The following is a 288358-nucleotide window of genomic DNA, read 5'->3' as shown; positions in this document are numbered from 1 at the left end:
TCAGTACATAATATTTTACCACGTGGAGTGGAGTTTATTTCTGGATAATTCTGAGTTCAATCTGCTTTTACTTCAGATTGTTTTGCCTTTTATTTTAATTGGCAGAAAGAGCAAATAACAAACTATAACTCACAACATATACCCTTCTGGGGCTTTTCCTAGTTCTGTATTTTGTGTGAAAAGGACAATTCAGTAAGTCCAAGACTGATCTGAATCTACTCCCCAGTTTACCCATCACCAAGGATTGCTGTTTTCATGAGAATTTTTATATTGTAATGGCTTCAGGAAAGGATTTCTAAGCCCAACCTGTGAGATGCAGACCTCTGTTGTTCATTCATAGCTTGGCTATTGACCTTACCAGGTGAGCTGGTCATTTTGCACATTTATCTTCACATTTCACAACATAGATGTAGGCTATGCCTACAGCTTGATAGTTTTGTCATCCATTTTATTATTTAGTAATGTGAGAGTTCATGGCATAAAATATGCAAAGTGGTTTGGGAGCCTTTACATAGAGGCAAAAGGAAAATTGCTGGTTATTTGTTACTGTTTTTTAAGGAAAGTCATCTAGGATTATCCTCCTGCAGGCTTCTGATTAATGCCCATCTCAGCAGCATTTTCCCAGTGGGCTTGTAAATGTTAAGTTACTTCCCTGAACGTCAAAACCTTCAGTCAATGCAGCGCAAAAGTAGAAGCACAGAATTCGTCATCATTTGATCCCATGTAAAGGGTAATGTTTACTTGATGCCAAAGAAAGTTCCATTTTTACTCCCATAGTCCCCCCATAACCACAGCTGTTTGCAGCTTGAGTGCTCTTCCGCTGACATTTATGCTGCTTACACAGAGAGCAATAAGGAAAGAAAAGGGAAAAAAAGCAAAGAGCTTGACCTCTACAAGTTTTAGCTTGGATTCCAAACAAGTGTCATGTTATCTAGTGCCACGCTTTTCAGGATGTGGACCCTGGGCCAGCAGCATCAGGATTACCTTAAAGCTTGTTAGAAATGCAAAATCCTGGCCCCCACCCCAGTCATCCTGAAGCAGAATCTGCATTTTTAATACAATCCTCAGGTGGTTCACGTTTGAAGAGTGAGAAGCGCTGTTTCTTTTAATGTTCTGCCTGAGCAGTTCCAGAGAAAAACTCTGAATTCTTTGAGTTTGCCCAGCTGCTCTGTCCACACATGACTGTGGGCTGGGTAGGTAAGTGTTCAACCTCCCAGATGTCTTTCCATTCTTGCTTTTATAAGGATTCTAGTTAATCGTTATTGGTTATTGCTAGAGAAACAGTGATTAGCTCCCAGGTCTCAATGACCAGACTTGCATAAGTGGTAATAAGTTTACATTCTAGAGAAAGGATCCGACAGCACCGATAAGAGCGTTAATATCCTATCAGGACTGTAATACCAAGTAAATGGAAGTTTTGTTTCATCAACTCAGTGAATAAATGTAGGGTCCTGCTAAATTCTCTTATTCTAACCAGGTTTACTTGCTGAAGGAATTGTTGACTAAAAAAAAATGCACAACCTAAAAGTTGAGAATTAAGTTTTATTTGGCAGACAAAACTGAGGACTTAAGCCCAGGATGCAGCCTCTCAGATAGTTCTAAGGGACTGCTCTAAAGAAGAAAGGGAGGAGCCAGGATATATGGCAGTTTTTGCAACGAAGAGCAGGTGGTTGGATCTTCAAAAGATTACTGTTGTGTTTTCTTTTTTAACATCTTTATTGGAGTATAATTGCTTTACAATGGTGTCTTAGTTTCTGCTTTATAACAAAGTGAATCGGCTATACTCTTCCCTCTTGCGTTTTCCTCCCTCCCACCCTCCCTATCCCACCCCTCTAGGTGGTCACAAAGCACCGAGCTGATCTCCCTGTGCTATGCAGCTGCTTCCCACTAGCTATCATTTGGTAGTGTATATTTGGAATCCAAAAGATTACTGTTAACTAAAGAAAACCAGACATCTCAAGTTAATGAATTTAGCGCTTTTCTATGTATGGGAAGATGCAACAATCTGGGCTCACTGAAACTATTCCTTTGATTTGCACCTTAGCTCTCTGGGGCCAGTATCCTGTGCTTTCTCATCCTGAGTCTCCTCAGGGTGCATCGTTGGGGGTGGCTGATGGCTTGATGTCTGGCATCCTGTTTCCATCCTGAGCTCCCTCAGGGTTCGCTGTCACTGGGGAGGCTGTGATGTGACGGCTTAATGGCTACAACATCTTTTGTTTACTGATATGGCAGGCGGCATTTTTTCATTGACAGAATACAACCCAGAACTTCAGATTATGTACATAGACAAGGCAGCTTCCCCAAACTCTAACCCAGATGCGTCGCAGGCTGCTAGCAAGGGAAGTGGATGCTCCCTGGATACCTGTCTCTAGGAGGAAGTTGTCGGCGGGGTTTTACTGAATTGGCCTGGTGTGTGAAGTATGGGGAGCTCCTCACTGGGGTCTGCTTCCTGAGAAAAACATCAGGTCACTCCATGGGCTGTGTTAAAAACATAAAAAAATAGAAAAGTCACAGATTTGCAAAACAGATTTATCAAAAGCTATTTTTTTCCTTATTAAAACATAACAATAACAACGCCTGGTGTATTTCACTCACAGCACTGAACACAAGATTTGATTTATATTAAAAAAATCTATTCAACCTCAACTCTTATGAATATACCTATTATGTTGCCTGACACATACCTACTTCAAATCTTCATTCACTCATTAAAGCCTTCAATCATTATGCCCTCTGTGTCAGACATTGTTTTAGAAGCTGTTTGCTTGCTTCGTTTCTTGGATTCTGTTCTATTTTCTGCCCTCCATGCTCATTCACCCAAGGCCATTGGGTGGAAATCGGTCCTTCCAAACTGATTCCACTCTGTTGCCTCCCTCACTTAAGCCTGCCCTCAACTGTCTGGTTGCCAAAGGAATGTAAAAGTCAGTGGAATAACAAGGTTTCCACATTTTGGCTGACTTTTCAGATAAGTCATTTGAGAGGAAAAGCCCGGTGATTTCTTTCTATGAAAGTCAGCTTTGTTTCCTGCCCCTGGCTAAACTCCACACTGAGTAATTTCAACTGCTAGAGGTTAATTTTCCTGTAATAGCCTCATTGTGATGGAGGGTTTTGGAAATTACAAAAATTAGATGCACTACTAATTGGCTTGTCTGGTTTTTGGAGCTGTTCCCTGGGTTATTACAGAGGCAGAGGAAGCCAGATTAGATTCCCATACCAACACTTACCAAGAAGACATTTAGATGCGAGGAAAGAAAATTGTTCCAAAAAGAATCACATACGTGTATTATTTTCTTTCTTTTAATTGGCTGGGTAAAGTTACAAGAGAGATTCATTCCCTTCACACTGGGGCAGTGTGTCAACAAATATTTCTGGGCACTTGCTGTGCCCCCTTGTGAGCTGAGCCAGCAGGAAATATAAAAAGTATATGCCACTCCTAATCTGAAGGGGCTTAGTTTGGAGAGGAGAAAATATCAAATCATGTAGCCATATAGTGAGGTTTCAAATCTGCTCAAAGAACACCTTGGATGTACAAAGAAAATGATCTTGATATTTTCTCTAATTCATCTGAGTTTTGTGACAAACCCCAATGGGTAGTGGAGGCAATATTATCCAGTATTACCGGATAATAATACTGCAAGCTATTCTGATCTAAAGAGTCCCCCTCCAGCTTACGCTTTTGTTTTCTACAAAGTTCCCCTCTTCAGTGTCGCTGGTGTAAGTAATAGTGGTGTGGATAACTCAGTCTCTTCGGGCAATTGCTTTTATATTTCACTCCCCCTCCACTACTGCCAAATGGTATTCAGATATAAGAGAGGGGCTTAGTGCATTTGTATGGAACTTTGGGTAAGAAGAGGAGTCCTCAGATCTACCTGGCTTCCTCTGGGTCAACCCTGATCCCCAGAAGGTGTGGCCAGGTGGTTCTGCCTTCTGGTCTAGTCCCAAAGAAGGCTAAGTTGTTTCATCAGGCCTTCAGAGTGAGGTGGGGACTTCACCACTGCCCTCTGTCTTAACGTCTTAGCCCAGCACCGTCCCTTTTCCTGAACCAAGTCTTTTTCAATCCACCATCGCTCTCAACCTCTCTGCAACCCCTCTCAGAAGACACAGGGCTTTCTACATGGCTTGTTTGCCATGCCGAGTCCATAGGGAGCCCCGAACATGGTTTCACGACCAGCTAGTACTCAAATGTCTGCTATCCCCCATACCACTGTCCCTACATTATATAGGTCGTGGCTCTGAGCTAAAGGCTTTTATTTTCGTATGGCCATGGAAAACCCCAAGATACGGGCAAGGATGAGTCACTCTTGTTTTCCCCATATTTTATAGATGTTGTTAAAGTTTCTCTTGCTACTGGTTGAGTTTAGACAGGAACAAGGTCATTGGTGTCTTCCTTTTGTTTCTCCCCATCACTTCTCTGGTTGAAAGGGAAAAACTCAGAATTCCAACTTTCTCTAAGTCAGATCCTTCTTCTACTTAGGGAAATAAGCCTCACACCCGTACCATTGATGGCCAAAGGGCTTGTCCCCTCTGTACGATGAAAAGCACCCTGTGGTTGGATCCTTTAGGTTTGGTTCATGGTTTATTCAATGGGAGGTCATCTATTCACATAAACTGAATATCAGACCTCCAGCTTGCTGCAAAACCCAATCTAGATATCAGAAGTTGAATACAAAATCTTTCTCTCTGTATGGTGAAGAGGTTAAGAGCACACGGTCTGAAGCAACACCCCTGAATTTGGATCTTCACTTTGTCACTTACTAGATTTGTGCCATTGGGTAAGTTATGTAATGTCTCTGTGCCTCAGTTTCTTCATCAGTAAAACAAAATAGAACAATATTACCTATATCACAGGGTTGTTGTGCAGATTATGTGAATTTGCATATGTTAAGTGCTTGGAAAAGTGACTGGCACGTAGTAATCCGTACAAAAATGTTGACTATCATGTGAATTTCTCTTGGAACAATTCTAACGGATATTTTTCTGGAAAGAGAGAAAGACAATGAGTGTGTTGGGAGGACAGGAAATTGGTGGGGAGGTCAATATTATTAAATGTGGGAGATAATTGCAAAAATATATTTATAAAATATGACCTCCCTTATACTTGCATGAAACAGTTAAAGGATAATACAAGGCAACGTATAATTAAGCACTAAATTTTATTCTGCATATTGCATGCACTGCCAGTATTCAGATAAAGGAGAGATGAGATGAATTTTAGTGGCAGTCTTCAGGGGAGTTTTTATCGAGTTCTAGGAAATGAAAGGGTGGATGGGATTTGGGTGAATAGATAGGGCGTGCAGAGCCTGAAAGATATAAATGGAAGGATTTTTATCTTTATAGGCAATATGTGAAACCAAGTGGGCTTTGTTATTGTCTTTGGTGAATTCCTGATTTTATTCCTTAGAAATGATTCAAAGGGATAAAAGGGAATGGATTAACCACTTCTCCTTGCATGGCAGGGAGACTGAGTCGAGTCTCTAAAGACTTGAGTATGTGACAGCTGAGAGGCTACCTGGGTGGTGGGTTGAGGGTTACCTGTGATAGTTCTCCTGTAAATCTGATTCTGTGAAGTTGAGGGTTTTTACAGGACTTTTCTTCCATTTTTGAAAGGAATAGTACGAGGGGTCTGGTGTGCTCTGAACAGCTCCAGAGTCCACCCGTCTGTGAAGGTGAAGTTTTCTTTTTCCCTTGCTCTGTTGCCTCATCTTTACCTTTCTCCAGAACCAGATGCTGACCCTGAAGACTTTCTATTTTGCCCTTAAGCTTCCCTCAGTCTTCTCTTTGTCCTACAGCAGACTCAAGTCCAGAATGAATTTTAAGTGATTTTCTAGGAAGAAACAAATTACAGTAAGAATACTGTGTAACCCCTTCTTGACCTTAAACCCTCTCAAACCATCAGGAATGGGTCCTTGTTGCATCAAGGCTAGGACTAAATGTTACTCCTTGAAAAAAAAAAAAAAAAAAACAGTTAATATCCTTTCTAAGATTAATCCAAGGCCCCTGGACAACTGTTGTGGCTTCCTATATTGGTGTTTTGGAGATGCAAAAAAAAAAAAAAGAAAAACAGAGGCAATTGGGGAGTGGATTATAATATGATCACCTTGGATACAATTGTTTCTTCTATTTATAGCCATGTTAAAAATTTGTGCAAGACCTTGAGTGATTCTCTTACCATTACGGCAGAGCCTAAAAATCAAGGGCACAACCCTCTACCTAGAATTCCAACAATTGCACTGGGCTGTGTAGAGCATTAGGCATGATAATCTGTGTTTGGGTGTAAATGAGTATTACTATTTATACACTTGTATCCCTAAAAATCCTCTCTAAATATTTTATTTTTAAGAGGAGGGAAAAAATCCATGGCATAATGAAGTTTATCAGCAGGAATTCTAATCTCATTTTAGAATTCTATAGAATCTGTCATTGAAAATGACAGAGTCCCCTAAATCCCAGCAAGTGTCCTGAGAACTGCCAGAGGAGCACTGGTTATTAGACAGATTTTAATTTGTTCAAATCCATTAACAAAAATCTCTAATGAAAAAAAATCAATAGATGGCTGTGACATTAACCAAGAAAATCTAATGTGGAACCATTAAATTTCTTTCTATTCAATTAACTTGAATACAACATGATGGACTCAACAGATACTTTAATTAGATGCATATGAAAAGAAATTTTGCAAAATTAAACACAATCTCTCTTTGCAACTGATATGAGGTAACTGCAGTAAAAGATTTGTTCAAATCCCTCATGACTGGTAATTTCCTTGAGAGGGACATGAATTCTTAGACAACATACTTACAAATCAATCCTTCCCCAAGAGGCTGTCCTTTGTCAAGAAATAGTACACTGTGCTGCCTGCTTCCTTCTTAATTCCTTTTTTCTGGGTTAGATATTCTCGTGGAAAGCATAAAAGGTAAGTTTCAAGGGACCGTGCACAAAACTCGCTCTTCCAGGCTCCTCACAGTAAAAGTGGCCCAAAATAAATGGCTCTAATTTACAGGGTGAACATGTGTCCAAGATTGTCCTGGACAGTCTCAATTTATGTCTGTTGCTGTGGCATCATTATTAATCACCCTTCTTTTTGCTCTGAATAGTGTCTTGGTCAGACAATAAATTATACAGTCATCCTACTAATTTATCAACCATTCCCTCACCCTGTTTCATACTATTAAGCTAGCCTTTTCAAACTTTTGGTAGAAATACAGGATTTCCCTTCTCATAAGAGGTTAAAATTTGGGAAATTGAAGAGTACCCATTATTGCCTGTGCAAGAAGCATGCAAATAGACATTTGTCCCCTCCTTCATTTGGTCATCTTCTTTTTCTTCCCTGGACTCCCACCTCTCACTTTACCTCCAACGCTTCTACATTCAGGATGAGTGTCAGAATCTTGTGAGATAAACTTAACATAATTCCCACTACAGAGGTTCTCAAGTCCAAAATGGTTCTGTCCTTTTTCATTTAAAGGATTATCCTCCTCATCTAAACTAATTTATTATTGCCACATATTACATATGCTTGATAGAGGAAGCTATATATAACACCTTGCAAAGCCATTATGGTAGCCAAACTCCAAGCTGGCTCTCAGTCATCCCTGCTTCCTGACATTTACACCCTTATTGTACCAGGATTGGGTTTTGCCACCAGTAAATTATGGTTGCCATTCTAAGATTAGGTACTAAATGATTGTGGTTTCCATTTTGTGTGTCCTATTGCATACCTGGTCTCCCTCTCTTTTTCAGATTACTTACTCTGGGGGAAGACAAGTTGTAAACAACCCTAGGAAGAGGCCCACCTGGCAAGGAGCCGAAGTCTCTGGTCAACCACAAACAGGTGAGTGAGCTTGGAAGTGGATTATCCAGCTACAGTTGAGCCTATAGTCTTGGCCAACAGCTTAACTAGAATTAAGTGAGAAACCCTGAGCCTTGACAACCCAGATTCCTAACCCTCAGGAATTGCGTGAGGTAACAAATATCTGTTGTTTTAATGTGTAAGATATTGGGGTAATTTTTTTATGCAGCAATACCTAACCAATACATTTAAAATTCCTGCCTGCTGGGGGAATGTATTCAGATAAGATTAATACAGCAGTCAAAAAAGTCAGTACCAGGAGCTATGAAATAAATGGAGATAATGAGTGTAATGCGTCTATCTATTCATTCAACAAACATTTATTGATCTCCTACAATCGGTATTATATTAGACTCTGTACTAGGACATCAGTACTAGGACTGAGGACGTGCTCAGGACATCAGAATGAGCTGAGGATATAGAGATAAGCCCTTGCTTTCATGAAGTTTAGAGTCCAGTAGAATCTGGGAAAAACAGTTAGGAAAATTACTAATCAGTTTCTGAGTCCATGCCTATTTTGAAGGACAAGTATGTGAAAGTGGATGTGAGGCCATAAAGTCAAGTATAAGGTGAGCATTCAAAGCTCGGTTGCTACCACTTAGTGTATGCATACAAGTACACACCACCCTAAAATCAAATAACTTACTGGCACAACAGGAAAATCAGACCCTAGTTAATAAATTTAGAAATAGTATTCCCCCAGTTTGGAGAGCAACTGAAATAAAACTGATGTTAATCACTAAGAGAAACTTGAATATTAATATACTATAGAATGATAGGTTTTAGTTGAGCAGTAAACACATGGTGATAAATTTTGTCTGGTGTTCACTTACATGTGGGCTTAACCCAGAATAAGAAGGGTGAGGGGGGTGTCTCTGAAGGAAACTAGCCCTGAGATTTTGGTATAGCTTCTTAATTTGGTAATAAAAATGGGAGCCGTGGCTATTTCATCTTAAATTCTAAGTCCATCACTGACTTCTTCAATGGTCTGAAAGAAGCAGTTTACTGCCTCATATTTCTATTAGAGTACATTAAATGGAGATAATAATGCTTAGATAGCTACATCAGGAAGATTTCAAAAATAAATCACACAGGGTTGGATAAGACTTACACAAGAGAGAGTTATTACCCAAGTAAGAATTTGTCTTTGCATTTCCTGTGCTGTGTCATCATAGTTTTAAGGAAATTCTTGGCTGTGACTGTGTGATCCACATTCAGTGAGTTGCATTCCTCCCATCCCCACTTTCAGAGTCAGGTTGATTTTCTTGTAAGGTAGGACAGTGCTTCCTGCAGTACCATGGTTGCCCTTCTTCTGCATACTAACAAAGAAACAGTGCCGACAAATCCAAAGTAATCACCATTCTTTTCAACTTCCCTTCTCTCCCCAAAGCTTACACTAATAATAATAACCATTTTAAAGCTTTCTCATGGGAAACTTGGGCATGACTGGAAAGGAAATCAATTGTTCTTAGGACAATTATTATTGTCAGAATTAATCACCGCTATTTGCAATTACTGTACTATACAATTATCACTAATATTTATGCCACTTTGACTGCTGTTAGAGACTGCATTGCCTTAGCTGCTATTACCCCAGAACAGAGAGGCCGAGTGGAAAAATTAATGAAACCAGAGGATGGAGATGACAGGTTGAGGGGATCCGATTCTCCTACTGTCAGGCCAAGATGTATTAAACAGCCACTGCCTGCTCATGTCACAACAGCGACCCACTCAGAGCTGGAAGTTTTCCTTTGAAAGAAAAGAACCCAAGTGGGTTTGAGAGGATACAAATTAGAATTATTCTCAGCCTTAAAAATCTATCTTCTCCTGAAGAATATGATTCTTTGTCATGCACAAAAACAACCTGCCACTCCCTATTTTGCAACACGGCAGTGGGACTCTCCAGGGTGACTCCTTGTCTGGGCTGGTGAGAGATATTTGGCCACCATACTGGAGCAGAATATTTCAGATTTTAGGCATTCAATTTCACTAAGCAATATAAAAAGGGCCAGTCTTTATTTTTCTCATCTATTTACCCAATGTTAATTTATGATTTAAACATGTTTAACATTCTTTATGCTTTTATTTTTTTTGAATAACTTCAGACTTACAAAAATTTTGAAGAAATTGCATAAAAATATCCGTATCACCTTCACTCAGATTCCTCCAAATCACAGTGCAATTACCCAAATCAGGAAATTAACATTGAAACAATAGTATGATCTAACCTACAAACCATCAAATTTTACCAATTTTTCATTAATGTCCTTGGTTTCCAGTCCAGGATCTAATCCAGAATTCCACATTGTATGCAGTTGTCCTTAGTCTACCTTAATCTGGAAGAATCCTCAGTTTTGTTTTGTTTTTTTACCTTTAATTCTCTGATGTTTTTGAAAAGTAGTCTGATTATTTGTGAAATGTCTCCTAATTTGGTTTTCCTGAGATTTCCTCAGGATTAAGCTCAGGTTATGCATTTTGGGGGCAGAAATATCACAGAAATGAAGTTGTGGCCTTCTTCGCACAGCCTATCAGGAGGCACGTGATATTACTGGGGAAGTCTTTCCTTTTTTAACTAAACTTTTTATTTTGAGATAACTGTAAATTCACATGCAATTGAAAAAATAATACAAATAATCTCTATAGACCCTTTGCCTGGTTTCTTCCAATGTGAACATCTTCCAAAATCATAGTGCAGTATCACCAGTAGGATATTGACACTCACACGCTCAAGATACAGAACATTTCCGTCAACACAGGGATCCTTCATTTTGCCCTTTTAGAGCCACACACACTTCCCTCCTCCCTCACCTTCTTCTTAACCCTTGGCAGCCACTATCATATTCTCCATTTTCATGACTTTGTCATTTCAAGAATGTTTTATAAATGGAATGTAAACTTTCGGGACTGGCTTTTTTCCATTCAGCATAATTCTCTGGGGATTCATCCAGATAGCTGTGTATGTTAATAATTCATTCCATTTTATTGCTGAGTAGTATTTCATAGTATGGATGTATCACAGTTTTACTATTCACTTGTTGAAGGACACTTGGGTTACTTCATATGGGGGATATTAAAAATAAAGCTGTCGTAAACATTTCTGTACAGCTTTTCATGGGAACATAAGTTTTCATTTCTCTGGGATGAATGCTCAGTAGTGCAACTGCTGGGTCATTATTATAGTTGCATGTTTAGGTTTTTAAGAAATTGCCAAACTGTTTCCTAAAGCGACTGTACCATTTACATTCTGACCTGCAAAGTATGAGTGATCCAGTTTTCTTGCATACTCAACAGCATTTAGTATTGTCACTATTTTTATTTTAGCCATTCTAATAAGTATGTAGTGACATCTTATTGTGGTTTTAAGGTGGATTTGGCTCATGTCTAGTAATGTTTAGCATCTTTTCTTATGCTTGTTTGCCATGAATATATCCTCTTTGGTGAAATGTCTGCTCATGTCTTTTGCCCATGTTCTAATAAGATCGTTTGCTTGTTTTTCTGTTGTGTTTTGGGAGTTCTTTACATATTCTAGATACCAGTCCATTGCTGGATATGTGGTGTGTAAATGTGTTATCCCAGACTGTAGCTTGTATTTTCATCCTCTTAAGGCTATTTACAGAGAAAAAAGGTTTTAAATTTTGATGCAGCCCAATTATCAATTTTTCCTTTTACGGATCATGCTTTTCAGGTCAAATCTAAGAATTCTTTGCTTAGCCTTAGATCCTGAAGATTCTATCATATTTTCCCCCCAGATTTTAGCGTTTTATGTTTTTCATTCAAGTCCATAATCTATTCTGGGTTCATCTTTGTCTACAGTGTGAGACTTAGATGAGATTTCTTTTCTGTTTTTTTTTTTGGTCCAGGAATGCCCACTTTCTCCTGCACCATTTGTTGAAAAGGCTATATTTCCTCCATTGAATTATTTTTACACCTTTGTCAAAAATGAGCTAGGCATTTTTGGCTAGGGATATTTCTGAGTGCTCCATTTCATTCCATTATGCTGTGTGTCTCCCCCCTTCACCAAGATCCATAGTCCTAATTACTGTATTTACTGAATACAGTTAAGTAATGATTCAGCAAGATTAAGACTGAATCTTCCCTCTTTATTCTTTTTCAGATAGTTTTATCTATTCTAGTTCCTTTGACTATCCATGTGAATTCTAGAATAATCTTGTTTATGTCTACTGAGCATTTTGCTGCCATTTTGATAGGAGTTATGGTAAACTTGTATATTTATCTGGGGAGAACTGACATCTTTACTATGTTAAGTCTTCCAATCCATGAACACAGGAGGTCTCTACATATTTAGATCTTTTATTTCTTTCATCAGCATCTCCTAGTTTTCAGCACACAAGTTCTGTACTTATTTTGTGAAGTTCATATCTATTTTCTTAGCTTTTTGAGCTTACAAATGGTACTACTGTGTTTTTAATTTTGGTACTCACACTTTCATTACTAGCATATGGACACACAATTGATTTGATTTTTGTATGTTTATTGTTTACCCTGTGACCTTGCAAGACTCATTTATTAATTCTAGGAGGTTTGTTTGTTTGTTTTGTAGATTCTTTGGGACTTATATGTACACAATTATGTCACTTGCAAATAGGGACAGTTTTATTTCTTCTTTTCCTATCCATATACATTTTATTATCTATTCTTACCTTAATGCACTGGCCAGAACTTCCAGCAGTATGTTGAATAACAGTGTAAGTCCTTGCCTTGTTCCTAATCTTAGGGGGAAAGCATTCAGACTTTCACTAGCTATAATGTTAGTAGTAGTTTCTTTGAAAATATTCTTTATCAAGTTCAAGAAATTACCTTCTATTCTTATTTTCTGAGAGGTTTTTAATTATGAAAGGGTGTTAAATTTTGTTAAATAATTTTGCTGCATTGATTTACGTGATCATGTGATTTTTCTTTTTTAACCTGTTAATATGGTACATTACATTGATTGATTTTCAAATATTGAACCGGCCTCGCATCATTTAAATAAACTCTGATTGTATTTTATATATTATTAGTGTATCACTGCACCTTAACTGTGACGTATAAAATACTTCCCAGTTTCCCAGCAATCTTTTCACTTTATTTATGGTGTTTTTTTAAACCATGCTTTTTAATCATTGTGTCATCAAATTTGTAATATTTCCTTTCCTTTCATTTTCTGAAATTTTTTAATTTTTAAAAAAATTTTTGGCTGCACTGGGTCTTTGTTGCTGCGGGCTTTCTCTAGTTGCAGCGAGCGGGGACTACTCTTTGGTGCGGTGCGCGGGCTTCTCATTGCGGTGGCTTCTCTTGTTGTAGAGCACAGCCTGTAGGCGCGCAGGCTTCAGTAGTTGTGGCTCACAGGCTCTAGAGCACAGGCTCAGTAGTTGTGGCACACAGGCTTAGTTTCTCTGCGGCATGTGGGATCTTCCCAGACCAGGGATCGAACCCGTGTCCCCTGCATTGGCAGGCAGATCCTTAACCACTGCACCACCAGGGAAATCCCTATTTTCTTTTATTAACATTGAATTTTAAGCCATATAAGTGGCTTAAAAAAGAAAGCCTTTCCCTACACTGAGGTTAAAGGAGAATTTATTTATGTTTTCTGTTAGTACTTACTGGTCTTAGTTTTTACATTTAGATCTCTGACCCATTTAAAGTTTATTCTCATGTATGGTATGAGGAATAGATCTAGTTTTTACCTTTTTTCCAAATAGCTACCCAGTTGGCCCAGCACTATTTATTAAAAAGTTTATTGTTTCCCACAGTGAGTGGAGCATCTACATTTGTCACGCATATCAAATTTCCACATGGACTAAGGTCTATTTTTGGAAAGTCTACTCCACTGGTCTATTTGTCTGCTCATACCCTGCACACTGTCAAATATCCATTTGCCAACACTCTGTGTCTCACTTCCTTGCTTGCTGCCATGATATATGGCAGCTTGCTGGGAAGGACATGAGTCTGTGGGCCTGTCCTGCTTCACTTCCACTGGCATGTGATTTTGTCTCCTCAATGTTCAAAAGCTCAGCTCTAACATTTGTGAGTTAGAGAGGATAACAACATACTGAAGGATGTTGTGAGGATTAACTGAATAGTACATGTTAAACTTCACTGTTAGCTATGATGTTTATTCATATTCACAGTGTATCAGTGTATGATGGTGTTTAAGAGGCCAGGTCCTTAGCTAGGCAGAGATGGCTTCCACTCTTTTATTGAGTATGTGACCTTGAGAAAGGTAACAAACTTTCTGAGTCTTAGATCCCTCATTCTGAAATGGAGGTAATAATTGTAGCTATATCATTGGATTGTAAGGATTTATTATAATAATGTATGCAAAGCACATAACACAATGTCTGATACATAATTAGTGTTTGATTAATATTAGATTTTTACCTTTATTGATCTACAGATATCTATGACAACTTTTGGAGTGAGGTAGTATTCCGTTTCCAGAGTTTTAAAAATGTGTGCAGAGGCCACTCTGTGTACACGTCACACTCAAAGAAGCATACGCTTTGGTGAAACTCAGCTTAGTTGGTAATGTTTCATTTTAAAACATATAAATAAATAATATGCTTTCTAAAGATGACTTTTAAAAATGTGTTTGTTGGGACTCTCCTGGGCCTCCGCGCTCCCAACGCAGGGGGCCCGGGTTTGATCCCTGGTCAGGGAACTAGATCCCGCATGCCGCAATGAATGGCAACAAAAGTCCTGTGTGCCGCAGCTAAAACCCTGTGCAGCCAAATAAATAAATAAATATATATATTTTTTAATGTGTTTGTTTGGCATCTTATAGACCCAGTGTTGCCCAGACCACATGTGTTTTACGACCTTCTCTCCGGGTCTAGAACACCTGTCAAACAGCTAAACACAGCTGTGGTAGCCAGCCCTTCACAGACTGCATCCTCGGGGAGACACGGCATGCCTTTAATTTTAAAAATCTCTCTGCACTGGGTCATCAGTGCATTTTCATATTTTGGATCAGAGAGCCAGGCCCCAGTCTTTCTAGAGGTAATTTATAGAAGAAGCTCTTTATGGGAGATGATTTGTGCTTTTTGCCACTTTCAAATGGCTCTTTTCTGCAGAGGGTTAATTTTAAGGGAAATAAAACAAACGCAGCTCAAATGTTTCTATTTTATAATGAGACTTTTCAGCTCAATGCAAACCTTGTTGTTACTGATTTTTCCACAAAGATATTAATTTATCACTGGCTTGATTCTGTGTGGAGAATTCTCAATTATAATATTTCTCCTTTACCTACTGGAGAATTTCGAGATTAGATGACACATGTATTTCCTGTCCCTCCTTCATTTCTCCTAGCCCTATTTCCCCCAGCCTTCTGCTTGGCTGACCATAAGAAATGTTTTGGAGTCTTTTCTTTTGACCTCATGAAACTTATTCTTTATTAATACTCCCTGGCATCCAGCAACTTCAAGGTGATGGAGTACAGGAATGATATTAATTATTTAGAATTGAATAACTAACCAGAACAGAACAAGCCACTTCCCTTCACCTTTTCACTTTCTCGGCAGCAAGGGGGAATCGCCCGAGCCTAGCAAAATGGGGCAAGGGCACGGACTGGAAAGGCAGAGATGGATCAACAAATCAGAGCAAGGAAGTCAGCTGGGTTTTCTGATCCCTGTTTTCCACCCAAAGAAAATGAAAGAACTGTTCTTAACACTACACATGAATAACAAGGGATCATAAAGGTGATCTAGTTCTGAGCTTTCTTATTCAGATGAGAAAACTGAGGCTCAAAGAGGTGAAATAATTGGTCCAAGGTCACACAGAGACCTGATGGATGGTTCCAGGCTTTTTTGCAGGACAAAATAGAGTCATTTTGGAGAGGCAATTTAAAGGAAGTATCACATGTTTTGCAACTAAGATTTTTCACGTAGATTTATCTTGGTAGAGTCTTCAAGTTTGACACTTAACTCATACCAGAGAGAAGAAAATGTGTGAAGCCACTTACAAACATTTCTGCAAGATTCTCCTTAAGACTGCAATGGTTTTCCTCTTTACTCCTAGGCATGTGTGACACAATTAACCTGCCTCCTGGATCTACAGGACCCCTCAAGCCCACACTGTATCCCAATTTGTCCTCTCCTGCACTTGATTAATGATACATATGTCCATACCAATCTGCTGGACTTTTTCTTATACTGATTTAAACAATTTATACTTTATTCCCCTCTGAAACTCACCAACTAGATTAAAGTGCCTTACCAATAGGGACTACATGTTTTAATAAAAAAGTTCCTGCTTTGTTGTTCATGCCATAATGGATGCTCGATAAGTTAATCCATTGATAACTGCTTATTTGCATGAATGTTTATGGCTACTCTGCCTCTCATCCTGAATTACACTGGATGTAGAAAAACAGCCCCCTTGTCCAAGGAACCTTCAGTTCTAGAAACCAGTGAACTCCATCATGGATTTATAAGGGTCCTCCTGAGAAGCCTTGCATCCCCTCTAGTATTAATTAATTATTTCTAGATTTAAAAAATTCTTCTGCATTTCCATTTGTGCCTTTCCATCTCAAGGCACTTACAAGCTTGTGGGTTAAGCTGTAACTGCTATTCTATCATCAATTTCTGAAATTTTTCATATCCTATTAGAGAAGGCAGATAATGCAAGGGCAACTGAGTTGTAGAACAAGTTCATGCCAAGGGACGATTTGTATTCTGATAGTGTAGGAAATCCTATAATGCATTAAAGTGTTTCCAATAAGGCTTAATGAATGCATCACAGTTAAAAATAATTCAGTCTGTCCTGATGATTGATTTGAAACAAGAGATTGAGACTGACAGCTAAGTCCCTTTTCTCTGCCTCCCAAACATTTTCCATGCAATAAAGATTAATTCCTTTTATTGTGTTGAAATAATAATAGAGTCATAAAACATAACAGAACAAGAGAAAGTTAACAAAGTATGTGTTTGATTAATTGCTTTAGTAGGTGATAGGTGCTGACTGAAGTGTTTTTTATTTCTCAATATTCATCTTTCAATGTTTCAACATGTAATGCAAAAAATGTATATTTACCAACCCCCAACTCTATGAACAAAAACTGAGGCACAAAATGCATGTGTCAGAAGTAGTCAAAGCATGAAAAGCCTAATATCTGTTTCGAATCTTTAGGTTATGGCAGGCTGATTGGGTTGACTTGTCAGCCAGGACAGGAGGATAATTGATCAGATAATGCAACCTGGCATTTAAGGCGTTTGTACTCTCTCTTCTCAAGTGATGTCTGGCTTCTCTGTTTCAAAACAGAAGGTCCAAATTGCTCAGAGAAAATACAGGAACCATTCTCAGTGGCATCTGCCCCTGCGCTGTCTTAACCCTGGTCTCAACCTAGATGGGCTTTGTCGTGGGATCCTGTGAGGAACTCCTGGGTAAGAAGATGAGACAGACATTCAAGTATTGGCCACTGAGTTGTATTCAGCTGGTGGAGGCCGCATCAGTCAGAGTTCAAGACTTTCAGAACCTTTTCTCTTTTTCTGTTCTATGTGGTAATCCTAAACTATACGACTTTTCCTATCTATCTGAATTTATTTGCTCTTTATTCGTTTATCTTTCTCATTTGTCTACCACGTGATAGAACCTGGAGTACAGCAATTAACATGACACACATGTTTGCCGTCCTCAGAGAATGTATAGCCTATTTAGAGAAAAAGACACTCAACACGTCATTTCCATAAACTGTAATGGGTGTTGGGATAGCTGAAAGTACAGGGCACGGTAGAAACATGTATCAGAGATGTGTAGGGGTAATCCGCTCCAGCAGGTTAAGGAAGACAGATCATCTGTAGCTGGAGATGTTTAAGCTAAAATCCAAACATTTAGAAGGAGTTAGCAAGGCAACGTGGTATCATCTGATGGTGGGTGGATGGTGTGGCAGTCATCTTCTACTTCTTCCTTGCTCCGAAAAACTAACATTGAGAGTTCTCATTTTAGTAATTCGGAAGTAGCTTGTATGAAACAAACCCTCCCACAGAAAGCAGTTGCAAGCTCTGGAAAAATATATATAAAACAGCTATGTAAAGTCACTGAAGAGAAGCCAAAAGTAGGAAGAAACTTGAGAAGATTCACTCTTCAAAGAAGGAAATCTCACTGGGCAAGGTCCATGATTTTTCGGATTGTCCCCTGAGAGCACATAGTGCTGGGCAGTTAGAAATCAAGCAGAAAACCTCAGTCTCAGAGGTGGCTGGAAATCAGAGAGGGGAAGTCCCTCATGTAATCCTGTGAGCTACAGAGAGGCTGCTCCGATTCTGCTTGTAGTATTACCTCGAAAACTCAGGTGACCCCTGCGCTGCACGTGTCCTGGGAAGATGACAGATGTCCAGAAGAAAGCAAAAGATTTTCAGCTGCAAAACCTAAGTAAGAGATTTAAGCTGCTCCTAATGCAGGAGATACAATGTTTAGAGTTTGCGTCCTATCACTTTGAGGAGTCTCAGAGAGACATGCTTTAGTTGGAAGTTTAAAGCTTTTTGGAGGTCTGTTACTCTGAAGATTAAGTCTAGGGCTGGTCACAGCTTTCTCTGTCCTGCCTTTGGAGGAGATGAGATATTCTTTGTATGTTTCCAACAAGGCCCTCTGATTTTCACTCCTAGTTTTTAATTGGCTATTAATTGCCCTCAGATTTTTATTACCTTTTTTTCCAGAGCTCAATTTAACCACCTAGTTCTATTGTTCTTATAGTTACTATTTCATATTTCTCAAAGCGCTGATAAATTATACCAACTAGTGCATTCTTTTCCATTCATATACCAACCCAATTCACCACTGGTGAAAGGTCAAGCATTTGCATCACTGGTTTTTGTAGGGACTATTTGGGATCCACTGACCATCACTAACAGGATCTTCCTTGCTACCCTGGCAGCAAGTGACCCAGCTCAAAAATGCCATCTCATTGGTTGCTGTTCCTGATCACCTGGATACCAACTATTGCCATTTAGAAGTATATTCTCAGATAGAGTTCAGCATGCAGGATGTTTGGGAATGCCCTTGGGGTCATACCTGTAAAAGAAAGGGAGCAGAAGCCAGATTAGATAGACTAAGAAGTTGAAATATAATGCCTGGAGCCAACCGAGAACTCTGGAAAAAAAATCTCTTCAGTATCATTTCCCACTGGGACAAGATGGCCTGACCTTTAGATAGTGAACACAATACACCTTCCCGGAGAAGATCTGTAACTTGTGCAATGTGGTTCTCTGCACTGAGCCAAGCCCTAAAGAAGCTGACAGCTAAAGGCTGTCTGCTAACAGCTCTCTCAAAAACTGGGTCAGCAGGTGCTTTCATTGAAGGGGACTTGGGTGGTTTATCAGAGTATTGATCACCACCTACAACCACCATCTTGGGCTCTTAGATGATAAACTTAAAGGTAACAGGCAACACTCCAAAATGGCAGAATGGAAGGATAGAAAGAGGCTGTTTCTTTGAACCCTGGAAACATCTAGATTAGGAATTCTTGCTAGGATATTATACATATCTCATTGTTGTAGCCATTGTTAGCTGGATTTTCAGTTGCTGAAAACTGAAAACAGATGGGGGAGGGAGAGAAGGGTGGGCTGCGTGTTGCAGGCAGAGGAAACGTCTCATGAAACAGCCCAGATGCCAGAGAATAAGTATCTTTTGAATAACTGAAACAAGTCTAGTACAGGTGAAGTATACATTGTACAGGATAGAGAAGAAAGAAAGAAAGTTCTAGAAGTAAGCAGGGGTGAAACCATGGAGAGCCTCTCAAACTTCCTTATGCAGTTGATTTTATCCCAAGGGCAAGAGAAAGCGATCGTAAGGTTTTCAGTAGGAAAGTGATATAATAAGGTTGCGCTTTTGAAAGATCTCTCCAGCTCCGCTAAGGAGCTTAGCTTGGAGAGGCCAAGACAAGACACAGGGAGACCTTTTGGGAAGTAATTGCTGTAATCCTGATGAAAGGGGGCTTGGAGCAGAGTAGTAGCATTTGGATGGAAAACAGTGAACAGAATAAGAGATATTTAGAGGTCAGAACCAATTGCACCAATTCAATGAGGAAATAACTTGAAACTGGGGATGATTCCCCATGTCCTGGCTTGGGCAGCAAATCCTTGGGCATACCTGGAGTTGTAGCCCAGAGGCATGGTATAGGCACTGGGCTCTGGATCCAGGCTCTGTGTTTCCTTCCTGACTTTGGTACTTCCTAGCTGGGTGCCTTTTACCAATTTTCACCATTCTGTACTTCTGTTTTCATATCTGTAAACTGTGGTTAAGTATCTACCTTAGAAGCTTGTATGAAGAGTAAATGAATTAATACAGGTGAAATGCTTGTCATAGTAACTTCTCAATAAATACAAGTTCTCATTATTATTAGGGACCTCACTCTGGTTTTCCTATTCCTGCTTCTTGTTTGCTTTTTCAACCTTGTCAGTTTTGGTGCTTCATGCCCAATGCAGTAATCTGCTCTGACTGTCACTTGCTTCTTCCATGACTTGCTTTGGCATTTTTGATGCCCTGGCCAGGCCCCATTCCTTCTCTCACACATAACAGTGGAGGAGCAAGTAATATTAAAGGAAAACAACCTCTTGATGAAAGCTATTTAAAGTTGTATGTATCGAAAGTACTGTGTCCTCAGATGGAACAGGCTGATCCAATGGCTGAACACTCTGGCGTCTGGGACCAATGACATCAACCTCCCATTCCTTAGGCAATGGTGGAACTCCAAACCGCATCCTAAGATTCCGCATTTATGCATCCTCATTCTTCTCTGAACTGTTAAATTTTATCCGACCCTCATCTAAGATACCCACTCCTAGAGCAATAGTTAATGGCTACATTCCACTAAAATCTTGATTTAAAAGTCAATCATGTCCCATCCTCCCAGCACACTCACTCTGGTTCTCCCACTCCAGTGATTTTGTGCTCTCAGTGAGGTCTTCTGAGCCTCACCGAGAGGATCGTGTTTTTACTTTCCATCACTCTCTTTATCTTCTTCCCTTCCTTCCATACCCAGTCTAGAATTTATAGTAAACACCTTAACTCTCTAATCCTCCCCTGCACCCTGCATATTTCTCTCCATTCTACTTGCCCCGCAAAACTCCATCCTCATTTAAATCCAAGCATGTGCCTATTCCATACTTGCACATGGTCCACTGAATTTTGTCAAAGGGAAAAAAAATAATGACAGAACCATGGTGACTGGACTTACTTCAAATTTCTGACTACAGTTCTGAAACAGGGACTCACCATCAATACCATTGCCTCACTTTCCTGATTAAATTCATTCTCCACACTCTCAGATAATTATTTTGTGCATTCTTCTCCCCAAGTCTCCCCCTCCCTCTCCACATACCTCATACTCTCAGCTGATAATCTCACCTTGGACTTGATAGGGAATTCATACCAAAGTAGATGAGAGTTATCGCACCTTCTCACCATTTCCACTGGAGATGCTGTCAATGAAAAGAGTGCACTTACTAATATTTTAGACAATTGATTTCACCTCAGCTCTGGTTTTTATCCCCAGGATGTCTTATCAAGGGCTTCATTCCTAAAATCACCCTCTTCTCTTCTTCATCAATTTCTCCCCCTTTATTGGATTCTAACAAAGTCCCAAACCTACCCTGACTGCATTTCTCCACAGTGCATTAGCAACCTAGTTGCTCAGTCCAAAAGTCTGGATTCCTTTCTTTTCATCATCTGCAACATGTAATTCATCAGTGAGTCCCACGTGCCCTAAGGTGAACTTCAAAATACGTTCTGAATCTGACTTCATTTCCCCACCTCCAATGTTATGGTCCTAATTCATGCCTGTTATCTCTGGCATGAACGACTGCCACAGTCCCCTTTCAGGTCCTCCTGCCTTTGTCCCTGCCTCCTGCAGTCCATTTGCTATGACATCCTCAGGTTCGTCTTAAGAATAACTCAGATCGTATCTCTCCAGTGCTACTAACCCTTGAATAGCCTCCAATTATACAAACACAACAATGACAGAAAAACCTTTGCATTATGGTCCATGAACTTACTCTTGTTCAGTTCTCCAGTCCTGTCTGTCTCCATTACTCCTTTAACTCATCAGCTGCACTAACCTTCTTTCTGTTTCGCTCATATGGCATCCCGAGGACTTTGCATTTGTTCTTTCCTTTGCTCATTATTCCGGTCTCAAATCTAATATCACCTGCTCAAAGAGGCCTCTCCCAGTAAACCTAGCTAAAAACCACTCACCCACTCCCATTCTCTACCTCATTATTGTTCTTGCATTCTGTCTTCTGCATATAACTTCTTGATTCTCAACATTCTCTTATTTATATTATCTCCCTCCACCCCCATCACAGACATAGTGCAGATACCTGCCTAAGTTCCTTAAAGCGGGATCTCTCTCTCTCTCCCTCTCCGTCCCTGTATCTCCCTCACTGCTGCGTTGCTAGCAACTAATGAATATTTGACACTTATCGCTTGTGATCAATAGACGTTTGTTGATTGACTGAATGACGACTGATTGATATTGAAGCCTTACTATTAAAAACCTGTACTACTGAGACCTTGTGTCCATACTTGAGAAATTAGGAAGAGGGATAAAATCAAATGTGTTTCTTTGGTAGAGGAACAAATCAACTCTCTGTATTCAAGCAGATAGAATAAACAAGCTCCACAGAGGAAATACAAGATAGATGGAAGCCACACAGACACAGAACAGTATATTTGAGATTTTATTCTATATATCATTCTATCCTATCCTGCTTTTTCACTTAATGTCATAAGTGCTTTCTCACATCATTAAAATTCTTTGTAAACATAATATTCAACTGTTGAATAATACTCAATTTTCTATAGAGGGACCATAATTAATTGAACTATTGTTCATTGACATTTACTTTAGTTTTTTTCTTTTATAAATAAACATGCTTATGCATCAGTCTTTTTCAACATTTCTGATTCTTTCCTTAGTAAGAACTCCTAGAAGGGGAAAAAGTACTTAAAAAGATAAATATATTAAACGTTACCAAGACGTATTACTAAATAACTTCCTAAGATATTTGTGTAATTTACATTCACATAGTCTATAAAAGTAACCATTTCATAGCACCCTCTGACATTAATAACATTTATTTTACTGTTTGCTCACTTACAGGCAAAAAAGGTTAATCTCACTTTTTATTTGCATTTCTGTGATTACTAGGGAGTCATAAATATTTCAGATATTTCCATTATCTCTTTTGTATTTTGTACATTTGTATATTATATTTTCTCTTCTTTTTCTGAGTGATAGTCTCAATTTTTGTGAAGTTTTTCTGTATTAAGTGTATAATCATTTATCTACTATATTTGCTTCAAATATTTATCATATCTGCATATTTTAGAAGAATGTTTGACCTAATGTCAGCAATATTAGAGGCTCTGAAGGCAAAGGTAAATCTAAGGTACAGTAGAAAAGTGTCTTCCTCTGGAGGGTAGAATGTGCTAGAAATTGGTCCAGGCAGGATAACTAAGGATTTGCCTGACTAGAGTTCAAGTGGGACATAAAGCATTTAGGATTTTACAGGACCAAGAGGAAGTAACATTCAGTAAAGCAAACTTCCCAGACTGAGTACTAATTTTCCTACAAAAACAAGGTCTGTCATGGCTGAGAGACCAGGCACAGAGAGTAAAGCAGTAGTAATTTGTCTTTTCTAAGTTAAGGATTAGAGCATCTTTGATATCTTAGACACTTTCTTTTCCAACCTATAGCCTTTAACCTCACACATCTCTCCTCTGAGGCCATAATATTAAGGAAATTTTAAAAGTTTTTTTTAATCTAATACCCACAGAGCAGTCGGGGGGTGGGGGGAGGGCAGATGCTAAAGAGAACAGAATTGAATTCCAAGACTTCTGTGAAGCTGGGGAGGTAAGAAAATATCCCCAAAGAGCATTTTGGTTGTGGGAGAGAAAAGGGAGACTGCTCAAGAGACAAAATTAGCAATGAGACAGCAGGTACAAGGAGCCGACCCAACCATGGACCAGTGTAGAACTCGCCTTCCCTGGGGGGTTGAATAAGTATGTTAACAGCCAAAGGAAAGTCTTCAAGACCCAAATACCCGGCCTGAGAAGAATCTATATTTTTCTTATGAAATCATGCTTTTTCGCACTTACGCAGCTTCTCGGTGACCTTAGCCAGCTGTGCACAGCGGGAACTGGCACCGACGCGGGCACTTGTGCCTAATGGGTGTGCCACGCTTCCCCACTTGAGTTAAGTGCTTGAAGTGGCACCGACTGAGAACGTCCCTATTAACACCGTGACCATGCTACTAAACTGTTTCCCCCTAAGTTGATCTGAAATTCACTACATTAAACCTATTAAACAATTTCCTGAAACATACTGCCACAACAGTGTCTTTCTTTTTCACCTGCACGTACAGAGTCAATTGTCATTCAGCAATGGGAGGGAAAAAATAGCCTTTCTTATCTCTCATTTCTTAAATTTATTTAGAGTTCCCTCAGGCTTTTCAGTGTTACCCAAAAGAAGCTGCATTGCTCTTAGTAATGCGGTTCTTCAGATATCAGGGAAATTGGCTTTAGGTTGCAATGCATGAAAACGCAAAAAGGAAAAGCTTACTTTGGTTATCCCCAAATTAAAGCAGTTCATAAAAAGGAATTTTTTTTTTTTTCTTTTTGGTTTGTGTGAACAATTTCCTGTTCTCAAAGTCTTTTTTTAAAAAGATCTTAAATTTTGGAGCTATTTGTTTTCCTGGATCCCTGCATCATTCCTCCTCCTGAGTAAAATGCCCCAATCCCTTTTTCTTGCCCATCCCAAACTCAGCCATCTCAACTCCCATCCTGCACATTTTCAGCATCAAAACAGAACTCTTCAATGGCCACTGTACTCTCCCTCAGTATCACAGGAGGCATCTGAGTGTCATTTATTCACCCATTCATTTATCATCTTATTCAACAAACTAATTAGAATCTGTTGAAAGCCAGATGCTAGGAAAATACAAAGGTTCATTCATTCTCTCACACTGTCCTAGGGATGGACCCCACCTAATTTTTCTGTTCCTAATTTTCTTTTTAATTTTATGTAATTTTTAAAGAATCTAACAATTTCATCTGGATTTCAAATTCATTACTTATGATTATTCATAATATATTTTAAAAATCTGTATACTTATGTCCTCTTTTTAAATTTCTATCCTGTAGCTACTTCCACCTTTTCATTCTCCATTTTGTTTATTTGCATATTCTCTTTCTGTGGTTTTGTTTGTTTGTTTATTTGTTTGTTTTTGTCAGCCCTGGCAGACGTTTGTTTTAACAATCTTTTGGAAGAATCAGCTTTCCATTTGTTAATCTTCTTTAGTGTTCATATATTGTCTAAATTTCATTGAGTCTTCTCTTATTTTTATTATTTTCTTGTTTCTTACTTCTTGTCCCTTTGGGTTTGATTTTTTTCTCCCTAACTTCCTGAATTGAGTGCTACCTTCCACCTTTCTTCTTTCTTGATAAATGTGTGTAAAACTCTACATTTCCCTTTAAGCACTGCTTTAGCTCTGTTGCACAAATTTGTCTTTTAACCCATTAATTATCATTTATTCTGAGTACTTCCTAGTTTTCTTTAATATTTCCTTTTTTAACCTGAGAAATAACTCAGTAATTATTTAGTTTCCAAACATATTGGATTTTACAAAAATAATACTTTTTTGTATCATAGTCATTCTTTGAAATTTATTGAGACTTCCTCTGTGCCAATATGGGACCATTTTTTTTTGGGGGGGGGGTCAATGTTTGTGTGTGCTTAAAAAATATTATCTCTCTTCATTGAGTGTGGATTATTATTTATTAATATTCTTTTAGTCTTCAAAATCTCTGCTTTTCCTTCCTGTTTAATCTCCTAATTTCTAAATGAGGTGTAAAATTCTTAGTAACTTATCTCTTTCTCTTAACATTCCATCCAGTTAATGCTTGATATACATAAAGGCTATATTGTTAGGTGTATACTGTATATATAGCTGTTGTATGATACCTTGTATAAGAATGTAGTGTCCGGGCTTCCCTGGTGGCACAGTGGTTGAGAATCTGCCTGCTAATGCAGGGGACACGGGTTCGAGCCCTGGTCTGGGAAGATCCCACATGCCGCGGAGCAACTAAGCCCGTGAGCCACAGCTACTGAGCCTGCGCGTCTGCAGCCTGTGCTCCACAACAGGAGAGGCCGCGATGGTGAGAGGCCTGCGCACCGCGATGAAGAGTGGCCCCCACTTGCCACAACTAGAGAAAGCCCTCGCACAGAAACGAAGACCCAACACAGCCATAAATAAATAAAAATAAATAAATAAATAAAATTTAAAAAAAAAAAAAAAAAAAAAAAAAAAAGAATGTAGTGTCCTTCTTTTAACATTATGTTACTTTTGTCTTGAAGACTGTTTAATCAGATCCTATGAAAACAACCCTCAATTTTCTTCGGTTCATTTTTGTTTGAGATATCACTTTATATCCCTTTCTTTTTAACCATTTTCCTCTTATTTTAAGCATGTCTCCTGTTAGCATAGTTTTTGCTTTGTTTTTAATTAAATCTCAGTCTTTGCTTTTTAATTGATATGTCTAGTCCATTTATAATTATTCTAATTATTTTTATACTAGAATTTTGTTCCATCATATAATTTCCTATTTTCCATTAACTCCTTTTTTTTTCATTGTTTTCTCCTGGGTCAAGTGAAAAAATGAATCCAGGCTTAAGTCAGAAGAGTCTTTACTTGAAAAGACTATTACAATAAGGGGAGAAGGACAATTGCAATAGAGAGAATTCTCAGATCATGAGGTCTGCTAGCATCTTAAGGGTTAGGCAGAAAGGAATTTTCTTTTATAGGGAACAGTAAACAAGCCTACAAAGAACCAGGCGTGGAGGAGTGGGATGAACAGTTGAGCAGGAACCATCTTGATCAGCAGATACTTAGGAGGGGCCATTAAGAAGGACTGCAGCCACACTGCGATCCTAGAATGGAGATTTTTCATTTGCCCTGTGTACTTTGTACAACAAAAACTGTGTCCTTATATTAATTAGGTGATTTTTAAAACATTCTTTTCCTTGCTAAGAACATATCCATTGGTATATTGATTATGGTTTGAAAAACAATTATCTACATTTCAAACTGATTTATATCCAAAGTTATTCAGTTTCCCTTATTCTACTCTCTTTCTCAAAGTCACAGTCTTCAAACTGAGGAAAATTAAATTGCGCATAGTTTATCCAAACCCATGATTCTTTCAGAGGAATTCTTTTTTTTTAACTTTTTATTATTTACGTATTTATTTATTTATTTTTGGCCGTGCCACATGGCATGCAGGATCTTAGTTCCCCAACCAGGAACAGAACCTGTGCCCCCTGACCTGTGCCCCCTGCATTGGAAGCTCAGAGTCTTAACTACTGGACCGCCAGAGAATTCCCCAGAGGAGCTCTTAAAGTCAGTAGTGTAACAGCCTGTCTGTTGTCATCTGGATAAGGTGATTTCAATGGGCTTATCCAGCCCTGCCCAAGCTTTCAGTATCTCTTATTTCTTCACCAGTCTCCTGGTATGCACCCTGCAGGCAAAATCACCTGTCTACAGAGCAAGTCAAAGAACATCCCCGCCTTACTTATAAACCAATGCATCTCCTATAGGTACTTTCAGACGTGGCTCCAAACTACTTAGTCTACCTCAGTAACTATTACTGCCCTCTCCCGTCGCGACTTACTGCACCAAATACCTTTCTATTCCTCAGACATGCCCTACCTCTTGGTCTTTATACATGCTCTGGCTCTTCTCTGTTCCCTACCCATGTGAAACAATAAAAAAGTACATAGATGTTGGATAAATCATGACGGAATTCAAATCCCAGCTCTGCCAATTACAAGTTATATAATTGCTCGCAAATTACTCAGCGTAAATGACCTTTAATTTCATCTATAAAATGAAAATAAAATACTTAATTGGATGTCTGAGAAGATCAAATCAATTAATAGACATAAATCATTTATTATGATAACCCTAATAAGTACTCAATCAATATTTGTTTAATCAATTCACACCATAGCAAGTAATAATTCCAGGTATTTACTTCATCAACATCTACCTGTTTGCTCTTATTCCAAGCAATACAATCTATCAATCAGTAATTTACCACACTATCATGTTGCATTATTGAGCTTTCCAAGCACACGACTTACATCAGCATTATATGTATACATATATATATATAAATTTTATCCCTTCATAATTTTTAGGAGAGTGTTAATAAAATGTAGGTAATCAGTATCTAAGTGTTTCTATAATTATCTGTATCTGCACTGCTCACTGCATTCTATTTCCCAGCCTCCATCCTCTATGATTTTAGTTCTGGACATCATTTCAGATAAACTATTTTGTCCACTAAATACATCCATGGAAGTCATAAAACAAGGTTTTAAATTGTACCATTTTAAATGTTCATCTTGTAGAGAAGAAGGGAAACACATTTTGATAAAATTTTACTCTGGGACTGTGCGTCTTGGTGAGCAGCTAACCCACTTCACACTGTTACCACATACAGCCATTTATCCATTCTGCAAGTAATTGCTGGCCTTGGGAATAGAGTGATTGACAAGGAAATCTTGGTTACTAGACCTCTTTTGGTTCACAGTCTGGCATTGAAGGTACACATTGAACAACTAATTACAGCAAAGTATGGTAAGTGTTGGGAGAAAGTGTGTCCCAGGTCAGTGGGAACAGAGAGCAGAAGCATCCACCTGAAAAACAGCATTTGGGATTTAAGCCCCAGTAGCTATTTCCCGAGAAACTCTTCCAGGAAACCTGTTTATTGCAGTTAAGCAGTTCCAAATCCTGCAAAAGGAAAGATGATTTTTTAAACATCCCTTAATCACTTAAAACATCATCTCAACCATCTAGTTCTCCCTGGAGCTCCTGGTAATTATAGCACATTTTCTCCCTCAGTTGTCAATGAAAAAATCCTGTTGTAGGTCATCACTGCCCTATTGTTAGACCAGGATTTTTTTTTAAACAAATCAGCCAAAACAAAAGACCTGCTGCAGCTTAGGTACTGGAGAAGGTACATTCTGCCTGGTGCAAGCTGTTGTCAGCAGAGAGCGAAATCCACACGAAAAAAGCAGCCTGTCTTGGAAGGCAGCAACACCACTGTGATAGACGCGGTTAAAGCAGAAACCGATAGTCATTGTTGAGGGACGCGAGGGAATGGACTTATCCACAGGGCGGGAAGTTGAAAGGATGATCGGTCCCTAATGACCACAGTCTTCCAGATTCGGATATAAATTTATATATATTAAATAGTTAACACATTAAATATTATATATATGTATATATATATAATGTGTGTAATGGGAGTTATGGGAATCCAAAGGAACAAAAGACTTTCATTTAAAGGTAATAGAGAAAGCTTTATGGACAAGGCAGTATTTGACCTGTATGAAAAGTTATGAAAACATTTCAGTGATGTCAGAAAGGAAGATACAGAACATGTTTAGATCTTCCTGAGCCATTCTAGCTCGAGCAGAGACTATTGCGGGTTTTTTGACTGAGATAAGCATAGAAAGAAAAATGCAATTGTAAAGGCACCCAAGTAAGGGGCAAGACTCTCAGATTCTGAATTGTGTTCCTTCAAAAGAATCTGATTCACATTCTATCCTCATTCTTTCCAGAGGATATTCCTTTGGTCTGGAAATAACAAATATTTATTTTGGAACTGAAACTATTTCTATGTTGAAATGACTTCTTAGAGGGATTGAGGACTTAAAATCTTCCCTGAAATCAATTTCAAACACATGAGCAGTGAGCAGGTGTCTCCCTCATATATATGTCTTCATGTGTTTTCATTCATCATTAGAGAAGACCTGATGTAGAATACTGTCCACAGTCCCTTTAGCATCCTGGATGGAGCAGAATCAAAGTGGCTTATGACCAGAAGGGACAGATATCCTCTCATTTGAACCTACCTGTCAGTAAAATTGTTGGCATGATTCTGGATACAGTGCTGAGCTCAGAGGACATCACAGATTTCTACTCTTATTGCTTTCCTGGAAGCAGATACCAACTATAGCTACCAGTTATTACTGGTACTTTACCAGCAATGTCAGCAGCCCTGCCTGACAAACATTTTTTTTAAATGGGGATATATTTTCTAGAATATCTAAGATCTGCAGTGTTGTTTTACCAAACTGAAGCCAATATGGCTAAAAGAGACCTGTGAGAATTTAAAGAGTAAAATTATCCATGTACAAACACATGGTATCTCATACAATAATCTTTCAATAGCATGTCTTAAAACAGCTATAAAAAATAAGTTGGGGCTTCCCTGGTGGCGCAGTGGTTGAGAATCTGCCTGCCAATGCAGGGGACACGGGTTCAAACCCTGGTCTGGGAGGATCCCACATGCCGCGGAGCAACTAGGCCCGTGAGCCACGATTATTGAGCCTGCGCATCTGGAGCCTGTGCTCCGCAACAAGAGAGGCCACGATAGTGAGAGGTCCGCGCACCGCGATGAAGAGTGGCCCCCGCTTGCCGCGACTAGGAAAGCCCTCGCACAGAAACGAAGACCCAACACAGCCATAAATAAATAAATAAATAAATAAATAAATAAAATGACGTCTCTGCTTAGACTGACTAAATACCCTGAAAGGAAACACAAAATCAATGTTAGCTGAAAATTAAAAAAAAATAATAATAATAAGTTGAATTTGCTGATAATATATTAGTTACTGAAAACCCAAAGGTGGAACCCAGAGTATAACTGCCCTGCGGTACTGAAATGATGAGCAAGAGAGAGCTGAGTAATCCAGAGATTGGGACTCCTCCAAATGGCAGATGCAGTCTTGCTTCTTAATGCTTTGGACTGGATGATAAATGTAATTCATTTAACTTGCCCAAAATATTTATTGAAGCATTGTCTTACACACTGAGAATATGGCTGCAAAACAAAAACAGAAACAAAAAACACAACAACAGAAATGTCTCTGCCCGCATGGGACTTACATTCCAGTGCGAAGATGGTGACAGTAAATAAAACAGGCCAATAAAGAGTAGGTCGGGGGAACTCCCTGGCAGTCCAGTGGTTAGGACTCCACGCTTTCACTCCCGAAGGTGTGGGTTCAATCCCTGGTTAGGAACTAAGATCCCCCAAACCGCGAGGCGGGGCCAAAAAAAAAAAAAAAAAAAAGAATAAGTCAGATGGTGATCAAAGCTATGGAGAAACAGAAAGCCAAGAGTAAGGATAAGGATACAGAGGCGGCAGGGGGAGTGGGAACTGTCATTTCACGTCAGGTTGTCAGTCCAGGCATTACTGATTTAATGGCACGTGAGCTGAAAGCTGAGCAATGAAGCCAAATTACAGTTGATCCTTGAACAACACAGGGGTGCCAATGCCCATGCAGTCAAAAATCCTCATGTAATGTTGCAGTTGGCCCTCCATATCCACGGTTCTGCATGAGTGGACTCATGCAATTCAAATCCATGTTGTTCAAAGGCCAGTCATGTTATCTGTAAGGAGAGAATGCCTGGCGGAGGACACAGCACCGTCGAACATCTCAAGGTGAGAATGTGTTTGGTGTGTTCAAGAAGCATCAAGGAGACTAGTGTGGCCAGAATAGAATGACCAGGGAGGAGAAGTGAAGATGGTGAGATGAGTAAGGTTGCAGGCGAGCCAGCTCACCTGGGCCCCTACAGTCATTGTCAAGTTTGGCTTTTATGCTGAGTGAGATGGGGGTACATCACAGAGTTTAGAGTGAGGAAAGGACGTGGTCCTGCCTGAGTTCTGAACAGACAACTGTGCCTGTTGCATTGAGAATAGACTGCGGGTGAGGATTGGGTATTGGGAAGGGCAGAAGCAGGGGGACCCATAAGGAAGCCATTGCAGTAACACAGTGGAAGATGATGGTTTCAGGTAGGGAATAAAGAGGAAATGGTGAGCGTTAGCCAGATTCTGTATATATTTGATGGCAAGGATTTGCTCTATATTGCATGTAAGTTATGATGGAAGAGGAGTCAAGGATGATTCTGCCTTAAGGATGAAGTTGCCACCAGCTGAGATAAAGAAGACTGGGAGAGGAGCATCTTTGGAGAAAGGGAAATCACAGACTTTGACTGGAGGCATGTCAAGTGTGAAGTGCCTACTCAGCATCAAACTATATGTGTTATAGGTAGCCAAGAGGAAAGAAGCACTAAAAATTGGAAGTAGAGTTCATGGCCAGAGATGTAACTTTGCACATCAGCAAGAGGATGGCATTTAAAGCTCTGAGACCAGATAAGTCGTCAAAGGGATGGTGTAGGAAAAAAAGGGAAGTGTGTCCAGGAGAAAAGGAAGAACTCATCAAGTTGAGAAAGAAGCCCCCAGAGTATTTATGATCACAGTAGAACCTGTGCAGAGTCTTTCTGTTTTTAGAATATATTTGTCATTCCCAGTAGACGCTTCTGATGCCAGTTACTCCTGGATGATTCATTCACTCAGTATAGATTCTTACGCACCTACTGTGTACAATGCTTTTTATTCCTCCACCAGAGCGTTCCTCCACCAACACAGAATGCGCATATCCTTTAAGACTGTTGGACAAAGATGGGATAATGAGCATAGGCAAAGGTTCACTCTTATCACAGTTGAGTCTTTTCATGGCTCAATCTTTGTACTAGCTTAGTGTTCAGTAGTTAGTTTGTTGGGGGAAAAAATGACCAAACTTCAGAAAGTGAAGCACAAAGCCCAAATAATGGGATAAGGAGGAAGGCATAGATGAGTTAATGAAGACGAGTCTAGAAAAACCAAGACCCTGTCTCCCCTTTCCTTCAGCAATGTGCCACAGTAGGCTGATTTTCTTTAGGCTCTGGAAACGTTAATTCAATAAATTACTTCTATTCATTATTGTAATTATAAATTCATGACCTGTAATTTTAAAGTCATCTTTTTTCCCACCCTCTGCTCCGGTGACATCTGAGTGCTATTGATTGTAAATGTCAAATTAAGTTTCTAGGCATATTTTCCTTGTGTTGGGATCAATACATAACTTGAAGAGGTCCTTTGATAGGACATTGAAAGTTATTCCTCACCCATGTGACATTTTGGCTGTTTTCCTCCCTGAATATTTTAGTTAGATTGGCAGCTTTCACTTCCTGGATGTTTACAGGGAAATATGGTCCTTCTTTGTAAACCTGAACTTCCAAACTAACAAAAAAGATATGGGATCTTGAATCACATGCGTATTAATTTAATTTTGAGTAAACCCAATACATGCAAATCCAAATATATAAAAGCTGATTAAGGTGCCCCAACTGTGTTAATTATTTATTGATTTTTTTTTTACAAAAGTATTCTTAGTTTTCCAATTTTCAATAATTTAATATAGAATCCCTTCAGTCATTTGAAAATGCTTTACTTACAGGTTTGCGAGGACTCAGATTTTACATAGAGAAGTCTTTCCAGTGAGTCATAAAGTTTAAGGAATTAAGAAAACTGTATTTGCTTAAAACATGACTTTCATATTTTAATCACTTATTCATTCATTTATTTACTCATTCAATCATTTACCTGTAAATTGGTGCAACCACTGTGGAAAACAGTATGTAGTTTCCTCAAAAAATTAAATATAGAACTATCCTATGATTTGGCCATCCTGCTTCTAGGTATGTATCCAAAGAAAATAAAATCACTATCTTGAAGAGATATTTGCACCCCCATGTTCTCTTCAACATTATTCACAGTAGCCAATATGGAAACAATCTAAGTATCCACTGGTAGATTAGTGAGTGTGTGTATGTCTCTCTGTGTGTGTGTGTGTGTGTGTGTGTGTGTGTGTATATATATATATATATTTATATTTACGGAAAAACTCAAACGAACTTTTTGGCCAACTCCATACATATATATATATATATATATATATATATATATATATATATATACACATATACATACATACATATATATATATATATATATATGCAATGGGATATTATTCAGCTTTCAAAAAAGGAAGAAAATCCTTCCATTTGTGACAACATGGACGAACCTGGAGGACATTATGCTGAGTGAAATAAGCCAGACACAGAAACGCAAATATTGTATGGTTTCACTTATATGTCAAATTTTAAAAAGCCAAATTCATAGTAATAGAGAGTAGAATAGTGGTTATCAGTGGCTAGGGTACAGCAGAAAAGGGGATAATTTAAAAGAAAGAAAGGAAGCAGAATGGTGGTTGCTAGGCGGTCGCTAGGTAGCTCTGGTTCCCTCCATAGGCATTTTTGGGTACCGTGGTGCGTCCTTGCTCTCACTGACACTTGGGGAGTGATACATAATGAACCCAGGGGCCAATGCAACTAACATGATGGAAGCCATTGAAGATAACAATTGGTACTGCTTGAAGAAAAAAAAAAGGAAGATACCACCTTTATTGTCATATGGCTCCTCATCTTCTCTTCCCATCCACCAGAATCTTCTCCCTTCTCTCATTCCATAGCATTTTGGGTTTGCTCCTCCCAATGAGTCAGTGGACATGTGGGGTATATTTGACCCAATGCCTGTCAAAAATATGTGTGGAGGAAAAATAAATGGGTTCTAATAAGCAGCCCTGGCTTGTGTTCTCATCAAAAAACAAAGATACAAAAATCATGCTTAGTATGCCTTTCACTAAAGTGGGACATTGCAGTTTTTAAAGACTTCAGATAATTTCAAATTAAATTCTCACAGCAGTCTTTTGAGGTAGAAAGATGCAGAATAGTGTAACAAAAAGAAAATGGAACTGGATTCAAAAGAGATCAAGGGTATATCCTAGCTGACTGCATATCAGGTGTGGGGCCTTAAGCCCTACACGTACAAATGCTTTTACATCTCATTTTCTTCATCTATAAAACAGGGATTCAATTTTTTATCATCTGTAAAATAGGGATTAAAAGGATCTTTCCCTTGTAGAGTAAGAATTAAATAAGAAACCTCTAAGCCCCATAAAAATGTTGACTGTATATTCACTCAAAAATAGTTATGGAGCATCTACCGTGTGCCAAGCACTATTCTCGGCCCAGAGGTACAACAGTTAATGATAAAGTCAAAATCCCTGTGCTCTTGTTTTTTTTTCATATCTGTATGTAGGTGTGTATGGAGGTAAATAAGCAAAATGTACCGTACATAGTATGTCAGACGTGTAAGTATGGAGAAAAATAAATCAAGGAATGCGGAGGGAAAGAGCATGGAAGGAAGAGGAGCTGCAGTTTTTTTGTTTTTGAATTTTATTTTACTTGTTTTTTTTATACAGCTGGTTCTTATTAGTTATCCATTTTATACATATTAATGTATGTATGTCAATCCCAATCTCCCAATTCATCACAGTTTTAAATTGGGCAATTTCAGCCTGCAAGGCCTTGTGGACAGTTATCAGACCTACAGCTCTAACTCTGAAAGGGGCAGATATGGGAGCAGAGGAGTTACATGGTGGGACATGTGGATTAATTCACTTTCCCCCATTTTGCTGGTCAAAGAACTGAATCTTGGGGAAGTTGAGAAATGTCCGAAGATTATGTGTTTGATTCAACCCAGGACAGAAATAAAAAAACTTCCAACCTCTTATTGAGAAGAGATGAACAAGGTAAGATCTGCTCACTGTGTGTGTGAATTCAAGTCAGGCAGGAAGTAGGTATAACACTGCTTCGGCAACCAAGACCCTTCAGAATGCATATGCCGACGCCATGTGGGAGCCCATCTATGAGAATGACACTCCAGTGAGAAGAAAACAGCCAAAGGGTTGGCTCTGCCCTCATCCAGTTGAATCACACCACCACGTACCTCTCAAACTAGCCACTAACAGCATCTTACTCTCCTGCACAATTCTGTATTATGGAAACGGCCAGCTATTTCTAGGTACTTAAAGCCTAGTTTCAAATAGTGGTAACTATAGTTCCTAACACCCTACATGTAAGCAAGGCATTTCTAAAGCGGCCATCAAAAATACATATTCATTTAGTTATCGAGAATGTAAAAGCAATCCCTTCCTCCTGCCTGTGGGAAGCATCATTTTTCCAACTGCAATTTGTTCATAGAAGAGCAACATTTGTGCCAAGAACTCAAGTGAAACAAATGTCCTTGATGGGAAGTGTCCACACTAATTTGGAGCTGTAAAATAAGAATTTGAAATTCACCTTTCTGTGATTTGGCATTTGCAACTTCTATATAATTTAACTCATGTTGAGCTACATGAAAGGGCTCAGCAGATAGCACTGCATGGTAAAATACCAGGCTGATGCTCAGAAATTTCCACCGTACCTTTTCAAAGGTGCTTATTTCTGGAGTGTGCTGTTAGGCATCCTATCATCCTTCTTTCTTGGAAATGTCACCCTTGTTCTATCAAAGGCTCCTGTCTGCGTGTCTGACTAGCTTTGCAAATGTCTGACAGAAAATTGTCAGCGGAAGCTATAAAGGGAGAAGCCTTTTGTCTCTAAGTGGAGAAGATGGTGATTTTTGGACAACACAGATTGACTGAACAAATGCTAGGAGAGTTCACCAGCTCTTTGAAAAGGCATGAAGATAATGCCAGAGGGTTGAACATTTTCCCAGTCCTACTGCCTTTGTGTACTTCTCTTAACACTACCTCTATCCAGCAACTCCAGACAAGCTCTCTAGAACTTCCCAGGACTCTGACAGCTTGTGTTCAAGATTTCCTAGTACTATAATAGACAAAAGAGACCCCCGCGAATGAGGTAGATTTCCAGCACAAATAGACTGATCTTTAACACAGAAAACAATCTGGAATTTATTTTACAACCTTCAAAGAGAAGGCCTTAAGTTGGCAAATCCAACAGTCAGGATGGAAAAATCAAAAGCCCCTCTGTGTTCCCAATGCCTTTCTTATGAATTCCTGTTGAACCTCTGAGCAGTGCCATAGGAGTGAAGGCTGCCAGCCTTCCAGGGGTCTCAGCAGTACAGAATCTCAGTCATGGGAGCAAGTGTCCTGTAGCATCGACCTACTTGTTCTAGGCTTCAGACACCTACGACCTCCCTGCTGAGTGGTTGCACATTCCACCAATGCCACCCTGTTCTAGCCTTCCTCATGGGAGAAAGGAAATACCCAACTCCAGCTCACTCTAACCAAACTGTCCCACACAAGGCAGGAGAACAAAAACCTCAGCAACACTTGTGAAGTTCACAGTCTGGAGGCACAGACTCGCTTAAAGACTGAGACCTAATCATAGGATTCCAGAATGCTCCCTCTCCCCCGTACCTCACTACCACACTATTTACAGCAGTTCGTTTACCTGGCAAATCATATCCAGCACTCAAAAAAAAAAAAAAAAAAATTACAAGGCATCCCAAAAGGCAAAAACCACAACTTGAAGAGAGCAGAACAAACATTAGAACCAGACACGGAAGAGACGCTGGAATCATCAGGCCAGGAATTTAAAACAACTACGATTACTATGCTGAGGGCTCTAATGGATAAAGTAGACAGCGTAGAAGAACAGATGAGCAATGTAAGCAGAGAGACAGCAATCCTAAGAAAAAACTTTTGCTGGGTATCTTTTTTACTTTCCAGAGCCATGGAATCTAAAAAGGAGATGAACCAGCTTTGAGCAATGTTCTCCTTTCCGAATGTGGCACAATCCAGTTCTTCACTGCACAGCAGAAGATTGACAGCCATTCATTCATTCAACAGATATTATGGAGCATTTGCAATATGCTCTGCTTTGTGTTTAGAAGCTGGAGATACAAGGAGAAATATGATCCTGCTCAGGAAAGTCTCATAGTGTAACGAGGGCTATTGGACTGCAGCATTTATACATATCAAAACGAGTTGATGTCAAAATGTCATGGTTCCAGGGTCAGGAGTGATATTGGGATCAAATTCCCAGGGGAGGTGATGTTTGAGCAAGATTTTATCAAGTAGGATTTTATCAATGAGGGAAGTTTGCCTCTGTCTGTCTTGGGGTAGCAGCATCTCTGTGCTGGAGAAGAGGAGAGAAAGAGGGCAGTCCTGGGGGACATTCCAAGCCAAAGACGAGCAGGTGAAAAGATGAAATAGTTGGAGCGAGGACTGAAATTCCATTGCGATGCTAGAGCACAAGACAGAAGAGAAACACTTGCTGGGACTGAGAGCAGTGTCTCTATTTCTACAAACCAGCAAGATGATCTGAATTCAAGCGTGTGGCATGATTTTCCTGAGAGTCAGAAGTAACTTTCGGCCTCAACCTTCACCCATCTCCTCCGAGATCTCCGAAAACACTCAGGAACAATATGCAAATGTGGCATTTCCAATTAAGTATAAAGAGCACTGTCCTGGTTCTCAGGGAATGGGACTCCCATCAGAATCCATCCATTAAACGGGTATTGCTCTGTTGCATATGGCTAAGGATGAGTCATTTTCTTGGTACTCTCCATCCTCACCATTAAGCATATAATGAGACAGAGAGAGAGAGGCATAGAATTTTCTCTGTGTTATCAATGCTTCAATACATAAGTAGAACAAAACAGTCAATTTAAATATGTAGTTTTCCTCTCTACCTGTCTAAGAAAAGTGATTGTTTCTAGAAACTGACACCAGCTCTGACATACACAAAATAAGAGCTTGCTTGACCTATTATGTGTGAATCCAACTGTAATCCTCTGGTTTTGTCTGGAAAGCTAAGTCAGATATTACAAGGGACCTTTAGATTGCAAACAGAGTCAGAAATGAGTACAACACAAACATATTAAGGGCAGGCAATTAAATGCAAACAAACGCTATTGCAGGTTTCTCCTAAGGAAATATAATTAGATTGCCAAGTAGACTGCTTTTGGATTATTTGGATTAAGTGTTGCATTCTTGAAAGCTGAGTGACTTTCTGGCATTTCATTCCCTTGGAAACCATGAGCTTCCACTGTTACAAGCTACGCAGATCCTCTCATATGCTTTGCACATTTTTCGACTGTGTTTCTAAGACTGGGAATCACAGCACTTGAAAAAGGACATCGACAAGAATGAAGAGCAAGGATTAAGGTCAGAGGGTTCTGGCTGATTGGGGAAAACTTGGGCAAGTAGCATCATTATTGCAACCTCAAAACACAGAGAGCCTCACAGACCAAAGAACATGAACACTCATTCTTTTTTTTTTTTTAACGTCTTTATTGGAGTATAATTGCTTTACAATGGTGTTAGTTTCTGCTGTATAACAAAGTGAATCAGCTATACATATACATATATCCCCATATCTCCTCCCTCTTGTGTGAACACTCATTCTTGCTTGTAAAGTGACTTTGAGTACTTAATAAGCTGTACAACCACACTAAACAGCCTCTGCAATAGTTAACTCAAGACCTTTTCCTTAGCTCTCATTTTTGCCCACTTTCCGGCCCATGAGACCTTGGGAAATAACCTTTATTTACCATGTTTTTAGCTTCATACCGAGTTGAAAGTCACCTCCCGAGTGGAAACACTCCCGAGATTTCACCTGTGTCTTATTAATAAAGTTTTCCATTTACAGAAAGAAAATCAAGCATCTAAATAAGGAACCACACTGCATCCATAATAAAAGATAAAAAAGAAGAAAGCAAGGAAGATGCCGGTGGCAGAGATTTATTAGAAAAGCAAAAAATGAGTGGCCATTGACTTCCTGGCTGAACTAGCCAGATCCCCCGGAGAGCTGGAGCCTCAATTACAACACAAACCTGATGGAGTCAAGAGTCACCTGTCAAATACATGGGCATACAGCTATCAACTGGGTGCAGACATCCTGACTTAACTGCTCTGATTTAAGCTGGAAGTGTTCTTTTAAAATTCTGAGTCTTGCGGGACTGATTGTTGTAGCTGGCATGCCCTGGGAGAGAAAGCAATCTGTCTTCTTAACAAGGTTGGTCCTTAGCAAAATGATGACATGGGGAAGTTGAGATTGTATTCCTATCCACTTCTCTCATAAGTTGGCCACCAGGCTCAGGCATCCATTGATCTTTTTTTAAGGGCCCAGGGAAGTGTGTCCAACACAGACTGGACTGATAAGATTTGAACTGACTGGTTCACGTCCTGAACATCCAACACCGACTCCCTCTTCTGCATTGTTTCTCCAAGCCTGTGTTCACTACGTGAACTTAATGAATTGGTTTAATGGAATCACATTAATTTCTTTTAATGTGAATGTGTAAACCCTGGTGGTATATTGGCACTTTTATTACATGCTTTCTGGAGGCTTTCCTTAATCTCCACATGGGATTTTCAGAATTGCAGCAAAACAATCAGTCTGATGCAGGAAATATTTGTAGTAAAGGAGTGTTGTTTTGTTGCCCATCTTTGATCACCAGATTGGGGTGTTGGGAGCTGTCTGAAGATGGTTTCGAACTGTACCAGTCAAGGGGACAGCCTGAGGTAGCTTTATACCAGGGGGCAGCAAACTCTGGCTGTAAACAAAGTGGTCGTAAATATTTTAGGCTTTGCAGGCTGCATCGTCTCTGTTGTAAGTACCCAACTCTGCCACTGTAGTGGGAAGGCACTATCAGCAGTACATAATACGTGGAAGTGGCTGTATTCCAGGAAAATATTTTTTACAAAAATAAGCAGTGTTCCATATTGACCCCACAGTCTATCGTCTGCTGATCTCCGTTTTATACTAATCAAAGGAAGACACCAGTTACCCATCTGCCCCAGATTCAACATCCAGACGCTTGGGAGGAAATAACAAAATTATTCTTTTTGAAGCAAGAGACTGTTTGTCTCAAGTGATATTTTGCACGAGATTTAGAAGAAGGCAGCCTTGGAGAAACAACTACTTCTTTACACTCTCAAGGTTGGTGCGGGGCACCAGGTGCAGGGTGCGGTCCATGAATGTTGCTGCTGATCTGCTGGCTCACCTTGTTGGTTTGTGACGGTGGCTGAGCCCCCAGCTTCTCTAGCACCTGCCAGACCTCCTCCTTCAGTTGTTCCGAATCCTGGCCAGGTTTATGTGCAGCTCTGTGGAGAAGGACACCAGCTCCTTCTGCAGCAGTTCACTTGCATCAGTGACCCGGAGGTGGTGAGAGGCCGATGCAGGTGTCACTTTGTCCTCAGAGGATGCAGCTTGCCTTGTGAGTAGGTCCTGTTCATCCCGCTCTCCCCACTTTGCATTATCTCTCCTTCCCAGCTGTCAACCCTGCTGACTTCAGGCCCAGCTGCAAATGTAGAAATAACTGCCTTACATGGACTCTTTAATGAGCTCCCTCAACTGCATCAGGGCAAACTCTTAGAATCAACTGCCTACTTCATATCAGTCCCAGTGATTCTGTTTTTCTCATCAACTCCTAATTGATGTGTCATCCCAACCTAAGAGATTTCCCATTCAGAGAAAGGAAACCCAAGGGTTAACAATGGAAAGTACTATGTTTTTAAATATCATAATAATAGTGATACTCATTTCTACTTTGTGAAGGTCACACAATTCCATTCAACCCTGAGATTCTGTAAATGCTGAACTCTATAATGATGTTGACCTGTTTGTTCACATATGGTGTGGACTCTGATTTTATTTTCTTCTCTTCTGGGACCAATGATACACATTAGTGAGGTGGCTAGTGGGAGCCCTGTGTAGCAGCCTCTTGCCCCAAAACTAAGCAAAGCCATCTGGCCCTTAGAGGAATTGAACCCACATCGTTGACCTCAATTAGCACCAGACTTTAACCAACTGCAGAAATAAAAGCTGTAATTAATCCAATTGTCCTCTCTCGAGTTATTCCCAATTGCAATATTCTGTTCTTATTGACCTTCTGAAACCCAAATGTTCACATTCTTGAGCAAGCAACATTGAAGACATAATATAAGAGCACCATCACAATTACAGCTTTAAGGGTTGCAAGAGATCGTATTTTCTAATGCCTCATCGTAGCTCTATCCCCTCCAAATCCATGCCACATTACATAAGGAAAGGACTTCTCAAAGACATGAAGTCACACACCCATTTAGTGAATGGGAATTCATGTCCATGACCTCTCTTTCCAGCCCTCCTTCCCTTGCTCTGTGCTCCTGCTTGGCTCCTTGGAGAAGGAAAACATCTTTTCAGTTACATTTTGCTCATGTTCAATGAGTTAATATTTTGGATTTGATGATAATTTTCAATATAGGATATTTTCAAGTCTCATTCATTTGAGTCATTGGACCAGTTGCATTTTTTTCTATACTTTCTGCTGTTCTTAATTTCAACTTTGATAACATTTAGAAGATGGAGGGAAGTGTCTTATTGTAAGTAATAATCCTTTCAACTACCTACTCACTCCTGCTGGTTATAGCGGTTTGTCTCCTAGACTCGGGGCATTGACTCTAAATGGTTCTCAACAAGTATCCCACACATATGCTTCTTAATGGATCAGCTCATTTGTGTTTGTTTCTACTCTCCTATAGGCCAGCTCCGATAAGAGCTACATCTTAATGGATAAAGGTCACAGGAGAAAGATTGTTTGTTGTTTCTAAAGTTTCTTTTTCCATTTTAGCTCCTGTAACGTCTCTATTAAAACCAGCAGTGTTTTTAGTTGAAAACCTTTGTGGGATCCATTTATAGATATAGACAGATGAGTGCCAGTCTGAAGAGTGTGTGGAATGATGTGGTTGATGTGTCAACTGCTGGGGTTTTATAAATGGGTTTTTCATAGTGTGGTTGGCTGAAAATCGCCCCCAAAGATATCAGGTCCTAATTCTTGGAACCTGTAAATGTTACCTTATTGGAGAGAAGAGTCTTTCCAGCTGCAATGAAGTTAAGGATCTCGAAAGTGGGAGAGCACCTTGGCTTAACTGTGTGGACCCTAAATGCAATCACAAGTGTCCTTATAAGAGAGAGGCAGAGGAAGACTAGACACACAGAAGGGAAGACACTGTGAAGATGGAAACAGAGATTGGAGTGATGCAGCCACAACCAAGAAGTGCTGGCAGCCACCAGAAACTGGAGGAAGTATAGAATAGGTTCTCCTCTAGAGGCTCTGGGGAGAGCAGAGCCCTGCCAACATCCCGATTCTGGTCCAGTGATGCTGATTTCAGACTTCTGGCCTCCAGAACTGTGAGACAGTAAATGTCTGTTGTTTTAAACCACCAAGTTTGTGATGATTTGTTACAGCAGCCTCAGGAAACTAATACACAAAGTTTGGCATAAGTTAGTAATTTTCTGTAGGATTGATCACGCAGAGCTGATGGGCAGCTCCTCCTAACCTGGAACACCAAAATCCCAACTGAGAAGATCTTCTTTGTCTCGTGTGGACACTGGTCCCCTTAGGAAAACCAGCATACAGCCATGCTTCCCGTTACCACATACCTGAATCCCAACAAAGAGAGTTCTGATGTTAATTTCTTCATCAGATACTCAAGATAGAGGGTCTCAAATCTCCCTGGCCCCAGGGTCTTTGCCCAGTAAAACTCTTCAATGCCAAACATTATTCTTAAGGTGTGATAGTTATCATGGATTTCTGGCACAAAGATGACAGAATAATGTATTTTTGCCCTCTCTTCTCAGAACTAGTCCCCAAGCCAAAAGGGTAAGAATAGAAATTCAACACTTGCTATAAACTAGTTGATTTCTGTGTATTAAGAAGGGCAGGAAGTATCCCATGGACGTGTGGGAAGACGTTTAGACACTGGTAGCTGCAGAGCTCAGTTTTCCGAAGTAGGTGCCATATGCCATATGTTCAGTAGGTGCCCGGAGTAGGGATGTTGAGCAAACTCAACAATCCCATTCTGGGAAAAAATAGGCCTAAAAGTAGAAGCTTCCGTCTTTCATTGTTATTTCATTTCCCCACTGGGGAAAGTGAGGAAGGTGGACTACACAAACAAGCCAGGTTTGCAGCAGGCTGTTTGCAGGTAAGCCAGAGTAGAGACGATAAAATATGAATTTGGAGCAATACTGCAGCTGCTGGTCTCTGTTGGGTGGGAGAAGAAAGGTAAACACTTCACAGATAAAAGCCTGTCACTAAGGATGTCTCTTGAAATCAAGGAAAATCGCTGCTGTCCCAGAGTAGGGACCAAACTCCTCCACGCCTGACATAGTTAAGCTGGGAAGAAAAACACACCTCCTTCAAACATAAGATAATTAAGAAAATGATTCCAACACACAATTAATCAAGGCAAATCTATACTATATAGTGAAGTATTGTTTAAAAACAAAAAAGAAATTAAAAAATTATAAAATAAAATATGACAAAGTAGAAACTAAAAAGTTTGTAAAGTTGTCAAAAGTAAGAAAAAGATAAGTGTCAGATAGCATTCTCTTAAAAGAGCTTCCACAGAGTAGATTAAAACCATTAAAACCAATAGCCATTAAATGATTAATAATTAACCAAAAAAAGTGATGAAACAATCACCTTTTAAAAACAAAGACCTGCTGAAAGCAGAAATGTCAGTGTTCAGGATATTTTAGGCAAAGAACATTGGGAGAAGAAAAGTGAGCTGGTGGAACTAAGGAAAGAAGTGGGAGGAAAAATATAACTGTGACGGAGATGAAGTTCTCTTTGTAAGTTGGAGAAGAGACGCTAAACTAAAATGCAACAAACTAATGGTGGACAGAATTGAGCAATATGAGCAAATGGCAATGAGAAGAACTGAAAAGGATTAGAGAAAAAAAATGACACAACAAGGTATATCGAATTGAAACTTATCAAACTTTATAATTTGATAACAGAGATGGACCTTCTCTCTAATTGCATAATATGGTTACCTATGAAACCTCAAAGAAAACCACAATAATTTCTCCCAATTAGACTAAAGGCAACATTCTTTGATAAGAATATTATAAAACTAAACATTAATAATAAATGTGAACATTAAAAAAACCTTCCAACTAGAAGTTGTAATAATTCCTCTGAAGTAAAGTTTGAGTCAAATTGGCGATCACAAGTGAAATTTCAGAATACCTAAAAATAATGATGATGAAAATGCTGTATAGCAGAACATCCTTTACATTATACAGTCTTCCAGGGGAAGATCAGAAGAGAAAAAAAAAAAAAGGATTAGAAGAAAAGTAAAAGAGGAAGAAACACTTATACCAACTCAATTTTATGAGTCCAGTATTACCATGATATCAAAAATCAAACACAGGTCCCTAAAAGAAAATCACAGAAAAGATTTCTCCTGAGCTTAACACACAAATATTCAACAAACTATTAGCAAGCCTAATCCAACAATGTCAAAAACAACTAAACATTATGACTAAGTGGGATTTATTCCAGGTATGCAAGGCTGGTTCAACATTAGAAAATCAATCAATGTAAAGATTGACTTCATCTAAAGAAATCCACTAAAGAAGAAAAATCATATGATCATATCAATTGACATAGTAAAAGCATTTGAAAAAAAACAACACTCACCCATGAGAAAATCTCAGCAAGTCAGGAAGAGGAGAACTACCTCAAATTGATAAAGAGCATCTACAAAAACCCTGCAGCTAGTGTTATACTAAATGTGAAACACTGAAGGCCTTCTCCCTGAGATCAGGAACAAGGCAAGATGTCTGCCCTTACCACTATTATTCAACATAGTACTAGAAGTTTTACTTGCTACTTTAAGGCAAGAAAAATAAATAAAAGGCATGCAGATTGGAAAGAAAGAGAGAAAACTGTCCCTATTGCCAGATGACATTATCGTCTATGTAGAAAACCCAAAACTCTTAGAAATAATAGAGTCAGCCATGTCACAGCATACAATATCAACATACAATAATCATATCTATGTACTGACAATTTACATGTGGAAACCAAAGTTAAAATCATAATACCATTTATAATCATGCCAAAGAAAGTCAAATCACTTAGGTATATAATGAGCAAAACAGGTACAGGATCTGTATACTGGAAGTTATAAAATTCTGATGAATGAAATCAAAGAAGAATTTTTAAAACATAGAGAGACATATCATTTTCATGGTTTGGAAGATTCAATAAAGGAAATTCACCCAAATCGATCTATAGGTTTAATATGATTCCTATCAAAATCCCAGTAATGCTTTTTTGTAGACATTGACAAGCTTATTCTAAAATTTCTATAGAAAAAAAATATAGACTAGGAGAAAATATTTGCAAACCACATAGCTGATAAAGAACAAGTATCTAAAACAACCAATCCAATCAGAAAATGGACAAAAGATACGAAGAGACATTTCACCTAAAAGGATATACAGACGACAAATAAGCAAGTGAAAAGATGTTCAACACCATTATCCATGTAAATAAATGTAAATTAAAATAATATTAAATGTAAATTAATAAAAATTAAAACCACAAGATATCCCTACACACTTACAAGATAGCTAAATTTTTTTTTAAATACTGATAATACCAAATGCCGATAAGAATGCATAGAAACTGAATCACTCACACATTGCTAATGGAAGTGTAAAATACTATAGTCACTTTGGAAAACAGTTTAGCAGTATCTTAAAATACTAAACATGCAACTATCCTAAGACCCAGCAATTGCACTTCTGGGTATTTCCTGCAGAGAAATGAAGACATGTTCACACAAAAACCTGGCCAGGTGGAACCAGTAAGAGGGATCCTGCCCAACAAGTGGCCTGGACTGGGAAGCCTCTGTGCCCTGGTGGGCAAATAATTCACTGGACAGGTTGTCTTTAAGCAAATTCCTGGAAAGAATTTAAATGCTCATATGTATAGGTTCCTGTTAAAAATGGACTACTGTATAATGGTTGAAATGATTGAGATGGTTTCATATATCCTAATAAGTTCTACTCCAACATAATATATAAAATCCATTTATATATTATACTACATATGTGTTAATTCATACAACATATATAAATCATATATTTGTATGTATATTACACAGATATAAGTATACATACATATACATGCATGTATATATGTCTGTATCAGTACATATTTTTTTAAAACAGTTCAGGAAGAAGGTATACAACATTTTAAATGAATTCTTCTATTTTTACAATAGTTTAAGTTGGATTTTCTTTTACTTCTCATTGAACGTATTCTAATGATATACTCTGTATACTAAATACTTTAGAATAACTGAGGGACCACATTGCTCTCTCTGTCTCCATATCTAGAGGTACTATACATGCTTGTCCCTAGTATAACAGCATAATCTAAGGAACGGAAGCACATGGCTTAACCTTAATTCACCCCATTAAATGGACTCTGGAGCTAGGTTTTGACCAATAACATCAAATCCACTTCCTCTCCTAAATATAAGACCAAGAGATTGTTTCACATACTTTATTTTAACATCTCTTCTTGAAACTCCGGAAGCTATATAAAAGGGCTATCTCTAAATTATACTGTGTTTTTTATAAACCATAAAGTTTTGCATCTTTACATCAATGTGTGGCCAGCATACAATTAGAATTTTTAAGTGGGAAGAAACTTTACCTAATCTACCATCCCCTATTTTTTACACTAGGGAGGTAAAATGACTTACCCAGATAATAAACTAGAGAGAGGAAGCTCTAGACTCCTAAATTCAAGTTTAATATACTTTCCATTATACCATATGGCCAAATATCTAATAAAAAAGTGCTAACGTGCTTTCAAAAGATAAATGTGGATTCCAAGTCCATGAAATGTTGATACTCAATCACTCTTGTAAGAGGTCCAGACAGCAATGTATGTGCAGAATCTCCACTCTGACCTGTAAAAACAGAAGGTGGGGGTTGTACAAACCAACAAGCAACATCCATATAGACATTGTTTAATGGACGAGAACAAATAGCCCATGTTCTCATAAAAGAGCTTTTTGTGATGGCTCCAGAGTATGCTCATAAATGTAATTTACTCTCTGGCTGTCAAGGCCTCCTAACTAATTGTCCCCCAGTCCCGTGATTGTCTTGAATACACAGTGTTGACTGGCTTAAAATACCAGGTGACGCAATTGAACAGCAACATAGAATGCATATTTTTCAGAACAGTCTTGTAAATCTGAGTAGTACATCATTTCCATCAAAAAGATAAAACAGCCCAGAGATGTGTCAGACTCAGAAATAAACCCTTGCAACCAGCCATGAGAAAAGAATAACAGAAATCCAGAAATTCACAGCCAAAATAACCAGATGTTGTATCCTCCAGATTCTGTGGCTTCATTACAAGTAAAGTTCCCTGCAATTTTCCAAATCATGTGCCTGTGTACACCGCTGCCATACAGATAGCCTGGAGATAGAATGGGTTTGAATTCTAGCTCCATCACTGTGACCTTGGACGTGTTACCTAGCCTCTTTGGCAGAGTAGAGTTAATAAGAATTTCTACTCTAGGTAGTTAGTTTATTTGTGATCTAGCACTCACCTAGTCTGTCTGTAATCAACAGGTGCTCAATAAATGAATGTCAATCAGACATCAGGCACTCTGCTCTGCTTGGGGCCACATGGAGATGAGTCAGAAATGGTCTTGGTCTTGCCATGGAATGGAGGAGAAAAAAGACAAGGTGAGTACAATTAAAGAGTCACAGGGTAAGTTCTTCAAGGATTCAGAGTGGAGTTAAGTCATATTCAATCAAAGAGAACTGGAAATTTCTTCATGAAGAATGAATGATTTGAGATGAAACTTATAAGATGGACAAAATTTTGAAAATATGGAAATGGGGACATAGCAACTTTTTTGAGCACATTGCAAAATCCAATTTGGTTGAAATAAATAGTAGAGGAATGGTGAGAGATCATGATATAAAAGCAAGACTAGGATTGCATCAAATTGCCATTGTGAGGAATTTTGACTCCATTCTGTATGCAGTAAACCACAACTTAATGTTTTGAGCAAAGTAGTCATGTGATTGCAACTTGTCTTTAAGAATATTAATTTAACCATGGCGTATGCACATATGAATTGGAAAGAATAAACTGGTAGTAGTAATAAGGATGCTGCTGGGAATACGATTATACTAATTTCCTGAAGACAACAGGCAAAGTGCCTGCCCTCATGGAGCTGACATTTTGGTGGAGGAGATAGATAAAATTTAAATAAACAAATAAATTAATAATTATACTGTCAGGTCATGATAAATAAAGCAGGTTAGAGAATGGAATGTGATGAAGGTTGACATAATATATAATGGTGACTAGGGACAAATACTGTGAGGAGGTGGATTTTAAACAAAGACTAAAATAAAGTGAAAGTCAGTCTTTCAGGCAGAGAAAAAAATTTACATTGTTGGAAAAAGAGCAGGACAGCCAGAGTGGCCAGAATGGAGTGAGTGGCACAGGAAGAAGTAGGAGATGAAGTGTGAGAGGAAACAGAAGTTCAAGTCCTGTGAGGCTTTCTGAGATTTTTATCCTGAAAAATCAATGGGGGTGTTTGGATTTCTACCACACTCTAGAATTCTTTGATTTTATTGTTTTCTCTCTCACTTTCTGAGCCAATGGGAGCAAGGTAGACATTAGCACAACTGTCTCTGGCATTCCATGTTTTACTCTCCAGTGGATAATTTGGACTTTTTCTAGTGTTCTTTTACTTGTTTATTTAGCCCACTGATACTCTGAAGTGAAATGCCATCATGCATAGGTGGCATTATCCCCAGTGGGAGTTAACATTTACATTGTCAGTCATCTAAGGAAGAGAGATGTCCTTGGGTATGAAGTGAACCTTGGAGGCTGGCTTGTGGCAGGTGAGGAAGTATCTGTATTTCTCTGGACTGCTACCTTGGGTCTGGATTTCAAGGAGTCTAGTTCAATGGTTCCCAAATTCCAGTTACAACAGAATCACCCAGAACACTTTAAAAAGTAAAGATTCTCAGGTCCCATGCCTGATCTACTGAATCAGAATGGGTGGAGAAAAAAAGGAAATGGGCACGGGAAAAAAATTATTTTAAAGATATTCTGAGCAGCCAGGTATGCCGGAGTCACTTTCTAGGTGGCACTCAGGATACTGTTACCACCCTCCCCCTAAAACTCCACCCTCACTCCTTCATGCTAGAGAAAAGGGACCTCAGGCATCCCATGAGGCTTATGATCTTAAGCAAGTTTAGTTGGTGTTATTTGGGGCATTAGTTTCCATTTTGTTACCTGTCTTTGGATAAACTTGTTTTTATTGTTACAACCTGTCTTTTGCTGCTCTATGAAGAAATCAAGGAAGAATTCTGAACTTGTTTGAGCTCACTATGGTATCAGTTCTTGTTTGTAAGAAAGCAAGAAGGAATAAGGTTAATAGAAGGAAACAAGTCAAATCTTTGAGGTTCAGGGCGTCCACCATGTAAAAATCCTTTCTCCACTGCCAGCCTTGAAAAGTCATGGTCTGAGCTTATGCAGGAAGCCTCAGATTTCCAACTGAGGAAAGCCAATAATCGGAATATATAAGTAATCCAGCATCAGAAAAGTCACAGCTACTTTAGCCATTCATTGCTCTGCCCAATGCCAGCACTGTACAAAGCAGTGACCAAATGCTCTTCAGACCCCTGCATGGGCTATTGAATCATCTCTCTGCTTAAGGGTATTTTTCCTGCATTATATTATATTGCATTATGTTATGTTATGTTTTATGTTATGTTATGTTTTATGTTACGTTATGTGTTATGTTATCTGTGTTATGTTATACTATATTAATTTCTCCTGGGTAAAATATTTTCCCTTTCAGTTCACTTAGAACTGATGGCCACGTGGAGGTAGTTGGTTGGTGAAGAGAAGAGGAAGCTGAGGGAACTGTCATATTAGAGACAGTGTCTCTGGTCTCTGAGGTCACCACATCCCTCATTACAATGGCCTTTGGTAAAGTCTGCAATCAGCCAAATCTGCATGATGACTCTCAGGTATAAACCTGACCACCACCACTATCAACATCATCAATCCAGGTGAATATGACACACATATAGAAAGATAACCATATAAAGTAGCACAGGCCATGTGAAATGTAATGAAACAGACAATAAGTGTGATATAGAACATAAAGGCTCACTGACGCACTCATAAAAGACTTAATAGCGGGGGTGAATCTTGGGACTTGAAGAATAGAATGAAAAGAGGTGTTGAAAAGTGGGAATGGGCTGAATTCTAATAGGGATTGTATGCAAACTTGCTTTAGGAAGCTAAATCTGGCCTTGATACTAAGCATAGATTTGAGGAGGTGATACTGAGTAAAAGAAAATCAACTAGGAAGGTCTCACAAGGAAGATGGTGAGAAACTGGATGATTCAAAATTTTCATTATTGTAATATTTCCTAATGCCTAAATGAAAAACTAAGATAATCAACTGAAAAGCTATTAGAATCAGTATTTAGTAAATTAAAATCTAATAAATACATGAAAAAAAATCTTCCTTAGCTATCTACAAAGCCAATTAGAAAGTATGGAAAATTGACCCTATTCATACAACTTACATAAATGAGCAAGTAAATATTTAATAAATCTAGCAATAATTATAATAATTGCTCTCATTTATTGAACAGTTATTCCTATGTCAGGCACTATGTTAAGTGCTTTTACATATATTACCTCATTTAATACTCAATACTCTACTGTAAAATAGCTACTATTAGTAATCCCATTAAGAAAATTTATACTTGAGCAGATGCAAACTATTATATATAGGATGGATAAATAACAAGGTCCTACTGTATAGCACAGGAAACTATATTCAATATCCTGTGATAAACCATAATAGAAAACAATATAAAAAAGAATGTATATATGTATAACTGAATCACTTTGCCGTACAGCAGAAATTAATCACAACATTGTAAATCAACTGTACTTCAATAAAATTAAAAAAAAAAAGAAAACTTACACTTTAGAAGGTTAGATGATGTGCTTAATTTTACCTTACTAGTAAGTAATGTGCAGAAATATAAAAATAAAACTTTACTGAGTAGCCTAAAATAAAGTCTGAGTAAACTGAGTAATACACTTCTGGATGGGAAGATTCAATATCATAAGATACCGGTTTTCCCAATATACATGTACATGTTAAATTATGAAGTTTATTAAAAAGAATAAATAGGAAAGTCTAACTCTAAAAGTTGGCAGAGGGTAAAAATGATACAAGTCTCAGTCTTGAATATTTTGATGTATAATATAAGCCATCAAAAGCTGTGAAAATGGGGGCTTCCCTGGTGGCGCAGTGGTTGAGAATCTGCCTGCCAATGCAGGGGACACGGGTTCGAGCCCTGGTCTGGGAAGATCCCACATGCCGCGGAGCAATTAGGCCCGTGAGCCACAATTACTGAGCCTGCGCGTCTGGAGCCTGTGCTCCGCAACAAGAGAGGCCGCGATAGTGAGAGGCCCGCGCACCGCGATGAAGAGTGGCCCCCGCTTGCCGCAACTGGAGAAAGCCCTCGCACAGAAACGAAGACCCAACACAGCCATAAATAAATAAATAAATAAATAAATAAAATTAAAAAAAAAAAAAAAGCTGTGAAAATGTATTGAAAAACTTAGGAAAATATTTATCATACATATTAATGTGAAACATCAAGATGCAATGTTTTCTATGAGGCATCATTTCTTACAGGACCGTCTGTTTACAGCACTGCCTCATTCTCAGCCTTCTGTCCATGGCTTCCACAGCTGATCCAAAGAGATCATATCTTCCAGCTCATGGAGGATGGTCTTATGAATCATATTTTTCTATTTCCTGGATTAAATAATTTTCATAGGTGGGATGCCCCACAGAGTCTTAAGACTGGTTGTAAATTTTCTGGATTCAAAGTATTTTCCCATAAGCTTTATTGCAAAAGTGTGTGTCCAAGATGCTTATTCAGGATTGAGGAGAGCTCTCTCTAGACTGTGTTTGTCAGCAGGCCTCGTGGAGTGGCTTGACCCGGCCCTGAAGACTGACCATCCCCTCGCTTATGGTCACACAACTAGATTACATTCCCCAGACTGCCTTGTTAGGTGTGGTCATGTGGCCAAGTTCTAGCAAGGGAAATGTGAACAGAAGTAATGTCTGCTATTGGACGCCTGGTCCATCAAAGACTCCCTGCTCTGTCCCGCTCCTCTGGGTTGATGTACACATGCATGGAGGCCACTTGCTGAAGATGGAAGGGAGCTGGGTTTCTAAACAGCTGCTACGAAGAGAGTTGCCCACGGATTGGGAACACATGCTTTGGACCTGAAGCAAGTGAGAAATGACCTTCTATGTGTTAAACCACTGAGGTTTAGAGCAGGTAGCACTGCCCTGATATAGCTCTGTAGTAGAAGACAGAGACTATACGTTCACGTATCAAAGCAGCAATCTGCCACAGTAGCAGATAGAGAAATTCTCCCAATTAGATGGTCATTTAAGGGTCAAGGAAGAGCCCGTTCAGCTTGTTCGCCAGCACAGATTGCTAGAGAATCAGTTCCTAGCTCCCAGTGATCAGGTGACTAACGTTCTTGTGGACCATGTAGGCTAGTTTCTACTTCGGTTTCTGAAGGAAAGCAGCAAGCCCAGTTTCCTGTAATGAGGGAACAGGATGGTTGACAGCTGAACAGAAAGGACACAGTCAAGTGGACCATAACACCTGTAAGCAGTGGTCAAGGTGACGCCCCGCCTCTTGGATGCATGTTTTGCCCCTGCTATGGAGTTGCCTTTGGGCCCGGATTTTTCTGTTTCTCACTGAATGCAGGCCAGGAGTCTTTTGGCAGCGCCACGTGTGTGACTGGTACCAAATTAGAATGTTTGGGTCATAGAATTTTCTAGGTTTTTCTGTATGGGGTGTTTCTAAAATTACTGCAGTGGAGGCACTGCAGTAAGTGCTTTGCCTGCCTCATCACTTTCAATACTTGAAACTATCCTGTAACCAGTCCTATTATTGTAAACACATCCTACTACTGTACCTATCTTACAATGGAGGATATATTAAGCTCATTACTGGTGGCCAGCTTCTCAACTAGGGAGAAAAATAACATAATTAGGGAAGGAAAGAAAGAAAGAAAAGCTAGTATTCTCTTGGTCGGGCTGGAAAATATCCCAGTGAACAAGAGACAGGGAGATACAGAAGGGGACGGGAGTTATAGCATTGATGAAGGAGACTTGCCTTCTATCAAAGGAAAGATTGCTTTATATTGTCACTGTTATTGATTTTTAATCTTTAATGTGGTTTGCTGGCCCATTTCCCTGGTTATGAGGAATCCACTTATGCATGGGGAGAACGGCCCTTTTTTTGTTTACCGAGGGGAAAAGTCAGCTTTTCTCAACCGATCCAAAAGCCTATAATTCATTTTATGCCGTGTGGATAATGGATGGACATACTAAACAGAACAGATGGCATGTGTACCCTTGGACGTGAGTGGAATTCCCTTTTCAGGTATACAGCTGGAGGACAAATTACAATGCCCGGCTACTAGCTTATATCTTATGACTCCAAGATATTCTCTCCACGGGCACAACAGGATTGATGTGAGCCGCCATCACCCAGCTTCATGCTTCTTTAATGTGTGGAAGAGATGAAATACACGAGTAGGTATAGTCCCCAGCCTGCACCAGGGCTCCTCCTGTCTCCAGCCCACCCCACGGTTTACTTGTTGGAATTATGACTCCTCAAACTCAGTGTTCTACAAGCCCCTTCTACTTCCTGTCTTTCTATTTTGTAATAAATATACTATAGGGGGTAGCCTGAAAGTTTTCTGTTGTTGCAGACCTTGGGTCTCTTGTTCAAAACGTGGAGGAGGAACAAGATGCTGCCTTAAAGTTCTTCAGGAAAGAACGTTTGCTCTACTTCATGTGTGTATCAGCCCCTGTCACCAACCATAAGTCTCTTTTTGTCAGCATAAACCTTCCGAATGTTGGGAAATTGCATACAGTTACAGTAGTTGATTTGGTGTATGTGCCTGCACGTGTGTTTGTGTGTGTGTGTGTTTTTCTCTCTCCAAATTTTCATAAGAATTTCAAGGGAATTGAGAATGGCAAAATCACCATCTTAAACAAGAAACTTAACACTTCATTTTGAAAGAGGGCTTAAAATGTGTGATATTTTTCAACATAAATTATATTAGTGAATTCAAGACCCTTGTGATATTCTCTGTTTGATGTTTTTGCCCTTTGGCCTGAAGCTCTTAAAGCCTATTTAAATAAGGAAATGGTCCACTATTACTCAAGTACATGTTTCTCTTGGCCCAAATAATCTGGCCTCCTATTGAAAACACTGTGAAAATCCCCAGACAGACACCACTAGGAAATGGATAACTTCACATTCAATGATGGGAAGCATTTTCCTGAAAGACTCAGGAGCTCCCTTTCAGAGATGGAGTGAATCAAGGTTAATTTACATTTCTGAACCTATTGTCTGCATTGTTATATGCTGACACAATTGAGTTTCTAAGAGACAACCAAAATAATATAATAAAGCACAAATGTAATGCTATTAAAAGCCAGGAATGGCCATGATTAATTACCACCAAAGCTGGAGGTAAGAGGGGAGGGCTCCAGGAATCAGTTTAATTAATCACTCGGTTTAGAATTTTAAAAATTCCCTTAAGCTTGGTAAGAAAGGATTGGTGGAGAATAAAGGGTGTTTGCTGTTCAGGAAATTGACAACCAGAATTTTCTCCACACAGAAGTGGTCTCTTCTCAGAACTGCCATAAAGCAGTTTGGCTTCATCTCCCTGGCGCTCTATCATTTTTCTACTTTGTGTCAAGCTCCTCTATGGCCATGCCTTAGTTCTCCCATTCTAAATCAGTCCCTTCAGTCTTTTATTAGAAATCAAGTCTTAGTCATCTTTGTTTCACCTTCATCTCCAATCTACTCATCCAGACTTTCCTCCTACCACAAGCCCAGGCAGACTTGACAAATGAATGAATAAATGTTAGCAACTAGTTATGTTGGTCATCCTCCTCTCATCCTCATATTCTCCTTTTACAAAAGAAAGGGCTTCTGGCAGCCATAGTGGGCTAAGAAATAGTTAATACTAGAAAATGGACTGAAGGGTGTCCTTTGGTTTATGCTTCTGGGTCTGATTTATATCAAGATTTAGTTCTGTCTGGTCTGAGTGTATTGAACTGAGAGTTGATACAACTCTCACTGGAGAATAACAATCATCATTGCCAACACATGCTTGTGTTTAGTAGCATCTGTGCCAAGCACTTTGTATGCATTTACTGATTCTTCATAGTAATCCAATAAAATCCACTGCTAATTTTACACCTGAGAAGACTGAATTGTAGAGAGGTTACATAACTTATTTAAGATCACACAGCTAAGTAACACATCTAGGAGTAAAATCCATGTCTGTCTGGCTCAAAGCTTCAACTTTTAACCACAATTCTCCTTTCTTTAGAAGCTTTTTTTGTGTGACATCAGAACCCAGCTGCCTTACCATGGTAGAAGAAGAAGAGCAGTAATGTCGCATTCTGTGAAGATTCATTTAAAGCAAAGTTTCTCAACCTTAGCAAAATTAGCATTTTGGGCTGCATAATGCTTTGTTGTGGGGTCTGTCTTGTGCATTTCAGAACATTTTGCAGTTTTCTAGCCTCATCTACTAGGACACCAGTAGTACTCCTGCAGGTCCCTCCCACCTCCATTTTTGGCGACCAAAAATGTTTCCAGACATTGCCAAATCACCCCTGCTGAGAATCACTTGATTTAAAGTAAAAGAAATCCTCCTCGTTAGGATAGCATGTCTCAATAACAACTCAAGTAAAATACTAAATAGAAAGATACTGCAAGAGAAGGAACTTAGATGAAAACATTTAATCTCAGCTGAGTGGCCATTAGGGCACAATTTCCTGAGATGTTTACTTTAACATTCATGGCTTTCCAAGAAATGTGTATCAGAACCTTGGACAGCGGTTAGGGCCGCTGAGGCACTAACATAAATCTTCCCTTAAGAGATAACTGGAGGAGGAGCTTCAAGATGGCGGAAGAGTAAGACGCGGAGATCACCTTCCTCCCCACAGATACATCAGAAATACATCTACACGTGGAACAACTCCTACAGAACACCCACTGAACGCTGGCAGAAGACCTCACACCTCCGAAAAGGCAAGAAACTCCCCACGTACCCGGATAGGGCAAAAGAAAAAAGAAAAAAACGAGAGAAAAGAATAGGGACGGGCCCTGCACCAGTGGGAGGGAGCCGTGAAGGAGGAAAGGTTTCCACACACTAGGAAGCCCCTTCGTGGGCAGAGACTGCAGGTGGCGGAGGGGGAAGCTTCGGAGCCACGGAGGAGAGCACAGCCACAGGGGTGCGGAGGGCAAAGTAGAGAGGTTCCCGCACAGAGGCTCGGCGCCGACCAGCACTCACCAGCCCGAGAGGCTTGTCTGCTCAGCCGCCGGGGCGGGCGGGGCTGGGAGCTGAGGCTCGAGCTTCTGTCAGATCGCAGGGAGAGGACTGGGGGTGGCGGCGTGAACACAGCCTGAAGGGGCTAGTGCGCCACAGCTAGCCGGGAGGGAGTCCGGGAAAAGGTCTGCAGCTGCCGAAGAGGCAAGAGAATTTTTCTTGCCTCTTTGTTTCCTGGTGTGCAAGGAGAGGGGCTTCAGAGCGCTGCTTAAAGGAGCTCCAGAGACGGGCGTGAGCCACGGCTATCAGCGCGGATGCCAGAGACGGGCATGAGATGCTAAGGCTGCTGCTGTCGCCACCAAGAAGCCTGTGTGCAAGCACAGGTCACTCTCCACACCGCCCCTCCTGGGAGCCTGTGCAGCCCGCCACAGCCAGGCTCCTGTGATCCGGGGACAACTTCCCCGGGAGAACGCATGGCGCACATCTGGCTGGTGCAACGTCACGCTGGCCTCTGCCGCTGCAGGCTTGCCCTGCATCCTGTATCCCTCCCTCCACCCGGCCTGAGTGAGTCAGAGCCCCTGAATCAGCTGCTCCTTTAACCCCGTCCTGTGTGAGCGAAGAACAGACGCCCTCAGGCAACCTACACGCAGAGGCGGGTCCAAATCCAAAGCTGAACCCCGGGAGCTGTACGAACAAAGAAGAGAAAGGGAAATTTCTCCCAGCAGCCTCAGAAGCAGCGGATTAAAGCTCCACAAACAACTTGATGTACCTGCATCTGTAGAATACCTGAATAGACAACGAATCATCCCAAATTCAGGAGGTGGACTTTGGGAGCAACAATATATATATTGTTTTCCCTTTTTCTCTTTTTGTCAGTGTGTATGTGTATGCTTCTGTGTGTGATTTTGTCTGTATAGCTTTGCTTTTATCATTTGTCCTAGGGTTCTGTCTGTCTTTTTTTTAATAATTACTTAAAAATAATTTTTTCTTAATAATTATTTTTTATTTTAATAACTTTATTTTATGTTATTTTACTTTATTTTATTTTATCTTCTTTTTTCTTTCTTTCTTTCTATTTTTTCTCCCTTTTATTCTGAGCCTTGTGGATGACAGACTCTTGGTGCTCCAGCAAGGCGTCAGGGCTGTGCCTCTGAGGTGGGAGAGCCAGGTTCAGGACACTGGTCCACAAGAGACCTCCCAGCTCCATGTAATATCAAACAGCGAAAATCTCCCAGAGATCTCCATCTCAACGCTAAGACCCAGCTTCACTCAACGACCAGCAAGCTACAGTGCTGGACACCCTATGCCAAAAAACTAGCAAGACAGGAACACAACCCGATCCATTAGCACAGAGGCTGCCTAAAATCATAATAAGTCCACAGACACCCCAAAACACACCGCCAGACATGGACCTACCCACCAGAAAGACAAGATCCAGACTCATTGACCAGAACACAGGCACTAGACCCCTCCACCAGGAAGCCTACACAACCCACTGAACCAACCTTAGCCACTGGGGATAAACACCAAAAACAGCAGAAACTATGAACCTGCAGCCCGCACAAAGGAGACCCCAAACACAGTAAGTTAAGCAAAGTGAGAAGACAGAGAAACACACAGCATATGAAGGAGCAAGGCAGAAACCCACCAGACCTAACAAATGAAGAGGAAATAGGCAGTCTACCTGAAAAAGAATTCAGAATAATGATAGTAAAGATGATCCAAAGTCTTGGAAATAGAATGGAGAAAATAAAAGAAACGTTTAACAATGACCTAGAAGAACTAAAGAGCAAACAAACAGTGATGAACAACACAATAAATGAAATTAAAAATTCTCTAGAAGTGGTCAATAGCAGAATAACTGAGGCAGAAGAACGGATACGTGACCTGGAAGATAAAATAGTGGAAACAACTACTGAAGAGCAGAATAAAGAAAAAAGAATGAAAAGAATTGAGGACAGTCTCAGAGACCTCTGGGACAACATTAAACGCACCAACATTCGAATTATAGGGGTCCCAGAAGAAGAAGAGAAAAAGAAAGGGACTGAGAAAATATTTGAAGAGATTATAGTTGAAAACTTCCCTAATATGGGAAAGGAAATAGTTAATCAACTCCAGGAAGCACAGAGAGTCCCATACAGGATAAATCCAAGGAGAAGAAACACGCCAAGACACGTATTAATCAAACTATCAAAAATTAAATTCAAAGAACAAATATTAAAAGCAGCAAGGGAAAAACAACAAATAACACATAAGGGAATCCCCATAAGGTTAACAGCTGATCTTTCAGCAGAAACTCTGCAAGCCAGAAGGGAGTGGCAGGACATACTTAAAGTGATGAAGGAGAAAAAACTACAACCAAGATTACTCTACCCAGCAAGGATCTCATTCAGATTTGATGGAGAAATAAAAACCTTTACAGACAAGCAAAAGCTAAGAGAATTCAGCACCACCAAACCAGCTTTACAACAAATGCTGAAGGAACTTCTCTAGGCAGGAAACACAAGAGAAGGAAAAGACCTACAATAATAAACCCAGAACAATTAAGAAAATGGTAATAGGAACATACATATCAATAATTATCTTAAATATAAATGGATTAAATGCTCCAACCAAAAGACACAGACTGGCTGAATGGATACAAAAACAAGACCCATATATATGCTGTCTACAAGAGACCCACTTCAGACCTAGGGACACATACAGACTGAAAGTGAGGGGATGGAACTGGAGTAGCAATTCTCATATCAGACAAAATAGACTTTAAAACAAAGACTATTACAAGAGACAAAGAAGGACACTACATAATGATCAAGGGATCAATCCAAGAAGAAGATATAACAATTGTAAATATTTATGCAGCCAACATAGGAGCACCTCAATACATAAGGCAAATACTAACAGCCATAAAAGGGGAAATCGACAGTAACACAATCATAGTAGGGGACTTTAACACCCCACTATCACCAGTGGACAGATCATCCAAAATGAAAATAAATAAGGAAACACAAGCTTTAAATGATACATTAAACTAGATGGACTTAATTGATATTTATAGGACATTGCATCCAAAAACAACAGAATACACATTCTTCACAAGTGCTCATGGAACATTCTCCAGGATAAATCATATCTTGGGTCACAAATAAAGCCTTTGTAAATTTAAGAAAATTGAAATTGTATCAAGTATCTTTTCCAACCACAACGCTATACGACTAGATATCAATTACAGGAAAAAATCTGTAAGAAATACAAACACATGGAGGCTAAACGACACACTACTTAATAACCAAGATATCACTGAAGAAATCAAAGAGGAACTCAAAAAATACCTAGTAACAAATGACAGTGAAAATGCAACAACCCAAAACCTATGGGATGCAGCAAAAGCAGTTCTAAGAGGGAAGTTTATAGCAATACAATCCTACCTTAAGAAACAAGAAACATCTCAAGTAAACAACCTAACCTTACACCTAAAGCAATTAGAGAAAGAAGAACAAAAAACCCCCAAAGTTAGCAGAAGGAAAGAAATCATAAAGATCAGATCACAAATAAATGAAAAAGAAATGAAGGAAACAATAGCAAACATCAATAAAACTAAAAGCTGGTTCTTGGAGAAGATAAACAAAATTGATAAACCATTAGCCAGAGTCATCAAGAAAAAATGGGAAAGACTCAAATCATTAGAATTAGAAATGAAAAAGGAGAAGTAACAACTGACACTGCAGAAATACAAAGGATCATGAGAGATTACTACAAGCAACTATATGCCAATAAAATGGACAACCTGGAAGAAACAGACAAATTCTTAGAAATGCACAACCTTCCGAGACTGAACCAGGAAGAAATAGAAAATATGAACAGACCAGTCACAAGCACTGAACTTGAAACTGTGATTAAAAATCTTCCAACAAACAAAAGCCCAGGACCAGATGGCTTCACAGGCGAATTCTATCAAACATTTAGAGAAGAGCTAACACCTATCCTTCTCAAACTCTTCCAAAATATATCAGAGGGAGGAACACTCCCAAACTCATTCTACGAGGCCACTATCACTCTGATACCAAAACCAGACAAAGATGTCACAAAGAAGGAAAACTACAGGCCAATATCACTGATGAACATAGATGCAAAAATCCTCAACAAAATACTAGCAAACAGAATCCAACAGCACATTAAAAGGATCATACACCATGATCAAGTGGGGTTTATCCCAGGAATGCAAGGATTCTTCAATATATGCAAATCAATCAACGTGATACACCATATTAACAGATTGAAAGAGAAAAACCATATGATCATCTCAATAGATGCAGAGAAAGCTTTTGACAAAATTCAACACCCATTTATGATAAAAACCCTCCAGAAAGTAGGCATAGAGGGAACTTTCCTCAACATAATAAAAGCCATATATGACAAACCCACAGCCAACATCGTTGTCAATGGTGAAAAACTGAAACCATTTCCACTAAGATCAGGAACAAGACAAGGTTGCCCACTCTCACCACTATTATTCAACATAGTTTTGGAAGTGTTAGCCACATCAATCAGAGAAGAAAAAGAAATAAAAGGAATCCAAATTGGAAAAGAAGAAGTAAAGCTGTCACTGTTTGCAGATGACGTGATACTATACATAGAGAATCCTAAAGATGCTACCAGAAAACTATTAGAGCTAATCAATGAATTTGGTAAAGTAGCAGGATACAAAATTAATGCACAGAAATGTCTTGCATTCCTATACACTAATGATGAAAAATCTGAAAGGGAAATTAAGAAAACACTCCCATTTATCATTACAACAAAAAGAATAAAATATCTAGGAATAAACCTACCTAAGGAGACAAAAGACCTGTATGCAGAAAATTATAAGACTCATGAAAGTAATTAAAGATGATACAAATAGATGGAGAGATATACCATGTTCTTGGATTGGAAGAATCAACATTGGAAGAATCAATGACCTAAATAGACATTTCTCCAAAGAAGATATACAGATTGCCAACTAACACATGAAAGAATGCTCAACATCATTAATCATTAGAGAAATGCAAATCAAAACTACAATGAGATATCATCTCACACCAGTCAGAATGGCCATCATCAAAAAATCTAGAAACAATAAATGCTGGAGAGGGTGTGGAGAAAAGGGAACCCTCTTGCACTGTTGGTGGGAATGTAAATTGATATAGCCAGTATGGAGGTTCCTTAAAAAACTAAAAATAGAACTACCTTATGACCCAGCAATCCCACTACTGGGCATATACCCTGAGAAAACCATAATTCAAAAAGAGTCATGTACCAAAATGTTCATTGCAGCTCAATTTGCAATAGCCAGGACATGGAAGCAACCTAAGTGTCCACCAACAGATGAATGGATAAAGAAGATGTGGCACATATATACAATGGAATATTACTCAGCCATAAAAAGGAACAAAACTGAGTTATTTGTAGTAAGGTGGGTGGACCTAGAGTTTGTCATACAGAGTGAAGTAAGTCAGAAAGAGAAAAACAAATACTGTATGCTAACACATATATATGGAATCTAAAAAAAAAAAAAAAGGTCAGAAGAACCTAGGGGCAAGACGGGAATAAAGATGCAGACCTACTAGAGAATGAACTTGAGGATACGGGGAGGGGGAAGAGTAAGATGGGACAAAGTGAGAGAGTGGCATGGACATATATACACTACCAAACGTAAAATAGCTAGCTAGTGGGAAGCAGCTGCATAGCACAGGGAAATCAGCTTGGTGCTTTGTGACCACCTAGAGGGGTGGGATAGGGAGGGTGTGAGGGAGACACAAGAGGGAGGAGTTATGGGGATATATGTATATGTGTAGCTGATTCACTTTGTTATAAAGCAGAAACTAACACACCATTGTAAAGCAATTATACTCTTAATTATACTAATAAAGATGTTAGAAAAAAAAAGATAACTGAGGACCAGAAGCATTCCTAGGACATTTAGTACATGTGAAGCCAACTTCCAAGATTTTCACCCTAACAAAATCCAGTTAAAATGGTCATTGAGAGGGCTTTTTCAGGCGAATAGCCATAAAGGAGCACTTTGAGAGGAAATATGTGGAAAAGTAGGGACGCCACCCTAAATTTGCCATGGTAACAGGGCCCGGTGTTTTTTTTTTTTTTTTTATAATTTTTTTTTTTTTTAAATTAATTAATTTATTTATTTTTGTCTGTATTGGGTCTTCGGTTCGTGCGAGGGCTTTCTCCAGTTGCGGCAAGCGGGGGCCACTCTTCATCGCGGTGCGGGGACCGCTCTTCATCGCGGTGCGCGGGCCTTTCTCCATCGCGGCCCCTCCCGTTGCGGGGCACAGGCTCCAGACGCGCAGGCTCAGCAATTGTGGCTCACGGGCCCAGCCACTCCGTGGCATGTGGGATCTTCCCAGACCAGGGCTCGAACCCGTGTCCCCTGCATTAGCAGGCAGATTCTCAACCACTGCGCCACCAGGGAAGCCCAGGGCCCGGTGTTTTAATGCATTGCTCACATGTGAATTTCAGGTTTGTTTGTTTTTTTAAATTAGTAACAGGGCAGCTCCCTTCCAAACCTCCCATCTGCCATCACTACAGGAATGGAGGCATAGTTCTTGGTTTGGATAATTCTGCTACAGTTCTCAATAGAAGATTACAGATAATTAACTTCTAAACAAAAGATGAATTAACTGAATTCACTGAGGGACCTTTGCATTTCTAAAAGGGACAAAAGCTGAAAAGTCAAGAATTTTTAAACGTTCTAATGGTAGAAACAGAGGCAGTGACTTTGGAATTCTTAGCTTTGAGTTGGATGTGGTGAAGGCACTCTTCTGATTAGCTCCTCATATTTTACCTTGTGCCCATCACCTTGGTCTTCCTGCTCACTAGAAAAAATTCCATGATAAAAAATGGCAATCTTAAGCTGACTCAAGTTTTGATCAACAAGTACAAGGGGACCCTGAAAAGTACTAGTTGTATGGCTTGCTGTGAAGAGTAAGCATAAGGAAAGGCAGCTCTCGTTATGATAAGTACTTGGTCACATTTTTGAAGAATGTTGATTTTGAAAACTACTGTTGTAATGAGAACATTTTGGAAATTATGTGGGAAAAATCCTAGCTTCTCCCCTTACCTGTTCTGTGACTTGGGACATGCCATTCAATTTCTTTGAACCTCAGTTCTTTCCTCTGTAAGATGAAGATAACAGTATCTACACCGAAGAGTTGCTAAAGGGTAACGTGATTTATTTTCTCCTTTTTCCTTCTGGGATTTTCTGTGTTTGGCGGGAACGGTATAAGCTATTTAAGGACATCATATATACTATTATTCCTGTACAAGGTGATTTTTGTCCCTTTCTGTGTATTCAGGGCTGCATTCATTCACCCAGTAGTTTGATTTTTCTCTGCTGCCAGACAGCAGTTAGAAACAGAAAGAGGTCCTGAATACTCCATCCACTTTGAGAAGCTCTTTCATACACTCTGTGCTGCACAAATATCTATTATTTTCTATTATTTATGCTGCTGTCATTTCGATAAGACCTCACATAGCTTATATTTTGTTAAAACAGGGACACCATTCAGATTTCATCTGCTGACACGCTTTGGCATCCTTGGAGAGGCTGGGAGGCAATGTGCCAAGCCGTCCACACAAGGCTCAGCAGTTCCTTCGCCTTCATCATTCTCCCATTTCCTGCCCTGGCCTCGTTCTCTGGATTGGTAAGATTCTTTAGAAATGCCTGCAAGGGGCCACCTTGGAAAACCAGGTAAGGGAACTGAGTATAGGGCTCCAGGCTCTCCATACCCACTTAAATCAGAGCAGCTTAGAGTTAATCTATTTTTAATATATTAGAATTATTCATGAGATTTTTTAGAAAACAGTTGTATTACTAAAAAGACACTTGAACACACTTGAAGTGGTGCCTTTGGGGCTTTACGTGGAAACCTCCAATCCCTCCCTAGACTGGATGCACTCGTGGTTTTGTTTAAAACCAATGATTTAAATAGCTACAAAAATGTGAAGAATGTTCAGGGAGGAGAATTAAAGTGGTCAAAACTTGGAAGGGTCCGGAACCAGAAAACTTGTGAAAACCAACAACTGCTTTCTGTCTTTTTCTTCACAACAACACTCAAAAAAATTTTTTTGTTTGTTTCTCACTATCTTCACTTCCTCCCCTGCCATTCACAATTTAATCCAGTCTTACTTACTTCCATCCTCATCACTCCATTAAAACCAAAGCCCTCCTTGTAATTAAATGAAGTGAACATTTTTCAGTCCTTATCTCTCTTGACATCTCAGCAGCATCTGATACCACGTCCTTCTTCTTGAATCCGTGTTGATCCATTAGACTCCACGGTCTCAGACGCTTCTGGTTGTTCTCCCCCTCACCCATCTTCCTGGAGGATTCCTTGTTTTCCTTCCATCCCATCAATGTTGTTCTAGGTTCTCTTGTCTCACGGTTCTGTCTTCTTCAGTAAACTCATTCACTCCTATGATTCAATTATATCCAAGTGCTAATGACTTTTTTTTTAACATCTTTATTGGAGGACAATTGCTTTACAATGGTGTGTTCGTTTCTGCTTTATAACAAAGTGAATCAGCTACACATATACATGTTTCTTCCCACCTTGAGTGGTAGACTCACAAATCCTCATTGGTACTGCGCACCGGCACCTCAGTTTCAAAATGTCCGAAGTCTAGTTTATCATCTTCCCCGTCACCTAGTCTTACATTTTTTTGCGTAGGCATCACTGCCACGCTCTGCATAGTTGCCCAAGCCAGTTCCTGGTCGTCATTCTTGACTCCAGGATCCTCAGCTTTGCCTCCCTCTCCTCCTCCCTCAGGTTTAATCGGTCATGGGGGCACCATGTTGATTGCCAAGTGCTTCTCGTATCTTTCTGCTTCCCTTCTTCTCCACTTCAAGTTCTCAGTTTCACTTGCCCTCACCTATCATCAAAACAGCAGAAGTGACCGCCTAGCTGGTCTCCCAGCATTTAGTTGTGCCTTCTACTCATTTCTCATACTTCAGGCACATTGATCTTTCTAGAACACAAATTTAATTAGATCTATGCTTTAACATTTTTTTAATTGTTTCTTATATTTCTTTGGTATACTCAAACTGTTTTAACATGAAGTATAAGACAGTGTATAAGATTACTCCAGCTTAGCTTTAAAGCCTCATCTCTTGGTATTCTGTCAAAATGGGAATTACACATGTTCCTTGTTCTATGGCCTTTCCATGTGTTGCTCTTGCCTTTAGCTGTAATGGTCTTCTTCTAGTTCTTTACTTAACTAACCCTGACTTAGTCTTCAAATCTCAGTGTACACATTACTTCCTGCAAGAAGTATTTACTATTTCCCCAAGCCTTGGTGAATTTCCTGCCCATGTTCTCCCATAGCCGTCCTTCCTTTTTGTATATGAGCATGTATCCCATTGTATTGCCATTGTCTGTTTAGCTTTTCTATCCCCCACCTAGACTCTAAGCTTAAAGAAGACAGAAACCTGTTATATCCCTAGCATTTAGCACATTTAGTGTGCTTGGCATTTAGTGAAGAATCCCCCATTAATGAACAAATGAATGTCCTCTAGAGAATAAAGGGGAAGGTGTCTTAGATTAGGTTCTCAAGATAGTTGGCATTTGAGGTGTATGAAAAGAAGGCACTAACAACAGGCAAACAGTGGGGAATTTGGTTCCAGCATGAAAGGGATCATTTAACATCATTTGGAATATGAGCCCTGTAAGCCATATAAGACAAGTTATGCATAATTTAAGGAGTTCTGGAATTGACCACATAGATGCAAAATCAGGCTAGATTTTTTAGACTGGATGTCTGGGACTGATATGGGAGAATACATGTTAAAAAGGGTAAACCTGAAAAGTAACAGAGACTCCCAAATATAAGCCCATTTGGTGGGGAACAGTGCTCAATCAGTAACTACTCAACAGATATCTTCCATAAGCAAGAGCTAGGCTAGGTCCTGAGGATTCAGAAACAAGTAAGCCATATTTCTTGATTTAACGAATTCACAACATTGAGAGAAAAACCACTACAAAAAACAATAAGGACTCACTGCACTGAACTGGCAAGCACAAAAGCAGGAGTGAAGAGAATATTGTAACTGCATACAGAAGGGAACCACTAACTCTACTTTTCAGAGAGACTTTCCAGAAGAGATGACAATTGAATTAAGCCACGAAGAACAGATGAGTAGGATTTAATCTGACAGAGAAGAGAGGAAGGGGAACTTTAGGAAATTCTGCACAGAAAAAGCAGCAATCCTGGGGCAAGAATTGTTAGGAAAAGGCTGGCATATTCAGGAATGGCAAGCAGACTCATGAAACCAATCATGAAGTTCATGGAGGGTAGTGCAGGGTGACAAGGAGGAAAGGCCAGTAAAACTTTTACACCCATATTAAGTGACTAAAAGCATTGAGTTGACACCAAGTGTTTTTTAAGGAAATTAGTGACATAATCAGGTATAATTTTAAGAAAATCTCTCCAATTGATTGGAAAACAGAGATACTAAAAGAAGTAGTGTTTAGATGAGGGCTAAGGCAACTCCAGGGGTCTTTGGGCACCTTCAGATGTAAATGGCTTACTCTTAGAGATGAAGGCCTGTGTGTGGCAGGGGAGGAAGTGGCTGTGTATGTGGCAGGTGGGTATGTTGAAGGAGAGTGTCTGAGGTACAACCTCTACTTCTCCAAACCCTGGATTTTCTTACCAGTGGTGCCTTAGCAATCTTATTCTTTCACACAGGTTGAGAAGGTCAAATTTCTGAATTAATTACATGAGGTGAAGGACAACTTAGAGAAAAGATAATGAAGTATATCACAGGAAATAAAACAAGGTATTTCTTAATCTTTAAAATGATTTCTTGCTAAGTAAATCCATCTGCCAGGTTTCATCTTGTCTCTTCAGAGTACTTTTCTAGGTGCTAGGGCAGTATTTTCCCTCAGCATATTATATATGAAATATCAAAATCCCAGGTATGTTCAGAATGCTAAGATCAATGCATTTGCTAAAATATCAATACAACAAGAGCAGCTGGCTTTTTCTGTTCCCTGGGGGGGAAAAAAAAAGTCTTCCTTAATATTCCTGGCAGATCTGTCATCTCTTCCTCAAGCCAAGTGACAAGTGAGTTATACAATGGGGCTTCAAAAGGTTCTAACCATATTGTACAGCAGATGCTTTGAAACTATTATTCAGAGAGTCTTTCCAGGACCCCTATTGCCCTCTGATTCCCTTGAAGTGATTTATGACCTACTCTCTCTTTGCATCAGTTACATTATGACTACATTAGTCCAAAAGATGCATTAACCTTACCTCTACTTCAATTTCTCTGAATCCTCATCCCCCCACACACACGTACCTCACATCTCACCACCATATATACACATTATGCTCTTTCATATATTGTCTAAAGCAGGGTTATTTTCATAAATGTATTAGTACCAAAACAGCCTGTTTGATATATACTGAACTTTTACCTAATTCACTAGTCCTGGTCCTTTCTGCTTTTGTGCCGCCATAAATCCTCCAGCACCTTTCATTTTGGATAATGATCTTTCTTCTCATTTCTATTTCATCTTATTTCCCAATCAATCTCAGCTTAAAATTAACCTGGGTTAGCACTTCACACAATGCTCACCTTATATGAAATTCTATAGGTCGTCCTTCGATCCACATTTTAGAGGTACTCAATAGTGTTCATTCTAATGCTACTTTCAATGAAATCTTATCTTTGACATATTGAGACTACAAAATACTTTGAATACAAAATACTTTGCATTTATAGATCTTGTTGAATTCATGACTGTTACCTACACAGCAGCAAATCATGAAAATTAGGGTTGGAAAAGTCTTATTAGGACTGAGAGTCCATCCCCAGAGGCTGTGTAAGAATGTTACTTATAATTCAAAATTTATTAAGCCCCCAAAATGCACTAGGCTCTTTATAGAACAAAAAGCTGGACAAAGTCAGAGCGTAAGTTATTTATAATAAGGCACCATCACCTTGTTCATTTTTCTCTTTAAAGGACTCCAGAAATGGGACTTTGAATGTTTTCCACAAACAACAATTCTATGGCTTGATAAATTTTTCTGATGAGAAGTTTATTCCTGGTATCTAAGAGAAGCTTAATTCACCTTATGCCAGTTAATAGTCAGGAGTAAAATAAACCTACCCATGAACCTAGAACATGAACCCTGGGAGTAACTTCTTTTAGAGTTTCTCTCAATTTCTTTTCCTATCTTGAAGCAGGACAGAGGAAAACCAATTCACGACAAATATTTGTTTACATATTTTATAATAATTGAATAGCTGAATAATGCTTCCGTGCTCTTTCTTTTCTCCCTCTTTTGATAAAAATACATTTGTAAATATACCTGTCACTTAATACAGTACATTACACAGTATTTGACACATGATCAGCATTCAATAAATTTTTTTAAGTGTATATATAAGACAGTTTTTTCAATAACATGATTGCGGTATGTATGACTTATCTTTGTATTGTTAGACTGAGAATATGAGAGAAATATACTAGTACTTTGAGTATTCACCGTGCTTTATAAAATCCACTGGTTCAAATACACAGTTCCTTAGTGAATCTCTAAGATATACAGATTCCCAAGACATAGAGTATAAGTTAACCAACACTCAAACCAGGAATTTTTTTTTTTTTGCCAGTTATGTATTTATAGAAAGATAATCCCCTGGCTTTAAATAGATATGTACATACAAATATGAACAAACTTAAAAAAATACAAACCCTTGGCTCATAAGGGGGCTGCCGGGAGCCCCTCTATCCTTCCCCCTCACCGGAGGGCAGAAGGCGTGAATCTGTTTTATAAAAATTATTAGTTTTGGCCATCCCTGCAGCAACAAGCATGAAGCTGGGTGATTACTCACGAGGTGAGAGTTCCCACTCTCTGAACTCTATGTATATCCTATAATTAGGGTTACATGCTTTCTTGTTCTGTCTTTTTACTAGTATATTGGGGCAAAGGAGGGGGCTCCCTCCCGAAATGGGTCAAGAAATAATACAGACACGTTTAAAAAGAGGGGGGAAGTGTCATCTGCTGTAGAAGCAAAAGACAAGACAAAGGGATACAGACCCCAGGGAAATACCCAGTTCCCACACTACTATGGGAGATATGGTCCAGCCCAGGTCCAGGCCCTTAGGTTCTTTGTTTTATTCACCCTCTATTTCTTTGGTATTGTCAGAAGACAAGACTCAGTTCCTGGGTGCTGGTGGAGGAGGGACAGTGGTTCCAGGGCTTCCTACAAGTACTGAGTGAACAATTTGAGCTTAAAATTTTACCTTTTTTAAATATTTAAAAATAAATCAAACTCCATCCTGTGCTCTACACAGCCCTCTTGACTCCCTGACATTGATTTGAGGAAAGAGAGGGGGTGTCAACGTTGGAAGGGCGTCCTCACTTTCTTCCACCGCTTCGGTTTGGTTTCTGCCTTGCGTACTGTGCTGTTGGGCTTGGAGGCTGCAGTGGTTCCAGGGCCCAGCTGAGGAGCTGCAAAGAAGTTCCCTTTGGACATCTGGCCTGGGGGTACTTGAAAGACCTGGCTCAAGAAATCCTGAAGGTCAGCAGGAGGGGCATCTGTGGTAGCTCTCTGCCGCCCACTGGTGCCTGGCCTCCGTGAACCAAATGAGATGTGATAGGGGGCTCTGCGGGTATCTGGGGAGATTCCCACACGCTGGCATCCAGCCCACTCTGTGATGTCATACACCTTTCTCTCCATCAGCGCAAAGTAGGTGATCTTGAGGCCCAACATGCTTGACTCGGCCCAAAAGTCTCCTTCCTCAGCAGGATGCAGCCTGTTACACTCAGCACAGTAGCTGGCACTCCTAGGTTCCCGGTCCATTTCAAACCTCCTGTGCTTTCCCTGGCATCGGCCACACATCATAGTATTCATTGCTTCTTTGAGGTCCTCCTGCAGCTTGGACAGAAACTCATTCACTGACCGGCTCAGCTCATTCTCTGTCATTCGCTTCATCTCATATTCCTTCCACCTTTCAGGGTTTCTAACAATGTCCCAAGCTGCCCGCAGAACCTGGAAGGCCTCCTCAGGCCGGGGATGATTATTTTTGTCAGGATGAACCATCACTGCCAGCTGCCTATAGGCCTTCTTCAGTTCAACATCCGATGCTGTGGCTTCAACCCCCAACACATGAAAAGGGCTTAGCGCATCCTCAGGAACCCCAGCCATGGTCAACAGGCGAGCCACTTCATCCTCAGGCTGGCAGTAGCAACCACTAGCTACAGGTGCATTCCCCGCCTATTGGTCCTCTGCTCGACCCAAGGCAACTCCAGCCAACCCCACTGAACTATTCTTACCAGCTGCTGCCACGGCCTGCTGTCTCTCAGCAGAATCAGGCACCGCTGCCAGGTGGGAGAAGCCAGCCAAGAGAAGAGCCAGGAGGCTTTACCCCTCCGGCCTAACCGGTCACTCAGTCCCACCAGAAACCGCCAGCCCAACTGTAGACAGCCCAATAAAAGGGCCAGAGCCAGGAAAAGCAAAGCACCCAGTAGCCTGAAACGGGTGAAGAGCCCTGCCCCATAGCAAAACCCTTGGCTCGGAAATCGGGACATCACCTGGGCCCCGCCCCCCAGCCGCCCGGCCCAGACTCCCACCCAGACCCAAAAAAAGGTCCAGATCGCTGCCTTTCAGCTGCCTGCGTGCATGGATGAGATGGCCACGAGTTTCCACGTACTGCCCCACTAATACCAGCAGTTCCGTCAGCCACCGGCAGCCTGCCCGTCCACGCTGACGCAGTTCCTCTCCCCCCCACACTCCCAGTCCTCTGCGCTTATCTGCCCGACTCCGTTTCCGACCCAGCCGATGTCGACCAGGGGATCTGGGATCTCTGCGTCCACCCTCCCGAGTTCCCTCCTCGGCTGGAACGCGGTGCTGTCATCTCCGGGGTGCAGGTTTCTTTCCACTGGGCACACGTGAAGAACCACTGGGAAACTTAAGAGGTCCCCCCTCATCATATTCCTCTTCCAACTCTGCATCTTCCCCCAAAGCTGGAGAGGTACAATGGTGGCAAAAGTTGCTAGAAGAGCTGTCTCCTCCCTCAGAACAAGGCCCTTCAGGGATTCCAGGGGTTCCCTGGAAGTTACAAGCAGATGGAATGGAAAGAAAAGAAGGCTTCCCATCCTCCTGGTAGCCAGGCTCATTCTCTCTGGGGAGTTCCTGGTCCACTCCTGACTCTTCTGAAGATGCCTCACTCTCATCAGGGTCCTCTCCGTCCCTAGGGGGTCCTGGGCCCCTTGGAGGGCCGTGGCTTGGATCTGACCAGTGGGCTGGATTTGGGGGCTGTGTGTACTTAGGACTAGAGTGCTCTGTGAGGCAGCGGGTACCATTAGGAGCAGGCCCAGCTGAGTCCCTGAGTCCTGAGAATGAAAGTATGTCAGGGTCCACGGAGGGTCCTAAAGTCCTGAGGGAGGCACCACCACTCTGGTGGGCTCCACACAGCCCTCCTCCTCCGGGTGCTTCCGGGCCATGACCCCAGGGCTTCCTGAGGATTTTCCGTCACAGCCATCACGGTAAGTTCCGATGCCGAAGAGCGGCGGTAACTCCTCCCCCTCGAGCAGGTGGGCCGAGGGCCAGGGGGAGCTAGAGAGCAGCTCCTCCGGCTCCGCCTCCCGCCCACTCCACACCCGGAGTTTTGATTCCCATTCATTTTGACTGAAATATACCAATGTCTACTGGGTGAGGAGAGGTGGTGGGAATTATCAAGTAAACTAGTCTTGTCTCTTTTTTTTTTCTTTCACTGAGTTGATTGAACTGAGAAGTTATTGGTCTCAGACACAGACTTATTATTTAAATAAACAAGGAGATGCTATAGAAACTGTATAGCCAGTTGATGAACTGAATATATTATTGCATCTCATGACTATTTCAGTGCCAAGATCCATGTATTCAGTGCAAATACCTCGGGCTGCAATTTATAATCCATTCTCTCATCTTGGCTCCAGCAATAGAGTGATGATTATATTGTACTTAACTCCAAGATATTTTTAAAATCTCATGGTATTTGCCATATAATAAATGAGACACCGATCCTCAATTCTCCTGCCAAAGGGAAAATGGACACTGCTTACAATCTATCACACCCTTTCTCATATCTCCCTTACTACATCCTCACCCTAACCTAGCAGGCGACACATGGAGATGTATCATTAAAGTATTTGCCTGAAAACCAAAATATTTATCCTAAAGCAAATCTAATATTCTTAAATCTGTAGCCACAGGAGGTGAAGAAACGAAGTGTGAAAGTATTTGCATTTGAAAGTACAAAGACCTTCACTATTTAGATTAAATGATAGGCAATTGCAATAAAGCTTCGATGTGTTAGAAGCCTTGTTAGGAATGTACGTATGGGAGAAACCTGTAACAGCTCTGGTCTGCTAGTCACAGGCGTGTGCTCTTAGATCTGCTACGAACTAACCGTGTGACTTCAGAAACAACACACGTGCCTATGCTTAGTTTCAGTTCATTTGCTTGTAAAATAAAAAGATTGAACTAGATTATTCCCAGGGTCTTTGCTGCTAAGAAATCCCATGTATTTTTATTTTTATGCTTTAAAAATATTTTACAGATCTTAATATGAAACAGGATATGATTTGATTCTTGATATCATAACTATATACAATAAAAATCTGATATGACATTAAACATCCATAAGGTAAATATGAGGAATGCCATTCCTTACTGAGCATTGGCATTTAATCCTTTTTCACACCCCTGTAAGGACTGCATCGGTGTGCTACTTTACAGATGAGGAAACTGAAGCTGAAAGCAAATAAAGAATTTACTGTGTCACACCGTCTACTAAGAGGTGGAGCTGGGGTTAGAAGCCAGGTCTAACTGTAAAGCCTGTGCTTTACATCACACCAGGATGAATCAAGCAACAAATTAGAGTCTGGTCCTGTATTTCCAATTTCCACTTTTCTATTCCAGGAACCACTGGAACATAATAATGATACCTAATGTACATGAGTCTTTCCACTGTACTAAACGCTGTTCAAAGCACTTTTGTGTGTTATTTAAATTTACAACAATCCTAAAGGGAAACAGGAGGACAAATGGACAGAGAGGTCAAAGTCACAGATGTAAGTATGAGAGTTAAGATTTGAATCCCTATGTCTAATGTTAGAGCTTTACACAAGACAACTCTGGGTTTTAAATGGAAGTTCTTTCTTAAGCAAGTAGAGAAAATGCTTACAAAGCTGGGTTACTGCATTGTTATTTGAAAGAAAACCACTTCTTGGTGTCAGTCTTATTGTGGATCTAACTTTCAGGTATATCCAAAAGTAGCGTATTTTGCCAAATCACTACTCTCATGCCTTAGGTGCTCAAAAACATTTCCATCTGTTACGGCTGCGCATCTCCCTGCTTTGCCCCCTATTTTGACTTCAGTATTTATGTCTAACCTGTTCCCTTTCCGTATGTAGCCTGTGATGGGCTCCAGAAAACTCTAATAGGTTTTTGTTTGTTTGTTTGTTTTTGGCCGTGCCACGTGGCTTGCAGGATCTTAGTTCCCTGACCAGCCAGCCGACCAGGGATCGAACCCGCGCCCCCTGCAGTGGAAGTGCGGGGTCCCAGCCACTGGACCGCCAGAGAAGCCCCTCTAATAGGTTTGTGCGGACCATCTCAATAGTGAAGATAGCTTCAGTATTTTCAACAGTTGCGTATTTAGTAAGTGATACGTAATTTTACATGTGTAAAATGAATCATACTTTAATGCATTTTAAAGTACAGGAACCAAGAAGTAAGTGTATATATATAAAGAAGAGACTCTTTTTGTTTGCTTTTCATATGTATCTGCACTGGGTTCTCAATTTTTTTCACATATCAAGTTGTTGTAAAGGTTGCCATGGCAGAAAAATTTAATGTTTGGGAAAGACCATTTCTTAGGTTTGCTTTTTAAGAAAAAGAGTCATTTCAAGCCCTGTTGACATGTCACTCTTCGGTAAGACTTTCATTTATACTAAACATGCCTGACGTATCATCTTCATGGTCTTCTGTGACCTGGAAATGCTAAATTGTTCATTTCCGCAGAAGGGTTATGCTTCTGGCTGTGACACAGTGAATAAATCCATCATACTTCTGTCAGAAAGTAGTATCCCAATTTAGATTTCTTAACCCAAACAGTCTTACTGTGTCCACAGATAAAAACTGACATGAAAGAAAACCAGTTATTGACTGAATTCATCAAAGGTTTCCTTTCACCATCTTCAACCAACCAGCTCATGAAATGTACCCACTTTGCCGGGCCAGATTATATATGTCAGGATAGTCTGAAAGGTCATTTGGCCCCTGAGAATATTTTCACCTTACACAGTGAAAAGTCAAGTGGCATTTACCCCTATTACCTCCTTAATGTAATAAATATTGGCCACTGATCTTGATTATTTAGCCTCCGAAATGATACAACCGTAACCCTAACCCTAATACCTCCGCAGCTCCACAGAACTGCTCGTTTCAGCTGCAATGCTCACACTCACTTTTCTCTTTCAAACCTTTGCATAAACATCACTTTCTCTGTGAGGCTTGATCTGATCAGATCATTTAAACCTATCCCTGTACTCTCTATCTCTTCCCAATTCATTCTTCTCAACAGCGCTATTACATCTGATGTTCCATATATTTTTCTTGTTTTTAGTGCTCCCTACGTGAATATATGAATTCCATAAGGGCAGAGAGTTTTGACTCTTTTGCTCACTGCCATTTCCCTAGTTCCTAGCACAGTGCCTGGCCCATAGTAGGTGCTCAGTAAGGATTTATTGAACAAGCGAGGGAATGATATCCCCCCAAATAAAGGCTTGTAACATTTTTGGTATATCCTGTAATGGCCCAGATTTATATCTAAATATATCTTCTTATCAGGGATAGTCTATGAAGGGATTATTTTCTTTTCAAAACAATAACAAATATGTTCATTGGAACATTTGGCATCTTTTTTCAAAGATCTCAAAAGTCCAGAAACCTGGGAGTTGCACAGTTTGTGTCCTACTCTTGATTCACCATTGTCTCCAGCTGACTTTGTTCAAATCACTTAGATGTCAACTGCTCAAGAAAGTAAAATCTAGGCTAGAGGCTGCCATTCATAAAATAAATGATATTACATGTGAATAAATACAGGCTTACATTTAAAAAAAATCACTTAGATCTCAGAACCTCAGTTTTATGGGAATGTAAATTAAAGGACATAAGCTAAATGATGCCAGTTTTGTTCCACACTCTGAAATTCTATGATTCTTAGGATATTTTCTTCCATCTACTCAATGTTTTCAGCATTTCCTGTGTATAGAACATGTACTGGTTGATAAATAGACAAAATACAAAACCTAAGTGCTTACTCAATAGATATAGAAAATAAGGAATCAGGCAGATCTATTGATATTATCCAGGTTTTTATATGTAAATTTATGTGAAAGTTATTCAAAAAGTCAAATGCTTCCTTGCCATCACCTCCAACATTGACACTTCTGAACCTGTGAATTACACCCTACATAAGCACGGCTCCACAATTCTTTTTTTATCTAGATTACAAAACCACTGAACTGTCTTTTCATCTCACATGCTCTACTGAACATACTATGCAATTTTTCAACACCATAATTTGATCTGAGAACATCTGCAAAAAATCTGTAACACATTTTTTCCACTTCTCAGCACTTGACTTCTGAGCCTCTCCATATCAGGCATTCTTGCACAGTCTCTGTGACATTTTATTGAGCAAACCACCAGAAACACTTCTGTAGAGCTCCAATAGGACCAGAAAATGAATCTGATTAATGACATCGTTAACGGAATTCTTAATTACCTGCTCAAACTATGGATCAATCTGTTCTTTTAGAAATAAGAATCTTATGGCATTTCCCCCACTGTTATTCCTTATTTGAAATTCTTCTTATATATAATCAAGATTATCCCATGCATCTATTTATTTCCCCAAATAATCTAAGTTTCTGGAAAGAACTGCAAGTCTTTCCCTGTGGTTGGTGTTTGAAAAAGTGAGGAAGTTTAACTAAACGTTCAAATTTTACCTCAGTCATGCACACATAAAACCTGATGTGCGCTTTCTCTTGTTGTATTTGTTTATTCTATGCCTATTAGTCTTCCAGGTCTCATTTCCTCTTTTCCCCAGAAATTCAGCAAGAAATGCCACCATGTCCTTTGATTCCCGCCCCCCTCATTTTCCTCCCTCCTTTATTACTTGCATCCTAATATTCATTTATTTCCATCTTATTTTCTTATGGATTTCTAGCTATCTGCAACTTTCCTCTATTCTTTCTATTTATCCTTGGAGGATTTTATTTTTTATTTTCTGGTTCTGACAGTCTGGGTGGCTTGAACAACAGAAACTTATTTTCTCTCAATCCTGGAGGCTAGAAATTCAAGACCAAGGTGTCAACAGGGTTGGTTTCTTCTGAGGCCTCTTCACTTGGCTGTAGATGGGCGCCTTCTCTCTGTATCTTCAGAAGGTCTTCCCATTTTGTGAATCTGTGTCCTAATCTTTTATTCTTATAAGGATACCAGCTATATTGGATTAGGGCCCATCCACACGGCCTCATTTTACCTTAATCATCACTTTAAGTGCCCTTTCTCCAAATACAGTGACATTCTAAGGCACTAGGGGTTGAGATTCAACATATAAATTTTGGGAGAAACAATTCAGCCTATAACCGGTTCCCTCCTTTTTCTTTCCCTTTGGTTATTCAGCTACTATTTTTCTGTGCTTTCCTATTTTATTTTTTATAATTTGTATTTTTACTCTGGTCTCTATTCTTTAGACCTATCCCCTTTTCATGCCTCACGGACAATCTTATTCCCATTAACCTCCAAGGCCACTCACTGCCTAGAATCCCAGCAATAACAAACCTTTGTAACTTTTGGTTTTGAGACTAAAGAAAGGAGTTAGAAGATAAGACATGAAAGTGATGTATGCCTACTCCACCCTGAACCAAATGCTGGGAGGTCTTTTCCAGCCAGCCTACTGCCACAGCCAAGAACGAAAAGGGAGGCAAAAGGCCAGGCTGCCAGATTTTATCTTTGTGTTTGTTTCCATGAAGGACTAGAAAGATATTATCAATTTTGTTCACTTCAGACTTGCTGCTGACTCTTCACACTTAATAACTGAGCAGAAATACATCTGCTCTTTCATTGCCACTGTCTTTGCAGAAGGAAATGCTATGATCTTACCTCATGAAGTACTGCTCAGTGATTGTGTAGCTGCAGAACTCCGGAGAAGCTCTCCTTGCTTTTCTTACTCAGAGGAATGGGGAGACCAACATTCAGTCCCTGATTAACCGCTTCCTCTTTCAGTGTCCACCTCCATTCTCTTGCCCCAAGTGTTTGTTGAATCTGAGTCTTCATTCTTTCTCCCAGTCGAGAGTACAAGAGAGAGGCTACTACTCTTGGGACGTATCCTGCTGTGTTCAGTCAGTCCTGAGTTTCCCAGCAGGCAGAGAAGACATATGCTTAGGGCACTCTGCAAAGCAGGAGCAGCAAAATGATGTTTGAAAGAGTCTTAGGTTTAATAATGATTTTTCCTAAGAAAACCATAAAATGAGAAATCTTTGGGGGGAAATTAGATCTTTATTGGACTTTCTTACTTTTATTTTACATCTTGGTATTATTATTTTGTAATTTTTAATTACATATCTGGGAAGAATGGGTGCAACACAAGCTGCTCAGTGCCATTCTTTCTAATTGTCTTGGCCCAGCTTGTTTTCTATTTAAAGTGCAGTCAGAAATGATTAATTCTTCATTTTAAGAAGCTTGAGTACAAAGTGTTTTAAGTGCTCTTGACTGGAGTTAGTTTTCAAAGGCATTGAGTTTGAGTCATTGATAAAAGGAATGATTCAGAATAGTCACTGTTTCTGGGCTTGTAGCATTTTTATTTCATTGTGAATTGTACAAATATTTTTTCAAACTCCCTTAAATTCATACCTATTGATGTCTTGAGGTATTTAGTTCATGGGAACCAATCCAAAATAAATTCTTAGGATGCTTCCCCAAGGATTAAAGCTATAGAGTGACAGCTCAGTCCTTGGCCTGACCCCATCTGGAGGCTTCGGCTCCATGTAGACTCTAGGACATATCCTCCTCCCATCAGGGAGAATTTAAAGAACTCTAGGTTCAGAGTAAAGGAACCATCAAATTAGCCTCTTTGCCCTTCTTGGTCTCAAGGTCCAGTAACTGAGTTCCAGTACTGGTAAACTTTCAACTTCCCAGACCCTCTGGGATTGTAGCCTTTCTCCCACTCTTACCAAAAAAACTTGCTTTCAACTCTTGAATTACAGTGTCTCTTCACTAACAGAAGCTCATTCAATTTAAAGACAACACTGGGAAGGACTTACAGCACATATTAGCTCTGTTTTTTCTAAGTATCTTCTACTAGTTCTACTAGTGAGGAAATTAAAGCTCAGTGATTTGCCCCAAATCCCACATCTTGAAGCGAAATCTTCTGATTTGGCATGTATTGTTCTAATCTCAGCTCTACTTTTTCTCCCAAACAGACCCCTATACCCTATAGACAGTGTGCTTCCTGTTTTCCACAAATAATTTGACACCCAATTAAAGTAGAAAATTTCTAATGGGATTTAGACACCCAGTGATTATTCAAAGCAAAAATTAGAAAGAAGAGTCAAAGCATCTCGTCCGGATGTTGGAGCAGCTAAATGCCCTCAGAATCCAATACAGACTCCAGGCTTCCTTGTGGAGAAGAGGAAGCTAGTACTGGCACCTACTTGCCACCTCTTGCCCCACTCTTGCCCTTATTACATCACTTACAAAAGCACAAGGTTGAAAGTCTAATGCCGATTCTTGTCCACGCAAACTGAAGGTGCCTTTGGTTTAACTTCCCTTGCGTAGCAATTTCTAATACTATTTTTGTGTTGAACACTACAAAGAACAGAAAGTAAAGTAAATACTAGAATAATTTAAGAGTCAATGTTGCATTTACTAGGATTCTGCTTTTAGTTTATCTAAATATTTTCCGCCCAAATGAACTTTAAATGACTTGTATACAGTGTACATCCCCATCTCTACAAGAACCACTTGAATACTGTTGTAATTAATATGCACAGTCACAGAAATGTGTCCCATGAATATAAATACACTCTCCACATAGTGTACCTACATTTATACTTATTCTCTAAAATAAGCATCAACTGACATAGCCGGAGTGATGTGTACAATCGGTAGCAGAATACTGAGCATGCAAAATGTGCTAAAAAGGAGGCATACGTGGTAGGGCCAGTGTTGCGTATGTAGCAACACGAGTGCCGGGAGTCCTCTGTAGTAAAGTCCACTGGATGGGGCGCATCTTGCTGTGTGAAAAGCTTGCAATGTGTGAACACTGACGTATAACAATTGTAGGAGCAAATGATTTAAATGAGTCTCTACTAAAACCTCCAGAGGTCTATAACTGATTTTTAGTTTTAGTTTTACATCAGAGCAAAGCAAGAACAATTGAAAGAACTTCTTAAGGTAGAACTTCCTTTTTGCTGCTGGATGTGTCACTTGCTGGGAAAAGGGCTAAATGGTCAGAGCGCCAGCATGCTAGCTTTCCCAGCAGGCAAGGAGGAAGAAGGAGGGTTTATGAGTGGCCTCGGGTCCGGTCTTCTGTAGGATAATACCTGTGACAAGTGGGGAGGGGGCTGGTGCCCATCCTCACAGTGTGGTCGGAAATAGGAACAGGAAACGTGGGGCATTTTCCTCAATTAGTTTTATTTTACAGATGTGCAATTTGAGATCCCAAAAAGCAGTGTAACTGACTTAGGATCGCACAATTAGTGAATGGCAAATCCAGGGCCATATCTGGACTTCAGAATCCTCTGCATCTACGTGTTTGGTGTTTGGAGACAAGGTAGGAGATGAAGATATTCAACTGAAATTCAATACATGAGGCTACAGAGTAATTCACATCCGAAAAGTCTTTACCGTCACACTGACCTCCAAAAAATGAGGTAGAAAGTGAGCACTGATATCCAAGGGACCAATTACCATTAAGAAACCTGTTCTTTCCATCTGCTCCAAGAGCTGTTCGCACCCAGCTTCACATACTCTCAGGCCTTCAATCAATGGTAACAGGCCACTCATCTGTTAACAGTCATAAGGCAGGGGCAGAATTTCTGGGTCTGGAAGGATCTGAGAGGCCATCTATCCCATCACAGAAGTCTTCCCTGCAATATTACTAAGAGGTGAGGATGATTTCGCCTCTATTCTAGAACTTGCAGTGGCAGAAGCTAGCTATATTCTGAAACAGTGCGATCCATCGAATTGTGCTATTTATATGGAAATTGGAGATTAGGGCTACAAAGTATGGTCGCATCTGCATCTTGAGTTCTGCGGGACAATGTCTTGTGAGCAAAGAGAGTACTAACCCAACGCCCTCCCCCAGGCTGTTCCATTATACTCAGGTCTCAATGATGGGGACCATTTCTTATTTTTCTTTGTGTCCTTGATATTTAGAATGAATAATGAGTGCCTTGTTGTATCTATGTCCAAATCAGGGCTGTCTCAAACAGTCTTTCACTTCACTTGTGCCCTGCAAGTGACAGTGTCTACATGGACGAAGGGGGGTTCCTTGTACAGTAGCACCTCTGTCTCCCAAACCAGATAGCAGTGGCGCTGTCAGCAGTAGCAGGAGAAAAGCGGGGGAAGTTCAGCTTTTGCCAAAGTACACAGACACTGTGTAGGCCAGTGGTGGCCCTAGAGGCAATATGTATATGCTGCTAGACATCAAGAGAGAACTGAGAAGAAAAAGCTGTAAGAAAAGAATACTAACCAAGGTCCTGAAGCCCAGAAGTGGTTTCTCCAGTGTGGGAAGTATTGACATATTAACCGATCCTTTGGTCTTACACCACCAGTGAACTTCTGCCCTCAACAAAAGCAAAAGGTTTCTGGACCCTTTTAAGGATGAAAGGAAGAGTCAGTTTGGACAACCCCAAAGGTGAAAGTGAAGACTGCATTGCTAAAGGCACACTATTCTGAGGGGATTGCGAGCAATGTAGCAACATACCAGACTCCTTAAGTGTCTAGCTCCAACCTAACTTCCCAGCCTCATTTCCTACAATTTAGACCCCTCCCTTGCCTTACTCACCACTCCCCTTCATCAAACTGATGCCATCTGTGTTCCAGACACACTCTGCTTCTCACCGTTGCACAAACAACAGGCTCTTTTTCATTCCTCTGTGTTAAGCTATTCCCTCCTATTAGTCTAGCTTCTTCCCTGGAATTGACGTGGCATGTTCCCATCCACAATCCTGACCCAGCTCAGAGGTTATTGCCTGTGGGGACATGCCCTCCCCCAAGCTGTTCCATTATACTCAGGTCTCAATGATGGGACCATTTCTTATTTCTCTTTGTGTCCTTGATATTTAGAATGAATAATGAGTACCTTGTTGTATCTATCTCCAAATCAGGGCTGTCTCAGTCTTTAACTGGACTTTGCTTTTATGTGGCTATAATTTCCCTACACTATCTTACACTTGTTTTATTGGCATATTCTTGAAATTCCAAATCTTTAGAACTTCAGTTTCCTTATCTAAAATTGAAGCAAAGATGTAAATATATCATGGGTTCAGAGGTTTAAATGAGATCATGTATGTATAATATTTAGCAAAGTACCTGGTATATTAGCAGGGGCTAGATTATTATTGGTTTATATTCCATTCCCATGGTGCACATGCTTTTAAAAGACTGAACTTCTAAAATGAAATCAGGAAACCAATGACATTAAACTAGAAGGACAATAAGTGTAAAGTCAAAGAAAAACATGAATTTTGCTTTAAATTGTGACCCATATCTATCACAGCAAATATTTGTTTCTTTGACATTTTGGGGAACTCACTTCCAGTTCTCAAATTCCATGAATGCCTTTCAAAGACTCAGCACCATTAATTCTAACTAGAAGTGAGGCACGTAGTGTGTGGGTAGATAGCTGGTTTACTCTTGATCCGTTTTCTGCTGTAGCTTCTTACGTAAGCTAAATATCTGCCTTATAGAGGAAGCCTGCTCAGTGTAGAGTCTAAATATTTCATATCATATTTAAAATCCGTAATCATTGCTCTGGATTTAGTTGTCATTGGGATCAGACAATCATCATCTTCCACATAAAATTCACTTTATTATAATATTAGGTCATAGGTAATGATTTAAGCTTTTCCTTCATGAGGCTCACTCATCTCCATTCCTCAGAGACCCCATTTGCATCATGTTTTAAAATTCTATGTAGCTTAACTTAAAATCACTCTAAAGCTTATTAAAATGGGACCCTAAATACGTTTTCTAGTTCATGAAAACCAGTATCATTGCTAAATCCATATGATTCAAAGAATAAGTTTACACCGATCCAGATCTGTTGCCATTATTTGTCAGGCTGAGAGCTGTTGATTATTAATGGTAATTACTTGCGTAAGGAATCCCTCCCCGGGTTCTGAATTTTAAATCACAGCACCTCCAGGTTTGCTGGCAGAGGCTATTCCTCGAACCGAAGAAAGAAGGAGGGAACAGAAGCAACAGGTCTTTCCCCTGGGAGGCCTTTGGGGGGATGGATGAAATCACAGATAGTCTTTAACCAAATGCCAAGCCTACCTGACAGACTCCGCACAGCAACTCATAGGGTCCAGGAGCAAAAGCGATGCATCTTAAACATACTCCCAGCCATCGGTCTGTCGGTAACAAATTAGACTTGTCACTTTACCCAAGCAGATTCAGTGAAGACGTTACCAGTGTTAATGATCTGTGCTCGCCATGGGAAGAAGAAGCAGGAATCTGAGTCTGGTGGTGCCCAGGGACAGCTTTCAGTTTCTTTTCATTTCTCTTCTCTTGGCTGCATGGTAGCATCACAAGTGAGGCTTTTCCACCATCATCCTTCTCTCAAGTTTGAAAAATGTCAGATGGTATGAAAGTCTGTTATGTATTCTGCTCCTCTGTAGACAGGCCAGCACTTACCCACTGTTTACTCCTATGCCTGAGTTTGATTTAGGAAGGTCAGGGGAATTAACCTCTAGGAAGAGTGTGCCTGTAAATGAAGGGCTTGTTTTACAGGATGCCGGTTCTCCTAGGTTGTCCACGGACACGGAATGTTTTAAGAAGAGAGTGTTTTCAACAGGATCCACACTCCCCTGGACTTTGCTTCCGCTGAATCCCGTTTCTAAAGAAAAGAACTTGAAACTAAAGGACAAGCAGGATCCCAGTGTTACAGTGATGAACTGTCTACACAGAACATCTCCACCTTTAAGAAGGAAACTACTTTAATTCATCCCCAATAATTAAAGATGTTTCTCTAATGTATAGATGCAATGCCTTTGATAAGTACTCTTGGCTTTCCTCAAGCATTTTTTTTTAAACTTGCTCAGAAAAACAAATGACAGTAAAACAGGATGTCTCTCCACCCCAATCACAACCTTGTACATTGTAGTAGATACGTAATAGATCATGGAAATCAATCCGACTTAATCTGCTAAGCTCCAGCAATTATTTCAGTGACCCAACCAAAATTGGAAAAAAAAAATTAATGTTGATGGCTCAGGCTGAAAGTGGTTGAAAATTTTAATTTGCCAAATACCCACAGAGACAACTAAATATAAGACAGGTTAAATGTTGCATTATATTAAAGGACATAATGAGTTTCAAAGAGAAGACTCTCAGGCTGAGTATATTGAAACTGGGCTGTTTATCAACTAGAGTCTTCTGAGTTTATCAATAGCTTCACACTTGCCTTTGAAAATAAGCAGTCCCTCCCACAAATGGAAGGTCTGGACCCAGCACTCCGCAAATGAGTTTGTAGAAACCATAATCAAGGATGATTCAGGAGGGAAATCTATTTTATGTTCTCTATACTATGGAATGTTCATTAACTGTTATGAGTCTTTGGGTTGTGGGAAAAAAACAGATCCATGGGAAAAGAGCACGAATCAAAGGGACAAACACTGCTGTGCTCATTTTCCTGTAGACTTACAGAGTCAGGTTTGCTTTCAAGACCTGAGTTTGCAGGAGCCTGGTAGCTGGAAGAACACCAAGAATGAAGGGATAACAAAACCACAAAAGCCCAAACAGGCAGTTCCAAGGAAGGCTTTCAGAAGCAGCTCTAGCTAATTCTCACCCCTTCTTTAGTCCAAGCCAGCGCCTGCCCAGCACCAAGGCAGTGGAGCTGGGTGATCATCTCTCACTGTAGGCTAACACCTTCTCTGCTTTGATTTTCTGGGCTTTGAAGTGTTTTACTGCACACACACACACACAGCTGAATTTCTACAGGGCAAACTTCAGTTGTTGGGTTTTTTTCAGGAGTTTTTCCCTTTTTTTCCCCCTTTTTCTTCTTGCCCCTTTCTCATCTATATTTCTTCAGCATGCATTTTCCTTCTTAGAGCTGTCATTCCTAACTAGCCATTCTTAGTCAAGAGATAACTAAGTTCTGTGAGGCATCACCCACTGGGAACCTTGCCTCCGTGCAAGCGGGTCTGAATTGCAGGCTGGCTGCATTTTTGATGAGTCCCTGAACATAATGTACTATCAACCGGGGATGGAGGAAGCCAGTGGCATTAGGACTGAGAGGCTCAAGGAACATATTTTTCAGACATATTGGATTTTGCAGAGTCTGCATTGGATTTCGCCCCACAGGTAACCTACTTATTTTTTCCTTTAATTTCCAGGCCTTTGTGGATATAAGAGGGCCTGAAACCATAGGAGCAAGTGACAATGAAGCCTTTTAAAATTCAGCTTAAAACCCAAGATGCAAAGAAAAATCTAAATGGATGGCAATTCTGCAGAAGGGAGTGGCAGGACATATTTAAGTGATGAAAGGGAAAAACCTACAACCAAGATTACTCTACCCAGCGAGGATCTCATTCAACTTGACAGAGAAATTAAAACCTTTACAGACAAGCAAAAGCTAAGAGAATTCAGCACCACCAAACCAGCTTTACAACAAATGCTAAAGGAAATTCTCTAGGCAGGAAACACAAGAGAAGGAAAAGACCTACAATGACAAACCCAAAACAATTAAGAAAATGGTAATAGGAACATACATATTGATAATTACCTTAAATGTAAATGGATTAAATGCTCCCACCAAAAGACACAGACTGGCTGAATGGATACAAAAACAAGACCCGTATATATGCTGTCTACAAGAGACCACTTCAGACCTAGGGACACATACAGACAAAGTGAGGGGATGGAAAAAGATATTCCTTGCAACTAGAAATCAAAAGAAAGCTGGAGTAGCAATTCTCATATCAGACAAAATAGACTGTACAATAAAGACTATTACAAGAGACAAAGAAGGACACTACAAGATGATCAAGGTATCAATCCAAGAAGAAGATATAACAATTGTAAATATTTATGCACCCAACATAGGAGCACATCAATACATAAGGCAAATGCTAACAGCCAGAAAAGGGGAAATCGACAGTAACACAATCATAGTAGGGGACTTTAACACCCCACTATCACCAATGGACAGATCATCCAAAATGAAAATAAATAAGGAAACACAAGCTTTAAATGATACATTAAACAAGATGCACTTTATTTATAGGACATCCCATCCAAAAACAACAGAATACACTTTCTTCTCAAGTGCTCATGGAACATTCTCCAGGATAGGTCATATCTTGGGTCAGAAATCAAGCCTTGGTAAATTTAAGAAGATTGAAATCGTATCAAGTATCTTTTCTGACCACAACACTATGAGACTAGATATCAATTACAGGAAAAAAACTAAAAAATACAAACACTTGGAGGCTAAACAATATGCAACTGAATAACCAAGAAATCACTGAAGAAATCAAAGAGGAAATAAAAAAATACCTAGAAACAAATGACAATGAAAACACGATGGCCCAAAACCTATGGGATGCAACAAAAGCAGTTCTAAGAGGGAACTTTATATCACTAAAATCCTACCTCAAGAAACAAGAAAAATCTCAAATAAACAACCTAACCTTACACCTAAACCAATTAGAAAAAGAAGAACAAAACCCCAAAGTTAGCAGAAGGAAAGAAATCATAAATATCACATCAGAAATAAATGAAAAAGAAATGAAGGAAATGATAGCAAAGATCAATAAAACTAAAAGCTGGTTCTTTGAGAAGATAAACAAAATTGACAAACCATTAGCCAGACTCATCAAGAAAAAACGGGAGAAGACTCAAATCAACAGAATTAGAAATGAAAGAGGAGAAGTAACAACTGACACTGCAGAAATACAGAGGATCATGAGAGATTACTACAAGCAACTATATGCCAATAAAATGGACAACCTGGAAGAAACAGACAAATTCTTAGAAAAGCACAACCTTACAAGACTGAACAAGGAAGACATAGAAAATATAAACCGACCAACCACAAGCACTGAAATTGAAACTGTGATTAAAAATCTTCCAACAAACAAAAGCCCAGGACCAGATGGCTTCACAGGCAAATTCCATCAAACATTTAGAGAAGAGTTAACACCTATCCTTCTCAAACTCTTCCAAAATATATCAGAGGGAGGAACACTCCCAAACTCATTTTACAAGGCCACCATCACCCTGATACCAAAACCAGACAAAGGTGTCACAAAAAAAGAAAACTACAGGCCAATATCACTGATGAACATAGATGCAAAAAATCCTCAACAAAATACTAGCAAACAGAATCCAACAACACGTTAAAAGGATCATACACCATGATCAAGTGGGGTTTATCCCAGGGATGCAAGGATTCTTCAATATATGCAAATCAATCAATGTGACACACCATATTAACAAATTGAAGGATAAAAACCGTATGATCATCTCAATAGATGCAGAAATAGCTTTTGACAAAATTCAACACCCATTTATGATAAAAACTCTCCAGAAAGTAGGCATAGAGGGAACTTTCCTCAACATAATAAAGGCCATATATGACAAACCCACAGCAAACATCATTGTCAATGGTGAAAAACTGAAACCATTTCCACTAAGATCAGGAACAAGACAAGGTTGCCCACTCTCACCACTATTATTCAACATAGTTTTGGAAGGTTTAGCCACAGCAATTAGAGAAGAAAAAGAAATAAAAGGAATCCAAATCAGAAAAGAAGAAGTAAAACTGTCAGTTTGCAGATGACATGATACTATACATAGAGAATCCTAAAGATGTTACCAGAAAACTACTAGAGCTAATCTATGAATTTGGTAAAGTAGCAGGATACAAAATTAATGCACAGCAATCTCTTGCATTCCTATACACTAATGATGAAAAATATGAAAGAGAAATTAAGGAAACACTCCTATTCACCATTGCAACAAAAAGAATAAAATACCTAGGAATAAACCTACCTAAGGAGACAAAAGACCTGTATGCAGAAAACTATCAGACACTGATGAAAGAAATTAAAGATGATACAAAGAGATGGAGAGATATATCATGTTCTTGGATTGGAAGAATCAACATTGTGAAAATGACTTAGTAACCAAAGCAAACTACAGATTCAATGCAATCCCTATCAAACTACAATGGCATTTTTCACAGAACTAGAACAAAAAATTTCACAATTTATATGGAAACACAAAAGACCCCGAATAGCCAAAGCAATCTTGAGAAAGAACAGAGCTGGAGGAATCAGGCTCCCTGACTTCAGACTATATTACAAAGCTTCAGTAATCAAGACAGTATGGTACTGGCACAGATACAGAAATCTAGATCAACGAAACAGGATAGAAAGCCCAGAGATAAACCCACGCACTTATGGTCACCTTATCTTTGATAAAGGAGGCAAGAATATACAATGGAGAAAAGACAGCCTCTTCAGTAAGTGGTGCTGGGAAAACTGGACAGCTACATGTAAAAGAATGAAATTAGAACACTCCCTAGCACCATACACAAAAATAAAATTGAAATGGATTAAAGACCTAAATGTAAAGGCAGACACCATCAAACTCTTAGAGGAAAACATAGGCAGAACACTCTAAGATATTAATCACAGCAAGATCCTTTTTGACCCACCTCCTAGAGAAATGGAAATAAAACCAAAAATAAACAAATGGGATCTAATGAAACTTAAAAGCTTATGCACAGCAAAGGAAACCATAAACAAGATGAAAAGACAGCCCTCAGAATGGGAGAAAATATTTGCAAATGAAGCAACTGACAAAGGATTAATCTCCAAAATATACAAGCAGCTCATGCAGCTCAATATTAAAAAACAAACAACCCAGTCCAAAAATGGGCAGAAGACCTAAATAGACATTTCTCCAAAGAAGATATACAGATTGCCAACAAACACATGAAAGGATGCTCAACATCACTAATCATTAGAGAAATGCAAATCAAAACTACAATGAGGTATCACCTCACACCGGTCAGAATGGCCATCATCAAAAAATCTACAGACAATAAATGCTGGAGACGGTGTGGAGAAAAGGGAACCCTCTTGCACTGTTGGTGGGATTGTAAATTGATACAGCCACTATGGAGAACAGTATGGAGGTTCCTCAAAAAACTAAAAATAGAACTACCATATGACCCAGCAATCCCACTATTTGGCATATACCCTGAGAAAACCATAAATCAAAAAGAGTCATGTACCACAATGTTCATTGCAGCACTATTTACAGTAGCCAGGACATGGAAGCAACCTAAGTGTCCATCGACAGATGAATGGATAAAGAAGATGTGGCACATATATACAATGGAATATTACTCAGCCATAAAAAGAAATGAAATTGAGTTATTTGTAGTGAGGTGGAAGGACCTAGAGTTTGTCATACAGAGTGAAGTAAGTCAGAAAGAGAAAAACAAATACCATATGCTAACATATATATGGAATCTAAAAAGAAAAAATGCTTCTGTAGAACCTAGGCACAGGACAGGAATAAAGACGCAGATGTAGAGAATGGACTTGAGGACACAGGGAGGGGGAAGGGGAAGCTGGGACGAAGTGAGAGAGTGACATGGACAGATATACACTACCAAATGTAAAATAGATAGCTAGTGGGAAGCAGCTGCATAGCACAGGGAGATCAGCTCAGTGCTTTGTGACCACCTAGAGGGGTGGGATAGGGAGGGTGGGAGGGAGACGCAAGAGGGAGGGGATGTGGGCATATATGTATAAGTATAGCTGATTCACTTTTTTATACAACAGCAACTAACACAACAATGTAAAGCAATTATACTCCAATAAAGATGTTAAAAATAAATAAATATTCAATGGATGGCAATTCTGAATTTAGTGAAATATGATTTATTTCGAACATGTAGAACTGTGTTTAAAATCCAGCAGTAAGCAAAGGATAAACATGAAATAATGCATGTTGATGTATACATTTGTCAGTTTTTGCTGTGGCAGCAAGCAAACTCAGGATCTCAGCAGTTTATAACACAAACCTGTCTTTGTTACTCGTGGGTCTGTGGATTGGGTGTTGCTCTGCTGCGTCCAACAGGGCTTGGATGGGCTTGGTGCCACGTTTGGGTTCAGGTCTGCTCTGTTAGTCTTTATTCTGGGAACCAGGCTCAAGGAGCAGCCACTATTTGGGGTGTGCTGTTCTGGCGACCGAGTGCAGAAGTTCAAGAGGATGAGCAAAAACATAGAATTCCTCTTAAATCCTTCACCTGGAGCTGCCAAGCTGCCCACATTTCATTGTTCCATGCAAGTCAGATAACCAAGCCCAGAGTCAATGGAGCCTGGAAGGTGTGGTACAGTAAATATATATAGAGAGAGAGATATTGATATTTTGTCCTTGTCCCTGGTTGTTGGCACAGAGCTCCCCAAACTCTTGGATTTTACTGGGGGTTTTTGTATGCTAATGAAATGAATCACAGGGACGGAGGTCCTAGGTAGCTTTAGGATGGGGACTGGTCACCAGAAAAATCAGCCATGTGAATACAGAATGAGAACTTTCAGCCTGACCCCCGCTCCAGGGAGGGACAAGGGGATGGCAGTTGAGTTCAATCACAGATGTCTTAGGATTTAACCAAGTGTGCCCATGTGATGAAAGCCCCATAAGAATGCCTTGATGGGTTCAAGGAGCTTCCTGGTTGGTGGAACCATTGATGTGCTGGGATGGTGGTGTGCCTGGAGAGGGCACAGAAGTTCTGCACCTCCACCCTCCCACCCTGCCCTACCCATCTCTTCCGTTTGGCTGTTCTTGAATTGTATCCTTTATAATAAACCGGTTGCTTAAGTGAAGTGCTTTCCTGAGTTCTGTGAATCATTCTAGCAAATTATGGAACCTGAGCGAGCGGGCTGTTGGAACCCCTGAACTGGTAGTCAGCAGGCAGAAGTGTGGGTCACCGGGGCCGCCATTTGCAGCTGACATCTGAAGTGGGGCAGTCTTGTGGGACAGAGCCCTTAACCCATAGGGTCTGCACTGACTATGGTAATCAGTGTCAGAACTGAATTGTTGGACACCCACTCAGTGTGGAAGAATTGGAGACTTAAAATGACATATTTAGTGTTAGAAAAGGCCACACAGAAGGGTATTCCAATCAAGAGAAAGCAAGCCTAAGGAATGAATAAATACTTATTAACAAATAATACAATTGGCCACAAGGGACTTTGGATCAGGTTTAAATGCATTAAAAATATTTAGCACTATCGAGGATCCTCAAATCCCAATCCCCCAGTCTACTCCCCATCTAACAATATCATCTCCTTTTTTCATAAAAACATCAACATCACTCAGCATTAGCCAGAGGAGGTCCTCTGTTTCCAAGTAAACATTTCATGTAACTTGAAATAATAAAGAAGAATTATGGGGATATATTCTGTGTCCCTAGTGAGGCTTCGGGTACCTGAAAGAAGATTCTTCATCTTATGTATTCCCTGGGCTGATTTATACAAACTCTGGTGCGTAGTGCCAGGTACCTTTAGCTCACCGGCATCCTATACTTATCGGTGGCAGACCTTTCACTCCTACCTGTATAATTATAAAGGTATCTACTTAAGGAGTGTTTAAAAGAGTACCCTGAAGAATATCATGTACTTGTTTTCTCAAGCCCTATACACATCTCTGCTTGTCTCCCACTCAAGTTACAGAGGAAAAACAAAAGACAAAGAAATTTAAAACAACACAAGTTCAACACAGTCTTGGATGCTTCCTTTCCTTTGCTCCTTTTGATCCTCATGATAGTTCTGTAAAGTGGATGCCGTCACCTCCACATTGACCCCTCCCCCACAGTTGTCCAGATAGAAACTAAGACTCAGAGACATAAGGGATTTCCCCACAGTGACTCAACTAGCATGGAATAGAACCAACATTTGAACTTAGTCCTGTTCAACAGAAGCTTTTCTCTCTACTCAACATTGTTCCACAGAAAAGGTCCCAGGCTTGAACTCATCTCAAGAAAAGACCAAGGAAGTAATGCTGGCATGTACATCATGAAATCTATCAAATGCATTTGGAGAAGAAAGGGGTAAAGTAAGACTATGTTAACCTGAATAAAGGAAGCTGGTGCTAGATATCTCTGGCATACAATATTGTTCACACCTAAGGTTTCTTTGCTTCTTTTCCAGAGCCTTCTATGTACCTTACTATGCACTCTACAAGTATACAAATAACCCCCAGAAGTGGGCAAAAGATCTGAGCAGACAATTCACCGAAGAAGATAAACAGATGGCAAATAAGCACATGAAAAGACACCCAACATCACTAGTCATTAGGGAAATGCAAATTAAAACCACAAAGAGCTAGTACAGCACAATCCACTACACATATTAGAATGGCTGAAGTGAAAAAAGAACAGACAATAACAAGCATTGACAAGTATGTAGAGTCCACTGGAACTCTTATACACAGATGCAAAGTAAAATTCTATGACCAAAATTGTACGACCACTTTGTAAAACAGTTTGCAGTTTTTTAAAATGGTAAACAAACCATTTGACTCGAATATTTGACTACTAGATATTTACACAATAAAAATAAAAATACATGTATACAAAGAATGTTTATATCCAAATGTTCATAGCAACCTTATTTGTAACAGCTGAAACCTGGACAGCTCAAATACCCATCAACAGAATACTTGTTGTATATCCGTACAATGGAATACTACTCAGTGATAAAAATGAATGGACTCCACACAAAACAACGTGGATGAATCCCAGAATATTTATACTGAGTGAAATAAGCCAGACTCCCCCCTCATGTCTTCATTTCACAATGTGAGAGTTATATTAGAAAAACACAGTCTGTTCTGTGTGAAGTTAAATCGTTTCTACTAAAGAAGGCTTTTGATAATTCCTAATGAGCCACAGTAATTTAGCATTACTGAGCTCAAGAGTTTTCAGTTTTCTCCCCCCAGCCATCTTCCCTTTTCACCTACCCTGAATGCTGAATGGTACTCAAAAGTTTCTGAATATTTCACTGTTTCTTGGGGAACTGGAAGAGAAGCTAGACCAACTCTCAGGTTAAAGAGAATGCACATGCTTTGGCAGTTGGGTCAATTGCCCAGGTATTAAGGAAATAATTATTTTCTCTTCACTTCTTTATGCATGCACCATGGTGTTCTAATATCATTGCTAGGTAGTTCATCATCAGGGTGTAGAGATTCCTGTTGAGACCCCCAAACCCTGTAGGAAGTGGCCTTGGGAATGTAATAATTTAGCAGTTTCTCTTTAGGTTCAAGCCATGGGCAGGTAAAGATGTGTACTGAAAGCACTGGGCCAGGAAAGTCACCAGGAAGGTCCCTGTAAGCTGCATCTTAGGTGAGTATGTGCAAGTAACTGCATTTGAAAGTTCGATCAGGGCTGAATGGTGAACTAAAAGACAAGGAGGAAAGTAAAACTCTACAAAGATTAGGCTTGAAGAACACTAGTGCTTTCAACATCACCAAGATTTTTAACTACACTACCCTGGTAACTTTCATCTTCATTATTTAACCTCAAGATCTTTTGCTCTCAACTTTGTCCTGGCTACCTTATACATACTCTCTATATCACAGTGAAGGGACAAAGCGGGGAAAGGGTGAAATTCATGTCATTTTATCTTTGTCGGGTATGAATTTTACTGCTTTTTGCCACTTTCTTAGCGATGCTTTGTATGGAAGTTAAAAGAGAAGGTTGAATTCAGGTTGGATCAAATGGGATCCTTGTCCTCATATCTACAAATAATCAAACAAAATGCAACTTCAATCAAGGCAGGGAAACTATCTGGTTCACCATTGCATCCCCAGAACCTAGAACATGCTGACCAATTGACCACGCTGTACTTTAAAGAGAAACAGAGACAAAATTCTATTTTATATGCTGTGAAATAGTTATTCATCCACCTCTATTTCAGAAATAGGAGAAATAAGATATAGACTATAAGTGATTTTACAAAGAACAAAAAGCTAAAAAGTCACAGAGCCAATATTTTTATAAGGAAACCTTTTATTGGAGTATAACAAGCATACAAAAATGCCCACCCATCATTAAGTATCTAGCTGGATGAATTTCACAGATTGAATATATTTATGTGACTGTCACCCAAATCAAAAAAATTTAAAAAACACCTGCACCCCAGAAGCCTTTCTCAGCAAATACTTTTCCACCAACTAACCATTATTCTAACAACTAGTATCATAGATTACTTTTCCTTACTTTTGAACTTCATATAAATGAAATGATATAGTATTTTTTTAAGACCAGTTTCACTCATCATCACGTGTGTGAGATTCATACATGTTGTACATGCAAGTTTGTTCACTATGCTTGTTGTCTCATACTCTAAATATATCACCATTTATTTATCTGCCTTACTGCTGATGGACATTTAGATTTTTTGCAGTTTGAGGCTGTTACAAATAGTGCTACAAAATGTTCATGAACATGTGTTTATCTCCTGGGTATGTAACTAGGTGTGGAGATGTTGGGTCCTGGGATACACACATATACTCAGCTTTAGTAGGTATTGCCAAACAGATTCCTAAAATGATTGTTCCAATTTACACTTCTACCAGAAGTGTGTGAGAGTTCTAATTGTTTCACATTCTTGTTAACACTTAAAATGTTCATTTTAGCAATTATGGTGAGTCTGCTATGGTACTTCTTTGTAGTTTTAATTTGCATATTCATGATGACTCATGAAGTTGAGTACCTTTAGATATATTTATTGGCCATACGGATAACCCCTTTGTGAATTGCTTCTTCAAGACCATTGCCTATTTTTTTCTACTGAACTCTCTTATTGATTTGTCTAGCATCTTTATATATTCTGGATGTGAATCTTTTGATGAAATTATGTATTGCAAATATCTCTCTCCACCCTGTGACTTGCCTTTTTATTTTCAAACATATATTTGACAAGTAAAGGTCTTAATTTTAATAGGTTTTCTTCTATCAATCAATTATTTTATGATTAGTACTTTTTTGGTCCTATTTAAGAAATTTTTGCCTAGTCTATTATATATTTGTTTTCTCCTTCATTAATTTCTACTCCCACATTGATTGTTTCATTTTTTCTATTTTCTTTAGGTTTATTAAGCTATCTTTTTCCTAACATCTTGATTTTGAGTCTCAGATAATTAATTTTTAGCCTTTCTTTAAAAAAAAGTATACATATACTATGAATTACACTCTAAAGAACATCTTTAGTTCCATTCCACAAGTTTTGGTATGTTGTATTTTTATTGTCATCCACACAGCAGGATTTAAATCCAGAATTTCTAATTTTAATCCAGAATTCTTTCAACTGAAGTGTACTACTCTTTTATTTCTTTGTCATACATAAATGAATGGTTTTCAAACTTCTATGTGAAAGACTTAGATACCGAAAGGAATACAATTGCCATTTTTAGTTTGCATATTCTGGGCCAGTAAGTGGTCAAGCTTTTTCTTTATTTATATTTTTATATTTAACACTAACAATACCTTGGGGGTATGCACTGTTATCTCCTCTCTACAAATGGAGAAACATGTTCAAGGAGATTAAGGGGTTGCGTCCATCTGACTAACGTAGTGGAACCAGGATTTGAAGATATCCAAGATAAACTTCGCTGCCTCTAAGGTCTCTGTTCCTTTTCTTTCATGCTCTCCTACTCCATGCCCCTTCTACACACAGACCATGCATTTGAGTCATGGAATCTAAGAATTATAGCTAGAATGAGCAAAGTGCATCAGACCCTTGTATTTTGCAGGTAAGAAAACTACATTCCAGAGAAGCTGTATGGCTCATCCATCCAGATTTCTAGCACAGTGATTTTTCTGCCCTTCCAAATTGCTTCACAGTTCACCTTTCAGGAGAAGTCAACAGTGCCACACCATCAACGACACTTACATAAGCAGTCAGTTCACTTGGCTGCAAAACTTGAAAGGTAAATTTGTCAGTAGTAGTACAAAAACAATACAGAACCCTGATACTAGTCCCCATTACCCACTTAAAAATATTTTCATAACTTCTTTAAAAGTTTTCTTGCCTCTCACTGGTTGTCACTGAGGGGAGTTAACACGGAGAACAGAGAATGAGAGCTCCCAGGTTGTCAGCAAGAGTACTTCCTGGGCATGCTCCAAACTGTCATCTGGGTTGAAAATTGACTTTGGGGAACAGAGTTCCGGTGTGTGGATTCTATTAAGGCTGACTGATAAAACTCCATCTGCTAGTGTTTTGTTTGTTTGTGTGTGTGTGTGTGTGTGTGTGTTTTATCTCTTGGCCTCTGGCACTTTTAGTAGCTTACCCCCTTGCTCACCAGGGAATTCTACTAAGGTTACCCAGTGCTTTGATACGGGGTCCCTGTGGGCTGTGATAGGAAAAAGGAGATTGCACCTGCATGATTTAATTTCTCTTCACTATCCAGACTCCTTGCCAGAGAGAATCTCTGTCACATAGTCTAAAGGCAGAGATAAAGCCCATGAGAGAAACTATAAGCTGTAATACTCTATTCTGAGAAAAGACATCATTCCCATGAATGCCTTGTAGCTTTTGCTGAAAGACAAAAAATGTTACTGCTCTACAGTAAGGAGAAATGAGAACTCCTTTTCCCAAGGGAGAGAAAATACATCTCCATGTATGACAAGTAGTTAACATTCTGGATTGCATCTGCCTGGGCTCTTATCATGATGTAAATCTGTTTTCTATTCACTGGCTTGAATAGTAACAAAATCATACTGAAATGTGAATGAAGCACCAGCTACACATTTTATTACAACTTCCATGGTAATCTGACTGGGGGGGGAAAGTTTAGGAGAGAACAAAAGCAGAGAGCAGTTAATCAACTCTAGTATTTGTACCCTACATTGGAAAGCCAATCTGTTTATTAGTAACAAGCCAAATGCTTCTTGAAATGAATAATTTTTTAAAGCTTTGCCAACATTATACAATCGGAGTTTACGTAAAGTTCCTAAAGTGCTAACAAGTACTAACTTGTTGACAAGACTGTTTATCATCCCTTTTGGATGAAACATAAAATGAAATCTTGGCCACAAGGCTCATAAAAACTAACTTATGCCTGTTTTTCTTTTTCCCCCCTAGGAGTAGATGTACTAGTTGTGAGGTTCTGGATAAATCTACTTCAGATTTATTCTTCATATTAAACTGCTCAGAGACAGGACTCATATTTCTTATAAACCTAGTATAGCACATAAATTTAGGTGAGTTTGAAGGTGTGCACTGACAATAATGTATGTACTGGGGACTTTTAAGACTTACGAGATGATAACAAAACTCCTTCTTGAAGTGAACTCTAGCATTTCAAGTGGAAATGGGAGATTTTATTAATTATTTTTAATACTTCATATACATGATTTCCTCAGGTGTATGGCCTGTTAGAGAGCTGCTCATTTTTATCATGGGGCTAACCGCTTTTAAGAAGTGGAGATATATGTTTACTCACTGCTAGATTAGATGCTTACCAATCCTTACTTGGAAAAGGAAAATATTCGATACATGACAAAGCCTGAGAAGTGAGGTCACTGGATGGGAGAAATGAACATTCCTAATGTTTCTTCTAAGGACATATCAGAGTCAACATGTCCTAAGGAACTGTAATAAGACCTCTGTATACTGGTGAGGAATATAAGCAAATACTGCATATTTATTTAATATCGTGTGGCCAATAACAAAAATCATAATTTCAAGTATTATTCTCCTTAACATATTCAGTTTTTTAAAAAATGGGTGCTGAAAGGTATACCAAATAATGTAAGGAAGTGAGACTATATTGTTAGGAAAGTCAATACATTTACTGGAAAAATACACTTTTAAGTTGTTGGCATGAAAAAGGTCAATCCTGAGGGCACCTGAGTGACAGTGGCATCGGGCTGCATGAAACATAAGGAGGGATGAGGTTGTAACACAGGTAACGGAGAGAAGAGCAGAGAGAGAACAGAGGGAGAGATAGAGAAAGAACAGAGGGGGAGAGAGGGAGAAAGAGAGAACAGAGAGGGAGAGAGACACAGAAAACTGGGGCAAGGGCAGGAATAGTAGAGGACTTCAAATGACAGTCAGCCCTGCTATTGGAATTCGGGCAGCTTCACAGATATGAGTGATGGCAGGGTGGGATGCAGCTGACATTTGGACCATGTGTGTGCAGTATAACAACATTGTACAATTTTGTGGAGATCTCCCTCTCTCTATATATATAAATATATATATATGCACACACACTCATATATATATATTATGTAATCCCTTCACAAATATATATGAAGGGATTACATACATACATAAGGAAATTACATATATATGTTAAGGAATTATATCAAATATTGATATTTTTTGTCTCTCTGGGTGACAATGTTATATGAGATTTTCATTTCTATATTGATCCATTCTTTATTTTCCAAATTTTCTATAATAAATATTTATTATTTTAAAATATATAATTAACTATAATTTTCCTAACAAAGTCTAAAGTTATTGAGTATCTGTAGCTAACTTCTGAAAAGGTAAGAACTTGAACACACTTTAATTACATTTAAATCAAGTATCTCGCCTCCCTGCATCTTGCTAGGTGTCTAGAGACTGTATTGCTAATTTTTAATGAAAATAGTAATTTTTACCAGTTAACCAAATTTATGATTCTATTTTATTTATGTCACTGTCACTGTTATTTCTTGCATTCTTGCTTTTTTTCCTCAGCATTTCCTTTCCTTCATGCTGAAGTATTACTTTTAAAATATCTTTCAGAGAGAGATTATGAACGAATGGTTAACTTTCTTAATCTTTGTCTATTTGAAAATGTCTTCATTTTACCCCTTATTTTTTAAATGATAAGTCATAGTATATGGGTATAAAATTCTGAGTTGTCGATCATGTTTCCTTCAAACTATGAAGATACTACATTGTCTTCTGCCCTTTATTATACTGTTGAGAAAACTGTCAGTCTACTTTTTTTGTTTTTAGTTAGAAATCTGCCATTTCTGGTAGGAATTTTTTAAATTTCCACATTTAAAATATTTCAGATATATCACACATTCAGAAAGGTGCATTAAATATTTATACCTTGTTTAAGGAAGGTAAGCACCCATATAACTACTATCTCAGCCAACCCATAAAATATCACCAGCATCTTAGAAGCTAATGATGTGTCCGGTCCCAATCACAGTCTCTTCTCTTCTCTCGAGAAGTAACCAGTATCTTGACATTTAGGATTGTCATGTTTTGAGTTTTTTTTAAATTAGAGGAGTTTTACCAGGGGGTCTTATACCTCTAAACAGTATAGTATAGTTTTACCTATTTATGGAAAACATAATTAAATACCACAAATAGACCAAGACCCCCTCCATCTCCATTAAGAAGAGAGCCAATTCCCTCTCTTTTCATTCAGTTTTCTGGTAGCTTTTCAACAGGCCCTCTTTCCTTGGTGGTCTGCAGTTTCACTGCATTGTGTCTACAGATTATTTTTCTTCATCCTTCTCATCATACAGACTGCAATTTCAATCTGAAACTCATCTTATTTTAATATGGAAAATCCTTACCCATTATGTCTCCAAATATGGTTTCTTGGGAAGCTCCTCTATCCTTTTATTATTAAAATTCTTTTATATATATGTTGGTGTCTCAAAATTTGTGCCCCATGCCTCTTAAGTATGCATTATGTATTTTTGAAAATCTCTGTCTCTCCACATATTCTACATAATTCCCTTAGTACTACCTCTCAGTTTACTAGTTTTATGCCCGTGTTCAGTCTAGAGTTTAACTACTTTTTAAAAAAATATGTACTTCAGTAACTACATTTCTAATTTTTCTGCCTGTTCTTGTTTCATGCCTGTGTTTTTTTCTTTTCCGTTGATACTCACTATACACTTAACTCCTTGATTATGTGAACATTTATAGAAATTTCTCAGGATGTTTTATTTGTTTAATATCATCTAGAGAACATTTATGTTCTGGTTATTGACATTTTGTATTTTTTCTTAGCGTGAGTTGTTTATTTGTGTTTGGGATTGTGGTTTGCGGCTACATGTGGAGGGGAGAATATCTCCTTTTTACTCTTCACTTACGCCTACTCTCTAGTTGGCAGTCTCTGTCTTTACTCAGTTTCTTCCAAGCTCTCAGCTCAGAACTTAGTCTTATATTAGTGATCTTAAGATATCATAGATCTCATAACTGTGCCCATGGGTGGTTTGTCTCGAATTTGGTCTTAAGTCTACATCTATGACCTTTCATCCCCTCTCTAAAGATGCAGCCTCATGGAAGTCACAGATTCTGGTAACTGTCTGCAGTAGCTTTTTCCAGCTTCCTTTCACAAATGAGTTTGGGGAAAGGAACACCACTTCCCTAGTTCCTAGTTTCAATTGGTAATTTTGTGCTTTAACCATTACTTTTAAGTGTTTGGATTCCTAGAGACGCTTTTTTTTTTTAAAAAAAAAACACCTTTATTGGAGTATAATTGCTTTACAATGGTGTGTTAGTTTCTGCTTTATAACATAGTGAATCAGCTATACATATACATATATCCCCATATCTCTTCCCTCTTGAGTCTCCCTCCCACCCTCCCTATCCCACCCCTCTAGGTGGTCACAAAGCACCGAGCTGATCTCCCTGTGCTATGTGGCTGCTTCCCACTAGCTATCTATTTTACATTTGGTAGTGTATATATGTCATGCCACTCTCTCACTTCGTCCCAGCTAACCCTTCCCCCTCCCCATGTCCTCAAGTCCATTCTCTACGTCTGGAGACGCTTATTTCTGAAAATCATGTATTACTTTTATAAAATAATAATAATAATATGATTTTGTTTCAAACACTATTGAATGTGGGATGCATTGGCCAATGGTAGTGAAAGTCAATTTTAGGATAATCTAAGTACAGAAAGATGATCTCAGGACCTTGAGAACAATTTCAGAGAGGGAAGTGTCCACAGTTATCATGGGTTCAACTTCTTCATTTCAAAAGAGTGGGACTGAGACCTAGGGAAACTGTGAGTTGCTTCTCCAACATTTAGATCCCAAGCATGTGAGAAAGATGGGCAGAGTGAGATTTTATTCTTTATTCACCAAGGCAAAGTCTATGATAAGACTTCAAGATGAGCTCTTCTGCCTCGGAAATGCTGCCCAAGGGCCAAGGGAAATTGTCTGCACTACAGAAGGCAGAAACAAAGAAATCAAATTGTTCTAATCTACACCACCATACAAACTGCGAGGCTGGAGGAGCGAGGTCAATCAATATGTGTATTATCGCATTTAGTCCTGGCTGGAACACTATTACAGACAAGCCTTAATTCAGGTTGCTGCTCCTTCTACCTGCAAAAGTCTGCCAGGTCCTCTGTGTTGAATTCTTATTGGTAAGTCTTCCCCCCTGCTGGAAAGCGTCAGCATTCTGTGTATGGCCAAGGCTATTCACATTTATATATTGATTCCAGGATCCAAGTGAGAACCCTTTTCAAGTGACAAGGTCAAATTAACTTAAAATACACACACTGAGAGTATATAGTAACTGGAAAAAAATACGCAGAAGATCTTGCTAAACACTCTGGGTTTCTGATCCACTTCAATAAGGAAAAAGTTACTGATAGGAATAATAGAACTTTCCAAAAAATAAATTACTTAATAGATTTAGATTTCTTCTCCTCCAATCCAGTAAGTAAATGTAATATTAAAATCTTAATAATGCTTTCTGGGTTTTACATAACTTATTCTCACTAAGACTGTGGGAATTAGTTATTGTAATAGCTACTGTGGTCCCCACTCAGATCTCCTCGTCAGGACCCATCACCCACTCAGCAGCCACAGGGGACTATTCGCTCTGGCTGCGCATAGCTGCGCTCCCCTTGCGGCATTGCCCTTGACCTCAGCGAGCTTCCACACCTAAGATTTTGCTTCCTTCCAGAATGAGGCCTGTGGCCACCTCCAAAGAGCATCCATGCTATTGATCTGGCAAATGTATTATTTTTCCTCTTTATCAGAAAAGAGGTTCAGAAACAGATCTTGCTCACCTGGGACTGACTGACCACAGAATACATTTACACTGTAACCTGTCATCCCTTCCACCCTCCAAATGGCCCTGGTCTATCTGGCCTTTTCACAGAACATTACATTGGTCCATTCTATTGATATAATGTTAATTGATCAAAGAGGGACAAAAAATGGCAATGACATTGGGGGCCTTGGTAAGAATAGGCTTCAGAGGATGGAAGATAAACCCTATGAACACTAAGGGCTCCCCTATTAGTAATGTTATTAGGGATTTGGTGGTCTGGGTTGTGCTAGGATATTCTCTCCACAGTAGAAGAAACATTGTACCTGGTACCTTCTATCACTAAAAAGGAAACACAATCCCTGTTAGATATCTTCAGGTTCTGAAGCCAGCGTATTCCCACTTGGAAATACTGCTCTTAACCATGATGAGAACCTAGGAGACCCACTACGAGCCAGGCCTGGGTCAAGATTCCACATATTATGTGAACCCCATATATCCCACTCTAATGGGGGGCAGTATAACTTTGTATCCCAGAATATCAATGTCAGCATGGACCCAGTATCTAATAACAGTTCTTGAAAGGCCTATGTACTGTTTCTGTTTCCTCAGCATACATTTACCTGAGAAAATGGTGGTAGGTCCCTCCGGGGAAGATTGGGTAATCCCTATGGTGTGTTCTTGCCAGTGTTGAGAATCCGTCTTCATTTCGACCCACCTCTTCTCCATTCTCCATTAGATTCTGGGCCCAAGAACTGGCTCACATCTGGAAACTGAGCAAGGATGCTGACCATTCAGCATCATATGGGGTAGCTTTCCTCAGCCTCCTGATCATCTATTCTTGACTTATTTGTTGTACAACATAGGTATTGTTCTTGGTGGCTGCCTGTCTATCTTGCCCCCAAGAATCCCGTGGCCTAGTAACCATTTTCACAGCTCCCTACAGGCCAGGCCTCTCTGCTACTGCTCAGACCTTGACACTCGTGACAATAATTGTGCCCACTCGACTGCACTCTATTAAGTGCAGCCACCTGGACCCTACGACATCCGATCCTATTGTCCCACTGCTACCAAGGAGCCCAGTTGTGTAACATCTCCTGCTCTTCTTCCCTGGCCTGCAGAAGGCAGAGTACCACTCAGCTTTCCCATGATATTTTTGCCCAATTCTCCAGTGTATTCCTTCTTGCTTTGGGGACTGTAGTGTCTTTCAGACCCTCTAGAATGCGGTTGGCCTTCCTCCAACATGCTCATTTCTCTGGGCGTTTTGATCCCTCCTTCCACTGTGTGCTATGGAAGTTCTAGTATCTCAGTTTAACTTAGTGTGGGCCTTAGCTTCGTCCAAGCTTTCAGGAGCATCCTATCAGGATATTCGTGTCACCTCCTCTGGTCCTCACCAGGGCATTAACTACCACATGTCCATGTCTACAAATTCTTCATAAAATCAGATAACTCTTAAGTCTGCTCCTCTGATTTAGTACCTACTGTGCGTGTCAGTCCCACATGTACGCCCCGTGCTTTTGCCAACAAAATCCTTAGCTCCTTCAGTGTACAGGCCCTTTCCTCCCTTACAGTATCCACTTCCTGGGAAGATAGCTTATGACTTGATCCTAGTTATTCTACCTCAACCAATGAGGGCTATGAAGGGGCGTGAAGGGAGACTTTGAGGGGGAGGGGGTGTTGCCATGGAAGACAAAGGTCTCTGTACAGTCTTCAAACAAATGGGGAGCACTAGTCTTCAAGTGAGGGAAGTGATTCACTTCTGCAGTCTCAGAGCTTTCGAGGCAGCCTGAGGATTCAAGATTCTCTCTTTTTCTTATTGAAGTACAGCTGATTTACATATTATCTTAGTTCCTGGCATACAGGCACATTGCCGGTTGCTTCTCTTCCTGCCCAGTAATGCTTTTTCACTTCCTAAAAGGCATGAATTCCAGGTGTTACTTCCCAGTGAACCTTCAGCATTCAACTGCCCATCTCACAGATTGTCTCCAGGGATCCCAATCTAAAAAGTTATTATTATCTTTCTCATTTGTACAGTGAGGATTGCCAAAGTCCCAGGGGGTAGTTAGCAGAGCCAGACCACTTATCCAATTTTGTTAACATCAACTCAACTCATATCCTGGTCTACCACAACGCTAGCATTTGCCCCCCGCCCTGCATTCTAGCGCTGTACCTAAGGATAGGATTGAATTTCCCGTTGGCTTTTCTTTGGGCTGTGATGTTTTCTTTGGGCACCGAGAGAAGACATTACCTTGACAGATGGAGTAATATGCCCTTCGGAGTCAAATAACTAACTACTTAGCAGAACACTCAAGAAACCTTTCTGCAATGGCATGAGCCATTCCATATTGATGCATGAATTCACCATCTTTCTTAATACCTACTGGTATCCCACAGAGGTTGAACATCCAGTTTAAATCCTCAAAGGCTTTCCTAACTGTTCAGGTCCCATTTTTCGCTCTCCTTTAGCACAGTCATCAAGTTCTCAGTGGTAAGATAGAGAAAGTGCCAAGTGTCATTCTTTAGTAGATTCTTGGGGTGAATACTGTCTCATGTGCTCTTGCAGAAGCAGTATGGTATAGATGGGGAGAGGTTTCAGGTCATGTTCAAATTTTGACTCCACTCTTTATGAGCTATGACCTCTTAACAACTTGAGCATGTAGTAAGTTCTCTGTGTCTCGCTTACCTCGAACTGTCAAATGAAGTTAATAATAGCCACCTCATCACCCCATGGTCAATCCTGACATCATAAATAGTGGGATATCAAGCCCCTGACACGCCCCCTAAAGTGTTGTACTATGATGTATAACCTCCACTTATAAATAATTGTTGTCAGAAATAATTAACCTGTCCATCGATCCATGTGGTGATGTCCCGCTCTCCCAGGCCGGAGGAGGAATGGGCATTCATGGCCAACAGGGCCGCTCTTCGTCCTGTCCGCCGTGGAAGGCGGGGTGTGGCATCCGGCCGGACTCTCGGTCTCCCGCCCCTGCCTCACGGCGTGGAAGGGGCCGGGGTCCTCTGAGCAGCAGACACTCTCGCCTCTCAGCTCCTCTGCAAGTGCCTCGCGAGCGGCCCTCCCCGCGGTGGGGGGCGGGGCGGTGGGGGCGGGGCGGGCCCGGCGCCGCCTGCGCGCCCACGTTGGTGCGGGAGCGTGTCCGCCCTGGGCGGTGCCCCTGCGTCCTCCCGGTCGCCCCCTGTGGTGCGGGGGGCTGAGTGGTGCCTTCGTCCTCTCGGGTGCCCGCTGCGGTGAGCAGCTCCCTTGTGGGGACGAGACGGTAAGGGAGGCGCGCTTGTCGCCCTGGCGGGGGGGTGCCGCCTCGCCGCGTGCCGCGGGGACTAGCTTGGCCAGGCGCGCGCCGCGTGCCCCTCCTTCGTCGGTTTGCACGCGGGCGTGGGAGCGATGGCGGCGGCCCGGCGACGCGAAGGGGGCCGTCCGGCTTTCGGGACAACCTCCGACCCCGCCCCTCACCCCCCACCCCGGGGCAGACGGAGGAGCCTGAGGCGGCGCAAGCTTTGCCCGGCCCTGACCGTGAACGCGCACGTGGGCCCCACGCTTACGCAGGACGCCCCCCGCTCACGCCCGGCCGGGAACTGCTTTGGACAGTGTATTTTTTAATACCACACATTTTGAATATTATTGGGAACATTGTTTTTTTTTTTTTTAGATTTATTGATCGATTGATTGATTGCTATGTTGGGTCTTCGTTTCTGTGCGAGGGCTTTCTCTAGTTGTGGGGAGCGGGGGCCACTGTTCTTCGCGGTGCGCGGGCCTCTCACTGTCGCGGCCTCTCTTGTTGCGGAGCACAGGCTCCAGACGCGCAGGCTCAGTAGTTGTGGCTCACGGGCCCAGTTGCTCCGTGGCATGTGGGATCTTCCCAGACCAGGGCTCGAACCCGTGTCCCCTGCATTAGCAGGCAGACTCTCAACCACTGCGCCACCAGGGAAGCCCCGGGAACATTTTAATGTGAATTTGATATTAGATGCTATTAAGGAAATATTTCTGTATTTTGGTGCTATAGTGGTATTGTGAATGGTTATTTCAGGAACTATGCTTTTTTTTTTTTGAGATGCATCCTAAGGAATTTAGGGTCAAGTGTCATGATATCTGTAATTTGGTTTTAAAAACCTAGAACAAAATAGATAAAGGCAAAATGTTAACAAATTATTAAATCTAGGCGATAGGTACATGGATGTACACTACACTATGCTGTCTACTTTTTTACATGTTTAAATTTTTTCATTATAAAATTTTGAAATAAATCTTGCCATCTTAATGAGTATAAAATTATATGGAGGGAGAACAAATAGGGTACAGTGTAAAGTACATAGAAAGTGCTCAGTAAGTGCTCTACAGTATTCTCCTCCTACTGAGAATTCTCTGTTGTAGAGTGAGGACCCATGTGTTCCCTCAGAATAAGTGATGCGGTCCCTCTGAAATTAGTCTCACTTAGCACTCACCTATTAGGGTAATGAAGGGGAAATCAATGTTGTTTGTCAAACAAACACTATTAGCATGAGTACAGCATATGTTAATACTATTGCAGCTTGATGATAAATCATCAATAGGTGAAGTAGACGCCTACAATACCAAATCAGCTGCGACTTTCCTGCCATTTGATAGGCATCCATTAAGTGATTGATGCTGATTAAAGGATTGACAGGTCAGCAAATATCTTGATTTTCTGTGCTTCAGAGATGTTCCAGTCCATGAAGATATGATTTCAGGAGGTTAATATGCATTTAGCATATAAATAGCTTACAAAGAGGAAGTTGCATGTTTTCTTACCACCCCATTAGGCTATTTGATAATTTTACATTCTGCGAATTGCTTTCAAAATCTACGAGAGTATAGAAATTATTTGGAACAATTCTCTCATTTCAAAGATGAAGAAACTTAAGTTCAGGGAAATCTAAGGGCTGCCCAGACCAGAAAATAGGACCTTCAGTTTTCAGTTCTGTGTCGTGATATATAAAATGCATACCAAGGATGCTTTAAAACAAAACAAAACTTTGGATGGGACTTTAACATAATGTGGAAATTACTCTGTATTATATTCTCAAATAATTTTGGTTCCATCAAATACATATTAATTGTTTACCATTGTTGACAAGCGATCGGGATGCTACAGGAAATGAACTGTGTTTCTTGCCTTCAGCCAGCTCACAACCTAGTGAGGAAATGAAATGAACAACGGTAAACAAGTCAGCTGAGAGCTGTGGTGACATCAAATAGAGAGGAATGGATTATGCCAGAGTTGGCCACGCAAACAGAGTAGCTGTCATGGAGGAACTGGGTTTAATCCAGGTCGCAAAGACAATAAACATTTATTCCCTGGATGAAGTAAGAATGACAAGGGACAGTATGAGTAATGACACAAAAACGTAAAAGGGCTTGGTCCCTTCAGAGAAAAATGAAGCATGTGGTGCAGTTTGGTGTGTGCACTAGGAAGGTGGGGTATCAGGAGATGAAGTTACCTGGGAATGGTCCTCAACTCTGGCTTTGTATTAGAATCACCTGGCAACTTTCAAAAAATACTGATGTCCAGGCCCCACTTCCAAACCAAATGATACCTGGATACTTGAGGGCGGCTGCAGGCACGGGTATTTGAAGTTCCCCAGGTGATTCTTGTGTACGAGGTTGAATGCCAGTGAATTTAGGTGAGCTTGCTATGAAAGGAAAAGTTTTTAGGTCAGTAGTTATCTGGATCATGCTGATCTGATCCAAGATCAGATCCTGAATATTAAATGACTTTTTATTTCTGAGTAAGTAGTCTCAACATAAAGAGAGTAGCTTTGATGACTCAGGGACCTAACTTTTGCTGAAACTACTAGTTTCAGTTGTTAAAACACTTCCTAACTCTCCATAATAAAATAAAATCTCAGAATCAGGGTAAGAAACTCGAAACTTAAAAATTAAAAGATTCTATTTGCTCAAATTTAATTCCCACTCAGATAACTAGGGACACTAGTATCAAAGAAAGCCCAATGTAGGATAATTTAAACTTTCCTGGATTTGCCAGATTCTCATATTACAAACCCAACCCGGGAGTTCTCCAGTGTTGTTTTAATTCAATCATTTAACTTTCATTTATTTAAAAAGTATTTATTGTGTATCTGTGGTGTGCCAGGCACTGACCCAAGCTCTCCAGACACAGCTGTGAATAAGACACCCCAGCTGTGTGTCACAGAGCTCACATTCCATCAGAGGACTCCTTTCTTTCATTTCACTTCAGCACGTCTGATTCCACACTCTACTTCTTTGGACAACATAAGCGACTCAGAACGAATTTTGGATTTGATTAAAATATGTAATCATTTTTTCATCCCTCTTCCTACTGTCCGTCTTCTACTTTTCTTATTAATCTCTTAAAAACACCACTGTCACTACATGTCACTCCCAGTTCAAAGGTCTCCAGTAGATCCCCATGACTTGTGGCAGTGAATCTGTGGTCAGTTTTTAACCTCCTCTCCCATCCCAGCCCTTTTTTGAGGACCACTGTTATGTCAGCTTCTGTTATTGAGATGAATAGGGCACATTCCCCTGGTGTATCAGGTTGGAGAATAAAATACAAATCCCTTATGCTAACTTCAGCCACACCTGACCCCACAACTTGATCAACCTCTGATACAGGACCATTAGTGCACTTGGTGTTACGTACTTTCTGCATCCCTGCCTGGAGTCTCTTTCTTTGCTCTTTTTCTTCTACCGTAAAGGCCCCAGTGCTTTCAGCATCTTCCACTCTTCAGCAATTACATTTTCTGTTTTCTTCAAATATTTTTCATGTTATTATTTTCATCTCTATTTACTTCAACAGATGAATAGCCTCTTGAGGGATCAGGGCAGGATTTCATAAATATGTGCATTGTTGTCATAGCCCATGGAAGTGCTGGGCACACAGAGGCAGTATAGGATGAATACAAGAGCTTTGGGCTTAGAATCTGACAGACTGAAGAAGAGAAGGAAAAACTATATCGTTTTTAAAAATTGCAAATCTGAGTCTGTTAACTTGCCAACAAGGGAACATACAGCAGTGAAGAAATTCACTTAGTTGTTCATTGGGTAGAAAAAGAAATAAAGGGATTTTAAGTGCCTGAAAGTCAGAGTTAATGGTGGCTGTGTCAGATACTTGTTAACTGAAGGCTAGCATTGTAGATAGAACAGAATGAGTCCATGGATCCAGCACAACTGGTTGAAATAAGCCTCATTGTTCATTTTTATGGACAGTGCCTTCAGTTAGGTCTGTAGGGATCTAGAACACTGGGATCATTCAAAGTTCATATCTTCTATTTGCTTCAGCTGTTTAGAGTCGGGTATTATGACACACAACAGTGAATTTTGATATCTCCTTTGAATTTACTACCTTAAGTGGAAAATGTCCTCTGTGAACGTTTGTTTAAAACTTTTAAAATAGTTAGCATGTATACATTGTCTAGCATGTTGTACACACTTAATACAATTAATGTGACATTTTTATTAAATAATACTTATTAATTGATTAATTTTTAAATCAGTCCCAAAAGGCATGTCCTTAATTTTTATTATCTTTGGAAAGAATTTGGAGAATGAGGAGAGCTAAATATATTGATTTTAATAAGTATATTAAGGGGTTATACATAATTCATTTGTAGTTGGACAATGCAATCTGAATTAATTTTTCTTTAAATTTATTGATGTTGGATTTATGGCCCAAATGTGGTTTATCTTCTATGAAAATGGATTCTATCCTGATCATTGGTCATATTGAGTTTTTCTATATTCATGCTGATTTTCTGTCCAAGCATTTTACTAATTATTAAAAGAAGGGTGTTGACTTCTCCACGTATAATTATGTCTTCTATTTCTCTTTTCAGTTCTATCAGGTTTTCTTAAAATCGACTTAATTTTTTAGAGCAGTTTTCAGTTCACAGCAAAAGTGAGTAGAAGGTACAGAGATTCCCATATATTCCTTGTCCTGACACACGCACAGCCTCTCCCTTTATCAATATCCCCGACCAGAGGGGTACATTTTTTACAGTCGGCGAACTTGCATTGACACATCAGTATAATCCAAAGTCCATGGTTTACATATAATTACATATAACACAAAGGTTTTTAGTTGTACTTAGGAGGAATAGGGGAAATTGTCTAACTTATCTTCTCAGAAGCGGGAATCCCAATGCAATATTTAAAAAAATCAAAATGTATGCCAAAAATCCATGTAAACAAAACGTCAGAACTTTTAAATAAAGACAGGATCAGTATTACTGAATTTCCTCTTATTTCGAGCTCCAGTATGACCCTTCACAGCACTGTTATTGATATTCTTTATATTTAAAATTTAGGATTTACCTTCATATAGCAAACAAACAACCAGTGACTTAAATAAGAGAGAAGTTTCTTTCTTGCGTAGAGAAAGTCCTGAGTCAGCAGCTCTGGGCTGGGAGAGAGCTCCACGGCACTAGCAGGACTTTGGGCTCCTGACTTTTCATCCCACCACTTTCAGCCTATGCTTTTTTTTTTTTTTTTCTTCAAGGTCACCTTGTGATGTGCATCACTGTGTTGAGTGAGAAGAAGGAGAAATGACAGAAGAGCACAGAGGGGTCCTCTCTCAGCTGAGACAGCACTTTTCAAGGAGCCTTTCCACAATTCTACACATTTCCACATGCATCTTCTTGGTAAAGATTCATCCCTTTGCCATTTCTAGCTGGTAAAGAAGGTTGGGGGTAGAGTCTTTTATTCTGGGCTGCAGTGTGCTCAGCTGAAAATCAGAGTTCCCTATTTAAACAAGAGGAGACCAGATGTTGGGGGAAGGGAATTAGCAATCTCTAACAAACATATAATACCATGCTAGATCCCAAAGTATAAGGGAGGCTGACCCAATTCCTGTTTATTTCATAATGCCATAAATATTGGTAAATAGCGATAATTTTCTTTGGAGGAAAATGTAAAGTCAAATGCACTAAGTATAGGTTCAAGAATTCTAAGGTGCATGCATACTGAGAATAGCTGGAAAATATCAGCGCTAACAGTTTCGCTCACTATCTTCTTAGGGCTGATTTGGAGGTTCTACCTTATCATCCTGGTCAATATGAATGGGTGTGATTTTAGATCCAAGGGGTAGTTTGTCCCATTTACTGGGAAAATATATGTGTTTTTTTTGTCTTCATGTCAGGCCCATTGCTCTGAATATTAAAGAGGCAAGTTCTCGTCAGCTTCAACGATACCGTGGTTGATGTCAGTATGTTCTCACTTCCTGAGCTTAAATCCCCTTACTTTTCACTGCTGACAGCTGTCTAGCAGGGCTGTAAAGTTTTCCAGGGCAACTATTCAGTCCAGAGCAGCATATCTATTTGAGGAAGAAACTTACATTGTAACAATTTTGAACAAGGTTAATAGGTTTTTTGTTTTGTTTTGTTATTGGGCTCGGAGCTCCAAACCAGTGCTAAAAGGCAGGATTTTATTAAATCTTTAAGGGAAAACACAATAAAGCCATGGATCTGCAATAGGAAAAGTTTTGTTTGTTTAAAGGCCAAAATACATCAATCAATTCATCAATCACACACAAAAAATATGAAGCACACATGGAGTAAAATATACCATTTTAGTTTCATTGCTTATATTTACCTGATTTATAGATTTTGGTGGAACAGAGCATGTTAAAGACAAATTCAGAAAACATTTCAGTATACCTCAATTTGGGGGAACAAGGGCAGAAAAGAAAGAACTATTAAAAAGACTTGGTTAATCAGAAAACACTATTCAGATGCTAGGAATAGGATGCTAATGTCTCCTAAACATGAGTGATAAACACTTGGTACCATCTCTCAAAGAGATGAAGATAATCCCTTAAAGTTACACATTAGGAATGAGTCAGAGGCAGGGCTTGAACAGATCTACACCTTCTAACTACAGAAAAACATGCTGCTGTCCAGGTCGGGGGACACAGCAGGCATGAAAAATAGTGGGGCAAAGGGGCAGCCAGGCCCATGCTTGAGAAGAGCAGAGAGGCAGGAGGGGGCAGCCCAAGGGTCCCCCAGTGTCATTAGATCACTGACATGCGCTCTGCAGTCCGCTTGAGCTGAGGGTCTCAACACTTCTTTCACCTCTTACCACGGTTTTCTGAAATGTGATATTCCTGCATCACTGTTCATAGTTCTTCAGTTCTCTTCTACTCTTAAGCCACTGAAAGTGCCCACAGTGGTGAATTAGGAGGAACTTGTCCACAGGATTAAACGAAAATGGCCATATCCTCTTAACCCTGGAAGAAAATGGAATTAAGGTAAAGGGCGTTTCCTCCCCTAGGCTGGTGGCTTTGCACCCTGATTTATGGGCTGGTAGGAAAAAGCCATTCTGCACCCCGCTCCACTTTACACATACATCACATGCCTGCAGCGCACAGCCCCATGGAGGGGGCAACAACTGCCCGATTTGTCTTGGAAAGTTTCTGTCTCTCCCTCCTGTGACTGGCTCATCTCCGCTTGCCGATGCTGTCCGTGTGCGGGTCACCGGTACCAGGGCCCTCCTGAGATGGTGATGCAGGCTCCTGCACTCAGAATCCATCACGCTAATTTTCCCTTTATCTCTGTTCTATAATTTCCCAGAAAATAGTTGTGTAATTCATTGGTGACTTGCTAGGATTGAGTTGCTGCAATTAATTCTTATGAGAGATGTTAAATTTAACAAGAGAACCCAAGAAAGAAATCTCTTAGTCCACAGGTACTCGCTGGTGAATAAAATGTCATGGAGAAAATAGATAGGGCTGTTAGGATTTCAAGTCACTCTCTAGAGATTTCTGCCAGGATTAACCTGCTCCCCAGGGGAGAATCGGGAGCTCCCTGGCTACCAACAGCTCCCTGGTTGTCCTTCCCACTTGAAGGAAATGCATGGACCATGGTCATATTCTTTCCTCAGAAGCTCCACTGGACTCTCTAGTCACCTCAAAGCCCAGGGGCTGAGAATGGGAAAGAAGAAACTTATATAATTAGGAGAAATGTCTATAGCTGCAACTTCAGTCTCCTGGATTCCAGAAGATCTGTTCCGTGTTCCACGTTGTAATTCAAGACTGCATGAGTAGGAAGAAAATATATGTGGCATAGAAGAAGCGTCAAGTAAAGTTTAAAATAGTAAAGTAATATATATTCAGTCACAACACTGTAGATAATCCTGTTTAAGAAATGTTTCTTTCCTTTGTTTAATTTAGTCCATCAGATGTCTGTGGCATCATCATAAGATTTTAAACCAAAGAGATGAGTTCAGTATGTTAAAGGGGAAAAATTCTCTTCAGAAATGTTAGCAAAAATGGGTTGAAATGTTGAATATCATTCTCTCAGATAAATCTGACAGAATACAAATCTCTCTTAATAGGTCTTATCCTCTTTTAAAAAATGCACCGGGAAAAAAATGGTCTCTTCTCTTCACATGCTTTGAATGGATTTAATCCTCCTCATTTGTCTCCTGACTTTTAGCTGCAAAACTAAGGACATGGAAGACCAAGGTAGGAGCTTAGATTCCTGCATAAAATGGGATTTGGGATTTATTCAGGATGTAGCCCAATCCAGAAGAAATCATAACCCAGAACAGTTGCCAAACTAGAAGCCAGTTTTGAGTTTTCCTGTCACCTGATATTTTCTGACCTTGCATTTTGTTCAGACTCAGAATTCATTTGGACGTTAATCAAATTTGTAGAGTAATCAAGCTGGCAGCATCAACAAATGCAGTGTATATAGATTTTCTGTTCCTCAGAACATGGGCAGCCCCTACCAGGAGTTGATTCTTGTATTTTTTTGGTGGTGGGGTGGAGGGACTGAATTGAATGATTTCTTCTTTATTAAAGAAATAATACTCAGGACTTTGAGATCACACTGTCTTTGGTTGAGTTATAAGCTTTTATAATGCAGTATCCCTTAATGTTGACCAAATTAATAATTATGTTTACCTCTTCCTTAAGTTTCCTGAATCCTTTTTTCCTAGCTTTATTGAGATATAATTGACATAATGACATTGTGTGAGTTTAAGGTGTACAAGGTGATGATTTGATACATGTATATATTGCTAAATGCTTACCACGATAAGGTTAGTTAACAAGGTTAGTTCACGTAATTACCGTTTTCTTGTTGTTGTTTCTGCTGTTATGGTGAGAACATTAAAGCTCTAATTTCATAGCAACATTCAAGTATCCAATACAGTATCGTTAACTATGGTCACCACGCTGTACCCTGGAGCCCTGGATCTTATTCATCTTATAACTGAAAGTTTGCACCCTTTGACCAGTATCTCGCCATTTCCCCAACTCCTCAAGCCCTGGCAATCACCATTCCCATGGTGATATTTATTTATTTAGTTTTATTCCCGTGGTAATATTTTATTTTATTGTTTGGAAACTTTCTGTTTCTATGAGGTCAATGTTTTTAAGTTCCACATATAATTGAGATTATACACTTGGTAAGAGTTGGCAACCCCCATTCATGTCCAAAACAACAAACTCTTGGTTTAAAATACATACATTTTCCCAGAAAAAAGAAGAGAATTTGCTTTAAGATATTCTTCACTTAAAGTTTAAATCAGTAAATATTGAAAAGAACAAAATTCCTGAAACCTAAAATATAAAATATATTTTAACAAGCCAAGGATTCTACTGTATTGATCATATAAGTCACTGGAATAATCCAAACGTGATTCCTTTCTCAAATTAGAAACACTATTTCAGCAAGATAGTCAACGTTTGAGTCAATGTTTGGTAGAGACCTGTGCTTGCATGTGTGAGTGTTACTGAACCAGTATGATCCAATCACTTTAAAAATGTCTTATATTCCCAGAACTAGGCAGTTTGGGCTCGGTGAGGATTCATGAGGATTGCTCTGTCAATTAACAGTAGAAGAACGGAGAGAGTTTGATAACCTAAAGCTCAGAAAATCTTTAGGATTCACAATGGTGAGATATTTTAAGGTAGAAATCAATCACATGGATTTCAATTCTAGATTCCTAAGAACAGATGCAACAGAGGATGTCAGGTGTGGACTGATGAGCCCTCCTTCTCACGGGTTACACAGCGAAACAGGTTATTGAGAAGTAGGGGCTACCCTGAGACAGAGAGTTATGACGTTCTACAGTTCATAGGTATGTGTTCAACAACAGGCACTCTAAGTAACACGAAAAAGGCTGAAGATTTCTGAAGAAAACTTGGAATACTTCATGGCTAAGCTAAGTCTGTATGAAGATTACTAAGAGATGTCACAACAGAATCATTATAGCATCGTGCCTGTAATTAACAATACTGCATTATACACTGAAAAATTTGCCGAGAGGGTAGAGCTCATGTTAAATGTTCTTACCACAATTTTAAAAAACTGATAAGCTTATTTTAAAAAGAAATACAAAGAAATCTTAAACTTTATTCTGTAGTTTTAGTCCCGTGGTAATATTTATTTTATTTTATGATTTTGAAACTTTCTTGTGAATATTGTATTATGCTACAAATAGTCATTTCCATATTATATGTCATGATTTCAATGTATGGGAAAAGAGACACAAATCTGAAGTTCAAGAAATTAAGTTAAATCTTTTGTTATGTTAAACTTGAAATGAAAATTATATAAACTGAAGATTTTTTTAAAAAAATAATGCATCCATGAAAGGGCCGATGAACAGGAATATCCAAGTAGAACTGAGTACCCCTCGTATCCAAAGTTTGTTTTCTAAATACTGTTCTCCACTAAAGGGGACAGAGTTCTTTTCTTAAAATGGCTGCCTTCAGATCTGATAGGGAAAGTACAAGGTATTGGGACATCTTTTTGTACCAGAAAGCAAAGAGGCGTTCAAAGACCAATGGAGTTCTGTCAGAAGGACCCAGGACCCAGTTGAAAGGGCTTCTACTGACAAAACTTGAAACAATATGAGCAAAAATAATAATAATAAATGCATTTCATTGCAGCATGTTGAATATATACAATTTCAGTCCACTGAAACACACACACACACACACAGATAGCTAGGTAGATAGATATATAGATGTATATATATCTCATTGTGGATTGAAATTTGAATTTGAAATTGAAATTACACACATGTTAAAAAAAAAGCTTTCACTGGAGATGACAGTTACACCAACTTCTCACTTTAAAAGTAAATGAACATGAAAGAATTAATTAGGCATTTATACTTTTATTTTAGTGACTATGAAATGTCACCAAATGGCCCTAATTGATGAGGAAACACTATTTTATTATAAAAGAAAATCAGCTAATGATTATAGATGAAATGACAGGGAGAAAAACACCACCATTGAATAGCTCCAAATAGATACTCGAGTCAGGCAAGGATCATTGGTGAATGCTAAAATCATTAAGTGAAAAGTGGGTGTGCTGCAAATACTGCCACCCTGATTAATTCCCAGTTGTAAAGGGGAAAATGTACCTTTACAGTGGAGAAATCTGTTTGTCACTCTCATGAGTAATGAGTCAACTAGTCATTTTGTGCCTCCTGATATGACGCAATATAAAGTACTCAGCATCACCAATGAGTTATTTTGTTAAAATTGTGATAAAATATACAAAGCATAAAATTTATTGTTTTAACCATTTCTAAGCACACAGTTCAATGGCATTAAGTACATTCAACATTGTTGTGCAGCCATCACCACTACCCATCACTAGAACTTGCTTTCATCATCCCACACTGAAACTTGGTAGCCGCTAAACTTGACTTCCCATTCCTCCCTTCTCCAAGACCCTGGGAACAACCATACCACTCTCTGTCTTTAAGAATTTGACCATTCTAGAAACTTCATATGTGTGGAATCATACAATATTTGTTCTTTTGTGATTGGTTTATTTCACTTAGTATAACATCATCAAGATTTATTATCCATGTTATGGAGTGTCAGAATTTCCTTCTTTTTAAGGTTGAATAATATTCCTTTCTACATACATAAAAACATATTTTGTTTATCCACTCACTTATTGACAGGCATTTAAATGTGAGACTGCCCGTCATGCTCTTCTTTTTCCATATTGTTTTGGGTATTCAGGGTGCCTTAAGAATCCATATAAAATTTAGAATAGATTTTCTACATCTGCAAGAAACATCATTGGGATTTTTATAGGGATTGCATTGAGGCTGTAGGTTGCTTTGGGTAGTATTGGCATCTTAACAATACAGAGCCTTCCAATCCAGGAACACAGAATATTTTTCCATTTGTTTTCTTTCATTTCTTTCAGCAGTGTTCTGTAGTTTTTCAATGTACAAGTCTTTTAACTCCTTGGTTGAGTTTATTCTTAAGTATTTTATCCTTTGGGATGCTCTTGAGAATGTAATTGTTTTCTTAATTTCCTTTTTGGGTTGTTCATTGTCCACGTATAGAAATGCAGCTGATTTTGCATGTTGACTTTGTATTCTGCAACTTCACTGAATTAGCTTGTTAGTTCTAACAGGTTTTTAAAAAATCTTTAGTGTTTTCTACATGTAAGATCATGTTGTCTGTGAACTGAGATATTTTACCTTTTCCTTTCCAATTTGGATGACTTTTCTTTCTTTATTTTTCTTGCCCAATTTCTCTGGCTAGGACGTCCAGTCCTATGTTAAATAGGAGTGGCAAAAGTAGGGCTTTTTGTCTTATTCTTAATGCAAGAGGAAAAACTTTGAATCTTTCACCATTGAGCATGATGTTAGCTGTGTTTTTCATATATGAATTTTATTATTTTAAGGTAGCTTCCTTCAATTCCTAGTTAGTTGAGTGTTTTCATCATGAAAGTGTGTTGAATTTTTGCAAATGTTTTTTTGAAATAATAATTTTCTTTCTTTCTGTTATTGTGGTGTTTCACATCGATCAATATTTGTATGTTGAACCAACCATGCCTTCCAGGTATAAACCCTTGTTAATCATGGGCATATCTTTTTAACATGCTGTTGGATTCAGTTTGCTAGTATTTTGTTGGGAATATTTGGATCAATATTCATTAGCAATATTGGTATGTAGTTTTCTTTCCTTGTAGCGTCTTTGTCCCGCTTTGGAATCAGGGTCATTCTGGCCTCATAGAATGAATTAGGAAATGTTCCCTCCCCTTCAACTTTTTGGAAGAATTTGAGATTCTGTTAATTCTTTTCAAACGTTTGGTAAAATTCACTAGTGAAGCCATCTGGCCCGAAACTTGTTTGTTGTGTTTTTTTTTTTTTTAAATTACTGATGAAGTATCTTTATTTCTTATTGGACTTTTGAGATTTTCTAATTCTCGATGATTAGACTTAGCAAGTTGTATGCATCTAGGAATTTGTGCATTTCTTGCAGGTTATCAAATTTGTTGGCATGTAATTCTTCATAGTAGTCCCTTGTGACTATTTTTATTTCTAAAAAAGTCAGTATTAATGTAAAGTCAGTATTAATGTCCCCACTTTTATTTCTGATTTTATTTATTGGAGACTTTTCTCTTTTTTTGTTAAGTTAATCTAGCTAAAGAGTGTTAATTTTCTGATCTTTTTGAAGCAGAAACAAGGATCTTGGTTTCATTGATTTTCTCTATTGTCTTTCTATTGTCTATTTTATTTCTCTCTGCTCTAATATTTACTATGTTCTTCCTTCTAGCTTTGAGTTTAGTTTTTTCTTCTTTTTCTAGTTCTTTAAGGTATAAAGTTAGGCTGTTCATTTGTGACATTTGTTCTTTTTTAATATAAGCACTTAGAACTATAAATTTCTCTCAGCTGAAAATGTCTGATTTTAAAAATTTGTATATGGATTTTATGTTTTCTAATATTATACATATATCTATGTATGTGAGCTGTGTAGCATGTATATATGATACAAATATGGCAAAATGTTGACAATTGTTTGATTTAGGTGGTGAGATATGGAGGATGCTTGTACTGTTCTTCTTGCTTTTAAATATGTTTAATATTGTTAGAAATAAAATGCTTAGGGACTTCCCTGGCGGTCCAGTGGTTAGGACATCGCCTTCCAGTGCAGGGGGTGCAGGCTCCATCACTGGTCGGGGAGCCAAGATCCCACATGCCTCGCAGCCAAAAAAACAAAACATAAAACAGAAGCAATATTGCAACAAATTCAACAAAGACTTTAAAAATGTTCCACATCAAAAACAAAATCTTTAAAAAAAATGCTTAAAATTCAAGAGGTTATCTAAGTTGGGTGGAACAAGATTAAAGAGGATTTGGAAACCCCTCAGAAGAGCTTAGACTATGGTGGAAATAAACAGGGGGCTGAAGTAGCTAAACGAAGTTCATTGTGGTTCAAATGCTCCCTACTTCCAATAACCTCTCATTCACGTCTCTCTAGCATATGTGTGTTTGATGGTTATAAGCGGGGTGCTGATGTTTTTCTTTCCAGTAGATTATAAGGAGCTTGAATATAGCAACATAATACTCTTTGTAGCATCTACACATTCAGGTACTGCAATAATTTTAAGTCACCAAGAGACTCATGAAAACTGCAAGCGGGAGATGCTAGATTACCAAAAAAAAATGCTATACTCCTCCACTCTGACCTTTATCCATGCCTCTTTGCAATGTGACTTTACAGGACTTCCAGCAAGAGGCAGAACCTATTCCTCAGTCTTTGCATCTGGACTGTACTTGCTTTGACCACAGAACATGGCAGGAATGATGCTGTACCAGTTCTGGGCTTACTTCTCAAGAGGCCCTGCATGCCTCCTTCTCTCCCGGAACCCTCCCAGCCACCGTGTGAACTGACAGAGGCTGGCCTGCTGTGTATTAAAAGATAGTTTCTCTATTGTCCCCGATACCTCAGCTAAGAAGCAGCCAAGCCTCAGAAGCAGAGCCTGCTCACTGACCAGAAGCTGACCTCAGGTGCACTGAGGAACCAAACTGAGCACAGAAGTGCTGACGCACAGAGCTGGAAGCTAAATAAATGTTTGTTGTTTTAAGTTACTCTGTTTGGGCTGCTGTTTTGCGCAGAGAAAGATAAGTGATGCGAGGGAAGAAGGGGAGGAATAAGAAAAAGAAGAGAGAAGTAGGCAGGAAGGGAGAAGAGAGGACCTGAACATATGGATGACTTTCTTCATGAAGTCCTGGATCCTATATTTTATTTAATCAGGGTTGCTGCTGCATTGGTAGCATTCAGCAGAGTCACAAAAGTTATGTTGCATTCCTTCTATTTTATCAAACTTGAGATTTGAAATATTCATACAGATAAAAGAACACATTACAATTCAGGAGAAATTTCTTCATTTGCCATTAGTTCAGAGGCAGCATCTGGCTTCCAGCAATGGGTAGGTGCCTAGTCTCACTGAACAATTTTTCCTTCGATTAAGCCCACATACCAGAACATTATTGCTTTCCTGTGTCTATTAGGATACTGATGCTTTACTTTTTCAAGGCTGTTGATAGAAGTTTGAGTGAGGTGATTTTTTGTAAAGACATTGACCAGATTCCTGAATCCACAGGAACTCTGGATTCTAATCAGAAGTGTCTAATTTCTTTTTATCCTCTCCTCCATACACCTCCTCTGAGTATAACAAATATGTACATCAGGAAACACATGTGGGACATTATCCAGTGAAAACTACCGATAAAGACCTGAAAAATATTGATCAATATCAAAGTTGAGTTTATCAAAGTTTATAATTATCTATTATCTATTTGACCTACCATCGGAATGTCAGTGTTCTATCTTGATGCTCTGCAAAGACCTCAAAGAATCTCTATGGACAGAGGAGCTTAAAGAAAAAAGTAGAAGAGGTAAAATTAGAGAAATATCAAACCGAATAATCACTCAATTTCTTACCTCCCTGCTGAGGGTTTTGAAAATTTGCAAGAAGCTTGGGTAACTAAGAGGCAGAGGTGCTTGTGTTATCAGAGAATAGATTGGAGAAAACAGAGGAGACCTGGGACAGAGACATCTGAGCTGCTTTTGCTTCTGTAATTTTGGCTTCAGCCATCTTTCTTTTAGATCTTGATCTTTTCATTCAGTGGACTCCTCCAGCAGATCAAAAAGACATTACTAATGCCAATAAGTTTAATTTTATTTACAGTATTCCTGGACCTGTTAAGCAGTCATGTCAATGCACTTCCATGCCCCTCCCATCCCTCCCTCACTCCAGGGTAAGAAAGGCTGGAGGAGACCAATGGTTCCCAACACGTCTGTGCAATGGAATTGCGCTAGATGTTTTAAAACATATAGATGGACATCTCTGAGGGCAGGAGCCTGATCACCTAAATTCAGAAAACTCCCCCAGTTAATTTTCCTGCAGCCATCCAGGTGCTGGTTCATGACCAGATTTTTGGAAACCACTGAACAAGATGAAATTATGGCCAAGAGTCTATGATAAGGTATTTGTAGAGCTTTTGGTAGATTGATTTCTGTAGCATTAGTTTGGGCACTTAACGTGAATACACCACTTGAGTGAGGTTCTAAAGCAGAGAATACAAGCATAAATACCTACAGAATGAAGTGGGCAAATGGAAAGTATAAAAAACTGGAGACCGATGTCCCCTCTAAAAGTCATAGCCTATTTCTGCCATCTAGGAACGAGGGTGCATTTTTTTAAGACATCCAGAAATCCGGATATTTTAAAGTGAAATTCCTTGATTTAAAAAGGTTAAGAACTTATTTTTTAAAGCTTAGAACACTGCCTTTGGGCCTAACTTGATATTTCTCTGGGCTTGAACGTAACTACCCTATGAGCTACCTTAGGGTATCGGCAGATGCGATGTTGCCTTTGCAGGTGTCGACTCTACTAAAAGTTCTGAAGTATTCCAAGCATCAGAAGACTTTAAGGACAACAAGGAAATTACACCAGATTGAATGATGACTAATCTTTACAAAATAGAATTTTTTCACCTTGGTATGCATTAGTGAAATATGACCTCATCCTGAAGACAGACTGATGGGATTCTGAAACACCGCTCTCCCCACACGTAAATTCAAGCATGAGCACTTATTTCTTTCAGTGTCTGTTTGTGTGAGTTTATGTACATGGCGTGTTTGTTTTTGGCTGGAGGAAGTCATGTTATACAGAGGCATTGGGTGTAAAAAGGTAATGGAACAATGGCTCCCACTCTCAGTGTTTTCTGAGCTGCAGTTTTTCAGTTCTCATGGAGAATGGTGTTAAAAACCACAGGATAAAATCATTATTTCCTTGAGAGATCTTGTGAGGTTCTGAGCCCAGAAAGCACCCAGGTGAGAACGTCTACACAGAGTCAGGAAGATGGTCATTCTCTCTGTTGCTCTCCAGGTTATCACATGGGTCTAGCACTTGGAGGACTCAAAGACAATACAGCTTCATTTAGCATCTCAAGGATGTGGAAGCTCTTAGTAGGTTGGGTCAGGGATTCAGCATCTTATGAAGGATGGCACTGAAAGTGACAAATGACCTGTTTTGAGACATTTGGCAGCAGGCACCATCCACAAGGACACAGAGTTGACATAAGCCAACTCTTTCCTGCATATCAGTGAAACCATCAAGGGAATAACCAGAAAATTGATCCCTGCCCACTATATACCCGCCACCATCACCATCTGTGGCCCTACTGAATGCATTATTCACCCTAATGATATCTTTATTAAGGCTGACCTAGGCTAATCCGCTATTCAAGTCGTTAGGTTCTTTTCGGTGAATATTGGTTGCCTCTGGTGATTAGTGATGGTTGGAGCCATTTGTTTTCTCTGCAATGTTATTGCCAGATATTATGTTTTAAAGAAAACAAAAACCACACCTAAGTACCAATATCGATTAGTGAGCAGGCATCAAGACGTGAATAATGAGGTCTTGCAAGTCAGGTGAAGTCCCCACTCTCCATCCTTTCCACCCTGTTCTCTAGGCACTCCACGAGTCTCTTGAACTAAAGTCTCATCCAGCCACAACAAGTATTCTGATGGCAGAAACAGCTATGTTCCTAGTTTGATTAGAGCAAAGAATTCTCTCTCAAGTGGGGAACTCTGGAATGAGTGGAGTTCTAAACCTAGGATACTACTCAAAAAATATTAGCCTGCTGGGATTGTCAGAGTGTTAATCATGCAAGTGTAGATTTTTCTGTACGCATCTTTCTGCCTGACACATACTGACACTATTCATTTCTCCAATGACATAATTTAATATTCTTTACATTAATTAATAAACCCTCCAGTGCCAAATTAGACTGATATGTGTAAGGGGAGCTATACAATAAGGTTTCAGATTCTAACCAACCAGTTCTGATATATTCTGAAATGCAAGTTACCGAGCAGCTTACTTCACATGTTATGTGACCATTCCTGCACTCTAGATCAATGTTAATTTAGATATGCACACACACCTTACACTGCCAAACTGAAGCACTTCAAATAACTTTTGGAAAATAGAGTAATATTCCAAGGAACTCACTTTTCAGTGAATTCACTTTACAGTGAAAGAATCCAAGCCCTTGGGATTCACTGATCTTACCTTCCAATCCACCATCTAGAGACAGCTAGTTCTATAAGTCAGTAGAATGCCTTGTTAGGACCCAGTGTTAACTAGGGGAAAGCACCAAACAAGAGAGGGGTGTTGTACATAGAATTGGAATTCACTCCACACCAGCAACCAGAAAATGGGGCTCTTTCTCCCTGAAGGCACAAGTGTAAGATCCAAGGGGTCAAAGTGAAAGGATCCCCTCTTAGTTTTACACACATAATAACCATCGCACAAATTTCATCTTGTGCAGTAGCACAACATATTAATCAACACCCATGTTCTTGATCAATATTTCTATATCACAGACAGTTCTTTTTGTTTAGTCAACTGCTGGAAAAGCTCAGGGTAGCCAGGTGTGTTACAGCTTCAGATTCAGTGGGACCATTGCTGAGTCCTTTAGTGGAAGCAGTATTCTCCTGAAATATTGAAATATTGAAGCCATAGGAGCCCAGGGTCTGTCTTGATATTGGATAACAAAAGAGTGGTATGTAGCAGTAATAACACTTTCTTCCTGATTATAATTTGAATCTCCTTTCAGTATTTGGGGAATTTCTCGTATTATGAGTGGAAGAGACGCAGAGCCTACCTGTCGTTCTAGAAGCTCAGGTGCTCCCTTTCCAGGCCCCCTTTGTAGTTAGCACATGGGCACATGATCGCAAAGCCAATAACAAGCTCTCACTCTGGAACTTGAAGGCGAAACTGGTAAAGCAAAAAATCAGGACAGGAGGGAACTTCTCTGAAAGTAGATGTGGGATGCATCCAGTTTCCAAGAGCACCAACATCTGAAATGCCAACAGCAGCATTCAGTTGAAGGTCCTGACTCTTCTGGTGTTTAGAGCTCACATCAGTGTCCTGTTGCTGTGTAACACGTTACAGCCATCTTAGCACCTTAAAACAATGCAAATGTATTCTCTTTACAGTTCTGTAGGTCAGAAGTCTGGGTAGACTTGACTGATTTCTTTACTCTGGGTCTCATAAGAAAGAAATCAAGGTGGTGTCCTGCCTGAGCCCTGATCTGGAGGCTCAGAGGGAGAATCCATGTATGGGAATGGCTTTGCCATGCACTCTGCTGACCCTGCAGGTTTCCACGCAGACCAGGCAGGCAGAGGCTTGAACCACAGCTCATCTGAGCCTTGGCAGAATGCCTGTGATCCTCCCAGAGCAGGAGAGCGTGGGAGGATCGTAAGGAGCTTCTGTGAGGTCATCTCCCCCGGACCTGTTTCCCCATAAGACATTTCCTCATCACCTCCCAGGTTATGATGAGGTATGGGGCTTTCTTCCCTGTCCCTTGCGCCCATCAGAATAGATTTGTAGGATATAAAGCTGCTTAGCTGTAGCCTAGAATTGGCTCCTCAGCAACGAGATACTCCACAGTTTGCGTTAGAGTCGCCTGGCCCCTTTTGCTTAGTGTCATCCTTTCTGGTGTGTGGGACGAGGACCGTGGGCAGCCGGAGCCTTTGGCTAGTCTTCCATGTGCTGTTTATGTAAGTAAGAAACGGTCTGAATCCAAAAGTGGCTCACTGTATCTTTGCCAGTCGAAGCAGTCGGGTCTTGGTCTTGGCCTTGCCTTTTCTTGGGTGTGATTGATGATCCACTTCTAAGGCTCGTCAGGTTGTTAGCAGAATTCAGTTCCTTGTAGTAGTAGGTTGAGCTCCCCATGCTTTGGCCAGCTGTCATCCGGGACCCTCTCTCAGCTCCTTAAGGCCACATGCACTCCTCATCGTGTTGCTGCCTCCGATGGTGTAGAGTCTTACTTGTGCTTCCAGTCTCTGTAACTCTTCCCTGTGCCATATCTCTTCTGCCTCCAGTCAGAAAAGTTCTCTACTTCAGGGCTCATGTGATGAGATGGGACCCACCTGGATAAAATAAGGTAGTCTCTTTATCTTAGAGTCCATTACCTTAAATACATCTGCAAAGCCCCTTTTGCCACATAAAGTATTATATTTATAGGTTCTGGGGATTGGGATGTGGACATCCTTGGGGTTCCATTTTGCCGACCACAGTTGGCCATGATGTTGGTTTCCCAACAGACCAGATTTGTGGTGCTGTTTGGACTATTGCTTTGGCTGTGTGGTCCACCAGCTTACTTGTCCAGCATTCTCAGCTACTCAAGCTACTGGGAGTAGCTAATATTTTTATATAAATTTATTTTCTTTTTGTCAGAGTCATTTTCTGTTTCTTGCAACTAAAACTCAAACTGATAAAGATACACGTGATTTTCAGCACTGTTGACAAGTATTGGATGAAATTTCTTGGGACTTAAAAATCTTCTCCAAATTATTACAGCTCCTAGTCTGGCTTACAGATAACTTCTTTGCAACTCTTTGGTAGAAATAACAGCTTACACGTCCTTTTGTTTGTTGAGACAGTTTCACTTAAGACTTGCGGTATCCGTGTCTATAACTCTAGCTTATGAAATAATTCCTGTATTCATGATTGTCTATTAGAATAGAAAATGATTGAGAAAATACGTACCCAAAGACCAACACCTTGCTTCTCAATCCCAAGGAGAATCTTCCAACCTGCTCCCCCTCCCTCAGTCCTAGCCCCATCGTGACTGTGGTACCAACATCACCTGGAGTTGCAGAGAGCAGTCACTTCACATCATTTAGTTAATTTCTTGGGACTATAGCTGGAAATAAGTGCTCCCCTTCCTTTAGGAGAGCACCAACGATAATCCCACAATGCCCTGCTTCCCCGCTTATTTAAGCACCATGTGTACTCTCATCTCTTTACTGCTATCTCCACTCTCATCCTCTTCCTGTTTAGGACATCTTATCATCTGGTACGTTCCCCATACCTCCCTGCCCCTGCAAAGCCTCTGCTGTGAACCTTGGATCCCTTTTTCTGGAAACCATAAACCTTCCTCTAACTCTTGACCTTTACAGAAATCTGTCTCTCTCTAGAGAACTCCATTTCTCCCACATTTCCTGAGTCAGAGGCCTCTTATCTCCCTCTCATCCCTGACCCTGCAGGGCAGTGGGGCAGTGTGAGTGTTCTCCTTCCCACTGCCTCTTCCACACCACTCCTCCCTCCTTCCGCACTATCCCAGCCCCTCTGATACTCAGGCCATCAGCACAGACCAGAGGTGCCACCCCTCCTGACTGCTGTCCCCTACAGACATCTTGCTTTCTCATTCCTTCGCTGAGGAGGTGACTCTTGTGGCCTCTGCTCAGACGCCATCTTCTCAGAGGAGCTTTCTAGGACCACCCCATCAGAAGTCAATCGACTTCCTCCCCATTTCTTCTCTAACTTATCACCTTGTTCCTTCCCTTCATAGCATTTATATTGTAAAACTGTTTATTAATATATTTTTCATTCATTTAGTGTGTGGTTCTCTTGCTAGAATAAATCAGAGTTTTTGTCTACTTATTTCACAGTTGTATCCTCGATACCCAAAACAAAATCTGACACTTTAAGTAAAATTGCCTACCTGAAATTGGGTTAAAATAGCTATACACAAACTTCATAGTTATATGAAGTTCTACCTCGGTATTTTATCTAAGTAGCCAATTTTCCATACTATTCATAGAATAATAGGCTTCCTCCTCTCTCACCTGCAGTGTTTTCTCTATTACACATTACATGCTTACATAAGGTCTTATTTTATGATTTCCTACTCTGTCACTTAGATGCATATGCCTGATAGTTTCACCAAAGTCAATCCATTTTAATCACTGTGAATTGATAAATTTTGCAATAAATGAGAGGGGCAAGTTATTACTTTTTCCCTTTTAAGCTTTTCATAGAAAATCTTTTCCAGATGAACACTAGAGTTCAGATTTGGGGGCACCTTCAAGGTAGAATGAAATGGAACAAATCATGAAGGAAAAAAAATCCTAAATTTGTTTATTTAAAAATATGAACTCTGTACACTGGGAAACATCAGTAATGAACTTGGGGAAAGTATTTGCAGGATACGTAGCAGTATTTGGGTAGCGGTCAGACCGATGCTGTGAGTCCTCGTGACATCGGGTTGTAGCGCCCCCTCCAGTGCTCTGGAGGGAACAGCCTGCTGACAAGCTACCCAACTGCCACGACACATTCAGGAGAGGAAAGGGATGCTCCAGTCTGCCTTGCACTTGGAGAGCTTTAGGAACCAGTCTGAAAGAGAGAATGTGAATATTGAACACACTTAAATGTGTCTGCAGATCTGACAGATGGACTGGACAGAAAGGGGAAAATTGTGGAGTATGTCTGGAAGAAAGTGCCAGAACCTAGAGATCAGTGGGGAGACGGGTTCCAAGAGGAGTGTGAAGGTGGCCTGGCCACCGCCTGCCACAGCACCACCTTCGCACTTGGAGCACCTGTGCTGCCTGCGAAGGGGACACCAGCCTGCAAGATAATTGAGGAATCCGACTACCCTGGTGTGGAAAACTCTTCCAAAGAGCTGGGTAAGAACGTAGAGGAACCTGTCAGCTGGCCGGCCAGAGAGAACAGCCCCGATGTTGGCTCGGGAATATGGAGAAAAGCATCAGGCTGGGTGTCAAGGACTTGGAGACAGAAGGAGCAGCCATCACGGAAATGTATGGTTGTCTGATCTTTATGTGAGTTCCTCTCCTTCACTAACCAGGTTCCTAAAGAATAATGTGGACCCCAGAAGTGCTTGAGTAAAGGGGGAGGCTCTGAACATTAAGACTTGTGGAATTGCAGAAAAACTGTAATCACTGGTAGGTGAGACCAGGACATTTACGGATTACCAACAAAAGAGACAAAGAGTTAATAATATCATTAATATAAAAGATATTCCTGGACTTCCCTTGTGCTCCAGTGAGTAAGACTCCGCACTCCCAATGCAGGGGGCCCGGGTTTGATCCCTGGTTGGGGAACCAGATCCCACATGCATGCCACAACTAGGAAGTCCACCTGCCGCGACTGGAGGATCCCGCTTGCCGCAACTAAGGGTCCTACATGCCAGAACGAAGATCCCGCTTGCCACGACTGAGACCTGGCCCAGCCAAAATTAATTAATTAATTAATTAATTAAAGAAAAAAGATATTCCTAACACTGAAACAAAGACAAGACTGTCTTTCCAATGGAAAAAACGTCAATGAATATCAACAGATAATTTACTAGTGAATAAAGGAAACCAGAATATGTCACCCCAAAATATGCCTCTTTGACATAAAAATTATTTTGAGCTGAAGGCAGTTAAGAAGCAGTAAACACAGAAGAAGCTCCCCCCCCCCCTTTTTTTTTTTCGCCTAAAGGAAGGATATAAATTCTCCTTTACTGGATACAGACTCGTATCAGCCCAGAGGTGGCACCAGTGCACTCTGCACACAAACCTTTGTTAAGCCCTTAGCTTCCTAGTTATTTCTCCACCGTTTACTACCTCTAGTCCAAACCCTTTTGCCTTGTCAATTCTTTGCAAATGTATTGATTCTTTGTCTAAAAGGCATAAAAGCTTCCTGCTTTGGTCACTTCTTTGGGTCCCTTCCTCTCTCTTGAAGTCTCCCTTGTGCATGTAAAAATTCAATAAAATCTGTGTGCTTTTTTCTGAACATCTTTGTCAGTTTAATCTTCAGACCCAGTCAGGGACCATAAGAAGGTTGAGGAAAAGCATTTTTCTGCCCTGCATGAAGAACTGTGACTTATAAATGCACGTGTACAAACATTCAATTTAAACATGAAACAAGAAATAAAAATTAAAATGATAAGATACAATAAATTATCAACTGAACAGACACATGAAAAATGTTAACTACAACAATGTGGGTGGAAGAGAGAAGACCCAGGAGCTCCAGTGGGAATGCAAATGACAGAGCTTTCTAAGAAAAGGTTCGACAATAAATATCAAACATTTTGAAAATGCTCATGTTGTTTGACATAGTAATTTCATTTTTTAGGATTCAATCCAAGGACGTCACTCGAGTAGGGGACAAATATATACAAAGATATTTATTGCAGCATTTTTATAATGAAAAACATTGAAAACCTAAATACCTAGGAAATGGCTAAATAATATAATACGTGTTACACAGTCATTGAAACATGTTTTAAAGTAATTTCAGTGACATGGAAAATATTCACTATCTAATGTACAGTTGAAGGAGAAAAAATTAAAAGATGCACAACTGTATATAGTATGATTACCTATGAGCCATAAAATCACTGAACTGTATCTCAGGCATCACCCAGGCCCCTGCAGTCATTTTATCTTATCTGTACCATATCATCAATAATTTAAGAAATACGCATTCCTGTGGGAAATGTCCCAAGGCCTTCTCAAGTCCGCAAATTTGAAAATACTGCCGTTATCTATCGTTCTCTCCATAAAATGCCATAATGTATAACTTAAAATTTTAAGTGACCCCCCTTAGACAATTAATGATTCTATAACTTCAGTACTAAAGTCCTTCTTTATACAGCTATTCAAATTAATCCTGGTGGAAGCAATTGTAAAATAGTTTCACTGATGGCCTACTCTTGACTCTCTGTAGAATACATCATAGTTCTGAGTTGAACTCACCATTTGACTCCTTAATATTATTTTCTGGCTGAGAAACATAACCTTTGGAGCAGCTTAACTTTTATCCCAAACTTAGTTGATTTTCTCTCAAGGTAGTTTTTCAAAAGATCTAAAATTGTCATTTTTTTTGGTCTTGTTTTACTTTTTAAACTTAATCATGAGCTGTAGTGAATAGGTAGGGCCAAGCAGACAACAGAGTTGAGTCAAAGTTTAGATACAGGGGAGCCTAGTAAGCTCACCCACCAAGAGACTTGGCATTTTAGCCAATTCTAGATTGTCAAGTTCAATTTCACGAGGCCTGCAGAATTACTAATGACTACTGCATGTTCCCAAATAATTGAAATCTTAAATGTTATTCACAAAGGCCAAGAATCCATTGTTTTGTTTTCTTATGGTTCTTGATTCCCAGTAAGATACTTTATCTGTAGTCTTTTTAAGTTATTATTATCCATGACCATCTTATTCCCCTTCCAAATAGCTTAGATAGAAGTCAGTGTCTTTGGGATCTAGCCATTTTCCAGCCTCTCCTTTACAGTAGTCCTGGATGCTGGGTGTTCTGATACCTAATTTACTCAAGGATGCTAGTTACCTTGTCTAAGATCATAGACCTAGTCAGGGGTAGAAGCCCCGACCTTTAGGTCCCAAAGCATGTGTTCTTTCCTTTAAACTATGTCTCCTCTTAATTTCAGTGCTCGATTCTATAAAAGAGAAATGAGATTTACAGATCAGTTTCTAAAAAAGAGATCAGCGGGGAAGGGAGGGATTCATCATTTTTAAAGCATCCCAGATGATTCTAATACGCAGACAGAGCTGAGAACCAAGCTTCCCAAGTGGTCTGGGTCCGCTTACCTTGTTTCTGCTCCCTCTCCCCTCTGCATACATGTTCATTCTTGCATTTCATGACATTTTCTCATCTGTTTCCTTCATCCTCTAAATTCTACCCACTCCTCCTTAAAAATCTTATCTGGTCTCATGTCCCTCTTTAGGGCTGCACCCCTGAGGTTCTAATTAAGTACTAAAAGCCTCTTGATAGTTTCTCACTATTTTTTGTGTGTTTGCCTTTGCTGCACAGCAATCTCCTCCACTAAACTCATCTTTTAAAGTGTGAACAGTTTCTGCAAGATGCAGTGGAGGAGACAAAAGAAGATCTATGAATCTCAGCTGACTGATTTTTTTTTTTCATTTATCAAAATGAAATGAATATGCAAGAAGTAAATGCCTACAGCTAGCCTGACCCTAAACAAGGAACTTGCACCTTCAAAGTATATAATTCCAGCTACAAACTTAAAGTACTCAATGGCATATGATGTATTGTAGGTTATATTATATGCCCTGCCCAGTGCATTTCAGCGCATTGGGGCTATTTCCCTGTTCTGAACAGTTTCCAGCGTTGAGACCTCAAATTGAAGTATTTCTACGTGACCTGGGCCAGCCGCCCAGCGTCCTCTCCTTCCTGTCTCCCAGGAGGTGGCCACTGCCATTAAAGCATCGCACCATCCTAGTCTGACTTCTCCTTAGAAGAGCTGTCCTCCGTGCAGGCTGCAAAATGCTGCTAATTAGGTGTGTTGACTGGCCTCTCCCTTTCAGTGTGCCTTACCTTCCCTTTTCTCCAACCCCCATCCACTTCTTTCCTCCTTAGACTGAAGAGCTCCCCTTAGATACAACGCGATTTCGAAATCAGAGCGGTGGAGGCAATCAGGATAGTTACATAAGGCCATTAAAGGTCCTTCATTAGCATCGAGTGCCCCTATGTAGTGAACGGTGAGGCGTGGGAGGAGGAGGCTTGAACCTCTCTGCGGGGAAGCAGCCTCAGAAGCTGAAGCTTTCCCCGCCCAGGATAAAGGCAGCAGCCTGTATGTAACAGACCAGTCTGTAAGGCAGCATTGCTTACCAGTGATGCAGAGGGGGGAAATGTTTGCTCAGTCCTTCTACGGTCCCTGGCTTGATCTGAAAATTAAACTGACAAAGACAGAGAAAAGCATACAAATTTCATTGAATTTCTACATGTAGATGAGAGAGTCTTCACAAGAAAATGAAGACCAAAAAAGTGACCAGAGCCAGAAGTTTTTCTACCTTTTCGACAAGGAAATAGTAAATTTGTGAAGAATTGGAAAGACAAAGGGGTTTGGGCCAGGGGTAGTTAATGGTGAAGGAGTAACTAGGAAGGTGAAGGTTAGTTTAGCAAGGTTTGCTTATACAGCCTGCTTGGCCCTAAATTTTCTATCTCTGGTGATAAGAAAGTCTTCTTTCTGCCCTGTACAGGGAGGGTAGCTTTCACAGGGGAGTTTTATGACCTGTTTCAGGGAAGAAGGGTGACAAGGCAGGGGAAGAGTGACCTTCTTGCTTCTGCCTGTTGTTTAAAAATTCCTTAAGATATTTAATATGCCAAGATGCCATATTTGGGGGTGACCTGTCCTGAACCCCGTCAGTGAGAACACTGATTCTGGAGTCAGCTGGACTGGGGACTGGGCTTTGAATCCACATCACCACTTGTTAGCTTAGAGACCTTGGGCAAATTGCTGAATTTCTCTGGACTTCAAATCTTTCATCTCTGAAGTAGGGGAATTTATATCTATCGTACACAGTTGTGATGATTTAGTGAGACAGTCTGCATAAAGTGTTTAATATGGAGCCTATGTTCAAAAAATGACAGCTATTATTATTGAGTGTCCAAAGTGCTGTCCCACTGAGGGCTTAATTCTTTAAATTTACAAGGTGCTTTTTCTCATAGTACCTAACGTGACCCTCATGCAATCTGTGAGATAGACATTTCCAAGGTAGGTATTTTATCTCCTAGGAGACTTTTTCCCCAGATCTGGTAAGTAGCAAAGTCAAGACTCAAAGCCATCACTTGAGGGTCCAGGGCACTGACCCCTGGCCACAAAATACCTCTTGACTCTCCAGGGGAAGAGCCAGCATCTGCAGAGACTGTGGTTCCCCTATGACTAATGAGTTTCTAAATGATGTGCAGTGGTGTGTTCTGGTTGTTTTCATTCCATCTGCTTGACTCAGCCAGGAAGCATTAAAGCTGAGAACTCCAGCTCTCACATGCTGTCAATTTGTTTAATGATTATTCTAGGAGCAGGTGATTTCTATTAGAAGGCAAGTGACAGATTGCCTATTAGAAAGAAGTGCATGTTTTTCAAACTAGGGACCCTCAGCACTCAGGGAAGCAGAGCTGGCTCTTCCCAACCCCGCACTCAATAGCCAGGTTAATGATGTGATTATCTGAGTGTTATTTGGCCAGGGTGGGGTACTAGACTCTGAGCATCCCCATTGCCAACTGCTGCTTCACTCCAGAAGCAGGTGGGAGACGTAGGGTGAGAAAGAATAACAACCAGTGTGTGGCGGGTTTAGAAAAAATCTGGAAACCAAAAGGGCTCCCAGCAACTTATTTGCCAGTTAGAGAAGGGATTAGAGGAGGACTCACAAAGCCAAGGGGGGAGAGTCCTGGACCATCTTTCTTACAGCACCGCTGACTTTCTAGGGGACACTTGTTGAATTTCTTCTACCTTTCTGTGCTTTGTTTTGTATCATCTCATTAAAGGGGGAAATTTTTAAAGATTCCCCTATTTCTTGATTTTTGGGGTGGACCTGGATTGTCTATGATTGAGATCACTCTTATAAAATGGTCTTTGCAGCAAGAGAAGCCCAAGCAGAAGACAGCATTTTGAGCGGAGATGCAATAAAATGATTTACTATTTTGGTTCTTTCATTAGATTTTCTAATCGAAGGATGGTGCTTCAGGGCAAGGATTAATTTTGCAAACATAAGTAACAATTCTCTGATGTATGGAAATCCAGAGAGGAGATGTATCCAGAGCAACCTTTCCCAGACTAATGAGATTCCTGTGCACAGCCCCAAACATCTGTCCCTCCTCCGACTTCCCGGAGCTGAGCCGAGGCATTTGCAGACAGAGAGAGACAGGCTCTCCTTTACCCACTGTTTCTCAGGACTCCATTTCTTCCCCCTACTCAGAGCAGGAAACTGCAAAGGTGTGATTTTAGAAGGTTTTATTCGTATGTGCCCCAAAGCAAAAAAAAAGCCTAACTTTTCCTTTAAAAAAAAAGGATAGGGGTTCAAGGCGGACCTTCAAGGCCAAAGTTAGTCAATGTTGCTCCCTAGTGGCAAGATTTCCAAAGAGCAACCTTTGCTTTGGTGAGTACAGTAGTCCCTGGGGTCCCGGGAATGTTGGTTCCAGGACCACCTCATACCAGAATCCCCGGATGCTCAAGTCTCATATAAAATGGTGTGATAAAGTTGCCCTCCATAGCTGCCAAGTTCCACATCTGCAGATATGGAGGGCTGACTGTAAGTGCAGTGACACTTGTCACTGGCCCTTGGCACTGGTGATTATAGACAGTATAAATGAGGAGGGGGAGGGGTCCTTGCTCAACGATGGCCCTTCCATGGAGTTTGGCTTTCTCAACCAGCAAATGAAATCTTGCCACCAAATTGCTTTCTCCTTTCACTATCTCTTGGCCAGAAAGGATGTGACCCATATCCCTTTTGTAGCACTCTTCCCATGCCTCACCCCCCTGCCCAACCAGCAATCAGTTCAATGCTTGTTAGAAGTGAGATCAAAAGATGTTTTAAAATACTCAGGAGGCCCAAAGATTTTACTGAAGAAGCTGACCATTAGTGCTTGATGACTACTCACCATCCTAGGGTTATCTTTTTCCTCCAAAATGCTGTGCATTTGGATGGGCGGGGGTAGCTCTGCTTTCACAAATTGAAGAATATATTCCTCTGCCTTGATCTCGGTTTCCTCATTTAAAAAAAAATAAGTAGAACTTGGGGAATGAACAGATTTAATGCTCAGTAATTCTTGTACCTCAGTGCTTATCTATATAGTTTTTACATATTCCAAAAGGCCCTTACTTCAAGGACATACTGAAAGAAGAAAATAAGTGTATTAATGCAGTAGCTACATTAAAACTCTATATCAAGGGTATTGCTTATAGAGGCAGTTTTTCGACAAATGCAATGAAAATCACAATGCTGATGAAGAAAGTCAGAAATACTAATAAAGAGGGCAACATTACCCTGTGATGGGAGAAATAATAGAGCTACGCGAGTAAGCCAAGCTCTGTTTTAGCAGATGTTAACCAGTCTCAGAGCATTTCATTTGCCTTGTGCATGCATATCACTTGTTTGGATTTTCTTTAAAAATACGTAGATAAAAAGAAACTTGGTTTCTAGGAAGTTATTTTGTGTCTCTAGAGATTTCATTTCCCTCCTGACATAACTGGAAAACTGCTGGGTTGTTCCCCACACCAAAGATGGAGCTAAAATCCAGTCCTTGCATCTCCTGCCAAAACTCGCAAAGAGACGGGTATTTGGAGAGGAGTGTTTGGGTTAGCGTGCCAATTCAACGGGAGCTGATACAGAAAAGATGGCTTTCATCTCCTCTGCTGTCGGTGACAACTCAGTTTTTCAATCTGATCTCCAAGTTGGATATGATTGCCTGGAGACTCTGACACACAGTTCGTTGAAATTGCGATTTTGGAAACACACTCACACAGCACCCAGAGGAATCATGCAACCAGCTGCTGGGACAATGCTTGGTGATCCACCTTAGCTTGTCCATGGTAGACCAGTAGTTCCAAACAGGAGCAGTAGACAGAATGGGCAAAGCAATAGCCTCGTGATCCCTGCATTGGAACCACGGCCAGAATCGCTGGGTGGAGCTGCCAACATGAACCTCCCCATTGTTGCTCTCACACCACTCTTGCTGGTGGGCATTAAGCATTCCAGTGAAATCACCAGCTTCATGTTCAGCTGGGCTGATTGCTGAAGAAGCTGATTGCATTATTCATTCTCATGAAAAGATTTTTTGGACTCTCAAGGATCCATGGAGATTATATTGGAAAAAAAACCCCCAAACTCCAGAGTTATCAACAGTCTAATTTATCCTTCTATTTTTTCAAAAAGGACAGAGTCACAGAGGATAAATAGAGAAAGCCTGAACAGAAAATGGGTTTTTGGTTAGAAGCCCTGTATTTTGTACGATTTGTCTCTTTGTTTTTGAAACCCTGTATTTTGTACGATTTGTCTCTTGGTTTTTGTTTTTCATTTCTCCTTTCTACTTCTTTTCCGGGCGGTTCTTCCATCTTCTTAAAAACAACAACAAAACCAGAACCAACCAAACAAACAAAACCCTGCTGGTTATTTCCCTATGAAATACTTCCATCTACTGGCCAAATGAAGAAGGCTCATGTCTCAACTTCTTTGTTCTACTTGTACTAGGATTTATGAAGACCACCCTCCAAACATCTAGTATAATAATCAGAAATCACAAATCAGAAAATTAAAGAGGTTGAGGAAATTCTTCACTTTGAACCTAGCAATTCACCCAAGTAAACCCCCATGTATTTGACACACATGAAGTTTGCAATCACCCAGAATGAAGTATAACTCTGCAGTGTCACAGAAAACAAATTAGTGAGAAGAAGGGATGAGAGACCAGGCAGAGAGATGGGAAGAGATGGCCTCTCTGGCAAAACAGTTAGCATCTTTCTAATCAGATCACATGGAACGAGGCTCTGGGTTCAGAGATGGAATCAGAGATTATGGCCTAGGTAACCATAATTCCTCTATGAAGAAAAGTAATTCCATGAGAGCTGAAAAGAAAGAAAGTTGTGTTCCAAGTTAACTTATCAAAGGGGACACCCTTTCAATAAAAAACCATCAGAAATGATGCTTCTTCCTTCTTGTTCTTTTTTTTTTTTTTTTTTTTTTACATTTCATACCTGTGCTTCATTTATTATATTTTGCTTCTGGAAGTTTGCACCTCTTAATCCCCCTCACCTATTTCTCTTTTCCTCCATCACTTCCTCTTTATCCATTCATCTATTGATGGGCACTTAGGTCGCTTCCATATCTTGGCTATTGTAAGTAATGCTGAAATGAACATAGGTGTGTGTGTACCTTTTCAAATTAGTGTTTTTTCGTTTTCTTTGGCTAAAACCCAGGAGTGGAATCGCTGGATCATGTGATAGTTCTATTTTTAGTGTTTTGAGGTATCTCCATTACCGTTTTCCGTAATGGCTGAACCAATTTACACTTCCACCAACAGTGCACGAGGGTTTCCTTTTCTCCACATCCTTCCTACTTCTTTTCGATGATAGCCATTCTGACGGGTGTGAGGTGGTATCTCATGGTGGTCTTGATTTGCATTTCCTTGACGATTAGTGATACTGAGCATCTCTTCATGTGTCTCTTGGCCATCTGTATGTCTTCCTTGGAAAAAATACCTATTAAGATCCTCTGCCCGCTTTTTAATTGGGTTGTTTGGGTTTTTTTGATGTTGAGTTGTATGAGTTTCTTGTTCATTTTTAAAAAGAATCCATATGGGAAATGAGGTCAGACAGTGGAATACGGAAAGGTGTTTCCAATCTATTAGAGAACTAATCTGGGCTTATAGAATCAAAGATTCATAATGTGTCAAAGCTGGTAGGAATCTCAAACCCCAGAGCAGCCTCCTTATTTTACTGATGAGAGAACTAGGATTGGAGGAGCATGAGAATCCTGTGGAAAGACTTCTATTTCAGAAGTAACCCAACAAATTCAACAAAAGGTAAAAACAAAACTCAAGATTTCTGTATGGATTTTAAATACAAGTACATTGTTTATAATACCAGCCTCTCCAGAGCCGATAATTTCTAAAAAACAAACCCATATGCTCACCAAAATAGCATGGACATTCTACTGGGCTAAAATAACTACCACAGTGGACCATCTTCTGTGCTTTGTCCACTTAGAATAAATAGGGAATGACAGAGTGAAGAAAAAAGTACGGTGCCTTTTTTAAGTACGGTGAGTTTCAATAGATCATGGATCTAAATAGAACCTGGACTAAACCATATTCCCTCAAAAGAAATCTCTCTTTAAAATTGGTTCATCTACTGTCTCTCCTATTCCATGCAACTTTAAGGAGAGGAATTAAACCAAAATTGAAAACTGAAGAAGGTGAAAGGTAAAGATCTGGTGCCTAAAATAGCTTCATGGAAATACCTTGAGAGACAGTGCAGCATTTCCAAAGTGATAGACATATTAAGTCAACAAGAAGATGCTTACCTCAGACACAGCTTCCACTGTGATATGAGTGTCCTGGGGAGGTAAAACCATCTTCATCCTTGACTTTAGACCTGATTTTGTCATTGACTAGCTGCCTGAACTGAGGCCTCGTATGTCTTCACCAGTGTGTTTGACCAATGGTGTAGATGTCCCTTGGGGTATGAAATAAACCCCTGCTTTTTGAAATAGAAAAAGGTAGGGTTAAACCATTAACTAGGATGGATGGTTTCAGGCCCTTTAAAGATACCATTACCATATTATTCATTACTTTCAGAAGCGTTCAAAACACACACATTCACGAGTGCTGCTCTGTCCACTTTAAAAATGAAGTTCTTTCTCAGATACGGCACGTTTCTAGAAGAGAGCAAATTTTTGAAATGAAACATTTATTTAGTCTCATTATAAAGTATAATTTTTCCAGAATATCTGAGTGCCCAGAGGTAAATTACAGAGATGTGTACAAAGTGAAGCTGTTTTTCTAATGAAATCACTGGCATGGTAAAAAAATTCATCTGAACTGAAAAATAGAAAGTTCATCAGTAGCAGAGTCTTCATTTCTTAAGCCTCGTCTTAAAGGCGCAGCAGTGACAGGCCCCAACGACCACCTGGAAGTACCAGCCGGAGGGCGGGGTCAGCCTTGACACATCCTCCTCCCCATGTGCAGACCTGACCCCTGGACTGGACTTCGCTCACACCTGCCCACTCGACTCCACCCAGCAGCACCTGGGTCTCACCTGCACTAGCCTGCACTCCTTCCGACCAGTGTCTTCTCTGCAGGGAAGCCAGGACCGTCCTTTCAATCACTTAGCTCCCTTCTTTAAAATCCTTCAGCTGTTTCCTCTTAAGATAACATTTTTTGTTTGTTCGTATTTCTTTTTATCTTAAACTGGAACACAAAGGTTCCCTTCTGACACTGCCAGCCTTCTCTTGGGCCGCTGCTTTCCAGCCAACCAGCATCTCCAGAAGTGCCATTTCCCTTCCCACCTTTGCCCACGAGAATCCCCCAGCCTCCCAAGGTTTGTCCCAGCTTCCCGAAGCCCACTGGGGCTCCGGGCCCGGGTAGCTTCTCACGCTTCAGACCCCAGCTTCAAACACGACATACTTGAGGCCGCCTCCTCACCACCTCTAGGGATCCTCACCTGGGTGAGGGTCCTCCTTCCACCACTTGGCTTCTTCCCCAGACACTTTACAAGTTTCTAATTGTAAACGTCTTCCTCCAGTAACTGTATCCCCTGGGAGGGGGTGAACTAGGTTTGTTCTGTTCACCACTGTGCTGCCAGTGCTTGGAACAGAGTAGTTGCTCAATGCGGATGCGCACATGCGCATAGACACACACATCTTGTCACCGTGTGCGGCCACACATCTACACACCACACACCACGCCCTATGCATATACACACTGCTGGTGGCACTTCCTTCGGAGGACAGTTTGTAGTGACACGTGGGAAATACGGAGTAGGAAGGTGTGATTAACTTAAGACGCATGTATCAATAGATTCAGTATTTCATTCACCTAACAAACATTTTGACAGATCGATGATTTATTCATTCAGTCACCAGGTATTTGCTAAGTTCATGTGATTTGCCTGGTATGTGCTGGGTGTATGATTGGACACAGGGTACTTGGTGAAGAAGACAAGAGGTAGGATCCCCAAACTTGTGGAGCTTATGGTCTGGTGAGGGAAGACAGAAAATAAACCAGGGAACAAGGAAATAACAGAACTATAAGTGCTATGACGTGCTAAGGGAGAGGGTGTTGGGATGCTGTAACAGAATCCTGGAGCTGGGCCCTCCTTTTTGTAGGATGGTCAGGAGGTCGTGAAGGGACATTCAAGTGAAGACTTGAAAACAGCAGCTGCTAGAGATGGGAGTGGGTGATCCAGGCAGAGAGAACAGTGTTGTAAAGGCTGGAAAAAGCAAAGCCTGCGTGTTCTTGTAGCTAAGAGGAAGCAGTGCGGCTGGAGCACAGTGTGGGTGAGGCAGCATGGCGTGCAGGGTGATCAGCTAGCCCAGTTTGTCTCCCAGGGTGCTGGATTTTCACTACTGAACCTGAGGCAGTCCTGGGGAAACGGAGATGGGTGCACAGCCTAGGTTCAGGATGAATTTGGAGAGACTGATTTGAAACCATCCACACATTTTTGGACTCACCACAGAAGCTAATAATATTATCAGAGTAGAAGAACATTAGAGAAACAAACTACCTGTCTGTTTAAATTGAATTAAACATTTTTCTGTTCTCATAGGTCAGTTTCCAGGAAAAGGGGAAAAGGTGCCTAGACAGCATCTTGGAAAGAATTTGTAATACTTTGACAATATTCAATCACAAAAGTTAGGAAGTGAGAAAATTTCATTGATGGTGACAGCTTAATCAGACTAAGTCAATGATGTGAATGAACTTTGACTTGGAAACCGTGATCTTATTTTCCAAATACCTATAGGCGTATAGTGTGTATGTGATACAAACAAATAAATCCCTCCCTTCCTCCCTCCGTCCCTTCCTTCCCTTCCCCTCCCTTCCCTTCCTTCCTTTATCCTCCTGTCTCTTCCTTTCTTTATGATCAGTGCCATTCAGAAAAATAACTCTAATAGCTAACAGTACCTTTTCTTGTATTGAGTTTTATACTTTTCTAAATATGATCCCACTACCTTATTGAACCTCAGTGATTCTATCAAGTCTGTATTATCATAAAATAAGACTATGAAAAATTAAAGTGACTTGGTAGGCATCACACAGTAACTTAACAGAAGAACTGGGGCTGGAGCTCAGAGCTCTGAACTCCTAGAGCACAGTTCTTTATCATGCTGCCCTCTGCTAGTTAGCTAGCTTAATGACGGCATTTTGTGCAAATTATAGGTAAACGTAAAGGAAGGAAATATACCTGTGGTAGCATTTCTAGGAAATGCTATCGTTAGGTCTGCCACTGGTAGCAGAGTCATGACAGACCCCGAAGGACAACAGCATTTCTCCTGGGTCTCATCAGCTCATGTCAGGTCATCTTCACAATAACTAAGAGGAACTAGCCCCTCCCTCGGGCACTGACATTTCGCCTGCCACTCGTGCACACTGAAAGGCATGACATTTCTTACACCTTTGAAAACATCAGAGGAAATAAAAGCTATTGCTCTCATTTTGAACTTTACCTCCGCTGGACCAAAGGGTTTGCTGACAGGGTGGGGATAAAAGCAAGAAAGGGGAGGATCCCATAAGGAAGAGATAAGGGGAACAGATTCCTGAGCTCAAAAGCAACCAACCAACGTTCACCCGGGTGAAATTGCTTCCTGCAGCTCCTGCACTCTGTACCATGCCTTTCCGACTGAGAGGATATGAAAAAATCCTGAAGTACTTTTCTCATCCATCCTTCTGTGGTTACTGAGAATGTGGCATCACTTAGAAGAAGCAGCATGTTGACACACATGTGGTTGGAAGTCATTTCACTCAAAAAGAGTTGTCCTGAAGTTGTTTGCACAAACCAAATAGATGACCCTTTGACCATGGCCACAAAGGATACAATTTCCTCAGGGTCGTGGAGAAAGTCAGTAACAGCATCCAATCTAGAACTCTGGTCTTCCGAAGACCTACGTCGTGGACCTTCTGCCGTTCATTCATTTGCATCCTGTGAGTCGGCACCTCGGTTGGTACTGGACCCTCTCGCTGTTACTGCACGGGGCTTAGGACTCTAATACACCGAAGTCCAAGTCCTGGAATCATTACCATGTGATCATGACATCATAGAAGAAGCAGCCCGACAATTCTGTCTCCTGATGTGTCTGACCAAGTCAGAGGACAGTAGTGGGGAAGCCCTGGGGAAAATGTCTTGTACAGCTGAGATCCAAGCAGCGTTTATTCTTTCTTCCCTTGTGACCTTCTTCAGCGGACTCCTCATCTTATTAATATCCAGGCTAATCTGGAGGAGCATTAAAAAATGGCAAAAGAGCGAGGGAAAAGGAATTTTCTTGGTCAGTTCCCCTGTATGAAGATCAGAGACAGGTTTGGCATGCGTTTGTGTTTAGAAGACCATGGAGGCTTCACTCAGTTTTCCCGGGTTAACAGCCAGCTCTGATGTGGTGACTTAGAAACGGGTCCATCCTGCTCAGGGGTGGAAAACAGGACCCCAGGCCGCCATGCCAAAGGGTGCAGCTGCAGGGCCAGGCCTCCTCTCCCACCACTGGGAGAAGCAATGCCTTGTGTGGATGACGGTGCATGTGAGCTCTGGAAACAGACGTCATTGTTTTGAAAAAAACATCCGCTAACATGAGGTCTATGCCTCTATTTCAAATTTTAAAATGCCAGTTGTGTTGGGTACCACGAGGAAGGCAGAAAGGAGCATCAGTGTCAACCTCGCCTTCATGGATCATTCACGCAGGATGCTCATATACTCACAAGTATACATTGCCTTTTATACACATTAATACAACACACGGAGTTGTGCACACATGCAGAAACCCATGCATACATGCACACGCCATCCAGCCACAAACTCAGGGACACTTCTTTACACCCAAACAAGCTTTGCAAGGGTGGGCACTATTGAATAACAACTGGAAAATGATGATGGTAAGAATAATGGTATCCTATCCAGGTAAGACTCTGCTTAAGAGAATAAAAACGCTCAAATGTTACATAATGGCTGTTCTGGTACCAATGGTTGAAAGCAAAGATCTGTTCACAGTTTTTCTTTCCCCAATTTTATTTTTCTGATTTCCATAACAGAACACATAAACTGTGTTTTGTAATTAATACTGAAAAGTTGCTTGAAACATTGCCTCTTGATGCTAAACATTGACATAAAATAAAAGAATTTATAACTTGGTAACTTTTTAAGGTCATTGCCAATGTCATCATATGAAATTCAGGTGTCTGCATTCTAGAAGTGCCCAACATGGAATTTTATAGATTTTGTCGCTAAATGAGTTTATGCTGTTACTAATTATTTCTAGATTAAAGACAGTAAGCAGTGGCATAGCAATGGGGGAATGAATCCTGGGGTTCTGATTTCTTAACAACACTGACGGTGCGTGAACGGGCACTGGATATGGTGAACATGCCTCCTGCCTTTTTTTTTTCAGTGCACAACTGAATTGGTGGAATTGTTTAATCTCCTTAGACTTCTGCTCCAGGAAATGTATCTTCTTCCCCATTATATTTTTGTGTGGTTACAAAAATGTGAGAAGGCATTTGTCCATAAACATTTGCTGTATTTTTCATTTCATTCTTTTGATACAATTTATGTCTGCCCTCCAGTCCAGAGGTACCTTTTCATTTCAAATAGGAAGCAGATGTTACAAAATGTTAATAAGCAGGGTCTGAGCAACCAGAAGACTATACTGTTCCGCTTTTAAATCTTGAGGAGAGAGTTTCCTAACAGTTGAGTGACTTCTTAATAATTCACCGTGTCTAATTAAATTGAGAGTGTTGTATTTTTCTCTAAGCCTTTGGGAAAGTTGGCCTAATGCAAAACTGTCACAAATCTAAGTACTGTGGAAAGTTCTTTTAAAAATTATTTGGAGAGTCATAATTTTCTCCTTAAATGTGCATTTTAAAAGATTTACTACATTCATAATTATGATTTTATTATATCTTAGGGCCAGTTTGTTTTGCCACAAAAGGCACCTCAATTTTATAATGGAATTCAAATGAGTGTTCCATATTCATGCCATGGAATAGTTTTTTAAAAAATCAATGCCCAGACCACTTCCCAGGCATGCACAGGATGAGTCATATGTATTAGTGGCAATCGTTGATCAAGATATAAACTCTATCAAATAGCCATTTAATGAGACTTCTCTTCTTACCATTCAGAAAATACGAATAGAAAAATTTAATCATTTCAAAAGCCTGGCTCCACATAAAATGAGCTTTTCTAAAAGTCAGAGGTCTTAGTCTGCATGGTGTGGTCAATCCCGGTTCACTTGTGTCTTTCTCAGGGGTAGTTCAAGACTGTCAACAGACACAGAGGCTAGTTCAGACTCCAGACTGTCCTCATTGCCTGCCCACCGGCAGGTCATTTAATTTCTCTGTACCTCGGTTTCCTTATCAATAGAAAATGGATTTAATCAGACTTACTTTGGCTACCTCATAGGATTATTATAAATTTCAAAGACAGTGGTCCCTTTGTATCCCTTTGTGGTTGCAGGACACACCCCCAAAATCTGAGGATGCTCAAGTCCCTTATATAAAATAGCATAGTACTTGCATATAACTTGTGCACATACTCCGGTACACTTCAAATCATTTCTAGATTAGTTATAATACCTAATACAATGTAAATGCTGTGCAAATAGTTGTAAATATAATGCAAATGCTATGTAAATAGTTGTCAGCACCCCATAAATTCAAGCTTTGTTTTCTGGAACTTTCTGAAATTTCTTTTTTTAAATATTTTCTATCCGACGTTGGTTGAATATGCAGTTGCAGAACCCGCGGATACAGAGTGGGGATTGTATAATAAGTAAAGATAGTTTGTAAACTTGAGGAAGGATGATAATTTCAACAGGATGTGATACCAAATAAGGAATTAAAATCAACATAAAATGGCGAAAAGTTTCCTTCTTCTTTCTCACTCAAAAAAGCAAATACTTAAGTAATCACCTAGAAATCCACTTGTAATTTTTTTCTTTGTCTGTGTATCTTGATAGAAAAGGATAAGACACTTATTCCCAGAACAGAGAGAAGCTCGCTGCTCCCGACCCTGATCGTAACAATACTGTCAGTGTGAAGGGTCTGGGGCTGAGAGTATGTGAGATGGGCATGGTGAAGACTGCAGAATTCAGAATGAAGATACTGCCAAAGAGCAGTAAAATGCAAACCCAGTAAAATTCATCGTGTGAAATAGGGAATAAGTGAGTTCAGGGTTCCCGGGGTTGGACAAGGTGTAGTGCGTTCCGGCTGACGCTCCAGCAGGAGACACCATCAACACGCATAAAACAGATGACCTTCTCTGAGACCCAGCTCACTCTCGATTTCTTTCTCTTGCTTCTAGGAAGTAATGTCACGTAGCATGGACCGTAAACGTTCAAGAAGTCTCACTTTCCAGGGAGTTTTTCGTGATCGTGTAGAAATGTTGCTCTCGGCACAGACCTTTGTGGGACAGGTGTTGGTGAGTACATTTCCAGTGCTCACGTGCTAACGAACTTTAGCCACGAGTGTGATGTATGGTCAGTATGAAAGCATCTGCTGGCCTTATCTAAAATATCACTACCTCCCAACGGCTGTCTCCTTTTGTCTATGCTCTCTACTGATGATTCTGCTTGCTTTTTCTTTGGAGTGAATATAATTACTTGGCATTACATTTTCTATTTGTTGTCAGCCTATCCACTAGAAGAAAGACTTTATTAGGGCAAAGGTTGTGTGCATTTCATTCTCCTTGTATGTAGATGGATGTCTGGCATGCAGCTGTTGCTCAAAAAATGTTGGTTTTTAGTGGATTCTCTGCCCTGTGAGGTACAACTATTTTCCCCTCCTTTGATTCCAACAGCTTCCTTTCTTCATTTTACAAACTGGTCTTTTTTGCCCCTCTATGATATTGATCATTTACTTCCTGTTTTAATCTAGGTAAACATTGACATATTAAAACTCAGTCCAGGCATCATCTCCTTAGGCAAATTTTACCTTATCTCCATATTAAGCTAAGAGTCCCCCTCTCTAAGTTTCTATCATTTCCATTGAACGCTGTTAAATTAAAATTATCTGTGCATAAGCCTGTCTATCCTAGTGCACTGTGGACTCCTTGAGAGAAAAGACCATCGGGGAAATGTTTACACCCCATTGTCTGGAAATAGCAGATGCCCTGTAAATGAATATTGCCCCATCGTCATTTCAGTAGTATCGTTTGATCTGAAACATTCAAAAACAATCTGTAATTTGAGGGTATGCTGCCATCCCATGGTGGCATGGTGGAAGGAGACGTATGTGAGCTAAAGATTATCCTCTGCTTTTTGTAATTAGTACAAACATTGTTCTTTTCTAGTTAATGTTGTTTAATTCCGATCTAACTAATTCTTAAAACTTATCTTAAAGTACATAAGTAAAACTGCTTTGATAAACTCTGCAGGGAATACTGAATCATCTGGAAATGTGTCTCTCCTTTTTTTTCCTTCTAAAGTTTTGGTCTCTTTTTTGAAATCCTTGTCCCTATGACCTGTTAGAGAAGGATTTTATGATTCTCTACGATTTTTATCAAGGATTTGTTAGTTAGGATCTCGTCAGGTGTTCAAATCATGTTGGATTATATGTGGATAATGTTGGAAATAAGGTAGTAAAGGACCCTGGGGTGAGGCAAAAGAGAACTTCCACCATCTACCATGTAAGCACTGCATATAGGGATTGGGTGGGGAAGGAATGATCATTGACTACATATCAATAAAAATTATTTCTTTAATGATGGAAAAATTGTTCTTTCAATCTGTTACAGCTTGTGATTAAATGGTTGGAACAACAGGAAGCATGGAGTAAAGGTTAAATTAGAATAAATAGTCTAGCATTGAAACACAGAATTGAGACTCTCAGTGAGGGTTCCAAGCAAGTGTTTTATGAAAGGATGAGAAAGAAAAAAAAGTGGCTTATAGATTTCCTTCCTTCCACCCATCCATCCTTTGTAATTTCCTTCCTTCTTTCTTTCAACAAATATTTACTGCTTGCCAACTACATGCAAAGCATATACTCTAGACATGATGAAATATGCAGGCAAAAATCTTGCACTTATGGGACTTAAATTCTAGTGGGGGTAGAGATGATGAATGTGTACATAAATAGATAAGATAAATTCACATGGTGATCAGTGCTGTGAGGGAATGATGAGTGATGTGTTTGTGAGTTTCGGTGGTTTTGGTGTTAGATCACATTAGATACAGTGATCTGAGAGGAAATCTCTGAAAAGGTAAGATTTGAGCTGAGACTTGAAGAATCAGAAAGATAAAGTGATTGAACGGTGGAAGGAACAGGTTTCCCAATAAAGAGAAGAGACTTGTGGATGTAAAGGGCTCAGATTACTGCAAGTACCAAATGAGGTTCCTGTGCTAGAGGCCAGGAGGGCAGAGGGCTCTGAGGTCTGAGTGGAGACAGGAGAACCATGCAGTGCTTTGCGCTTTGTAGCAAGGAGCTAGGCTATTCAAATGGAATAATTGTATTCTAGTGCAAAGGGGAGTCACCGAGGGGTTTTAAAGCATGGGTTGACATGGTCTAATTATGTTTTAGAAATTCAGGAGGCACTAAAGTTTGAAAATAAAGGAGTTGTCAAAGGCATACTAGGCAAATGACAATAGTGTGAATTCAAGGCAAAAAAACAATAAACGAAGCCAAGTAGCCTGTATTAGTTTCCTAGGATTGTTGTAACAAAGTACCACAAACTGAGTGGCTTAAACAACAGAAATATATTGTCTCACAGTTTTGGAGGCTAGAAGTCTAAGATCAAAGGTTGGTTCCTTCTGAGGGCTGGGAGAGAGAGTCAGCCGCATGCCTGTCTCCTAGATTCTGGTGGTTTGTTGGTAATCTTTGGCATTCCTGGGCTTGTACATGCACCCAGGTCTCTGGCTTCATTTTCACGTGGTATTCACATCGTGTTTCTTCTGTTCATGCCTGTGTCCAAATTTCCCCTTTTTATAGGGACACCAGTCATATTAGATTAGAGTTCATCCTTATGACCTTATTTTAGCTTGAATACATCTGCAAAGACCCTATTTCCAAACTAGGTCACTTTCTGAGGTACTAAGGGTTAGGACTTCAACAGACCTTTTTGGGGACACAATTCAACACATAATTTTGTAATGAAAATTTGTAACTAACTTCAACCAAGATATAACATCATGAGTATCATTATACCAAAAATATAACTTCAAGATAATTAATAAATAAAAAATTACAAGAAATAAAAAAGCAATAGAAAAGGAGAAGAAGAAGGAGAAGGAGAAGGATAAAGAAGACCAAAGTAAATTAATTAATAACAAAGAGCTGACTGAAATGATCAAACTCCATATGGTAAAAACATAAATTAAACCTACAAATGTCTACAAACTATTTGTAAAAATTCAGTATATATTAATAGGCCCCCAAAAAACAATCCCAATTAAAAAACTTACAAAGTAGAGGCAGAGGACATAAACTGAACACAGTACAATAAATGGACAGGAAAATAATAAACTCAGAAAAAAAAGAACCAAAAACAAATAATTTACAGCTAAAAAATTGTAAATATCTCTTTCTAAAATGACTCTTGACTCAGAGAAATCAAACTTAAAATTGCAGAATATTTAGAGAGTAAAGATGATGAAAACATCACATATCCCTTGCACCTACATTATAAGTTGGGAATTGTTCTAAGTTAAATGCATAACATTAACAACTTATCTTGATAAATAAAAAATAATTAAAGTAAGTGAATTATCAATGTCGAAAAGCCAGAGAAAGAAAACACATTAAATCTAAGGAGAATAAATAAGAAAGCTAGAAATTAACAAATTATAAAAGAGCTGATTACTTGAAACAAACAATAAAATAGAGAAATCAATAGGTAGGCTAAACAATACAAGAGGGGAAAAGCAAAATATATGGAATAAGACATTAAAATGAGAAAATAAATACAGATAAAAAGGAAATTGAAAGATATATCCACAATTAAGTATGAAAACCAAATGATTCCTTAGGACAACATAAATAAGCAAAACTGACCATGAAAAAAAGAAAGAAACTTAAACAGACCAAATAACTGGAAGATACAAAGATATTGTCAAAGACTTTATCAACATCACCACCACTACCCTTCTCCCCCTCTGCCTATGGGAGACCCACACAATTTCAAGGTCCAGTCTGCTAGATCTTCAGATAGTGAATCTCTCTAATGTTAATTAAGTAGTCCCAGGGCATAGAAAATACAAGAAAGAAAGTATCTGATTTTCTTTTTCAATGAAGGCACAGTATCTGTATCAAAACCCACAATGATGGCAAATTTAATAACATCTGTAGACTAATGTCTTAAACACGTGGATACGTGGCCAACAACACAGTGTAAGAAGGAAAAGGAAGGAGGAGGATGAGGAGAGTAAGTTGTTTAAAAAAAAAAGAAGGATGAAAAGAAAAAGAAGGAAAATGAAAAGGAGAGGAAAATGCAAATAGTCAAAGGGAAAGAAAATATTATCTTCAAAACCGGAGACCTTCTGAGATCCTTCTAGAGATGGAACAAGGCAATGTGCCGATCACCTCTGCAGCATCTTTGGGCTTGTTGCTTTAGTTTTCACAAGCATGTTTTTACAGCTACCTGTGGGAGATTTTCTACTGAATTTAGTCCCAAAGAGTCCTATTCCTAAACTGTTCCTTCTTTTGGATGCTATTGATTGTGTAACTGTGCTTCTCTGTTGTTTTGATAGTTAAAACATTTAAGAACCAAAAATATGGCTCATCTTTAGTAAGTGTATCTGCTTTTAGCATCATCCTAGGCACCACTTTATGTCCATCTTCTATTTTTCTGTCTTCTCTGGCAGGATGAGTATAAGCCCAGGTGTTTGCAGGTTGTCCTGGTGTAACTGTTTAATAGAGTCTCTTTCATTCTTAAAAGTGTATGTGTTGTGACAATAAATGACATAGCTGCCTTAGCTTTAAGTGAAAAGTTTTGTTTTTCAAAGCCACAGGACATCTTCCAGGGAAAATGAGCCATTGAAGAGAAGGTCTCCTCGGCTGCTTCGTAGCTTCCACTCCACCTTTCTCCTTTGACTAGAAAGCATGATTTTTTTTTTCTCTTTCTACTCCTAACTGACACCATTCCCCTCTCATGATGGGCCATGTCCCTCCCTTTCGGTCACATGTAGCCTTGCTGGAGATTTATACATTTCATGACGTACATATATATATCGTGTGTAATTAATATCACTTTTATCCTTCTTAATTTCAATATCCTGTTGCTAGCCAACCAGGAAGCCACTGCGCTGGTTGGCTACCATCACTGGGACCTGGTAGGAATGGGCACCTTTGAGGACGGGTCCCCGCCCATCCCAGGCTCAGTTTTTCAGTGCCCCGTGGAAGAGTGCAGGAGTTATGTTAGATGGTTGCCTGTTCCTCTGCAGAAGCAGCGTGGTACTTCTCAGGCTGCTTCTTTTTCAGACCTTCCTCATTCTGTCAGAGGGTCCTGGCCAGTACTTCGTTTCCTCCTACATCATCATGTTGGTCAATTTCCTGATCACTGGCTTTATTTTCGTCACTGGGGCAGCTTTGATGAGCTGAGTCTTCCCGAGCTCGCGCTCACACTTCCTCCCAGTCAGCTCTGCCGAGGGCTGCCGGTCGTCTTCCTTGTCAACCTGGGGACGCCTGTATCCAGGATCCCGGAGGCTCCACCCGGCCGGGCTCAGCCTGGAAGCCGCGGGACAGCACTGCGCATGCCCAGCGCCAGGTCCCGCCAAGCCTGCGCAGCCTTCACCCTGGACAGCCCTCTGGGCTGGCCTCGTTTTAACAGATTTTTCAGTTGAATTTCATTTATAAAATTTTTTTCCTCCCAGCGCTTCTTTGGTCACATCTCATAGACCTTGGCAAGTAATGTTCTTATTTTTAGTAATGCCCAGTTCGTCTTTAGGTTAAGTTTTAATTTTGATTTCTTGCTTGATTCATAATCTATTGTGAGGAGTGCTGTATGCTTTTGTTTCCTTGGTGTTGGACTGGCTCTCTTTTCTACTTTGGTAAAATTTATGGTCCAAGAATATCACTAGCTTTATGATCCCTAGTTTATGGAATTTATGGGGAAATTCTTTGTTGCCTAGTACATGATCAATTTTTATTACTGTGTAATGGACTTTTTAGAGAATCTGTGTATATTTTCCATATCCTTAATTATTTGCTGACTGATTGAAAAGGGCATGTCACCATTTTTCATTTATGATTTTATAGTTTTATCAAATATCTTACATTTCTAACAGATTTTGAGTTATATATTTTATATAACATCAATGCATAGAGTTACCTGTTATAACTCCTTGCCTTTTACTGATATGAAATATCCATTTTTGTCACATTGAGTGGGTTTTTGTTGTTGTTGTTGTGTTTTTGTTTTTGTTTTTTTACCCAGGGGATACTTTAGAACATAATGTTAGCTGGTAACATTGCTTTCATTTTATTCATACTTGATTAGGATGTCTTTGCCCAGCTCTCTTTCAGTCTTTCTGTCTTATTTCCTCTTAAGTGTATCTCTTTAAATATCATGGAGCTGCACTTTTGTGTTTATTGATTTAAGAATGCATTTATTTGTTCATTTACTGGAGAATTTAATTATTCTCCTTTATGGTGATCTGTTTCATTGGTCTTTATAATATTTAGAGATTGAATTTACTGCATAGTAGACTATCTAAATTTCTGTGGCTTAAACAAACGGGGTGTGTTGGTAAAGAAAGGGAGAATGGGTATTGGATAAACAACTAGGACCTTTGTGACATCTTAGTTCCTTATCTTACTGGAGAAGCGGAATGACATGGTGATTGAGAATTTTGAGAGACATGACCTTAAGCATTGGCTTCTCTACTTCATCTTGAACAAGTTAATTTTCCCAAATTGCACTTCTTTCATATAATGTGAATAACCTCCTTAAAATACTGTAGGGAGTATTGTAAACCCTTCAAGGGTGTAGTAAGTACTGACCCTTTGCTGATATTTACATTCCTTATTTGTTCCTTTTTGTTAATTTTATTTATTTTCTTTTGTATCTTTTGACTTGGGATTTTCCATTTTTAATAGAATATCATAGGTATATCAGTAAATGAAATTCAGAACAAACTTCCCACCTGTATTTCTCTCTAATAATATCTCTGCATGTTTTATATCTATATACTGCTCTCGCCTGAGACCTTTGTCATGTTTTTCCTCCACACCACCCCTCCTTCCTTCCAGAAATTGTTGAATTAATCTGAACCCTCAGTTCCAGATTGCTGCTGTGTTTTTTAGTTTTTTTGGCTTTCAGCATTGTACAGCTGGTCAGATTTTCTTCTTAATATTTGCTTTAGAGTTAAAAATTCCATTAATTTTACCAGTTTTATTAGGCACCATTTTTTCTTACATAACGTATTTTATCTTTCTAATTTTCTTTTTCTTGAGTACTTGCCCTATTCACTTGCGAGGGAAATTGTGGGTAGTACACTTTCCAAATTGTTGTATGTCCCCAAATTTTTTTCCCTTTCTCTCATAAGTGAACAATAATTTGGTTGGGTTTAGAATTCTTGGCTTGTAATCCTTTTTCCTGAAACCTCTGTAAATGCTGTTCCAAAGTGTTCTGGCTACTTAAGGATACCAAACTCTTGTCTCTCCGCTCCACATCCACCCTCTCTCCTCTGCTTTGTGACGTGAGGCTAGTTCGCAGCAACCACACGTCTCTTTGGTCAGCTCCCGTGTGCTCTAGAGGAGGGGAAGGGAACTGCCTTTCTGTGTTTTACATCTAGTTTTTTCAGCCTCACTTCATCAGTGGCTTTTTCTTCCAGAAGCAGTGCTTGGTTTCAGTTTCCAGGCTTTTCCAACAGTACCAGGACCAAGCTCACAGTGTCTCTTCAGATGTACCATTACCAGCCGACCCAGGACCCCTCCTCCCAAGTCTGAAGCCCCCCTCCAAAGGGTACCTCTTTGATGCCCTTTGGCATCAAATGTTTGTAAATGTTGAGAATCCCAACCTCCCTTTGTTGATCTCCCAGCCAGTCCTTGGGGGTGCAGCTTCTTGCAGTTACTACCTCTGTGTCACCCCCATGTTCCTTGGTCTTTCCAGTCCTCCAGTACTACTTAACAGCTTTTTAGAATCTCACCAGCAACACTAATTGTAATTCTTAAATGTTTAATTACATATCCTATGCTCACTCTTTCACTGGAGGTTATCTCATCTGTTCTGTGTGCCTGGTCCTCTTGTTTTCTTATACCTCCCGTATAACTGGCAGTTTTCTGGTGTCCTCTCATATTCACAAGTGAAGATTTAGAGTATTCATAGCGCCCCTTGTTAACTGCGTCGGTGGCTGTTTGGATTCTGAACACGCCCATAACCATCCACCGACTAAACGGGCTTTAAGCCCCACTGTAGAAATCACAGCTCAGGTGGCGGGCTTCCTACCCCTCCCAGATAGCCAGCGCTTCCAGACTTTGCCCCTTCAACCCAAGGGAAATTCGTAAGTCCTCTCAGAATATCTCCCATTTCTACCTGACTCACCAAACAGCCTTCACAAGCTGTTAGCTCCCAGTGCTTTATTTTGGTTTGGTACACATTTTGTGGCTTATTATATATAATTTCTGGATCATCCTTTTGAGGTTTGTGGCATGAAGTTGATATTGTTCTTAGATTGAATAAAACTAAAATTTTCTTCTTTTATTTATTTATTTTTGTTAACTTTATGGTGTGGAGGACTATAAATATATGACCTTGTTACCATATTTCTGGAAGCCTGTCAGTACATGATTTATAGATGAAGAATCACGTATGGGATTTAGTAAGAGAGAAAAAATATATAATCATATGTAAGGAGAAGAAAAACAATTTCATGGAAACTATTAATAAATATATATATATATATATATATATATATACACACACACACACACACACACATATGCATATCCACTCCCAGCATTTTTCCTGAGCTTCAGACTACATTTGTAACCAAATATCTCCATGAGACCCACAGTCTTAGTGATATCTCCATCAACACTTGATTCAGATGTTAAAATGGAACTGACAGTAAGAGTTGAGACCCCAAGAAAAATAGATGCCACTAACTCCCATTAACCTTCAGCACTGCCACTTACAAAGCAGTTGGAAGAAGACCAGTTGAAGCTCTCAGCATCTTGACCAACCCCATGTAAATTTGGGCAAGCTGGAAATTGAAGAGGATTTGGAACAAGCTCTTATTGTGGCAGAGGTATTGGGGGGGTGGTTTTCCTCCCCTGTCAAGCGAGGGACCACTTAGAAAGGTCAGCTGGCATCTCTTGGAACTCTGGGGACACAGAGAGCTGATGTCTGGCTCGTTGGTGAAGAGGGATGGCCACACTGAAGAGAATCTGTCCTTCTAGTGTTTGTTGGGGCAAAGAGTGCTTGAGCTGGTCCGTGGGCCAGATGTGGGTCACATGTGAGAGTCTTCTCGAACCTGCCAAAGTAGGCATCTGGAGGGGGAAGAGTTCCAGCAGAATACAAGAGTGCAAGGTGCACTGAGAAAAGAGTTGTGAGCAACCAGCGAGAGAGGATGCTTTCACTCAGCTCAAGGGAACCGCAGAGGGGACGCTTAGCAATTAAATATTGTCAAGCTGCAGCCCATCTGCCCCCTCCCCTCGCACTTCTGATCCGTTTAAGTTGCTCTCCTTTATTTCCCTAGCATGCATCTTCTCACATACCACCTAAGGTACATATTAATTACTATTTATTGTCTAGACCATAAGCTCCGTAAAGGCAGGGATATTTGTATATGTTGTTGAATGATGTTTCCCAATCACCAGAATAATACTTGAGTCATGATAGGTACTAAAGAAATATCTGTTGAATTTGAATATGAATTGAATTGGGAATCTCCAACAACCCAGGAAAATAAACAGTAAAAAGTCCAGCATTTCCTGCTATTAGCTCCCCTTTCTGTTCACGGCCTGACACTGACCTACGATTCTCAGAGGCCAGAGGTAGCCTAGTCAGTAGGCAGCTGGGACTAAAAAAACAAAAAGGGTTAACGTAGAAGAAACGAATCCCTTTTTGCATGCTAGTAGCCTGCTCAAGGAACCCCTGAACTGGAAGGGAGTGAAGCTTTAATTGTAAATAAAATACAGTTTTACACAGGACTGAACATATTTTTTTAAATGTTTGGAAACTAGAAATAACTGATTACCTACAGTTGACCTAAAATTTCACCGAGGCTGCAAAATATTTCATCCAAATGTATTGAGGGTTTTAAATGGGTAAATTTCTGATTATATTCCACAAATTCTTATTTTACAGACCAGATATATTGGCAAGTTAAAGCGCTCATTTTCTCTTCTCACTTTATAGCATGTTCCCTCCTGTCAGAATTCTGCCCATCCTTTAGATGGGCATGTTTGGGACTGTTTCTTCTCCAACATCATAGGCAATTCAAGTTCAGAGTCTGTATCCCACGGCCCTCATTTTCTAGCGTGTAATAAAGTGCATAACACATATTAAGCACTTAATAAATGTTTGATGAGTGAGTGAATGAATAAACAACAGGACTTCTTGAGCTCAGAAAACCTTAGGAGCAGCAGAAAGGACAAATTGTTTATTCTGAAGTGTGTGAAAGTTAAAATTAGGTAGGTAAAATGGGTAGGTACATGTCCATTTATTGAATACCCAGTAAAGGTCCAATCAGTTTTTGTTGAGTGAATGAATGAATGCTAACATAAATGAATGTGTGGGGAAAAATGGCTACAGATGTATAGGCAAGGGAAAAAGGTAAAACACAATTTTGTTGGTATGTTTATTCATCTATGTTCATGCTAATAGAATGGATCTGTACATTTGTCTGTGTTATTTTTTGTTTTGTATTTTTCAGGTGATCCTTGTCTTTGTGCTAAGCATTGGGTCTCTTATAATCTATTTCATCAACTCCACTGAGTGAGTAAAATCCCCAGTCAATCTTGTCTGCTCATATCAGTAGCTTACCAGCTAATTTGGAATATTCTGTTAGGAATAATGCTTAATATACTTTCACGTAAACTCACACACACAAGCTCATAAGAAAAGGATAAGTGTTTAGTTTCCCCTAGGAAGTACTAAACCCAACTCCACAAACAAACAAAAATATGCATGGGTTTCTCCTGTATCCTGTCATTCTGCGCTGCTAGGAGCTGGGGTGCTGTGCATATGTCTATTCTAGTTTCTGGGACTACAAGCCTCCAGCCGTTGTCTCCGCCTTGGGACCGTTTATGTGGACCTTACGTGCCTTTGGATTCCTTAGGTGTTAAAGCAGAAGTTCTCTAGTCATTTCAGGGTTTCTCATAGGTTCTAGACAAGTTTGGATGGTCTGAGGAAAGAAAATGCTAGACCTCACCAGGGATGTAGGAGCAAACTATCCTCTGTTCTTCTCTGAAGGCATTCCCTTCTCCTGTGCCAAAGTTAGGACAGCTTCTTGGACACAACCCAACCTAATCTGAGCTCCATGCTGATCCTCCGGGAATTTTATTGGATTTCCAGCTAAAGTAAAACTGGGATTACAGGGCCACACAGGTCAGGCCACTTTAGAGATCCTACAGAAACAAGGAGTCCTTGTTTTGTGGATTCCTTACTGACCGTTTAGGAACATTTCCTTGGAATTTGCTTCAGATCAGTTCATTTGACGTAGAGTAGCTCTCTATCAGAAGTATACTGAAGCCAAAATGTTGTCCTGGCTGGGTAAGATGGTCTTGCACACCAAAAAGAGCCACATAACCTCTGTGCCTCTGAATCCCACTGATAAAATGAAAATGGAACCAATAAACTCTATGAAAAGAAGAGCAGGTAATTCTTCTGTTATTTTCAGCTACATTCACGGCCCAGTGGTTTTGTTCATGCATACCTCTACTCCCAAGAGAAAAGTAATTTCCTTGAGATGTGCACGTAAGTGTCTGGGTTGACCATTCATGGTAAATAAATAGAAAATTGCCCACCCGTTCTCTTTATTTGGTCCTCTGTGGCCACAGCTTTTAAAATGTCCACCTTTATAAACTGTCTTTGTTTCTTTTCCAGCCCTGTTAGAAGCTGTTCTTCATACCAAGACAAAACCATCCCGATTGATTTGACTTTCAATGCTTTCTTTAGTTTCTATTTTGGATTGAGAGTAAGTACCTATTGAACATGGGAGTAAACGGGAATACAACAGGCGCACTGTAAAGAGATCTGTGTTATACAAAGAGATGCCTTCCTTAGACCATCTGCCTATGCTTTCAGGCTCTAAAGCCAGAGGGTCTGGGCCCTAAATTGTCAAATGTATAACGAGACCCCCAAACTCTCTCCTGCACTTGAAACTGTAAACCAGGTCCACAATTTTAGCACAAATGTAAAGGATGCCTTGTTAAAATATCGTCACCCTGTCACCCTGTCCTTCTTATTGGCTTCCCACTTGCCACTCAGAAGAGTGACTAGTAATCACAAGAGAGCAGAACCTGAGTAACAAGCCTCTGAGAATGTCATCGGCTCCACCGATGGCATATGCGCCATATAGCGCTGTAAAATACTCCTGTGCCTTTAGTTGCGCTGCAGTCGCGTGTTCAGTAGTTCTCCCATTCCACAAGCACTTTCCGAGGGCCCACCCAGATCTAGGTTCTAGACTTATCTATCTCATGTTTGTGAGATAGGTATACACACACACACACATATATACCCACAGACACACACAGACACACACACACATATATACACACAGACACACATATACACACATATACACACAGGCACACATATACACACACATATACACATACAAATATACACACATATACACACACACATATATATACCCACATATACACACAGACACACATATACACACATATACACACAGGCACACATATACACACACATATACACATACAAATATACACACATATACACACACACATATATATACCCATATATACACACATACACACACACACACATACACAGACACACATATACACACACACGCACACATATACACACACATATATACACACATATACACACAGACACAGACACACATATATACACACACATACACACACAAATATATATACATATACACACACATATATATACACACACATATACACACATATATACATACACATATACACACATATACACATATATGTACCCATATACACACGTATACACACATGTATAAATGTATGCACACTCATATACACATACACACACATATATATACACACACCTACACACATGTATATATACACACATATACGCACACACATATGCACACATATATACACACATACACAAACGTATATATATACACACACATACACACGTATATATACACATATATTCACACAAATATATATACACACACATATATACACATGTACACACACAAACATATACACACGTACATACACACATATACATACACACAGAGGTATATGTACGCACATATAAGTGTGTATGTATGTAATATGTATGTGCGTATGAAAGGTATGTTATATATGTATTTCTATGACCTTCCTTCAGACTTATTTCAACCACACTGGCCATCACAGTCTTATTTTTACAGCAGCCCCTCCCTTCTGGAAGCGCCTGCTTTCTTAATCCAAATAAGGAAGCTCATAAACACAAGCCTTGGCCAACCAAACTTCTAGACCTTTTCCATTGAAGACCATCCTATATCTTGTATCTTCGTTGCTCACAAATAGGGGGTTTTATCTATGTCATTATATATATATATCAGGAAGTTCTAGGAGCAGTAGGAAGGTCAAAGTGATTATTCTGAAGTAGGAGAGTTAAGATCTGGTAAGTAAGGTGGATTCATGTTCATTCATTGAATACCCACTAAAGGTACAATCTCTTTATCTATATGAATATATAGGTGTGTGTGTGTGTGTGTATATATATAAATATATATATATATATAAATGTGTATTTACTTATATAGCTATATAAATATATATGAGTGTATGTATGTATACATTGTATGTATGTAATAGAATGCGGTCAGAGCTTCAGTTGGTGGATGAAGTGTACCTGAAAAAAGCCACTCTTGTGTTCACTGTAAAATTTTTGAGGGTAACAGAATTTGGGGTCTTCTGTTTTCATTTCATAGTTTGTGGCAGCTGATGACAAGGTCAAGTTCTGGTTGGAGATGAATTCGATTGTAGACATCTTTACCATTCCACCAACCTTTATTTCTTATTATTTGAAGAGTAATTGGCTAGGTAGGTGAGTTGTGGGAATCAGAAGCAATCTCAAAAAAACCCCTCAACATTCATCCGTAAGTATCCTTTCATTTTCCTTTATAGCCTAAATGGCGTTTAAAAAAATTCCTCCCCGTGATTGTATGGTTTTGTAAGACATTTTCAGAACCCATTCTTTTTTTTACCCCAGTCCCTGGCGATGGGCCTGATGCCAGTAGGTGTACGAGGTTGTTTATTGTTTATGGATTATCCGCACCTGAGGGGCAGGGCCCCAACATCCTCACCCCCTGTGGCACCTTTGTGCTGAGATCCCACATGACTGGGAGAAGTGAAAAGCCTCCCGTGGTTTTTAAAAAGTATAAATCATCATATCCAGACACGCGGTGACCTGTTAGAGATTTTTTTAATTAGTTACTTTGTCTTTAAAGTGGATGTATTGACAGTACGTGGGCATTCTGTGGCTTTTGTCAGTTTTTAATGTAATCTTATATTATTATTTATTATCTACAAAATATTTCTTACTAGTGTTACTATCAAACTACATAAAGGCGAATAATGTGCAAACCCTGGGGAGCGTATCACAGAGACTCTATAGTCAGGAGTTAAAGTGGTTTATGGATCATTTGTTCTCCATTCTAAAGAAGAGTTAAATAGAGTAAAATGTGAGTTGTGCTTATTGCATACTTTGTAATAATAATACTCAGCAACGCTTCGAGGTAGGTATCATTATAATTCCCATTTTACAGGTGAGGAACTAGAGAAGCTAAGGGCGTTGCTTTAGATTACAACAGCCATTAAGTGAACCAGAATTTGAACCAGTGCTCAGGTCTTAAACTGATGACATTGTAAGATATTATACTTGAGCATTTCAGGGAAAGAAAGAACGTAAGCAGTCCCAGGTGTGGTATAATTCAGACTGCTCCCTTTGTGACCCTCATCTTTCGGCAGCTTTCTTTTTTTGATTGCTTTGTAGGTTTAAGGTTCTTAAGAGCATTGCGGCTGCTGGAACTCCCTCAAATCTTGCAAATTCTGAGAGCCATCAGGACCAGGTAAATGCTAGCCCTGCCTCAAGTACTACTTACTCATTCGGATTAGGAAATTCAAATGTTAACTGAACCTTCAACTCAGCTCATTTCCCATCAGAAACTTCAGTGCAAAAGTCACGAAATCCCTTACTTTCCAAGATACCATTTGCTTACTTTTCTCTCACTGCATTAACCTCACACACTGGCTGGAAAGTTTGCAATCATCTTGAAGAGTGTGTTTCTTCTCTGTTTCTTGGACCTACAGTGTGTCAGTCCATTTAGGCTTTAATTCTCCCCCGCACCGAAAAAAAAATTTTTTTTAATCAAAGCAATTCAGACAAAATAGACTTTAAAATAAAGACTGTTACAACAGATAAGGAAGGACACAACATAATGATCAAGGGATCAATCCAAGAAGAAGATATAACAACTGTAAATATTTGTGCACCCAACACAGGAGCACCTCAATATATAAGGCAAATGCTAACAGCCATAAAAGGGGAAATCGACAGTAACACAACAATTGTGGGGGACAGATTGTCCTGACAGAGAATAAGGAAACGCAAGCCTTAAATGACACATTAGACCAGATAGACTTAATTGATATTTATAGGACATTCCATCCGAAAGCAGCAGAATACATTTTCTTTCTCAAGTGCACACAGAACGTTCTCCAGGATAGATCACATCTTGGGTTGCAAATCAAGCCTTGGTGAATATAAGATAATTCAGATCCTATCAAGCATCTTTTCTGACCACAACACTATGAGATTAGAAATCAGTTACAGGAAAAAAACTATAAAAAACACAAACACATGAAGGCTAAACAATATGTTACTAAATAATCAATGGATCACTGAAGAAATCAGACACTTTGATTCTATACATTCGTTGGCATGAATCGATCCACTGCTGTCTAGGAATGTAAGACAATTCCTCCAAGCCTGAGAGCTGCCCAGCAGCAGCAGTGAGTTCTTGCTTGCAGAAATAGAGCTACCTAAATATCTCCAAAAAATTAAAATTACAGTTAAAAAAAAAAATCCAACCTACCTTTAAGCAGCAATCCTGTTAAAGTTTTAGGCAATTTGGTCTAACATTACCCACTCACAATCCCCATGCCTCTGCATTCTCACTAGAAGCATCAAATAGTACCGGCCAGGTGGGTCTCACTGCTAAGGGTTTATGCTTTATGGAGCATTTGTGATCGGAAAGGGCTGTTCTTGTGTGGTCGGTAGCCTTGCTGAGAACCACAGAGATTTCGGCTAAACTCTAGGGCTTCCCTTAGGAGACAGGAGCTTGTTTGATCCTCTTCATTCAGAGATGCTGGTGTGAGTTTAGCAATATGGAACTACATTTCTGTGATCTACTCACAATTTCATTTTGCAAGCCCACTCTCTGGATCCTTGGGACACTTCCCTTTTTCAATATAATATTAGGCTAGTGGAGATCATCAGAACCTAAGCTTTTTGAACATGTGTGTGTGACGGGGTGTGCCTGAGAGCTGTGCATCTCCGATTTTAATATGTATACAAAGCAAGCAGGGGATCCTGTAACAATGCAGATCAGTGGGTCAAGGCAGGGCGTGGGATGCTGCATTTCCAGTGTGCTCCCAGGGAAGTGTAACGTTGCTCCTGGTCCATGACCCACACTTTGGGGAGCGAGAGTTTAGAGGACGAGGTATTTGTGTTGTTCGGGAACCTGTCAGAACCCAGCAGCTCTTTGTCTTTCTTCCCCTAGCAATTCAGTGAAGTTTTCCAAGCTGTTATCCATCGTTCTGAGTACCTTGTTCACTGCTGCCGGATTCATTCACCTGGTGAGCATCTCATCCAGCTCCCTGATGCTGCGAGTGAGCGTGAATGTCTTTTATGTGAAAAATGGAGGCAAACCTTCTGAGCGCCTGTCTCCACCGCTGTAATCAGTGTGAGGTTTTTCTTTTCACCTCCTTTGGATGGGTTTTCTCCACCCCATACTTCTCACAGATATGTATCTCCTACACTCACGGTATCGATGTTCCTTCTTCCAACTTTCAAAACATGCTCTTAGGAAAGGATTTAATAAGTTTACTCTTCTAAGGTATAAGCAATAGGTAAAGTTTATTACTGTATCATCATAGGGGTTCCAGCAATTTGAAAAAGAATAAAGGGTCAGAGAAATGAAGCCAGTGAGAGAATTTTGTACTTACAAAAGCTGCAGAGTTGGGTGAGGGAGCAGTTGCTGAGTTGCGAAGGGGAGTTTTGAGACTTTCTTGGTTCTCCTGGAATCAATCTGTATACATAGCTGCCTCCTTCGCGTACAAGAAAGGTTAGTTCTCACGCCATATAATCGGCAACATAATAAATGGACTTCAACAATAGGAAAGAAACTCAAACTCCTGGACGTTATTGCTCCAGGAAAGTTGAAGAGAAATCATTAGAAAATGCAGAAATTGAAGTGGGATGTTAAAAGCCTGCAAAGGCCTTTGAGAAAAGCAAAACCGAACAAAAAAATAGAGCAGAAGTCTTTTCCACTTGAGCCCTTCTCTCAAAATTAATTTAAAAATCACAAGGAAAAGGAAAAAAAAAAGTTAAAAAAAAACCCATGTTCAGTTCATCAAGAAAAGTGTCAAACACCAAATGTGTTTGGTGTTTCAAGAAACAGATACAAACTACTATGCATAAAATAGGTAAGTAACAAGGATTTACTTTATAGCACAGGGAATTATATTCAATATCTTGTAATAACCTATAATGGAAAATAATCAGGAAAAATTACTGAATCACTATGCTGTACACCTGAAACGAACACAATATTGTAAATCAACTATACTTCAATTAAAAAAAAAATCTGAAACACGCCACATCCTTCCTCATCATGCAAGCAGGAGACAGATGTTCTGGAGAAGAAGTGTCACAGCAGTAAAGGTAGATCCCTGCATCTGGAGGTTTAGCCCAAGGGGCATGGGTCTACACTGGGAGAAGCAGTCACCAGTGTTCCCGTAGAGACCTGTTGGCCATGACAGAACGGTAGGCAAGAGGATGCTAAAGGAGAAACCATGGTACAGGTTTTTTTGGTTTTTTTTTTTTTTTTTTTTGCCTTTAATAGTGGTTCCAATGAGGGGCTCTCAGGCTGAATGGGGCCTACAGGCATATTTTACTGGACCTAAGATGTTTGTATTATCTGTTTGCTATTTTTGTATTGGTTGCTAAGTTTTTAAAGAGAGCTCACATTAAAAAACCTGAATTTCTGGATTCTTTGCGAAAACACAAGATTCTGGCAACCGACTCTCCCAAGGCCACCAACAGCCCTAGCTGAAGATTAGCTGCTCCCTGTAAATCTCACAGGTGTCTGGTTTGAACACGATCTCAGGCCCCCCTAAGCACGTGAACATGTGCTCCTATGGGGCGTCCGGTCACCCTGGGGAGACCTCCAGCGAGGATGTGTGCAGAGAAAGAGGGAGAAGCCACCTGATGGTTTTGGACTCAGGGCCATCTACTGTGGGTCACATCAACATCTGAAATGTGAAAAACCTAGAAAAGCTGTAACCCAGAGCAAAAAATTAGTAGATTTTGTTCAGAGGATATTTGAAATGACAAACTGAAATAAAAGCTATGATTGTCCCAACTGTCCCAAGTCATCCCTTCCCGTGCTCACACTGTCCTTCAGCTAAAAGTTGATACCATTGGAGGGTGAGTGTCCACCAGAAAGGAATCAACATGGTGCCTGTGCTAAAATTCTGCCCGAAACAGGGAGTGTGTTGGAAAGCAGAGACATCAGTATAACAATTACATCACATAACGGCTGTCAGAGCAACAATAACAAGATAATTTGCCCAACGGAACAAAGGAAATGTTAAGGAAAAGCCCTCCGTATACAAGGCTTTAAAAAACTGAAAATGGTACTTCAAACAAAATACTTAAGGTTTTAAATAAAAGATTACTAAACCATAGCAGGAAAATGGCCCAAAGATACCAGAGAAAAAGAAGAAAAAAGTTTTACAGGGCCAAAAGTCACATTAGAGGGGACACAAATGTAATAAGTGTGACAGAAATATGCTCAGAAGCATGGCGGACAGGATTGAGGCAAAAACACTGCCATGGAACAGGACAAAGATACTTAAATGATCTGGAGAAAAACATGAAAGATGGGTCACGTTGATTTAACATACTGTAAAATTCATGTTCCTGAAGAAGAGGACACAAATATGGTATCAGAAAAATGTTTGAATATAAAGTATTGAATCTGTAGATTAGAGGGTATACGGTATCCCAGGAGAAATAACCCTAAATGAGTCCAACCATCGTTTGGAACAATTACCAGCCTTTACGGGTAAGGAGAGAATCTAAGCAGAACAAAGAAAGGTCTATATTAGGGGGGAAATGAAACTAGCCTCAGATATCTTGCCAACATCAGTCAGTGCAGGAAGGTGACAGAGCAGTGTCTGCCAAGGTTGTGTGCAAGTGTAACCCATCTGTCATTTTAAGCACATGGAAGAGAGAAGAGCATCATGAGTCCCTTTTAAAAATGACCTTGATGATAAAATCCAGCCACATAGGAGACGAGTCAAAACCAAGATCTCAAGAATGAGGAAACCATGATAAAAAGGAGTGATGGTGATTACTGACTGAATTGAAAATAGAACAAAGACACGACCAAGGGAATCGTGGGTACAGACTAGAACACGCATGTACCATGTAAACATAATAAAACCAGTACAAATAACGGAGAGGGAGGCAGGGATGGGAGAGTGTCCTCGCGTCCTGCGCCTCCGTAGCACAGCTCACCTAAGGTTGAAACGTAAGGTTTAAAAGTGTAAAGTTTCAGTTTTGAAATGTGACATTAAAAATAGGTAACAATTCAGTATATTCACATTGGCCCATAATCCTTCATCTTTAAGTTATTTCCCATCTGGGGCTGAGGGTCGACGCTAACATGGTCCAGGGCAAGAGCAGGGTGGCCAGGTAGACCAGCAGGAGCTCACAGGTCTTAGGAGTGGGGAGGGGTTTGCAGCACTAAAGCAGTACTTCCAAAGAGGGTGAGTTAAATGGGAAAGGGTTATGTAACTTACTGTGAAGGAGATTTCTAGGTTAAAATAAGTTTAGTTTCAGTTTGTAAAACATGTTGTACAAGGGTATGATGGAAGCCCTGTGCTAAGATGTTTACAAGACACTATGGGGTTTTAGCTTAAAGCAAACTGTCCCAAGCAACACTTCAACTCCTGGAAAAAAAAATATATACACACATATGTATATACATATATATTATAGTATATATATCATATATATGATTTTTAAAATTGAAGTATAGTTGCTGTACAGTATTATATGTTACAGTGTACAATATTGTGATTCACAGTTTTTAAAGGTTATACTCCACTTATAGTTATTACAAAATATTGGCTATATTCCCCATGATGTATAATATATTCTTGTAGCTTATTTTATACCTAATAGTTTGTACCTCTTACTCCCCTAACCCTATATTGCCCCTCACCCCTTTCCTCTCCCCACTGGTAACCACTAGTTTGTCTCTATATCTGTGAATCTATTCATTCTTTGTTATATTCATTAGTTTGTTGTATTTTTTAGATTCCACATATGAGATCATTCAGTATTTATCTTTCTCTATCTGACTTATTTCACTTAGCATAGTACCGTCCAAGTCCATCCATGTTGCTGCAAATGGTAGAATGTCATTCTTTTTTATGGCTGAGTAGTATTTCATTGTATATATATATACCACATCTTTTTCCATTCATCTGTTGTTGCACACTTAGGTTGCTTCCCTATCTTGGCAATTGTAAATAATGCTGCTGTGAACATTGGGTTGCATGTATCTTTTTGAATTAGTGTTTTTTAGGGTTTTTTTCCTCAGATATATACCCAGGAGTGGAACTGCTGGGTCATATAGTTGTTCTAGTTTTAATTTTTTGAGGAACCTCCATACTGTTTTTTACAGTGGCAGCACCAATTTACATTCCCACCAACAGTGTAGGAGGATTCCATTTTCTCCACATCCTCACCAACATTTGTCATTTGTGTTTTTTTTGATGATGGCTGTTCTGACAGGTGTGAGATGACATCTCATTGTGGTTTGGATTTGCAACATGATTAATGATGTTGAGCATCTTTTAATGTGCCTGTTGGCCATCTGCATGTCCTCTTTGGAAAAATGTCTCTTCAGGTCTTTGACCCATTTTTTAATTGTTTTTTTTTGTTTGTTTTTTTGATGTTGAATTGTAGGAACTGTTTATATATTTTGGATATTGACCCCTTATCGGTCATATCATTTGCAAATATTTTCTCCCATTCAGTAAGTTGTCGTTTCATTTTGTAGATGGTTTCCTTCACTGTGCAAAAGCTTTTAAGTTTAATTAGGTCCCATTTGTTTAGTTTTATTTTTATTTCCTTTGCTTTAGGAGACAGATCCAAAAAACTATTGCTTCGATTTATGTCAAAGAGTGTTCTGCCTATGTCTTCCTCTAGGAGTTTTATCTGTGTGATTTAAACTTGGTTTTCTTACAGTACAATAATCTTAGAAAGCAGTAAAGGCTCCAGATCCGTGGAAGCTGATTAGTAGACTTTGCAACCAAATCTACTGCCAGCCCTGAGAGTTAAGTATAGACATGCAATCTCCTTATTTGGGAGTGGAGTATTAGAGGAGCCCACACTCTTAACCTACTCATCCAACTTAAGAAGGAGGCAGCAGTTGGCACACCACTTTAAAAAGGTGATCGAATACCTAAGCAAAGTACATTATTTCTAGTTTTCGTTCTGGTTCTTAGCAACAAAACAAAAAACCTACTTTCCCTAGCCATCTCTAGCGTTTTACCGTCTCTCGTGGAAAAATGGAAATGGAAAACATCTAGGAAATAAGTACTATCTTGGGAAAAAAATGTCTAAAAACGGAAACACAAAGGAAATTTTGTATATATGCTATATAATTAATGTTTGTTTTATATATCATAACAAATGATATATATGTATAAATTTATACATATATTCTATAAAGTGTAATGCCATTGCCTAAGTTACTCTTTGTTTAATGTAAAAAAAAAAAATCAGATAAACCTAGGTTTCTTAAAATGTGAAGACTTAGGGGGAAAATCAGAGGAAGATTTTTCCAGAGTTTCTTTTTTTTTTAATTTGAAGTATAGTTTATGTACAATATTATATGTTACAGGTGTACAATATAGTGATTCACAATTTTTAAAGGTTATACTCTGTTTATAGTTACTATAAAATATAGGCTATATTTCCCATATTGTACAGTATATCCTCGTAGCTTATTTCAGAGTTTCTTTTTTATCACTGAAAAGATTTTTGCAGGGAGAGAGGAAAGTAATCTGCAAAACTTGTTTGCTCTTCCTGAGACTCCAGCATTCATGCGCTTAAGCTCACTGAGATGAAGTGCCCATTTAAGTGCTGCTTTCCTTCATGATGATCCTGATTGGTGTAAAATGAGGGTGAATAATAATTGCTCAGTCTGACAGCCTCTGAATCCCGTGGCTCCAGGATGGGAGGATGTCCCCACAGGAAAAGAGGTGTCAGCCATCCCCCCCATTGAGCATCTCCATTGTGGGCTCAGGCTACACACCCCTCAGATTTGAGCAGTAATCACCATGAAGGGAAACAAGACTTCACAGTTACTACCCACAGTCTGCAAACCCTTCACAGCGACCTGGGAATCATTTACTCTTTCATTTGGATTGAATTAAATGAAACAAATCGAAAGTTGTGCTTATTCTTTATAAACTTTCCCTTGGATTCCATTCAGAGACCTTTCCTGAGTCCTCTCTCTTTGGACAGGTGGAAAATTCTGGTGATCCCTGGCTCAAAGGTAGAAATTCACAGAATATTTCATATTTTGAGTCCATTTACCTGGTCATGGCAACGGCGTCGACTGTCGGCTTTGGAGATGTGGTAGCCAAGACATCCCTAGGACGGACCTTCATCATGGTCTTCACCCTGGGGAGTTTGGTGAAGAATATTTTTATATCTTTTGAATATAGCTACATAAACCAAAAACATTTGGTTAATGGTGAGAAACAAAGTGAAATCGGTTTGAGAGTGAATGTTGCATTATTCAGAGCGGGTGTCAAATGAAAATGAAGAGATATATGAATCCCATATTTTCCAAACTGCATCCCCTGGAGCACATGATGTAATTGTTCAATTGCCAGGGATGAGGGTGGTAGACAAAGGAGAGCAGACTTTCCTAATTAGCCTCAGCATTGATTTGAGCAACTGCATCTTCCTTCATCTTTTGCCCATCGGATTATAGTCTTTCTTCCAAAGAGGAAGGGGATTTGAGATTTGATCTGCAGGAAGTTGTGTTCTTTCCAGCCCAAATGAGTAAACTCTCTCTAAACCAGCACTTTACTACAGATAAGTGAACATCTGTGCTTGGTTCAGGAGTGTGTCAAGGACAAAGGAAGCCTCCTTTTCTTATAGTGACTTTAATGTCAATTCCTTAATAACCATGGCCGAGTTCTCCACTCTACCTTTCTGATATCCCCCTGTCCACATCATTGTTACATCCCCTCATTTCTGTCATTTTCCCTTAACCCTACTCTGTCCCATATGCTTTATTTTTTCCCCAAGCCCCAAATAGTATCAAGTGAAAGAGTCAGAAGGGCAGTTAGAAGTGATGAGAGGACAAAATGGGTGGGGAGGTTGCCTTACTGCTTGTCTTTGCTTTCATCTTTTTGAAAGATGAAAAAGCATTTTATTAAATTTTAACCAAATCCAAAGGCTGAAGTAAGGAAGAAAATTGGTCTGCCTTTAAAAGCACAGTTCCCAGTCATGCCTTTCTTAGAAGAGAGAAAGTTTTACGTACCTGCTTTTTCCTTTGTAATCTTGGAATTTTGGAGTATCCTTGGAAGTAATGAGACCTCAGGTTTTATTTGCCGATCATTTTAGGTTCTGTTTGCGAACTACGTCCCTGAAATGGTGGAACTTTTTGGTAACAAGAGGAAATACACCAGTTCCTATGAAGTGGTCAAAGGAAAGAAGTAAGTAGCTTTCAAGTATGATTTCTACAGTTTGAAGTATTCTACTAAGTCACTCTCTCTTTCGAAACACTATTGCCTGGCCTAGGTGGATATATTGGCAAGGTCCTCTTTCACTAAAGAGGGCCGTGCTGGAATAAATACCATGAGAAGATATTTGCTACTCGATACACACTACCATCTAGATGCTCATAAGAGGATTAAATAAACTAGAATGACAGATATGTTGTCATTCGGTGTCACATGCTGATTGTGCCAATATTTGTACATTCCTTATCTCAGACTGTTCTCTTATATCCATTACTGATTGTCTTATTCATTTTAACCATGTGGTTGACTCATGGCTAACTTTACATAATAGATCAAATTAAAGTCACAGTTCGAATTTAAAATAATTCAATTCAGTTGTCTTAGCCCAAACTCCCCTAAAGCTCATCCATGGGAAGAGGTTTGCTAGAGTGAGGAGGGGCTTCAGCCTGTCCTCCAGTCCTTCACAGATCACCTGTCTGTCCATGCCATAGCTGTTTGTTCCCGGGAGCGAAGTGGATTTAGAGTTGTTTTTACTCTATTTCTCTGTGGATATATGTTACCTTCATTGCCACTATGATTTTTCATACCTAAGAAGAAGATAAGGAATTGAAAATCTTAAATTCAAAGTGATTCTTTTTTATTTAGTCTCTTACCTGCTGTAGAGGAAAGAGGCGCAGTGGAGATAAACTCCTTTGGAGTGATGTCTTAACACAGTTGGATAAAAACCAACATTGATCCAGGAGTATGAAGAGGAAGGTAACAAAATGAAATGAATGAAAAGCAAATATTGAAAACAATGAAATAAGCTAGATAAGCCAAAGTCTAACCCAGTTCATCTCACACATGCTAAATAGGCCAATGAGGTCTGGAAAATAATAAGTTTAACTTAGGCTAAAATTACGCTTTCAGTTTTCTTACATGACGAATGGGAGGAAAATAGCTTCTTTATGTATATGAAGCCTAAGGAAATTGACAGCTATTTTTCACCATAGAAGTTACATGCATAGATTTGTGGACCTGTCCTAGATGTCTCTCCATTGGACTCACTTTTTTTGTGAGTACTAGATAATTTTAGATGCAGAAGATAAACCGAAATAACCTAGATTCTGGTGCTGCCTCAGCCATAGTATTTGACTATGGGAAAATCAGTGAGCCATTCTGAGCTCAGTCGTTCCTCAGTGAAAAAGGATGACACCAGCCAATCAGGAGTCAAGTGGAAAATCAAGTGAAATTAACACACGTGCAACTCCATTATAAATTATAAATAACCGAGAAAAATCTAGCAGTTATGATAGTTATCCTTAAATGCCTGAAAAGCTATGTGTAATTCAAATGTGTGGAATCATTCCCTACAGAAATCTGATGCTCCTTTTGTATATTGGAGATGCAGTCCTTGGTGTTTCTAAGTTTAAAATCTAGGTGGAACAAATACCAACTTTTTTTTTTAACATCTTTATTGGAGTATAATTGCTTTACAATGTTGTGTTAGTTTCTGCTGTATGACAAAGTGAATCAGCTATATGCATACATATAACCCCATATCCCCTCCCTCTTATGTCTCCCTCCCACCCTTCTACGTCATTGTCATTGCAAAGCACCGAGCTGATCTCCCTGTGCTATGCAGCTGCTTCCCACTAGCTACCTACTTTACATCTGGTAGTGTATATATGTCCATGCCACTCTCTCACTTCGTCCCAGCTTCCCCTTCCCCCTCCCCGTGTCCTCAAGTCCATTCTCTTCGTCAGCATCTTTATTCCTGTCCTGCCCTTAGGTTCTTCAGAACCTTTTTTTTTTTTTTAGATTCCATATATATGTGTTAGCATACGGTATTTGTTTTTCTCTTTCTGACTTACTTCCTAACACCATACACAAAAGTAAACTCAAAATAGATTAAAGACCTAAATGTAAAGCCAGACAGTATAAAACTCTTAGAGAAAAACATAGGCAGAACACTCTATGACATAAATCACAGCAAGATCCTTTTTGACCCACCTCCTAAAGAAATGGAAATAAAAACAAAAATAAACAAATGGGACCTAATGAAACTTAAAAGCTTTTGCACAGCAAAGGAAACCATAAACAAGACGAAAGGACAACCCTCAGAACGGGAGAAAATATTTGCAAACGAAGCAACTGACAAAGGATTAATCTCCAAAATGTACAAGCAGCTCATGCAGCTCAATATCAAAAACACAAACAACCCAATCCAAAAATGGGCAGAAGACCTAAATAGACATTTCTCCAAAGAAGATATACAGATTGCCAACAAGCACACGAAAGGATGCTCAACATCATTAATCATTAGAGAAATGCAAATCAAAACTACAATGAGGTATCAAATACCAACTTTTATTTCAAACTAAGTTTAAGCTAATTGTCCATCTTTAAATCTAGACAGGAAGATACTTTTGTTCCTGGGATGATCCACCTCCCATGTTTTCACTTTCTAGGTTCATTGTGGTCTGTGGAAACATCACTGTGGACAGTGTGACGGCTTTCCTGAGGAATTTTCTCCGCCATAAGGCAGGGGAGATCAATACTGAGATTGTTTTCCTGGGAGAGTAAGTGTATCTGTATGACCCGTGGGCAGGGAATACTTGAAATATGTGTGAATATTTCTAATGGAAGAAAATTGCCCTTGCGGTATTAATTTTTAAAATTCGGAAATAATAGTAAGCAATAAGTAAGGAAAAAGCAGTTCATGACCAGAGTTAAACTCTGAAAATATATCTTGCCAGATGTTTTTCCCAGTGAAGCACTGGGAAATGCCTATTTAATACAAAAAGAGTTTTAAGTAGGCAACATGGTTTCTAACTGTTCTATTTTATAATTTCGGTTCCTAATGAGATTGAGCAATTTTTGTGTGTTTTGATGGTTCGCGGTTTTTTTGAAGTGGCTCTTCGTTTCTTTTATCCTCTTTTCTATGAGGAGGGTCCTCTGTTACTTTGCTGACTTTTAAGCACTCATTATATTTTTATATTAGCTGCTTTGTGTCATACGTTGTAAATGTTTTTTCCTCTCCCTTTGCTTTTTAATCTTTATGCATGCTTTTGTCGTAAATCGAATACAGAAGCAGCCGATTTACATGGACTGTAATCCATCCACTCTTTCCTTTTGGCTTTCTGCTTCTCTGACATTCTTAGACCCCTGTGTCCTAGAATTAAGTAACTATCTCTCTAGCATTTTTAGGTTTTCATATTGAAATGTTTTATATTTAAGCTCTCTAGAATTGACTTTGTGTAATGTGTAGGGAACTAACTTCTTTATTTTTTTCCAAATGGTCAATCCGTTATCCAGACGTCACTCACTAAATAAGTCACCCAGATATGAAATGGCATTTTGATTTTATCCAGGATTGCCTATCGGATCACCTCGGCCTTCACGCATTTCATAGTTGAACACTGTACACTCTTTACATTCTGACACCTTCAACCCACCGTTACCTTGGGCTCTCAGGTGTGAGATAACCAGTAAGCATTTTGAATTTCTTTATGGTGCTGTTGACAGACAGCCAAGAGTTCTGCTTCAGAATCACTGTCATGCCTGTCTGTTCAATAATTTGTGTATTACTTGAATTCTTACTTAAAAAATAGTAAAACAAACAAACAAACAAAAAAAAACCCAAAGTGCTTAAACCAGTGATAAGAGGCTAATAATTGTAACCCAGCTGAGACAAAGAGGAAATCATTAAATGTGTGGAAAGTAACTTCTTTTATCTGCTGATGTATTTTCATAGCCTAATGTAGGTTATTGTAGGTACTCGTCAAGGTAATGAATGAAATTTCTTAAATGGTACAAAATGTTGGAAGTGTCTATCTAGAATTTTGTCAATTACATCTATACTCTGAAGACTCCAAAACTGATGTCCCCCACTAGACATTCTCTGTGGCTTCATAGTCACACAACTAATTGCTTCCTGGGTATTTCCAGCCCAGTGTTTCAAAGACCCCTCAGACTCAACATTTTCAAAAGTAAGCTCATGATTTAATGTCCAACATTTACATCTCACAAGGCAAATTAAAAAATTAAAAATTAAAAAACAAGAAGGAAAGGAAACAGCTTTTCCTGTTTCAGCAAGTGGGACCTCATCAATGCCGGTCCTTAAAACAGAAAACTGGGCGTTGTCTTTGACTTTACTGTCTCCCTCAAACCCTGTGTACACGTTCGTCATCAATTGCATCTCCTACATAAATCCTAATTCTACCATTTTTGTCTCTCCTCTCACAACCCTATTCAAAGTTCCTATCTTGTCTCTCCTGAACTTCTGTAAAGGCTACTTTATTGATCTGTTCTTTCTGCTCAAAAGCTCTTCTGCTTTATGTGACTGATTTATTTTCATCTCCCAGCACTCAGAGTCCTTCCCTGGCCAAGTTATCTAAATTAACGTCTTCTAATCCTCCTATCTCATCACCCCATCTATTTGCTTTAAAGCAATTATCACAGTCTGTGATTGCGGTGGATTTTCCTTTGGTGCAGAGGTTCACATTACCTTTCCTTACTGTACATTCATGCTGCTCCTCTCAATAAACCTGTGCTGGCCTTTGAGTTAACTTGAGAAATAGAATTCAGCAGAGGGAAGACTGTGGTAGATTGTTTTTTAAAAGATGGCTACCAGAAACCCCTCCCAAATGTTTACACATATTCTCCCTCCTCCCACCAAAAGTGGAGTCTTCTAGCTTCCCTTCTATTGATCTGGGCTGGCCTTTTGACTCATTTTAACCAATGAAACATGTGTAAATGACTGAGCCAGTTAAAGGACCAACCCATAAGGAGCCTGTTACCTTCTGCGCTCAGTGTCTTGAAACCCTGGACCACTATGTAAGAAGTTCACCTCCTCCTCTAGGGGGAGGAGGCCCATTTCAGCTGCCGGCTCCTCCAGAAGCCCAGCTGAGGCAACAGACCTGTAAGTGATGCCATCTCAGAGGTTCTGGCCCACTAGAGCTCTCCGCTAAACAGAGTCATGTCTGCAACAAAACCGCATGGAGCAGAAGACTGACTGAGCTGAGCCCAGTCAAAACAGAGAATTTCAAGAAATAATAACTCATTACTTTAAGCCACAAAGGTTGTGCCAGATTTTGTGCAAACCTGGGTAACTGATACAGAAATTAACACTTTTCTTTCTTTGGTTACTTGCTTATTATTTAAAGCAAAACAATATCCAAGATATTATGTTCTGAAATGTCATAAAGGTAAAATATTAATTTATGTTTCTATAATTCAGGATAAGTAGTAGCATGCAACGAAAACTAACTATGGCTAAATTAACAGAAAAAAAAATTGATATTATATAGCTCTCAAAACATCCAAAAGAGCCAGATAACTAGGCTTAGAGAATATACAACAATGAACAATGATGAGATATTTATTTCCTTGAGTAATTTGTATTGTTATTGTGCCTGAGTGGGTACATAAATATTGATTTATTATTCTTTATATTGAATGCATACATCCTATACACTTTGTATATGTGCAGTTTTTCACAATCAAATGAAAAGACGAAAACTTTCTAGAGTTGAAAAAAAGATATCAGTTCTCAGATTGGAAAGGTACAATAATGCTGATCAGGGTAAATGAAAATCATGTACACACAGGCACGTTGTCATAACACGTAAGGCCGGGGTCCTCACCCCACCTGTCCTCAGCCTGTTAGGAACCGGGCCGCACAGCAGGAGGTGAGCGGCCGGCGAGCGAGCGGAGCTTCATCTGTATTTACAGCCGCTCCCCATCGCTCACGTTACCGCCTGAGCCGTCCACCGCCCCACCTCCCGTCCATGGAAGAATTGTCTTCCATGAAACCGGTCCCTGGTGCCAGAAAGGTTGTGGACCGCTGATGTAAGGGTCACCTAATTCAGCAGTTGTTGAGGGATGGGGCAGATCCGTGTAGGAATCCAGAAGATAGTACTATTCCAGAAAGTAATATATGAACATAACTTACACATCAAATAGCAGAACACTTATCACCAAATATTTAACCCCTTCCTATTTTTCCAGTCTTACTGCTCAGAGATAACTGTTTCTTCTAAGTTTAAATCTACGTTTTATCACTCTTTTGACTCCTCAGTTGTACACAGTATTTATTCATCACCTGATATTTTGCAGATGTGTATTATTCAGCCCGCTGCACCTTTCCCTTCTTCAGTTGTTCCATTATAGTTATCTTCTAATTTGTAATTACAGCGACAGCGTTTATATCATTATGGCTAATAAATGTTGGTCTTTGATAACAGTACATTTCCTCAAATTTTTTTCCAGTACTTAATGATCGCCTGCTTTTTATATGTCTATCATTAAATATTTTCCAATAGATATATCACATGCATAGCAATAAATATTTTCCAACTTTTTCAGCATTAAATAATCTCATAAGAACAAAAGTTGAGTGAAAAATTCCCAAGAGTTGCACAGGAGTCACTGGAGCATAGAAAAAATATCTTAGAACTTACATTTATTTTTAAAATAGCAAGGTAATAATTAAGCAGTATGTTTAAAACTCTTTATCCCAAATTATAACTCAGAAAGAAAATTACATAGAATTACAATATACATTAAAATGAATTACTGTGAAGTGAACACCCATGTAACCACCACCCAAATCAAGATATATTCTATTGCCAACACCCCAGGAAAACCCTCCCCAATTATAACCCAATCTTTAGTCCCTAGAGATAATTATGATTTTGACTTTATATCTTACATTTATTAATTGTCCTATCTCCTGTGTTTATTTAGAATACTTAAGTTTTTCCTGTTTTTAAATTCACGTAAATGGAATATAAATTTATTTACCTCAATGTTGTGTTTGTAAGATTCATCCTTGTTGCAGCTGGGTGTAGCTGCACCTATTCATTTTCATTTCTGTGTAGTAGAGCATTCCATTATATGAATACACCACAATTTTTCTTAATCCATTCAATTTTGGCTATTATGAAGAATGTTGCTTTGAAAATTCTTATATATGTGTCCTGGTCCCCAGGCATTAAATTGCAGGGTAGTAAATCTTCCTGTAACAGAACTGTCAGTCATTCAAAATGCTTTTTCTGGTCTGCACTTCCACCAGCAGCCCTGAGAGCTCCTTTCACCATACAGCCTTACTACCGCTTGGAAATGTAGCTTCCCATCCTACCTAACACTTAGAAACGTCAGTCTTTTTAGTTTTAGCTGTTCTTTGGGATAGTGTTTTGCAAGACAGTGTATCTTATTGTGGTTTATAATCTCATTTTTCTGATTAGTAATGAGGCCAAGCATATATTCATATGTATAAGCCATTTGGGTTCCCTCTTATGAAATGGCTGTTATCTTGCCCATTTTTTAAATTAGAATATAGTTGATTTACAACGTTGTGTTAGTTTCTGGTATACAGTAAGGTGATTTAATATATACATATTCTTCTTCCTATTATTTTCTATTATGCTTCTTTTTGGCCATTTTTATCCTAAATTAAGTGCAGATCTGCCAGTGACAAGCTCTTTTTTTTTTTTAATGTAAGGACATCTTTATTTTCTTTTCATTCTTGAAAGATAATTTTATGGATATAGAGTTCTAAGCTGCTGCATTTTATCCTTAAGAACCATGAAAGTATTATTCTGTTGATTTCTGGCTTTTGTTGTCGCTGTTAAAGAAGTCTGTTAAACTATCTTCTTTAATGAATTATCTTCTTAAAAAAATTATGTATTGTACTTAATGTGAAAGTATGTTATACATTTACTATGATGTGTGTAGTTTTGAATTTCTGATAATTTATTGTGCTTAGTATTCATGAGTCTTCCTGAGTCTTGGGGTTGGTGTTTTCCACCATTTCTGGAAGATTCTCAATAATTTCTTCAAATATTGCCCTTGTCACTATGTTCTTTCTCCTCCTTTTCTGGGAATTCAGTTATAAGTATGTTAGTCCTTTTGTTACTGTGCCAAATATATTTCTTACCCTCTGTTTTGTATTTCTCCTCTTTTTTGTATCTCTGTATTACATTCTGGATACTTTATTCTGAACTACCTTCCAGGTTCCTACTTCTCTCATTTTTTTAAAAAAATTAATTAATTAATTAATTAATTTTTGGCTGTGTTGGGTCTTCATTTCTGTGCGAGGGCTTTCTCTAGTTGTGGCAAGCGGGGGCCACTGTTCATCGCAGTGTGCGGGCCTCTCACTGTCGTGGCCTCTCTTGTTGCGGAGCACAGGCTCCAGACACACAGGCTCAGTAGTTGTGGCTCATGGGCCCAGTTGCTCCGCGGCATGTGGGATCCTCCCAGACCAGGGCTCGAACCCGTGTCCCCTGCATCGGCAGGCAGATTCTCAACCACTGCGCCACCAGGGAAGCCCCTACTTCTCTCTTTATCTGTGTTTAATCTATTTACAAACTCATTCATTGAGTTTTTAATTTGAGTTATTGTGTTTTTCAGTTCTGGAATTTATATTTGGTTCTTTATCAAATATTCTCTGTTTTCATAGTTTCTTGTGTTTCCAAGGTTACCTTTTATTTATTTCAGTAAAATAAACATAATTATGTTGTAGTTTGTGTCCCATAATTCAGTGTCTTAAGTCTTTGGTTTTTCTTGTCTGTCGTTTCCACTGGTTGTTACACATAGTATCTTCTTTTCTTTGTGTGCTTTTTTGTCTTAGATTATGTGCTTATTCTTCTATTAAAAAATATTTATAGAAATAACTTGTAGCCTAGAAAAATATTACATTCTTCCAGAGAGGATTTTTTTTAAAATTTTATTTATTTATTTATGGCTGTGTTGGGTCTTAGTTTCTGTGCGAGGGCTTTCTCTAGTGTGGCAAGCGGGGGCCACTCTTCATCGTGGTGCGCGGGCCTCTCACTATCGCGGCCTCTCTTGTTGCGGAGACGCGCAGGCTCAGCAATTGTGGCTCACAGGCCTAGTTGCTCCACGGCATGTGGGATCTTCCCAGACCAGGGCTCGAACCCATGTTCCCTGCATTGGCAGGCAGATTCTCAACCACTGCACCACCAGGGAAGCCCCCAGAGAGGATATTTATTTACTTCTTCCAAGTACAATGGGGCACTTGTGCCTTAGGACCACGTAAATCCAAATTCAATGCTCGAGGTTCACTGTACTACCCAGGTGACAAACTCAGAATGAAAGTACATCTGAAAACTAATTTATTCAATTTTACACTTCTTCTATGCCTGCATACCTTTGTTATGCCAGGTTAAAATTTGGAGGAGTTACTAAAATCTTCATTTTGTGTGTCAGGGGAGCTGGAAGTTTTTGGACCCCTTACCTTATGACATCACCAGAATGTTAGCTCAGTTTGGTAGCTGTATCTTCTGAATTACTAAATGCTTTGGTGGGTGGGGGGACTGGACTTAACCTCCAAGACCTTGATTTCTTCTAGATTTTGGCCTGGAAATTCTTCACGGTCTGGTTATGTCTTTCATGATTTATTAGATATTTTTATATTTCGTCCAGCATTTTTATATATCCTTAGTAGAAGGTTGGCTGAAATTACCTAGTTTACTATGCCTGAAAACAAAGGCCCCAGCTCTAGTGATGTTTAATATATGAAAACCTGCAAAGCTCTCACTTGTTCACATATGTTTTAAGGGAATAGGGGAAGTTTTACTCATGAGGATTGACATGTTCAGAGAATTTCCAAATATTGCAGTTGATAGTGGGCCAGATAACAAAAGTATTGTATAGTCTATTATAAGGTTTTGGCTTTAAGGAAGTTGCCTTTTCTCCAAGTCAGTTCTGAATTCTTGGAGGACTTTCAGCAGAGGGATGACATAACTAGATTTAGTTTTCTTCTTTAGTGTTGGGAAATTAGAATTGGATTTATCGTAATTCTTACAACAGCCTTTGTACTTGACTTATACATAAGCACATTTTGGTTGTTTGTTTTTGTAAGTAGCTGTTTTTAATAATGCTCTAAGCACCAGTACATGAACTCACCATCAAGACAAAATTTAGGACAGAACCCGTATCTAACTATATGATCCTACCCACATTTCATACTTCTCTCAATTGTTTTGTACATCATCATCATTCTTTATCTCTCCTGTAGTTTTCTTGCAATTATGTACAGTCTTAAAATGTTTAGCTATGTTTAACTTACAGAAGGAAGATCACACCAATGGAATCTTGTGGTACTTAGATTTTCCTCATTTTATATTTCTAAGATACACTCATTTTTCTGAGTGTTGCTGTAGTTGTTTACTGTTATATGATATTTCATTGACAGAGTAAACCTTAGTTTATTTATCCACTCTTGGTGTGATTTGCATTGTTTCTAGATTTTTCTATTGGAAATAATTTTGTTATTAACATGGCTTCTGTATGGCTCTTAGTGGACCTGTGCAAGAGTGTCTGTGTATGTGTGTGTGGGGGGAGGGTGGTTTAATGGTGTGAAGAATGTGAATGTTCATTTTTAAGAGATAGTATCATTTTTTTACTAGTGGTTGCACCATTTTTCAAGCTTATCAGCAATGTGTAAGTGACTTTCTGTAGCTATACATCTACATTCTTTCTAACAATTGGTGTGGTCATACTTTTTAATCTTTGCAGTGGAATCAGTGTAAAGTGGAATCTCATCATGGTTTTGATTTATAGCCTCTTATCACTAAGTATGTAGTTTCTCTTCGTGTTTATTAGCCATACTTGTTTCCTCTTTCTGTGAAAAGCCTATTCATGCATTTTACCTGTTTTTCTATTGGATTGTTTGTGGGGTTTTTCTTATTTAATTTCTAGGAGTGCTTAATGTATTCTTGACACTAACTCTTCATCAGTGATCTGAATTGTAACTATATTTTTCCAGTTTATAACTTGTCTTCACTGAGTATTAGAAATATTTTGATATTCAAAAGTTTTTAATATTATTATAGTTCAAATTTTCAATCATTTCAATTGTATTTAATGATTTTTTTGGTTCTTGTTTAGGAATTTTTCCGTATCCCAATATTTAAAAGATATTTAATTACATTTCCTATTAAGAATTTTTAGTTTTTTTTTGATGTTTAAATCTCTAATTATACTGGAATTTGTTTTTTTTATGGCATGATGCATGAATAAAACTTCAGCTTCTTCCATAGATAACCATTTTATCAATGCTAGTTATTGAATAAACCCTTTTCCCCTCACTGATCTGACATGCTACCAGTATAAATAGGTCTATTCTGTGTTTTTTTAAATCAATTTATCTCTTACTGCACTAATACTATACTTTTTTAATTGCTAAAGATTCATAATTAATCCTTATATATCTTAGGGCAGGTTTTCCCCCCTTGCTCTTCTTTTTTCAATAGTTGACAAGCTCTTCTTGGCCCTTTATCTTTCATATAAATTTTATAATCATTTTACCATGAACTATGAAAAACCCTGTGGAAATTGATGGGAGGAATCTAATTGAAACTTTGGTTTAAAATTGATTCTTTGTGTTACAAATTCTTTCTAACTCTGAATATACTATGGTTGTCTACTTATTTAGATCTCATTTAGTGTCTCAATAATATTGTATAATTTCCCAGGCTTGCTGATGTTTATTATATATTATGTAATTTTACATATGTATATATGTAATAAATATATGTGACATATATATTTATAAGTACTTGATATTTTCTGATATATTTGAAATAGTGTCTTATTGTATTTTCTACTTGTTTGCTTTTGGTATGAAAAACCAGAATTGACCTTTGTATATTAATCTTCCATTCATCCATATTGTTAAATTAGCCTCTATTTATTTTTCTGTAGTGTTTAGGGGTTTCTATGTAAATAATCATATTAGTTCAGATAAAGAGAGTTTATTTCTTCCTTTCTAATCATTATGTGTACAGTGTATCTTTATTTTCTTATTGCTCTTGCTAAGACATCAAATATAATGTTGAGAAAAAAGCAATAGTTGTATCTCTTCTTCATTTCTCATTTTAAAGAAAACTTTTCTAATATTTTCCCACTAAGGCCATCCTTTTTATTTTAGAGATACTCTTTATTTGGTTAAGGATATTCTTTTCTCTTCCTAACATACCGTGAGTTTTATTTCTTAACTGTGAAAAGATATTTTAATCAATTTTTTCTCTGCATCTGAGGTGGCTGTGTAATTTTTAATTTGTTAATGTGGTGAATTAAATTAATAGTTTTGCTATAATGGTTATTTTGGCTTTGTAGTATTTGTTGGGGACCATTCTCTATTTTTAAGGTGTTTGAAAGACTTTGTATAAAAATGGGATTATTTGTTGCTTGAAAGTGCAGTAGAAGTTGCCTGCTAAACCATTTAGAACTGGTGGTTTTAAAAATTTTGTTTAATGTGTGGGTCTATGTATGTGTTTTGTTCATTTTTGTTTCGTTTTGAGAGATTTTAAACTAAACTTCATTTCCTTTAATAGTCTTCTAGAGTTAGTTCTGGTAAGATTTATTTTTAGTAATTTGTTTATTTTGTCTAAGTTTTAAAAGATGTTGCATTTGGTTGGTTGTTGTATTCTTTGATTATTATTTTTAATCTCTACTTTGCCTGTAGGTATTTTTATCTTCTTTCAATATTATGAGTCATTTTTGTCTTCTCTTTTTCTCCATCAATTTTACTACAGCTTTGCCTATTATATTAGTGATTTTTTTTTCAAAGAACCAGCCTTTGTTTTTGTTCATCTTCTCTCTTTTATTTTTCTTTTCTGTTTCACTGTTTGCACTCTTGTGTTTATTGTCTCTTTTCTTCTTATTTCTTTGGGTTTATTCCAATATTAATGTCCAAAGCTGTAACTTTCCCCTAAAGCATGCTTTTATTGTATCCAAAGACTTAGATATTTAGTGTTTTCACATAATTAATTTCTAAGAATTTTATAAACTTCATTATAATTTCTTCATAGCTCATGAGATTTTTAGCAGTCTGTTTTTCAAAATTTCCAACTATGATGAATATTTTTTAATTTTTTTGTTATTAACTTTTACTTTAATTGTACTGTGATCAGAGGTCATTATATGTACAGCAGCTTTTTTTTTTTTTTTGCAGTGTGTTGAGGCTTTCCTTATTGGTCAAGTAAATTATCATTTTGGTAAATATTTGTGTGCTGTTGAGGAAAATTAGAATTATTCACAGTAGCCATTATATGGAAACAACCTAAGTTTCCATCTATGGATGAATGAATAAAGAAGATGTGGTATATATATTTGAATGATATGAAATATCATTCAGCCCTAAAAATATTCAGCCCTAAAAAAGGAAGGAAGTCCTGTCACTTGCAACAACATGGATGAACCTGGCAGGCATTATAAGCTGGTGAAATAAGCCAGAGAGAAAAAGACAAATACATGGTGTCACTTACATCTGGAATTTTTTTAAAAAAGCCACACTTACAGAAACAGAAAGTAGAAAGATGGTTTGCCAGGGTCTGGGGATTGGGGGAAATAGGGAGAGGTTGGTAAAAAGAATACAGACTTTCAGTTTTAAGACGAATAAAGTCTGAGGATCTAATGTAAAACATGGTGACTATAGTTGATAACACTGTATTGTATAACTGAAATTTGCTAGGAGAGTAGAATTTAAATGTCATCACCCCCCAAAAAGGTAAATATGTGAGGTGATGGATGTGTTAATTAAATAATGGGAGGGATCCTTTCACAATGTATACATACATCAAATCATCATGTTGTACACTAAATATCTTACAATTTTAACTGTCAGTTTTGCCTCAATAAAGATGAAAAAAATTTAACTTAGATATCCTAAATATTGTTTGCAGAATTTATAAATATCAAACTTGATGATTATTTTTTCTCCTTGATCTGTCAGTAATTGAGAGAGATGCATTGAAATCTGTCATTACAGTGGCAGGTTCATCTATTTCCCTTGTTTTGTTAAAATTTTTTGTATATTTAGAAGCTATTTTATCAAATTCATAGTTGTTTTAGAATGCTATGTCTTTTTGAATAATTGAAATGTTTTCATTGATCCTGAACTTCTTTGTTCTTAGTAATTCCCCCCCCTTTTTTTTTGCATTAATCTGATTTGTGTTTTTTCATGTCTCTGTGATTGATTACCCCTGAGCTTCAGACCCATTTCTGGAATTAGGCTAGTGGTATCTACATCACCTAAGGACGTGGATTAATAATGGAGGATGGATGTCTTCCAAGAGAAGATTAGAGTTTTTATTAAATGCACTAAATAATACAACAATCTCTAAACCAAAGCCAATCTTGTTTTTCCGTATCTGGCACTATGTTCTTTGTCCAGGGTTCCTCCTTCTTTGGAATTGGAAACCATATTTAAGTGCTACATGGCCTATACAACTTTCATTTCTGGATCTGCACTGAAGTGGGAGGATCTGAGGCGAGTTGCGGTGAGATCTAGTTCTTTTCCTCCTTGTCATTTTCCTAAGCTGCAGCAATTAAGACGATAGTGTGTATTGCTCTTCCCAAAGGATTACTCCAGACTCTTGAATTGGGGGAAATACGACTTCTTCAACTTTAAAAACTGATCATAAAGAAATGTTAGTAATTGACCTCCAGATCCTTCTTGACAGATACCAAGCAGACCTCACTATTTACCTACATTTATATTTAAATTTTTTAATTTCACTAAATTCTCTATCTAGCACAGTTTTATGTTATCAGTCTAAGAGATCTGAAAAAGTTGTGGATAGCAGAAGTGTGTTAAATCTTTCTATCCAAGTGGGATTCTTACCAGATGACAGATTTCTAGGAGTCTGTCAGCTTTTACCAGCTTCTCCTAAACACACTGATATGCCCTCTGATAGGAAAGGCACGAAGGAAAATAGCAGAGATCCCAATTAGGCTGAGACTAAAAGAGATGAGCAACAGCCAACCCTCTAAGACATCTTGCGTTTAAGATCAAGGCCAACTTCCTCTCATGTTTTAGGTTTCGCACAATCATATGGAGCAAAAGGTTCAGTTTTTTTAAAGCAGAGATCTATAGAGTCAACACAAAGAATTGAAGCAAAAATTGACAAACACAGTATAATCTTTCTCTTTCCTGCCACTTGGGGTTATAAGAGCCACTTCAATAATTTTTTTGCTATTCTGAAAGGTAAATAAATATATGGGAAGTTGCTTAAAAAGATCTTATTACTCATCACTAGTCATAAATTGATGTTTCTGGATGACAGGAAAAATATCATTATGCACTTGTTCCATTTTAAAGCAATCTACATCTATGTTGGAGACCCTGGTCCGTCTGTGCAGCCCCTTTCAGCATTTGCTGGACTGTGATTCTGATGTAAAGACATCCTTATCACAAGTCCTTCCCAAGTGTGCTCTCTTTCTTATTGGAAATTGTATGATGAAACCATAAGAAAACCCCAAAGGGGAACACGTGAGCATTTCCCATATATAATTAACAAGGTGGCTGCTGTTTAATCTTGAAGAATAGGTGGACTCTGCAGAAGCATGCCTGATTATAGCCAACCCTCTGTGCAGTGATTCACATGCTGAAGACACTTCAAATATCATGAGGTAAGAAGCTGGCACTGTGTCTTACATGCTCCAATGCTGATCTGAATTTTACCTCTTTTAAAATAAAGCCCCGTGCATAGGACTAAACAGATGTCATGTATCACAGCACAGGGTTCATCATATTCCAGGTTTCTGCCTTATTTTTTGGCCCCAGAGACTGTGCAGATGTATGAAAAAGGAAGTCAGAATAGAGTTTACTGTGTGTCAGTGTGCTTCTCCACTTACTTTCCTGGAGTTCTGTAGGGATAATAGCTGTCTAAATTTAAAAAGCAAGCATACGAATAACTGATAACTGTTCAGATAGCACCATTCTAACTAACAGCCCCTCAAAAATAAAAACGGCATTTGTGGTTTGTGAACCTTATTTGTAGACTTTATTTACTGGGGTTTTTCTCTAGTAGTCCTAGTGAAAGATTGTGCATGGTTCAGTATGATGTGCTTTTGACTATTGGCAGTATTTTCAAGATGGCTAGGGTTAGTGTTACCATCTTGAACTGTGAACTATCTGTGAGCAGGAACTCAATTTGTGGTAAGAGATTCAAACTGTCATTGTGAGGGCAATGCCATTGTACCTAACCCAGATGAACTGTTGGCCCCCAGAGCAAAATAAATACACATAGCTGAAGGTGACTCTACAAGAAACAAGAAAAGGCTGAGAACTTGTAACTTGCAGTAAATATAAGATAGATCTTAGTTTCTTAATTTGTAAAATAAGAAAGTTGCATTAGACAGTCTGTTAGCTACTTTGAGCTATAGATAGCAATTCAGTCTCTGTTTTTTTCTGTAATTAATGTGTTTGAGTTTGAAGACTAAAATATATGAAACTGATTATTTCCTCCTCAAGAATTGCTCCCAGAAGACCACTGTTAATACCAAAAGCTTACCTTTCCATAGATTTAATTTACTAAGTCACTAAAACCATAGCACTCTTCCGTGTGTGTGCTATTAAAGATCGTAACAATGAACCTTATAATGTGCTGTTTTCCTGTGCTTACCCACACATCAACTTAACTTTGAATTGAATTATATTATAAAGACATTGGATATGGCATATCACTAATGAGCATATTTGTTATTTTTGTAGGGTGCTCTCTATCAAGAACTATTACCCTAATACCAGAGTCATCATACAGATACTTCAGTCCCATAACAAGGTATTGTAACATTATAGCCTGTTCAGTCTCCTCCCCTTTTAGTCTGTAGAACTAAATGAACTTAGTTCATCTAAGTAATGTATGAACTTATTACTTTATAATGAGTCTACACACAAAAAGCTTTTGCCAGTTGCAGGTGAAATTTGGAGCCCCATTAATATGGTTAATCACATAAAAATGCAAATTTGGAAAGAGTTATGTTTACATACTTTAAAAGCTATTGCCTGATGGTCTGGAGTCCAGTCATTCTGAATTTAGGTGCTGACTGAGATCCTCCCCTTTGGGACATGGACAGGTCTTGGCACACCCTTAAGTACTGGGAGCCACTAAAAATAAAGTAGGCAGATTGGACAATGACAAGGGTTTGAGAAACAACCAAGGGCTAGGGCAGGGTTGAACAGTAAGATTCATCTACTGCACAAGTCCACTCATTCAAGGCAGGGGGAGGTGGCTTTTTTGTCTAATGCACAGAAACCAACACAGAGAGTCAAATAAAAGGAAGAAACAGAGGAATATCTTCCAAACAAAAGAACAAGACAAAACCTCAGAAAAAGACCTTAATGAAAAGGATATAAGTTACTTTTCTGATAGAGAGTTTAAAGTAACAGTCATAAAGATGCTCACTGAGCTCAGGAGAAGAATGGATGAACAAAGTGAAAATTTTGACAGAGAGATAGAAAATATTAAAAAGTACCAAATAGAAGTCACAGTGCTGAGGAATACAATAACTGAACTGAAAAAAAAAAAAACATAATAGAGAGGTTCAACAGCAGACCAGAGGAAGTAGAAGAAAGGATCAGCAAACCTGAAAACAGGATAGTGTAGACCTCACATAATCAGAGCAGCAGAAAGAAAAAAGAATGAAAAAGAGTGAAGATAGCTTAAAGGGACTTATGGGACAACATCAAGTGGACCAACATTCACATTATAGGAGTCCCAGGAGAAGGGAGAGAGAAAGGGGTAGAGAACTGACTTGAAGAAATAATGGCTGTCAACTTTCCTAAACAGATATTCAGATCCACAAAGCCCAGAAAGTTCCAAATAAAAGTAACCCAGAGACCCATATCAAGCACATTCTAATTAAAGTGTCAAAAGTTGAGGACAAGGAGAGAATTTTAAAAGCAGCGAGAGAAAAACAACTTGTTACATATAAGGGAACTCCCATAAGATTATCAGCAGATTTTCAACAGAAACTTTGCAGGCCAGAAGGCAGTGCCACAATATATTCAAAGCGCTAAAAGAAAAAAAACAAAACAAAACTGCCAACCAAGGATACTTTACCCGGCAAAGTTGTCATTCAGAATCAAAGGAATGATAAAGAGGTTTCCAGACAAGCAAAAGTTAAAGGAGTTCATCACCAATAGACAAACCTTACAAGAAATGTTAAAGGAACTTCTTTAAGCTATAATGAAAGGGGTAATTAGTAAAAGGTAAACATATGAAAGTATAAGTCTCACTGGTAAAGGTAAATATATAGTAAAATTCCAAATATTCTAATGTTGTAAAGGTGATGGATTAATCACTTACAAAGCTAGTATGACGATTAAAAGACAAAAATAGTAAGTAACTACAATAATTTGTAAAATGATACATAAAATAAAAAGATGTAAATTGTAATATCAAAAACAAAACTTGGGTTGTGGGGATAAAAATACAGAGCTTTTGATGTGATCAAACTTAAGTTATTATCAACTTAAAAGAGACTTGTAGGTTGTTTTATGTAAGCTTCATGGTAACCACAAAGCAAAAATTTTTAGTAAATAAGATAAAGAGAAAGAAATCTAAGCCTACTGCTACAGAAAGTCATCAAATCAAAGATGAAGAGAGCAAGAGGAGAAGAAAGGAACAGTGGAATTATAAAACTTTCAGAAAACACTTGACAAATGGCAGTAAATACATACTTACCAATAATTACTTTAAATATAAATGGACTAAATTTTCTAATCAAAAGACATAGAGTGGCTGAATAGACAAAAAAATAAGACCCATCTATACGCTGCCTACAAGAAACTTAGATATAAGGACACACACAGACTGAAAGTGAGGGGATGGAAAAATGTATTCCATGCCAATGGAAAGCAAAAGAAATCTGGGTAAGCTATACTTAGACAAAATAGACTTTAAAACAAAGACTGTAATAAGAGAAAAAGAAGGGCATTACATTATCAAAAGGGTCAATCCCGCAAGAGGATATAACATTTGTAAATATTTATAACACCAGCATAGGAGGACCTAAATTTATAAAGCAAATGTTAACAAATCTAAACGGAGAAATAGACAGCAATACAATAATAGTTGGGGACTTTAATACCCTACTTTCTTCAATGGATAGATCATCCAGATAAAAAAAATCAATAAGGAAACATTGGCCTTAGACAACATATTACACCTCATGACTTAGACAAATACAGAACATTGCATTCAAAAGCACCAGAATACACAGTCTCCTCAAAAAGTATAAAAAAAAATAAAATCTTGCCATTTGCAACAACACGAGTGGACCTTAAGGGCATAATGCTAAGTGAAATGAGTCAGACAGAGAAAAACAAATACCATATGATCTCATTCATATGTTGAATAACAACAAAAAAAGAAACCCTGAGCTCATAGATTCACAGAACAGGTTGGTGGTTGCCAGAGGTGGGGGTGGGCAAAATGGGGGAACGGGGACAAAAGGTATAAATTTCTAGTATAAAAGAGTCATGGTGACTATAGTTAATAATACTTTATTTTATATTTAAATGTTGCTAAGGGAATAGAATTTCAAAGTTCCCATCACAAGAAAAAATAACTTGTAATTACAGTAGTGATGGATGTTAACTGGACTTATTGTGGTCATCATTTGACAATATATACAAATATTGAACATTGTACACCTGAAACTAATATAATGTTATACGTTAATTATATTTCAAAAACATAAAACAAGCAAACAAAATGATTGCAAATTCGGGGAACTTTCTTGAGGTATATTTCTAATATTTGACTTTCTTTTCTTTTACTGAAGTACAGTTGATTTACAATATCGTATTAGTTTCAGGTGTACAATGTAGTGATTCAATATTTTTATAGATTATACTCCATTTAAGTTATTACAAAATAATGGCTGTATTTCCCTGTGCTGTACATTATGTCCTTGTTGCTTATTTACTTTATACATAGTAGTTTGTGTCTCCTAATCCCCTTCCCCTGTCTTGCCCCTCCCTCTTTCCCTCTCCTCACTGGTAACCACTAGTTTGTTCTCTGTATCCACAAGTCTGTTTCTACTACTTTCCACCATGAAACAGGTTTTTCTGCCAAAGATCCCCAGCTGGAACTGGAATACTGGAGACAACATCATCTGCTTTGCTGAATTAAAGCTTGGATTTATCGCCCAAGGCTGTTTGGTGCCAGGCTTGTGTACCTTTCTAACATCTCTATTTGTTGAGCAAAACAAGAAGGTAACCTTGTAAACTGATGTTGAATCTTGGCTCTATCCCCATGTCCTCATAAATTAGTATCAGAAATAGAAAATAAAAATTGAGGGAAGCAAGAAGGCCCCAAGAAATGAGATTTGACTTCTACTTGAGCTGGGAAGGGATTGAGACATCTAGATTGAAGTCCCAAGTACCACACTGACCTTGAAGAAGTTGTTTATCTTATTGTTGCCTAAGAATATTTACCTGCAAAATAGAAATCATAACCCTGCTTCCTCCCGGCAATCCATGACGTTATGATAGTAAATGTATTCATAAATGTAGAAGCACTTTGAGTTATTGAAGGTAGAAATATAAATAATGGTTATGTTATTAGTGGAGAAATCATACATTTAAATATATGTTAAATACCAAGTAATTGACATAATAATAAATTATATTCATCAAAGAGAAATAATAATACAAATAATATTAAAATCTAATTTTCCAGGTTATTTTGGGATATTCTATGCAGTCATAATAATAATAGCCACATGTTGAATGCCTACTGTGTGTCATGCATTTTAAGTACATAGTGTTTCCCTTGATATTTCAAGGTAGTATCCCAGTCATGGCCGCTAACTAACAGTAAGTTAGTGAGTAGCAGATGTAGAATTGTCTGACTTACAGTCTCACCACTATGCCCTGTGCCTCTGGCTGTTAGATATCTTCTCCCAGTCTTCTACATCAGGTCTTTTGATACCTTTGTTTGAGACAAAATAAATGGCTAAATGGACTACTGGGATGAAATACTATAGCACATAGTATGCCTTCCAAATGCCATCCCTGTGAAATGCTCTGGGAAAGATGTTCTAACCCTCAGCTGGGCCTGGTATCCTATTGTCCAAAGCCTCTCCAGAGGGTCACCTTTCTCTCCATTTAATTATGCATCCACATTTGCCTCTTCTTATACCCAGTTTTCTTCTTGGCTTCTCTTTGCACTTTATTTCCTTTGTCCATTAAATTTAAAAAAATCTGTACACCTTTTCTGATCCCTTCCTTGGTGCCGTTAAGGAAAAGCAAAAGACGTATAAGATTCAAGAGATACTCTGGTCAGCAAAATGCTAACTGGAAACCACAGCATTCTCTAGTAATTCCCCCTGTGAATGTGAGGAGATGCCAAATACAGAGAAATAAAATTGACCATCAGGCAGTAGGAATGAGCCTTGGTGATGATACAGCAAACATGCTTTAACCTTCGCTTAGTGGTCACTGTGGGTAGCCCAGGAAATGGCTTGTGAGGACATTGCCTGTGTGTTGTAAGCTTAGAAAGTGCAGGATAACTGCAATATGTGTTGTGAGGATTGTGATTTTTAATCTCTGCGTCTAGAGAAAATAGAGTGTGAACTCTATATGAAAACTTTGTCTCCTTCATGGAAATATAGAAGGTAAGAGATGTACAACCTGCCCTGTTGTGGTTTTATTGCTGTTGTTGTTTGTTGGGTTTTGGGGGTTTTTTTTTGATTGTTTGTTTATCTAAAGTTGGAACCTCCTCAGTGATGATGGTCACCTGTCAATATTCATAAGGTGGCTTTTGGAAGATAGGAATTAAGAGAGATTTGTGGTCATGATAATTTTTTGGTCGGGGGGAGTGAAGTCTGAAACTCTTTCAGAAATTCTAAACAGGGCAAGATTTTTTCATGTTGTACTCTGCTCTGGTGATTTAGATTCTGTAATTAATTGAATTAATTAACTAAAATTAATTTAGTTACTTAAACCTATTAACTTAGGTTTAACGATCAGGGTGCTAGTGTCTTATGTCCAATTTTGCTCGGATTAGGCACTTAAACTTTCTCTTGTCAGTTTCTGCATCTGTGAAATAAGACTTGCTAATCTACTCATAACCTGATTTTTTCCAGGTATTGAATGAATATTTGTAAACTTCTGGGCAGTCAGATTAGAAGGCCTTGGGTCAATGCCACGTATTCGACTCTGTTGATCTATATTGATTATATGGTGAGAAATCGTAGTCTGAGGAGCATCTCCAGTTGGTTCTAGGCACAGAGAATTGCCTTCAGTTTAAATTTAGATTAGATCTAATCTAGCTGATTTATTCATGCTCCCGATTCTACTATCCAAATCCAGAATCCATCTTGTCATCCTGTTTCCCTTTCTGATTTTAAAAAAACTGACTCAGGTCCATCCACCTCACTACAAGTAACTCAATTTCGTTTCTTTTTATGGCTGAGTGATATTCCGTTGCATATATGTGCCACATCTTCTTTATCCATTCATCTGTTGACGGACACTTAGGTTGCTTCCATGTCCTGGCTATTGTAAATAGTGCTGCAATGAACATTGTGGTACATGACTCTTTTTGAATTATGGTTTTCTCAAGGTATATGCCCAGTAGTGGGATTGCTGGGTCATATGGTAGTTCTATTTTTAGTTTTTTCTAGAGTCTGTCATACAGAGTGAAGTAAGTCAGAAAGAGAAAAATACCGTATGCTAACACATATATATGGAATCTAAAAAAAAAAAAAAAAATGGTTCTGAAGAACCTAGGGGCAGGACAGGAGTAAAGACGCAGACGTAGAGAATGGACTTGATGACACGGGGAGGGGGAAGGGTAAGCTGGGACGAAGTGAGAGAGTGGCATGGACATATATACACTACCAAACGTAAAATAGATAGCTAGTGGGAAGCAGCTGCATAGCACAGGGAGATCAGCTGGATGCTTTGTGACCACCTAGAGGGGTGGGATAGGGAGGGTGGGAGGGAGACGCAAGTGGGAGGGGATATGGGGATATATGTATACGTATAGCTGATTCACTTTGTTATACAGCAGAAACTAACACACCATTGTAAAGCAATTATATGATAAAGATGTTAAAATAAATAAATAAATAAAATAAGTCTTTACTGCAAAAAAAAAAAAAAAAACTGACTCAGGACATCTTCATCTCTAAGGTTATTTTTTACCCTCTTGCAAAACCTGGAACATTTGGATTAGCAGCACTAAGCCAGTTTCTTTGGTCACGAGGACTTAGTGACTTGAACTGCACAGGGAGAGGACTTTAAGAAAGGGGGAAAATGCAGGAGAGTCAGCTGTATCTTGAGACGGTGATGAGGTGTATTGGAAAGAGGTGGTCCTTTTTATCAGCAGGGCAGAATTTTTTTGTTGTGTGTTTGTTTTTGTTTTGTTCTTCCTAAACCACAAGATGGCCATCTGAGGAGTGTTTCTGAGCTGGCCTTTACTCTCCACTGCCATGGTGTTTCTGAGTTCCTAGGAATTCCAGGCTTTCATTGGAGATTCTGGGCTTTAAGGGGCCAGTCGTGCCCGGTCAGAGCAGTGTGGTGGTGATTCTCATGGCTGCGGATGGAGGAGGATGAGGAGGATGCAAGTAGAGCAAAACAGAATCCCTGGGGGTCTCACACGGATGTCAGAGATGAGTTACTCAGCAGCATCTGCCCCCCCGCCCCCCAGTTAGACAACATTTAGCTCTTTTTGAGAGAAATCCTTTTGTCACATCCCCCATTTCTCTAGAAGCGTACCACTGCCCTTGATTTTTACGTGCTCATTTCCATTGATCAGGATGGCTTTTTGAGTTTATTTAAACCAAGAAGGGTTCCGATACTGAGCAGAAGTCATGAATATTTTCATCTTTGTGGTATATGGTTAGTCAGTGAGTAGAAAACTAACATGTTCTTTAAACAAATCTTAAACAGCCATATCTAGGGGGAGACGAGTTAGATTCCACATTATTCTTCCCATCTTACTGTTCCTGACTCAAACAGGACTTATTGTTCCTGGTTCAGTCTACCTTGCTGAAATTATTGGAAGAAGAATTTATTTCCAGCAGGAGGCGTGGATGCCATCTGGGGAGGAACTAAGTCGTGACGCTCCTACTTCATTCTGGAAGTAGTTGAGATGTATGTTAGAGTTTTTGTTCTTCCTTTGACATTTCTCTAGTTAAGCATGAGGACAAATCTCCTTTCTGGGACCTGAATGCAGTGGGTACTGGTTTGGTGCTGAGCAGAATACACAATTTGTATATTGAATATCCCATTTCCCACATCACTGTGCCTCATGTGGTCTGACTGTGTGTTACAGATCTGCCCTAAAGAGCCCTGGCAGAAGCATTTCTTTAGCGGCCTGAGGAACAAAATCCTGACTCAACGCCTCTCTGATGACTTTGCTGGAATGAGCTTTCCTGATGTTTGCCGGTAAGTTAAGGGAAACACTTTCCTCATTTTCGTGCAATGCATTCTTTCCCCAGTGTTCACAAAGGGCTCACTGTAGACCAGGCTCAGTGACAAAACACAGAAGGTATAAGGATGAATAAGTCTGAGTGTCTGCAGCCTGGAGGTTTACAGTCTGTGTGGGACAGGTTCACCTCTGTCCCAGTTGGTGCACTGGCTCTGCGTTACTCCAGGATAGATTCACTTTCAAGTGAACATTCCATATTTGAGGGGCTCTCCCTGCGGAGGGGGTGGTGTCCTCCCAGGCAAAGAGCATAGAGTGTCCGTCATATTGTTGTGACCTGGTGCTCTGCTGTCCTCTCTTGCCTCACCATTGCTTGTCTTCCTTCCCAGGCTCTGCTTCGTGAAGATGCACCTCATGCTGATAGCCATCGAACACAAGTCCGTGTGTCACGGTTACTGGTACCAATGAGACTTCAAATCGCTTCAGAGTCTTTGAGGAGAATCTTTATGATTAAGATTCTTCCAAACATACAGCCGTAACTAAGCTTTTTGCTATTTGTTGAGAGCCGGCCTCAGGCTCTCAAGGCACCCAGGCTGCTGTGGTGCATTTAATACTGTCTCTAATGACTGAGGTTAGGATGGTTACCCTAGTGGGTGGGCAGGAGCTCTGCCTTTGTTCCTATGGCCTTGCCCCAGTTGTGTCTCATGATCAGGAGACAGAAGAAATGGTCACCTTCTCAGATCTGTTCCTCAGTATATTACCAGATCTTGTAAGTCTTGACCATGAAACCATACCATGAAATAGAATTATTTGTGATAAAAATGTTCCCACAAAGTCTAGCCTTAGAAACTAATCCACAAAATATGGAAAAATGGGAATTTGGCCTGCTGGGCAAAGTGTGCTGTTGATAAAGGAAAGAGGTAACCTTATCAGACCATCAGCATTTCCTGAAAATGCGTACTGAATAATATAAGAAGTAAGAGAAGTTATCATATAATAAAAAAGAAAATCCAGAATCAGCCACAATGATATAGAGATAAAAGATGCTGAAAAATAAAAAGTGAGGCTTAAGTGGGATGGGGAACAAGAAACACTTATGATGGCTTTTGTGTGTTTTTTAGTGAAAAACTACCTTGAATTAAATTGGAATCAATAGGCTAGATTCTGATCCTGATTATGATTTGCCAGCCCAGTGGCCGTAGAGAAGTGTCCATCACCTGTAAAAGGAGGGAGTCACATTAATTAATCCCTAAGACCCCTTCCAGCTCAAAGACTGACATTACCAGGAACCCTAAAATCATAGGGAAACAGTCAAAATTCAATAATTTTGAATGATATCAGAGGGACTACAAAGTATATAACAGACTAGAAAGAAGAAACAGTGTGTCAGTTAGAGAGGATGTAGAAGGTATCTGAGCAAAAGGGGTCAGTGGGATACAGTACAGAGCAAGTGCTTAAGGAGAGTAAAGAATAGTACCATCTGGCTGGCTGAATCTTACTTAACAATTCTGCCGTGCTCATGGAAATCTCGAAATCGAAACCCATGTACAAGTGCCCTTTCTACTGGAAATAGGTGAGAGTAAAGAGGATGGTGTCTTAGCCTCACGAGCCAGGTAGTTTGGGTTTCAGACCAGCCCAGAACTTGATCAGGTTTTAACATCTTTGGCCTTCAATGACCTGGGTTATGCATCGGAATTATTTGCAAAGTTTGAAAGACATAGAATTCAAAACCTCACTTCTGACTTTATAAAACCAAAATCTATGAATTTTTTTGAGTCCCCATGATATAGTCATTTTATTCACTGGCATTCAGAAACGGTTATACCAAATGCTCTTAATATCCTTTCCACATTTAACATCCTAGATTTCTATAAACTTTATTAGAATGACTGTCAGGACATTGTGGACCAGAAACGTGAATAAGCAACTAAGTTCTACATATATTCAAGAAGTTCTGGTGCTATTTACTACCTAGCATACATCTACCTCCAATAAAAGAGGCAGCTGCTCCAACAGAGATTTAATTTTGGTTTCTCATCAAAGAGTCAGATGCATCAAAAGAGTTAAATCCTGATTTGGCAAAGATATTGGTAATAGCAGTCTTACATGATTGCTACTTCATGACTGACACTGCTTTAGGCACTTCACTTACATTAACTCCCAAATCCTCCCAACAATGCTGTAGGAAGGGTAAAATTAGCCCCATTTTTACAGAGGAGAAGCCAAGAAAAGTTAAATAATTTCCCCAAGCTTGCAGCACACCCAGGGGCCAAGTGAGAATGTGAACTTACTCTGGGAGCACTTCTGATCACCAGGCTGTGCTAAATCCACCACAGTCACTGTACACGGAAGGAAAATAGGGCATCTCAAAGCTGGGCTTCAGGCAAGTGTATTGAAAACCTAGGGGAAAACCTATTTTTTCTCACCTTTTATTTTTTCTTCTAATTGATGCGCCTGACTAGACGCTAAGATGTGCAAAAGCTCTGGATAATCCTCAGGATCTGTCTTAGGGAATCATCTGTCACCTGGTAAGAGGCGAAGCTGGATCTGACCCCAGTCAGAGAATGTTCTGAGTTAGTTCCAGTGGCCCGCGTTCTCTAATAGAGCAGCTGGCCGTGATTCATGAAGGGTTGGCGGGGGGAGGATCCAGCAATAACTTCTTTGAAAGATGTTCACCTCTTCTTTCAAATGCAACCAGAGAGATTATTATGACAGTGTCTTCACAACTAAGCATTTAACGTGAGCTCAGAGGACCCTGCCTTTAAAAAAGGAGGTATGAAGATACAACTTAAACATACGCGTGTTAGGTAGTGAACATCAACCGATGATACTGGGGCGGGGGAGGCACAAATCCGTGTCCTTTCCTTTTCAAAGTTAAAAGCAGTGATTGCAGGGACATGTGAGTGTCCGTCAGTCAGAAAGTGCCACACGATGTCTCGTGCAATCATCTGCTTGACCTCAGCTCTTCAGCATCTTTTGCTCTTGGCACAGAGCTGAAGACCTCTTGTTGGACAAGCTCTTTTGTTTTTGTAAGGCTCTCACGCCTGCACGTTACTTTGGAATATCCTAACAACCGACTAAGCTTTGCCCAAAGGAAGACTTGACCTCTTTCCAATGTGAATACGAAAGGAGAGGTGTGTTTTAAAGGAGGAAAGGAGTACTTTGACCACGCACACACGAAGCGAGGGGAGGTATAGGGTTGTAAGACCTCACCGTGCTGGAGGTCTGAATGAAAGGAAATGAAAACGGGAGATCCTGACCAGCAGGGAGAAACGTGAGGAGCTCAGATAGTCATAATGGAGCACCCTATCAAAAAACATCACGGATGAAGTTCATAAGGCAGCGTTTTCAAACACACAAAACCATAGTAAAATAGACAATCAATATTCAAGTAGTGTAGAAATAGAAACAATTCACGTGGTTCCTGCTCTCAAAAATCTTGCAGTCAAGATGCACAAAAGTGAAGTCAGAGATAAACAAGTTCAAAAATTGTATAGGCAAATAAAAGGAACTTTTGAATCCAGCTAGTTAATTAGATGAATTTAATTTTAAAGGACAAATAGCCTAAGGATGTACACCACTAGGATGACCGTAAGACTAGCAACTGTGAGGCCTTGGCCTGTTTGGCCTTGGATAGCTTCCATCAGCAAGGCCTCCTGCATCTGAACTGCTTTGACCGTTTCTGATGCAGGACACAGCCCAGGGATTGTACGCAGCTCAGCAGTTGGGTTGTGACCTGGCCCCCCTCAGTATATTCAGCAGCAGTCGATGAATTAAATGCAGTCAGATTCACATTTTCTACAGTAAATTTTGGCAGTCAAAAGGGATTGAGTCCTATTAACTCTGCAACTTAGAGAATCCTTTGGTAAAAACAGATATTGCCCCAGAAATTGGAGGGGAAAATTACTGTATTATTATTTTCTGTTTCCAGTGGGCTGATACTAAATCCACCTGCTCAAGTTAAGCTCCGTAAGAACACACTAGGATTCTTTATTGCTGAGTCTGCAAAGGATGTCAAAAGGTAAATTTTTGTTTATTACTTTAACGGGGAGAAAGTCCTAAAGCGAATACAACTTAATGGCAGGCAGACTGAGTCAGCCCCGTGTTTCTTTAGTGTGAAGCCTCACATAAGTCATTCTTGATTTGCTTTCATTGTCCAGAGCCTTCTTTTACTGTGCCGTCTGTCATAGTGATGTGTATACTCCTGAGCTAATTGGAAAATGTAGCTGCAAAAGCAAGAATCCTCGGCACAGGACAGGTAACTGCGCTTTCTGTCTGGCTGTCCTCAGCCCAGCTTCTGGGGGCGTGGCCAAGGAAAGGGGAGGGACTCTATCTCCTAAAAGACAGTGTCCACTTGAACTTGGCCAAGAAGTGGCAGATACTTCCCCACTGGGCATCCAAGACCTGAGAATCAGTCTTTTAGAGCTGGAAGAAACCTTACTAGTTCGCTAGTTCAACCCCTTCACAGGCCATGCAAATGAGCTCCGAAAGAGATTCAGTAATTTTGTCCAAAGTCACATAGCCAGCTGGAGGCACCTTCCAAGTCAATTCCAGACATGCTGATGATTAGCCTCTTGCTTTTTCTCTACGTCACGCAGGTCTTCCCACCTTCAGTCTAAAAGTTCAGCCTGTATCTGACTGCTTCGTTGGGTATAAGGATACCCCCTCATGACCATTTCTATTTTTTTTAAATTTTATTGGGATGTCTTTGACATACAACATTGTATGAGTTTAAGGTGTACAACATGATTTGATACATTTATATTGCAATATGATTGCCACTGTAGCGTTAGCTAACCCCTCTATCACCAGCATAATTATCATTTCTTCTAGTGTTGCGAACAAAACTGTTCCTTGAGTAGTCTGTTCCTTAATGGATTGTAGGGAGCTTAAAATGTACTCATTCTGGCATAGTGATGAAGAAATGAAACTTTCCCCCTTTGCTCAAGCTGAACTCGATAGCTCACCAACAACCCTTACCACTTAAAGCAGGAAGAGAAAAGTTGATCTCGAGCATTCATGATAACTTAATCACTTCTGGTTTGAAACTTAGTCTCTTCCAGGTATGTTAAGATTTTTTGGGTAAAATCCCAGTGTTTTAGGGTTTAAACTTAATTCAGAATTTGAATTTCCTATCAGGGCTCTCCTTCTCTCTAAGGTTCTTTTCTTCTGTTCTCCCCAGTAGTATTCTGTCTAAATGCAGGAGAAAACTTGCCTAACCATATGGTATTCTCATAGTGGACAGCCAGGCATCCTTTCATGAGAGTCCTCCTTACTGGTTCCTGAGGTCTGTAAGTGTCAACTTCTGTGACCTCTGCATTGGCAACCAGTGACTCTGTTCCTCCTGGATTTAGGTCACGTACTGTCGTTTGTTACTGAAATCCATCGTCCCTGCCATTGCCTCTGGTCTTTTTTTTCAGATAGAATTTTCTTTTTTAAAAAAATTTATTTATTTTTTGTTGAAGTGTAGTTGATTTACAATGCTGTGTTAGGTTCAGGTGTACAGCAGAGTGATTTAGTTATATATATATGTGCGTGTGTGTGTGTGTGTATATATATATATATATACACACACGCACATAGATATATTTTTTCAGATTATTTTCCCATATAGATTATTACAGAATATTGAGTATAGTTCCCTGTGCTATATAGTAGGTCCTCGTTTATCAATTTTATATATAGTTGTGTGTATATGTTACTCCCAAACTCCTAATTTATCCCCCCCACCTTTCCCCTTTGGTAACCATAAGTTTGTTTTCTATGTCTCTGAGTCTGTTTCTGTTTTGTAAATAAGTTCATTTGTATCATTTCTTTAGATTCCACATATAAGTGATATCATAAAATACTTGTCTTTCTCTGTCTGACTTACTTCACTTAGTATGACAATCTCTAGGTCCTTCCATGTTGCTACAAATGGCATTATTTGGGGTTTTTTTTATGGCTGAGTAGTATTCCATTGTATATATGTACCACATCTTCTTTATCCAGTCATCTGTCAATAGACATTTAGGTTGCTTCCATGTCTTGGCTATTGTAAATAATGCTGCAATGAACATTGGGGTGCAGGTATCTTTCTGAATTATGGTTTTCTCTGGATACATGCCCAGGATTGGGATTGCTGGATCCTATGGTAACTATGTTTACTTTCTGAGGAACCTCCATACTGTTCTCCATAGTGGCTGCACCAATTTACATTCCCACCAACAGTGCAGGAGGGTTCCCTTTTCTCCACACCCTCTCCAGCAGTTATTGTTTGTAGGCTTTTTGATGACGGCCGTTCTGACCCGTGTGAGGTGGTGCCTCATTGTAGTTTTTAGCCTCTGGTCTTGAGGTCTACAAAGTCCCCTTTTCCTTTACTCCTAGTCTTTTTGTTCCATATGTTATTTCGGTCTCTCTGCTCTGTGGGATTTGTCAGTCTCCCCACATTCGTAGGTGTGCATGTCAGGATGTGGGAACCTAGGTCGTGCCCTCAGGCCGTCTTCTGCTTAAACACACACGCGCCGCCGTCAGCTCTTCTCTCGTCATCTTGCATTGAGACGACTGACTAGTCTTCTCTCGTCATCTTGCACTGAGACGACTGACTAGTCTTCTCTCGTCATCTTGCACTGAGACGACTGACTAGTCTTCTCTAGTCATCTTGCACTGAGATGACTGACTAGTCTTCTCTAGTCATCTTGCACTGAGATGACTGACTAGTCTTCTCTAGTCATCTTGCACTGAGACGACTGACTAGTCTTCTCTCGTCATCTTGCACTGAGACGACTGACTAGTCTTCTCTTGTCATCTTGCACTGAGATGACTGACTAGTCTTCTCTAGTCATCTTGCACTGAGATGACTGACTAGTCTTCTCTCGTCATCTTGCACTGAGATGACTGACTAGTCTTCTCTAGTCATCTTGCACTGTTACTAAATACTGCTCTAAGTGCGCCCACCAGGATCCATGTGAAGAGGGGTTTCCTATGGATTTTCTCCCCTCACGCACCATAAAATTATCCTATGTTCCTTGTCTCACCACCTCTCACCTTCCTGAGACACCAGGTGTGTGTGTTGGTTGGGAGGGACTAAGTGTTTTCTCAGGGGTCCAGGCTCTGTCATTTTTGGTTGATAGCTTTATCGAGATATAATTCAAAAACTATGAAGTAAATACCAAATCCTTTTAAAGGGTCCAGCAATTCAGTGGGTTTTAGTATATCAGCAGATGTACGCAACCATCACCACAATCAATCTTAGGACATTTCCATACCTCAAAAGGAAGCTCCATACCCAGCAGCAGTCATTCCCCGTCCTCCTCTCCCTGGCAGCCACTAGCCTACTTTCTGCCTCTACAGATTTGCCTCTTCTTGTCATGTCATAAAGAGGGGGTGATACAGTACGTGGCCTTCTGCATCTGGCTCCTTTCACATAGCCATGTTGTAGCATGTATCAATACCTCACTTCTTTCCATGGGTGAATAATGCTCCATTGTGTGGATACACTTCCTTTTGTTTACTCATTCATCTATCGATGGACACTTGGATTGTCTCCAACTTTTGGATATTGTGGATAATGTTGCTATGAATATTGGCACAGAGATATCTGTTTGAGTTCCTCTTTTAATTTTTGTGTATACATCTAGAAGTAGAATTAAGTCTATGTCTAATTTTTTGAGGAACCACCATAGTGTTTTACACAGCAGCTGCATCATTTTACATTCCTACCAGCAGTGCACAAGAACAAGGGTTGCCATTTCTCCACATGCTAACCAACACTTATTATTTTCCTTTTTTTAAAAAAATAATAGCTGTTCTAATGAGTGTAAAGTGGTATCTTATTGTGATTTTTAACTTAATTTCCCTAATGGCTACAGATGTTGAGCATCTTTTAATAAGGACCTTATTAGCCATTTGTATATCTTCTTTGAAGAAATGTCTATTCAAATCCTCTGCCCATTTTTAAATTGGGCTATTGTCTTTCTATTATTAAGTTGCATTAGGTCTTTAAATATCCTAGATACATGTCCCTTATCAGATATGTGATTTGCAAATATTTCCTCCCATCCTGTGGTTTGGCTTTTCATTTTCTTGAAATAATTTGAAGCACAAACTTTTTGTTGTAGCAACTCTGGACACCAGGGGTGGTACTGTCGTTTCTTGTTGGGTTAGTGGGTTAGTGGCTTGGCTGGACTATTTCATTGAACTCTATTTCCCCTGCAGTGTGAAGCCTCTGGTGTTGCCCATCGGAGAGTATAGCCTTGGGATGCACATAGTTACCCTGGGATGACAGTGGTTTTAACTGGGCTCTTTTTAGTTGTCTCCTTTCCTGACTCTCTGTTAAGCTCTCTGCCTCTGTTGGTATCACACCCAGCTCTTAAGCTACACTCATTGGCTGCCAGTGACTCTTATTATTTTTGACAATACCCTGAGGCATATATTGCTTTACAATATTATCCAATTAAATTTGAGCCCCTTTGCAGGAGTAGTTTCTGAGGCTAGTCTGAGGTTTGTTCTGACCCTGAGAGAGCACTTATTAGCTGTCTCTTTCCTGGTTCACTATGGTAAATTCTGGCCCATGGTTGACCTTGTTGCTCTCATGGAACTACCAGCATCCACTTAATGATTTGCCACCAAAATCACTATTGTTTTCAAGAACATCCTTGGGCTTGAGCTTCTCCACACTCTACTCCAAGTAAAGCCAGTTCCCTTGGGAAGACTATCAGAGCTCTGTATTGTATTGGCCTGCCTCTCCCTCTGGGCAGGATCTCTGAGCCACTGCCCAGGAGCTGTGGGGTAGAAACGGTCGTCCACCTCTCTGGAATTGACACATTTGCTTTTTGAGCGGGTCTCTGGGCAGTGGCGGTAGCTTCTGGTCTTGGTTTGCCTCTCCCACTGTAAAACCTTGGCCTTGGGTGCGAGCTGGGATGAGGCTATTCAGTGCTCCATGGTTTTCACCCTGTGATGCTGGGGCAGGGCCTCTGCCCCATGAGTGAGGGCTGTGTGGAGGAAGGGAGCCTCCATCCTCTTGGTTGTACTCACCTGAAACTTAGCCTCTGCATCATGGGGCTGGGAGAATGAGAAATGCTGGTGCCCTGCCCCTCCCCGAGACACACCATAGCCCTCGCCTGGAAGCTGGAGGGAAGGGTAGCTCTGTATTGCCGGGCACACGTACCCAGAATGGAGCTTCTGTCACACTTAGTTGGGGTTGGAGGAAAGGAAGCCATTTGTGGCTCAAGTGCCTGTGGCTCTCGTAGCTCCTCCTAAGGTTTGGTATAATTTTTTGAATAAATTGTCTACATTTGCTACATGCCTGTAGGACAATTTCTAGAGATTTTAATTGGGCTTGTATGTGTGTGTATGTGTGTGTGTTTCAATTTTCACTAGTTACTGTTGTTTCATGGAGAAGCAGGTCCATGGAACTTTTCATGCTTCCATCCCACATTCCGAACTAAAGGCTCTATCTTAACCATATCTATTTTTTCTGACTCTTTAAATTTTTTTGTGAAAATCTAAGACAGTTTTGGGCATAGAAAGAAACTATTCCTATGCCATTTCCTGAAATCCCTATTACCTAGAGGGCTTGCAATGGAACGCTTGACTCTAAAGAATACTGTTAATTAAATGGGCTTCAAGAGCCTATTTGGGATTCAAAAGTTAAACATTGACTCTTTTGCATTCCATAACAATATGAATCATTCTTTTTTTGTAATTTATTTAGTTTTGGCTGTGTTGGGTCTTTGTTGCTGTGCGTGGGCTTTCTCTAGTTGCGGTGAGCAGGGGCTACTCTTCGTGGCGGTGTGCGGGCTTCTCGTTGCGGTGGCTTCTCTTGTTGCAGAGCACGGGCTCTAGGCACGTGGGCTCGGTAGTTGTGGCTCGCGGGCTCAGTAGTTGTGGCGCACGGGCTTAGTTGCTCCGCGGCATGTGGGATCTTCCCGGACCAGGGCTCAAACCTGTGTCCCCTGCATTGGCAGGCGGATTCGTAACCACTGCGCCACCAGGGAGGCCCAATATGAATCATTCTTGAGGCAATGGGTGAGGCTGACTAAATGGAGAAATGTCCCATTAAAGAGGTGTGAATAAGAAATAAAAAAATAACACATTAAGAGTATCGTCTCATTACACATATCTTTATCCCATATGAAAATTCAGCATTGTTTCATGCAGTAGACATATCCCTGTAAACACAGTGTACAAATCAAACTTTTGCACATAAGTTATACACTCATATGCATGCACTGCTGTCAGTCATTTTATAAAACAAAAACTTTTATAAATTGAATAATCATTTAGCTGACTTTTAAGTGTGTTTTTGTTATAAATATTTTAAAGCAGGAAGTTAGTTGGTCTAGTATAAAGATGGAAAGATTTTTGTTTAAAGAAAAGGGCTCTGCATTCATATTTGTAGATATGCCAAATTTCACCCACTTCTATAACTGGTAATTTATAGTATCTAGGGAATCAGTAAGACTTTCAATTTATAATCTGGCATTTGATCTTCCCCGGAACCTTTCATTCTTCTCATAATAGAATCATTTTTTTTTTCTTCTTGCTCCATACTGATCCTCCATCACCACTTCTACTACGTCCAGGACAACTCTAATTAATCTGGTACCAAGATTCTTAAATAGCAGGCTATGAGTGAGCCAGCTGTTCTTACTTCACTCTGCCAGACGATGGCAGCAGAGTACCATGAAACACTCAGGGTCTGGTAGCCAAGGGAGTGGACTTGTGTGTGAATTTGAACCTGGAGAGTTAGTTCTAGCCAAAAATGTGCCAAAGAGGACATCATTGTAGAAGGGGACTACTTGGCCTTACAGATTTAAAAGTCATGATAATGTCTTGGAAATTCTCCCAGAGAATTAACTTTCTAAAAGGACTAAGGAACTTACCAGTAGATGACAGAATAGAAAATTTACTGACTTAGAGATAGTTCAGATTCCAGGTTGAATATTTTACATTTCAGAGGCAGATGAATGTATCCCCCGTCCACTCCCTTTAAAGAATTATCTCTTCGTTGAGTTAATTAAGCTTGCTCAGTCCCACCAACTTCTTCCACCTCCTGTACTCAGCGAGAAGTCAGAAGGCTTGAATTCTGATGGCAGCAGTGCCACTGATTGGGTGCGGTTTAGAGAAAACACATCACCTTCTGGGATCTCAGTGTCATCCTTTTGAAATTCAGCAGTCCTCATCACCGCTATGGCTCTTTTCAGTTCTGATGTTCTATGATTTATAATCCCTCTTCTTTGATCACTTCCATTTTTTTTTTTCCTGAATAGAACCATACCAGAGGTTCTCCCCTTAAGTTCATAATCTATCATTTTAGAGAGGCAGCAGGGTGCAGTGGTTAAAAATGTTGGATTCTGCATTGCTCACTTACTTTTTAGCTGTGTGATCTTAGGCAAGCTATTTAAGCTCTCAGAGTGTTTCAGATTTCTGTAAAATGTTAGTGATAATATTACATATCTCAGAGGGTTAAATGAGAATATTAGTACATAAAGAGTATACAGGTTGAGTCTATTCATATAGAAAGCATTAAGAACACTCCTTGGCAAATAGTAAGTACTACCTATATGGTAATTATCATAGAACCTATGGGAACACAAACTCAAAAAACAATCTCATTATTTTTCTCATCAATGAAATTCAGATGAAATAAGAATTGGCAGAGAAGTCCTGGTAGATTATACTTATCTGAACCCATTCCCCAATGTGTTTTGGATCCAGAGCATGAAGACCAGGCATGGTAGGGCCAGCCTTAAGAGCAGGAGGAATCATGTGTAATTAGATAAGTTACTGGGCAGAAACTTTCCCAGCTCCAACTCAACAGTTCACTGCCTGCCATTTCAGCACTGAATTCTCTAACACCTAAGATTTTAGAGTAGTGGTCCTCTACCAGGGCAGGGAGAAGCACACACCGGTCTCTGTATGTGATGGCGTGGAGAGTGGGCAAGGGGAGAGTGGCCTTAGGAAAGTTGTGTCCAAATTCTCCTAATCCTCACCCCTGAGAAACGCTTTAGGTTCCTTCTTAAAATGTTAATGTTTGTGATGGAGTCACGTGTAAATGAGAGGGGAATTATGAAGAGGAAATTGGAAAGAGGGCGTGAAAAGAGGTCAGGGATGGGCCCCGAAATGATAAGAAATAGTTTGAATAGTTTGAACCTGAATTTATTCTACTTTAAACTACTTCATAGTTTTCTTTAGGTTTGGCCTTGGGTCATTTTTTTTCATCAGCATCCCAGACTAAGTGACCTCTTTAAGAAGGGAGTCAGCCCAGCCAGTGTTCCCTAGGGATGAGCATTCCTAACCTGGAAGGTTGGGCTCTAACCCCCGCAGTGAATCTGCCAGCTCTCTAGCTTGGCTCTCCTCCTGCACCAATGGCTATAGGTAGCAGAGAGAGCAGAGGTGTTCCTAAATGCCTCTTCTTCTCTAAAGCAGGGCCAGGGACCACATGTCCACCCAATTCCAACAAAAAGGAAGACAACCTGGTAATAGTCTACAAAGACCATACACCAGTATCTTGCATTCCTGTATTCACAACAGTTGCCATTGTTCTTGTAGTCAGTCCCACCGTTGGCGGTGCGGCTTCATTTTCTCGAGTCCTTGGTGTCCATCTCCACTTTGGCCGTGGCCCTCTTTATTTCTCATCCCGATGATTATAATAGCGTCCTGGCAGGTTTCCCTGGATCTAGCCTCTCTTCATGCCAATCCGTGCCATCTTTCATGGCTCTAAGAATTTTCCTGAAGTTCTGATCATGAACAGATATGTAAATAAAAAAATAAACAGGTGGATGAATGTTGTCCCTACTTTTGCAAGACGAAGGCATCGGCTTGATCTCTTGTCCTGCTGCTTCTTCAGCTCCTGAGAGGAGTGTTTCTTATCCAGAATACATGGTATCACTTCTTAGGTGTGTCACAACGACTGGTAGATACTAAATTTTGCAACAATTGAGCTACTTAGTAAATTGGAGCAGATTCAGAATCAGCCAAATAAGGCAGGAATTATTTTCACTCATTTGGACTATGATAAGATTTCCTGAGGGAGAGAGAGAGGAGTAGCATTATTGCTCTCCATATGGAAATCGTGTATGAGGCGTGTCTTAATATGCAATCCGATCACGTGTGCCAGGAAAGGAAAATGGTTGCCTGTAGCTGTCAAGGAAATCACTTCTTGAAGAGAAGAGAAAGATAATCAAGATGCTGGCCGTGCATAGGACTTTAATTTTTTTTTTTCAGTCACCCACAGGTCTTAGATGCCATGTCTTTTTTGATGTCTAATGCTTTATTCGGAAACCCTCTTTAGAATATCCATAGAGAAGAAGTCATAGTAAGCCATGGCAAGCCATTAACAGTCTGGTTAGGGCGTCAGGCAAAAATACATATCATTTTTCCCTTGCCTAAAATATGAAAACATAATTACTTGGACACTGTCAGCTGTAGCTAAATAGATTAAAATATAAATAAATCAAATGATCAAATGCTCTTAGAGTAAAATCAGAGAAACTTCAATTGCTTATCTACTGCCTTGAGAGAAGGGGACTTTACTTCCTAGTTTTATTTTATTCTTTGGTTTTTCTCCCAAATGTTTGAAGCAGCAAAGAAACTGGGAGAAAGGGCAGTAATTGTTGCACTTTCTTAACAGCCCTCTCTACAACCTGGTAGAGAGGACACTTTCAGACTTTTTTGCGAAATTCATTAGGATTATAGAACTTAGAGTTGAAGGAACCAAAGAGATCACGTGGACCAGTTCTTTCCCCTTCGGGCAGCCAGCAGCACACAGCCAGAGCCTCCACCCATCCCCACGAGACTGCGCCTTCCAACCCCCGTATCCATGGACGTACTTCCATAATCATGAACGCTTCCAACATTATGCAGATCATTCATGTGTTTTCAGGAGAGATTTTATTAAGAAGGACACAAGGGAAGATTCAAAGCTTTATTGAGCAAAAATTTCTCAGGGTTCATACCTAGCACTCACCTCACCCACATGTCCCCTCCCACCTTTTCTTAATACCTGGCAAATGTTGTTGGCTGGAGAATGAGGCTCTGAGAAAACAGAGACTTCCCGAAAGTTCCATTGTTCCCAAGCCAGTTTAGGCATGTTGCCTTTTGCATTCCACAGCTCAGTTTCTATCACGAGTACTAAGCCGACTAGCCTTTAAAGACTGACAGTTGGTAACACGCTAGTCCTCGCTTAGATTTTTCTTCAGAAGTTCCCTTCCCAAGCCGTTCCCCCCAGGGCAAAAGGTAACCACAAAATAAGGAAACGTCAATCAACCTGAAAGCCCCATCAAAATTCCATATGTAAGTGAAGGCTTCTGAGGATTACAGATAGGGAGCAATCTTATTCCATACTTGGCTCTTAGTACACCTGTATGATGCAATTACTGCTGATTTAAACCGACAAATCACATATGCAAAGGATGTCCCTCTTCTTCCAAAAGTGTGTTTTGACTCAATTGATATTTTCTGCAGATTAAAATGGCTTAGAAAGAGTTACATCAAAAGAAGAGGGATACCAAGATGTCGCTGTGGCTCTTTCTGTCTGCCATTGTCCAAAACCTGGCTCGGCGTGGGTTTAAAGGCTTGTTCCAGAGGAACTCCCCATTCTGAGTAGTCTTAAGTACAGAGAGATTCTGAAATTGACACAGGAGGAAAGGTCATGTCTCTTTTCTCCACTTAGGTGGGCAAAGGAAGAGGAGTAGCAGTGATGGCTTCTCTTTGACTCTGTCCATCTCCTCGGTGACTTCTTCCCAGGCAGTCTTCCCATCTCTGATCACCTGGCAATCAGGTTCAGGCAAGCAGATAATGCAGGGTTTTTGAATAGTGAAAGAAAAGCATTTAACTTCCAAAGCATCCTTTAGAATGTTACTTTTCATCACAGTACCAAGTGCCAATTCTTATTGAGCAAGGATGGCTTCCTAGCCAAGTGCGTTGAAAGGATTCCTAGGTTAAATCTCTGTTCTGGAATAAAAATGGCGTGATGGAGTGTCAACATATGGGTGCAGGAGGCTCAGGTGTCAGCTTTTTTCCATCTCAAAGCAGCTTCGTGTTGCTCATTTAGTGTTGCTCACACATTCTTGCATTTATCCTCAACAATCACCCTTTGAGGTCCTAGTCTTCTCCCTATTTTGCAGATGAGAAGATTATCTGCTTTTGTGTTATTTCCAGATGTGGAAATTCACAAATGTTTTGAGACATATCCCAGGTAAGATCAAGATTCTTCAAAAGTTAAAATAAATAATAAAGGAAGCCTTGAAGGAAAAATGAAGTAGAAAGAAGCAGTATCCAAGGAGGATGAATTGCAGGCTGACCAGTATCTGCAGAAGGGAGTAGGGGCCTTGTATAGTGATCTTTTCTTAGAGTCCTGTAGTGGCTGTAGACTGCTGGCAGCCGAAAGGCTCCCCAAGTGCTATACTTCTGGATGACATGGGAAGAATGATGGATTAGAAAGGTGCAGAATGGGTAAGAAAGTACTCAGTAGGTACTTATTTTAAGGTTACCATATGGTATTAACATCCTCACAATCATTTTCACCCACTCTCTAACTCTGTAGGAGGAAATTAAAAGAGTTTTCTACAAACCATCCTCTTAGGACTAGTCTGTAGCTGAGGATTCTCAGCCTCTCCCTAGTCAAGGGGCTAGAGCTCTCTCAGCCAATAGGAACAGTCCAGAAATCCCTTATGAAGGGGTATTATGCCAACTCACCAAGATGGCTATGACATTGCAGGGGCAACAGTCATGGTGATGAGAAACAACGGAAGGGAACACTCTGGTCCCAAAACACAGGACTCCTACCCAGCGACACATACGAGCATGGCTAGCAACTTGAGCTTTACCACCAGGTAAGAGACACAGAGAACCCTGGTCCTCTATGTTTTTTTTCTAAGAATCACTGGGCAATAAAAATTTGACTTAAACAGGAATATTTGCTGTATCAGCTCCTATACTGACTAATACAATTGTTCCTCACCAACATGAATTCATCCCAACTTCTCCCAATGTGACTGAACTAAGCAAATATACCTCCCACAACATTGCTGAAATAATTTATACTTATGACAGCCAGAGGTTATGCACCCAGTTTTCTTTCAGATCACCCTCCAGGCACTCAGGAAATGTGGGTGAGGGCAAAATTTCAACTCTTCCCCCATGTTTTTTCTATTATTAATCCATGCCTTATTTCCAACAAATTGTTGATGAGATTGCTTTTGGTTTTTAAATCTGCAAAATAGGGCCAACAAATGCTTCCTCCCCTACTCTCTTTTCCCTGCATCTCTCTACTCCAAGATAACCCCGATTAAGCAGAATGCAGGGTTGGAGGTGAAGAGTGTGATCTGTTTATTGAATAATTTTTAAATAGAGGGTTGATCTAAAACTTCTGTCACCCCAAATCTTATTGTGAATAACTCTGTCATGTGTTGGCAGCATTTCAATTTAGTAGCTATAAAATACCAGGAAAATCTTTCATGATTGAGAATTGTGATTGGCAGTGGGTAAGTACTGTATCGTCTTCTCTGGCATCCCACAATGTTCCATGCGAACGCTGGCCCTCCCTAAGCTGTGCGATCTTGCGTAGCTTGCATTACTTCTAGGTGTCTCAGTTTTGATATCTTAAATGAGTATAATGGTAATGAATACTCTGTAGGTTCTTTGTAAGGACTGAGTGAGATGAGGTATTTAAAGCATTTTGCTTGATTCCTGACTGAGAGTAAGCATTCATTAAATGTTCCTTATTATTTCAGTGATCAATTATCATATCTAGGAAGGTGTACAAGATTGGACTGAATATGTAGTAGGCGCAGAGCCCTCCAAGGATGTGGATTTTGAAGTAAATCCTTGATCCTGTTTTTGCTATAATTCACCTCTTTCTTTTAATGCATGAAGGATCATGCTTCTGTTTAACTGACGATTCTGGATCGATGGGTCTGGTTAACGGAGGTTTTGCTGTACCTGTCCAGCAGGTGAGGCAGGCGTCAAATATCTGAGCCACCAAAGGTGCCACCGCTTCATGTGTGTGCTTTCTAAGAGGAATACAAAAATCTAGGAATTATATTTTCTGCCCTTCCCTGCCTTCCATTCCAGGATTTTATGAAATCTGAGTGGGATAATCTGTGGGAAAGGAGGGAAAGGATTAACATCTGTTTGGAGGAAAGGTTCTATGGAATTTCAGGAATTTTGCCTCACTCTTAATGACAACAGAACAGCTAGGGGTTAGCATTGGGATTTCTAGATTTTTCTTTCTTTTTAAAATGGTTGTTAAAGAGCTAAGTATTGAGTAGCTCTGTGTGCTAAGTAGGCACTATGCCTGGTGTGCCCTTAGATGCAGAAATCATGTTTCCACCCCCATGCAACCTAGTTGGGTAAACAAGATGAATTCAGATAAATTAAATCAGAGGCCAAATGAGGCAGCATCCCTTCCAGTGCTACATTGATGATTCTGACAGCAGATCAAAGAGGAAGAGGTCAGTGGGGGCTGGGTGGATTGTTCCAGAATGTTTCCTGTAGGAAGTGGGATTTGGAGAAAGGTAAGAGAAAGGGAATCTCAGTTCCTGTGGAGAACGTAACACGGGCAACGCGTGGGGAAAACATGGAGCCTTCCTTGTACCGAGTAGCCTGACTAGAGGTGTGGATGCACGATGGAGTGAGAAATAACGTCTCAGATTTCTCAAGAATATGTTCTTGGTTGTTGGTATTGTGCATGTGTGTGAATATATGCGTGTATGTTATGTTCCGTTGATGCAAAGTTGTTGCAAAAACATGATTCCAATCTGAAAAGTGTTTCGAGACTATAAAGATAGCATATGTGATAACACATAAAATGCTCCAACCATGTTTATGCTTTCATTTATTCTTTCCCTTGTCTTCTCTGTGATAAGAGAGGATTAGCAAGTCATGGATAATCAAAACCCACAGAAGATCCTTAAATGCAATTTCAGCCATTGAGTTTCACTGACTTTTCCCACCATTCTTTAACACAGCTATACAAACAAAATCATTTAACTTACTGATGTTTTCCCCATTTTCTTTAATCCCTTTATTGTCTATGATAAATAAGGAAATGGCCTAAAGCAGGCATCTAAAAGGAGAGTTGGTCCAGATGGCCTGGTCCATCTGTAACCTGGACCCATCAGCCCTCTCTATGGCTGGGGGATCCCTGAATATGCTTTAAAGCCCCTAAAGAAGGTCAAAGATAGTGATAGTTTCCCATCCAGATCATCTGTAAAGATGATACTTATTCACTTGCACCTCTTAATTCAAAAGCAAGACAGATTCTCATGAACTACAGAGCTTAAAAAAAACTAATCAAAGCCAGACTGCTGATGAGATGGTCGTATGCACGTTGACAGATAAGTGCTATTTGTGAGTGAATTTCTGTGATTTTTCATCAAGGGAGTGGTCAGCTCAGTTGTTTGAAATCCAGTGTTAATGGGATATATGACAGGTACTGCTCCCACTTGGGACTACAGAATAGGGTGGGTTTTGTTTTCTGGTTTTGGGGGGTTTTTTGTTGTTTTTCTTTTTGTAAGGCAAAGATATTCCAGCTAGCAAATTAGCAAACACATGTCCTGAGTAACAATCGCAAGTGGTAAAATAGACTTGATGGCTTAATAGAGACAAGTAGGCATTATTGGGGAAAAAATGTAATATGTGTGGTAGGCGCTATTTGTGATCCATTTTTGATGTGTTAATAGTATTACATGCACACTCCAAAACCAGCCTACGATTATTTATAGTTTTGCTGATGGTGGGCTTGGTGCTTTTAAAGATGTAATCTTCAGGCCACTAGTGGGTTTTCTGGTAAGTTCAGAAACTACTATCTTCTATTCTTAGTACTCGAAGCAGTACAGACAGCCCTAACTTACGTGAAACTTATAGTCCAATATTTCATTGCATCCCTGGTATCTTTCTTTTCCCACAGAATAAGCAACAACAAGCAACGTCATATAAATAGCAGTTTGGGTCTCAGACTAGCACACAAAACTCTGTTTAATAGATGGTGGTTAAATATGTATTCATTGAGCAAATAGACAAATACTAGTTCTGTTCACCAGCGTTCTGCGTCCTTAAATCGAGAGGTCATGTAATACGAGAGGGGGAAGATGAATATTTCCTCTGACTTTTTTCAGGGTGATAAGCTTAGACCTACACCTATGCAAAATGTGGTGATAAATAAAAATGCCTCCCAAACCCTCTTGGAGCCCCTTTGCCCTCACTTCCAGTTTCTTTACTGTGGCCACCCCACTTTGGGTGAGCTTAGGAGAGTTCTGACCATTTTACTGTTGTACAGTTGTTGACTATTCTCTGTCTCTATCAAAATCCACTTCTTCAGGAAAACCGGTTTTGATTAGATATTAGAAAGAAAAGATTTAGATACAACGAACTCATGTTGTGACTGGCCAGTAACACAGCAACCACACTAAGTCATTCAGTATTTTGAAAAGTGGGTGTTTACAAACTCAAGTGGACATGGGTAGATCGCTAATCAGTGAACCAAGGAGAGGCAGAAATTTCCAAGTAGTGTCTGATAGATCTGGGTCAGGAGAGGAAACCAATTCTAATAGAAAGGTTTGTCTTCTTTGGGAATATCAGCCCTTCCGTAGAAACCCTCCCTCTGGGTCTGCCTAATTCAACCCTTACAGACTCTACTGAAGCCTAAATAAGTTTCCACACAGTTTCCCTTCCCACTTTGTCTCTGTGAAACCTGTGACTAAGATTGCATTTATAGCATCAGCTTTGTCTTCATACTGCCCCGTGTCCTTTTAGAGATACCAGAGACCATGCGTAGTATTTTGTTCTCTCTTTCCTGATGTCCAGCCCAACCTTAGCTCTTTAAAAGGCAAGTAGCCCATCAATACCGGCCATGAGCATTGCCCCACAGCAGGCATGAGCCCTAGATCACCACCTTCCTTAGCCTTTAGGCTTTGGTTTCCTCATCTTCAAAACAGAGATAACATTAGAACCGAAATAACTGAACTGTTATTTGTGAGGATTGAATGAGATAGAACAGATTAAATTCTTATCTAGTAAAAATTGAGCAAGTGAAAAAGGGTTCCCTGGTTGTGGCTCTGTGCCCCGCCCACCACCTCTGCCATCATTTCCCTGGCTCGTAGATTCCCATGCTTCTGCAGCCAATTTCTTTCTCATTCAAGGGGAGAGGGCTTGAAGTTTAAGACCTTCCAAAATTTCATGCCCTGTCTACAGCCCCCCATCCACGGAGCGTCAGCTCAATGGAGCAGATCAACAGGGTTTTCAGTGAAGATACCTAATGTGGTACTTTCCACTGGCGCACTCACTTTGTTGCGCCCAAGTCTGTCTGCTGCTTGCCATTTCCCCTCCAGAACACTCTTCCCATGGCGGTTCCAGCTCCTTCCTTAGCTCTTTCCCAGCGTCTTCCAGCTGATACCACAGCAGTCTTCAGTTTCTGAGCAAATTACAGTCCATCAGAAGGACTGCCAGGGCATCCTCTGCCAGGCATGGCTCCTGGGACATCTGTTCCTACAAGTTCTCACTTTCGAGTACTATGCCCCTTACACACACACACACACACACACACACACACACACACACACACACACACACACACTGATGTTAGGGAAGGAAGCTGAGCCCTTCTTCTCTTTCTATTCTCAGCTCTTCACATTTATTGAATTCTGTGCCCCAGATGATCCAGGCAAGAGAAACACCATCTTTTAACCTCAGTGATGCCTGAACTCCTACTGAGGACCAGCTTCCAGGGTCTTTCCAGGGGGAGAAGCTTGGATACGAATCACCATACATGGTTCTTCTCTCTCCACATCCTATCTGAGCTTTCTGCAGAAACTAATCAAATGAGATGATCTGAGCAGGTACTTTTTTTTCCCCTTTCTGCCATATGAAGCTTTTAAAATAACTTTTCCTCTAGACAAGCATAGACTTTTCTGTTTGAGTACAGTATGGCCCACGACCAGTAAATCAGAAGCAGTCTTTGATTTTTTTCCTTCATGCATGCTTATTGAGTATTCTCTTACTGTAGGATTTCAAATCATGTTCTAGAGTCCATGTTTACTTAATGCCATATAGCCAGTATTTCATCTCCCCAAGTTACCTTTCTCCAAGAGTCCAGGTAGCACTTATGTTCCCAATCCTATGGTTTCCTACCTTACATTTCAGAACCTCTGAAGATGCCTTCCTCATTTCAATTGGTGTTATTTGGATACATAGGAATCACTAGCAGGGGTGTATTTCGGCCATGAAGTTTAGTAAGCATCTTCATCAAGTCTCAATTAACAGTTCAAAGAAAACAGTAAGGCAAATGTATCTATGTTCAATTGTAGGTATAGATACGGGGATAGGTATAAAGATAGACACAGACACATCTAGAAGTGCTATTTTTAAGTACCACGAGCCTGAGTTCCAAAGACAGATGAAAGAGTTAGGGTACCAGGGAATAGAAGAATAAAAGAATAAGAATAAGGAAAGAATTAGTAGATGCTTTCTTTTAGCTCCTCTGAGTACCGCCCTTCTAGTTCTTGTCCTGTACCTATAGGCAGAAATCAGATTTCTTGAGAAGCGGTATGCCATGACTCTAGCAAAGCACCGTATGGATAGGCGCACCTTGTTGAACTGCGCTTTGCAGATACTGCATTTTCTACAAACTGAAGGTCTGTGGCCACCCCACATCAAAGCAAGTCTGTTGGGGCCATTCTTCCAACAGCATTTGTTCACTCTGTGTATCTGTGTCATTTTGATAATTCTTGTTATATTTCAAACTCTTCATGATTATATTTGTTATGGTGATCTGTGATCAGTGGTCTTTGACGTTGCTATTGTAATTGTTTTGGGGCACCATGAACCTCACCCATTTAAGACTATGAACTTAATTGATAAATGTTGTGTGTGTTCCGACTGCTCCACCGACCAGCTGTTCCCCCATCTCCCTCCCTCTCCTCGGGCCTCCCTCTTCCCTGAGATACAGCAATATTGAAATTAGGCCAATTAATAACCCTGCAGTGGCCTCTAAGTGTTCAAGTGACAGGAAGAGTCGACGTCTCTCACTTTAAATCAAAACCCGGAAACGATTAAGCTTAGTAAGGAAAGCATGTCGAAAGCAGAGACAGGTCAAAAGCTAGGCCTCATGTGCCAAACAGTCAAGTTGTGGATGTGAAGGAAAAGTTCTTGAAAAAAATTAAAAGCGATGCCCCGGTGAACACACGAATGATAAGAAAGTGAAACAGTCTTATTGCTGATATGGAGAAAGTTTCAGTGGTCTGGATAGAAAATCAAACCAGCCACAACATTCCTTTAAAGCCTAATCCAGAACCCTCTCCCATTCTGTGAAGGCTGGGACAGGTGAGGAAGCTGCAGAAGAAGTTTGAAGCCAGCAGAGGTTAGTTCATGAGGTTTAAGAATAGCAGCCATCTCCACAACATCAAAGTGCAAGGTGAAGCAGCAAGTGCTGATGTAAAATTGCAGGAAGTTTCCAGAAAATCTAGCTAAGATAATTCATGCAGGTGACTGCACTATAGAACAGATTTTCAGTGTGGATGAAACAGCCTTGTAATGGAAGAAGATGCCCTAGGATTTTGATAGCCAGAGAGGAGAAGTCAATGCCTGGCTTCAAAACGTCAAAGGACAGGCTGACTCTCTTGTTAGGGGCTAACGCAGCTGGTAACTCTAAATTGAGGCCAGTGCTCATTTACCATTCTGAAAATTCTAGGACCTTTAAAAATTATGCTAAATCTACCCTGCCTGTGCTCTATAAATGAAAACAACAAAGCCTGGATGCCAGCACATCTCTTTACAACATGGTTTACTGAATATTTTAAGCCCGCTCTTAAGACCTACTTCTTAGTAAATTATTCTTTCAAAATATTTCTGCTAATTGATAATGCACCTGGTCACCCAAGAGCTCTGATGAAGATGGACAAGATTAATGTTGTCTTCATGCCTGCTGACACAGCATCCATTCTGCAGCCCATGGATCAAGGAGTAATTTTGACTTTCAAGTCTTATTATTTAGGAAATACATTTTGTAATGCTATAGCTGCCATACATGGTGATTCCTGTGATGGATCTGGGCAAAATAAATTGAAAGCCTCCTGGAAAGAATTCACTATTCTTAATGCCATTAAAAACATTCATGATTCATGGGAAGAGGTTACAATATCAATATGAAGAGGAGTTTGGAAGAAGTTGATTCCAGCCCTCATGGATGACTTTGAGGGATTCAAGACTGCAGTGGAGGAAGTAACTTCAGATGTGATGGAAATAGCAAGAGAACTAGAATTAGAAGTGGATCCTGAAGATGGTACTGAATTGCTGCAATCTCACGATAAACTCGTATGGATGAGGAGTTGCTTCTCATGGATGAGCAAAGAAAGTGGTTTCTTGAGATGGAATCTACTCCTGGTTAAGATGCTGTGAAGATGGCTGAAATGACCACAAAGGATCTAGAATGTTAAATAAACTTAGTTGGTAAAGTAGCAGCAGGGTTTGAGAGGACTGACTCCAGTTTTGAAAGAAGTTCTGCCGTGGGTAAAACGCTAACAAGCAGCTTTGCGTGCTACAGGGAAGCCGATGTGGCAGACTACAGTGCTGTCTCCTTTTAGGAAACTGCCACGGCCACCCAGCCTTCAGCAACCATCACCCCGATCAGTCAGCCGCCACCACCATCGAGGCAGGACCCTTTAGCAGCAAAAAGATTACAACTCACTGAAGTTTCAGGTGATGGTTGGAATTTTTTTATCAACGAAATATTTTTAATTAAGGGATGTACATTTTTTAGACATAATGCTATTGCACACTTAATAGACTACAGTGCAGTGTAAACGTAACTTTTACATGCGCTGGAAAACCAGAAAATTAGTGTGGCTTGCTTTACTGCGATATTCATTTTATTGTGGTCGCCTGGAAATGAACCGGCAATATCCCTGAGGTCTGCCTGTATAGGAATAATTCATCAGATATGTATTGAATAAATGAGTTCTTTATATTAAAAAACAATATTTTATTCTCATTACTTAAAAATAGAAGACAAAATAGCTTTAGGCTTCATAAAAGTGTCAGAGTAATACCATGGACAATTCAACATATTCCTTTCATTACTCTTGTCTTCCTCGCCCTGTCTGTTTGACTAGCTTAGAAGGCTGTAATGAAAGAGAAACAAAAGCCCTTTTTAAATCTCTTTGTGAATATGTGGACAGGTCTTAAGAAAAATGAAGTCACACTCTCCTAGGACTTAACGGGTACAGAAATTTCCATTGATTTAGCTGGATGGTAAGATGAGGAAGCAGCCCGGGTAATACAGGAATAAAAATTCCTGTAGGACAACTGATTATTTACTGTGTGTATGTATTTATTTGAATTAAGTAGTTAGTTTTTACATGTTTTCATTCTTCTCACTTACAATCTCCTAAAAGGCAGGGATGAGACCTTGTCTGTTTAGGGTCGTATATAAAAGACCAACTAACTCAACAAGACAAAGGTGAAGATTATGGGAGGCTTAGTCACTGTTTCTAAGTAAAACTCTATTCAGGGACTAAGGACATGCCTAGGGAAAAAGTAAATGTGACTTAGGCAGTTGCCACAGACTTTTCATTCTGCATTCTGTGCCCTCTGTTTGATGCCCACCGTCACCTCCACTCAGGACTTACAATTTCCAGCTACTTCCCATCCCCGTCAACATCTACTATTTGAACCATCACTTGCGAAAACAGAAGTTTACAATATTAATCCTTCCAGGGGTAGTTCTACTTTCATGAGGATCAAGGACTTCAGCTAAGGGACAGAGTCCTATGTGGGAGATTTCCGAAGGGGAGGTGTTATTCTAGGCAACGTTTGGTAAGGGCCTCCTGGGTGCATCTAAAACCACACCTCAAAGTTTATTGTGTGCAGTGCTGTATTAGTTTTTAGGTTGAGGCAAGAGTGATAAAGAAGGAGGCCACCCACTGCCAAGGTTACGGTGGGGACTCCAGAGATGGACAGGCCAGGGTCCTATCTCAGCTCGGTGACTTCCATGCTGTGTGATGGTGACCCAGTCACTCACTGCTCTGGGGCTTAGCTCTTCCATCTGTAAAACAGGTGGTACCAATCTCACAGGGCTGATGAGAAGACTGAATGTTAGACTCTTGGCAGAGTTCCTAGCAGAGAGTAAGCGCTCAATAAATTAACATTTATTATCATTATCATTATCATGACCCAGAAGACAAGATTGGCCCACACAGTAATTGAACCCATGATCTGGAGACTCACTTCAAAGCAGCTCTCTGCTAAAATTGTACTGGCATTCTACATTTGTGTTAACACCAATAGCATTAGTAGGAAAGACAGAGGCCTTAGAGATAAAAGTGATCTTCATTTAAATCTGAGGGGTGGTAAAGCTGCAGCAGAACTCACCGTGAGTAACGTGAGAGGTAGACCCAGTTCCTGTCTCCCCATGAAGCAATATGGTCTTTGCCTGGTAGGAGCATTCTTTGTTTTTAGCCTGTTCTCTAAGGACGTGAGAATATAAGAATTTCTAGCCTGTGTTAGACCCATGCTGGGGTTCTGAAGACTACATGGGCTTTGACAGTGAAATTCAAGGACAGGACCAAGATTGGCCTCAACTTAGCATCAAATATCAGGGATGTTGACCTAAGATATTACTGGCTTTCATGCAGTTATTTATAACTTTTTATACAAACTTGCCAAGAACAAGTTAACTTTCGAGTCTATAACAGCCCCCAAATAACTGGAAAAATCTTTCTTGCCAAAAGAGGATTCAGAGAAGACATCTTTAACAAATTCCTTCCCTCCCCACCCCAGAAACCCTTTCTCTTTCCCTCCTGCTTTCTATCCTGTTTTACAGCTGGTTGATGAAGGCAAACACAGGGCAGGCAAAACTTCAGGGTCACCGGGTAGCTTTACACCTTAGCAGCTGTCTTCAGCACATGCACAGCTATCAGGACAATAAAATATTGTTCATTGCTTCTACCCCACAACCAATTAGGTCAGCTGTAAATATTGGAATTGCTTGGTAAACATGCTGGAAGATTGTGCTGACTTGTTAATATAAGTGAAAATGTAATTAGATTTATAACACTTTTTTTTTCCAAACCATAATTTACAACAACAGCAGAAGAAAAAAAATTCTCTTGCAACCTGCTAAAATATCATAATTAAAATGCACATGAAAAGTCAATTACGCCAGAGGGAGGTATTTAAGAGAAGTGAGTTTCCATACCCTGGGATTATACCACGGGGATTACATATTTCTTTTTTTTTTTTTTTTTTCCCTGTAATCTTTGCGGCTGCTAAATGAAAAGGAACAGGTATTTTCCTTATTTTGCTCTGAACTATTGCTGCAGATAGTGCTAAAAAGTGAACTAAATAACCTGGCTCCCTGGAAACCTACTCTGTTCCCCTCAGAGCCCCAGGAAAAGCCGAGTCGTCACCATTCTTTTTTATTTATGAGCCCGTCTCTCTTTAAGCAATAATCATGTTCCTTAAAACATGCAGACGTCACATATTTTTTCTTACTATTATTCTGTTTATTGCTCTAAATGAGTAGTTATTTTATGTAACTTGATGGAGAATCCTTATGTAAAGGCAAGAAATAATCCCCGCCCCCTTTTTTTTTTCATCTTAAAACCTGGAGTTTCTTCTACTCCCAGTGTTGTGTTGGGAACACAGCTCTGTCTTCAGACGAGATGGCACGGGTGTCACCACTGGCCTTCGCTGGGGGGCTTTCTCTGCCGCTGGAGCCTCCGTGGGTCAGGCAAGGCTCGGCCCCTCTTCCCGAGGCTGTGCTTCTAACCCCAGTTCCAATTTTAATCCAGACGGCTTGCTGCCTCCCTGCTTTCTAATCATAAAATGTAGCTATTATTATAGCTCATCCGTGTTTAAGGTGCCAGTGGGGAAAAGCTAGTTTAAAAAAAAATCGTAAAGCAATTTATAAGTGTGAGAAGAGATGCCATTTTCAGACTCAAACTTCTCCTAAAATGTTCAGTTTAGATAATGGAAGAAATTTTTAATACATATCTTTTAGAATTGCTAACGCATATATTGCAGATAAATTAGTCTTTGGGGGAAGTTTCTGGTGTTGCTGTATAAGAATCAGTCGGTAAAGTAAATCACATATATCTGTGCCTATATCTGTATACGGTTCACTTTACACATTTATACTTTATACACTCCTGTACACACATAACTTGCAGATGTACATGTTTACAAGAAGATCTAGGAGAGATTGAAATGAGGAGAGGCAAACAACAGACTTTAATTCAAACTAGCCCCTTAATCCATTGGTGAGGCTCAGTAACGGAAAGCAGTGCAACTGGTCTTCCAACATTAATAAATAAAACGCTCTCAGTTTTTATTTATGTATTGATGTGATCATTATGATTAATACCTTTATGCTTGCATTTTGTTACAAGTAAAGGACATATTAATATTTCCAGTCCTTAAAATATTTCATAAAAAAAATTTTCATACCAATTAGCTAGATTTGCTTCTGAACTGAAATATTCTGTTAGATATTGCAATCAGCCAAGCCTGGTGCCTGTCTTTTACACTGCTTGGGCATATATCTGAATATTCTTGGACCTTTCGAAATATCCCTGGTTTTAGCTTTAGCCCACAGTGTAGGTATTCAGCTGCCAGGACCATGGGTGACGTGTTTCCTTTTTTTCCCACTTCTGTTTTACTCCTTTGAGAAACCCTTGTTGTGGATCAGTATCAGAAACCAGTATTAGGAGGCTTAGAGACGGCTCAGAGGTAAAGACAACTGGAAAGGATTTGTAAGGCCAGGTCAAGTATCTGCTTGTCCTATGAGCTCAGTCTTCCAGGAGGAGTTCTCAGGACTCACACTCCACCCAAAGTAATTGATTTCCATTTGCATCCCTTAAGCTCACCCAGGAAGACACTCTGAAGGAAGGGGAAAAAAGACAGGAAGGGAGGGAGGGAGGAAGGAAGGAAGGGAGGAAGGAAAGGAAGGAAGGAAGGAAGGAAGGAAGGAAGGAAGAAAATCAATGAACCTAGTGGCACAAGACTCTGACCCCTCCATGTGGATTCTGTGGGGTTTTTTTAACAGCTAATTTGTAGGGAAAAAATGGTGAACATACGAAAGAATAAAACAGGCAGAAACCATCCTGGGTGAGAGCTTACATTCATCTGCTCTCAAAGTTAAAGGTTTCGGTCAGATGACCAGGAGAAACATGTTTTTATAATCCACATAAGCAGAGTGTCAACCAGATGGTTTTTCAAGGTCCACTTTCCCACCTAGAACCCTTTTCTTTCTTGGGGGGAAGGAGTGTAAAGGAAAATTGTTCTTAATCAACCACTCTCTCACCAGATATTCCCATCTCCACCTCCAGATCTGTGGCATGGCCTCCTTTGCCTGGCTCCTTCTTTGCTCTTCTTCATTTTAACCATTTCAGCCACTGAATCTTGTCATAGTATTTGTCCAGGTGTATTTTTTTCCCAAGCCAAGAAATAGCAGAAGAGTAGAGAAGGAAGGAAACTAATTCCCAGGAGAATGGGTGTGTATATGCATGGATATATCAACTTTGGGGACAGAAGGCTGCTTTGAAACGTCTCCCGACCCACACCCACAATCTAATAGCCCCCCTGGCTGGCTTCTCTCCACTCTGAGCCTCACAGTGTACGTAAGGGATGTACAGTGACGGGAGTGCTAATGTTGAAAGGAAGAGGAGGCAAGAGAAGAAACAGAGATGTAGGAAAAGTAACCAGATTCTGGAACGATATCCCTGTGCCAAATTAGGGAAAAAAATTATAAAATGAAAACTTTCCCCAAATACCTGCTTTCTAGCCTGCCTCTATTAACTGCACTCAGAAACACACGGTGAGGTAGGCAAACACAAAGGCAAAACAAACAGTGAACCTCGCCGGGTTTATCATCAGCCAACACCTGGGCTGGCAGTCCTGGTAGGGGTTGAAGAGTCAAGTGTGGATGCTGTGAGACGGGTTTCTCACCTAAATTCCACCAAGTCTCATTGTTTTCTCTGTTTCACCTCTAAAAGTATCTTGCATCTCTATACCCTTTCCATCTCTAATTCTAATCCCAGGCCAAGCTACCGTCTTTCCTTCTTAGGCCACTACTGAAATGGCCTTTGACCTGGTCTCCCCACATCTCCTCTTGTGCCTTCTTTTCTATTCCTGTATCATACATAGAATGACGTATGAAAAATGAAAATATGACAATTTTGCTTCTCTTCAGTGGGTTTTCAGTGTCTTTAGGAATGAGCTCAAAATCTTTAACAATGCCCTTCATGGTATGGCCCCTGCCTCTCACAAAAGTCCTCTGAATTTGAACAATATTATATTCTTTCACTTCTGAAAATACACATCATACTTCTTTTCCTGTGTTGGGCCTGTGCGTATACCTAGAACGTGCTTCCCTTCTCATGTTTGTGTCTCATAGACACCTTGAAGGATTTACTCCAAATAAACATAAGACCATAATCATAATAAATAAATACATTTAAACAATATCATGTCAATTACAATATATATATGTGTATGTGTATATATATGTATGATATACATGATGCATATACATTTGTATGCATAGATACATGATACATATGTGTATATCATTCATATATGTGTATATATGTGTGTGTGTGTGCATGTGTGTCATAAACCTACAGGGTACCCAGTGGTATAGGAATCACTCATGGTGCCCATTAAACACTAAATCTGTCCTCAAGGAGCATGTGTGTGAGAAGCCAGAAAAAAACGAGGCGTCAGTTAACTGTAGAATGAATCGAATAAATCAGTGCAATGCATATTTCCATCTAATGTCTGGTGAGCACCTTGGGTGTGCGTTGTGCTTTCACAGATTCATTCATTAGAAAGTTGGGTTGAGGGGTGGGTCAGGCACTGTGCTAGAGATCAGAAAATTAGTGAAATTAATAAGGAGGGCTTCCTGCAGGAAGCAGATCTGGAGCTGTGTTTGAAATGCCAAATGCTTTAACAGCTGGCATAGTGTGACCTGCATGAATGAGAAGTAATTAGCACAAAGCACACCCGATGGAAGGAAAACACAGGTTGGCTTTCCCTCACATAAAATTTACGTGGCCGCTGGTAAACCATGAAGTCACTTTCTTAGGTATTCTTGAAGGCCCTCCTAGAGTGGGTGTCATAAAGCTTGGTTTATGGCTCAGATAGCTGTTACATTTTAATAAGCCTTGGAAACTTAGATGTTATTCACTGCAGCTGCCAATCAAGTACCTGCGTAGAAGCAAGACAAACAAAACAATAAATGCTAAGCACTCCGGAGTTCAGAGCTCTGGCAGGATGCACTGCACTGCAGGCTTTATGAATGTGTGAGAGCGAATATACAGAAGCTTGGGAAAAGGTCATTGGTATTTTTGGAGCAATAAATCAAGTATGGAAAGATTTGCATTTTGGCTGTATAACATACAGGACTGGATTAGAGGGAGAGAATACTTTGAAGTAATATTTCTCTGCTGACTTGTTTTATTAGCTTCTTTTAAACACGTTACATTATTGCCTATAGAATTTCATTTACTCGGATTGACAGCTTGATAAATACGTCTATTGGCGATTATTTGGATTGCTCTGGGCATTAATATTATTAAAACCTGTCACAAGGAAATGTCTGAAAGATGACTTACTGTAAAGATTACAGCATGAAATAAATCATCCAGTGGTATTTGTTACCATTTATGGCCTCTTGGAGCTGAGTCAATCCCTTTTTATGTTGCATTATTTTTCAAGTTTTTATAGCCTTATATTATATATTGCTGTCAGGAATGAACAGATGGGGTGTCGAACACGAGCTTTCTGAATAATTCCCACCCTCCGGTTATTTGTATGAAGGGCAAATGCAAAACTGCATTCTCGAGCAAAAAAAAAGGAGAGAGAGAGAGAGATGGAGAAGCTGCTGTGGAGGAGAAGGGATCCCTTTTGTGAGGTGGTTCAGGCCAACTCCTCCAGCTGGTTGGAAGCCCTGACTGGCAGTCACCCTGTTTGGGTTTCAGGCAAGAGCTGAGGTGGCTGCGTCTGGCTCCAGTGAGCCAACAAATGCCGTTTTCAAAGGCATTTTCTCGGAGTGCCTCTCGCTGAGACATCTCCACATTTGGAGGTGAATGTATCATATTTGCTTCCTAAAAAAACTGAGAAATTTGAAAAAAAAAAAAAAAAAAGAAAACCTCAAAAAAGCCCAGGAGAACAAAAAGAGAGACACATTGAAAGGATTTAATATGTTTTGAGTGAGTGACGAATGTGCGAGCATCCTGGGGGGGTGTGCACAAAGGATTCTGTGCAATCTGAATTGTCTGGCAGGGCCCTTGGAATCGATACAAAGGGAATCCAAGGAGCCCCTGGGCTTTCCAGGCCCTCATGGAGGCAGGAACAGAGGTCTCCAAGGCCTCGTGCACTTTGAGGCTAGGTGCATCCTGGGGAGTCTGTAGCTCCCCTCCTCCGATGATGATGATGATGGGTCAGGCAGCTGCCTAACTGTCACACAAGCCCCCTTCAGAGTCCTCAGGCTCCGCCACCATTGGAGAAGGCGAGAGAACGAACCCACTAAAAAACCCACCACCTTTTTAAGAGGAAGCACGTGTGATTTTCTTCACTGACCTTCCTGCTCTCCACTATATCCGTTCTGAGCAGTTCTGTAAAGTACCAGCAGTGTTGTAGAGGAACACACAGTAGACACAGAATCTGAGTGACTGGAACCCAGACTCACCGCTTACCATCTTGCGACTTTGAGTCGCTTAATTTTGCACCATCCTAAATTGTGGATAAGATATTTTTCCTGCTCACCTCATGGCGTTGCTGCGAAAAGTCAGAGCAGACAACACACACACACACACACACACACACACGCTTTAAAGTTTACTGGCTCCTACATCTGCCAAAGGTGGGTATTTTAATCACCATGTTGCAACCAGACTCTTGCCTTCCCTCCTATAAAGCTCTCCATTTTCTTGAATTTATCACTCTCTTACTCATCTCCTCATCCCCAGATCCCTTAATGTCAAAGCCTCCCTCCACCATCTCTTAAAATTGTTACCTTACTAGGAGGGATTTGTAGACAAATAAGCTGAGCTTCAGCAGCTGCTTCCCAAGACCAGACCCGTTCTCTCAAGCTGAACCTCACACTCCTTTGTCCCCCTTCTCCTCTTCTTCTATGTCACCTTCCCAAGGACCTTCCATACGAGTTTTTGTTTCTTGATTTGTCACATTTGCATGAGGATGCCATCTGGGTACACCCAGTCACAACTGAAGCGGGCAGGGCTGAGGACTGCTTCATTCTGGGCAAAGTTCACAGCTTTGCTGTCTTTCATTTCAGGTCTCTCTCTCCAGCAGCAAAGAAAGTTTTCTGCAGAGTTGAATTTCTGTATCCCTGTTAAGAACTACACATTTCTCTCCCCTACCCTCTGTTTTCCCCGTTGCTCCCCACAAAGGAACATCTGCATAAGTCCCATCATCAACCCAACCAAACTGGCAATGCTGAACCTCCGTAATCTAACTGATACATAAATGTGTTACTCTTGAATCTTACATCCATCTATAAAGTATGCTTTTCTTTTTGTCTCTTTCTTCCTCTCTCCCTCCCCCCGCTTTTTACATCCCCCCCTTATCTTTTAAATTTTATTTACTTTTGCTTCCCCAGAGATGTACTGAATCAAGGTTCTTAACCTCTTTTGAATAGGCATCATATCTCTGTTTCCATATAGTGCTCTCTTATCTCAGATGAGGCTGTGATTCTCCAAGCTAAACAGTCAGTGACTTACCTTTTCTGTTCTCTGCAAACTAAGTGTGGACCTGCCTTCCATGTTCTCTCGCCCAGTCCCATGCTGAGAAAACCCTGATGCGCTCCAGTTTCCCCACCAGTCTATGGAGCCTAGCTCTCTTACTCACTGGCAGCCACATAATTTCTCTAGGCTAAGTCCTCTATCTGTAAAATTAGATGAGATGAGACATGATCATCTAAAGCTCCTTCAAGATCTAAGTTATCACTTGCTCCTGTTTCAGCTGCCATAGCTTGAAACATCCTCATAGTAAATGATTTCTCCTTGTGGTGCTTTGCCTTGTCTGGAGAGAAAGGATTCCCCTGGTGATAATCACCAAATCTCTTTCTCTAACCAATTCCAAGATAATACTCAGGCAGCATTTGCAAATCCTTCTCCTCCGGGTTTTGGCTGTCATTTAAAACGTTATCATAAATCAGCTAAAACCATTAAGTCATTCATTAAACCACCTTATAGGTGTGAGTGTGTGTGTGTGTGTGTGTGTGTGTGTGTATGTACGTATTATGTTGTTGGGTGCAGGGTCAGGAAGAGGTGCAGTATGACCCAGAGTGACCTGACATAATAAAGTTTCATAGTAATGTCTAATTACTGCTACTCACCTCTTTATTATTAATTCCAGAATTCCAGCACATAAAATAACTTAATCATTTTCAGAATTTGCATGACTAATGGAGTGAGTTCAGAGAGAATAAGGATAAGCTTCATAATTAGCTTTTGCTGGGAACTTCTGCAAACCAGTCTGTTTATAATTTGGTCAGCTCTTGATTTTTAATGAGGGCACTGAGAGTGACTGAAGCCTCTGGCGGCATTCACTTCATGTTTTAATTACCCACAGTAATCCTGACAATTACATTCATGTCATAAATCACATCATAATGACCCAATAAGGAAAGTATATTCAATTGCTGAAGGGGGAGTTCTCAGATTAGACAGGTAGATGGGATGTGCCGAGATGTGAACGATATTTGAAAACTGAGCTGCCTGATTCCATGACACAGAGGAACCAGACCCTGAAACTTGCATCAGAGAGAATGAGGAAAGACATCGCCACATCTCCAGTCTCAGCTCCAAGATGTAAAGGGCTTTGAACTCATCACTCCTGTCCTTACAACAGGAAGAAATTGAACAAACTGAAAATTAAAGACTTTTCTTTGCCCATCAGAGAACTGAGGTTGCAGGGCAAACAGTTACCCTGAAATTTGGAGAGTCACAGCCGAGCTCTGCTTTCCTGGGGAAAAGGCCGCTAGAGCCATAAACTGGTAGGAACACTTAAATAGTAATTCTTGTTAATTCCTGGAGGTTGAGTGAGGTCTAGGTGCAGAGTGACAGCCTCCTTGGGGCTAGAGGCTCAGAGGGACTGCCACACTTTGGGGGGTTTTACCTCCAGGGATACTACCAAATTCTCATACGGAGGAGGCAAGAAAAATTCCCTCAGTAACTCTGGCAGAAGGAGGGGAAGAGTAACTATACTGAAATACACCCAGAAGGTTCTCTGTAACAAAGACCGACTCTCCAGGAGAAAAGAGTTCCCCAATGCCTTATCTCAGGTGAGGAAAGGGCGTTTCTCCCACTCTAGCCCCCTCTCGCCTTCCTGTCTCACCTGAGGGGAACAGGTAGAGATGCTTAAAGATTACAGCCCCAAGATACAGAGCCACTGAAAAACTGAGATTTAATCACAAAATTACATAACCTTCCCTTCTCCCACACATTACTACCATACCAACAGGGCTCCAGTATAACAAGAGTGAATTACAGTTGAAAGAGCTTCAAGGTACAGACTATTCAAGAAAGAGTTTTTGAGAAATCCAAAGACAGACAAAAGCCAGGATGTTAGAGGAATTGGAAGCCTCAGGAAACTACAGCTACAGCAAACATTAAACATAGTGCAACTGCTAGCCAGAATAACATAAAACCTCACACTACAGATCTGTTTACCTTAGTTCCTATTATCTAATACATCATACCCCATTGCCAAAAAAATTACAAAGCATGCTAAAAGGCAGGGAAAAACACTGTATGAAGAGACAAAGCAAGTATTAGAATAAGACTCAGATATGCCATCAATTTGGAATTATTAGGGAATGTAACATGAGTATGATTAATGTGTTTAGGGTTCTAAAGAAAAAGGTAGGCAATGCAGAAAAACAAACGAGTAATGTAAGCAGAGAGATGGAATCTCTAAGAAAGAATCAAAAGGAAATGCTAGAAATTAAAAACACTGTAACAGAAATTTAAAAAACGTCTTGATGGGCTCACCTGTGGACTGGACAAAGCACAAGAAAGAATACGGAAGCTTGAAGATATGTCATGAGAAATTCCCAAGCTGATATGGAAGAGAAACAAGAAGGATAAAAAATAACCCAGAACTATATTGAAGACGTATGGGACAAATTCAAAATGTGTAATATATGCATAATTGGAATATGAAGAGAAGAGAGAATGGAGCAGAAGAAATATTTGAAGTTAATATTGGCTGTGAACTTTCCAAAATTAATGACAACAAATCACAGATCCAGAAAGCTCAGAGAATAACAAGAACAATAAATACAGAAATATCTAAAACTAAGAATATCATATTCAAACTGCTAAAAAAAAACAACAAAGAGAGAAAATTGTGAAAGAAGCCAGAGGAGGAATAAAAAACACCCTACCTCAGGAGAAACAAGGTTAAGAATTACAGTGGTCTTTTTGTCAGAAACTGTAATAAAGAAGAGAGTGGAGTGAAATATTTAAAGTATTGAAAGAAAGAAAAGAAAAATTGCATCAACCTAAAATGTTGTATGCAGTGAAGTTGTCCTTCAAAAGTGAAGGAAAGGGCTTCCCTGGTGGCACAGTGGTTGAGAATCTGCCTGCCAATGCAGGAGACACGGGTTCGAGCCCTGGTCTGGGAAGATCCCACATGCCGCAGAGCGACTGGGCCCGTGAGCCACAATTACTGAGCCTGCACGTCTGGAGCCTGTGCTCTGCAACAAGAGAGGCTGCGATGATGAGAAGCCCGCGCACCGCGATGAAGAGTGGCCCCCGCTTGCAGCAACTAGAGAAAGCCCTCGCACAGAAACGAAGACCCAACACAGCCATAAATGAATAAATTTAAAAAAAAAAAAGTGAAGGAAAAATACTTTCTCAGACAGACAAAAACTTAGGGAATTTACATCACCAGAAGACCTGCCCTGCAAGAAAAATCAAAAGAAGGTAAGAAAGTAAGAAGGTCTTTTCAGGAAGAAGAAAATTGATATAGGTCAGGAACTCAGATCTACATAAAGAAAAGAAGAGCATTAGAGAAGGAATAAATGAAGGGAAAATAAAATATTTTATTTTTCTTCATTCTTAATTGATCTAAAATATAACTGTTTAAAGTAGTAATAGTAAAATTGTATTGGGTGATTATAGCATTTAAATACATGAATAACAACAATGTCATAAGAGATGGGAGGGAGGAATTGGGGATACACTGTTATAAGCACCAACACTACACAGGAAGCAACACAGTGTTAGTTTAAGATGGACTTAGATTAGTTAAAAATGTATGTTGCAAATTTGAAGGCAACTCCTGTTTTTTAAAGAAAAATGTGAGTAATATGCTAAGAGATAAAATGGAATCTTATAAAATGCTCAAAACGAGAGAAGGCAGAAAGAAAGGGTGGGGGAAGAACAAATGCCACAAATAGCAAACAATTACAAACATGGTAGACAATCCAACTATATGAATAATCACTTCTAATGAGAGTCATGTAAATAAAATAAAAGATATTGTCACGGTGGATAAAGAAAAAGAACCCAATTATATACTATCGATAAGAAACCCACCTTAAACATAAATATTTGGATGGGTTAAAAATGAAAAGATGGAGAATGATAAACCTAATCAAAAAGAAAACTTGAGTAGCTGTATTCGTTTTAATCAAAGAAGATTTGAAACAAGTAAAATTGTCATGGATAAAGAGGGACATTACATAGTGATGAAGAGGTTAGTCCTTTAAGACAACAATCCTAAATATTTATGTACGTAAAAACAGAGCATCGAAATACATGGAGCAAAAAATTGTTAAAACCAAAAGGGAAAGTACATAAATCCACTCAAAGTTGGAGACTTCATGACCCCCTTTTCAGTAATTGATCAAGTTAGCAGAAAATCAGTAAGGATATAGTAGATCTGAACAATGTTATTGATCAACTTGTTCGAATTGACATTTGTAGAAAACTCCAGCAATAGCAAAATGCACATTCTTAAGTGCACAAAATAGACTACATTCTGGGCCATAGAAAATACACTAACAAATTTAAAAGCATTGAAGTCATACAAAGTATTTCTCAGACACAGTGAAATTAAACTAGAAATCAATAACAGAAAGAGAGCTGGAAAATCTCCCAAATACATGTAAGTAAACAACTTCTTAATAACACATAGGTCCAAGAAGAAGTCTAAAGGAAACTTTAAAACATTTTGAACTAAAGAAAAATGAAAATACAGATTATCAAAATTAGTGGGGTGCAGCAAAAGCAGTGCCTAAAGGGAAATTTATCACATTAAATGCATATATTAGAAAAGAGGAAAGAACTAAAATCAATAATCTAAGATTCTACCTTAAGAAACTAGAGAAAAAAAAATTTAATCCTAAAGCAAGCAGAAGAAAAGTAATAGTAAGATTACGGGATAAATCAATAAAAATGAAAACAGGAAAACAAAAGAGAAAATCAATAAAATCCAATGGTAGTTCTTTGAAAATATCAATGCAATTTATACACTTCTAGTCAGACTAAACAAAGATCAGACTAAACTGATCCCATGGACATTAAAAAGATAATTCAGGAAACCTTTGAACTCCCTGCAAAGAATTTCAAAATTTAGATGATATGGAACAATTCCTTGAAAGAAATACCAATACTCACACAAAGAGAAAAAAATAATCTGAATAGCCTTATATTTATTAAACAAATTTAATAAATATATTTTTATTGATCATTGGATACCCATTGATTAAACCTCCCCCCCCCCCACACACACACACAAAAAGCACCAAGCCTAACAGTTTTTACTGGTGAATTTGACCAAATATTTAAGATGTGACGCCCATTCTCCACAATCTCTTTCACAAAATAGAAGCAGAGTGTATACTTCCTAACTCAAGGCCCACATTACCCTAATACCGAAACCAGATATAGATATTACAAGAAAGGAAAACTATAGATCAGTATCTCACAGGAACAAAATGCAAAAATCTTCAAAAAAATAAAGGCAATTCAAATACAGCAATGTACAAAAAGAATTATAAACCACGACCATGTAGGATTTATTCCAGCTGTGCGTGTCTGGTTCAACACTGAAAATCAACCAATGTAATCAACCACGTCAAAAGACTAAAGCAGAAAAATCATATGATCATTTCAGTCGATGCACAAAAAGCATTTGACAACATAAAACACTCACTCATGATAAATTTTTTTTAAATCTCAGTAAACTAGGAAAAGAGAGGAACTTCTTCAGCTTGATAAAGAATATCTACAAAAAACCTACAGGTGACGTCATACTTAATGGTCAGAAACTGGTTGCTTCCCCCTTAAGAAAAAATCTAATCCTAAAGCAAGAAGAAAAGTAATAATAAAATTACAGGATAAATCAATTAAAATGAAAACAGGAAAACAGAAGAGAAAATCAACAAGCCCGAAGGTACTTCCTTGAAAATAATCAATGCAGTTCATAAACTTCTAGGAACAAGGCAAGGATACACCCTTTCCTCATTCTGATTTAACAGCACAGAATGTCCTAGTAAGTGAAATAAGGCAAGAAAAGGAAAATAAAAGTTGTACAGATTGGAAAGGAAGAAATAAAATTATCTTTCTTCACAGATGATATGATTGCCTCTGTAAAAATCCTAGAGATTCTACAAAAATATACCTGCAACTATTAAGTGATTATAGCAAAGCCACAGGATACAAAAGTCAGTTGTTTTTCTATATACCAGCCACGGTATATAGAAACAACAGGAATTAAAAAATTTTTAAATACCACTTACAATAGCACCAAAACATTATGCATAAATCTCACAAAATATGTGTAAATCTATAAACAAGAAACAAAGCTCTGATGAAAGAAATTAAAGAAGATCTAAAAATTGCAGATATATTCTATATTCATAGATTGGAAGACGCAATATATTAAGATGTCAGTTTTTTCCAACTTGATCTATGGTTGCAACACAACCTTAATCAAACCTCCAGTGAGTTGTTTTGTAGATACTGACAAACTGATTCTAAAGTTTATTTGAAAAGATAAAAGATTTAGAATAGCCAACACAGTACTAAAAAAGAACAACATTGGAGGACTCATACTCCCCAATTGCAAGATTTACTATAAGCCTTCCTTAATCAATACATAATGGTATTGATAAAAGCATAGACACATGAATCAGTGGAAGAAATAACAAAGTTCAAAAATAGGACCACACAAATATGGTCAACTGATGTTTGAGAAAGGAGCAAAGGAAATTCAAGTGAAAAAGGATCGTCTTTTCAAGGGGAGGTAATGGAACCACTGTATATCCATAGGCACACACACACACACACACACAAAGCCAAAAAGAAAACAAACAAAAAAAAGCAACATAGATGTAGATATTACACCTTTAACAAAAATTGGCTCAAAATGGATTATATATGTAAATGTAAAAATGCAAAAGTACAAAACTTCTATCAATAGAAGACATAGGAGACCATCTACGTGAACTTGGGTTTGTGGATGAGTACAGAAAATATATTGTAATATCAATCAATAATTTGGAACTGATTAAAATCAAGAGCATCTGCTCTTTGAAAGACTCTGTTAAAATGAAAAAGTAAGACAATATTTGCAAAATACATATCTGATAAAGGACTGAATAAACAAAGAACTCTTAAAACTCAATAAGAATAAACACAATAAATAACTCTTAAAACTCAATAAGAAAACAATTCAATTAAAACATGGGCAAAATAACTAAAAGGACACCTCACCAAAGAAGATGTTCAGGTGGAAAATAAACATGAAAAGATGGTCAAGTCATTTGTCATTACAGAATTGCAAATTAAAAGAACAGTGAGGTACCACTACCTACCTATTCATTTAGAAAAAATTCAACAAAATTGACAATATAAATTGCTCCCAAGGATGCCTAGCAACAGGAACTCTCATTCATTGATGGTGGGAATGCAAAATGGCACAGTCACTTTGGAAGACAGGAGGTTTCTTATAAAACTAAACATAGTCTTACCATAAAATTCAGTAATCGGGCTCTGTCCGAGGTGTTAACCCAACTTCTTTGAAAACTTATGTCCACCGAAAAATCTGCATGTGAACGTTACAGCAGCTTATTCAGAATCACCAAAAAAACTGCAAGCAACCAAGATGTTCTTTAATAGGTGAATTGATAACAAACTGTGCTATATCCACAGAATGGAATTTTATTCGGCAATCTTTAAAAAATGAGCTACCAAGGTGCAAAAGACATGAATGAATCTTAAAGTTTGTCTAAGAAGTCAGTCTGAAAAAGCTATATACTGTATGGTTCAAACTAATGATCTTCTGGAAAAGACCAAACTATAATGATAGTAAAAACAGAAGCCATTACCTACCCATCAAAACTCAGGCTAAATGGTTGCTTATAAATGAGATCAAATTTGTATCTATTTTGAAACATAGCATTACATCTCATTTGTTCTCCAGTGAATTCATTATACCACAGAAATGCATTTTTTCAAGGAATTTCCAATACTTTTGCCTTTCTAAACGTTGATATCAGTATATAAGTTGGAGAAGTTGGCAATATTTGCTTGCTTTCAAGCCTTTTCATAGAATGGTATTCATATTGGTTATTTGCTACGCATTAGAGTCTGCTTTTCAGCTTGATAGCCTCTGATTTGCCCTCCAGGAAAAGATGTGTACCAACCAAGCAGTCGTATGTTACTTTACAATAAAACCACATAAGAACCTAAATGCTCATGTTGGCGTGGCCAGTGCATCCCTCCTTATTCACAGAGCAACAACAGGATCTTAATTTACCTAGCTTCTCCTCATCTGAAAAATGAGGTAATTGCAGAGTTGCTGTGAGGATTAGCAATAATAAACGTGAAGCACCAAGTGTAATGCCTTCCACGTGTGCTCCTTCAATACATGGCACCTGTGATAAAACACTCTCATCTGAATTTGCCTGAAGAACATGAAATTAGAGCAGAATGACTTGGTTGAAGGACTCTTAGACTAATCACAGCCTGTTGCATTTGCATGTCAGGATCAGAGCCACCTTCCCAGCCTGTTGCCACATGAGTTTGAGCCCCAAAACAAGAGAAACTTTTCCTATGGGAAGAGGTCAGATAGGTGATGTTGGCTACAGTTACTCTTTTCATTTCCTAGATCAAAGGGAGTTTATTTAGAGAACATTTCTTTGAAAATAGTATTTATTAAGTTCATTACTTAAATTACAATCATATTCAACCTGCTATCCTGAACCGTTTTTTCCCAAGGAATCTGGGAGCTTTAGATAATCCCTTGGTTTGTTCTCATGTGTTTCCCATGGTAGTCATCATGTGGCTTTAATTACTTTAAAATTCACCTGTTATTTCCCAGTTTGTGGGTAACAGGGACACATCTTGCTGTAATTACCATGTACCTACAAATAGATGGTGAATCTCCCTAAAATCATGGAAGGTGTAAACTATAAGGAAGCTTAATTTTGTTTTTGATTTTGAATTTCCTGATAGTAGGAGAGATGGCCTGGACTTATTATAACTATCTTAAACCAGTAACATATGGCAACACAACTGGCCAAGTTTAGAGATACAATCAATGGCTCTCATCAGCTACTCATTCTCCAGGCAGTAAGTCAACAAATATTTATTGGGAATTCAGTGGATGTCCTCAATAATTGCATTGTGCCAAACACTGTGCTAGATGCAGATCATACACATGATCTCTGTCCTCATGGAGCTCAAACATGTGGAAGTCTCTGTAAGCCTTAGAGAGGAAATGTCAATAGCTTCTTATAGTCTATAAATTTCAGTGTCATATGAGATACTCACAATAGTTGAAAGATATTTTCAACTTCAGTGAGTCAAAAATCTTGGAACAAATCATTCTGGCGAGCTTTGCCTAGAACTTATCTAAGCATCATTATTGTTTACATAATTTTAGATGAAAATAATCCTAGGAACATAGTAGGCCCTTTTCCTGATTCTTTATGGAAGGATGTATTGACTATAGTTCAACTTCTTCTAGATTATTCAGTTATCATTATGAATGTCAATAATTATATGTGTCATAATACACAGTACAGTTACAGTTAATTGAATTGGAGGAGAATTTGACCCTCTGGGAAGACAAATAGAATACCTCGCTTTGTCCCTTCTGTGACTACTTTGTTGTTGTTTTTATAATGAAAACTTACTGCGATACAATTCACCTACTGTACAACTCAGTACAGTGGTTGTTAGTATAGTCACAGAATTGTGCAGCTGGCACGTCTAAGTCCAGAACAAGTTCATCACTCGCAGAAAAAACTTGGTACCATTCACCCCTTCCCACATCCTCCAAAATCACTAATCTACTTTCTGTCTTTATGGATTTTCCCATTCTGAACATGTCATAAAAATTGAATTATGTAGTATATGACCTTTTGTGTCTGACATCTTTTATTTAGCATAATGTTTCTAGGTTTATCCATGTTGTAGCCTGTCTAGTCTTCATTCCTTTTTAGGACTGAATAGTATTCCATTGTATCAGCACACTACATTTTGTTTATCCTTTCATTAGTTGATAAACATTTGGGTTGTTTCTCTCCTCGGCTATTATGAATAATGCTGCAATGGACATTCATGTGCAGGTTTTAGTACAGATGCATGTTTTCAGTTCACTTCGATATATACCCAGGAGTAGAATTGTTAGGTTATGTGATAACTCTATTCATAGCATTTTGAGGAGCTGCTGAATTATTTTGCAAGGCTGATGCACCGTTTTGCAATTACACCAGCAATGTGTAAGGGCTCCACTGTCTTTACATCCTCTCTGACACTTGTTATTGTCTGTCTTTTTTATGATAGCCATCCTAGTGGGTGTGGTGATACCTCATTGTGGTTTTTATTTGAATTTCCCTGATGCCTAATGATGAGAATCTTTTCATGTGCTTATTGGTTATTTGTATGACTATCAAGCCTTTTACCCATCTTTTTAATTGGGTTGTCTTTGTAGTTGAATTCTAAGAGTTATTTATTTTTCCTGACCAAGTTCCTTATCAGATGTATCATTTGCACATATTTTCTCACATTCCGTGAGCTGTCTTTTTTCACGTTCTTTGTGGAGTCCTTTGAACCACAAAGGTTTTTAATTTTGATGGCATCAAAATTGTCTATTTTTTATTTTACTGCCTGTGTTCTTTGGTGTTATATCTAAGAAACCATTGCCTAATCCATGGTTTTGAAGATTTATACCTGTTTTCTTCTAAGAGTTTAATAATTATAGTTCTTACATTTAAGTCTTTGATCCATTTAAGTTAATTTTTTATAGAAAATGTAAGGTAAAGGTCCAACTTCTTTCTTTTCCACGTGGATATTCAGTTGTTCCTGCAGTATCTGTTGGAAATACTATTCTTTTCCCCACTGGATTACGTTGGCACCCTTGTTAAAATGAATTGACCCTTAAATTAAGAGTTTATATCTGGCCTCCATTCTATTCCACTGATCTATATATCTATCTTGATGCAAGCAGCACACTGTCTTGATTAATGCAATTTGTAGTAAGTTATGAAATCAGGAAGTGTGATTCCCCAACTTTGTTCTTTGTCTGGATTGTTTGGTTTTTCTAGGTCCATTCAATTTCCATATTAATTTTAGAATCAGTTTGTCAAGTTCTGCCAAAAAAAAAAAAATACAGCTAACTTAGAGATTGATTTGAAACTTCAGATGAGTTTGGATAGTGTTGCCATTTTAACAGTACTTAAAAGCCTTGAATCAGTAAGTCTCTCTGCCAAGGGGCTCTGTGTGCATGTTGGGGAATGCCTTCAACACTCCATCAGTTTACATCTCTGCCTTAGCCTTTACTTCCTTCTTGCGCAGGGTCTCAAAGTCACCCAGATGCGAGGGATTAAGGATGTCTCAGGTGTTTCCTGGGTATCAAGTGCACAGCCTTGCACATGCATGTGGTTTTCTTTTAGATTCCTAGAATGAATAAGTAAAAGCTTTTCAAACCCCCCACCCCCATGGACTTCTCCTTCTCCAACTTTTCTGTTTAAGGATTTTGATTAGCCTCTTGTTTGCCACACTGTTATCTCTGCCTCAAGTATCTGCAATTTTAAACAATTGCTGCTCATCATTTTTGGAAAATTCCCCAGGGGAACCAGCTATTCCCACTGAGGAGGCTCGGTGTCAGGTCAAATAAAGACAAGTCCTGTGATTGAATGTCTCCAGGGAGCTGCCATAAAGCTAAATAATGATATTTTGTGTGAATAGGGCTTTGGGGGAAGTTCAAATCCATTCTTGCCTCTCCAGTAGATGCTAGCCTGCTGGTTTTCATGGCTACTGTGATTTTGAGGCTTTTGGACTTCAAGGCTACTGCAGAGCTGGGGAGAGGGGGATGGGAATAGGCAAGTTAAAATGCAACAAAACTTACTGTTCTTATCAAGATTCTGTCATTTTTGTTGGACATGTCTCAGATTGCTTCAGGCATCTGGCTAATTTCCAGAGTTCTGAAATAGTTGATTTTGAGAATTTTTGTCAGTATTCTCATTGCTTTTATGAAAGAGTGGACTTTTGGATATCCTTACTGCCATCTGGAAGTGCTTTTCTCCATGGCTACTTTTTCTAGTTTTGTTTTTTATCTTTCTATTAAAATTTCAATGATTACTTAAGCTCGTATAAAACTATCTCTTTGCAGCAACTCCTCTCTTCAACTGTAATTTGCCACTTTTAATCTGCAAATCAAAAAACCAAGCATGTTAGAATTATAGTTAACGCATGCAAAAATTTACCATGATGTCAGGGTGTGTTCTAGATCAGGGGGCTAGAAAATTACATCGTACAGGCCAAACCCCCAGCCCACCACTTGTTTTTTTATAATGGCTTGCAATGGCAAAGCAGTTGAATTTGCGGTGACAGTATATCTGTGCTAAATGAATGAAATATACATTGACAGTATCAGATTAGGCACTTACCGCAGTATTCCTAATTCAAAAGCACTTGTTACAACAGTTAGAAAAATTTAAAAGACTATCTCATCATAACAGAATTTGCAAACAAAGTTTGTTTATAAGTGGCTCATTTGGTAGCCAAGCAAGGGAAGTCATTTTCTGATGGTGAGTCCATTATATTGTATTTGATTGCAGCAGTCAACAAATGTGTCCAGAGAAAATGAAATTGTTTACTACCATTAATCTTTCAGCAAAAATGGTTGCTTGAATAGTTGACATTAGAAGCCATATCAGTAGTCATTTAAAAAATAAGGCAAATGATTTTGAGTGGCTTCCCTTAGCTCATTATGAGTCGATAAATGTCACTGATACTGTTTAATTGTTGTTTATTAAAGAAGCCAATGCTGAATTTGAAGTAACTGAAACATTAGCCTCTGTGAATGGTCTGCATGGCACAATTACCACGTGAAAATATATTCAGAGAAGGTGAGACAACAGTAATTCATTACAGTATGAAGTAGACTCTACTAAGATGTATTACAACTGATAGTGGTAAAAATATATGTGGAGCAGAAATTCATAGGCAAATTTACAAAACTTGTGAAATGCAAGGTGTGTACCGACTATGTATATTCATTATATGTATGAATATAATGTATGTGTTTTTCATCAGCTGGTATCTTGTGGAAAATATTTTAATTTATCCTGAGTTATTGGGCCAATAGCATCAGCAGTGAATTTCATTTGCTCTTATGGACTTCACCATTGTTATTTCTGTGAATTTTTTCAGAAATAGAAGCTGAATATCCTGACTTGCCCTATGGCAAAGCCATCTAAGACCTTAGCAGTGGTAAAGATTTATTGTCATTTTTTGAACTCTGGGTCAGGACTGAAATTTTTCTGAATGAGATCTGCCCTTGATCACTTACTGAACACTAAATGGCTTCAAAACTTGGCATTCACTGAAGGTTTGACTGTTTTCCTTAAAGAAATCAGCATAAAATTAAAAGACAAAACAGCTTATATATGAAACTCATTTTATGATAAAGTCACTAAAATGACAATTATTGTTCTTTGAATCACAACTAATGTCATGCTCTTTTATACATTTCCCATGATGTCAGAAGTTAAAACAAAAGGTGTGATCACTATTTCCATACATATTTCCAGTGGATGTATTTTCTGATCTCAGTTCCAGTAGTGTCTGTTTGTTTGTTTGTTTGGACTCTGATGCAAGTGCAAGGGAAATTTCTGTATTTTAAGTTCATTTAGCTGTTCAGTTGAGGAGTTTCCACCTATCCTTCCATTGCAAGTGGTTAATCTGCCGTATAATGACATGCTAAAGGCAGATATTGAGAGAAGGGTCTAATAATGTCTTCTAAGGGATGAATATCCTCAACTAGAATCATACGTTCATGGAGCACTATCAGTATTTGGCAGTACCTACCTATCTGTGTGAAAAAACATTTCCAAAGATGATAAATCTTTGAATTAAATCTCATTAACATTAACATGTGAACATTTGCAATTGAGTTTGATGATAAGAACACTAACTTTGAATGCCAGTTTAGCAAAATACCTTTGAAATTAGCTCTGTAATACAAAAATATATTTATTATGATGATTATTATATTTTGAACATCATCAATGAGAAATTGTGAAAATTTATTTTCGGTCTTGTTATATATCTACATAATATCAGTTTTGTGTCTTGGCCAGCAAGCTTAACATGTTTACTACCTGGCCCTTCACAGAAAAAAATTTTTGATCCTGTTCTAGATAGTTAGGTTGACCAGTATCACATCACATGTCTGGAAATAATAGGCAGAGGTTAAGTTCGCAAAGGCATTAATTCTCATCCCAAACTCTTACTAAAATTTTGAGTTTAGATTAAAAGGGTGTTGAACAGCTTGGAAAAATAGAGGTGAATAAAGAGTGCCATGAAGTGCAACGGACTCCTTAATTATATAATCTTAGTTTCCCATTGAAACTAAAAAAATAATGTAGACGATAAAAGAATCAAAGAGTTGAATAAAATCAAGACATCTGAAATTTGTTGTGGTTTTGTTAGCCTTTTGCCCTAGAATCCTGAGTAAAAGAGAATGGGTTCCTGGCAGATGGTCAAATTGAAGAGGTTGAGAGAAGATTTCACAAAACGTGTAGTTTTTTTACTTTCACGGAGTGATGAGAGCTCATGCATAACTTAGAATCTTTTTCCATGGATATTTTGATAGGGAAGAGAAAGAAATTATAAGAAAGAATTTGCATTCTTGCAAAACAGTCCAGAAATGACCAACCGGGAAGTTAAATATTATTTATATTTGTGTTAAGTATCCGTATAATTCTAGACAGATGCCAGTTTACTCTAGGTTGTAAAAGCCAGAGCTTCTTAGCTGAAAACCTTGACAATGCATTATTCTGAGTCATCCATTTGGTCTGCAAGGGCAGTGGAGCCCTCTTCATGCATGCACTTCTGCCTGCTGGGTGACTAGTGGTGGACCATGGGGTGATCTTGTTTGTGCTGTGAGACGTAGCAAGAAAGATGCAAGTCACAGCTCACTTATCAGCATACGCCATGTTTCCATGGGACAGGAGACATTTATGTGTGTGTATGTTTCGTGGTGATTTTTAAATTATAGGAAGGTTCCCAGAAAGTTTGTAGAAACTCTCTCTCTCACTCTCTCTCTGTCTCCCTTTCTCCCTCTCTCCCTCCTATAAATGGCTGCACCTAAGTAGACAATTTTGGGAAGGCAATGCATGACTCCCCAAAGTTTCCTTCTGGACCTTAGGCAATAGGGGGAAGTGGTGGGGCATCCAGATGGTGTTTGTTTTTTTTTTAACATCTTTATTAGAGTATAATTGCTTTACAATGGTGTGTTAGTTTCTGCTGTATAACAAAGTGAATCAGCTATACATATACATATATCCCCATATCTCTTCCCTCTTGAATCTCCTTCCCTCCCACCCTCCCCATCCCATCCCTCTAGGTGGTCACAAAGCACCGAGCTGATCTCCCTGTGCTATGCGGCTGCTTCCCACTAGCTATCTATTTTACATCTGGTAGTGTATATATGTCCATGACACTCTCTTACCCTGTCACATCTCACCCCACCCCCTCCCCATATCCTCAAGTCCATTCTCTAGTAGGTCTGTGTCTTTATTCCCGTCTTGCCACTAGGTTCTTCATGGCCTTTTTTTTTTTTTTTCCCTTAGATTCCGTATATATGTGTTAGCATACTGTATTTGTTTTTCTCTTTCTGACTTACTTCACTCTGTATGACAGACTCTAGGTCCATCCACCTCACTACAAATGACTCCATTTCGTTTCTTTTTATGGCTGAGTAATATTCCATTGTATATATGTGCCACATCTTCTTTATCTATTCATCTGTCGATGGACACTTCGGTTGCTTCCATGTCCTGGCTATTGTAAATAGAGCTGCAGTGAACATTGTGGTACGTGACTCTTTATGAATTATGGTTTTCTCAGGGTATGCCCAGTAGTGGGATTGCTGGGTCGTATGGTAGTTCTATTTGTAGTTTTTTAAGGAACCTCCATACTGTTCTCCATAGTGGCTGTATCAATTTACATTCCCACCAACAGTGCAGGAGGGGTCCCTTTTCTCCACACCCTCTCCAGCATTTATTGTTTGTAGATGTTTTGATGGTGGCCACTGTGACTGGTGTGAGGTGATAGCTCATTCCCGATGGTTTCTCGATGCAACAGACCTCAGCTTCAGGAAATCCAGAAATGAACGTCACCTATGTAGTCACACGTGAGAAAAGTCAAGTACTTGATGTGCTGCGGAAACTTAATCTCAGAGGCGAACAAGGCAGTGTGGGCATCCTCCTCCTTTCCCATCGTTCTCATTCATCTTTAATGTAAAGACCTAAAACACAGGGGCCACCTCGGTAACAGTGCTCGAGACCTTCCTTCCCTCTCACCCTGTGACTCCTGTCTCCCACCTAAAAACCCCGACTCTGACCTTTCACCCCTACAAACAGCCCAACTTTGATCACTTCTTCTTGTTAAAGAACACTAACCATAACCATTTCCCTCCCACCAGAGACCACTAATTCTAACTTTTCACCTTCAATCGAGGCAGGCCACTTTTAAAAAATAGCCATCTTGTAACACATAGCGGGGGAGGAGGGGTCCGTGTCACAACTGATTCCACGTGGCGTCCATCTCCATTCTCTCCGGTGCTGCTTGACAGGTCACGGGTGCTAAGGACAATGCTATAGCACCCAGAATGCCTTTATTCCGTAGGCTTCCCTCCAGAGATGGCTTCCAGATGTGGGGAAGTTTTTAAAGTCTGTGGTCCTCGACACATCATTAGGTCCTTCCAATGTTTCCAAAAATCTGTAATCACCAGCATGCTAATAATTTGTCTCCATTTTGACCTTCAGCCCCTGGGATTTCAGAGAAACTAAGGAATGTGGATAAGAAGACTTCACAAATAACACCCTTTTTCTAGAAAAAAAAAATCCATTAGTATTCACGTGTCCTGGAATTATGTCCTCTACACAGTTTGTGTACGTTTCAGTTTGATGCCTTTCCCTCTCTTTCTCTTTCTGTCACACACACTCACGCACACCCACACCTGTAACATTTTGATGGATGCTCTTTTTTCCACTCCTAATGTCTTTGGTGGGGGGTATTATTACTAGTAATTGTCAAGGCCAAGCCTCTCACCCCCACTGCATAAGGAAAGCATTTTTGTCACCCTAATCTCTGACCCAGCCTCAATCCCTTAAAACCTTAGAAAGTATATCACTACAATGAAAAATGAACTGGTTTTCAGATATTTCAAATTCCTATCTCCCACTTCCGTTACCTCCCCACAAAAAGTAATAGTCTTTTGCCTGAAATTTGCATTTGTCTCATGTAATGTGTTTTTTAAGATCAAAAGTATCGGAATAACTGACTTAATCGTTCAGCTCCTAGTTCATTGAACAGGGAAGATTGTATCCCAAACTGTCTAAGGGAGGAAAATATTTTTCATTCAGATCAACTTCTGTGTTTACTGTGTCGTTTGATATTTAGAGAGTGTTGGAAAGGGCACCTGAAAATACAACCTCATGGTGAAAAGATTGGCTGAGGAAATCGGTCCCAGGAGAGGTGAGGCTTGCCCTGCGCCCTGGCCTCCCCTGCCCAGGAAACAAACTCCAGCCTTTATTAAAGTAGCTGCTGCTCCGGTATTGTCTCATTTGTCCTCACGTTGTAGGAAATCCCAAATGCAATATCCATAAAATATCAATATAAAGGGATTTAAATGAGGGTCCATCTGGGGAATGGGTGAGGAAGAGGAAATTGTCCTTTTTTATCTCTCTCCTCCATCTCCCGTCTGGTAACAATTTTAAGTTCTCAGATGCCTACATGAATGCTTTCACAGAATACGCTCTGCAGAGAATCTGTCAGTTTACACTCATCAGAAATAAAGCAAAACTTAGCAGAGAACCCGTCACGTGTGAGCTCAGATGTGGGTTTATCTAATGGAAACACCCTCCCCTTCTTGCCTTAACCTGGGCCGGGGCCATTCTGACCTCGGGTCTAACTTCTAAGGCAAGAGGGTGGAAAAAATGTCTTTGCGGAGATTTCAGATGGTAAACATGGAAAACAGAGGGCATGGGCTTGATAGACTCCATCTGGAAAGCAGCATGTAAAGGCCAACAGAGCGCCCTACTCACAGCTGATGTGGTTTACGCTAGAACACAGTTTACATTCTCCTGTGTAGACTGAAATAAGATTACACTGAATACAGTGATGTCCTGAAGTTTAACACCTCTCTTTTTTAAAATACCATTTTCAGATTTTTAAAAAATCATACCAACACTCTTTACCACTAAAGTCAATAATTCCTCAATAATTTAGGGAAGATTTTGTATATGCCAGGAATTAGGAGACAGGAACAAGCCGGAATTTGGAAGATACAATTTACTGGAACCTTCTTGTCGTAAAACCTCCAGGGCTCCAGCCATCCAACTGTCTTTCCTTCCACTGAACATCAGCCAGAATTACCTATAAACATAGAGGTATGGAAAGTGTTCTGGGCATAGCGTTTCAAGGCTTTATTCTTCCTTCCCCCTTCTTCCTCTCTCTCTAGGAGCTTTTCAGATTATCAGGGAAAAGTATCCCCATTCTGGCCATCGAGTGACCAGTGTTAGTACTGAAGTCTCTTGTCCAGAACACCAGAGTCTTAAGCCAACCAGCAGAGTCGGTTGCCCTAGCTGCCCCACAATGGTTTTCTCTTTTTTTATTATTAATTTTTATTGGAGTATAGTTGATTTACAATGTTGTGTTAGTTTCTGCTGTACAGCAAAATGAATCAATTATACATATACATATATCCACTCTTTTTTAGATTCTGTTCCCATATAGGCCATTTACAGAGTATTGAGTAGAGTTCCTGTGCTATACAGTAGGTTCTTTTTTTTTTTTTAATTTTTATTTATTTATTTATTTTATTATTTTTAGCTGTGTTGGGTCTTCGTTTCTGTGCAAGGGCTTTTCTCTAGTTGTGGCAAGCGGGGGCCACTCTCCGTCGCGGTGCGTGGGCCTCTCACTATCGCGGCCTCTCCTGTTGCGGAGCACAGGCTCCAGACGCGCAGGCTCAGTAGTTGTGGCTCACGGGCCCAGTTGCTCCGCGGCATGTGGGATCCTCCCAGACCAGGGCTTGAACCCGTGTCCCCTGCATTAGCAGGCAGACCCTCAACCACTGCGCCACCAGGGAAGCCCACAGTAGGTTCTTATTAGTTATCTATGTTTTATATATAGTAGTGTGTATATGTCAATCCCAATCTCCCAGTTTATCCCTCCCACCCCTGGGTTTCTTATTCCCCTCCTTCCCTAAGGTTTCCCACATGACTACCAAGAGGGCTTGGAGCTTTGGAGATAACCAGCCTGTTGTCAACGTATGTCACGCCCCGTGAGATCTTGTGGCAGGCTTTCTCACTTTTTACCCGGTAAAGGAGTCTCAGCAGGGAGATCTGGTCCAGCTGGGGGCGGGAGGCGCAGAGTCTGGTGCTCCGTTTCCCCTTCTCGTCAAAAAGGACGTGATCACAGAGCCCTTTCTAACAGGGAAAGTGAGTTGTGCCCGTCACCTTCCTGAGCTCCTTCCCCGGTTGCTTGGTCCTGAGGCTTCTCAGCGCTCACAGGAGCCCTTTTCCACTTGCCCGTGCCCAGGTTCCTAGGCGAATGGGCTGCAAAAAGTGATCCACATTTTTATGCCTTAAGTTTCCCTCCAAAGTAAAAATAATGCTTTGGAATGAGTAAGCGGCATCCAGGTGAAACCCAGGAAAATGAAATCATAATATGACCATGAAGACTCATATTCTGAAGTTTGACTACAGCGTGTGTGTATGTGTATAGAGGTGTGTGTATATGTGTGTAAGTCTGAGAGAGAGGTGGGGGGAAGCAGAGATTATACAGCGTGCCCTCACATTCCTAAATTTTAGGTGATTTCCTCTTTCCCAGAACACGAAAGGTGGTAGTCAGAATTGACGATAAATGACTATTTCCAGGTTAAGTGTGAACTGCATAGCCTTGTCACTACCTGTGCCAAAGTCCCTGGGGAGAAGGCAGCTGTAGCCTGCAAGATACAGAATCCTCAGCAGCACCAAAGGCATCCTGGGACTGAGAACTTTCCCTCCGTTTTTGGTGGGAACTTGATGGCTGCTTTCAAGAGGCAGTGGCAAGAGATTTTTCCAAAGACTGAACCAAGAAGGGCCCTGAAACTCCTGGAAACAGGCACACATCCCTCCTCTCCTCCCCAGCACTCAGCCAAGGGACTTGTCCTTCTCCCTGTGCTAAGACTTGATGAAACATATTGTTTTTATTCAACTCAAGTCTTGAGCAAAAAATATATTGTTCTGCATCCAGGCCAGAAAACTCTCTCCTAAGAATTTACAGGCCACCTGTGGAGTTTTAAAGAGGTTTCAGATGGAATGGTCACACGCCAGGATTTCCTAACACATCCAAAAACGAGACCTGCAAAGACAAAAAAAAGGAACTGTAGGTGCTTTTTGAGCTTTCTAATAGATATTGTGAAAGGGAGGATCTCATCCATTGGTGGATCATTTTCAAGAATAATCTGAGTCAAGTCTGTTTGTTGGAGGAAATAAGGAAGCAGACTTACACTCTAGGAAATCACGCTTCCTGACCTGGCACTGAAACCTACCCCCCACCTTCTTTTTTTTTTTTAATTTATTTTATTTATTTTTGGCTGTGTTGGGTCTTCGTTTCTGTGTGAGGGCTTCCTCTAGTTGTGGCAAGCGGGGGCCACTCTTCATCGCGGTGCGCGGACCTCTCACTATCGCGGCCTCTCTTGTTGCGGAGCACAGGCTCCAGACGCGCAGGCTCAGTAGTTGTGGCTCATGGGCTCTAGGTGCGTGGGCTTCAGTAGTTGTGGCACATGGCCTCAGTAGTTGTGGCTCGCGGGCTTAGTTGCTCCGTGGCATGTGGGATCTTCCCAGGGCTCAAGCCCGTGTCCCCTGCATTGGCAGGCAGATTCCTAACCACTGCGCCACCAGGGAAGCCCCCCCCACCTTCTTAATGGAGGTGTCCCTGCATGGCTGGATCTCTGTCTCATCAGGTGCCACCACTGGAAACAAAAGGCACACGGTGCTTCATTTGTATTTTCCTTTAACTGATAGGATTCATACAAGATAAGTTGCTATGGGCACAGGAGGAATAGAAGTTCTCTTCAGAATGGTTCCAGAAAGCAGAGAGGAAAGGAGCCTGCCTTCCTTAGCTGGGCTATGTCCAAGCTTGTGCTCACAAGACATTTGCTTCATGAATGTCAAAGCAGACTGAAGAAGGCAGTTGTCAGCAAAGAGAGCTGGCGGCTTCCTTCACATATGGCTCTGCACATCCACAGGTCCTCACCCAGCACACTCAGCCTATCGGCTTCCAAAGGTGGAAGGCAAGACCTGACTGAGGACATTTCAAGGTCCGTTACCACCTCGGTTCTCCCAGGGAAGGTACCACACTTTGCTCGGACAGTAAGAAGCCTATCTTGTGACCAGTGAACCAACCCCACCATCACCCCAACCATGTCCTGCCGAGGGCACTCTCTGATAACTCCCACCTTATTTCTCCCAGGCTGTCTTATACAGAAAGACCCCCTCACCCAAGAGGGTTCTCCCTGTGGTCAAGATGTGGCTTTTCTTCTTTGCCCTGAATGACCTGGGTGGTGCCCTGCGGCTACCTTTCCCTCCAGTAGAGTCAGCCTTTATGATACAATCCTTGTTTCCAAGTTCTAAGACTGCTAGTACTGCACATTCTCATAGATGATTTATTAGTCTCTCTAGGGAAGTATATTTCTGAAAGGATCATGTCATTTGCAAGGCATATGGCAGAAGGGAGCTTTAGTTAAGGGATGGTGAACTGAATCGCATCAGGTTTTGCTTTAGCAAGGACACTGGATGGATGCCTTTATGATGAAGTGGGTCTCCTCCAGCCTTTTCTTTAATGCAGGTCTCCAGCAGGTGTTTCCTCTAAGGCATATCTGTTTTCCATAACATCAGAATGAAGAAAGATGTTTTCTGTGACATCTTGGCTACATAGATCATGCTTTTTATTATGATAGAAAAGTGTACAGTGATTTATTTGCTACTCTGAGTCAAGTTAAATGTGCTTGGGAGAAGATCATCTTCCATCTGCCAAAAGGGCCTTTCATTTCCAGACCAAGGACTCTTTATTCATTATGCGGGGTGGGCGTGGGGAAAGGAAGCATTAGAAGAAGTGGCAAAAAAGCTGAAGAAAGTGACCAGAAGAAAAGTAGGGGCAGTTATTGTAGACATGGGTGCTGAGGGCAGAGCAGGAAGCCACCTCCTGAAGGTAGCTTGGGTATATTATATCAACACCTGAGGGACTGTGTCTAGGAAACTACACATGGAGAGAAACAAGCTGCTATGAATGAGTAATACAGCAATTCTCCAAATCCTGATAAAAATCAAAACCAGACTAGGGTCTTGGTGTGCTCCCCTTAACAAGCTTGGCATAAAGCCATCACCGTGGTCCTGTCTAGCCATCACCATTAAGAGAGCCTGTGTGGCTTTTAGGATGCTGAGTTGGGACTCATGACTTATGGATATTTAAACCACCAAAAGCTGTTAATTTGAATTAACAAGATAACTCATTTTGGTCAAGCTGACCTTGAGTCTTAACTTTACAACATCTTCTGCCTAGGTAGATGACTAGAATCCACTAACTTTGTAGGTAGGTCTCAAATGGAGAGGAAAATAAAGGATTGCACCTAGTCCTTGGCTGATCTCATTAGCAATTAGCCTCTCTACTTTTCTAAACCCTTCTCCAGTGCCTCAAGTCCCCCACCCCAGCTTCTCTGTCTGGGTCCTCTCTCTATCCCATTAGTTTAGGTCTGATGTCGATCTAAGTTTAAGTTCCTTTGTCTGAAAAAGTATGACTTCAGATAGTAGTTTAGAAACTAACCTGGTTAAAGAGAGCAAAATACTTACATTGGATCTGTCTTTGAACCAGGTGTTGAATAACAAGCTGTATTAATTCACAGGGAAAACCCCTAACCCTTCAGCACAAAGAACAATAGGTCATATTAGTCCCAGGATGTATAGTAAAATCTCACAGGAGAATGCTGTCATAAGCTACTGGTTACCGGGACTGAACCTATAGTGTGACATAGTACAGTACATCGGAAAAGGCATTTCAAGGCATAGTAACAGATATTTTTAAGTAGTAAGTACCTAAGTAAATAGTAAAAGTTTTTGTGATCCAAGAAGTGTGTGAAAAACACTGGATTATACAAATTTTAAAGGATATCTCTTTTGCAAGACTTTTCAGAACTTTTCATATGCTAAGCTGTGGGGTGAATTTCAAAGAGGGGATACTTTTCTAAAAATTTATTTGCTTACAGAAATCATTTCCTCGGGACTTCTCCAGCTGCTAATGTTATGGAACGTGCATTTTGGAAAAGGTATTTGTATTAGGATAGGGCAGACTACTGCTGTGGGAACAACCGTGAAATCTCAGTGGCTTAGTGCAACAACGGTGTCTTTCGTGTTCATGTTACATGCCCAGCGCAGGTCAAGGAGGCAGGGACTCGGCTCCACATAGTCACTCATGTACTCAGGCTGGCCATTTCTGCAGCAGGTTAGGAGGGAGCCTGAAGAATCACATGAGGGCTTCTCCCTACATCAGCCATCACTTCTCACATGTCATTGGCCAGAATGAATCATGTGGCCCCACGTAACCCCTCCATCTGCTAAGGCAGGAAAGGAAAATTGGACATTGTGAGCACCAGTAATCTCAACCTCAGCATTATATTCAAGTGTCAGCTTTACAGTCTGTTAGCTCTTTGACTTTTATCCATAAACTAAGGGGTGTCCTTTAAAGTCTCTGAAAGAGACAGAAATGCTCAGCAGATATTTCAGATGCTTCCCACATTCCTCAGCCCTGTAAAGTCAGCAGGAGCCATGTGACTCATTCTGGCCAGTGAAATGTGAGCAATGTGACTGGTTCTGGCCAATTAAATGTGAGCCATATGACTCGTTCTGGCCAATGAAATGTGAGGTGCAATGACTTGTCGATTTGGGCCAAGGCAGTTAAATGCCTGGGCTCATCTCTCTCTCTTCTCTTGCCTTAATGACCAAGGAGGATGCATGTTCCAAGGGGTGTACCCTTAAGATGGTAGAGCCTCTGTCCCCCTAAGACTCTGAATGGCTGTGTAGAGCAGAGACACCTGTTCACCTCAGTAAAATACATAGTGTGGGTGAGAAATAACCTGTGTTGGGTTAAGCTCTTGGGATTTGAGGTTGTTTCTGCAGTCAATGCCTGGATTCTCTCGACTTGAACAGGTCCTTTCTAACCCAAACCTCTCTGTGATTCTTGAAGGGTTTCCTTTCTCCTCTCACAAGCACATATATATTCCTTGGGATGGGAGTGGGATTTTTCAAAAGCTCCTCCAACCCTTTTGGTCATTGAATACATGACATGACAAGCATTGTGCCTGATGGCAATGTAGGGTGATCACATGGAAGGCTTTGCCGAGACTTAGACCAAGGTTTGAGCAAATTTTAGTCAAATGAAGGCCGGTGATGGAAGCTGTAAAGGATGCAAAATGTATTTAATAAGTAAGGATGTTTCAAAAGAGACCCATAAGAAAAGGTATGGAAAGGAGACAAGAGGAAAACAGGTTCAGGAGAGAGGTATACCACTCATGATTCGATCTCACAGCCTTTTAAATTCTGTATTCAGGTGCGCAAAACACCTCTCGTGATTTCTCCCAAGCAGCAGTAGCATCAGAACGGTAGCAAAATTAAGAGCAGAAGTGACCACCCTCAAGGCAGTTAATCTAAGTTAAAAAGAGACACTGGTGTGTCTGTTAAACATATACACACAGATGTGCACGCACACATACACATACACACAATTCTTGATGGCTTTTGCCCAAAGTGCTTAGTATGTCCTCAGCTGTGAAGACATTCAGCCCTTGGTGTCCTTCAGACATGCATCTTTATTCGGGGGTCTCATAGACCCGAGGTCATTTTCCTTATGTTATTCTTCACTTTGGGCTTGAGGCTCCAATGAGTTTGACGTCATGCTTTGTTACACCAGAGCCCCAAGTGTTCCCAGGCTAACTCTCCATTCTCCGTATCTAGGGCTTTGCTATACGAAATGGAGCGAGAGTCTGACCGCCTTGATAGCAGTGGCATGTTTCATTGGTGCAAAGCCACCCCTTTGGACAAAATGATTCTGGTAGGTGATCTTGTACCAAATCTCAGGTAAAATAAAGCTCCTTTTAGGGTAGATGATGTCCTTCCACTAGTCATAAGCACCTGCCCTTTCTCTTTGTAAACTGTGAATTTTGAAGGAAAAACATACCCCATGAGCCATGTGAATGTACGCAGAATAACAGATGTGGCATTTGACAAGGACCAGGTGGGTAATATGATGCCGGGATTTAAAATAAGTAGATCAGATTCTTCAACTACTTTTCCCCTCCTTTAATAGTTTAGCTGAGTCAGTTATTCAGAATAATGTTCTCCTGAAACTTTGCTGTTTTGCTAGTAAATCTAATTGATTTAAACGCACCAGGGGAACAGACTATTTACAAGAACTCTGTGGTCTTTCTTTTCTTTAATTAAATAAAAATTCCCTTAATTAGTTTTTAAAGTTTGGATTTTCTATAGTATTTTTTCTTAAAGGTGGCTATACTTAAACACATTAGCAAAGGATGTGTCTCCAAAATGCTCAGTCCTCCCACCCCACACAGCATGAGGGAATCCTTATAGGTGTTAGAATTCTGTCCTTGTCTCTGTCCTCTTAAGGAGACAAACTAATTCAGCTCACTGAAATGCCAGCAACCAAGATGCAAAAGCTTTGCATATTATCCCAGGCTCTGATACCTGCATTCTGGATCCCCATCTATTCTCATTTTCCAGAGTTGGAAACTCAAGGATAATCTCAGTGGTTTACCTTGCTTGCAAGCAGTAGCTGGTAAATTTAAGTAATAAAAGAGGAGTTTTTTAGTTAAAAATAAACTAATAAAAGATGTTTGCATGTGTAAGAACCCTATATAATGTGTTCAACTGTGACTAATTGATAATTTTATATTTTTCTTGCTTTCCAAAAGTAGTTTAGTTCACTTTTTTCTGTTAAACACACACACACACACACACACACACACACACACAATTTTGTAGCTCAGTGCCAATGTCCTGACAGAATATGTTCCAAATTTTGTAGAAAGCATGATCAATCATTTGATCAGAAGTACAAAATTGTCAGAGCTGTCATATCAACTGGAAAACTGTTAGGGCTGCTGAAACTCCCCATTTTAGCAAGTATGTCTTATTCTAAATGAAACAAAATAAACATCCGTTGATCAGGAAGGCAAACATGTTTCCAGTGGGAGGGAAATCTTTAGAAAGGTTGGGAGGGGGTTGCAGATGGAAGCATCCAAGAGACCAAGAGATGGCAATAGCAGACATTTTCTTATACCCTATTTACTGAGCCCGCAGACAGGTTGCTGTGATAGAGCAACTCTATGTGGAATATAGTTCAGAACACCAGCTGAGTCTTCTGATAAATTTAGAAGGGCTTCTAGTTTAAGAAATCCTAAGAGTTTTGAAACTGTGACTGTAGAGGAGAAATGTCCCGATTACAAAATTTGGGCCAACTTTGAACTTGGTTTGGTTTGCAGAAAAGTCAAATGGAAGTTGTCGATTTGTTACTTGGAGCACATAGTGCATCCTCCCCCTCCCCCCAAAAGCCACCACCTTTCTCAATTGGGAGACAGTTTTGTGCTGCAGTTCCTTGGAGAAACTGCCTCTCTAGCTGTGCGCATTAATTGCACTCTGCCATGTATCTCGTTCCTAATTGTTTAGGTCTACTTAGAAGAGCAATTTCTGGACTTCAGGCCTGTTACATTAAATACTGTTGGAGGCTTCATTATTCAAGTTAAAACTAACCGAATTAGCCAGAGACAATTATTCAATAGATTTGGTTAAGATTCATATCACTCTCTAGAAAGGCTCTCCAGACAAGTAGCTTCGTTTCCCACCCCCCCCCCCCGCCACCCCCGCACAGGGCCATTCCCTTTGGAATTTCCCAGTCTATGCTAATTGGACAAACTATGCTATTTCCCAGTCTATGCTAATTGGACAAACTCTAATTGTTGAGATGTCAGGTGTGACTTATTTATCCTGTTAGATTTCAACAGCCCCTGTTTCGTAGAAGCTTGTCCTTTAACCCAGCAAAAAACTGGCATAAGGATGAATGATAAATCTCTTTGAAATATCCTGAATCTTCGTGTGTTTGGGAAGGTAGAACACACTCAAACAGGAAGTGCTTGTAAATATATTTAACAAGTTCTCTACCAGCTTCCAAGGGTCCTCCTCTGAAAATCTAGGGATTCAGTGAGATTCAGATTTGATTAAATAGTTATTGAACAACAGTTAAGGAGCCGAGCGCTGAACTTTCAATATATTATTTAATTTCCACAACAGAATTAACTTTTATTTATTTTTAAACCATTTAAACAAAGAAATTAGGGGTCAGTGAGGTTAACTAGTTTGTTTATGGTCATACACTCATGACTACCAGAGTACAAAATCAGTGCTTATTCTACCTATCCCAGCACTGGGAGAGTAAGACATCGACTCATTCCCTGAAATCAATCACAGAGACTTAAAATAAGTTTCCTACAGGAATATCATTCCTTTCTCTAAATGCTACATTTATTGTTTTTAAGAGTCTCTATGAATGTGGGGAAACCTAATCTAAATATCCGTCATGTATATTATTTTGTCTTCAACTTAAAAGTATAGGGGAGATGTTAAAAATTGGCCATGCTGATAAGAGTACGAGACATATTGAAATGTTTGGGATCAAATGGAACTTTTGTAACCTTCACATTTATTTTGTGCACTTTTCATGATAAATTTTCTCAACTCTGGAATCTATTGAATCTGGGCAGTATAGTAGGTGGGGCCATATGAAATTGCCAATATTCAACCATTTTTGACCCAGAAAAAAGGCAATTTCATATGGTTCAAGCTAATATGTGTATTTCATATGTATGAAAATCCACTGAAAACTGCAGCATGTTGTACAGCTTGGGGTTTTTCAGGACTCACTAGAAGACAAGTTTAGCAATGGGATTTGGAATGTTTTAGTTTTTCAGTGAGTCGTACTATAGCACATACAAGGCTAAAAACATGTAATGAAAATGAGAGCTGTTTTCCCCATTTGGTTCAATGATTTCACGATTTCAATGATGCCGATCTGAGAGTGCACTGAGGCACTCCAGGCTAATAGAGAACTGGAAAAAGCGAAATAAGAAGGAACTCCTGGAAAAGATACATAGCTTAATTGTCCCATAGTGGATAAGTTCCATGTTTTTTATGAGTAATTTGCAAAATCCGATCATCCTTATGAAAGTGCTAGTGTGAATGTAAAGACCTAGAAGAGTTGGGATGTGGGGAAGGAGCCCTCTTTAAGGGACTCTCATCTTGTTTCTAAAAATGACCAGACTCTGGCCTGCTTATGCTTAGAAACGAACTGAGAAGTCAAAACATGAGTTTCGGAACCACATTGTGGCGTGTGTCTTTGGAGATGCCCACTCAACACTCATGGGGCTTCGGAATTTTGTAATGCCGTTGAGAGCTAGCAGCTATACCCGTCAGGAGCTGAAGGACATTGTGTTCGTTGGGTCTCTGGATTACCTGCAGAGAGAATGGCGATTTCTCCAGAATTTCCCCCAGATATACATTCTGCCTGTAAGTGTCACAGTAAGGGATAGTGAATATTTATAATGATAATAATACTAACAGTACTAGGATTAATAATGATACTAATAATAAATCAGTAATAGCTTGCAGTTATACAGTGCTTACTGGTACCAGAAACTGTTCTACGCATTTTGCACGTATTAACTCATTTAACCCTCCAAATAACCCCATGGTATAAATTTTAAAGACGCTGAACTTCAGGCACAGAGAGAGTAAGCAACCCGTCCAAGTTTACACAGCAGGTAAGTAGCAGGACTAGGGTTTAAATCCACACATATTTCATGTTTTATGTCACTAACCATGTTTATGGTCTTTATGTAATAGAGTTTCTTTGCATTTCTAAGTCCGATTCTGACCCATTGGCTAAGCCTAAGCCGATACCAGCCAGCCTTTGTGCTCTAACTTTCTCATCTTTTCTGGAGACTCGCCTTTTATGGAACACATAATGCCACGTGGTCCTTGACAGATGTATGAAAAGGAGGAATTCTGAGAAATGGATCCATTATGCATATGTGGCATTGTGGTTGTAATTGTATTTGCTCTGAACCGTCATAGACCTGTATCTCATTATATGCCACCATTTCCCTGGATTAATATATATATGCAGTGTGAAATGCACCAAAACTTTTGATTTTTCAAGAAATAATGTTAGCAACAGATTAGGAATATTCTTCAGAAACGGTTGTCTCAAGAAGCAAATTGTTTTTTTTAAATGTCACCATAAATGTCCCTGCACCACCACTTACTTTAGTCCATAGAAAAGGAGGAAAGAAAATGACCAGGAGTCTCCAGATCCAGCTAGCGTTAGAAATTGCCAGTGTTAGCATCTCAGCCACCTAATGGTGGGATCAGATCTATCCCTATTTCTCCACCAAAGGAAAGAAGCAACTGCCACTTTGCTAATTAATCCAGGGTGCAAATGCAGTCACCTACAAGCAAAACTGTGAGGACGCAGAATTGGCTTTTAGATCTGGACCTTCTGTGATTTTTTTCCCTCACCGCTGCTACCCTTACTCTGATTCTTTTCTTCCACTTGAATCATCTAAGTGGGTTTAGGCTCCCCTCTCTCCACTCCACTTTGTCTCATCCAGACTTGCTCTCAGAAGGGATCTGCAAAATTTAGTCACGCTCAGATATTCATGAACGATAAGGATAAAAGTGTCAGATATCAGGTAACTAAGTCTTAAAACCAAGTCAGTGGAGGCTTTGGCTCAAAAACTTGCATCATCCACAAAAAGCCACCACCATCCACCCGGTTTTCTCTCAATAGGGATCTGCGCTCTATTCTGGAGACCTCCATGCAGTCAACATAGAGGAATGTTCCATGTGTGCTGTCTTATCCTCACCATCTAAGTCCGCCAGCAGCCCGACCTTGGTGGACATGGAGCCTATCATGGCCACACTCAACATCGGATCACTTCGGATTAGCTGCTCAGCCCAGACACCCTCAGAGCCACGTAAGAACAATACCCTGACGGGAAGAGGCTAGAGAGAATGGGATCAGGAAGAACTAACTCCTCTCTGAAAAACTTTAATGATGGAGAGGAGGAGAGGTTGGGCCAGATGACCTATAAAATCCCGTCCAGCTCTGAGAATTCTGTACTAGAATTAGTGGACAGTTCAGTCCTTGGGAATCCTAGTCAAATGAAAAATGATGTCCGTCCTCTAAATGGAACGCACATAACACTGTTTTTTTTCCCATCTTAAAGACGATCATGGAGTTGTAAGTGCTGTTATTGTTATGAATCAAATATCAGTGAGCATAGCCATTGGTATTTTATTATCATTAACAACAGGTATTATTATTGTTAATCGGTTCTCATTGGATCCTGTAGGTGTTCAAGTTACTATTCTTAGTTTTGTGATTGAGAGGATGAAGAACACTATTCTACCACACTATTTGTGGACTAGACTACAAATAACCTAGTCCAGTCTTTGGTGGGTGAACTTCGGTGAGTGAGCCAGCTACTTCACAGACCCTCACTAAACAACCAAACACCGCTCAGAACCCAGGATTTCAGGGTGTTTTGCAAATAAATAAATAATAATAATAGCAGAGCACTTCCTGAATATCAAAGTGCATTGAAAATCCCAACTAAGGAAGTGTGAGCCATACCTCTGCTCAGCTAATCTGAAGATGCATAAAAATGCCTCTGTGTTCTGCATATCAGTCCATAGCTTAGCAATTAGGGTCACTCAGATTTACACAAGATTTGTGTGTGGGTTGAGTGTGTGTGTGTGTGTGTGTGTGTGTGTGTGTTTGCATCATGCTTGCAACTTTCTAAAATTGGACAGAAAAGTATTCACTGTGTAGGCAGTATCATCAATGTACAAATGAAAATGCCCGCTCAGTAAAAGCAGAGGGTAATCAGCTGACAACACCATAAGCCACCTAGCTAATCATCGGGTGACTTGTCCTTCCTATTATCATTTTTTAAAATCTCACATCCTATACAGGCTAAAAAGATATAAACCTATGATTTTAATTCTGGTTTCTTTTATATCTGGTGATTCTCATCCTTTCACTTATTCATTTATTCATTCAACAAAAGTATATTGATTTTGTATGTGTCACATACTCTGCTAAACTGACAGGATTGGTTGGAGGAAATACAGGAGAGAGGGGAAAAGGGTTGGGAAGAAGGAAGAGAAAATGAAAGAATGTCACAGTATTTGAGTCTTCATGCAGTATGAGTAGGTGCTCTCCCCAAGGGCAAAAGGGAAAGTTTAGGGAAGAACATATTGTGTAGACCTGGCACCTTTCCTTGTGTGGATGTCATCATACGCATTTGTGTGACAGGAAATAGAGGTCCAGACAGGCTCTCCTGTGCTACCTAACAAAGGTAGCAGCAGTAAAGTCACATTCTGAGCACATAGGAATAGCCAAGGACTGTCACTCAGAAACCTCACCCATTACTCTGGCATCACAGGAATCTACCTGGAGTTTGCATGTAGAAATTCCCAACCCTCAGGGAAGCCTGTTTGGTTCTCTTAACCTTTCTTCCTATCTCATACTAATACTCCTCTTGCAGCATACCAAGCAGGTGGCAATGGGAATGCCCACCTCCAAGAATTATCAGTATAAAGGATTGTGAAATTCTGCCAGGAGGGAGAAAACATCTTCCACGCTGAGCCATTTTCTTTCCCTTCTTCTGAGACAGTGGTTCTCAACCAGGGGCGGTTTTGACCCCAGAGGTTGTCTGGCAATGTCCGGAGACAGCCTTGGTTGTCACCACGTGGGGGGATGCTATTGGCGTCTAGTGGGTAGAAGTCAGAGGTGCTGCTAAATATCCTACGGTGCACAGGTGCAAAATGTCGATAGGACCAAAACTGAGAGCTCTCACTCTGCCATATCTGCTGAGCCTTTTGTGGGCTCAGCGGGCTTTCGCACATCTTCATGGTCATGACAAAGTTACACGTAAAACCCATCTAGGACACCAAGGCTGTTCCATACAGTGGTTCACCAAGGGATGCTGGAGGTGGGGGGACAGCAAGAAGGAGGGCTCTCCAAAGGACCAGGCCTCCTGGACATCCCCATGGAAAACTTCAGGTTTCTCACTGATGCTCTAATTGCTGCCCTGTCACGTCACAAGAACAGGTTGGCAAACCTAGGTACTGAACTAAATAATCTGTGGCATAATCTAAACATATAACCGTAATTAAGTCTGACAACTTAATATGCTCCTGAAATTTAAACGTACAGTAGTAATCTACAATTAAGCAATCTTTTGTAATAGCACCCTGCCAGCCTGGAAGAATTTCAGGTATAATACTGTGTACTACTAGGTAGCAAAAATATTGACATTAGTAAAATGTACCCAGGCTATGATCTGACACATATTCAAATTAACCGTTGCTCTGCCAGAAAAGATGGAGTTAAGGCGGAAATTCTGTTGCTGTCCTCCAGCCAGTGTCAGAGCAGATATTTATGCAGTTACATCAGCTGATGTGAACCTGTCTCTATCCAGTAAGAACATTTGACTCTGAAAGTCAGGATATTCCAAGCCCGTTATTAGAGGGAACTGGAATCAGAAAATGCAGCTCAAAGGAGAATTTTCCCCTTTGAGGGAAACTGATCTCAATATTTTATTGAAATTGTCAACCAAACCTTATGTATTTTAATATATATAAAGGGCATGGGCATGGGCTTTGAACTTGGTGCCAATTGGGGTGTGAAAACCCATCCATCCTTTACAAACCATGTAGCCTTGGGCAAAGCATGTAGACCCTTAGTCAGTTTCCTCATCTTCAAAGGTGGTCTAACTCGACTTAATTCACAGGTTTGAGGGCACTGTGCTGTCGTTCTTACTTCCCAGCTCACAGCAGCCCGAGGGATCTTTTACAAATATTTATTGGATAATGGCAGTTTCCTCCTTTAGACCCTGTAATGGTGACTCATGACAATTACAGGAAAATCATGTAGGGCCTTGCAGGCCAGTAGGGAGCCCGAACTTCCTCCTCCTCCAGTCTGTTTATACTGGCTCTTTCCTGCCTTAAGTTCCTTATCCCATTCCCTCTGTCTGGATGGCTTTTGCTCATCACTCAGGATGACATTCCAATGTCAGAGAAGCCTCTTCAAACCCTATCTGAGGTCACCTCCCCAGGTCACTCACTAGCCCCTGAAAGTTGGGTTTTTTCACAGTACTCATCGCTATCTGAAAACATTCTGTATTTGCAGCATATGGCATGTAACCGGGACAGGGACTGTTCATAGGCCTAGTCTGTAGTCGATACTCTTTAAAGATTTGTAGAAGGAGGATAGCAAGGAAGGAAACGAGAATGGAAAGAAGGAAGGAAGGAAAGGTACCTAAAGCAGATAAAGCATCTTGCACGTTTCTGAGAATAAAGTAGAATCTCATTTTCCCCAAGTCTCCCTGCATTATGAAAATCCCAGAAGTTTGTTTAGGAAAAACAGTTGAAGGTATTCAGATCCCATCAGCAATAAGATTTCCCAGTGAGTTTGGAGATGTGGTCTCTAGCCACCACGCAAACCCTCCTCTTCAATAGATGCGTGGACGAGGTTAGCCCCCGGGGCTTCTGTTTCCTCACCTGAAGCTAAAGGGTTTTGCTAAAGTCCTAAGGCCATTTCTAGTTCTAACTGTAAACTACACGTGTTGGGCTCCTCCTGTGGCGCTTCCGTGTTCACCGTGACTCTACCTGAAAGCATGACTCAGAATTTTCGTGGCAGTCAGAAATGCATTCGCCTCTACTCTGCGTTAACAGGAAGTGGCTCTTTCATGTAATATTTCTTGGGGAGATGGAAGAGGTGGTAAATACAGTAAGTCCTCTACATACGAACCTTAAAGTTGCGAACTTCCAAAGATGAGAACGTGCATCTGGTTCCAGCAAGGAACCAGAACCTGTGCCATCAGCGTCAGGCGTGAGGGAAACTGCAGCTTGCCTTCCGTCTCCTGTTGCTGACAATCCTTCCACTCTACCATCTCCCACCTGCTCTCCCTCCTCCAGTCAGTAACTCTTCTTGCCTGTTCACTCGATGCCAGCCCCTGTATGCCAGCTATTGTACTGGACTACTGTACTTTTCAAGGTACTGTACTGTAAGATAAAAAAGGATTTCTTTATTTTCTGTGTTTTTTTATGTATTATTTGTGTGAAAAGTATTATAAACCTACTACAGTACAGTACTATATAGCTGATTGTGTTAGTTGGGTACCTAGGCTAACTTTGTTGGACTTATGAACAAATTGGACTTATGAACACGTTCTCGGAATGAAACTCGTCTGTATGTAGGGAACTTACTATATTGTAGAGCATAGCATTCTATCTGGGAACAAAACCTTCCTTTGGATCTCCTCTTTCCCCTGTCCCCATCTCAGTGGCCACTTTCCCCACCCCCGTCCCTTTGTCTGTCTCTCAGGCTGTCTGACCCACTCGCTCATCTCACCCACCCTCCCCTACCACTTACCTGGCTTGGGAAACAAAAGACCCTCCACGTATTTCACCTTCTTCAAGGCAGCAGAGAATCTGAATGACAAGCAGAATGTTAACTTTCACAGTATTATTTCCCTGTTACGTACATAGCATTCTCAGAAAAGTTCAAGAAAGGTAACCAGTAGTTTTAAAGCATAACTTTTGATGAGATCATCATGTGTTTGGTTTGGTTTGGTTGTTTTTTTAAAAAAATCAGGATCCTAGTTTCCTCTTTCTCTTTTCCCTTTTCTTTCTTTACCTTTTCTGTGGGGGTTTAACTTGGAGACCAAAACTCTGGGGTCATCCTTGTTTTTGAAACTCCTCACCTGTCCACGCGTGCTAGGGCTGTGTTCCAGACCAGAGCCGGGCATGGAATCTCCTTGGGATTCCAGGCTCGCAGAGGGAGATGAAGGGCCTCACCTCCTAAGACAGGAACTGAATGCGAAGACAGAGGCCCCGTGACCTCCCACCCCAGTCTTTAAGGAACTCCCAAGACATTAGGGGTTGGGGAGGCCAGCCAGAGTTGGGAGGCAGAGACAGTCTTGCTGAAGAAGAAGGAGACCCTCATCCCAGAGAGGATCTCAAAGAGGCAGAAGCACCAGGAGCCAGGAAGCCAGTCGCTGTGTCTCCACAAGCTCTCCTGGGGCAGCACCTCCTATTTATTCACAGTTTCCTGAAAGTTCCACAAGCAAGTGGATGTGGTTTGAGGCACTGCCTGCCTGAGCCGTCACCCGGCACTCCCAGTCGGTAGAGAATAATTGGATGTAACTTGGCTGCCGATAAGCATCTACAGGGAGAATGTCACCCTTTTTGTAATTCACTTGAAGTTCCATTTAGAAAACATCCTTCCCACCCACACACGCACACACACACCAAACTTCTGGAAAGGAGAGGCTGAGGCCATTGTTTTTCTAAATATAGAGAAAGATTTGGGATTTGGGCATGAGAGTCACTTTGCTAAGATAAAGCACCAAGCGCCACGGTGTACTTCCACATCCTTGTCTGTGTCGCAAGCCACTTCGTTTGCATCTATCCATCTCATTCCTCCTTTGTTGCTGTCTGTGTCTACAGAGTGTACTCGGTGCTTTGGTGACAATCCCGGGAAATCCAAGTACCGAAGGATCCCCATCCTCACCGAACTGAGTAAGTTGTGTTTCAAGGACAGAATTCAAGGGAGAAGTCTTTGTATCTGTATATGATGTCCCAAGGGTGTCTTTAGGATCCACAGTCAAAGGACTGAGGACCAGAATGGGGCCCAGAGACCATTATGTGTTTGACTGGATGTTATATTGGGCTTTTACCTCTTTGGTGACGTTGACATCCTCCAGCAGAGCCTGTCATATCTGGGTGTCAGGGTGCAGGAGTAGCTCCTACCTTCTCCATCTTCCAGGGGAGGGGATGTGGATTTGAAAACTGCAAGAAAGTCTCTCCCTAAACCAACTTCTCTACCCATCAGACGTCTTCCTCTCCTGCGGTGCTACCAGGGCAGGCACTAGAGTGAGGCAAGTGAGGCCCCCAGGGTGTAGACTTTAAGGAAAGGCTCATTCTTGGGGTCTTTAAATTTTGTGTCCCTTGTATCTTCTTAATCCCAGCCCTGAGCTGTGCTCTTCTAAAATGGAAATACTCCATATGCAGATATAACAGGATGAGCTCTTATCTCTCATCAGCACCTTATGGAAAACGCACGTATATGAAACTTTCCTAGACGTGAGGAGCCCTGGGGGCAGCAAGAAGGACAGGGAAGGCAGGTGCCTGGGTGCATTGTTTGTGAGTCACCAGGGTAGACACTGGGATTTAATACTGATAATAGTTGGTGAGAAAAAGGCAAGTTACCGAAGAGGGGGTGGTACCTTTAACACAGTTTGGACCAGCTCAAAGATGATCTCTAAAGCTGCTCCTGGGCGTGAGATTTGACTCGATTCCATAGCGTAGCAAACGTTTTAGTGGGATTTTTATGATTCAGCATGTGGAGGCTGAGGGAGATTTATACCAAACTAGATGAGCAGACCTCATAGTCCCAGAAATGAAGCAGGCAGACGTAGAGAGGAACCAGTAGGGGGACACCACCACGTGATTTGGGAGTGGCAGTGCAGCAGGCGGGCGACAGTCTAGCCACCCTGGATCCCAGAACTGCAGCTCTCCAAGTCCACCTCTGAAGGTCTCAGATCCCTTGAGCCTGACTCGTACCTGCCAGCCTATGTGTAACCACCCTAAAGCTGTTGGCTGCAGTTCTTATTCATATTTCATTTTTATTTTGCTACCCTTCTGAGCCATCTCTGACTCTGAGGTGTATGTACACTGAGGACCTTGATCAGAGGACTGTCATGTAAGTTCGAGTGGTCAGGAGGGGCCAGCCAGCTTCTCACCGGCCTCAGAAATGCATCTGGTCTCTCTCCAGGGACGTGCAGCTTCGTCCAAGGAAAGACTTTCTCGCACCAAGCAGCGCCTGTCACATCAGCCTAACAAATCACCTGCCGGCTCACTCAGTTCTCGTTCTTTGGCCAGCAGGAAAGGGTCACAGTGACATGAGAGCTGCAGGTCTGATGGCCAGCACTTTGGTACAGAGTGTACAGTGGCCTGCAGGAAAACGTCTGGGAATGCTGAGGCCACTGGTTTAGGATGACACAGCAAGATCTGGACAAAGGCTCCTGGTGTGTGTGTGTGTGTGTGTGTGTGTGTGTGTGTTGAGGGTTGGCAGTGCAAGAAGAGGAATGTATGTGCGCATAGGAAATGTGGGTTGATACCAGTCATACCTCCTTCATCTTTTATAAAGATGCGTAGTTCTTGGAAGAAAATGATTCCTTAATACCAGCAGTCTGTCACTTCCCCCAAATGTGCTAAGGAATAATTTTAAGAATTAGAGACTAATGCGATCTTAGTTAGGAACATACTCTGAGTTGTATGTCCAGTAGATTTGTTTGGATCTGTAATATGACGGTCAAGAAGTTTGAAGGGTCTAAGACTTAATGCTGCTTGCAGACTAACAGGTTACTCTGCCCAGTTTCACGGATGTGGACAGAGATGCGAGACCACTGGGTCAGAGACAATGAACAGTTTATTACTCACATCACTAGCAGTAGCCAGAGTATCATCATTTTTTGTGCTGGCTTCCCAAGCCCTAGTTCCCACAGGAGGACATGAAAAGGTCCAAGTGATACCTGGACCCACCATGAATTGCTTTGTAAGAGAGGAACCCTGAGCTTCGGGAACCAGCATCTTTTATAATGGGCAGTAAGCATGCCTTCCCTTTGCTCTGATAGGAGATATCACTATCTTCCAATACTATTCTCCATACAAACATTTTTGAAGCAGTAGTCTTGGAATGAAGGCAATCAGCGCCTCTGCTGTCCTCATAGAAATGACCGATTTCCCTGACTACAGAGGCTGCCTACAGGGGGTCTGAGTTGCAGCCTGGGGCCAGCGTAGGTTTGCTAAGGGATAATTTGACCACTGCTGCACTGGCCTGATTAGGGTGATTCTTGAAGCCCTTGCTGCTCAAAGTGTAGCCCATGAATCGGCAGCAGCAGCAGCGTCTGCAGGCTTGTTGGACATGCAGATTCTCAGGCCCCACCTCAGACCCAGTGGATCAGGATCTAGATTATAACAAGATCCCCAGTTGATTCTTAGGCGCATTAAATTTTGAGAGGCACTGATTAACCCATTCTGGGCCCGAATAACTCTAAGGACCCAAGTAAATACCACGCCACCTATGACGTAGTATATGGAGAAAAAGACGATAACGGGGGTGAGCAGATGTCCCATTTATGTCTCTTGTCCCTGTGCGATTATGTAAAGTGGCCCCTTTTTCTTCCAGAAGTGCCCTGTCTTGAAAGTTAAATCATAAAGGGTGACATTCAGGACACTTGCTTGGAGAAACTGAGCCTGAGGTACAAGGATATCTCCTTGATGATGAAGGTCCCCAAGCGGGCTTCCCATCTTCAGGGGATGAAGATATTAATACTTGGAAAGACAAAACTATATACTGAAGTTGAGGCAGGTCCCACTTGGACACTAAAGTAGGCATCAAATCCTTTGAGCGATGGTCTCTCCTTGGCCTGCCTGGTCCGAAGTCCTGTATTCTTCGTCTTGTCTGCCTGCCTTTCATTTTTGCCTCTTTCACTTGCAGAAAATCCTTCCAACATGCACTTTATTGAACAGCTCGGTGGGATGGAAGGAGACTTCTCGGGAATGAGCCTGCACCTCAGCACGTCCTTTGCCACTGGCACTGTCTTTTCCGGCAGCTTCTTGGATTCCCTCCTGGCCACGGTAGGTGCGCTGAAGCCGAGGAGCCCCACGACCGAGCCCCTGCCGCGGGGAGAATGCGTGGCTCAGGACTCGGGTGGGTGTTGCTAATTGACGCCTCGCAATTCTGCGTGCTTGTTGATGTTCCAGGAGAGCTTGTCCACGCACATTATTTCACCTTTGCTAATGACTACCTGGCAAGGGAAGCCAAATGCTCACATTTTTAAAATTAAAAGCCCTTAGAGCCAGAACACTCAATACCGGGAGGAATGAGCACATCCACAGAACCCACCTTTCAGCTTCAAGTGCATCTTAGCTGACCAGGCTCTTTGGCATCAGAGCTTGGGCGGTGATCCTGCTTTCTCTTCTCTCTAAAATATCCCCAAGCTATACAGAAATTGGCCATGAAGGGGCGCGGGGTTCAAGGAAAGGGCTTTCTTTGTTTGGCCTTTGGTGGTGTGAGTTTTATTCAGAGCTGAGTCCAGTCTCCCTCCACGTTGCCCCTCTTGTGGGATGCATTTTTGACTGCACGGTCATTCTTTCTCTGAGCAGCTCCCTTGCATGGATTGCAGGATTTCCATGAGTAGAATCCATTCATTGCCTGAATGTCTATTGAACACCTTGTAGGGTGCTGTCCTAGGTGCTGAGGACACAGCAGTGATGAAACAGACCAATCTCTGCCCATGTGGAGCTCATGCTCACGGAGGAGGTTGATACACACATAAGTATTATGTCAGATAGACAGACGGGCCACGGTGATGTGAGATAGGACATGTAGGGTTTGCGGAAGGAGTTGAAAGTTCAATAAGGCGGCCTAGGAAGGCAGCCCTGAGTGGGTGGTATGTGAGTCAAGTTCTGGGAACAGGAGAGCACGTGCCTTTCTGATCTTTGGGAAAGAAACATTCCAGGCAGAGGGAAGGTCAGGTGGGAGCACTCCCATTGTGTTCAAGGAATTTGACTAAACCTTAGGAAATCTGTGCGTAGCCATTTGTGAATGGCTGCGAGAACTCCTGCAGGGGAAATCCGTGTAACCCCCTCCCTCACAGATGCCTCCTACCCGGACGTTCCAAGAGAAAGGCTGCAAAAAGGCTGAACATGTATGCACAGATGCTGACATAGCACAAGGCTCTGAGCACAGTTTGCTAGATTGGCTGCCTTCTGGAATTCTGCGTAGAAGAGGCATCATTCCTGAATCGTATAAGTGCCTCGGAAGTGCAGTTTGCATTTTAGGGGAGCGTGGTCAGGGCACATGCCTCGCCCTTATGGCATCAGTGGATTATGTTGCCCGGCTCGGCTCTGTCTCCCTAAGCCTTTCGGGGGAGGGTCCTCACAAACCCCATTGAGCTCTCAGAAAGGTTATACCATGTCAGTGATCGTTTAACATTAAACAGGCTGATTGACTACGGATTTCCTAAATTAAGCAGGATTCAGCCTTGACTGAGCCAGAGAGAGAGTCAGTGAGGGAAGTCAAGTCAGGTCACTTTCCTGGGAAGGTAGCTCCATCAGGGAAAGGATTTTAAAACCCTGCCTGTCATGGATACTTCAGTTACCCTGCCCATAATTAGGGACCGGAGTGTCAGGCAGGAGGTGATGTGATGAACTGGATCTGTCTGCAGGACACATTTGAGAAGGGTTTAAGGTCCCCGCTCTCTTCAGAGATCCCTAGACAGCAGGCAGCTTTGTGCCTTAAATTAAACTCCAGCCTCGGTTAAACTCCACTGGCCCACACGGGTAGATGCAAAGTCACAGACTCTGTTTAGAGTTAGTGGGAGGAGCAGGCTGGGCAGTGCGGACCGAGAGAGTGTCCAGCAATAAGCACATCCCATGAGCCAGCACGGGGAACACGAACTTGGTAATGAGGCTTCTCAACGCTTACCTTATGAGAGTGCCCCTGCGACCTCTTTGAGGAGTGCCCCTTCCTCCCAGGCTGCCTTCAGCCGTTGTATCTCATTCTGCTGGAAAATGAAGTAAGCTGTGTAAAAATTCAGGAGTCTATTCTGAGGCCCCATGGTGAAGTCTGTGGGAGAGAGAGAAAGCCACATGTGGCCTGGGATGGGGGACAGTCACATGAGCTCACAAGCCACATTGGACCCTCAGCCTGCCCTTGGGGACTCCTGGTAAGTGCCTGGTTTGGGACTGGCACTTGGTCGTCCGACGAGGCCGTGAGGACAACAGTGGAGCTTCAGGGTAGAAGGCACCCTGTATGTCAAGGGGGCTGGCTTGGATCTTGAACTTCTTAATCTCTACCTAGTGGCCTCCTGCCCCAGCTCTCAAATCCTTGATGACAAATGGCTCAGCAAAACGAACACACTTTAACACTGTTTGGAGCTCCAACTCCAAATCTCTGGCCCTGATGAGCTGAATTAGACCCTTGAAAACGCTCAGGGGATGCTGCCCACTCGTTTCCCTCCCCCTGGACCTGGTACTACTGGCTCCACTTGGCTTCTAAGGATGGGGGTGACTTTCTATCATATCAGCCACACAGAAAGAAAGCGCCCAAGGGTCAGGCCGGAGCCTCCAGTTTCACTGTCTCTGCTCATCCGAGGACAGTTTGGTCTTGGCTGGCCTCCTGACCTTCCACCCGCTCACTGGCGGTGAGGGCAGTAGCCTCTGAGAAGAAGAGAACATTTATCCTCTTGTGCTGAAACCATCTGGGGCCACTGTGGTGGCCGCACCACATGCATCCAGCGCGCCACTGTATTCTCCATACGTATTGGAGCGTCTCCTGGTGCAGGCACGCGGGAGGAGGGCCAGGGTCCCGATCTCCCCGTAAAGCTAGGGCGGCAGTCACGGGCCCTGGGTCATCACTCCCTCCATCGCATGCCCACGGCAGACACCGCTGACACTCACGGATCTCCTCCTCCACGTCACACCTGTGAGTCTTTCCCAGCACAGACCTTGAGGCGGCATCTTCCAACAGTTTCATCGTTGAGATAATATTAATAATTAGAGCAATATCTGGGGTAAGAACAATGGTAACATCATCTCTCAGGCACTTACTTAAGGTCTTTGCTGAATGCGTTACCTGCATTATCTGTTGAATTCTCCTGTCAACCTAACCAAGAGGATACAGTTGCTAGCCTTGTTTTACAGGTCAAGACTCTGAAGCCTACAGGGGTAAATAATGTGCCAAAGGTCACAGCACTTACAGATGACAAGTTGGTTTTCAGACCCAAATTCCTAAGGTTCCAGAGTCAGACCAAATCCATTACGACCAAATCCACTGCCGCTCCAGAAGGCTCTTTCTGTGATTACGAGTGTCCTTTCAATAGACTGAGGTTGAAGTTCCACTTGGAGGAATCCACCTCCCGGGGTGCTCCGGAGTCCCTGAAGGATGGGCAGGGAGGAGAAGACCAGGGCGCACCCACCCTCCCCAGTGCCCACCCACCCCTTCCCCCCAGTCAGAATTACTCTACTCTCATCCGGGTCTCATACGAGGCTCCTGCATAAGATTTGATTCAAAGAAGGATTTCTGTTGTTGAGAAGACTTTAAAAACCACTGCCTAGAAGTTAGAGAATCTGACCAACAGAGAGGCATGGAATAAGAGAGCCAGATTCCTGTTCTCTGTCTTCCGAGTCAAGTCTCCAGCTCCCAGGTGGGAGTCTTGTCCGGGAGGCAGGAGTCAGCCATTCCACCCCATTTTGCACATCCATTTTGTCCCATAATTTCCCTCCCCGAGGAACATGTTCCAGATTCGGCTCTTCCCACCTGCCGTCCAGCTTGATGCTCCAAGAGGTCTGTTTCCCGTGGCTGCACAGTCAGAGGTTACATTTAGAATCAAAATGTGTGTTTCCCTGGTGCCCATCCTCTGCAGAAGGGAAAGGCTGTGGACTGGTGCGTTCCAAACAGGCTCCCTCAGGATAAAGGGGGCTGACACCTCAACAGCTTCTGGAACAGGATGAGGTCACCTCCTTGACTCACGTCTCAGTGAACTCTGTTTCGACCTGATATTGCGGGGCCCTCTCTTCCTTCTCACCTGTCCCTGGAAAACTGCACTGTGCTTCCAGGTTCCAGTTCCAGGAGGATGAACTCACAGGTCCTGAGGAGAGAACAAAGCCTGAAAAAGGTGGCGTGAGCTTGTCACTGCCTGAAAGTACTGAAGTTCTGTTTTAGACTGTCATGTAGTTTTCCCCTTCTATCCCCTGATATCCCTGTGATTTTTTTTTCCAAGATAAAAATAATGGATTTTCCCTCCAAATCTTCTGATTCAGCCAATGCTATGGCTTCAAGTATCCCCTGGAATACTACTGTAAACTCCTGGCCCAGGTGGAGAAACATGCCCCTAAGGTGGAATTCGGATTCACTTTTAATCCTCAGCTCAATGCTATATAAAAATAGGAAGGCGCCCTCAGACCCCTCCATATGGGAGCAGGACTCCCATATGGCTTTATAACAATAGGATTTCAAAACTGGACATGAAGTAGGGAGCATTTTCCTTTACTTATAAGGGAGGTAAGGAAAATAACAAGAGTTACCTGGCTTTCTCAAGTTCACTCAGCTGGTTAGTGGCAGTTTTCCTACCATATAGCCTCATTCTCAGCTTAGAAGTATTTCTCAGAAAACGTGGGCCTTAAGACCTTTTGAGATTCTCAGAATTAAAAGTAGTGAGTGGCTAGGATGTTAGTATCTATGTTATTAAGGAGTACTATGAGAGAAACCTCAAACTTCACTGTAGCTAAAAGTTAAAACACTTTGGGCTGCAACATTTTCAAGCATCAGAAGTTCAAATTCTGATTGAACTGATTATATTAGATATTAGATATATTAGATATTAGATAATATAAATCTGAGTATATTAGAAACACTATTCAAGTTTAGAAGTCCTAAAATGTTTCATGCACATTTCAACTTTCCTATTTTCTTGAGAAAGAAAAAAAGAATGAAAAAAAAAAGGAAAGAAGAGAGAGAGGGAGGGAGGGAGGAAAGAAAAAAGAGACCCATAATGGCAGTGCCATGGAACCCCGAATAATAAGAATATAAGATGAGCTCAGAATAAGGGTGACATGTAAATCCCATTATTTTCCCCAATATAGAATTGCAAGCCTTTTGATGTCAAAACTGAAGAAATGATATAGTCAAAAGCTAAGCCTCTCTCTGTTAAATATGTAAAGTACATGTTTCCCTAGAGGCATTGATACCAGGATAACCCTAGAAATTACACCTTTTTTTTTTTAATCAGCGGAGAAATATTCTAACAGCATTATGTTTGATCATTCTACATTACGGCCACTTGTTCTTAAACGGATTGTGGTCCAATCTGGATTTACATCCTCCGCTCCCTCCTAGATTTCAGGGGGCCGGATCCATAAGCACCCTTCTGGGTAGCAGGATGAAACAGAGAGGGAATATAAGGAGGTGACTGTCACTCAGGGGGTTTGTTCTTTCAGTCTGGACATTAGGATGGAGAAGGCGTTTGAAGTCATCTTTAATATGAAAAATATTGTAAAAGTTCTTTTTATTTTCTCTTCATTTACATAGATTATATTATTTCCTAGGTCGCCTTCTCCAGTGGGCTCTACATTTTGCTAACAGTATTTGTTTATTTGTTAAAAATCAACTGCCAATTGCACTCAATATTCTGACAGCTGTTTTTGCACTCAATTTTTAAAAATTATTTGTAATAATTAATTGTTTTCAGTAATCTTTGCACTGAATATTCTTACACCTGCCTGGTCCAATGTGCTCTTGAAGACGTGAATGTTAAGTAGACAAAGTCTGTCTGAAAGAACACATCATTTAAGGCATGTTGCTCAGAGTGTGATTTGAGGACCACCAGTGTCAAAATTACCAGAGGTGCCCTTTAAATTCTGATTCCCACTCTCATACATAAATTCTGATCCAGTAGATCTGGGATCCCAGAAATCTGGTCTCATGAATATCGCTCCAGGTGATCCAGGTACATGAACACCAGTGTCAAAGACAGCACAATTCAGTAGTGTGTGCTGTATATCTCATTTAATCCTGCAAACAATGCTCCAAGGTGGGTATTATCATGTCATCTTTAAAATCATAAAAGTATGACTGAGAAAGAATACACGAATTGTCCAAAGGTGTTTCGGTCTGCTAGGATATGCCAGTCCAAGGTTCAAACTCAGGTGTGTTCCGTGCCAACAAGTAGCTCTAAAATGCAGAAGAATAAAATAGAGTAAAAGCCAGTGGCCATGGGATCACAAAGAAAGGAAAATTTCATTCTGATGAGGAGGCCAGCATAGAGTCTGCCAAGAGGAAAGATGAACCAGATGTTCTAAAGCAAAGGCATGAAGGAGTAAAAGTGTCACTTGAGCAACTGCAGATAGACGTGTGTGCACCGGAGAGAATGATGGCTCATGGAGATGAGCTCAGAGAGGGAGCTGGTGTCAGATCTTGAGGGCTTTGAAGACCGTGGAGACGAATCTGAGCTTGGTTTTACTGCAGGTTCAAGGGATGGGTGGCGGGATCTGATTTGTGTTTCTAGACAATCTCTCTGGAAACATTTTGAGCAATGGATTGTAAATGAGAAAAAGACTAGTAAAGAGGTCTGTCTCATAACCCAGACTTCAGAAAACAAGTCCCTGAATTGGGGCGTGGAGAAAGTGAATGGTAAAATTTCTCAATAACGATGAAAGTCATTCCTATTATTTATAATGAAAACAAAATTACTGATTTTTATGTAGGTGCTATATAACCATGTAAATTCTCATTTCTACTGGAATAAAAGTTCGATTTAGATAAGACAAAGGGTAGGAAATTTAGAACATTTAGATAACATATAGATATCTATTTAGAACATATAGATAACAATGGATTTAAGAAAACCTCATGGGCAATTATTACAATGATATTTCCATGTATGTCACTGCCTAGTCAACACTGAGTGTGTAGGAATCCTTTGGGAAAACAGTTTAAGAAAATGGCTTGGCTTATTCAGACTCAAGCTGCTTTCAAGCTAAGTTGACCCACACGTCAATCTCTGGCTTCATTTTGATGCCAAATATTCTGAAATTCCATTCATTTTATACTCCACACCTACTGTTTTCGAAGTACACCGTAACAGCTGTGGGAGATTAAGTTAATACCTGTCCTCAAATAGGTCAGAATCAAAAGGAATATAAGTAGATTCACATCTGGAAGATTCAAGTGTAGACGCCAATAGTAATATCAGTAGTCCCCTAAGGAAAATCTCTAGAAGTCTCATTACATATTTTAAATACACGTTGATGATTATTACAGTATCTGTGGCCTGATACACTCCTCTGGTCATTTTTGGAAGCGGGGACACCCTTGGGGTCAGTGTCATTACCCCTCTTCTCCTACTATTACAGTGTAAGTCCTCCCCAAAAGAGCAGGAACGGGGTCAGTGCTATTTTCTCTGCACTTTGCCTAACCCAGTGCCCTACCCAAACTGCCAGCTTTTGGATGATTTTAATAATGATAATGAGAGACACTGCTTTGTGCCATCAGATCCATTTCAAACAACGATGCCCCCTAAATCGCCACGTCTCTCCTCCTCCACCTTCTGACTTTGCACATGCCTCGTCCTTGCTTTCCAGGCGTTCTACAATTACCATGTTCTGGAATTACTTCAGATGCTGGTGACAGGAGGGATAAGTTCTCAGCTGGAACAACATTTGGATAAAGACAAGTTCTGTGGGCTGAATGACAGTTACTCTACCGTTTCACCTGGAAGGATGCGGTGTAAGCTGGGGCTTCTGTCCTTAAACCAAACCATTTTGTCGGACATTCAAGTGAGTCAACTCTTCTCGTAATAGAGTGTCCTAACCTCCCTGAGTTTTGGAAATTGATCCAACCTGTTTGGGTTCCTAGATCACCTATAGCATATAAATAATAACAATAATAATGACAAAAATTGATTTATATTCATAGTGTATTTACAATTTACAGTGCATTTTCACGTGATAACTGTTTTTTGCAACAATTCTGAGAGATCAAGCCATTGTTAGTATCCCCATCCTCTGGGTAAAAAAGTACACAGGAAGCATCAGAGAGGTCCCATAACTTTGTCCCTTGACAAGGATTTTAATAATAAGTGTAATGTTAATATTCACTGAACATTTGCCCTGGGCCTGTCTGCTTTGTTTGTTTGTTTGTTTCTCACTTAATCTCTCCAAGGGTTTACATGGTAGGCATCGTTATTAATTCCATTGAACAGATTAAGAAGCTGAGGTGCAGAGAAACGAATACTTACCTGAGACCGTATTGCCTACCAGTGACCAAGCAGGGTCCCTCTAAGGCAGTCTAACCCAGGGCCTGCCCACTCTCCCTACACTTGAACTACTAAAGAAATCTGATCTGGACTTCCCTGGCAGTCCAGTGAATAGGACTCCACGTTTCCAAGGCAGGGGGCACAAGTTCAATCCCTGGCCGGGGAACTAAGATCCCGCATGCTGCAGGGCATGGCCAAAAATAAAAAAAAAAAAGAAAGAAAGAAATCTGATCATGTCACCTGAAATCAGGCAGAAGGATTCCACGTTTGGGCCTAAGAATCTGACTGGGCTAGCCAGTGAAAAATGCTTGACTTTTCTTAGTCCTCTGAGCTAACAAACAGTAGATTACAACAAGGAAGAAAATAATTCTGGCAAATTCCAATGAGGCATCTGGGCATTTGGGGATCTGTGTCGAGCCCAGGCTGCAGTGAGGAATGTACTGGTCAGCCTGCCTTTTGGTTTAGTTTTGAGTGACGTGGCATTCGACTCCGCGGTGTCACCGTCAGGGGCCGGCCTTTAGAGGGACCTGAGCAGAACCCCTTCTTCACAACCCTCTTCCTGCCTCTGTGTCTGCTGTGTCTCGGCAGGTACTGCCAATAAGGGTGAACCCCACGCCCTGTGCATCTGAATTCCAGGTGCAAACAACATTCCAAAGCTCCCTCCATGGTCCGGTCCTTCGAATTTCTGTGGTCCTGGGTTCCTCATCTCGGGTTGACTTGTGAGTGATTCTAAGCCCAGGACAGCTGCCAATGGCCACTTCCTGTGGGAACCAGAGGTGGCAGCGGACTGGTCAGCCCTTTCTTCTCCATTTATGTCTGGTCCTCTGTTCTTTACCCTGAGGAATCACAGAACTAAACAGACTGTTCTCTTTCGACTTCCCTGAACGCACTGGCTGCTGCTTTGGAGGCTGCAGTCTACTCGTAGTGCCTGTTGGCAGTAGCTTGAGGGCAAGGTCAAGAGGAGGATGAGAGGACTGCTCTCTCACTTAACATCCCAACTCATTACGTGCCTTAAAAACGGAATTTTCCAACCTGGTGCTCACTGTGACTTCTTGATCGTTACCAAGACAGCAGTAGTAATGAAAACGAGCGTAGCCCCTTGCCACACCACGCCCAGACAGGCTCCTGAAAGACGAGTGATAAAAACAGCTGCCGGTATTAGACGCTCAAAACTCATGGTGAACCTGATTCCCAACCCACTCGCTACTGCCACCAGAGAGGTATTAGGAGGCAGCTCTTGTGTCTTCCAAACTTCCACTGGGAGAAAAGGCAAATGACACTCCAGTAAGTGCTTGTTAGAGCTTGATTCGAGTGCCACCAGACATAAGTTTTTCTCTCTTCTCTCCCCAGCCAAGAAGGACCTTTGGGCAAATATTCTGCGGCTCGTTAGATAATCTTGGAGTCCTGTGCCTCGGCTTATACCGCATGATAGATGAAGAAGAGCACAACCCGGAGCACAAAAGGGGAGTCTGCTGGTGTAGAAAGTGCTGGCCACCGCCCAAGCATAGGGGCCAAAGCGATTTCATTCTGTGTGAAAGAGACGGCCAGAGCTTAGGGCCCCCAGATGCAACAAAGGATGATGGGGAAGTAGATAATGGTGTAGGATCAGTGTAAATAATATGAATGAACCCTGATGATTGGGATCCAGGTAGTATTGGCCATGTAAGGAGAAGGGCTTCTCTGTCCCCAGTGAAATTTGAAATGTAGACCCAGATTTTCAGTCAGGGTTCTTTTGTAACTTACCCCTCATCAATGCCTGTGTGACTTTTTAAAGCTGAAAAGCCACTGTCCACACTGGAAAGATTTACTTGTTTGCTGCCAGACTCACTGGGTAAATATTTCTTGAGTGCCTTTTTTCTAACCACTGTGCTTTGTCCATCTAATATATGGGAGTGATATGTAGAGATTTCAGTTTAAAGAAGATCATTCTGACAGTAGCGGGGAAGAGAGAGAAAATGTGTGTGGACGGGGGAGGAGAAAAGAAAGGGTACTGGGTACCAGCTACAGACAGCACAGTAATGTAGGTCCAGACTAAGAGTCTCGTGGTGGGAATGGGCAGCACTCAGTAGAGAAGAGAAATTAAAAATAATGGAGTGGAAATGGATTGATGAACCTGTTTCAGGAGGAAGGGGAAGGAAGTCAAATCCCTTAAAGTGAAGTAGTCATGAACACGAAGAAAGACAGCTTCTCTGCTCGCAGGAGAAAGAGAGGAAAAGAAAGGATGCCAAGGCAAACCTGGCTGTGGATGAGGGGTGTGCTTAGGGAATGTTTACGAAACACTAAGATTTCTCGGTGGCATACAGGCATAGCCCCGGCTGAGAGAAAAGAGGGGGAGAGTTTCTAGGGAGTTGAGAAAGACGTAAGTTACATCAGTCACTGAGAGGAATGGAAAAAGGAGTTTACTGTGGATCTGTAGAAGCAACAGTGCAAAGGGAAAGGACGGGGGATGGAAATAGCCTGAAGAGCGGATGTACCCAAGCGTAAGGAAATGAGAGAGAAAGAACGAGGGGAAGTTGTGGTCAGAGAGTGATTTATTGAAGGGTAAGATTTTAGAGGCAGGATGTGTCAGGAAATTACAACATCAGTATGTGGCCAGGAAAGTGGTTGGGAGATAAAGATCACTGGGTAGTGGAAATCAAAGAAATTGGTCTGCGTGTTGGAGTCGTAAATCACGGAGACACTGCAGGCACGTAAGGTGACGGTGGCACTAGAGTTTGAAAGAAAAAGTGTCCCATGTGCCAAAGGCCTAAATAAACATGGAGGTGTGTGGATAACACAGATGCGTCAGGAGGAGGGTGACAGGGCTGTAGAGCATGGACCACAAAGATGGGGGGAAGCAGGGATGCTCTGGAAACAGCACTCGGAAGCCTGAATAATGCTGATCCCCCACCCCTGTCTCTGTCTGTCTGTCTGCCTGTGACGGAGCTCTCTCCGCTTCCCCCAACACCTCTGGAAAACCTGTGGACCGTGGTAATTGGGAGAAGGTGCAGCCCATACTTGGCGGACCTCAGGGAAGGAAATGATATTCCTGTTTGAAAGAGAGTACGTGGTTACAGCAGATCACAGAGGTTACAGGGGACTCGGTGGGCGAGAGGAAAGTGGGAAGATTATTCAGTGAAAGATCAGTGGTGACTTGTGATGGGTGCTTAGGGAAGAAGAGGTGATTATTCGGGTCAGCACCGAAAGTCGTGCAGGGTTCTGCTGCCTTAGCGTTCTGACAGGGACACTGGCGTCTTCATGCATCTGACTCATGTTCTCTGAGGATTTGCCGTGTACCTGATTTCCTGCTAAGACATCCTGCTTCTCTGCAGAGTCTGTCCACGCAGGTCCAGGCTCTGGGTGATCTTTGAAACTCATTGACATTCACTATTTGCTTACCGGTCAAGGTTTCAAGTAAACCTTTGGTTACTTTTCTTTTTTCTCCATTGGCCAAACTACATTCTGTGTGAAAGTTGGCGGCATAAACATGAAAATAGGCCTAACCCAGGATGGAAATATCTGGCATGCACGTAATCTTCCAGTTTTGATAAAGCTTGGCTAAGTGCTCAGAATTGTGCCAACCGAATTCATTAGGGTCGTGGATATTAAAAGCAGAGAAACATAGTTGGAAAAGCCATTAGAAATCAATTCGCCCAAACCATAGTCCCATCCCTCTCCCATTAAAAAGATGAGAAAAGCAAGGCCCGGAAGGGAGATGGCATGCCTGAGGTCAGAGGTGGCTGGTTTCAGAGGCAGGGATGAGGACGAGTCTCCCGGTTGCTAGCCTGGGACCTCTCCTGTTGCACTGTGCCAGAGAGTTGTTTTGGTTTTTTTTGTTTATTTTTTACTATTAATCAGAAACCAAATAAAGCAAAACAAAAACGTTTCCTCTTTGGGCCCAGCAAAATGACTTTCTTGTTCTGGCCACTGCCTGCAGCCACACTGTCCCAGCTGCAGGGGCTCAGAATTCATCTTTGGCTTTTCTTACAGGTTTGTGATTACCCGGCCAGAAAACGAGTTTATGCTGCTGCCCTCGGATCTTGTGTTTTGCGCCATCCCCTTCAGCACCTCCTGTTACAAAAAGGATATTTCACCTCCAAGTCCGTGTGAAATTATAAATATGGTGCCACTGACAGAAGAGACGCTTACAGACGTAAATTGTCCTCCTTCCGTTGACCAGGTCAGCGAGACTGCAGCCCAGCCGCCCAGTATATCAGTCCGTTTGCTGGAGCCAAAACCCATCCCCGCTGGTGATCCTAAGCAAGCAGTATTGACTCCAAGTGGGAAACTCTCATCCCAGACACATCCAGGTGAAACCACGAAAGAAGATGGAAAGGAAACCATGGAGGAAACCGCAGTGGAAGATGCTTCTGCCTATCCAGAGTCAGACTAGACCTGCTGGTATTTCCCAGGAGCTCCTGGCTCACTCCTTACAAGGCATCTCCAGAGGTGGTGACTTTGAACACGGGAGGAAAAGATGGACGCCCGCCATTTTTGTGCCCATTGCTGAGGGGGGATCGGCAAGCCCACACTGTCTGGGAAGAGACAAAAGTCCGATCGAATCCCACTGGATCTGGTGTGATAAATAAAGAAATAGATGAGAAATGCCTCTCTAAGGGAAGTTCATTGCTCTGTGGCTCTTGAGCAGAAAACATGATGGTTGGACCTGTGTTAAAGACATTCTTCAGTACTTGCTGGGTTCCTCCACACAGGGAATATAAGAAGCAATCAAGGTAAAAACGAGAAGGATTTAGACATAAGAGACAAGAAATAAAGTGCCCCCACATCAAGCGTCTTACATTCTTTATCCTCAAACAGGCAAGTAGTGAACTAGTATATTATCATCTTCTCTTTTTCCCTCATGCTTTTTCTTTCCTCATCTCTTTCTATAGGAGGTGAGAAAGACCAGATGGGGAGATACTTGTTTGAATTGGAAACAAATTTGTGTATAATTAAAACCTAGTCATACCCTAGCACAAGAATGAATATTAGAGTATACTCAAGATGGGGTACCTGGCCGAAGTCAGGTAGATTGAAATATACAGCTTTCAAATTCCCTAATTCAAGAATAAAGACATCATCTCATGAGAGGTAATAAAGCGTTTCCCCGTGTTCCAAAAGGAACCAGTTCACTTCCCTGTAAACCTCATCTTAAAGTCATTTCATCTCGGTATTAGTCTGTTAACACAGTAAAAGTTCAGTACATCCAGGAAGTACTTATTCCCAATTGGTGAGCCTTGTAAGCAATGCCTTCTTGTGTTATAGATACAGCATAGGTAGAAGGGGGGAAGAAAGAAAGTAATAAGCCATATTTCTCATAAATGGTTTTACATAATGTTTATGATATCCTTGACATTTTCCTCAACATCATTGCTGATTTGGTATCACTTTCTCCATTTTACAAAGGAAGAAACTATGTCACAAGTAAGGTTCCCACATAAAAGAAAGGATACCCAGTTAAATTTGAATTTCAGATAAACAACTTTTTTAGTATGAGTGTGTCCAAATTATCGCACTTAGCTAGTAAGTGATCAGATCGACATTTAAACCTAGTTAATTTGACTCCAGCACCTATAGACATTTGCCTCCAGGCAAAATAGAAGAAATGAAACAAAAACATTCATCCACAGGAAATAAAATTTTGTATTAGTAAAGCTTTGGTTGTAATGAAATCAACTTAATATATGTGGAAAAAAGAGTAATTGTAAGGAAAGTTGTCAGAGACCAAGGAAATCCTCTTTTAAATTTTTTTTTTAAGCTTACCTAGATCATCTTCATCCTTCTCTTTTTACAGATTGACTTTCTTTGTTTTTCCGTATACACGGCAAGATATATTTTCCTGCAATTCCACATTTATAGGTAGAGTTATAGGTACATCAAAGATTTAACTGGTCCATCTCTGCCTCTCAGATCCTGATTTCCATAAGGAAGTATGTAGTGGGCTCAGCTTTGGCTACTCCATCCCAGCTATCAGTGGATGAGGAACAGGGTACCTCTGCATGGAGGACTTGTCCTCGGGGAAGGGAGGATGGTTCATGGCCCGGGAGGACATGCCACCAGACATGTACTGCAAGGACAGTACCATTCCTCTGGCCCATTCCCCGAGCCATTTTATACAAAAGCATGTTTAGTAGAACCAAAACATTCCTAGGAAGGGATGGATGAGCCCTACGCATATTCAAAGTCCACAAACCCACTGCTACACATATATTGTCTAATCTAAATTTAGCATGTGAACCTCCAGAGTAAAAGCTTAGCCCTCAAATGATCGCATTTCCAATGCAGCAGAGAAATTTGATTGAGAAGTTCTTTATTTGGCAGTATATTAGGTGAATGGGTACCAAAAATATGGCTAAAGAAAGATTGAGGTATATGCAACTATAGCCAGTATGTAAGCATTCATGTCGCCAGTCTTGAAAAATAAAACTGACAGAGGACCCCTCATGTGTCAGGTAATTCCATGAGTCCAGAACCAAACCCTTTACATATAGATGGCAACATTTTAATACAAGTCATAACACTACATCCTTTGGTAATATGGTGGATACTTAATTCATAATGATTGTTCAATTCTTATCAATAGAAGAACTGATATGAAGACAAGAGAAAATGTGCAAGGAACTTAAGAATATGTGGCCCAGTGGTTTTTAAGATTTTTTAAGACTTTGACCTTTTTGAAATTGTATGGAAACCACAGTCTACCTCGCCAGAGAAAAATAATATATGCACGTATTACACAAAAGTCATTATAGGGGCTTCCCTGGTGGCACAGTGGTTGAGAGTCTGCCTGCCAATGCAGGGGACACGGGTTCGAGCCCTGGTCTGGGAGGATCCCACATGCCGCGGAGCAACTAGGCCCGTGAGCCACAACTACTGAGCCTGCGCGTCTGGAGCCTGTGCTCCGCAACGAGAGGCCACGATAGTGAGAGGCCCACGCACCGCGATGAAGAGTGGCCCCCGCTTGCCGCAACTAGAGAAAGCCCTCACACAGAAACGAAGACCCAACACAGTCAAAACTAAATAAATAAATAAATAAATTTATTTAAAAAAAAAAAAAAGTCATTATATAGGTCAGAGGGAAGTCATGGACCACTCTACAGTTTCTCCATCACCTTCCTAGATCCCTGATGTAGGCCTTCAATAACCAGTGGAGTGATCACCAGAAAGAACACAGGGCAGGGGAGTACTTGTTTTGGATACTTCATTAAACATTTGTGATCTTGGGCAAGTTCTTAAGTCTCTCTCAGCTACTTTCCCAGCTCATTTTACTTTTTTTTTAAAAGCAGAAAGTTGAACTGGAAGATTCTGAACATTGCATCCATCTTCATTCATTTGCACCTATATTTATTCACGACTTGCCGTGTGTCAGGCATGGTGCTAGATGCTGAGGATAGAGCAATCATGAAGACAAAGATGCTTTCCCCACAGAGCATAGACACTATATGGAGGAGGGAGAAAATAAATGAATGAATAAATGAACAAGATAATTACAGATTGTGTCGAATACTGTGAAGAAAGTAAACATATTGATGTGACAGAGAATTGTGGTGGTCAGGGACCACTGAAGGGTGGCAGCGTCCTGTGGATAAACCATTTCAGGAAAGAGAACTTGGCATGACCAAGAAAAGAAAGCAAGTCAGTGTGGTTAGAACTCAGCATATAAGCCGGAGGGAAGTAATCACTTAATCAGGAGAAACATTACATTTTACTCTAAGTGCAATGTGAAGCTCTTTAATAATTTTAAAGAATGCAGTAATGTGTTGTCATTTATATTTTCAAAGATTACTCTGGCACTTACGGTTTCAGCAGTATGACTAACTGAATTCAACTGGATTTTCTTCCTCCTACAAACACTCAGAAATGGTAGGTAAATTATAACAAAAGAATTAAAAATGTATAACACTACTGTACAGTACATTGAAAAATGGTTAAGATGGTAAATTTTATGTTTTTGACCGCAATTTCAAAAATCATGGTATACATATAAATCAGTACAAAGAAGTGAATTCGTAACCTTATATGCATACCTGGAAATAGATGAAAACTAATTAATTAAAAATGAATGAGCTAATTGCTCAATGTAGTAAATAGAAGAAATATTAGTAAACTAACATAAATCTAAAGAGATTTTACATCACCTTTCATATTTCCCAACATAGTTGTCCAGAACAGGAAACCAGAACACAAATCCAGAGTCTGCTTTACTTAATAGCTAAGCATTTGTTATTTTGGGAGATAGCAAAAATGCCCCCTATCCAATGGATCTTTCACATAGCCTAGAGAAACACTGGAGCAACAATTAACAGAACTGAGGAGCAGGATGACTAGGTTACCATGAAGAAGCTGGAGGGGAATATGTGAAACTCTCTTGAGGATTTGCTGTTCAAAATGTGGTCCCCAAACCAGCAACATCTACAGTACCTGAAGGTGGGCTCCATCCCAGACCTGTTGAATCAGAATCGGCATTTTAGCAAGATGCGTAAGTGATTCATACGTTAAAGTTTGAGAAGCAGGGCTTTCAAGGGGTATGTATGTGTCTTTGTATATATGTGCAATATAGGTATATGTAACATGTATCTGTAATATACATTACACATCCACATAGACACATACATATATACATATGCATACATACATAAATACACACATGGTGGCTTCTGGTAAGTTAAAAGATCTGGAGGTTTGCTTTTAATGAAAAGTACGCCCTCCAACCTTCAGCTATTTGGCATGTTCACTTCTGTTTAAGACCTACAATACATTCCAAACATCTCTAGTTAGCTCTAAAACCCTTAACCTGACTACCTTCGAACCATAAAGGAGTTAAGGGAGGTTGGAGTTCAGTCAAGTTGGTGTATATTTTCCGGAACAATAAATAACCTACAGCTCAAAGGCATGGGTTGTTTCTTCCAAGGCAAAGAAACAAAAAAGCCCACCCTCTAAAAGCACTCTGCTTGGGTGCCTAGACTGGCATGCTTAGGAAGCACGGGCAAGACAGGAGAGGAAGCAGGAGAGGAAGGAGGGCCACGGGGATGGGCAGGAGAGAGGGAGGGAAAGCCCTCACACTAATTAGGTTTGAAAGAATACAGGATGAGTCCAGCCACTGCCTGCTGAAAAGAAAGGAGCCGAAGCAGCTGATGCTGTGTTCAGACTAAACTAACCGCAAGTCCCCTGAGGACGTCACAAGGTAAACCTGATCGTCTCTGTCATTTACAGTCATTATCAGGCAGACTGCTTCTGTAATTCTACTGGGGCGCCAATTAACAGATCCCTGAAGCTAGGGGGAAAATGTCCCAGCCCTCCAAAGGTATTTCAAAAGGAAAACCCAGGCAGCCTCTGCGCTGCTGTCTTCTGATTGTTGCCTCTGTCAAGGCAGGGAAGGGGGATGACTTCATACAAGGCCGGGCTGCTCGGGTCCAGTGAGTGACTGGAGCCAGGCTTGTCTCCGCCTCTGTTTTCTCTCTCTCTAGCAACCTCAGTTAGCCTCCGGAGAGCCCAGCAAGCCTTATTTCTTTCTTTTCTGAGATAGGGGAATGCTGACCAGCTTTCCCTCTTTCTCATCTTCAAGAAAATATCTTTGCAGCATTTCATCTTGCAAGAAAGTGGGGAAAGGCCAGCTGATGTACCAAGAAGGCAGCCAAGAAGGACCACTCATCTCTGAAATGTATTACTCAGCTCCCATCCTTCCCAATACCATTCTTTCTCTTGCCTTCCTGACACAATCAGACTTTTTAACTAGTTGTCTACATCACCACTTTACTTCCACAGCTCTGATTCACTCCTTAAGCCACCCCAACCTCTGTCTGTAAACCCCATGATTCTGCTAAAAAGACTCTTTCTAAGATCACCAATTCCATTTAAGTCACTCACTAGAGAATATTTAGTACTAGCCCAACTTGAAGGCTCGGCAGAATTCAGCACAGATGATCCCCGCCGCCGAACTCCGTTCTGAAACATTGTCTTCCCTCGAGTTGCATGATACAACAATCTTTTAATCAACCTTTTACTTTCCTGACTATGCTTTCTCAACGTCCCCTTCAGCTCTCCTTTTATACAACATGATTAGGTATTAATATCACTCAAAACTCAATTATGGACTTTCTTCTTTTTTTACTCTCAGGGGTCACTGAGTAATCCAGATAATTAAACTGGAGAGCGTATACCTGAAATTAAAGGACAGGGGCTACTTACCTCTAGCCATTATTTCTATGCAAGAACGTGGGCCTGGTTTTGCTAGAATTTTTTATTTTTAAGAGAAAATGAGAATTCTGATTTTTATATAAAAATATGATGTTTTTAAATTTATGTTTCTGGTCATGAGAGAGTAGCTGTAGCAGACCAAGCCTCATTCCAACAAAAAAGTTTAAAACTGGTTAAAAAAATTTTTTAAATACCTGTTTGAAGTAATCATAGAGCAACACAGTCAGTAAGAACTTGAAAGTCTAAGATCCAAGAGGAAAGAAAACCATTGAGGTGAGTTCACCATTCTGTGCTGTTTTTCCCTCAAGGCATTTGCCAATCGGTAAGTGGTACCAAACGAGATCAAGTTGCATTTCAAGGCTAAGGGCTTTCAGCAGTTTCATGGGGTTAGGAGGGGGAAAAATTGGGGTTGAGTGTTATCAAGGCACCTAGGAATTGAGAGGACTAAGTTTTAGAGAAAAGAGAATGGAAACACTGAGCATGACTCTGTGCTGCTTTTTTCGTTGAGGATATTATTTATTACTAATATTTGCAACATAAGAGGCTGAGAAGACAAAAGAAAAGGCTAGCTAAGAAGCTAGAAAGCTAAGCAGAGCTTTGACCCGTCTCAGAGTGCTGGGGAGGTGAAGTGGCATCTGAGGCCTGGCAAGGGTGATGGGCCCAGGTTAACAGCCTTTGCTCTCAGTTGAGATTCTTGAAAGGTCTTCCTTTAGGATTACTTCAAACTAGAAGTAGACCAGTTCTCACAAAGCCTGAAACCAGCTTTAATGCCTCCCATCCCCTGATTGTATCAAGGGGACCAAGCCCTACTCTAGCTAACCTATGAGTAAACAAATAAATAGATTCTAATCTGCTGGAAGTTAGCATTATTCAGAGTTTCTACACGTTTTATACACCGTATCCAGTACTCAATCAGAATGGCTGGATTCAGTCTCATCTCTGCCTTATTTGATGCTTTTCCCGAGCAAGCTACATTAGCCTCCAGACACACCAGCAAGCCTTGCTTCCTTCTAGTTCCTGAGATACAGCAATGTCGCTAGCCTCTTTTATTCCATTAAAGAGATAATGTAGATGACTCACAGATGATCTAGATATAATACACAAGACATAGATTTTAAAGTAACTGTGATGAACATGTTCAAGAAATTGGATGACACTTCCAGTCGGGCGCCTGGTGGCAGTGCCAAGGGATAACGTTGCTCTGATGCGGGGAAGCGTGGTGGATTCCACCTGCTTTTTTTTTTTTTTTTTAATGCACAACGTGAGAGTTGCAAGTTGTTTATTTTTTTTAATTAATTTATTTTTGGCTGTGTTGGGTCTTCGTTTCTGTGCGAGGGCTTTCTCCAGTTGCGGCAAGCGGGGGCCACTCTTCATCGCAGTGCGCGGGCCTCTCACTATCGTGGCCTCTCTTGTTGCGGAGCACAGGCTCCAGACGCGCAGGCTCAGTAGTTGTGGCTCACGGGCCTAGTTGCTCCGCGGCATGTGGGATCTTCCCAGACCAGGGTTCGAACCCGTGTCCCCTGCATTGGCAGGCGGACTCTCAACCACTGCGCCACCAGAAAAGCCCCTTCCACCTGCTTTTTAACCATGAAGGAGACAGACCAGGAGGATGTTGAAACAGAGACTCAAAAGGTCGCTGGGATGCTTCTGTGCCTGGATCAGCAGGGCAACGTGGAGGGGAACCTCAGAAGAGAGGCCTGGAGAAAGGCGTCTGTGGAGGTCACACTGCAGGTCGCTATCCAGTTGTGGTTGGACGGGGTGCCGTATGGGGTGCCACATGGGCCGGAACCAGCTCCACAATGCACTGGATGATGTCTTTGACATCCTGCGGTCCCTGGCCAACGTCAGCAGAGACTTGAGATGGAGCATCCACACCATCCATCAAGAGCATCAAGTACGTCAAGGATGAAGGATGCCATCGTACAGCACACCCAGCTCGCCGCAGCTGTGGAGAGCCTCAAGAACATCTCGGTGTCCCAGATTGTGAGGAGTGGGGGCCCTGGACCTCATTGAACAAGGGGCACTCCTTCAGGCCCACGGGAACCTGATGGACCTGGGACAGGAGTGTGCTCCTGGGAAGGGCTGATGTATGAACACCACCGTGTGGACATGACCCTCATCCACAGTGACTTTGGGAGCACACAGGGGCTCTCAGACGAGCTGGCCAAGCAGCTGGGGATGGTGCTGCAGAGGTCGCTGTTCACCATCCCCCAGGACCCCATTTTTCTGGTCTCTGTTGTCAGGATCATGGAAAGGGAAGAAAAATTGATCGGTGCATACTTGACCAAAAAAAATGCAAACTAGCTTTGTTCCTCTTGGGAGGTCCAAGAATTGGAAGGAGGAAATGTTTGTCATCTTGGACAGAATCATGAGTGCTAGAATTGAGGGCACAGAGGCAGAACCCCAGGGAGTCCAACAAGGTGTGGTTCATCTGCCACCCGGAAATCATATGGAAGCATGTCCTAGATGACCCCATTGTTGCCAAAAACCTGATGGTTGTGTGCTTTTCTCCTCCTTATGAGATTTTCAGAAACCTCCTCAACCACCAAGCCCTGAGAACCTGGATGCAGATCTCGTGGGAAGATCTAGAAGCAAGTGAGATTATGAGCCTGTTTGACCTGGGTCTTAAACCCCTATACAAGCGCAGAGATGACTGGGAATGTGGAGCTGGTCCCAGAAGTGGACGTCAATGCCCTGGAGCTTTTACTTTCTTCAAATGTGGTGTCTGAGCTGCTCCATCTGTACATGTCAGCTCTCACTTCAAACATCATTGTCTGGCTGCAGAAAGCACTAGACACAGTCACTACAGACTGAATGAAAGAGACTGAGCCCAAAGCAGGCCCAAGTGGGAACACTCCCTACCACCATCTTCCAGATGTTCCAACAAATTTTTTAAATTACTACTCAGATAAGTGAAGATTTGAAAACAAAGTACCAGTTTGTGTCTTCAGCAAATGAATTCTTTCTTAAGTAGACACAGAGTTGAAGCTCAGTTGTATATAGAACATCTGAAAAATTGGCAACACCACACTGCTATGTTCAGGATATGATAGCAATCATCACAACTGTCAGAGCTTTAAGGACCCCCTAATCCATTTAAAAAGGAAGTATTTTTAAAATGAAGTGGCAGAGGGCGTGTCTCTGAGCCAGCCAAACATGGATGGGATTTTAGACACCGTTGTTGCGAGGAGGCTGCAGCAGGTACCAGGAAGGGGTCTTCCAGGATCTGGAGCAACATCTCGATGAGCTGATAACAAAGAAGTGGCTGTTAGGCTCAAATGCTGTGTCACATCATCTGTGTCACTGTGGAAGAATATTTCAATGATCTTGCCAAAACTAAAAATCCATACAAAAAGAAGGTGAGAGTGAGTGGTGGTGGGTACCTGTGGGCCATCACGCAGAAGCACGTCTCATCCTGAAGTGCCAAGGAGTACAAGGAGGTGCCGAGAAGACAGTCAGGGAGGCTGAGCTGCTCCACTTCCTATTCCAGAAGCTGGCCTCTGGATTCAGCAAACATGCAGGTGAGCACAGTAACACTCCTGTCGCCCCTGCAGAAGTTGTGCCTGGAAGTTTCAACTCTGGTCAGCAAATACCCGGACGTCAAGGATGGCCACATAGGCACACTGCTGCCCACCCAAGGGGACGGCAGCCAGGACATGTAGCAGACCATCGTCAGGAATCTGGAGCAGGGTCCAATGGCAGGAAAATCCAAACTATGTGCCCATCTTCAAGGAAATCGTAGTTCCGAGTCTGAACATGGTGAAGCTTCTCAAGTAACCCGTCAGTTTCCAGCTTTGTGTACATTATTCTGCACTCATCGTCCCCACCCTCAGAAATGTATTAAAGCAAAAGTGACTCTTGATGGTTCTCGTCAGAAGTTTCAGGTCCTCAAGCCTGTCTCCTGTCATGCCAAGCATGTTGTATGCAAGGTGCCGGGGCATGTGACTTCTTGAAGAACAAGTGTTCTGCTGGCTGTGGTTCCTCAGGCTTTCACATTTCTGTTGTAAACATCCTTTGTGAGGCAGGACTCTGATGGAAAATGCCTCATGGTTGATGATCATGGTGGAAAAGGTGTGTGGAGAGGGAAGAGGCGCTGTCTTCATTCACTGTGGGTCTTCACTCAGAGACATGAAAACAAAAATTGGAGAAATTTACCAGAGAATGATGATCTATCAAAAAATTAGTTTAAAAGTACAAGAAGTAAAATTGTAAATGTAATAGTTGGGTTTAACAGCTGTTTGAGTAGAGAAGAAGGTAAAATTAGTGAATTGGAAAACAGGTTAGTAGAAAAAAGAGTAAATCATGGAAAAAATGCACAAATGTGTATACGAGACACATGGCACATGGTAATAAGGTCTAAAATGTACTTACAATTTCAGGAAAATAGGGGGGAGAGAGAGAGCACATGGGATAGAGAAAAATATCTGAGGAAATACTAAGAATTATCCTAAACTGAAGACGTCAACACACACATTTAAGAGGAGTCTCTGTGAACCCCAAGCGTAAGAAGTGAAAAAAATCCTAAACACATCATAGTAAAAAACCTTCAAATTAAACTAAACTAAAAGATTTTAAAGGCATCCAGAATTTTTAAAAAGACACATTATATATCCAACAAAGTTACAAAAGGATTGAAGGTTGACTTTTCTACAGAAACAATGGAGCAAGGGAATAACACATTTAAAGGTGTAAACAAAGAAAACTAAGGACCTATCATTCTATACCCAGTGAAAATATCATTTATAAATAAATGCAAAATACAAAAATTACCAAACAAACAGAAAGTGAAAGAATTTATCACCTTCAAACTAATACTAAAAGAAATACTAAAAGGAATTCTTTAGACAAAAAGAAAATGTTCATAAAAGGAAGTACAGAAATACAGTAAAGAATGAAGAGCAGAAAAAGGTAAATATATAGATAAATACAAATTAATATTGATTTTTTAACAATAGTAATATCATTTTGTGGGATTTAAAATAAACATGAGAGAGAGATAAATGGAACTTAAGATGCCTAACATTTGTACATTGCTGGAAAATGGTAGAAAACAGTGATGAAAATACTAATTCATAGTAACTTTATTAAGTGAAAGATGCACATTATAATCTCTTGGGTAAAGATTAAGAGAATAATACAAGGAATGCATAATGAACTATGAAAGAGCAAAATGGGAAAAAAAAACCTTGATTAATCAAAAAAAGAGGACAAAAAAGTAAAAAAAAAAAAAAAAGGCCAGTAACAATCAACTAACAAAGTAGTGGCTGCAGCAATTTACATTCTTTTGTGGTTTCAAACAAATTTTAGAATTGTTTGTTCTATTTCTGTGAAAAAATGCCACTTGAATTCTGATCGGAATTTCATCATATCTTTAGATGGTGGAGAGAGTGAATCAGTAATCAAAAACCTCCCAATAAAGAGAAGTCCAGAGCAAGATGGCTTCACTGGTGAATTCTACTAAACATATAAGGAATAAGTAATGCCAGTCCTTACAATTGCTTCCAAATAG

General features: G+C 40.2%; 2 protein-coding genes and 1 pseudogene across 2 annotated transcripts; 2 read left to right on the top strand and 1 right to left on the bottom strand.

The window, feature by feature from the left end:
• Positions 1-70247: 70247 nt before the first annotated feature.
• Positions 70248-73613, bottom strand: LOC103020560 (dnaJ homolog subfamily C member 14-like). The gene is given in 4 exon segments (XM_057537496.1): positions 70248-71125; positions 71128-71488; positions 71490-72369; positions 73567-73613. Coding segments are annotated over 4 exon segments (2166 nt in total).
• Positions 73614-141867: 68254 nt separating this feature from the next.
• Positions 141868-277045, top strand: KCNU1 (potassium calcium-activated channel subfamily U member 1). Its single transcript, XM_007170105.2, has 27 exons — positions 141868-142062; positions 145086-145202; positions 155593-155654; positions 156765-156855; positions 158836-158947; positions 159900-159975; positions 161689-161764; positions 167736-167906; positions 168849-168940; positions 171418-171528; positions 183150-183255; positions 184305-184387; positions 185472-185541; positions 188829-188981; positions 193051-193163; positions 193533-193601; positions 197075-197164; positions 197304-197401; positions 208847-208961; positions 250667-250763; positions 254063-254287; positions 255570-255756; positions 261299-261370; positions 264354-264493; positions 272000-272194; positions 274024-274148; positions 276643-277045. The coding sequence occupies exons 1-27, from the start codon at positions 141868-141870 to the stop codon at positions 277043-277045; spliced, it is 3444 nt and encodes a 1147-aa protein (XP_007170167.1).
• Positions 277046-284424: 7379 nt separating this feature from the next.
• LOC103015626 (exocyst complex component 3-like) lies at positions 284425-286626 on the top strand (annotated as a pseudogene).
• Positions 286627-288358: the final 1732 nt, after the last annotated feature.

Source organism: Balaenoptera acutorostrata, chromosome 21 (genome assembly GCF_949987535.1).
Source record: "Balaenoptera acutorostrata chromosome 21, mBalAcu1.1, whole genome shotgun sequence".
Taxonomy (NCBI): Eukaryota; Metazoa; Chordata; class Mammalia; order Artiodactyla; family Balaenopteridae; genus Balaenoptera; species Balaenoptera acutorostrata.
This window is presented reverse-complemented; position numbering and strand designations above follow the sequence as displayed.

Coding starts and splice junctions, on each gene's coding strand:
- KCNU1 (XM_007170105.2), top strand. CDS start 141,868: ATGTGTCTGACCAAGTCAGAGGACAGTAGTGGGGAAGCCCTGGGGAAA. Junction 142,063..145,085: donor AGGGAAAAGGAATTTTCTTG/GTCAGTTCCCCT, acceptor TCTTGCTTCTAG/GAAGTAATGTCACGTAGCAT. Junction 197,402..208,846: donor GAATCCTCGGCACAGGACAG/GTAACTGCGCTT, acceptor ATGACATTGCAG/GGGCAACAGTCATGGTGATG.